The sequence below is a fragment of the Rhipicephalus sanguineus genome, chromosome 6 (genome assembly GCF_013339695.2).
Source record: "Rhipicephalus sanguineus isolate Rsan-2018 chromosome 6, BIME_Rsan_1.4, whole genome shotgun sequence".
In the NCBI taxonomy this organism is placed as follows: Eukaryota; Metazoa; Arthropoda; class Arachnida; order Ixodida; family Ixodidae; genus Rhipicephalus; species Rhipicephalus sanguineus.
This window is the reverse complement of record NC_051181.1, coordinates 51,477,678-51,749,174: the sequence shown is the minus strand read 5'-3', so window position 1 is coordinate 51,749,174 and position 271,497 is coordinate 51,477,678. Positions and strand designations below refer to the sequence as shown.

At 47.2% G+C, this 271,497-nt stretch overlaps 7 protein-coding genes and 1 long non-coding RNA gene across 16 annotated transcripts; 3 read left to right on the top strand and 5 right to left on the bottom strand.

The window, feature by feature from the left end:
• Nucleotides 1–31,282: 31,282 nt before the first annotated feature.
• Nucleotides 31,283–68,413, bottom strand: LOC119395780 (proteoglycan 4). Of its 2 annotated transcripts, XM_037662792.2 has the most exons (10): nt 68,158–68,413; nt 67,431–67,585; nt 66,533–66,724; nt 63,930–64,148; nt 60,408–60,777; nt 59,096–59,239; nt 57,614–58,869; nt 51,710–51,901; nt 41,124–41,390; nt 31,283–34,175 (listed from the first exon to the last, which is right to left on the bottom strand). In XM_037662792.2, the coding sequence occupies exons 2-10, from the start codon at nt 67,518–67,520 to the stop codon at nt 34,047–34,049; spliced, it is 2,859 nt and encodes a 952-aa protein (XP_037518720.1). In that variant the 5' UTR covers nt 67,521–67,585; nt 68,158–68,413; the 3' UTR covers nt 31,283–34,046. The 2 variants fall into 2 exon arrangements, with proteins under 2 accessions (XP_037518720.1, XP_037518721.1); XM_037662793.2 differs by lacking the exon at nt 63,930–64,148.
• Nucleotides 68,414–74,738: 6,325 nt separating this feature from the next.
• Nucleotides 74,739–113,227, top strand: LOC119395779 (centrosomal protein 43). The gene is made up of 8 exons (XM_037662791.2): nt 74,739–74,952; nt 79,094–79,285; nt 80,964–81,074; nt 82,754–82,857; nt 93,864–93,940; nt 96,089–96,125; nt 105,232–105,322; nt 112,929–113,227. Exons 1-8 carry the CDS (start codon nt 74,872–74,874, stop codon nt 113,007–113,009), a joined length of 774 nt encoding a protein of 257 aa, XP_037518719.1. The 5' UTR covers nt 74,739–74,871; the 3' UTR covers nt 113,010–113,227.
• Nucleotides 113,228–117,585: 4,358 nt separating this feature from the next.
• LOC119395778 (uncharacterized) lies at nt 117,586–119,982 on the top strand. Of its 3 annotated transcripts, none has more exons than XM_049416768.1 (5): nt 117,586–118,297; nt 118,397–118,560; nt 118,821–118,895; nt 119,007–119,106; nt 119,763–119,982. In XM_049416768.1, exons 1-5 carry the CDS (start codon nt 117,820–117,822, stop codon nt 119,840–119,842), a joined length of 897 nt encoding a protein of 298 aa, XP_049272725.1. In that variant the 5' UTR covers nt 117,586–117,819; the 3' UTR covers nt 119,843–119,982. The 3 variants fall into 3 exon arrangements, with proteins under 3 accessions (XP_049272725.1, XP_049272724.1, XP_037518714.1); XM_049416767.1 differs by having other exon boundaries at nt 117,586–118,338; nt 118,387–118,560; XM_037662786.2 differs by having other exon boundaries at nt 117,586–118,560.
• Nucleotides 119,983–145,853: 25,871 nt separating this feature from the next.
• LOC119397261 (uncharacterized) lies at nt 145,854–146,714 on the bottom strand. Its single transcript, XM_037664692.1, has one exon. The coding sequence runs from the start codon at nt 146,712–146,714 to the stop codon at nt 145,854–145,856; it is 861 nt and encodes a 286-aa protein (XP_037520620.1).
• A 3,045-nt stretch (nt 146,715–149,759) lies between these two features.
• Nucleotides 149,760–211,157, top strand: LOC119395776 (solute carrier family 41 member 1). Of its 5 annotated transcripts, none has more exons than XM_037662785.2 (12): nt 162,573–162,935; nt 173,817–174,233; nt 178,920–179,027; nt 181,298–181,369; nt 185,973–186,264; nt 186,825–186,975; nt 192,202–192,275; nt 194,011–194,145; nt 194,652–194,800; nt 196,759–196,921; nt 200,883–200,933; nt 210,893–211,157. In XM_037662785.2, exons 2-11 carry the CDS (start codon nt 173,847–173,849, stop codon nt 200,897–200,899), a joined length of 1,548 nt encoding a protein of 515 aa, XP_037518713.1. In that variant the 5' UTR covers nt 162,573–162,935; nt 173,817–173,846; the 3' UTR covers nt 200,900–200,933; nt 210,893–211,157. The 5 variants fall into 5 exon arrangements, with proteins under 5 accessions (XP_037518711.1, XP_037518710.1, XP_037518709.1 ...); XM_037662784.2 differs by having other exon boundaries at nt 207,561–211,157; XM_037662781.2 differs by lacking the exons at nt 200,883–200,933; nt 210,893–211,157 and adding an exon at nt 162,380–162,549 and having other exon boundaries at nt 162,798–162,935; nt 196,759–198,006.
• LOC125758966 (uncharacterized) lies at nt 155,590–156,811 on the bottom strand. Of its 2 annotated transcripts, none has more exons than XR_007416505.1 (4): nt 156,749–156,811; nt 156,401–156,575; nt 156,053–156,227; nt 155,590–155,730 (listed from the first exon to the last, which is right to left on the bottom strand). It is a non-coding gene; the product is annotated as an uncharacterized LOC125758966 (long non-coding RNA). The 2 variants fall into 2 exon arrangements; XR_007416504.1 differs by lacking the exon at nt 155,590–155,730 and adding an exon at nt 155,832–155,877.
• A 7,861-nt stretch (nt 211,158–219,018) lies between the features above and the next one.
• Nucleotides 219,019–221,564, bottom strand: LOC119395775 (prostaglandin reductase 3). The gene is made up of 2 exons (XM_037662779.2): nt 221,025–221,564; nt 219,019–220,368 (listed from the first exon to the last, which is right to left on the bottom strand). Exons 1-2 carry the CDS (start codon nt 221,370–221,372, stop codon nt 219,592–219,594), a joined length of 1,125 nt encoding a protein of 374 aa, XP_037518707.1. The 5' UTR covers nt 221,373–221,564; the 3' UTR covers nt 219,019–219,591.
• Nucleotides 221,565–261,381: 39,817 nt separating this feature from the next.
• Nucleotides 261,382–271,237, bottom strand: LOC119395774 (uncharacterized). The gene is made up of 4 exons (XM_037662778.2): nt 271,104–271,237; nt 263,243–264,002; nt 262,203–262,259; nt 261,382–261,516 (listed from the first exon to the last, which is right to left on the bottom strand). Exons 1-3 carry the CDS (start codon nt 271,138–271,140, stop codon nt 262,235–262,237), a joined length of 822 nt encoding a protein of 273 aa, XP_037518706.1. The 5' UTR covers nt 271,141–271,237; the 3' UTR covers nt 261,382–261,516; nt 262,203–262,234.
• Between the last annotated feature and the right edge of the window lie 260 nt (nt 271,238–271,497).

Here is a 271,497-nt window from a genome sequence, read left to right as displayed (position 1 = left end):
CAGACGATGCCGGCCGCGAGCAGGGTTTTCCGCCAAGGATCTCGAATTCCGCAACGTTGCCAGAGACTACCACCACCTTCGCGCAGGTGCCAGCACCTCTGGTGTCTGGCGCGACTTTCGCGAGTGTACCGGAAGATCTCATGGCACACAGCGCTGTGCTCACAGACCCCCCGGAGCCGCTTCCAGAGCATCCCTTGACCAAATGCGCGCCACATCACTTCACATTGAGTGAAAAGGTTCTCCGGGACAAGCGCGAGAACGTTGCCCTGTGGATAATCCCAGAGCCCATTGAAATACCATCTTCTTTCCCAAAAGACCCTGCACTAGAGCCCCCAGCCAAGGCACCCGGTGTGTGTTCTCGGATGCTATTCCGGCAAGCTTCTTTGGCCGTGCCGCGTCCGCCGCTTACTCCGCGACACAGCCGAAGCCCACCGCCAGATGTATATATGGCAGTTGTCCACAAAAAGTTCCTGAGTGGTCGAGACCCACCACCGCGATACAGTCGGTCTCGTCCTCCAGATCCACGTATGGAGCAACCCCGAACCAAATCGCAGCGTGGCCGGCACAGACCACCGAGATGTAGTCAATGCCGCCCACCAGAAGCGTCATCGGCAAAGCACCAAGCCAAGCCGTAGCGTTGTAGCGACCGGCCACAGCGACACAGCCAGCGTCGGCTACCAGAGATAATGTCGGCGGCTTTGATCTTTCGCAGTCATGGCCGAGTGTCATGACGATGAGCAGCGGCCTAGCTTGGGCCCTCGTGCTGGACCAGCACGAGGAAGAGAACGACGAAGCGAGCAGAATAGAACAGCCGGCCTAGCTAACAGGCGTTGTCTCTGTTCTCTTCCTTTACAACATATATATATATATATATATATATATATATCAAAGTCCCAAACAAAAATGATTCTGAAAAATGCTTCCGAATCGCGGAATCGAATTAGCGACCTCTCGTTCCGCAGCGCGTGACGCTAACCACTACGCCAGAAAGCGCAGATCCTTAGGGTGGCTAACGGGGAGCGTTATATACACAACTTTTACCGCTGGCAGGACTCAGAGACGGCAGGCGCTTATAGGAGGAGGAAGGAAGGAATACGAAAGGGAGAAGGCAGGGAGGTTAACCAAGGCGCTTATAGGCGTTTCTTCATTACGAGCGAGATGGCGCGAGGAGCGCCACGGGCGGATTTAAATGTCGTCGAGGAGCTCGCTCGCTTCTTATATTTGCGCAGGGAGAACCGCCAAGGGCCAGCAACCCTTGGCCGAAGTCTAGGCGGGATCCAGGCCCATCCCACCAATTCGCAGGGCAATCAATAAAGTTAATTCATCATCATCAACCTTGCCCTTCCGCTGTCTGCTGGCGCGGTTTTCTCGTGGTGAGGGAAAGAGGGATGTTTCGAGCTTTCACCGTGATGTCCGCGCTCATGTTACGGAGCGTACGAAAGTCACTCGAGCTCAAGGGACGCCGCTAAACGAACAAACAGAAGGTGAGCGCGAACTATCAAGTGTCACAGCTCGACACTTGAAGCACGCTAGTTTCCTTCGATGCTTCGGCCGCCTTTGCAACAGGAGCGCTGTTCAAACTGAGAGTATCCATTGGCGAGCCTCACTTCATATAGCATTAGTATCTTGCTATCGCATTCATTGCTTCGGCCTTGCGGCGAAACTGTGACTTTTTGTTTTTCGCGTTCGAAGTTGCACAGAAGAAAGGAACGACGTCCGACTGCTTTGTGTCGAAAAATGGTTTTGTTTATTCTATGTGTAACCTGACTCTCTTTCCTCTTGAGTTATGCCGAAAGCGGTATATTCGCAGAAGTTCAGCACGGAATGGTTTAATGATCCCTTGCTCAGCAAACGTCTGCAGTGCAAAGCGTCTGGTTACAGGAAACAAGCTGCGGCGTACAAGCACTGCGGCTGTCAACTTGGCAGCAGATATTCAGTCCTGACAGCTCATGCGTACAGCAAGAAGCATAGGGTACTGGCGGGCAGTTCTTCGATCCAGAAGCAACTGGGCTTCACTAAAAAAGGCAAGTCCAACCAGGGGATGCCGCTGAGAGCAGAACTGCTCTATGTATCGCCGAACATTGCTCAAATATGACTGCCGATCACTTGTGCCAACTCTATAAGAAGTCGTTACCCGACAGCGAAGCTGCAAGAGCGCATCAAATGCGCAGCTCCGAGTGCGCTTCCGTGATTAAGAACGTTCTTGGCCCACACTTCAAGGCGGATCTGGCACAAGACATTGGGGACAGCTTGTCATTTCTATCATCTATCACAGAGTCACCAAGTCAACGATCGTGACCACATTCCTTAACTTGTGCACCTTGGAAGTGTGCACGGCAGATGGAATTGTGGTGGCCGTGAAATCCACTCTGATGGAGTACTACCACAGAGCCACGCCTTGCTTGGAAGTGCTTCCGAAAAAACCCTATACGAATGTCGTGTAATGCGAGGCGTCTCCTTAACGCATGCAATGCTGCGTGACAGAAGCGTGGAATAGCGCAAGACGTCAAGACATGCGAATTGCATTACGAGTGACGGCCTTAAAGGCCCATCCATTACAAAGCGCTCAGACATATTTTATCATCAGCAGCAGCAAAAGCATCAAACAAAGTGAGCAGCTGTGGAGATTCCTGTTGTGCCTTACGGACGCGTAGTGGGCCCTTCGCAGCTGTACTTGCAATAGGCATTCCAGGATAGCTGTAAACGGCCAATGCTATTGGCACGGACGTTCCTTTCTTTGCGGCATCATTCAGGTGTCCACCGAAAGCGAAACCAGGCTAGCGATTAGGAAGACGATGCGAACGGGATTACCCTATCGCGTTGTACTCTTGAGGCGAAACTCAAGCGTCCTCAAACTTTGTTTTCATCTTGTAGATACAGGTCGATCGCGAGCGCACGTCTTCGTTTGAAGTTATTTGCATTCATGTCAACATTATTTGTTCCTATATTCACGATGTTGGAGGCCTAAAACGTTGTTTTGCCTGCCTAATTTTGGCGCCCACAACGCGCCTTTCTAATGCCTACAAGTACGGCCTCTGATCATCATCATTGTCAGCACGATTGAACCAACCAATGCACGAGGGCATTCTCCGTATATAATATAGAAAAATGCTAAAAACGCCCGTGCCCTGTGATGCGCGAGGAAATGAAGCAGAAGAAGAATGCAGCCAGTTATACCGACTGTAAAGGTTCCTGTCGCGCCAGCTTCACAAGCTCAGTCGAGACGTGGATCCCCGAAGATTGTCGGCGAGGAGCTTTTCGGTATCCTAAAGTCTGGCAAGAGCCGTCGGCGACGGAAGAAGCGTCGTCCCAGGTCGCTGCGTTGGGTGAACGTCCCGGAAGAAAGCCCGGCGTTGCAGCAAGATGCCGCCGCCGCCGGAAGCACTGCAGCCCCGGTTCCGGCAGCGATTTGGACGGGCACGCCGCCGCAACAGGCACTGCCAGTGGGACTTGCCACAGGTGCGTCCCTCGCACCCTTGATGTACACACCGGCCGGCGTGCCAGCACCACCGCTTCCCACAGCTGCAATTGCGGTTCCACCCGAGCAGAGGCTGCAGGAACCGCCGCCCCTCCCGCCTCGAGGTATCAACTACAACGCTCGTCAGCCTTTGCTAGGCCGTGAGGAACGCGTCGCTGACGTAGCTGCCATCAGCCCTGCCGTTCTGTCTCCTGTGTACGGGGCAGCCATGGCTCAAGTGGACCCGATCCCTTACGCCACCAACGAAGCTCCTCCGGTGCCGCTGGGCACCTCCTCAGAATCAAGCAAGTCACTGGGAGACCGCGTATTTGGTTTCGGCACGTCAGGCGCTCTGGGGCCACAGACATCCAAACTGGCCACGGTGCTGTTCCTCTCTCTGGTCGTCGGACTACTGTTGTCTCTTATGGCCTTTGCCATGTTCGTGTTCGCCGATATCCAGCATGACCGTGCGGACAGCAGCGACACGAGCGCAGAGTTGACGGATTACACCGACCCTGAGGGGCCACCGACAAACGGGGGCGTTGCACCATTGCTAACGATACCGCCTACGTCGGTATCGCCCTTGTAGACCTTGGCCCTTGTAGACAGGCCAGACGACAAAGGGAGGGGTGGACAGCCCTTCAAAGTGTCCGCTTCCCCCATCCGCTGACCACCTCGTGCCACCGTCGTAGATCTCGCCTATGATGACATCCACATGTCAATGTTCAGCAGACAGATTGTTTCCATAGTTCCAGAGATACTGGAACATTAGGTGTACGGTGCACCTTATATGACAAGAATATAAAGAGCTCTTCGCTGCACGACGATTGTGTTCAATATCTTCACCTTGTAGCGCACTTTTTTCCATTAGCGGCAATTACTGTCGACAAAGCTCAAATGTACAGCACATGGAGACGGCTGTGTTATGGGGACATCGGGACGGCTGTGAATCAATAGCACTCAGGTACAGCATCAATTTGAGCTAAATTGTTCCCTGAAATTGAGCCAGCTACATAATTTGATTTGCTCTCTCGCGAGTGCTTCAATTCAAGAAAGCGTCTTAGGCATCGTATCGTGCTTCACCAATAACCAATTAGTGAGATTGTTAAGAATACGTGTTAAGAATACGTGTTAAGAATACGTTTATGAAATGGGAGACATCGATGAGCTTAGCGTCTTCTTGTTTTGAAGGTTGACTTTGACAAGAGATGAGTCAGTTGAGCACTCTTGTATTGAGGGATCGCATCTGACTGTACATATAATGAGGCACGAGTCGCTGTGTACTCCTGCCAAGCCTATTCACAACCTTAAGTTCACTAAGTTCACACTTCATTGCTTTAAAAATAAGGACCATTAAACAAACTCGTTTATTACAAGACCTAGCGTTGACGAGGTGCTCCCGATTTTCACTAGACAGGGTGTGTAAAGTTATGGTCTGGTCAATGTCTGCGGGCTAGACGGGTGTATGGGATACGCCTAAAAGGCCAACTCCGGCGATTTTTCGATCTAATAGACATCAGTGAAATTCACTGCATACGTTGCTTGGCACACTTCCTTAATTTACGCATTTCAGGTTAGAGAGATGCGCGGATTGCTTAAAAATCAATTTTACGGATTACCTCAAACCGACCACTGGGCTTCCCACAAGTTTGGCCACATTGTGTGTGGTGTCAACCTGGGCATGTGAAAGCGGTGTTCGAGGACCCAACGAACCAACCACTGTAGAGACTTTGGCGTTAAATAACAGTTTCGCCGCAAGGATGAAGCAATGAATGCGGCAACAAGAAATTACAATGGTATTCAAAATTAGGCTATCACTTCACTCCTTTATATGAAAGCTGTAGAAACTCGAACAAAGCGATGGCGTAAGGAAAAGCGACCGCTGCAGCGAGCGAAGGGAGCTTCAACACAACCTTTCAGAATGGAACACACACATTAGAATGAGCCGTCGGCTGAGACGCTGCAAAGGCTGTGACGCTGCGGGCGACCACCCCTGCTGCTGAAAGTACCCATTCTCTGCCGGAGCCACGCAGCCCACCACCCCTCTGGTACCCCTCCATGAGCTTTTCGCGAGACAAAGATGGCCGGCTTGTTTGATTTCTGTTTCAGCCGCGTTCGGCGACAATGCTCGCGCGCTTTCACTCGCATATAGAACTTACGAAGTGCGGGGTGACGGTATCGATTTGGACTTTATACAGAACATGAGGGCGACAATGACGACAAGAATACGCTTCGAGTGTCCATATAGATGCAATTGCCACGCCCACTTCTTATTTTATTTTGATGTTTTTGGGTTTAACCAGCAAAGACGGTTATCAACGCCCGAGGTTGTCTGCGAAGCAGTGTTCGAGAAGCTTCTCGATTGTAGTAGATCGCTTTGTTAAAAGTTCGCGCCGCACGCGAATGTTCCAGCATTATCGAGCGATAACGCCACCAGTGATATCGCTGGAAAGTTCGATAGCGCCTGTTTAAAAGCCGACGCACTTGACCGCTTGTCAGTTGATCGACGGTCGACGCTCTGTTCGCAGCTATCAGTTTATTGCTGTAGCTGGAGTTTCATTTTCCCGGCCACAAGTTCGGCCTAATAAAGAGTTTCATCTCGGACGTGCTGACTGCTGCCTTCGTCGACGTCACGACCACGTGACATCTGGTGGAGGTGCTGTTCCTTCATGATCCGGACGCCGTGAACCCAGCCCCCAGCGCGGAGAAGACATCGACGCCAACCACGACCAGCGAGCTAGCCGTAGGCAACAAGGCCTAGCGCCGGAGTACGGGCCTCTACCCGACAACACTCGGAACAGGAAGGCCAGGACCACGACTGCGGCAACGATGACACACGCTGTGCCGCCCGCACCGATCCTTCTCCGGACGCCCAAGGAGCCACCAACCTTCCGCGGATCGTCATTAGAAGACCCGGAAAGCTGCCTGGAAGCCTGCGACCGAGTCGCCGTTTTCAATGCCTGGACCAGCGAAGACGAGCTACGGCATGTCTACTTCGCCTTGCAAGATGCCGCTCGCACCTGGTTCGAAAACCAAAAGCGAACCCTGGCAACGTGGGACACATTTCGCACCAGGTTCCTCTCTACGTTCACGAGCGTCATCCGCAAGGAGAGGGCCGAAGCGCTGCTTGAAACCCGTTCGCAGCTGCCAACCGAAAATGTGGTGCACTTCACAGAAGAGATGACCAAACTCTTCCGCCACGCCGACCCCAAAATGCCGGAAGACAAGAAAGTTCGCTTCCTCATGCGAGGAGTAAAGCAGGAGCTGTTCGCGGGTCTGATGCGGAACCCACCGAGTACTGTCCAGGAATTTATCTCCGAAGCGACGACGATTGAAATGCGATTGAAACCCGACAATTCAATCGCCGCTCGACGCCAGCTTACGCAGAAGTTCAATCATTCTGCTCCGACGACCTCCGTGAAACGATTCGAGTGATCGTGCGAGAGGAACTGCGAAAGCTTTTACCCCCGCCGCAGCATCAAGTGGATTCAATCGCCGACGCTGTCCGCGAGGAAGTCCGGCAATCGCTTGGAATTCCCGAAGCACCGCAGGCTCAGCCGGAAACCATGAGCTACGCTGCTGCAGCCCGACGCACCGCCCCCCTCCTCGCCCGCGTCAAGACGCCGCGCCGCCGCAGCAGTTCCGCCGCCAGGCACCGCCGCCACCACCACCGACGCCATACCGCCCGCCGACAGGACAACAATGCGCCCCCCGAAAGACCGACGTTTGGCGTACCCCTGACAACCGCCCGCTCTGCTACCACTGCGGGGAGGCCGGCCACACGTACCGCCGCTGCCGGTACCGTCAGATGGGGCTACGCGGATTCGCCGTCAACGCGCCGCGCCCGCAGGCGAACGGCCTCGCGACATCGACGACTACCTCACCGGAACACAGTGGCAAGAACGACGACCTTCCCGCTCGCTGTCGCGCGGCCATTACATGTCACCGCACCGCCGGCAGTACACTGGCCCAAACCGGGGCCGGTCGCCTAGCCCGTATCCGGAAAACTAAGGGCAGCAACCGATGGAGGTGCGGTTGCTGAACGACGAAATGCTGAAGATCCTCCGCCGTCGACGACGACGCCGCGACGAAGTTCCAAGCCCCCGCCGCACGCCGAACGACGTCCTGAAGACGAAACTTTGCGACCGGAAGCAGACCTGACGACGCAACGCGGAAGCAGCGGTGCAAACCGGCGTAGCCGTGACCCGACGCCGCGACGTAACCGCAATGCAAGACGGCGGACTAGCGACCTCGACGTTCTGATCGACGGCGACAACGTCACCGCTCTCGTCGATACTGGAGCCGACTATTCCGTCATCAGTGGGCCGATCGCAGCACATTTGAAGAAAGTTAGGACTGCTTGGGAAGGCCCCGAGATCCGGACCGCTGGAGGCCATCTGATAACGCCGATTGGTGTCTGCACGGCGCGAGTCACTATCAATAACCGCACTTATCCTGCGAGCTTTGTAATCCTACAAAACTGCTCCAGGGATGTGATACTTGGAATGGACTACCTAAGTGACCACGGCGCCGTCATCGACCTCAGGTCTGAGTCGATAACACTGACCTCAGACAAAGCGCTCCCGCCCCACGCGATGCCAGGCAACCATTCAATGAATGTGATAGAAGAGCAGGTGACCATTCCGCCGCGCTCCAGCGTCATTATTTCCGTCGGCACCGAAAAATCTGCGAACCTTGAAGGCGTCATCGAGGGCGATCAGCACCTACTCCTGAACCGTCAAATTTGCGTCGCACGAGGTATAGCCGAGCTGCGCGACGGTAAAGCAAAGGTAGTGCTGACAAACTTCAGCCACGAATATAGGCACGTCAACTTTGGTACGACGGTTGCCTACATCGACGAATGTGTAGCCGCCAGCGATGCTTTCGCCCTCTTCGATGCTGCCGAACCTGCTTCGACGAAAAGAGGTCCCGAACCGGATTTTGACGTCAACCCGAGCCTTCCGAAGGCCAAGCAAGACCAGCTCAAAACCCTGCTCCTGCAATACAATGACTGTTTCTCGTCGTCATCGCGGGTCCAACAAACGCCCCTTGCGAAGCACCGCATTATAACAGAAGAAAATTCTCGACCACTCCGTCAGAGCCCCTACAGAGTTTCTACTCGAGAGTGCGACGCAATAAAGAAACAAGTCGACGAGATGCTACGCGACAACATCATCCAGCCGTCCAAGAGTCCGTGGGCGTCACCCGTGGTGTTAGTGAAGAAGGACGGGACACTGCGCTTCTGCGTTGATTATCGGCGCCTGAACAAAATCACGAAGAAGGACGTGCACCCCCTCCCACGAATAGACGACACCCTGGATCGACTTCACAACGCGACGTACATTTCGTCGATGGACCTCAAGACCGGCTACTGGCAAATCGAAGTCGACGAGAGAGACCGAGAAAAGACTGCCTTTATAACACCCGACGGCCTGTTTGAGTTCAAGGTCATGCCTTTCGGTCTTTGCTCGGCACCTGCGACGTTCCAGCGTGTCATGGACACGGTACTGGCCGGATTGAAATGGCAGACGTGTCTTGTGTATTTGGACGTCGTCGTCGTGTTTTCCTCGACCTTCGACGAGCATCTCCGGCGGCTTGAGGCAGTACTTCAAGCAATCAAGGCCTCTGGACTGACCCTGAAGCCAGAAAAGTGTCTATTCGCGTACGACGAGCTCTTATTTCTGGGTCATGTGATCAGCAAGTCTGGAGTGCGCCCAGTCCCGCGGAAAACAGCTGCCATCGCCGACTTCGCGCCACCCACCGACAAGAAGGCCGTGCGCCGATTTCTCGGCCTATGTGCCTATTACAGACGCTTCGTCAAAAACTTCTCACGTATCGCCGAACCACTGACGCTTCTCACGAAGAATAACGTAGAATTCAGGTGGGAAACGGCGCAAGTGCAAGCCTTTCAAGAACTTAAACGACGCCTGCAGACGCCACCCATACTTGCGCATTTCGACGATTGCGCCGATACGGAAATACACACCGACGCAAGCAGCGTAGGACTCGGTGCCGTCCTTGTCCAAAAGACTGACGGGCTTGAAAGGGTTATCAGTTATGCTAGCCGGTCACTATCCAAGGCAGAAGCAAACTATTCCACAACAGAAAAGGAATGCCTTGCCATCCTCTGGGCTACATCAAAGTTTCGCGCCAACCTCTATGGCAGGCCCTTCAAAGTTGTCAGTGACCATCACGCCTTATGTTGGCTAGCTAACTTGAAGGACCCTTCAGGTCGCCTCGCACGATGGAGTCTGAGGCTTCAAGAATTCGATATTACCGTCGTGTACAAGTCCGGACGAAAACACTCTGACGCCGACTGCCTGTCTCGTGCCCCTGTCGACGCGCCGCCGCAAGACGACGACGATGACTGCTTCCTCGGAACTATAAGTGCCGACGACTTCGCCGAAAGGCAACGGGCCGACGCGGAACTGGGGGGCCTTATTGAGTACCTCGAGTGCAAGACCGCTGTTGTTCCGAAGGTATTCAAGCGAGGACTGCCGTCATTTTTCTTACGGAACGGCGTTCTCCTGAAGAAGAACTTCTCGCCCCTTCGAACCGACTACCTTCTCGTCGTGCCCTCATCATTGCGACCAGAAGTCCTCCAGGCCCTACACGACGACCCGACGGCTGGACACCTCGGTGTTTCCCGCACGCTCGCCAGAATACAGGAAAAATACTACTGGTCACGCCTTGCTGCCGACGTCGCCCACTACGTTAAGACTTGCCGATATTGCCAGCGACGGAAGACACCGCCGACTAGGCCAGCGGGACTTCTGCAGCCAATCGAACCACCTCACCGGCCGTTCCAGCAAATCGGCATGGACCTACTGGGGCCGTTCCCGACGTCGACTTCCGGCAACAAGTGGATCGTCGTAGCAACTGACTACCTCACCCGCTACGCCGAGACAAAGGCCTTGCCCAAAGGCAGTGCCGCCGAGGTAGCCAAGTTCTTCGTGGAGAACATAGTCTTGCGTCATGGCGCCCCAGAGGTCCTCATCACAGACAGAGGTACCGCCTTTACTGCTGACTTAACTCAGGCGATCTTCAAATACAGCGAGACGAGCCACCGCCGCACCACCGCCTACCACCCACAGACCAATGGCCTCACCGAACGTCTAAATAAGACCATCGCCGACATGCTGGCCATGTACGTCGACGTTGAGCACAAGACGTGGGACGCCGTCCTTCCGTACGTGACCTTTGCCTACAACACGGCCGTCCAAGAAACAACGCAGATGACGACGTACAAGTTGGTCTGAGCCCAGCGACGACGCTCGACGCCATGCTGCCGAACGTCACCGACGAAGAAAACATTGATGCCGCCGCTTACTTACAACGTGCCGAAGAAGCTCGACAGCTCGCCCGCCTGCGCATCAAGACCCAGCAGTACACCGACAGCCGTCGCTACAATCTTCGGCGACGCTTCGTGGAATACCAGCCCGGCGACCGTGTTTGCGTCTGGACAGCGATACGCCTATACGCCGACGTGGGCTTAGCGAAAAACTCCTTCGACGATACTTCGGGCCATACAAGGTTCTTCGACGTCTCGGCGCTCTTGACTACGAGGTCATCCCGGACGGCATCACGAACTCCCAGCGACGCCGTGCACGACCTGAAGTCGTCCATGTCGTGCGCCTTAAGCCATTTTTTGCGCGTTAGCGAACGTGGGGACTCTACTTTTTCCTTTGTTATTGTAATTTATTTATGTATGCACTTGTTTTTTTTTCTCTTTGTTCTTTCACAAGCATCGGGACGATGCTTTTTTCAGAGGGGGGCAATGCCACGCCCACTTCTTATTTTATTTTGATGTTTTGGGGTTTGACCAGCAAAGACGGTTATCAACGCCCGAGGCTGTCTGCGAAGCAGTGTTCGAGAAGCTTCTCGATTGTAGTAGATCGCTTTGTTAAGATTTCGCGCCGCACGCGAATGTTCCAGCATTATCGAGTGATAACGCCGCCAACAGCGACATCGCTGGAAAGTTCGATAGCGCCTGTATAAAAGCCGACGCGCTTGACTGCTTGTCAGTTGATCGACGGTCGACGCTCTGTTCGCCGCTATCAGTTTATTGCTGTAGCTGGAGTTTCATTTTCCCGGCCGCAAGTTCGGCCTAATAAAGAGTTTCATCTCGGACGTGCTGACTGCTGCCTTCGTCGACGTCACGACCACGTGACACTATTGCAATAAATGTTTTAAAGCAAACGCATTTGGAATATCGCAGCTGCTGAAAATTTACACCTGCAATGAAGCAGAGTAAGCTTGTTTACATTGCGTGTTTTATCTCACCACTGGCTTATAGCATAGCGCGAAAACAAACGAGGACAAAAGATGAAGTAAGAAACCGACACAAGCGATATCTCTTCACGTTTTGTCCTCGTTTCTTCCCGCGCTATGCTACAAGCCAGTTTACGATAAACTATCGCAAGTTTATCATTTTGATGCGTAGTGCATGCTCTAGTGCGAGCTCGACAAAAACAGAGGTCCGCAACAAAATGAAGCTGGGCTGTCCATCTTGAACAAGGTTTCCCTATCTGAAGCGGTATTTATGTAAACTCTACTAATCAAACTCTGTCCGCTGTTTCAAAGAAAAACTGCATTAATGTTTAATGTGAATGTCCCAATATCACTCTGTATCGGGCAAGAACTATACCTGTTTTACACAAACTGTATACGGGCGCGCTTATTATAATTTATTCATTCATTTGGAATTTATGTGTGGCTTGAAGGCCAAACTAGAGGGGAAAAAAGCTGTACATGCTCTTATTGAGAATGTCTTGCTCATTTGAAATGGTATTGTTTATCGTACAATCATAAAAACTTATAAAAGCTGCACTCATAATACCGCTTCTTTTTTATTTGGCTACAAATTTGGCGATAAAATTAAATGGCGTGGACACTTTGGCTACTTTCAGCTTGAATTCTGGCTCCTTTTCAAATCGACCCAACGGCAACCCTGAAGCGAAACAGCATGAGTTTCGACATAAAAGGTAAGGCACTAACATTTGACTAACCTGCTGGCCACAGAAAACCTCGCACAGCTGGAATGTGTACGCTGTGGGCCATCAATGGCACTATGACTTGCTCATGGCGCGTCACCACATATTTTCAGGCAAACTTCGCGTCTTGAAAGAAAGAATCACATTTATCTTGTTACGGAGGGCCCGCTTTGTTCCCCGGGGCACGAAAAATGCAATGTCGTAGTGTTTCTTTTCAGCCCACGCGCTAACAATCAGGCTAGCACAGCCAAACAAGGGAGCGGCTGCCGCTTTGTCGTCTGCTAACCCTCTTCCAGGGGGTTCTCCTGACACCTGCTTGATGGCGTGACAGTCTATGGGCATTGCAAATACATATAATTGCACGCAGCTGCCTTGATACACTCTGTGTTGCTTAATTTGTAGCGCGAGTGGTTTGAGGATGCTGTAGCCTAAACGCTGACAAAATTTCAAAGACCGTTTCAGAATCCCTTTAAAGGGGTGGTGTCATCAAATTTCTGGCTTGCGCGTTCTTTGTTGAAAACGTTTCTTATTGCTCCAGGAAGCATGACACACGCTCCAAGATTCGTGTATTCTTGCTAAATTTAATGTCGCATAGTTTATGTGAACGACTCTCGGTCTCGGTTTCTTGGCGCTGAGTTGTGCATTGACGTCACTGTGTAGGAAGCTTGAACACGTGGGCCCACAAAGCAGTGACGCAGGCAGTGCTGCATAGTCTATTCTCGCACACACACGCAGACCGTCCGGATGTCTTCAACACTCGCTAAAATGCCTATGCTGCCTCAAATGCTGCCTACGGTCTCATGTGGCATTTGCTCCGTGGCTGCCGCTTTTTCGTAGAAGAATTTTTTTGTTGTTGTTGAACCGGTATGCTCCTTTTGTCGCTTAACGTCAATCGCAGTCACCGATTGCCTGTTCAATCGACTTCCGTGCGCGGAGGAGCCTTTGATAATTCGTTCAACTTACATTTGAGGGCACTGAAAGCGCCGCGCGTTAGGCGGCAGTCACGTGGTATGTTTTTTTTTTTTTTAGTTCGCGTGCTTTAAAGAAAGGCTGGAAGAAAATTAAGCAGGGGAGTTATCTTACTATAGATTGAAAAATTCGATGTTTCTGAGCAAGCGCTAAACTTTTGTATTGAAGATTTTCCTCTAGTTCCTATTTAAAAAGTTCATTAAGCAATTTTTGTTAATTGCCGAGCTTGGCGTATTGGAAAAAATATTCACACGGGCTGTATGTGGCTCAGAACAATACTGCGCTAATTGGAGGCACGTAGCGTCTATGTTTAATTTTTTAATACTTGGTGCTTCTTAGCTGAAACACCGTGTATTGAGCACCTATGACTCAGAAAGCTATAGTCAAGCGTTATTAGAATATGCCTACCACCGCTGCTTATGACATGCACATCATCGCACCCTTCGACAGCTGACCCGAAGGTCGCGGGATCGAATCCCGGCCGCGGCGGCTGCATTTTCGATGGAGGCGAAAATGTTTGAGGCCCGTGTACTTAGATTTAGGTGCACGTTAAAGAACCCCAGGTGGTCGAAATTTCCGGAGCCCTCCACTACGGCGTCTCTCATAATCATATGGTGGTTTTGGGACGTTAAACCCCAGATATTATTATTATTATCATCGCACCCTAGCACGCACTTCGTTGCGGTAGAACTGACATCGCCGATCTATTGCGAGTGCTGACGTTACGACGGACCATGAGGTACCCTTTAGGCGCCAGTGAAGACGCGCCTGGCAAACCCCCCGATAAGGGCACAACAACTCAAGTTACACAAAGACGTCGATCCACCTCGTAATGCTTGGCTCGAAGCGAGAAATCCGGCATAGGCTCGTATACTCACCGACGGCTTCGTATGAAATTGATTCTCGCAATGCGTGGGGTCTGACGCCTATTTCTTTTCCCCAATTTCCTTTGCACTTGATTCTTTCAAACACTGGAAGACATGCGCACTTCTTGCAATGGTCAACTAAATAACCGCCAAATGATTATGTTAATGCAGGGTTGACGAGCACGAGTCATTCAATTATCGTAATTGAAATCATTCAAAGAGCACGACCATTGGTTTGGTCTCCTTCTTACCCCTTCTCCTTATCTAAACTTATTTTTCTTTGCGAATCATTTCTTTGTGGACCAAAGGCACTTTGAGCGCATCTATCTATCTATCTATCTATCTATCTATCTATCTATCTATCTATCTATCTATCTATCTATCTATCTATCTATCTATCTATCTATCTATCCAATCTATCTATCTATCTATCTATCTATCTATCTATCTATCTATCTATCTATCTATCTATCTATCTATCTATCTATCTATCTTACGTATGTGTGCTCTCGTGGTCGCCTGCTTAACGGTATAAACTTTGCATACGATTGCATGAGTGTATCACGAACATGACTCATAGGTCGTGAATACATGACATACCTGTCGAACATAAATAACATGACACAGCTGACAGTGACAGTGACAAAAACTTTTATTGAAAAGTCCTGAGGAAAATCATTAAGGTGAGCCGGAGGCTCCCCAATCAAGTTGGTGGCTCCGCCCATGACGGAACCGTGACATGGTGACTCTCAGCGACGTCACGGGCCTTCTGGGCAGTCTGTAATTGATATGTAAAGTCTGTGCTATGCAGTAGGTCATCCAATTTGGCCTTGTCCTTTAAGTTGGAGCCCGCGTTGGACGGACACAGCCAGAGCATATGATCGAAAGAACAGCACTCATGTCCACACTTAAAGCAAGTCGGCGGGAAACTGGAGTCGATCCGAGTGAGCGCTCTGGGGGTGATCTATGTTCTCCTGTACGTCACAAAACCCTTTCCCGCAGTCACGTATGGCGCATACCCGCATACCACGGCCCACATAGTACGTAGGTATGCGCCACAAGTGATTCATGTCAAATCAACCCAGGACAGCAAAAACAGACGTTACAAACTTTTATGAGAGACTTTGCCTGAATTAAATAAGAGGAAGACATAGCATTTGTTATAGTTGCCCCATATCTTTGTGTAGCACACAAACACTTAATTACGCGTACACTCCCATGACCGAACGTTGCTCTTCCCCGCAGGATTACGCCAATGAAGGCTGCTTACACTTTGTTTCGATAAAAGTGGCGTCTGTGCTGTGAGTGCCGATGTTAGGTCGGACAATGAGCTACCGTCGCTGGTGAAGTCAAGGTGCCTGGTAAACTCCCGATATGCACACAACTACTCAAATTACACAAGGACGTTGATCCACCTACTACGATTTGTCTCAAATTGTGGAATAAGCGCCTACTCACTGCATGCTTCGCATTCAATCGATCCTCACAACCCGTGGGACCTGCCGGATTTTTTAAATTTGCTGAGCATTTCTATCAGACGCCAAAGGAGCGTCTGAGGAACAGAATCGCCATAACCTTGACATGGCCCAAAAACCGCCGGAGTTGGAATTAACCAAGTGCGCATCGCTACATATTTTACAGCCACCCAAGTTACATTACCACACGCGTGTTTGTTTTGAAGGCTCTAGCACCTAGCGCAGGGTTCGTACAGGTTTCAAAGGAGAAAATTCAAGGAGATTCAAGGAATATCAAGGGCCTGTCACACGTTTTTCAAGGAATAAAAAACGGCATCCAAATGAGCATTTCTTTTTACTATACGAATGTTTCAAATCCCGACTACATTTATCACACTCTTACATATACAGTTGAAACTCAATTTAACGAAGTCACCACCCCGCTCAAATTAATTTGTTAAATCGGGAAGTTTGTAAAATCGAACTACGAGTAAACAGTGCTAAAACGGGACAAGGAAAGATGGGACGGGACCAAGCGCTGACTGACAACAAGTTTTTTTATTTCGCCGCAGCGGAATATATACTCTCGGAAAAACGAATACAATGAACAAAAATATATGATGAAGCTCTCTTACATGCGCGAAGATTACAAATGGTCTAGATAATCATACTCTTTCTTGAGCAGGTCTATGGAAGCCATGCTAACAGATGATTCATTGCGCGTGTGGATCACGTGGGCCTCGTAGATTTCCCTGGTGCACTGGTTCTTGTGTCTTTCTAGTATTTTTGTTTGGTCGAAGCGTGGCGTGCATCCGCATTTCTTGCAATGTAGGGCAAGGTTGCTGCCTGCTCCGGTTTTTATTGTGCATGCATGCTCTCGCAACCGATTGTTTAGGCAACGCCCCGTTTGCCCAGTGTACGATTTTCACAAGATTGGTATGTCATACACTACTCCGGTTCGGCATTCAACAAAATGTCGCGCATGCTTTTTGGAACAAGAGTTTTTTGCAGCTTCTTGCTCGTTCACTTTTTTTGCACAACCCTCTCAGTTTCTTCGGTGCGCTGAACACGACCGAGACCCCGACTCGAGCTGCAACCTTTTTGAGTCGATGGGATACGCCATGCTTGTACTGGATGACAGCCACATTCTTCTGTTGAATGACGACACATTCGTTCACAGATTTTCGCGTGCGAATTTCTTTTAGAAGCGCTTCATACAAATTTAAAAGCGAAGGTGCGGGAAATCCTGCCTTTGTCAATCTACCAGCTTGCGCAGAAAAAAATGTCGCTAATTTGATGTGAGCAGGATCGGTTGAGGGCATTAGGAGCGCTGATATAGCAATGCCTCTTTTCACGACTTTTGGATGGGTTGACGAAAACGGTAAAATGTGCTTTTTTGAGCGGGGCAAGTATTTCCAGCAGAGGTGTCCGGGGCGCAAAGTCAGCTCTAGGTCGAGGAACCTGAGGTAGTCATCGGTGGGTTATTTAGTCGTCAATGTGAATCCCTTCAAGGTTGAATTAAATATCTTCAAAATGCACTGCACTTGTTTCTCACTGTCGGAGGACATGGAGCACTTGAAGATGACCAAAAAGTCATCCACATAGCGAAAGACCCGCCCAATCCGACTATCCGCGAGGCGCACTTCTAGTTCCTTGTCATACCGGGCCAACATTAAGTCACTCAGCACCGGTGCTAGGCAGGCGCCAATACACACACCTTTGTCCTGGACAAAGTATTCCCCTTGAAAGGCCATTACGGATGACTCGAGGTAGAACTTCAACAGTTCTAGGAACTTCTCTGTGGCAGTCTCCGTAGCATTCTGGAACCGGACACTTCCGTACATGTCGATGCCTTCCTCAACGACGTCTAAGAGTGCTTCGTGCGGCAAGCGAAAATAAAGATCCTTGATGTCTATTGAAAATGCGCTCACCTCTGTAGGCCGTTGGTGTTGCAGGTACTCCGAAACTTGTGCTGGGCTTCGAACCAGGAAGGGGTCGTCTATGGCGAGCAACGCCAAGGATCGAGGTCTGCAGAAACCGCCCAAGTCGGGGTCTCAGTCGTGTTCAGCGCACCGAAAAAACTGAGGATTGTGTAAAAAAGTGAACGAGCAAGATGCAAAAAACTCTTGTTCCAAAAAGCATGCGCGACATTTTGTTGAATGCCGAACCGGAGTAGTGTATGACATACCACTATCTTGCGGAAAATTGTATGTACATTGGGCAAACGGGCCGTTGCCTAAACGATCGGTTACAAGAGCATGCATGCACAATAAAAACCGGAACAGGCAGCAACCTTGCCCTACATTGCATGAAATGCGGGTGCACGCCACGCTTCGACCAAACAAAAATACTAAAAAGACACAAGAACCAGTGCACCAGGGAAATCTACGAGGCCCACGTGATCCACACGCGCAATGAATCATCTGTTAGCATGGCTTCCACAGACCTGCTCAAGAAAGAGCATGATTATCTAGACCATTGAATGTAATCTTCGCGCATGTAAGAGAGCTTCATCATATATTTTTGTTCATTGTATTCGTTTTTCCGAGAGTATACATTCCGGTGCGGCGAAATAAAAACTCGTTGTTGTCAGTCAGCGCTTGGTCCCGTCCCTTCTTTCCTTGTCCCGTTTTAGCGCTGTTTACCCGTAGTTCAGTATGTACCAACAAGCCCGCGTTAACACTCTGTATTGTCCCTTACAAAAATTGGTTTCACCTGTCTGTCACCTATGAGTCACAGTCACCTCCCTGTAGACTTGCTGCAGATTTTCTGCAGACCCCTAGCAGACGGGAAGCAGACTTTTCTTATAATGAGAGCCCAGAGTGCGTGCGTGTGGATGTATATAATATATATGTATCTGTCTACACATTCTGAACCATGACACATTCGATAATAATGTTTAAATGGACTTCACTTTTCAGTCACCCACCAGTCACCCCCATATAGACCTAGTCTGCAGATTTTGTGCAGACCCCTAGCAGACGGCAAGCAGACGTTTCTGATAATGAGCGCCCAGAGTGCGTGCGTGTGGATGTATATAATATATATGTATCTGTCTACACATTCTGAACCATGACACATTCGATAATGTTTAAATGGACATCACTTTTCAGTCACCCACCAGTCACCCCTATATAGACCTAGTCTGCAGATTTCCTGCAGACCCCTAGCAGACGGCAAGCAGACTTTTTTGTTAATGAGCGTCCAGAGTGCGTGCGTGTGGATGTATATATATATATATATATATATATATATATATATATATATATATATATATATATATATATATATATGTATCTATATATTCTGGACCATGACACATTTGATTATAATGATTAAATGGGTTTCACATTTCAGTCACACACTGATAGGGGGTGACAGAAAGTCTGTCACTTGTCTTCACGTGCTCTGCACCTGGGTTGTTCATGGTCTAGAATTTCTGCAGAAAGGCTGCAGCTTTTCTGGAGCACCATGCGACAGCCTGCCAGCTGGTAATTGGAATTCGCTAATTAAAGTAGCGTTGCACATTTGGCGGGTGTAGATTAACAGATGTGTGTGTTTTATGGCTACCTAACATCCAGAATAAATTTACATGCATTCTGTGAACGTGTAAATTTAAAATTTTGAAGTGTAGGAATTGTCCTACCGGCACTGAATGGCAGGTCAAGATACCATGGCTATATATACCGGGTGGTCGGTGTTAGGTTGTGAAGGGCGAGTGTGCGGTATTTACTTTGCTGTTGCGTGTACGCTGTGGTCGTGTGTTGGTGAGTGTATGTACGGTATTATACCCCTGGATGCTGCATGTTACTTGGCTCGTGGCGCGAACGCAAAGGGTAGCTCGTTTATTTTTTTCATCCGCGACAAAGCTCCGCACACATTCTGCAGAAATGCTCCAGAAATTCTGCAGACGCTCTGCAGACGTTGTGCAGACATTCTGCCGGCATGCTGCATCCTGGTGGCTACAAATGCTCTGCAGACTTTCTGCAGAAAGGGTGTTCCAATTGCCTACTTGGAGGTGACAAGGGGTGACAGAAAGTCTATCACTTTTCTTGCCGCATTCCAAATCCGGGGTGACTCGTGGTCTGTAGAATTTCTGCAGATAGGCTGTAAGTTTTTTTGTAAGGGGTAAAATCGAGTCCTTCAAAACCTAAAATTGTTTCACACAATCTACCACGGCATTCTTTTTGCCGCTAACCCACGCGTGCTCTTGTGAAAAGACTGTTCAGGTGTACAGAACATTGAGCCTCACATATGTGGTCCAAGCGATGCAGGCCAGGTAGACAGTCACGTGAAATATGACATGCAGCTGAAATGCAAAGACGGGGATAACGAATGCAGTATGCGAGGAGGGCGAGCAACAATGTTGCGAGGAGGTGATCAGTGTCATATTGTTACGTGAATGACGACTCGGTAGACTAGACCGTAGACTATTTACACGATATATTTTCAGTAGCAGTTGCAGCGCTGACCGGTTCAGCTCAGAGCCCGAGCGGAGAGAGATCTTCCTTTTCCTCGTCCGGCGCACACGCGCAATGGTTCAAGGGGCTGGCAATATGCATGTAGCATAATCCCCGGCGGCAGGAGCGCCGTCTCGGCGCATCAGACGTCAACGTCACTGGGAGAGTGGTAGGGTTTCAAGCGTGCGACATGTACGATATCGCTGGCCTGTATAGACGATGAAGGCGACGAGGCGACAGGAGCGATTTCATAGGTTACAGGGGTAACCGCACGAAGGACTCTGTATGGACCTGTGTATCGAGACATTAGTTTTTCCGACATCCTAACGTGACGGGTGGGAGACCACAGCAGGACCAAAGAACCGGGCGAGAAGTGCACGTCTCGGTGCCTGCGATCGTACAACCGCCGTTGGTTTTCTTGAGAAAAGAGGCGAGTGCGGGCGGTTTCACGTGCATGAGCAGCCCTGGTGATAGCGTCAAGGGCATATTCGCTGGTCGGTACGGCGGGAAACGGGATGATGGTGTCTAGGGGCAACGTTGGTTGTCGGCCGAACAACAGAAAGAATGGAGAGTAACCGGCAGTGTCGTGGCGCGAAGAATTGTACGCAAATGTCACGTACGGCAAAGCAAGGTCCCAGTCAGAGTAGTCGGACGAAACATACTTCGCAAGCATGTCTGTAAGTGTTCGATTGAGACGCTCGGTTAGGCCATTTGTCTGCGGATGGTAGGACGTAGTGAGCTTGTGCCTCGTTTCACATGACTGCAGAATGTCGGCTATGACCTTCGACAGAAATGTGCGGCCACGGTCCGTAAGCAGCTGGCGTGGAGCTCCATGTTGCAAAATCACGTCGTGTAGGAGGAAGTCGGCGACATCTGTGGCGCAGCTTGTTGGAAGAGCTCTTGTGATGGCGTAGCGCGTGGCGTAGTCTGTGGCCACAGCTATCCACCTGTTGCCGGAGGAAGACAGGGGAAACGGGCCAAGTAGGTCTAAGCCAACGCGAAAGAACGGTTCTGACGAAATGTCAAGGGGTTGAAGGCACCCGGCGGGAAGCGTCGATGGTGTTTTGTGGCGCTGACATTTCTCACACGCCGCAACGTATCTTCTGACGGAGCGTGCAAGCCCTGGCCAAAAGAAGCGTCGGCGGATCCGGTCGTAAGTGCGCGATACACCAAGGTGACCGGCCGTTGGAAGGTCATGAAGTTCGTGAAGGACAGCCGAGCGGAGGTGTTTCGGAATAGCAAGCAGCAGGGCTGGTCCATCTGGGTGAAAATTGTGGCGGTAGAGTGCACCATCTTGGAGGACGAACGAGCGATGGGACCGGTCGGTAGACGATGATTCTAGGCGTTCGATGATAGTACGCAAGGACGCATCTCTGCGTTGTTCGTCGCCGATGTTTGTCAGTAAGGAAACGGAAAAGACGCAAGCGTCGGCGTCGGTGTCAGGGACGCTGCTCGATTCATCGACCGGGTAGCGGGACAGGCAGTCTGCGTCCTGGTGTAGGCGGCCCGACTTGTACGTCACTGTGTAGGTATATTCTTGGAGTCGCAGAGCCCAGCGACCAAGCCGGCCCGTAGGATCCTTTAGTGAGGAAAGCCAACAGAGCGCATGATGGTCCGTTATTACAGAGAAATGCGTGCCATATAAATATGGGCGGAACTTCAAGACTGCCCAGACAAGAGCAAGGCATTCACGCTCTGTAATGGAATAGTTGCGCTCGGCAGCTGTAAGGAGGCGGCTGGCGTAGGCGATAACGCGGTTGTGTCCCTGTTGTCGTTGGGCTAGGACGGCTCCGATCCCGTGACCACTAGCATCGGTTCGGACCTCAGTCGGAGCGGATGGGTCAAAGTGGGCCAATATAGGCGGCGTTGTCAAAAGTGTGACGAGGCGAGAAAAAGCGGCGGTTTGAGCGGGACCCCACGTAAAAGGCACGTCTTTCTTCAGAAGTTCAGTGAGTGGTCGAGCGATTGTTGCAAAATCTTCCACGAACCTTCTGAAGTAGGAACAGAGTCCCACAAAACTCCGGACGTCCTTCGCTGATTGGGGTACAGGAAAACTCGTGACTGCACGAATTTTCTCTGGGTCCGGCTGCACACCTGAAGCATCGACGAGGTGGCCCAAGACGGTAATCTGCCGGCGGCCGAAGTGGCACTTCGAGGAGTTCAATTGGAGGCCAGCTCTGCGGAAGACGTCAAGAATAGCTGCCAAACGCCGAAGGTGGGTCTCAAATGTAGGCGAATATACAAGGACATCGTCGAGGTAACAAAGGCAGGTTGTCCATTTGAATCCTTGTAGCAGAGAGTCCATCATACGCTCGAACGTGGCTTGGGCGTTGCACAGACCGAACGGCATAACCTTGAAGTGGTATAGGCCATCCGGAGTTACAAACGCAGTCTTTTCTTGGTCTTTCTCATCCATAGCAATCTGCCAGTAGCCAGAGCGTAGGTCTATTGAAGAAAAGTAGCGCGCGCCGTGTAGGCAGTCAAGAGCGTCGTCAATTCGAGGTAAAGGGTAAACGTCCTTTTTCGTAATTCGATTCAGATGGCGGTAATCAACGCAGAAGCGCCACGTGTCGTCTTTCTTTTTAACGAGCACGACGGGTGACGCCCAAGGGCTCGATGAGGGTTCAATAATGCCTCTGGCTAGCATCTTGTTCACTTCTTGTTGAATGACCGTGCGCTCGGCGGCAGACACCCGATATGGTCGGCGGTGAATGGGAAGAGAATCACCGGTGTTGATGCGGTGCTTTACAAGAGAAGTCTGGCCTAGTGGTCGATTATCGACGTCGAAGATGTCGCGGTAAGAAGCCAAAAGGCGGTTAGAGCGGCTGACTGCTCAGGTTCGAGGTCCGGGGCGATCATGTGACGCAGTGCCATGTCGAGGTCTGTGGTATCCGGCGGCCGACAAGGAACATCTGAGCACACGTCGGCAGCGAAAATGGTGACGTGGTCATCTGATAAGGATCGGAGCGTGGCGACTGAGATGCCTTGGGGTAGCACTTGCTTCGTGAAGCCGAAATTTACAATAGGGAGATGTATCCGGTTAGCGGCTAAGGTGACAACGCAGTGTGGTACAGTGATGTCGCGCGCCAGAAGGACATCAGCAATAGGCGTGACGACGTAGTCCCCGTCAAGCACCGGTGAAGACGTTGCCAATTCGACGAATGTTAGGGCTTTAGGCGGCATGCGGATAAATTCTGTGGTACATAGGCTGGTCTGGAGTTTGGGGCTAGTATCTGGCAGAAGAGGAAGTTCCAAGCAAAGAGTACCGGCAGAACAGTCGATCAGGGCAGAATGTGTCGAGAGGAAGTCCATCCCTGAGATGAGGTCGTGAGGGCAACTGCTGAGCACGGTAAAGAGGACGGGAACGTGGCGGCCGGCAATGCTTATTCGAGCGGTACACATGCCCGTGACGGCAACAGTTCCGCCATCGGCGACGCGTACGGCTTTAGTTGTAGCAGGCGTCAGTACTTTCTTAAGCCGACGGCAGAGATGCGCGCTGATGATGGACACCTGAGCTCCAGTATCAATTAACGCCGTCATAGAAATACCGTCCACTTGAAGATCAATTAAGTTCGTGTTCGTAGTGAGCGTCAACGGAGGATTTGGTTCAGAGGACAATGATGCAGCACTACCTCCAGGAGCTGCACGACCTAGTTTTCCGTCCGGGACGAGACGTAGTTGGGTGGCGACGTATAGCGGCGTGGTTGAGGCGACGGGGAACGACGGCGTTGGGGCGAGGGGGACCGAGCAATAGGGCGGCCGTTGGGTGCGTCAGAGGCAGCGTACGTACGGCTGGGAGAATACTGGCGAGGTGTAGCGTATGGGCGAGTAGGCGACGAGAATAGGCCCCAATAAGGCGGCGTCCAGGTGGTGCGGCAGTGACGGGAGACATGACCCACCCGGTGGCAGCGGAAGCAGATGGGTTTGTCGTCGGGAGTTCTCCATTCCGATGGGTTGCGGGATCTCGGAGGAAAATAGGAGTCACTGCGGGGTGCACTCGTGGGCGTCGGTCGGTATTCGGGTCGAGAGACGGAGCAGGCGACAGGGAAACCGAGATTGGCAATTTCTTGCCGCACGACGGCCTGAATAACAGAGACCGTGGGGGGTGCTTGGACAGCGGCTTGGTCGAAGGGAGGTGTGTGGAAGGGCGCTGGACTCGGGGGTGGGGGTGGACTCGGGGGTCGCGGGGGTGGGACACCGTAAGGTACGTTGTGGTTGACGCCGCAGCTGTAGACGGAGACGTGCTGTTGGCAGTGGTAGCCATGGCCGGATACTGGACGGTGAGGCCGCTGCGAAGCTTCGTGGTGAGGACGGGGAACGCTCCACCTCCACCAAATATGTTACGTGAATGACGACTCGGTAGACTAGACCGTAGACTATTTACACGATATATTTTCAGTAGCAGTTGCAGCGCTGACCGGTTCAGCTCAGAGCCCGAGCGGAGAGAGATCTTCCTTTTCCTCGTCCGGCGCACACGCGCAATGGTTCAAGGGGCTGGCAATATGCATGTAGCAATATGTCGCATAAATCACGAAATGACGAAAGCACACAGTAGTGTTCCTGTGGGAGCACTGACAGGAATAAACCACCGCCACTCATAGTAACATCTTGTAAGTAACAGCGCGAATGTCGAGTGCACTGTTCCGTGCATGTGGATGGCGTGTAGCCTTGTCACAGTAAAACCGCGCTCGTGACTATAGGTGACAGATGTTTTAACGCAATAGCGTTAGTGCCCGCGCTTCAAGAAACAAGCCATCTGTGTTAAAAAAATAGAAGAAAAATTAGCAGCATTTCCTTTTACTAATTTATTTAAGAAAAACTTCACTAAATCGGTTTTCGTTCCAAGTTGGTTTCGTTAGTTCGGGTTGACAGCAGCATTGAACCTTATGTGTACCTGCCGCGAAATGCAAATTTTTTCTTTAGATTGGGAACTACGTAAAATCTGGTTTTGTTAGATTGGGTTTGAATAATATATGGGGCTTAACGTCCCAGAACCACGATATAATTGTGAGGGACGCCGTAGTCGATGGCTCCGGAAATTTCGACCACCTGGGATTCTTTAACGTGCACTTAAATCTAAGTACACGGGTCTCAAACATCTTCGCCTCAATCGAAAATGCAGCCGCCGCGGCCGGGATTCGATCCCGCGACCTTCGCGTCAGCAGTCGAGCGCCATAACCACTAGACCACCGTGGCGGGGCTTAGATAGAGTTTTCACTGTATTATTGTAATGCAGGAAAGTCTAGCCTTCATGGCATTTAAAGTAGTTCCCAGCACACAACAAGTGTTCAGTACAGATGCTGAGACACTCTAGTATTAATTAAGGCTTGGCATCATTGCAGTGTAATAAGTTAATAACCACGTGCACCGTGACAGGGAAAAAAACAGCATAAATACAGGAGGCCTGCAAGAGTGATGTCGTAAGGAGACAAGTAGAGAGAGAGAGAACACGATGAACAGACGGGTTAGGAGTGAAATGAACCGTAGGACAAGGCATGAACAAACAGAATACATGCAAACTCGCACGGTGTATTCTTTCTGAAATGGGAAGTCTGCCGCATCGACTCTAATCTACAACGGAAAGCAGGTCGCACTGTGGACCTTAGACTGCACTGGTCCCGAAATTCAAGTGCCTTGAAAATGTAGTCTTCAAATTCAAGGGTTTTCAAGGACCTGTATACGAACCAGGCCCGTAGCCAGGGGGAGGGTGGCCCAATTTTGGTGAAGTAGGTGTTTTTACCAAAAATAAATAATGAAAATAGGTGTTTTTTTTTAAATAGTGAAGGTTTTCAGCAAGTGCACCCCCCCCCCCCCCCCGAAATTCCTGGCTACGGGCCTGGTACGAACCCTGCCAGCGACATGTTTCTCTATGAGTTAGGAATTTTAAAGGATACATATGACATCGGCGCATAAGTTTGGGAATGATAAGGGCCAATTAACTGTCAGGATAATTAATGAAAATTAATTGAACGAGTTCATTACAGAGCGGGTGGTTTTCCAGTACGTTTGTGCTATCAAGACGCTCATCAGTTGACACACTGCTTAAGTGAGCTCTCAGTAGAGGGTGAAGGAATTGGGCTGACATCACTCCGTACTATGCACCCTGTAACGTGCGCTTCGCGGGCGCGCCGGTCTACTCCACGTCAGCTCCACGTGGCAGCGCTCGCTCTGCGTCCTCTATCGCTTTATCTGCGGGCGCGTTAGGACACATCGTCAGTTGCTTTTCTGGGTATGGTACGAGGAGGGGGTGCGCTTGCTTGCTCCGTGAACAACGGAATGGGATGACGGTGAACAATCCGGTCCTAGTGGCTCGTGTGTACACAGAAGCTATGAAAGTGGCCGACCGCAAGTAAACCTAAAGTACCGAAGTGAAGCAAAAGCTAGAGGTTAGCGCCATTAAAGACACTTGATTAGAACAATATCACCTATATAGTTTTTTGTTGTTTTTACTCACAACGACCGGGTTTCGTTCGCTAAAACTTAAACATATTATCACTCGGCGCAAGCCAGACGTAAATTTATCGGGAAAGCTTTTGTAGCGTTGTCGACAATTTCTTGAAGGACGCGTGCATGCTCGAGCTAGCTAAAGGCACGTTCATGACGAGCGCAGATTCGGAAAGCGGGCGCGGATTATGCGCAAAAGCGGCAAACCCGCGGATCGCTCCCGGACCGATTTTCTCCGCGCTAGAGTGTATCCGCGCGGAAAAGTTGGCCGCTTTGGTCGCAGCCAATCAGGGCCCGAGAAGCGCGCGCGCAGTATTGCGTATTGCCGCAAGATGGCGACACCTCTGCTGTGGATTGCTTCGTCCCCGCGGCGGAGCGGGCAGAAGGCATCGCGGTCAGTCTGAACCAGGTCTGAACAGCCGCGCGGCCTCACTGCCTCTCCGCTTTGAAAATCCGCTTGCGTGCTCCGCGTTCGGTGTGAACGCGCCGCCAGTGATTTAGCTGGAATCTACCGCGACGCGCAGTCTAACAGCGAAGCTGTTCTAGCTTGCCGTGACAAGTGTGTCGGCCCAGAAATCCGTGCGCACGGCAAGCGCACACCCACAGCCTGCGCACACTCTTAGGTAACCAGGGGTGCGGCTAAGAGGGGGAGGGGGGGTCGGATACTTTGTCCTAATCGGGAGGGAGGGGGGGGCGCTACGATGAACCTTCGCCCCCACCCCCTGAAGGGGAACCCTACGCACGCCTATGGCATGCCGCTCGTTGCCTAGCAACCAGAGGTGCACAGCTGGAGCGCCAACTGTCATAGCGGCGCATGCGCAGCAGCTGCGCCAAACCACGCCCATTGCGCGAGCTACAACGGATCCCGCCTACTTGGCCGAAGAGGCTGCAGCGGAGACGGCGGCGAGCAGATCCGCAACACGCTCAACGGGAGAATGTCAGGGCAGCGGCGAGAAAGCAATCACTATGCGAAGATCCTGGCATGAGGGAGCCGAGTATGAGCAACGACGGGCCCGTGCTTCAAAGGGGGGTGCCGAAGCATGGTTTCAGCGCGAGCTCGTTTCGTTGGAGTCGGGCCATTCTTGCAAAGTCCGTGATGGACTATCTTCGCTGTGCCTAAGCCTTGCGCGACTTCACGCAAGCTTCTGCGTTATTATTTTTTTTTTTTTGACAACACACAGCTCACCACCATTGTTGCACTGCGAGTGCTTCTCCCTTTGCTGGACACAACCTCGCCCAATGAAAAGCTTAGTTTAATGACGCTTTGTCTGCTAAAGGCGGCATTCACCCCGACGACTGACTAAAGTCCGCAGCTGGCGACAGAGGAGCTGTCAACGGCGACCGCGACGTGCCCTCCGTCACAACCGCGATCGCTTATCTGCGTTTTTGCTGCCATGGCCATGTACGATAACCTAAGTATCCCGACGTCGTGCTCCCGTGCCGTTGCTTGGTTCGGCAACTCCAGTCGCGGAGATAGAGAATCGGTCGGCAAGCGACTTTAGCAAAACAGTTGCTTTTCGACCACTTGCGACCACCCTGGTCGAGCGACTCCTGCCGATCGCCGTTGTGAATGCGCCCGAAGTCTTCACCGTATTTTCCCGTTCATTTAGCAGATACCCGCCTCGAGCCGTTCACCTAACCCGCAGTGTGAAACACCAGCGCGAGCCCAGACCATCGAGCTCGACGACGGCAAGACCTTGTGGGCTTTACATGGAACATCACGGCGACGGCAAATTAGTGCTCGTGTTGCTCCTGCTATCGCAATAAAAGCACCAAAGCTACAAAAAAAAAGGTGCGGCACTGGCTGTTTTCGCCTATCCGAGCCTTGCACTCACGAGAGTGCATACGGGTATCTGCGCGTGTGTAAGCACATGAGCGTCCTTGTTTTGTACAGGTAGTGAAAGCTCCCCCCCCCCCCAACACTCGCTCGTACCTAGTCCCGCCAACTGTGGCTCCGAACTGCTGGTCATGCGCTTGCTCACATGCCTGTTTTTTGCAGTTTCGCAGTGCAAGATTTGTATTGCATTGTAGTTTTAGGGGCGAAGCTCCTTAAGGCGGCACCCGTTCGTCCCTCGTAGTCGTAGTCGTAGTGCGTAACCAGTCTTACGCTTTGACCTCCAAGGTGGTGCCGGTGGGAGATTTTTCCTGTGCGTTGTTGAACAATAAAAAATTCGCAGCGGTAGCTAAAAGCCGACTTCTTCTGTCTCTCATTCCCATTAGCAGCCATTCTTTACCTCCAAAGTAGTGCCTGGTGAGATTTCTCCTGTGTGTGATTAAACAATAAAAATTTTGTTCAAAACGCCGTTGATTGATGAAATAAACCAACGAAAGACGCCAGATGTTTTGTAAAAGCAAAACGAAAGAACGCCAGATGTTTCTAAAGCAAAACGAAAAGACGCCAGCTGCTTAACGAAAGACGCCAGATGTTTTCTAAAGCAATGGTTTTCTAAACAATGAAAATTCACAGCGTATATGTAAAATTAAAGTGAGCTGCAAGTCGTCATAACTCATCGAACCTTTAGTATAAACGCGCCCGATCTCACGTCGGTGATGATGTACTGGGCAGAATTCACGGAAGATTCACGGTTTACCGATGAACCTCCGCAGCTTCGCCCACTCATCATCATTCACTCCGTGGATATGCTGTGATTTTTTTTAATTTTACCACGTGTTCAGCTTATGAAATGTCTTTCGATATGCACCATTTTTTTTAACGTTTTATTGCAGAGTATGCATACTAGCACAATCGTTTTCTTTCGCTTTGTATATTTACCCTGAATATGTTACATGTCCACCTGTGCAATACCAGAGGGCATTTACGGTATGAAAGCGTCTTGCCATCACCTGACCATGGCGACGGTTGTACAAGTGCACAGGACAAAGCGGGCAATGACAGAGCGCGAGCTTCCACTGCATAGGCCCTGGAGCTTCTGCCATTAGCAGTAAGCGTATCGCCGGTGGGCGAATGGAGAAAGGAGGCCACACATTTGAGGCCTGTCATTACTTTAGTCTTGGCTGAAGCACTACAGCCTGCCTGTTGCCACATATAAGGGCGCAGGGGTAGGGCAAAACCTGAAAAAAAAAAAACTTTTTTTCTTTGCTATTTGGCTTTGCTTTGTGCATATTTTCCACACCAGTGCTTTTCTTAAAAAGGATTTTTTGTGGCTGAAAACCAGTTTTTCCGAAAGAATGTAGTAAGTGAACATGCACCCAGGACAAGCCCCTCATGTGCGCTCCTTACGATCTATTTTTCTCAAAAAAAAAAAAAAAAAAACTTCCTGTACGAAAGCCAAAATGCTTGCCTGGAGTCTGCTTTGTATAGGAAATTGTCGGGTATAACTTCTAAGCCAGTCCGAAGACGCTGCGTGCCTTTTTATTCGCGCTTGTTCTTCGAAGTGCGTCTGTTCGAACACTTTCAGCTCCTAGCTTCGTTACACCTTGCGGCCATCACGCCTCTCGATATGTCGAGATGCTGAGGGTAAAGAAGGCCTTCAGCAAGTGTAAATTTCATAGCAACCAACACAGTTTTCTTGTAAGTGTGAATAAATGCCGGCAACGTACTGAGATGCTGAACGCTGAACCAACAAGCTCTTCATCGTTGAACTTCTCAGCCTCTTCAGTGTCTTTCGAGGCAAATTACGTGCAGGGTGACCACGGGTATGCTCTAATAGACATGAATATTATTTGTGATGCAATTAGACTGAGTTGCGAGAACAAACTCTGCGGTGAAAGTGTTGAGCTGATGGGAATTGCGTCGCAGTCTTTGTTTAGGCTTCAGTCTTGAGGATTGTGACATTGGATGTTGTTCTTTCATTTAGTGATGACAGTATCGCACGAGCCAAAATTCTGAAATAATTAGGATTGAAGCCTGGCCAAAATAGTCAATTTGCCGGAAACAGTTGACCACAATCAACGCTACATTGCGGATAGAGCTGCAGGACACTCACAAAAGAAGCAAGGCAAGCAATAAGAGAGGCTCCAAAGCGAAAAATTTGTTTTGGCAACAATTACCATGCTTGCAGCTACTAAATAAAATAGTTGAACAGTGTTTGTGGCAAAGTATGTTCGCTTTTCAACTGTTTTCTAACTTCAAACTCGATTGTCTCAAAACCATGTTTTTTATTACTTGGGTACCACTCGTATTTCCTATGCATTCCAAGGTAACCAGCTGATTATTTTCATGCATTCTGCATATACGCATACAACTACGGAAGCAGAATTCACCAAAAGTCTAATATTGGTCAAATTTAAGTAAATCTGCTCCACTTAAAAGAGGCGGAAAATTTGGAAGAAAATGATATATGCATTATGTGAATATCCCTTGTCACTGAGAAAACGGCACCTCAAAATGGCCAGAAATGCATGGGGCGTATAGCGCTTACCCTGTGCCCTTAACCATTAATCTATGCATTCCATCACTACTACAGATTGGCTACTCATCGAAGGGCCCTTTAAATTTTGTATGACAAGTCTCTAGTGTGATATCGAATTCAGAGCTTAATAACACTGCAGTGTACCTACCAGTAATGATTTTGGAATTAGCCCCCAATTCATCAATCAAGCATTTCTGCAGGCTTCATTCGTCAGCTTACAGAATGCTCGTAAGAGCCAGAAAGTGCGCTAGACCACTTTGACAATGTTTGTATACAACTGCCACATTTATTTTCGTACAGCAGGCGGTACACACAAGAGAAAAAGGTGGAAGGTCGATGCCACGCGGGTGGGCGATAAGTGCCACGGTTTCACCCGACCATTTCACCAGGAGGCTGCACCAAGTGCACAACACCGGGCAGGCAATGCAAGCCACCAAGCAGCCCGGGGCATGGACCACTGCGGGACATCTCGCCCTTCGCGGCAGAAGCTCGACTCGGTTATGCCGGGTCGAGGTGCAAATTCTCGAAGGCGCAGCTCGAAGGAAGGGTCAAACTGCGTGCACCTCTGAGCCAGGTAGGTTGGGGTGTCGGTAGCCAGAAAAAATCAATGGATGCCGTCGTCGGGGAGGAAGGAGGTGGGTCGCAACTGGACCGCTCTTTTTAAAAACATGTCACCGTGAGGACTACTGCTTCCCGGGAACATGCACGCCACACGCACACACACCACACACACACACACACCGTAAAAGATGAAATTTTCAGATGGTCGAGTCATTCGTGACAATGCGTGTAGTAGGTGCCAGGTTTGTACTTTACAAAAAAACAAAGCATAAAATCAGCCACATGGCTTGCCTAAAAGTAAACAGCAGCATGTGCCATACTTTTTTTTTTTTTTTGACAGATACACACTGCTTATGAAACTCAGCGTTGTACTTCTAATAAAACTTTGCATACAATCAGTACGAAAATAAGAAAGAAGAAATCAAGAACTGCCCAGTGAAAATATTACATAAATAGTAGTATCTACGTCAATTGCAGCTATATTTTCTCGAACCTTTAAGACAGCATCAGGGACATTCATCAAACCATCACACCTTTACAGCCATTTGCAGCTTTCCTCTTGTGCAAACACAATAAATGATGTGTACAGTATTCAAACGAAAACAGCACGTTACAGACACTGCACTCACAATTAAATTGCATGCCTTAACTAAAAGCACTGCCAAGTATGGCCATGTGAATGCTTTGCTTTTTTTTTCCCCATTCACAAAAACTCCAGCTTCGAGCTTGATTTCATGCAAGACATCCTTTGCATGCCAAGGCCCTGGCAAAAATGATTACCCACGGTGAGCTTCCGGAATTGTGTGCGACAACCTTAAACATGAGAACGAAATTATAAGAGGACATTATTATTCCAACTACTATTTCAAAAGCCCAAACAAGAAATCTTCTTGAAATGCAATTTTGTGAAGCATTGCACCCCCCATGCCTACGTTTAAAAAAAAAAAACGCAATGGTGCAACTGGCAATGGTTCGACTAGAACTACTGATGCAAAGTCTAAACAAACAAAGCCAATTTTGATTGATTCCTTTGCACGCCCCACATTCACAGAGGAAACCACAAAAAAGGTAATAAACAAAGCTCGAAGCTGCAGCAAACAGCTATGCTAAAATATGCAAGCCAGAAAAAACAATGATACAATGTGCTGAGAAACGAGCATCGTAAAAGGGAGGGCGTCTGTAGCGCATCATCTAGAGAAAAAAAAATGCATCGGTATAAGTGAGCGCTTTAAGACAGGGCAATGAAAACTCTGGCCCACGACATGAAAAAAAACAAAAAAAAAACATGGTGAATATGGAAGTCAATAACGTGCACACAAGTGTCAACAAAACGAGACACAGATGAAAAAAATATTGAAGACGGCTGGAACATCTTCCCCACGTGCCTGGCCTAACAGGCAAAATAGGTGAGCCTGCGGCTTGGACGCATGTTTGCCGCCTGGGTTGACGTTCCCCACAATCAAAGCACAGGCTCGTACAGACTCTGGCCCGGTGCTTTGCGAGTCACCTGAGGCCGATGACGTTAAAACCCTTTTCGTACGGCATACAAATGGCGCTCCGCGCTATTGCACGAGTGGAGTGAGGCCTTCCACGCCACCGTTCTACATTTGCCCCGTCTCGAGCAAAACTGCTCTCACCACATCAACCCAGCACAATGTCCTCTGCCAGTATGATATGCTCCTCTTGCACAGGCATTGCCAGCAGAGTGCGGCAAGTCAGTTAATGCGCGCCATTTGTGTAGATTTCATTAATTTGCTCGGAAACGTTGCCGAGAAGCACATGTGCCTCCAGCCTGCATTCTCTGCACTTAAAAAAGAGAGTTCTTCGGCGATCCGCTTGCATGGTCTAACTCGAGAGCCCGCCCTTCGGGACAGACTTCCTACTTATTATCACCGGCAAAGCTGTACAGGCCTGCCTACCAGAACCACAGGCTCAAAGTCACATTAACCGTACCAAAAGAGTGCAATTGCGAGAACAGAAATATCAATCTATCGGAAGAAGCTGCCAAAATAAATGGACAGCCTCTCCACCTGTCGCGATGACCGAATTCGTGCTTCAATTCATGGGTCTTCGAGAAGAAACAGCGCAACAGCCAAGCACCGCACAACACTCCACAGGTCAGTCTTTTAAAGATGGCTGACGAGCAACGACCAACCGTGCGGCCTTCCAAGCACCAGAGCGGTGAGGACCCTTGGCAATACCGGAGAGACAAATGCAAGATGCCAACCTACTGCAGCAGAGAAGACTTAGGGGTTGCAAGAACCGAAAGTGGGAGAGCAAAAAGCATAGGGGAGGAGGAGCAGCTGCAGATGAGGAGAGAGAGTTCTTGTCCAAAGGAGAAAGGGGTGGGAAGAAGGGCACCACCATCTCTACAAGAAATAGTCCAACCACGGGTGACGCTAGGGAGACTTTCTTTAAAAAAAGAAAAAAGAAGAAAAACAGAAGTGTGGGGGTCTCCCCCTGTGCTGTTCACTGGCTGCAGAAGGCCAGCCGGGCGAGGTGGCTGCCCTCGGCAAGGGGCTGCAGCAGCCGCAGGTTTTCGGAGCTGAACCAGGCTGGCGAGTTGGCGGGACACTGAGCAGGAATTCCTTCCTCCGCCTGAAAGCAAGGGCACTTGGTTAAACTGAAATTCAACCTATGCAAAACAAAGTACAGTTTCCAAGGGAAACAGTTTTACATGGAAAGTGATACAAGCAGTATGAAAACAACCAAGTTTAAATATTCAAATGCAAGAAAGTCCGTTCCATTGAACCCAAGATCCAGCAGCCATGACCTGATGCCTCCCTGACAAATTTCTTGCAACAGTGGCCGTACGTCACGTGTGGAGCCAATAGAAATGCAGGCACAACACACTGTGATAATATGTGTTGAACAATGTCACTGCGCCTGTTCTGCGCTGTGGCTTGTCAACAAAACCGCGGGTGTTGCCCATGGAGTAATGAATAGAAGAGACAACGCACTGCGCCGAGTTTAGACTGAAGTTGAAACTTTACTCCACGTCACATCGTACTCACAGTGTAAGAAAAATAAGATGCTCTGACACTTGCCGCTCCCCGGGGGCAGATTGTGTTCAAAGGTGTCCTTGAGCAAAGAGTAGTTTTCACAGCACGAATACAGATGGCACTACAGTATGGGGTCTCAAGGGCCCGCGCGGCACGCATTCTGAGCTTCACACGCAGTGGCACATCTTCCTGAAAATTGTGTGTGAAGGCTTTTCTGTGATTTAGAAACACATTGTGCTGCGCCCGTGAGCACTGTGAGTGTATTTGTTTTGCTTATTCGTATTCTGGGATTGACTCAACGTATACCTCGACGCTGCATATGGCGCCGAGTACCCATTAGCTGCGTACACGCTGGTTGCACCTCGAAACAGGTAAGGTGCGTTTTGTCCCAAATTGCAAGTCTGGGTATAGGACATGTACGGAGTGTATGTCGACCTTCAAGGTTCCGCGTGAACCATAACATTTAGTTAAGTGGCGATGGGTGATTCCAAGAGCAGAGAGAATTTCGGAGCCTACTGACCACGTTTGCGCGAAGTATTTCCCAGAAGAAGCGATCTCTGCAACATATCACGCAGAATACAAGGGAAACGTCCTGCTAGACACCCAAAACAAGCCTGTCTCTTTGGATGCATTGCCTGGCGTTTTTTCCGGACTGTCCACACTATCCGACCAATCAGCAAAAATCTAGAAACCTATGCAAAAACGGCAGGCTCTACTTCCGACTTCTCGGAAGCGAAGAGAGCCAAAAGCATCAACTGCTTCTGAAGAGCCTCACCTGACTGTTGAAAGTAGGCAAAATTTATTGCGCGCAGGCACAGCAAGTCCAGGACATGCTGCTGCCGAATCAACAGGCGCGCTATGCAAGAGACCGTGCTGGTCCATGTGAAGAAAAAGATATGCTTCGCAACATGATACTGACAGTGCAAGTGGCCCATGCACTACCAATGCACTTAGTTTATCAAGCCAAAAAAGTAATTTCTTGTTTTATCAGATGACGTTATTCCAGCTGCGTTATCTACGCTTATTAGGATGAAGTAAATGTTCCGAAATACCCAGTGAACAGAAATCATCGTCAATACAACTTGTGTGACGAAGCTGTGTTGTTTCACGCTCAGTACATTCATGTGATTATAGTTCGTAAGTCAGACTTAATATTAACAGGCTGGCTTTTCCCATCTTAGGATGCCTCTTTCGTATCTCCGTCACAGTCTGGCAACACTTTGCACCCAGGCAGGAGCACTTCTGACACAAAACATAAAGCATGAGACACATTGCCCAACGGCGGACGATTTTTGGCCTGCTCACTCCCCCCTCTGATTCATGTCCCTTTCCGACCACACAACCAGTGTACTGGGCATACGAATAAAAGCCGTGCAGAAAAGCAAGCAAAGCTCAAATAAGAACCGAAACCACTTTTGCAGCTTCCCTAAGAGACGAGCAGTATCTTTTTCAATGTTCTTCCCTGAGCCACATTTTCTTATGGGAGCGCCTCAGAGTAATGACGTCATCCACGTGGGAACTCGCACGCTTGGTGCACCCAAGTACGTGAAATTATTTTAGGAGTTATCTTCGCGCCATTCAAATAATTTAAATCATTCGAGCTAAGTTATGCCCTCTTGAAATAGTGTTGTAAAAAAAGTTGCCTTTGTAATGGGAAATTAGCTCAGAATGCGAGAATGTTTATGTCCAGCACACTGGACACTTAAAGCCCCTCCATGCGTTTTCCGCCGGCTAGGTTAAGTAGCGCCAACTCGTCCGCCCCCTCTCCCTTTACACCGGTTCCCCGCCTAGCGGAAGCCGAAGTGCCGCCATGATGTTTCTGCTGCTTTTTCGGTTGATGCACCTGCCCCATGCCCGCCCGTGCCCTCGCGACGCAGAAACACCGAGCGAAAACTCGCTCGGCGGCAGGCAGTTTACGACGAACCTCAAAACAACAACACTTGCGAAACGGAGAAGCAAATATGAGCTTTCTCGCGTGTGCACATGCGTGCGCAGAAACAAGATGGAAGGAAAAAGCGGAAGGAAGTGGCTCAAGAACTTCCTTCCGGAAGCTCCGGAACCGGAAGTGGCCGTCGTTGTCGAACAATAGATGGCGGTACTTAAAAAAAGCGGCAGTAGACGCAATGGAGGGGCTTTATGGACACTAGGATGCCATTGGCGCGTATCGTGCCAAACATGGGGAGAAAAAGAAAACTAGAAGGGAGCATCACATGACAGTCTTGAAGCCCAGCCATAAAAAAAACGTAACAGGAGCATGCTGGGAATTCTACAAAGAGCATTTAGCATGAGGAGTGGACTCTAGGTGCGCTCCCTCCCAATTTTTTTCAAGTGCAGAGCACTTTAGGGGACCGGCTTGTCCTCCATCCATCCATCTCGTGGCGTGATCACGCTCATAGTAAAGCGCTCAATACAGGCCATAACAAGGCGAGCAATGCTCAAAACCGGGTTAAAATGAACGAACAAGGTTTGAAATACAGTAAAAGCTCGTTAATTCGACTCTCGTTAATTCAGAAAATCGGTTAATTCGGACACGTCATCTGGTCCCTGTAAATATACGCATCACTCTATGAGACTGGGCGCTCGTTATTTCGGACAGATTTGACCGCAAATCAGATAATTCGGCGACTTTCGGGCCGCTGGCGAGGCTCGAAAACGAAAAAGGAACAATTCGGAACAAAGGTGAAGTTCAAACGCAGCATCGCCATGGACATCAATTATCGACTTGGCTTGGATTGAGACTGGTTGAACGCCTTTTTTTTCGCGTGTGGGTTTTGTTGCTTTGTTCCCGTCGGTGTGCTGCATCGTTGATCGCCGATTTATCTAGGAACGTTTCAGTACGGCTCCTTTAGCTTGATCGTTGCTGGCGCTTTTGTGCTGGCTTCTCGTGTGACCGCACCGACCGCACTCCACGCCGATGGCAACGCCGACGAAGCAGCCCAAGTACGAGGCCAAGGACTTCACCACCAAAGTAGAAATGTTGCGTACTCTGAATAATGGGCTCTCCCGACAAGAAGTGATGAAGAGTGATGAAAGGGGATCCTTGTATCGGCGGCAAAAGAAGCAAGGAACGAGTAGCCGTACCTTTAGCCGCCAACGTGACGGGAACAGAGCGCTTGCTGCTTCTCGTTATCGGAAAGGTTCAAAAGTCACGCTGCTTTAAGAACATCAACAATCTTCCCATGGATTACCGTGCCAACCGAAAAGCGTAGATGACGAGTGAAACTTTTGCGGACACTGCAGTCATCATGCGAGCTGCTGAGCACCATGAAGGGCTCAGAAAAATTGTGTCCGCACGAATATCTGCTCGAAAACAGACCAGCATCCGCGATTACTTTGTTAGGTAAAGGTATGTTGAAAAAACTAGTGCATTTATTGTGTTTATTTCGACCATTCGATAATTCGGACATTTTTTCCGGTCCCTAGAAATCCGAATTAACGAGCTTTTACTGTAATATAATCAACAGAAACAACCAAGAAGTAATCGCAATATTTAACTTAAATTCGCTAAAAACACTCTGGAAGCATGTGCCTGTCTCCCGTGCCGCACAGGAAAGGGTGCCACCGCTGCACAGAGAGCACAATTTCTCCTCTCCCAGCGCTGTGCTGGCTACATCTGAAGGTGGAAACAACCTGACTGAACTCGCTGAAGATGACATGTATTTCAACTGCCGTAACAAGCAGGAAGTCAACAAAGCGCATCAAAAAGTAGTGCGCATGTTGCACACCGAGTTTGAGAATCTCCCTAACAAGATTCTGCTTGGTGCCCAGGAAACCCTACATGCTTACCTCAAACATCAACGTCATCGTCGGTGTGGTAAACGGAGCAGTGGGGACTCTACGAACAAGAATAGCTGCGTGACCGTGCTACGCACTTCCTCAGGTTTCTCAGTAGTGGAACTGCATTTGGTTCTTTTCCTCCATGGTGCTAAACGCCATCAGCAACAGTTATCCATGCGAAACTTTTTTTTCTTTTTCTCTGGTCCAAATAAACCGTTGTGTTTTCCAAGACGATTAACCTTTTGACAGAACCAAAAGCAAGATTCTTTCAAGAAAGAAAGCGGAACGTGTGTACCCATAAATGCAACCAGTCATGGGCACGTTACCAGTAAAAAGTAACAGTGTTACAGTTACAGTTACCTAAGCCAAAAAAGTAACTCTGTTACAGTTACAGTTACAGAGTTTCCGAAAGTAACTTGTTACAGTTACAGTTACTGTGCAAAAGTAACGTCGTTACTTTTCCGTTACTGTATAAAATAATAGATCACAATTCAAATTATAGAATTTATTTCATAAGGGTTGCACGTCGTAAAACCCTAGACGAAGGAAACATAAAAGGGGGCCCAACACCAGCAATCACTTTGAACGCCTCTTACTTGAAGTGGAAAACGTGGTTGATGTACTGGAACTACGGCAGTATATCCTAAGACGTTTATTATCTATACCAAGAAGCGCATGCGAAGAGCAGCGGGGAGTGCATCACGAGTGGTTACGACGTCCATTGTGTCTGCTCCATATGTTTAAGGTGTGTCAGACTCTGTTCGGAGAGCTTCCGGTCCGCTGGGCATACACCGTTTTTAAGTCCCGTTATTATACCTTGGAACATGACAACGTGTGTTCACGAAATCCTAAGACTGCACACCTGCGGATGATCATGGCGGTATCTAAAAGTGCGATGCGGGGATCGGCGAAACGGGCAGGAAATGATCAACGAGGCCTAAAGAACTCAAGCGGAATGTCGCTAAAGCAACCCATGCAACGCGTTCTAAGACCGAGCTTGTTGAGCACTGCTAGATGGCAGGTCATAGCTTTGACCTAAACAATGCGACGACGCCGGTTTGTGAACGAAGGTAGGGGAAAAGCAATTCCTGGAATCGTGGTTCATTCGCCGCGGCTTGCAAAAACAGCCGCGGCCCCCCACTGGACATTTACAAGGACATGTGTGACTAGTGGACTGGTTGACCTCGGCTCATTTTTTTTTTCATTTTTAGGATGCCACCTGCATTGGGGGTGAAACGTCTGTCATTTTGTTAATAATTGTTGCATTAAGTCGGAGTAAACATTTTACAACCAGTTACAAAGAAGTTTTAAAATATCGCTTCGCTAGCTCACGGAATTTCTGGCCTTAGCCGTTTCGCGTTCTGCTGTTTTCTAGCCACCTGTCAAACACGATTAGCTTGTAGCCTCAGACGAGGGAGACTATAGACATGGCATCCTAATGCTCCTCCACCTGTACACCAAGAACATAGCTAGATGCTCAAGTGACGAAAAGGATATATATGCTGAAAAAAAAAACGGACGCGAACTTAGCAGGCTGTTCAGTTGAACCACGATTGATATACGTGTTGCGTTAATGACAGACCTCCAACCTCGGTCTTCTGCAGGGAAAATAATACGCTTAGTCACCTCCTCTCCTAAACTGCGAGGGGAGCCCTATTCTGGAAAGTTGAGGGGTGGAGAGGATATATGGTAAAGAAGAAAGTTCGAAAAAGTGTTGCTGTTGGATAATTTTCCACAAAGACAGAAGTAACTGTAACGGTATTTTCCGTTACAGTTACCGCGAAAAAAGTAACAGTGTTACAGTTACAAGTTCCTCTAACATAAAAGTAACTAGTTACAGTTACAAGTTACTGAAAAAAGTAACTAGTTACCGGTAACGCGTTACTAGTAACTAGTTACTGCCCAAGACTGAATGCAACAAATAAATCCCAGTTTCCAGTATACTTGATGGTTCTCCAGTGAAAACCATTGTACTTACCACCTCCTTTATTTTTTTTGCATACTTCTCAATAGCCTCTTAACTAGAAAATAACAAAAAAGTTTGTTCTACCCTACAAAGAACACAAGATGGAAAGGGAACCGTGACATACACACTCGTTTCAGCTGAAGTCCCCACGGCTTGTTGCAATGGCGCAAGGTACAGCTGACATTGCCTGAGGCCGAAGTGGAGCCTTTTGCAAAACGCTAAGCGTAAGACTGGCAGGGGTCGCGTGTCGATTGAAGTTAGTAATTAAGAACAAGGTAAGCTTCGAGGTGCATTGGTTCACGGTGTTTTGATACAGAATTTTTTTCAGGCTGCAATTTGCTAAGCAACTAGAAATGCAACCTCCATACAGACCAACATTTGCTCACAGTCAGAGCATTTTTAAAACAAGAACGCCGATGAGAAATATGCTGCACATACAATTAGATAATCAGTTTCGTTACTGCAGAAGCCCAGTGTGTTAATCTAATGATATCCATGTACATATGTATATCAAACGCGGTAAACGAACGAGGCCCCAGTGAGCCCCCATCTGTTAACACCACCTGTCGCCGGCAAAGGGAAACAGCCTAGGTGGCAAACAATCTGGAAGCGGTGCCAACCGCAGTGTCATCACCTAAAATATTCTTACACTATTCCAGCCATGAGCCAACTCGCCCATTTCACGACCCTTTCAGGCATGATGGATCTTCGCCCCTGCATTATTAGGTTTAGCAACTACAACTGCTGCGCAACAGAAGCAACGCTACAAAATTTTTCTGCAAAGGAAGAACGGCCCCGTACCTTTGCTGCATAGCAGCTGCGTAAACTCGATGATGGGTGCTGGAAGGCCTTCCACAAGAGGTTTACGAGTGCAGCGCTCTCCCGTCCGGGCAGGACGACGTTCCGGTGCCGTTGCAGCTCCTCAATCATGTCGTCGTCCAGGTAGCCGTCCCGCAGGAGCTGGTATGCCGGACTGCCAGCCATCAGCTGAAGACGCCCCACGAGCATCCGACCTGCCGGGGTGGCTCCACCCACCTCACGACACAGCTCGCGTGCCACACAGCACACCTGCACAGCAGCAGTGACATTTGCCCAAATCATCGTGGAGTAGTTAGCAGTAGTTAAATATAATAAAAGCTCATTAATTCGGCCCTCGTTAATTTGGAAAATCTGATAGTTCGGACACATTCTCTGGTCCCGGCAAGCATATGCACTGTCGAACGGCATCAAACTCTCATTCATTCGGTCACATTTGGCCGCAACCCGGGTAATTAGCACAATCCTTGAATCAGACCAAGCGCCGCAAATGCATGATGCAAAAGAGCAGAAACGAAGTTCGCGGACAACGGAAACGAGGCGGCACAGTCCGCATCGCCATCGTCATTAGCGTGGACCGTGCGGTAATGACAGAAAAGCCAGAACGCTTCATGCTTACCGTATTCACTCGATTCTACCGCGCCCTCGATTGTAACGCGCACCCGTTTTCCGTGCCCAAAAAAAAAGTAATACATCGACTGTAACGCGCACCCATTTATCGTGAGAGAAAAGAACAAAAAAAGTCCATAGGAGTCAAACTTTGCAAATTCAGAAGAACAAATATTTGGGTTTTAAAAAACTAAAGTTTCCAAGAAGTAAAACACAAGGTCATAAAGCGGGCCTTGCCACTAAAACTGTCACCACTACGGCGATGATACGAGTCGCGTAATGGATCAGTCCTCGTCACTGTCGGACAACTCCTTGTCGCTGTCAACGCTCTTCGATTTCGGGAAACCGGCCCAGCTTTTGTCCACTGAAACCTTTCCATGAAGCTTTGCTGTAAAAAGTCTTCTGCTTCTGTTTGCGCCAGTCTCGCACGCACGTTTCGGCAGCTCCGAACGACCGCGATGCGGCCCGATTTCCGTCCGTCTCCGCACATGTAATAACTATTCTTTTAAATGCGGCGTCGTGGTGCACTCGTCGAGTATTTGGAGTCGGCACTTCCATGCCGTCGATGCGAACGCAGAACGGGATGACAATCTCCTCAGCACACGAGAAATGGCCAAGGCGCGTAGGAGGCGGCCATTTTGAAATGCCGATGGCATTTCAAAATGCCATCAAAATGACCGTGCTGGCCATGGGCCTTCAATAAGACAAGATTGCCATCCCCAATCACATTGTTGGCGACCAAGGCTTGAGCGGCTGCAGCAAATTTGTTTCGTTTTCATTTTTACTCAGCGCAGATGAACGAACTGCGGTATCGTCTGCAGCGGTTGCGACAAGCAGTAGTTTCGTTTTTTGCCACGTGCCTTCAGAATTGCGTAGTCACCATGCATGATTGCGCATTAGTAAGCAAGGTTTATTTTTTCGCAGTGGCTGCGCCGCTCAGTAGTTTCATTTCGACTGTGTGCGTAGGCCACACATGTGCCTTCAGAACTGCATGGACGCTGCCTATGATCGTGTTGTTAGCGAACATGATTTCGTCCACAGCGGTTGTGGCACTCAATATTTCGACTTGATGCACACAATGTCACAAGACTCAAACATGGCAGCAGCTGTTAAGATGAGGAGCCTAAAATAGAGTCCACATGCTGGCATAAAACTCATGATGGATGAACGAACAGTTGCTGGCCATTTTACCGGCAAAAAAAAAGCATTGTCACATGCGTGGTGTTCGTGGTGACGGTACATAATAAGGGAGGGGTATAGAGCAAGTTTTGGGCTAATTATGACACGGGGGTCTTGCTCTGCTGTTGCAGAATGACAAAATTGCAGCTTTTACACTGCTCTTATGCAAAATAAGTAGGGGTGTGCGAATATTTGAACTTTCGAATATTTTTTTAATAGTGTTTGCTGTTCGATTTGCACCGAAATTTTACAATTCGAAGTATTCGAACTTCCGGAAAATAATATAACGGAGAATAAATATAGAGATGATAAATCGGCGTACAGCGTGCTTGGTCTTGCGTTTTGGGGTGCCGATGTGCAAAAGTGCTAGCTGCTTCCACCGATGCTCTGAGCGGTCGCTGCGCGACGAGCTTGCCAGGGGGGTCTGCTGCCGATGAGTAAAATGCCCATCCACAGTTCTAAGGAGCCAGCGGACGATGCGATTCGTTGCTTGAGACGAAACACACTGCGGCTTCTTCGCTTTCGCATGTCCGCTAGCGCAATGTTCGGATTCGTCTCGTAAATCGGCACCGTGAGCGGAGTTAGGCCTAGCCACGACTCTGAGCAGTAAGCTCGGTCGCGAAGTGCGTGGCTGCGGTATCAGATGTTTCAAAGTACGTCATGCTCAATTGCGAGTACGAAGAGTCGTCCCACGATGGTCTTCGTCACGTGGTGCGAAATGCTGATAAGCCGAGACGCACGTCTGCGATGTTCGCAACGAGCACAGTGCACTATCATAATCTGATGCTTGAGCTTCCGCTTGCAGCTGCCAAACTAAAGCGTAATTATATTCTAAATGATCGTTGACCTGTGAACACAGAACGAGTGCGAACGCGTCACTAAGTAGCGCAATTTCAGACAGCCGTGACCTCCCGACTTGAAAGAAGCAGATAACGTTATCCCGGAGCGAGGATCGGACCAATGGCGAGGCGTGCTGCAGCAACATGGCGGACGCAGCCAATGGAAGGCCTCGAAACAAACTTCAAGCATTTGCTTTTTGGACGCTTTTTTCTGAATGGAGGACCTAGCTGAAGTGGGAAATTTGAAGACTGAGAAATGCTCTTTCCGACGAGCCCAAGATGGCGGTGCCCGGTTGCTCCGTTGCAGAGCTGTAATTTTTTTTTAACGCATCTTTTTTTTGCGATTTCCGCAGTAATTTTCGCCACCTCGGAAAGCACAACAAATTTTTTACTGCACTTCTATGTAGTTTGCAAGGACGATATTTTGGAATCAGAAAAAGGACTACAGAAACTGAAAAGTGATTTTCGAAAATTTTTTTTTTTCGTGATACAGTCGAACCCGGGTATATCGAACTCGCCAAAAAACGTTTATTAGTTCGATATATGGCATAATTCGATATAGGCCAGCTATAGGATTTTGACACAAAGGCACATAACAACAAGAAAAGTACTTTATTAATATGGTGGCTTACTTGCGTGCCCTACTTTGGAACAAAATAGTCCTGGATTTTCTTCTGTGTCAACGACTTCGCTGCCTGCGACAGCACGCACGCCTCCACGTTGTCCAACGAGTCGGAGCAGCTGAGGCTGTAACCTTCCACATTCACGCAATAGCACCGGACCAACGCAAGTGCACTAATCACTTCGGAGGATGTAGGCAATGGGCCATCGTCAATTTCCTTATTGTTGTCGCTTTGGCTCGTGGTCGGCACGACGTCTGCAACGTAGTCCTCATCTTGTAGCTCACCCATGATGGCGACATCATCGTCCGCACTGAAGAACTCGTCGAATGTCGATCCGTCGATAGCTCCCGGGAACTCTGCCAGCTCGCGCCAAACTTCGGCGGAAACACCTGCGGTGTTTTCAGTGCTGTCATCGGAATTTGGAGTGTCATCACCAGGCATGCGGAAGCCGGCACGCCTAAAGCAGTTCTGGATCGTCTCCTTCGTGACATCTGCCCACGATCTACTCAACATAGAAAGAGCTCCGAGCAAGTCGATCTTAAGCTCCCTGCCGACACAAAGGTTCACAGAGCCCCAACAGGCAACACCACCACCACGGACCACGCTGAATGAGGACTCGAGGAAAACAGGCAGCAGCAGGCACACAAGCATAAAGAAAGAAAAAATGGCGCTCACTTCTACCACCTCTGTACCTCGGAGAAAGCACGACGGCCTCAGATTGGCTGTAAGCGCTGCGAGCGGGCCAGGATCATTTCTTGCAGGGGGGTGTTCGCCCGTGCACAACCGGGTCTAAACCACCTTTTCTAGGGTGGCGCCGGCAGTTTTCCCCGCCACCGCGAGGGAAAGCCAACTTGCTGGGGCACTTTTGAGGCACATGGAGTTTGATATATCGGTTGTCGTTGCTATTTTCGTTCGATGTAACAGTAACTTTTGCTATATATTCTCAATGTAAATTTACCGTGTTTAGAAATTGTTCGGTATACGGGATAATTTGATATAAACGGGTTCGATATAGTCGGGCTCGACTGTACAAAAGCCGCATCCCCCCTTAGGAAAACAGTAAAAGCTCATTAATTTGACTCTCGTTATTTTGGAAAATCAGTTAATTCGGACATGTCATCTGGTCCCCGTAAATATACTTATCACTCTATGAGACTGGGCGCTCGTTATTTCGGACAGATTTGGCCGCAAATCGGATAATTCGGCGACTTTCGGGCCGCTGGCGAGCCTCGAAAACGAAAAAAGAACAATTCGGAACAGAAGTGAAGTTCAAACGCAGCATCGCCATGGACATCAATTGTCGACATGGCTTGACTTGAGACTGGTTGAACGCCTTTTCTTCGCGTGTGTTGTTGGCGGTGCCATTTTATTGCTTTGTTCCCGTTTGTGTGCTGCATCGTTGAACGTCGTTTTATCGAGGAATGATTCAGTACGGCTCCTTTAGCTTGATTGTTGCTGGTGCTTTTGTGCTGACTTTTCGTGTGAACGCACTCTCCACCGATGGCAATGCCGGCGAAGCGGCCCAAGTACGAGGCGAAGGACTTCACCACCAAAGTAGAAATTTTGCGTGCCCTGAAAAATGGGCTCTGCCGACAAGAAGTTGCTCCTGTGCCATGACGTCGGCAAACAATACGACGCGAGTCTCCTGAGCGCAGTTAGCATTCTTGTGTATGTACGTGTGGCAGAACACGCCTGCGCACGCCATTGCCAACTGTTTCAGGCACAGTGACTTTGTTGTACCCGACTCCAGCGATGCCGAAGTGTCGCCGGACGACGGTGCCAACGAAGGGCAGGATTTCGGAAGTGTTATGCCTGATGCAGTGGCACTGGAGGATTATATCGGCATTGATGATGGCGTTGCCACTGCCTGCTGTCTGACTGATGAGCACATCGTCAAGGAAGTGATGCATGGCAACGAATCCGAGAACGAAGAGCCTGAAGAGGAGCAGCCACACCATGAGCCACACGGGCCCCCTCGCACTGTGAAGGAAGTCGCGGAGGCCCTCGTCGTCCTTGAAGAACTTTGTTTTGGCACTGCAGACAGCATGCGAGCTGCTGAGCACCTTGAAGGGCTCAGAAAAATTGTGTCCGCGCGAATTTCTGCTCGAAAACAGACGCGCATCCGCGATTACTTTGTAAAGTAAAGGTATGTTGAAAAAACTTGCATTTATTGTGTTTATTTCGACCATTCTATAATTCGGACATTCGGTTAGTTCACACATTTTTTCCGGTCCCTAGAAATCCGAATTAACGAGCTTTTACTGTAAATCTGTTCTTTGACCATGTTTGTGACTTGTAATTCTTCCTGTCTCGCAAGAACATAATTAGGGATTCTCCGCAGCTTTGTTCTGTAATTTCGCTTCGAAGTATTAAAAAAATACTCGAGAAATATTCGAAAATTATTCGATTCGCACTCAATCTTTATTATTCGAATTCGCTTTGCACCCAAACTTTTGCTGTTCGCACAGCTCCGAAAATAAGTACAGGATTTATGTATTCATTATGAAAATGAGAGTGCATAGATGAAACACACATTTCTTTGTTGTTTTCTTGATAGTTTCGATAATTCAGGCATTTTTTTCCAGTCCCAAGAAATCTGAATCAAAGAGCTTTTACTGTATCGGAATATCAAAAGCACTATCACCCAATGGAGGACAAGGTATTTCATTCTTTCCAGCGATAAAGTGCTGCCTAAGTGTGATGACGATGAACAGCAAGTGAATAAAGTTTCATTCAGTGAAAACGTTCACTGGCGCCAGCTTTTTCTTACAATGGAATTGGAGATATGCTACATTTTTCTTGCTAAATAACATGGTGCGTGTCTTATTTATTATAGTAGTTTTAAGTGCTGCAACATCATTTTTGTGCGATTTTCTACTCCGGACTAACGAAATGCGGGTGCATCTTGGTTTCAGAGATGTGTTACAGTCAAGGCACTCGACAAGCTCCCTTACAGGCAAACAGGCAGCTTTTCCAACTGTGAAACGAACAGCAATTAGACATATGTCTCGACAAGTCTTTGTCCATCAAGCAGCGACAACTGTATTTCAGAGGCACCACCAATTTCAGGTGCTTGCCCTCTTCTTCGGTTTCTTAAAAAAAACTGAAGCCAGTTCCAAGCCTGTGCAATCCAGAGTAAACAATAGAGCTGGCAAGCAGAGTTCTTTCTTCATCTTTCATTTTCTGTCTTCTTTCTTTCACCTTTATTTCTTTCGGGGTCATTCCCACCCCCATGCCAAGTGTCCCAGATGTGGCGCTCACAGATCGCAGATTTTGCTGCTAAAATTTGTGCCTTTTGCCTGTGCCAGCCACATGAAGTATTATGGCAAAAAAATTTTTTTCGAAAAAAATTTTGACGATCGCGCCCCCTCGAAGTTCGCTTGTATTTGTTAAACTATGCCTAATAGAAAAATGTGTGTAAAATCAATTTTTGTGTGTTGTGCTTTGAAACCGCGCTTGCGCTATAACCGGGGCTCTGTTTAGTTGCTCTATTTATTAATTCCGAAATTTGTGTGTTACACCACCAGCTACGTATTTTCAAAAACTACAAAAATCTTCAAAGTTGGTGATTTTTCCTTGAGCTATCTCGAACTCTCCCTAACCAATCTTAATAATAGTATGATTTTCAGGAAAGTATTTTAGTACAAGAATGTTTAGGGGTAAATTAGACTCCAAATGTTCCTGAAAAAAATTGTGAAATTAGAGAAAATATGCGATTTGTCACATGTTTGACCGTATTTTTCATACTGATGCGGGCCAAGTAAAAATCCTCGTCATGCTGTGTTTTATAGAAGACTTCATCGTTAAGTAATGAAGAAAGTCTAACCCAATCATTTTTTGTTTTCAAGGAAGAAAATTTTTGAATTTGGCCCTCCAAACACGCCCTGCATCTCTTTTTTTTGCCTCTTCGCCGCAAAACACTTGGTCGCCCTTGCAGCTGACCCTCGTCACAGGCGGCAGCAAGATGCGAGATGTATGTTAGTGGCTCATGAGTGCTTGAAAGTCTCGTCGCGTTGATGTCAGGGCGACAAGTAATGAATTCGCGTTACAATGTGAGCTTGCTTGGCGGGCCCAATGGGAAGTATGGACACCCGAGAGCAGCTTATGGCATCGTTGGCACATTCTGCTACAGGGCCGTCTGCACGACATGTATACCCAGAAAAATTACACCATCTCCCGCTAAAGGGGACCATGAGGCGATGCGAAGCCGGAGCACTTGCACGATCGCGTTCCGTTGGCGTTCGTTGGGCATGCTACCGACCTCGCATCGTGGAACGCGAAGAGGGACGCTACGCGCGTCGTATCTTCCATCTAGCCTGGCCGTTAATTCTCACAGGGCGAGCGGGGAACGCTGTCGACAGGCGGGCGAGAGGGGGACAGCGTAGGAGAGGAGAGAGAAGGGGAGGGGACACGCATGCGCTCGAGCTCATCGCGGCGCTGCGCAGGAGAGAATTTCGGCATGTCTAGCCCGCGTTTCAGAGGAAGAGTGGAAAGGGGTATGGGAGAGGGGGAGGGGAGAGGGAAAGTGGAGAGGGGAAGTGGAGAGGAGGTGTGTGGAGAGGGTATGCGCATGCGCAGTAAGGGCGGTCACGCCGCACACCACCACCACCACCACCACCACCACCACCACCACCACCACCACCGGATTGAGCTCCGCCTTAAGGGGGGACGTGGCTTTCGGTACCAACTTTCTTATTTCTTCATGGATTTTGATGAAAATTGGCACACTTATTTGAAATGTTGTTTTAATGCTACTGTAGAAATTTCATGAATATATCTTTACAACTTTTTGTTTTACAATATATTTCACCTTCTGCTCTTGTTCCGAGTCTGACTCGCTTAAAAAATGCGATAGGAAACTCGTTCAAAGTGCTATGCATTCTAAGATGTCTGATTGCGGGCGTGACATTCTTAGATTTTTTTATTTGCAACAAATTTTTTTTTAGTTTTCCTTTTTCATGAGGTGACTGCGCAACAGGCATCGAGGCTTTGTGCAACTCGTCAAATAGCTAATTATCAAAACGCCATACTGAAAAAGCAAGAATGTCACGCCCTGAACTGTGCTTCAAGGAATATAGAACAAAAAACGGAACTGAAATAGACCCAGCGGTCAGTGAGAAATCAGCGGAACAAGCGAAGCAGGAAGCAAGAAAAGTCGTTTTGAGAAAACGGCTTTTAAAGTTGTACCAACGATATCACTTCATCAAAAGGCACTGGGGTCGTAATCTTTTGAGTCCTTCGTAATGTGCACTTTCTTGAGTGCCCTGTCTTTAGTTTGAGGTGCCTTGCTTCTCTAAAACACAAGAAGGTTGTGATTTTTAAGGTGTTTTATAAGGTTGGACCTCCTGCATATGTGGCCTTTCATCGGTTGTGCCTTTGTTTTCTTTCTTTTTTCTTAAAATCCTTTTCTGATATACAAAGAACATGTAGCATGAATTTTAAACGAAGTTATGAAGTGGCGTAATAGACATGACAAAAAACAAGATATTGTAATTCAAATAGGTCATGTACTATGATGATTTGCCAGCTTTCTTGTGTTCATGCTCTCATTAACATAATTAACAGTCTTGATTGCAATTGATCATTGAATCATTTTTATAGGATACTAAAAGCGGCTCTCATCATGGCAACCTATCACTTCCTCCTAAATAACAGGCAGTTATGGCCAAGACATTGGTGGAATAGGAATTCCTTAGCAGTTTATTCAAGACGCGAACTGGGCAGATATGAATTCATCTCCCTGTTTCACTCGTCAAGCTAATTTGTAAACCTCGCCTGCGATGCGCTTCATTCACCCGGTCGCGGACACGGTTTTCTGCGAGGCTTTTATTTTTTCAGATGATTCATGAGCGCTTACGGCGATACCACGCACGGCTCCAAGCGCGCCTAAATTGCATCAACAGTGCTTTATTTCACTTCTAAGTGCTCGGCCGCATAGTCCGGGAAGTCAGCACGCGATGTGCTGGGTGGCGGCATTCGGTGACGATGCGCAATATGCCTAGGTGCGGCGACGAAAAATAGGCGCGCAACGTGTTTGGCCTCGCATTGCGGGACGCCGACGCGCGCCCGCTGCGCGACGAGCTTGGCCGTGGGGTCCGCTGCCGATGCGTAAGATGACCATCCGCTGTACCGAGAAGCTGGCGGGGGAAGCGCTTCGTTCCTTGCGAAGAAGCACACTGCCGCGAGTCCGCTAACGCGTTGCTCTTGCCCGCAAAGTTCGAGGTTCGTCTCGCGTGCCGACGCCGTGAGCGGAGTTAGGCCTAGTGACGACTCCGAGCAGTAGACGCGCCGGCCGCGGTGCCCGATGTTTCAAAGTTCGTAAGGCGTGGTCGCGAGTACAAAGAGTCGTCCTGCGATCATCTTCGTCACGACGTCCGAAGTGCGCATAAGCAGAACCTCCAACCACGGATCCGACGAGTCAACGCTAGAAAGTCGGTCCGAGACGCGCGTTTGCGATGTTCGCTACGAGTGCGGCGCGCCATCGTAATCCCACCGAGCTTCCGCTAGTAGCTCCAAACTAAAACGTAGTTCTTGTTCAAAGTTATCGTCGAGCCGTGAACACAGAGCGATTGCGAACACGCAACGAAGTAGCACGACTTTCAACAGCCGTGAGCTCGAGACGCACGAGCTGCAGACGACGATCTCCCGGAGCGAGCATCGGACCAATGGCGAGGCGCGCTGGGGCAACATGGCGGACGCGGCCAATCGGAGGGCTCGAACCGACCTTCGAACATTTGCTTTTTGTGCGCTTGTTTGCGAAGGGAGGAGCCAGCTGCGGCGGGGAATTTGAAGACAGAGAAATGCGCTTTCCGATGAGCCCAAGATATCGGCGCCCGGTGGCGTCGTTGCGGAGCTACGATTTTTTGAAAATCAGTGTTTTTTTGCGATTTCCCCAATAATTTTCGCCACCTCGGTAGGCGCAACAATTTTTTTATAGCACTTCTACGCGGTTTTCGGTGAAGTTATTTTGGAATCGGATATAAAAAGGGCTACAGAAACTGAAAATGTGATTTTCAAAAAATCGATTTTTTTGCCATTTTTCGCGATACGAAAGCCGCGTCCCCCCTTAAGATACTTCGCATCTAAAAGAAAAAGTGTATACAATGTGCATTATTTCTTTCAGTATGTGTACGGTAGTTGTGCAGACGGCCCTGTAGCACAATGTGCCAACAAAACCATAAGCACGACACCCCTTACATGCTAAGCAACCAACAGCGGGTCTTGGCTGAAACAGGTTCCACCTCTAGGCATAGTTGGTGTAGCAACCCATATCACCTGCCGCTCTCGTAAGTCACATTCAAGACTTTTTAAGCAAGCCCACCTGCAACGCGTTTATGCTCGGTGGAGCAGGACTGAGTGCTGCATTGGCCACCACAAGGTGCCGCTGGCTGTCCACTGTCGGCTGGCCGCCAAGCAATGGTTGAAGGCGCACAGTGAGCAAGTGGCCATCGGGCGTCAGCCTCAAGTGGTTCCGCACTGCTTCCCGATCTGCTTCGTCCAGAGATTCCAGATCCTGCAATTTGCAAAACATGGCACAAGTTCGACAGTCTCAAACAGAAACGACTAGTGTTGTTACGCAATGGGGTTTCCAACAATCATGAATTTAGCAGGACAGTCTTACCATATTTACACAATTGTAGGTCAAGCTATTCTACATAAATATGAAGATCTAAAGTTGGGGGGTCAATTCGTAATCAAAACGGAAACGTGTACTGCCAGTAACAGCAATATAAAAAAATCAGCGATGCTATCATGTGGTTACAACTTCACATTTGCTTCCAAGCTGTACCCACAATGGTATTTCCACATGCTTGTGGTATTTCTACATGCACGCAGGGCAAGGCACGCCCTGCGTGCCTCATAGAGTTGATGGTTATCACAGATGGAAGAGCCACTGTTCCAATCAGTAGTGATTGGAACCTCCTTTTCTTATCTGGCACTTTGGCAAATTTCGTACCACAGCCGCATGCTACCGTTGTGCTTGATCGCCGTGCTGAATCGTTAAGAGTGCTCTGGGCCAAAAAAAACTTTTGACTGTTGTTTACCGTGCCAAAACACAACTGCAAGGTGGGGGAGGGGGGGTGCAAGTTTGGAACTTTTGAACAACTAGTACGGCAGTGGCAACTACAGCATGACCAAACTTTGACATGTGACACCAAGCGCCAAGGTTTTTGCTGAACAAGGTAATGACACTTCTAAGAGCTTCTGTTATGAGTGACCTAACTACACGATCGGTTTCTGCTGGTTCATGCAGAAAGTCCATGCCTTTTCTTCAGCAGCAGGAATACAGAGTGCACACTTCAGCAGGGCCTGGGCATCATCAAAGTTCAAGAGGAGAATGATTGCTCTACTGGCGACAAACGGGCAGTCTAGTGACTATGCTGATAAATTTGCATTGTAAAATGCACTTGAATGTGTTTATGTTTTATATAGGAGTCCCACTTCTTTTTTAGTCAGCTTTCGGGTAGCCTTCAATTTCCAATCTCGTGTTGCCGATCCGACTTAGTTGGGACGAGTGCCCAGATGCTCCAACTTTACGTGTGCTTCAACACACAAACACACATATTACGAACACCGGGAGCTGAAAGCCAGAACTGTTTTACAACCTGCCTCAAGATAATGTGGTCGCCCAATTTCAATTTCCCATGCTCTCTCAACACCCTTCATTTTGACAAAGCAATTGTAGCACTGGTGGCGTTGTGACGTTGGAGGTGCCCCATACTTCGTGTTACGTCATGTGCTTTCAATGTGGTGTTTTTACTTTTTTTTCCATGCAACCCGATGCTTCTGATGGATGCTGTTAAGAATCCACACTTTCAGTCGCCTGTTTCTCGCTGCTGTGCTGGCTGAGCACTAGCACGATCATTTTGTTTCTCCAATCCACTGCAGGTGCACTGTCACATGCATACGAGGTCGGAAGCTCGTACGTGTGTAGCTAGATGTGTATAACATGTCCCTTATGCTTTCGCACGCCCTTTCGTTTACGGCTTGTTCTAGCTTCGGTGATCGGATGACAACAGGCGTATTCAGCATGGTATGGCCACCATGCTGAATACCAGAACCATGCCGGTTTGTTCGCAACTGTGCACATATGTCCCCACAGCATGCCTAACAACACGCCAATGAATCCTGCGCTTCAAGCACAGGTGGAGCGTATGACTCAAGAAATGGGTTTCAAGCTTTACAGTTACACATCACGAAAGAGCATAACTCGGGTTGAGCCAGATGTGAGCAGGGTAGTTGCCTTCATATGAAAATGTGTCCAACACATGTCAGTGCCCTGCAATTCCAGACTGTTAGGATAGATGACAGATGCGAAGTGTCTACTGCAAACTTGTGACAGCATAAGGTGCCTCTTGTGTGAGAACGGCAGCAGTCACAAAGTGGTAGTGTCAAAGACCTTTTCTCTTGAACATGGAAGGTCATGCGTATGTGTGTGCTTGGCATATGCCAACGTTTTCTTGTTCTTCGAAGACAACTGGAGATGAACGTGCTTTCAACGAGTCGACTCCAGCTTGTACCTACCGATGAATTGATTTCGTAAGCGCAATGTCGAGACCTTCACTGTGAAGCATATTATTCGAACTTTAAAATGTGTTAACGCTCTTGCGGAGCCTCCGTCAAGGAAATTGTGTTTCAACCCTCAGCTTTAGTCTATTCCTCAGGTTTCACGAGCTGTTGCTCGCCATCCTTACTACAGTTGTTGCAATTCAGCGCTCACACTGTTCAGCACGAGATCCACAGCATTGGAACTCAGCAGTGCACACAAGCTTCGTAAGGTTTCAAGCCATTTACAACATTCAAAATTAATCTAAACAAAAGGGCACAAACGCAGCGACACCAAAAAGGCAGCACGACAAAACATTCGCTCGAATGTGCCAAAATTAGCTCGAATCCGATCCCAATGCTACACTTGATTTGTCAGTTTTTAGCCAATAGCAGCAATCTGCTGAATGACGAGAAATGTAGCCACTCGTAGCTCCGAAGAGAATGAGGATGGGCCTCTGTATGAACACAGGGCGCTGGATAATGTGGCAACTTCGCGCTCCACTTGTAAACTCTATGTGCTGTGCTCGACTAAGAAATTTTACTTACCGTTTGCTATGTGTCATCAACACCCTGACTATGCCCACTGCAGGGCAAAAGGCTTCTCCCATGTTCCGCCAATCAACCCGGTCTTGTACTTGCTGCTGCCACGTTATACCCGCGAAAACTTCTTAATCTCATCTCTCCCCCTTGCGTGTTTGCCTTCTCTTGGAATCCAGTCAGTTACTCTTAATGACCAGTGGTTATCTTGCCTACGCGCTACATGCCCTGCCCACGTCCATTTCTTCTTGATTTCGATCAAGATGTCCCTAACACCCGTTTGTTCCCTGACTCACTCTGCTCTCTTCTTGTCCCTTAAGGTTACACCTATCATTTTCCTTTCCATTGCTCGCTGCATCGTCCTCAGTTTAAGTTGAACCCTCTTTGTATGCCTCCAAGTTTCTGCTCCATAGGTCAATACCGGTAAGATGCAGCTGTTAATACACCTTCCTCTTGAGGGATAGTGGTAAACAACCACTCATGACTTGAGAATGCTTGCCGAATGGGCTTCACCCCATCCTTTTAACGCGATAGCGTTAAAGAGCTCGTATCGCAGAAATTGCGCTGTCGGCGTCGGGGCCGTTGGTTGTGAGCGAAAAATCATCATCATGTCCGTGACCGAAAAATCGAAAAAGCTGCAAATAAAATAAATAATAAAAATGTTGGGTCCGAATGAGAATCGAACCCAGGCCGTCTGCGTGGCAAGCAGGTGTTCTACCACACAGCCACGCCTCTGCTTGAAGCTGCACTGAAAGTAACTTTCATGCTTCCCAAAAATACGCGTCCTGTATACACGTGTCACAGTACGAGATGTAATATCGCAGTAATATTGCGTGGTACAAGTGTACATTGCCATAGGGCGTCACACCATGCCAATATCATAACGACTTCGTGGTTTAAAGACAGCCACCCATTACAAAAGGCGCACACATTAGTGTGCGTATTCCCTTAAGACCACGTAGTGGGTGCATCGCAACTTCGAAGAAGTTTCTCGCGCATAATTGCTCCTGGTTTAAAGCATGCTACCCATTACATAAGGCACACGCCTTAGTGGGCGCATTCTGTTAAACCCTCGTAGTGTTCGAACTGCGCAGTAGGAACAGAATATCGCTATCGCGTTCAGCTCTTAAAGGCGAAGCTTAAGCGTCCCCCAATTTTCTTCTAGTTCCTTCAGTCTCATGGTTCAAATCCGCAGTTACTACCTGTCCCCCCCTAAGTAGACTTTAACAAATTCCAGTGCCTCGCTACAAATCACAAAGTGCTACTTATATTTGTAGCACTACTGCTATTTGAAGAATGTGTTTATTCATGAAGTCCAAGGGGTGGTGTAGGGCCCCTTCAAGCATCTCCAAAACAGCACCAACCAACTTTTTTCACCTAAAACGCACCAGTTCTAAACAGACCATCTCCCCACATAATGTTATTCTTTTCCGTAGGTCTTTATGAATGTAGTACCTTGTAGACAAATGCTGCTGCTGCTGCCACAACCCTAGCAGCTTTTCTACTTCTCTAAAATATGCAAAATTCAACAAAACAACTTTCTACCATATCCGTCCATTGGTGAAAGTAATTTGTCAAGCGAGAAAGAGCTTTCCAGTTTCATCATCTTCCTAATTGCAACCTCAGAACTTTTCACAGAAACCTTCCACTGTCTGTCTGAAGCACCGAAATTAGAGTTTACTAGAAGGGGGCGTGTGTCCTTAGCGAGCTCCACACTCAGGCATTTTACAGTGATGCTGGGTATGGCTAGGTTCTGTCAGATCATGAAGAACAAAATGATGTGGACAAAACAACATGCAGAACAACAGTTTTCGATGCCCCTCGCCACAGCCGATGCTTGCAAATGTGCTCCTTGTGTCATGACGCAGAAATTACGCTAGCGTTGCTATCTACAGTTGCTTATTGGACGTGCTATGGGACGGACGTGCGTCGTTCACGCGGAGGTAAATAGCAAGAATTGAAGAAGCGCCAATACGCACAAAGCGCGAAAACGACGTGGAGATGATGCCGCAGAACGCGCAGCCACAGCCGCCGGCTTCGACCTTCACAGAAGTGGAAGAGCTCCGAATTTTATAATGAAAATCCCGACGATGCCACTATCATCTTCACCAGTAGACTTGGCCGTGGTTGCCCTGATTACAGCTGTGGTAAGCTGTGAGTGGTAGCCGGCAGCCTGGCAGGTGCCGTGTACGTCATGTTTCAAGTGCAGCCGCCAGCTCCGCTAAACCCCCTCCCCCATTCTAGTACACTCTCTAGCTGCTGAAATAAAGCTCTCAACATGTTACTGTCTAATGACCGGCTCCAACACAGCCTAACTTCACCTGTTTTCACATCCACATAAAAAGAAAATCACAATGTTCTGCAGTGCACTTTTTCTTAACCTGTTTTCTCAAGTCCATTGAGCCAGTTACCATCATCGTTAGTCTTATAAGTGTACCCCACCTAACTCTTCTAAAGCCATGTAAGGCAAGCAACACTAGCGAGAACACCGTTGTCCTAAGACACCACTTGCTGGCACTGCTGGCATAACAACATCAACTAAAGTTCAACTTGAAGCTTGTGCCCATGCTAAACCGATGATCTCAACTGCTTCTAGAATGTTTACACTTTCCATTGCACAAATATTAGAGAGAATGCTCTTTCAGAAATTTATCTGTTCACTTTGTATTGAAGCACTTCGGATTTTTATACACGCCAGATTTTTCATGGTCTTAATTAGAAAATCCCAATACTGCCCTATCTTCCCGAACCAGATTCTCATGGCAAGTAAGAATGGCGAGCTCTTCTGTTGGAAGTTGAGGTAAACCCGCCAATTTCAGGCAGTACTGCAACTCCTTGCCAAGCCTGCAATCACTACTAGTAGCTATACAGTGGACGCTCAATGCCATGATCTGTGCTGCGTCACAGTCAAGTCTCAGTGCAAGCAGAAAATAAAGCGCTTTAGAAGTCTCCCTCTGCACCTATCTAATGAGGCTGACATAGGGAAACAGACTTGCCACAGGGAAAACAACTAATCGAAGAAGCTTTCGACTGGCAATGGGCACAAGCAGAATGCCATCGAGACTGGCCACTGCGACAGTGCGGAACACAATGCAATTCCAAAGATGGGTGCAAAACAAAAACGGCAGGCAGCACTCACTTTGGCGACCAGGCTTTGCAAGGTGTGATTGCTGTGCTCGACCACCCGGAATGCCGACCGTCGCACCACCAGCGCCAGCCCGGTGCCCCTCAGAAGCTCGCATCCCTCGGGCAGCTGGGCCATCAGGACACCCCAGTGCCCCGCCTCCACTCCCTGCAGCGCTAGCACGTCCACGTCTCGCGCTTCGCGCAGGGCTCTCTCCACATTCGGATCAGAGACCAGGTCCAGCCAAGACACCGAAAAAACCCCGTGTTGCGACCCCACGTCCCCATTCTCCTTAGGCACGGCTAGTCCCACCGTGGGGGTCGCAACGGCCTGCGCGGGGGGAGGGGGTGGCGTCGGTTTGGGTGCGGGTGGAGGAACCGTCACGGGCACCGGCGGCACGGGTGCCTTTGTGGGTTCCACGGGCACCGTTGTCGCGTCCGCACTTCTCACTGGCGCACCACTAGGTTTCTCAGGACTGGGTGCCGGCTTCGCAGGGGCCGCCTTCTCGAGACTCGCCGCGTTGGTGGTGCTCAAATTTGTGGCACCGGACTTGTTTTCAACGCTTGGCTGCTTTTCGGGGCTGGGTTTCTCGAAGCTTGGCTTTTCGGGACTCGGTTTCGGAAGGGGGGCCCTTTCGGGTACAGGCCTGACGGGGCTCGGCTTCTCAGTATCCGGCTTGACGGGCGTAGGTGCCTTGACGGGGCTCAGGTTTTCGGGGACGGGGGCTTTTTCTGGCGTCGACTTTTGAACGCTTGTCTTCTCGAGGCTTGGTTTCTCGGGGCTTGGTCTCTCGGTGTTAGGCTTCACGGCACTTGGCTTCTCGGAACTTGGCTTTTCGGGGCTTGGTTTTTCGGCAGCCGGCCTTACTGGGCTTGGCTTTGCGGGACTTGGCGCTTCGGCTGCCGGTTTTTCGGTGCTCGCCTTCTCTGGAGTTGCCTTCTCCGAAGCTGGCTTCACCACACTTGGCTGCGTTGGCCTTTCGGAGCTCGGCTTCTCAGGGCTTGATTTCTCGATGCTCGGCTTCTCAACGCTTGGTTTTACAGGGCTCATCTTTTCAGGACTTGGCTTCTCAACGCTTGGCTTTTCAACGCTTGGTTTCACGGGGCTGACCTTTTCCGGACTTGTCTTTTCAGCGCTCGGCTTTTCTAAGGCCGGTTTTTCGGGGCTTTGTTTCTCTGGTGTCGGCTTTTCAGACACTGCCTTTTCAGGGCTACGTGCTTCGGCAGCCGGTTTGTCGGAGCTGCTCTTTTCAGGACTGCTGGACGCAGCTCCTGCAAAATGTGAAACATGAAAGCCAGAAGGGCACGTGAATCAACTGCTCGATTCATTTCTTTTTTTGACACCTCGCAGGCACACTTGGCATGTACACTTTCTGTGAAAACAAGAATCATGAAGCTTCAAGAAAGATAATCACAAAGAGAATGCATCAGTTGTCTGTGCATAGTTTGTGCCACATCTCTAGGCTTAATATCCCCCAGAGCGCCCTACCAAACTCACCCTTTTCTTTGTCCACTGGCTTTGTGCCATCCTGGGACTCGGCTGTGACGCCAGCAGATGGCTTGGCCTCATTGTTTTCGGACTCCTCTGTCTCGTCACCTTGCTCCATCGGCTCGGCTGCACCGTCTTCTTCCTTGGCTGCCTCTGCACAGGACTACAACGTTAGCTCACAAAAAAGTAATTACAACAAAATTTCACTTTGGCTAAGTTGACTACGAGTTGTATGCGCCGCTGAAGCAATCTTAGCAAAGCCACAGGGCTGTTGACGGTATAGTTTACTAGTTAGCAGCTTTCAAGGAGAAACAAAGCAGACAAGCATCCCATGGTTGTTGCTGCACGATTGGTCCAGGCATGCTGCCTCCCCTCTGAGGCTACGCCAAGGAGCCACATGTTCTAAGTCGTGCCCTTGTGACGTGTCATCTATCGCAAGCATTAAATGGATACTGATGGCAAATGTACCTTGATACACACTCTTCCAATAACATCACAGCACCTTTCATAAAAGATAGAAACACTTCATCAAGGTGAAATTCGTATTTCAAGGGTCTGCGTACCCCTCGCATTATCTACGGTAAGTCGCCCGCCCCCTAGTAGAAAGAATGATGCCTCATACACCATTGCACTTTTTACTACCAGAAAAGCTGCATTACAGTTTCTCTCCTAAAATGTGCACAGAATGCAAAAGCATGCAGAGAAAACAAGCTACATGACAAGCAAAAGCCAGCAAAGCAGTAAACATAAACGAAACCAGTTAAAGGGGACTAAGAGGGTGTTTAAACCTTTGAACTACCTGAATCACCCACCCTGTGAACATGAGTCGATGTCTTACACAGGTCAGCCATGATATGTTTCCAGCTTTTGCACCCTAAACACCCAAGACTTTGAAATTCGCAACTGTTACTCAAACAATCATTGGAGTGAAGGTTTCTGCACCCCCAAGGCTAACGTCAAAAAGATATATTCATCAAGAATTCCCTGAAGAATACATAGCTAGCATTTTATGCAGTGTTACGTTGTGCTGAAATTATTTTCTTGCTTTGAGCGGCCCAGTACTACTGACATTACTACACTGAGGAGGCACTCTGTCACGTGGTCAGGATCAGAATGTTCCGCTGGCGTTGCATTACCTGTCCCGCATTTCCTTTAAATCTCAATTGCCATAGTGCTATCATCGTAATATACCGGTGTTCTAGAAGAAAGCACCAAGGGAAAACCACTTGCTCTGTCTGTTGAACAAAACCACAGGCCGGAGGTGAGGAACAGTAGAAAAAAGAAATGGGGTAGTTTGGCTATCAGAGAATGCTGTACTCACCAGCAGCCGGCTTCTTTTCGGCCTTGTCCTCTTCAGTGGCCTCAGCAGTCTCCATGGGCTCTTCCTCTCCTTCCTCCTCCTCCTCGTCCTTCTTCGTCTTGTCGGCCTCCTGCTGCGTCTTGCGCCGTTTCGACTGTGGCTCGGACTGCTGGGCACCTCGCTTGGCGCCCCTCCGTCGGCTGGGAGCAGGCGCCTTCTCTTCTTCTTCCTCCTCCTCCTCTTCTTCCGCCGCTGTTGCGGCTGCAGCGCGACTGCCCCGCGTGCTCCGGGAGCTGCGCTTGGGACGCTCCTCGGCGGCGGGCGCCTTGCGGAGTTCGGCTGCTGGCTTGCGGCCTCTCCGCCGAGGCGTCACCACTTCCTCCTCTTCGTCCTGCGAGTCCATCGCGGCAGCGTCAAAATCCGTGACCCAGCTCAAGCTGCGCTTCAGTGACAACGCACTTCGCGAGACATAGACCAACGAAACATCATGGAAATGGAAGTGTCCAGTTATGCACAGTACCAAACACCCCCTCATTTTCTTTATTTATAGAGCTTTCTGCACCTGGAGGTTACAGAAATGGCTACAAGGCATCTTGCAAACAAATCTAGGCGTTTCTGCCACGAAACACGAAGTGGGCAATGAAAAGGAAAGACTTCAATAATGAAAAATAACGGGGAAGTTTTTTCGTGCCTGGGATTTGGCAACGACCTTTATACAGTCAACTGCCGATTTTTCGGACGCCCGATTTTCCGGACATGCTCGAAAATTCGGACACTATCGCGGCACCGTCACCAGCCCCATAGACGTCAATGTATAAGAACGTCCGAAATTTCGGACGCTGAAACTCTTCGGTGTCCGATTTTTCGGACTTTCTGCCCGAATTGTGGGTCCGAAAGGCATTAATTGGAGCCCTCACCTCTGCCGCGTCAATCATCTCTTAGGTTTGAACCAGCGCGTACGCGAGTCGATCTGTGTGCGACAGTAGCAGAGTCCGAAAGTCAGCTTTGCCGCAATGCCGAAGCGTTATGGGGTGAAGCAGACCAGAAATTCAAAGAGGCCGCTATCGCGGCGCCGTGCGGCGATGTTACGGATAAGCAGCGGAAATGGACGGAGGCGTGATGGCGGCAGCTGGCAAACGCTCCGGTACGACTTAATCGCTGACAACCCTTACGATAAGCATCCTCAGTTAACTGCTCGGTAGTGCTCGTCGCCTAGCGCAGTTGCATGCGTACTGCACGCACTTAATAGGCGAGAGCCCAAATGCGCCGCGCCGCCATTCCTGCTGCCTCTTTGTGCGAGACCACTAAGTGCGCCGCATAGACGCGTTGCCTTCACGGACGAAACCAGCTCGCCATTGCCGCGCCCGTGTGCGGTCAAGAACTAAGTGCGCATCACGAACCCTTTCGTGATAAATGCGTGCGTACGATACAGCAACAGTAAAGTGACGGCGTCAGTTTAGTTGGCGATGTACTGCACACAACTAGAAACGATCGGCTTGATACGGCAGCAAATGCTGCGTATCAGCGGCGATTCGGCGATGTGTGTGCGCATATGCGCACACGCATCGGGGAATGCCGGACGAGTCGTCCGCTCTTCCGCCACAGTCTGTGTTCCGCGTCATCGTTTAGAAACGCTTCATGCGAGATAGCCGTAATCTATTCCGCGCTTTGCTGTTATCAGCGGCGCTCATCACGAGATGCAAAAGTGGCGGTTGGCACGTACGTAGTTAAGCGGGGTTCGCGGCAGGTACCGAATGTATTTGCGAGAGCCTGGGCGCGCACTAAAATGCCTGATACAGTAAAAGCTCGTTAATTCGGATTTCACGGGACCGGAAAAAATGTCCGAATTAACCGAATGCCGAATTAACGAATGAACAGGAAAAACAACATTAAAATCAAGTTGGAGAAGCATACCTTTATTTGCTGAAGTATTTTGTAATGGTCGTCTGCGTTTTCACGCAGATTCCGGCTTATATTACAATTTTTCTGAACTTTTCCAAATGGCCAGCAGCACGCAAACTGTCGGAAGTGCTCAGGCAAACGCCCTCTAATATCAAAAGCGCCTCCGAGACTTCCCGTGAGGTGCGATGAGGTCGCGACATCATTAATAATTTTTTGATCGGGCAGGAGACCAGTCGTGGCGACACAATCATCAATCGCGATGTAGTCCTGAAGGGTCATATCTGTGGGAAGGACAGCATCGAAGGTCGGGCAGTCACCGTCGGTGGACTCGGCTGACACCTCGTCGATGCCACCGTCAGCTACTGCCGCATGCTCGGGCCTCACATGTAAACACGGTCACAACAGGAAAAAACAAGAACTCCGCAAGAAGAGATGGTGCCGACTCAACACAAGGGAAAATGGCGTCGGAGTGGAGCGAAGAAAGACGACGCCGACGTTCGGTGACGCTGCGATCGCCCCCACTAGTTGATGACGATGGCGATGTCACTCAAGTTTCGGTTTCGCCCCAGTGGTGCCAGCGCTGCTTTACCACACATTTGTGTAGCGGCAGCTGTCAGAATTTGTCCGAATTAAGCGGTGCGGAGCCCAATTCTGACGAATTAACGAAGGTTTGGCCCCATAGATTAACATGCACTTTGGTCGGGACTAATAGAACCGTCCGAATTATCCGAATTTCCGAATTAACGGGTGTCGAATTAACGAGCTTTTACTGTAATTGTACTGGGAGGCATTAAAGCTATTTCGGACGTGGCTGTGGCGATTTGACCACTTAAGCGGAATAAAAAAGCATGAATTTGTTTTTTCGGACTGCCCGATTTTTCGGACGATTTCGCGGTTCCTAGGGAGTCCGAAAAATCGGCAGTTGACTGTAGTCTGATGTGATGCCAATGAAGTCATTCCTTTAGTGTCCTTTCAGTCGTGCAGCAGGAGTCTGCATTATCAAACAGTGCCATGTAACATGAATGAAATTTCAGTTCCTCTTATGCATCGGTTGTGTGGCGATACCATGAAGCAGTCCAGGTCTGTAGATGTTAAGAATTAAGATATCTTCAAAAGATATGCCACGGGTTCTTAGGGATGGCTTTCCAGATAAAAGACTGGTGCTGCGAAAATATATTTTATTGCGACTATTTTGGGAGAGACCCGAACAGATAGTCGAAATGATTATCACGATATAATTGTTGGCAATTGCTCGCACATTCGTTGGTGGCTGCCATCACGCACTTCCAATGCTCATCTTCAGAATAGTCGCGCTTGCACCTAAGTTTGTGTCAATGGCCAAACAGCCTCTGCACTTTCTGAGAAGGTGCGAACACCCTTAGCAGCCAACCCGCCACGCAGTTAACCTTTATGCAACAAAGAACTATTGCACTATGCACTGAGCAGGCGGCACAGGACGAGCCACAACGGCTTAGGTGGTTGGCTGATGAGTAGGCTAAGTTCTTCGGAGACTCATCCAGGATTTGCCGTGCTATGTCACTGTACAATCACGAGAATACACAGATGAGGGTCCTAGCAAATGCCCGCAAGCAAATTAAAGGAGTGTGACGTCACACCCTGGCCTGCAGCGGCAGTGCCCACCTCGTCTTCGTCCTTCTTGGCGGCCCGGCGGCCCCTGCGGCCCGTAGTAGCCGCAGCCTGGCCCCGCGCCGGCCGCCCCGCACCCCGTCCTCCACGGCCAGCAGCTCGCTGCTTGCGGGTGCCGTCCCCGGAGTTGGACTCGTTCTCGCTCTCCTCCTCTGCACGGTACTCCTCCTCTTCCTCCTCTCCTTCGGCGCCGTCACTCTCCTCGTAGTTCACCTGTGTCCCCGCATGACCGAGCAACCCACCCCCCCGACTTCCGTTGGTCCACGTTCCAGCACAACGCAATGACTTGTTTGAGCAGTAGTCAAGTACAAGCGAGACTCTGCAAGACGTCACTGGCAACTGGCGATACGGTCTCACGGGAAAGCAAATTTTAAGTTTACCTTCATATGCTAGATTAGAAAAATTCAATGCTCGCAAGATTGATCGTGACATTCCATTGCCAGCAACACCGACCGATCATCTAGACATCTATCGCAAGCAATCGCTCTGTAATGCGCTACATGCCGTGGAGAGTATTGAAATTAATGAAATGAGCATCACAATGCCCTTTGTTTGCTTTCGTGCTCCTTGATAGAGTGACTGGATGGGCTGCCTATAATGCATTATCCAGCAGGCATTCGTGAAACGGGCTGAATGTAGCTACAATGAAATTAATCAGCAGTAACCATCCCTCTTGATAACAGAACCCGAAGAGGCAAATGTTGATAAAGATAGACCAATTATGGTCGCAAGAACAAGAAAAACGTCAGCATTCTGTGCAAGGTGCTTCGCCACTGAGAAAACTGTAGTGGAAGACTGCCATTCTTTACGTACAGCTGGTTTACGCATTCTCAACACAATATTGGCACTGTACGGGGCATTGTACCTTGGATTCATATTCTGCCCCACATTACTACCCCTCCTTTACACCTGAATTATCAGTGCGTCATTCAATGTATAGTCGGATACAACTTTAGAAGTCCGCGGCATTTTCTTCTCAAAGGCGGATGCTTACAGGCCTGCACCAATGGGCGCGCACTCCACACCGACGTCATGAGCTAGACGGCCTTGGGAGAACCTTGCGGAGTGCATGAGCGGGACTATTTCGTTAGCCGCGAAGGTTATCAGCTGCCACACTTTGGTCATCTGGGCGGGGCCTCTCCGGACTTCTTAAGTTGTATCAGACTGTAGGTACCAACAGGGGATGCAAATGTGAAATGTACTTATTTCAGGCCACAGAAACAGATATATCTGTGAAGATACTAGGCATTTAAAATCAACACCTGTTTTTAGAAAGTTCAAGCCTCCACAGGCACAATGACAGCTCGAACACAATGATCAACACCTACATCAAATCATTGCGATTCGCAATGCTGGCTTCGGCTGTCAGTTACGTTACGAGCAAAGGCCTCTTCCTTCATAAAGCTGCACCATTGGACAATTGCAACCTGAGATGGAATTGAAAAAAATAAGTGTCTTCCTTGAAATTATCTATTGCAAGGTTTTTGGAACAGTTCCAGCATGGACAAACATTAGCTTGTGCTAGCAGGATAAACTGTACTCTTGAATTTTTCGCTACAGCAGAAGGTACACGCAAATTATGGCCCGGTTCAAAGCAAAGTGCAATGTAATGTTGGGCAGCCTCCATGCAAAATTTTACAACTGAAGCTCGACTGGACGCATCATGAAAGGCTACGTGTCCTAAATGGCAAAAATGTGAAAAGCCCACAGCCATTACCCTCTCTCCGCAAGTAACGTACTCCTTGCGTGCCTGAGATTGCCCGCATATGGGCTGGAAGTTGGTATAATCTCCACTAACCAACAGGTACTAATGTCCTCTGTTGAGGCGCCTTAAAAGGGACCCTGCAACACTATTTGAACACAGTCAGAGAGTGCTGCCACTTGGTAGTAGAGGCTAATGCGAACACGTGAGCCAAACATTATAGCACAGCACGCGGCACGAAATGTACCCCAACTAATTTTCTAAGTCAGCTAGAAATCGCTTGCTCTTCTCTTGACAAACGATGCCATATACTCAAAAGCTCATGCACACTGCGATTAGCCGATCTGAGCATCATGAGCTGCATAGTTGCTGTAGCCACCATGGTGTGCCGCGACGAGCCCGCACAGCGCTCTACATACAGTGCTAGAGTTAACACTACGGAATTACACCAGTGCGCCCGTGGTCCCACTGAAAGTGAGCCGTGCGTTCAAAGAAAACAAAAAAAGAAAGTGCTCAAGCTCATGACTCGCACTGACGCACAGATGTAGCTTCTTGCCTTCTTGTCATTCCCCTTCCACTGTAACTTTCACCGATCTCACAGGGATGAAGGTAGAGAGAGAGTGCTTAAAGCGTGTGACAGCTCTGACTGTACCCGACAGATTCTAAAAATTTTAGCGGCAGTCGATTTGTGAGGCAATAAACTCCGATACTGAGGTCAATCCACGATTACGTGGAAAAGTGTAGCAGGGCTGTAATTAAGAAAATCAGGCAATTTATCGACCCTACCGCATTGCAAAGGTGCTGATTCCGTGGCACGTCCTACTCAAATGTGCACCATTTAGCCGAAGCGAAATTTCACTAGCAGAGTGCCCATTACAGTCGAACGCAAACTCACCGGCCCCGATGTCCGGCGAGCGCTCTTGACCCGTGTGGCAGGAGACTCAACTGGCGAGCTGCGATGGCCCTCTGCCGTAGATGCAGCCGTCTGAGCGGCCGTGGAGCTCCGGCGCGTGCGTCCTCCCGTGACTGCATAGTCGGCTGCTGGCTTGGCTGCCGCACGTCGGCTAGACCGCCGTGGGGCCCCTTCCTGCAATAAGGTGCCCCAGCCGATGAAACGAGCTGTTTTCGAAAACCAGTTCCATTTTTCGACTGAACCAATTACAGTGCTTCAAATAACACTTCGTTACAATTTACAAGCGAAAATGTGCTTTTGAATATCTGCAAACGAATTCTGAAAGTTTACGTACCAAGCAAACATCTGCCACAGCGAGGAACATCCAGCTGGTAAACACTGAATTCTGTAACCTATCTGCTACCCTAGCACTCCCTATTTTGAGCCTTGATTTGCTCATCACATGACCTCATAACCAACTCTTCTAATTACAACTGGGGTATTGTCAAATTTCACAGTTCCTAAACCATCACCTGCATTTCGACTGTTTCATTATATTTTTTTTTTTTCGGGAATGGGGGGGGGGGTGCCCTAAATCTTTGAGTATGCCTTCAGTATGAGAACGGAAGCGATGACAAAATTTTTGCCCGTGATTTGGACCAGCGTTCCAGATTTCAGCCAACGTGGTTAAGCGTGGTGGCATACCCCGATTGTACTCTTACCTTTTCTACAAATCAGCAAGAATATAAATCGCCAAATCAGCGACGGTCGAAGTGCCACTGACACCAACTGAACAACCAAAACTCGCGCGCACGCCCGCGCGGAGGCGACGCTAGCGTCGCCTGGCGGAAGCGACACTCCCAGCTCCGCCAGGGTTGCCGAACCTCTCTCACTCACTCACCGTAGCGGCGGGGGTCTCGTCCGCCTTGCCGTCCTCGGCTGCCGGCGCTTCGGCGTCCTGTTTTGCGGCTCGCGCAGTCTTGCGAGGCATCCTGCTGGCTGGCTCCTCCGGTTCGGGCCCTCAGGCGCAAATCCGCATAGGTTGGAGCACCGCGTCTGTCGGAACAACACAGACGACGCTTATCACGCAGCTGCCACCGCATCACGCCAGGGGCGCGAAACAAGCACAAAACAAAACGCACCGTAAACAAACCGACGCGGCGGCGCACCAACGTTCGGAAAGCTTCGGTTCGACAAGCAATCGAAGCCATCGAATCCGCGCTAGCGTAAAATCTACGCACACTACCGAGTGGAAGATGCTACTTCACAAGCCAGCTCGGTAGCGTAACGTTTTTCGGCGGAGCCGCGTGATTGCGCTTGGCAAGCGCGGAAATGGCGGCAAAATTCGTGCAAAACCGACTCCGGCACTCGGAACAGCACTGTACGCAACGGCGCTGCGCCCGCCCAATGGTCGCGCGTCACTCTGTAGCCGCTAACGAACGTCCCGCCGGCGTCCGCAAGCGCGCACCAACGCCGCCGGTAGGTTACGCGGCAGGACTCTTCCCGAGCTCGGCGATCAACCGGACGCATAAGCCTAACTATGCGCAACTTAGGCTTAACGTGCTACGAACCGAAGGCGACGGCACCGTTACTGCACGCGCAAAGCGCACCCGTGTCATCCGACTCACTTGAAAGACGATGAGAGACTCTGTAGCGAGACGATAAATCCGGTGGTCGAAGAAACGTCCGCCGGCGGTCCTGTGTTCGGGAAACGCTTTCGGCCACTTAATCCACTTTTGAATCCAACGCCATGAAGAAACCTCCTCGACGCCCCAGAACACAAACAGCGGCCACCTTCCGCACACACTACTCTTGCAGGCCACTTCCGTGCACAGCGGCGCAACGTGTTACGTGCGTGCTCCTGTTGGCTTCCGCGGCTTGCGTCCTTTTCACGCACGCTGAATGCGCTGCCAGAAAGTAGAGCCGTAGCTAGCCACGTATTTGGCCAATAGAAGCCTGTCTCGATATCGGTAGCAGACGATTGAGCGCTCGGTATTTCGTTTAGTTGACGTCTTTCGAAAGTAAAACGCATTTGTCATGTTAATAAAATCTGAGCGAACACTTTGAGAAGATGGCATGTTTAGCGGAACATTGCAGTTAAGCAAGTGCTTTCCGTTCGAGAGAAATTTCGTGGGCTGTTATGCATGTAAACACGCACAAAACATTACCATCGAAACGGCTCGTAACACGTGCGTGCGCCGCCCTCTAATGAAATAAAGACGCGCTCGACACGCTATTAAACTTTCGTGAGGCGCATAAACAAAGGCACAAAGTGGCACAATCAATCAAATGCCACTTGCACGTTTATCGTATCATCATCATCGTGCACGAGTAATGGTGTCGGCATTTTCCTTTCTCTATGGTGTCGGTTCCGTTGTGATCGAAAAAGTCGCGATAAGAAGAGCAACAGCAGTGGAATTTTTTTTGTTTGAGATGTCGCAGCTGTGCGGTGAACGGGACTCGTGATGAGCCGAGGCCTGCGTGCGAAATTCACCAGTAACATAATTCAAGTTTCTTTTGCATACCTGGATATGTGTCGCCAGAAACGAAATGCGGACTTTCACCTCGTTTAAAGCGTGTGAAGAGAATAGGATGGAATGTTCCACCTTGCATCTAAGATAGCGTGCTAGAGGAGGGGAACGAAATAGAGAAGGCCAAAACAAAAAGTCGAGCTAATTTCGTTTTAAAAAATTAAGGACCCGCGAAGATGTTGTGAGTACCATCTGATTGAACTCGTTGAAGCTGATGCATCAACCGGTTTTCTTAAGGCCAAGTCGATATTTCGTCCAAAGGAGTCCAAGAAACTTATCCCTGCGCGGCCGCTCGGTTATTTGGTTTGCTGTACGTGCATATGTTGAGCATATTAGTGGAACTTGGTTTCAGAATTAGTTTATTTGAAGTCAAGCAAAGGGATAAATACGTGATAAGTATAAAAAAAAAGGAGATCCCGTAGTTACAAACTGAAGCAGGACCTCCTGTGCATGATAACGAATAGTAGACGCAAAATGGCAATACGTAGACTTACAAATAACAAACGCTAATGGAGTCAAGCAACAAACTAACCTAAAAACAGCGTTATCAAAAAGCATTGAACAAGTAGAGGAACGTGGCCTAGTCAGTAAGAGTAAGAAGTGGAAGGGGGAGACATTTTCAGAAATACTGAACAGTAAGTAATGCAGTATACAAAATAATAAAACATAGTTTGAAACAGCATGTATACAACCAGGGCAGCGAGCACAGCGCTGTCATTTTCTCAACGCAGCTGAATAATACAAGTGGGTCTCTGCGACAGGCGACACCAGTGCTGCGTGTTGACACCTTGCACAGGTCAGCACATCACCCTAGAATTTCGAAGTTTGCTTAGGCTGCGTTCACTATACATGCCCACGAGATGTAACGGAAAGGTGACCAGCTCAACACCCTTGGGCAAACGTTGGCTGCAGAAAACATCCATAGACCAAAAGCCACACTGGTATAAACAGGATAATATGCAATGAATGCCACAGTGCACACCAAAAATTTATCGTAAACACATGGTTGTGCAATGAAACAAAAGCTGAGCGATCTTGAAAATATGCAAATGCGTGTGAAACACAAAATGCAAATATATGAATTTTTTGCAACAGAATTAAACAGTGGTCAGTGGTACATCTGCCCAAGTTGACAGGTGACCTTAATTCCTTTTTTTTTTAACTGAAAAATGCTTTTACCTGTCTGAGCCATAGCTTTTAAGATCAGACCACTGTTGCACACATTTACCATAGTTCGCAGCCAAACAGAAACTGAGGAAGTCACATTCTTGTCATATAACCAATTATCACTGAGGGAACTGTTGATAAACTTACTAGTCTCACGTTTTGTTCAATTCTGTTACACATGAAAGGAAAATATATTGCAAGAAAAAAAATTAAGGCATGCTTCGCACCAGTGGTGCCAAGCATGAAGGAAGCTGGGCCACCTTCCTTGTTTCTCTTTATTTCTTCCTCTCGTTTTTTTTTTTTCTAATCTCTTTCTTGCCTGTTTATTTTTTTCTCCATCTATTTCTTCGTCTTTCTTTATTCCCTCTCTCTCTCTGTTTCTCACATCCTCTTTCTATCTCTTTCTCTCTCCCTCTATTTCTTTCTTTGATTCTGTCTCTTTCTGTCTAGCTCTCTGTTTTTTCTGTGTCTTTTTTGGTGTATATGTTTCTTTCTACGTCTTTCTTTCTCTTTCTGTAGATTGTTCTCTCGCCTATCAATGTTACTGCATCCCATGCTGGACCAATTGGTGCACATATTGTGGGAGCGAGACAGAAGAGGACGAAAAGAGCACGTGCCGGTTCATGATGATGATCATTTTTGCTCGTAACTAATGGAGTTTCTCTTTCTGTCTCTATTTTCTCTTTTTCTTCCCCTTCTTTCTCTTTCTTTTTATTTCTTCCTTTCTCTAGCCCATCACACTTATTGCATCCCACGCAGGGCAGGTCGGCACACATGTTCTGGGAGCGAGGATGAAGAAGGGGACTGACAGAGCGTGTGCCAGTTCATAATCATAATTTTTGTTCCAGACTAACGGAGTTTTTTCTAGCTTAAAGGGACACTAAAGAGAAACAATGAGTCGGTTTACATCGATAATTTGTGCTCTGAGAACGCTAACGTCATTAATTTCACCATCGTAGGTTTATTAATAGAGGAGAAAATCAAGTTCAAAGTCTCATTTTTAAATTTCGCGCCGAAATCTCCCCGCCTGACGTCACAGATTTCAAAGTGTATTTATCGTATATTGGTGCCATTGACTCAACAAAATTACCCCCAACTTGGTATGTTAAGTCTGTGGCCCCCTCATAGGATGTACTTCATTTTTACCAATTAGGAACAGCGTAGTTCCTAGTAGGTGCCGTCAAAACATGTGACGTTATGGCGGATGGTGTGGAAACTTCAAGGTGGCGTCACCACCCACATTTTGTTTTTGTGCCTTTTCTCGCTTACTAAGCGTCTTCTCGCAGCAAGCGTGGTGTTTTTGGTATAAGAGTACTTTACTACTATTAGAAAAATCGTTTTGCTCTTTAGTGTCCCTTTAAACAGCTCTGCGGTTAAAACTACGTGCAATGTTAAAGACGCACATGGCCTGTAGTTCCACGTGTTCTGTCTGTGACTTTGACTCGTCTGTATTGTCACATTCGCCACGAACTACTATAATAACCTTCGCAACCTTCCACCATTGTCACCTGACCTCATTACTGCATAATCGTAAAATTCAGCTCTCACCCCCCCTATACCACTCGCTTAATGGCAGTCCTGCTCCACTCGCATGTGCAGACTGTATGCCGAGTGGCTTTTCATGCGAGAAGACTTTGTTAAGAACTTACCTGCAGCCAGCTCTCCAGAACTTTTCATAAAGGTCAAGCGTTAAGAGGCTCATTGCGTAAATTTATAGGCGTGTCAAGTTCTGCATCAAAGCTATCGGAACCTTTTTACAGCGATACAAAAACGGCTAAAAAAATACAAAACCAAAAGCCCCACACTGAGTGTGTCTCACTGTGCGCTGCATAAAGATATTTCACTCCGTGTTTCTCCTTATTCCACATCTGACACTAGTACAATAATCATGGTTCCTTAATTGCAGTTTCTTATGCTAGAGCATCGTTCTCGGCTATACAGTCAGCTACCGAGAGTGTGATTGTAAGGCTCCTCCAACTGCTGTACCAATTAACACATTGATAATTCTGCATGACTCCCGGTCTCTAATTTGTGTGCCATGCGGAGGTTGCTTTCTTTGCAAAAAAAAATGCTGTGCCAGCAAAATTAGAATTGGCCTTGTATCAATGACATCAACATATAGAAGTTAACAAAAAAAAGTGATTCCTTAACACATTCAAGGAACCGATGTGTTCAACCATGCTTACGCAGTTGTTGGCTGTGCAACAGAGGAAAAGAACAGAAAATGAGATGCAAACGCAAGATTGCAAGAAGTGCACAAGGAAATATAATTGTCCCAGCAACACCCTTTCATACGGGCACAAGGCACCGTATAAATCAGTGTGCTTGCATTTAACAAGCTTTTCATGACAAGCTAAGTAGTTGACATCAGTATAGCAGCTATATAAAGCTGCTGCAAGATTCACTGTAATCTAAAGAATTATTTGTCATTATCTGCTTTTGTAAGTTTGCTTCTACTTGTGTGTGCTCTGTCTAAAAGTAATAAACAGTTAATCTTAAATTTTTTGTAAAAGCTTGTTGTGTCCTTATACCCTCTTGGTGTTTATGTGAGCATTATGAATTTTAATGTTAACATGTTGTTTAGCATGGCTATTATGGAAGGATGAATAATTAATGTGCTTTGTATGAAAGAAAACAGAATGTGGACCCAGCATTTTTCTTGTTTTTTAGAGGCACTTTATTTATCTTGCAGCAGTGTGTGTCATATGGGTTCAAAAAGAAGAGTGTACTTGTAGCCTGTATTTGACTATAATCCATGCAGAATGTTAATACAGCTCAGCTGCGCAATTCTCAAAGATAACACCTTTTCAGGTGCCAAAGACAGAGCGACCAGATACACTCAAACCTCATTATAACGAAGCTACACCTTACACAAAAATAACTTCATTATATCCAAAAATTCGTTATAACCGATATTTTGTTTTATCCGTGTTCGTTATATCGATGTTTCAGTGTATAAGGATGTTTGTGCTCACAAATCACTTTTTCCTTTCTTTCATCTGCATGTATACAGGATATGCTAAACCAGGTACAAAAAATTCAGGAGCCCTTCCCCTGTTGAGGAAATGGGGGCAAGAGAAGCTTGGTGGGGGCATGCCTCACCTACTGCTTTTCTTTGCTTCTTTCGCGTTGTGCAGTGTTCCCTCCTGACGTAGGCATTCATCAAGTAGCGGCCATCCTTGAAACACTGCTTTTGGGATAATTTGGCATGGCGTCTCTCACATTGTTTCCAGCGTGTGTCAACCTCTAGAACGACCCAACGAAAGGACAGTCGCGCGATAGAATTCAATTTTCTTGAAGTCAGAATTTTCTTGAAATGTGCAATTCCTGATATGGACCTTACACATTGTCCAGCAGATTGCTTTTAGTTTGCCAGCACAAAATATTTCAATGAAGTGCCCATGTATACTGCTTCCCAATTGCTTTTTTTTTTTTTTGATAGAGCGCACATTCATATGGTTCAGTTTAGTTCACACTGGGCAAGTGTGGGCGCATGGCCTGATGGCCAAGGCGCTTTCTTTTGGACCAATGGGGCCCTGGTTGAAACCACCCTGGAAAGAACTTTTATTTTGGTTTATTTATTGTTTCTTTGCTATGCGCCAGCTGTGGGTAAGGTGGGTTTTTTGAAACACCAAGGTCAGTGAATACAAGCTACATTTGGAAATCTCGGACGTTTCCACGAGTATTATTATTATTGTTGTTAATGTGTGAAGCAATACAGTATAATCCATCAAAGAAAACAACAGTGAAAAATGCGGACAAGAAAGCAAGAACATATCAGGAATGATTAATGCTTCCTAACTGGCAGACAGTATTTGTCCAGTCCAAGAAACCAGGAGTAATTTTACAGTCCAGACATTTATTCAGTTATTTAAATGCATAATTTGTTATGATGTATATTAACCAGTTTTGGAGAATCGTATAAGAAGTAAAAAATGGCGTTACTCAACAAATGGTACATGTCCTAGCTGTTTCTTTAATTCACTATTTTAATTTGTGCGGGCGTGCAAAAAAAAAAAACGGAATATCGTATCACAAAACCTAAGATCAGTACCATCTCCTTTCCGTGTTATTCTTTTATTCGGCATGGCTTCGCAGCTGCAAAGCAATTTCTATATCAGAATCACTGGCGTAGCCAGGGGGAGGTCCAACCCCCCCCCCTCCCCCCGAAAATTTTAAATTTTGCATAGGTATATATACACGCGCACACACAAACGCACGCACGAACATACGTAAGGTATGACTGACCCGCAACCCCTGAGAAAAATTTCTGGCTATAACCCTGATCGAAATTATTGTAATTTTTACCATCAACACCGCAAACCCGACCTGTACATTCGAGTGAGTGTGACAGTCCGTTGCATGGTATAAGGTGTTTGTACAGCAACGTTACAAATTTATGTTCGATGGCAGTCGTGAACCTCGCGAATTTAAAATTTCCCGCGCCAAGCAACGAGGTGACGCATAGACGAGCTGAAGCGTCCAAATGCCCAAGGAAGGGCCCACAGATTCCCGCAAATATGCGCGACATAAGTATGCGTAAAACCGCGGAGTTTAATCGTGAAAGGATCGAAACGAGTGCGAGACGCGCACGCAAAATTTTCGTAACAACGCAAAGCGCGGCACGACGCTTCTCGTTTGAAAATGGCGGCGGACGAGGACATGGAGCTTCGGGACTTGCTGCTCGAAACACTCGAGAAAAAAGGGGTCATCAACCGAATAAAGGTAATGCGAGTGTCCCTGCGTTGTGTTTACAACGGAACGGGCGTTGGCTGCTGTCGCACGGTTTGGCCTAGTGCGTCACGGTAGTTTAGGTTTGCGTAACCTAGCAGCGCCTTGCAAACTTTTTTAACTGCAATCGATTAAGATTACGTTGTTCAGAATGGCTTTCACGCATCGAAACGACATTATTTAGTGACGGGGGCTTTAGATTAATATTGCCTCTCATCTTACAGTGTGGGGCTGCGTTGCGTGGATTAAGAGCTTAGCAGTAAGACTTCTTTAGACGCCGGGAATCGAACGATCGACCTCCTGCTCGGCAGCGGAGCGTCGCATCGCAACTCCCGAGTGCATCGCAGTGGTTTTTACCTGTCGCAGTTCACTCTTCGTTATCGGCGCTGCTATTTGTGTTTAGTTTATATGAAAGAAAAGGCGCTACATGCGAAAACAACTCGGTTCAGTTGAGTGACCTAAATCTAGTTCGGTTTGTCGCTGGTGTTGCCCCCCTTGGTTTCTCAGAAAAAAATTCGTCCGAAATAAGAAAGGCACAAGCACGATGGTAGTAACTTCGTCCAATAGACGCGTAGATATACTTTGCGTTTAATCGGGCATAAGCGCGCATTCTGTTCTCTCCGGAATAAGCAGCTGCTTCTGTCCGAAGCTTGGGCGTCTTGGTTACAAAACAAGCATGGCAGTGCAGCAAAAAAAAAGAACGGGGGACAATAGGGTATAACACATGTACAGTGCTGTGTGTGTATGTGTGTGTGTGTGTGCGTTTTTCTCTCTTGTTTACGTTTCTTTATTTTTTTTTTGTTAGTCTTCGCTGTTGTGCAATTAGCTGTGTCAACCGTTCTGTTCAGACGCAACAATAAGCAATGCCAAAGTTCTGTCCGGAGAGAACGAAATGCTGCAGTTACAGACAGAATCAAAACAAAATGTCCTGTATTCCGTCCAGTGTGTGCCTCTTCTCATGCACGAAGTTATTCCGAAAAGCATTGTTGCCTCTAGTAAACTTTTGTGGCCTGCTGCAAACGTGTTGGGCTCGCGGTTGTGATAGCTGGGCGGTCTTAGGTTCAACTATCGCTTTCGATTATTATTATTTTCTTCTTTTTTGTATTCGCTGTTAGACCCCATAGATACAAGGCTAGAAGTTGCATTCTGGATTGCATCTGGATATATGTACTTGACGTGCACACTTTACTCAGCGAGGAACGGACTACAGACCTCACAACTGGACGGGAGAGTCTATTTGCACCTCAGTAGCTTGGGTCACATAATCTGAGCAGAAAGGACACTTACGACATTATTGGTGACATAGTAGTTGTGACAAGTATTGCTGTTTTGCGAGAGTCGGTGGTGACCCGTGAACTTGGGGGGCCAGTAACCTACGCCAGGCCACTTCGCAGTTCTCAGTATTTTGCCTGCACCACTACTGCCTGAGCAAGTGTTGACAGCAACGTGCCGCTGACATACTGTGAAACAAAAATGCGAAAGTCGAACCTGCGCCAGGGACTTTGCTGCATGACCGCCAGAGATTCACAAACACGAGCTTGAATTTTGACTCGTATGCAACACGCCGCAAGACACGACCGGGCAATGACATTTTGCTGGAGAACTTATTGCATGCAAAGAGTCGCACTGGATGGAACGTTCGTTTCGTTTCAATTTCGTCTGGACAGAGCTTTAGCCGTAGCAGTACGTTCCATCTGGGCACAACCTAAGCACTTCTTATACTTCCGTCTGGACGAAACGCTATACTCGGTTACAACCTAAGCAAAAAATGACAGCTCTGCCAAGAGCCATTGCTGTCCCTCCCACAGAGAGAATTTGCATAAATGCTTCATCCAGTAGCGCTTACTCAGCTCCTTTTCGTGACGTGTTCCAGATCTACGACCATGGGTCCTCATTTATTACAACGTCAAGCACTTCTCAGGTGTTTCAGATAGCTGACCTTACCATACAGACACACGTTTGTATCGCTGGTATTAGGTCGGAAACTTGAACATACTGGTAAGGATTCTGACATCGCTGCTCAGCCAAATGTAATGCATTATGTAATAACGACGAACCTTTAACTCAAAATATGTGTAGGACTTACATTAGCCGAGAAAAAGTACTTACAGTTTGAGCAGAAACCAGCTTGCTCAACCGTCTTTCATAGGTGACGGGCGCGCCGCAGTTCTGTAGGTGGCACTTACATTTTTTCCTGGGTTGTAACCAAGTATAGACGCTTCCTTTGTAATTTATGCAAAAAGGAATGACGCTTCCTGGAAGGTCAAGGAAGCAATGAAGAATTTTTTCCGTGGAAAAAAAAAGAATACAATTGACATGGGAAAAGAAAGAAAGCGATGATATACTGCAAGGACCCATGATTGGTGAAGCTGGAAAACTTTGATGAAAAGTTGGGAGGTGCCGGTCTAGATAACATTGCTACAAAATCGCATCAGTTCTGCTACATCACGTCTGCTTCAACAGTGAATCTCTGTAACAAAGTGAACCTCAGCATTCGTGCATGTGCAAAATGGTCTCCCTTTGTCAAACTCATTATGCAGTAATTGTTGCTTGTACAAATCTTTGCAGCTGCAATTGAATTTACTCAAGTCAAAGATTCCTTCTGTGCGCATCCTCAAGATATGTATAAGTGGCCTTAAAAGGAGAGAGGTAGCAATATGAGATTGGGAAAAACTGATTCCTGCAATCCGTATGTAAGAGAGCACGGTGCAAAGTTTGGGAGGAAGGGGAGGGAGAGGAAAGGAGAGGCCATCTTCTTGAGATGAGTACGCGTAAACTACCAAGCACTAGGTCAGGGTACTTCTTGTCCCATCAGCAATGAAATGTTCATGGTGTTCTTGAAACCGTTGGAAATTAAATAAGTTTTACTGTTTATGACATTGCCTTCTTTCTGCCATCACCCTTTATTATACACAGTTTTTTTATATCATATTCACAAGGTAGCATGGGGCCCTGCTAAGGAATGTGGTGACAAATGGCCTTAACTCTTTCCATACTGCGCTGATAGGGCATTGATAGCCCGCTAGCAGTGGTTTGAATCGCCGCTTTTGAAACATTCCGCGCCGTTCACAGACATGCCGTGCCATCCATCGTGAAGGAGAAGAGCTACAGTTTTCTTCTTTATGTACTTTGCTTTTTTTTACCAACGTGGCTTTGATTTTTGAACACACTTCGAAGTTGCACAATCGTCTAAAAGGAAAGCGATAATGGCGGCCACCAGATGCGGCGCTCACATGCTTCGAAAGATTGCAGATATCGGCATTCCGGTGTGTTTGTGACTGATTTTGTCAATTTAATGAGGGGCAGCGAGTCTGAGGATGCTGCTTTATGGTTGGACTTTGGCTCTGAGAGCAACGACAATGCAAACCAGCCCGCAACATCGGTCAGCTTCACTTTCTGCTAGGCCGTCTCAATTTCACCAGCCTGCCAGGTTGGAAACTTATAGAAACTGTAATAAATGCAAGTGAGACTAGAAAACCAAGCAGAAACAAGAGTTTAATGCAAGACATGCGATGTTACACTATGCTTTACATCGAAGAACTGCTTTGCCGCATGACATGCCCAGTTGTAGTGTTTACGGTGAGATTTTTTGTCAGAAAAGTTCTGTTCAGTGAAAAAGTTTAAATTTTTCAGGGATGGTGCCTATTAGATGACAGTACATTTCGTATATCTCTTCATTCTTGTTATGTGTTTTTCGTATAAGACAAAAGTGTTGCTTTAGGAACTCTGTTCATAATTGTCCTGTAATCTTTAATTTGGTCATTTATATCACTCGCATAACAGATATCTGGCTAATGAAACTTTTATGAGTGAAAAGTTCATTCATTCTGCTTTTCGTTGATGCATTACATAAAATATTAGGTGCAGTAGTTCCTTCAGCTAGAAAGATCCAACGTAATCTACAAAAAAGACCTATTTTCCCCACTGTACGGAAAGAGTTAAAGCTACACTAAGTGAATAACAATATAAGGAAGTCATGACGGTGTTCCCTTGTCATCATTGGAGCCTGCTTTAACATGACCTCTTCTAGGACTGACAGGGGGCTCTGATATGGTCGCCCCAATGTGGGATTGTGTCCCTCTGAAGTACACCATGGGAACCCCTGAATGAGTGAACTGCAAACACTCGATCGCAGGCAGAACTACGGGCCAGTGTGTACTTGGCCCTTGACGAACAGGAAGGCATCAGGCCTTTCGAGAAGTCGACCGAACAGGTGGATGTCCTTGCCACGGACGAGGGTCGATTGGCGACATCGCTGGTACATGACTTCCTGCATTCCTGCAACCTCAAGTTCACTCTCAGTGTCCTGGAACCCGAGGCACCGCTGGTATGTACTCGTTGCTGGCGCGCGAAATCACTGCAGTGAACGAACCTTGGCAGGCACCTGCTGCCGACCTGTAGAGTTTACCTTATTTATCCTGAAAACTGCATTTGAGATGCTGTAGACATCTTTTTTTCGTAAAGTTTACCGATTTAAGTAAGTTTTACAATATACTTGAGGGCCCATATGCAAAACTCTGAAGCTGCACTAGAAATTAAAGGGCTACTGACACAAAAATTGTCACTTGTCGTTCTTTTGCATGGAATGAAAGGCCAAGCCCTGAAGAGCCTGATACTGTACTGATAAGTGTGAATGCACCCTAAAAAATTAATTACAACATGTTTTCAAAAGATAGTGTCACTTTCTACTGTACCATACCCCGACATCATAACATGGTATGAACATGGTCACGTGTGCAAGATATCGTGACGTTTCCATGACTGCTCCGCTCCTCGGCTCCGTTGGTGGTGCACAAATGGCCATTTTGTGTTTTTCAGTACCTGAAGTCATTATAACTTGCCATAGTGGTGCATATAGTCACCGGAATTGTTACTGTAGCCTGAAATCATGGTAGCATCAATGCACCACGTGAAAATTGACTTTAATGTCAAAATAAAATATCAGCATTTCCTGAGCTTCATGCTTGCTCGGGGCCGTCTCTGTACACAAGAGATTTATATGGCAGAGTAAGCTCAGCTTCGAAAATTGGTGTCAGTACCCCTTTAAAGAAGGGCGCAAAAAATGTAGCTATGTGATTGCAAGGGTGTGGCCTGTGCAATGCGATATAAATGCTGTCTGGATGATAGGGCTTTCATAGGAAAGTGGTTGAGTGGTGATTTGACACCTATGTGCCAGAGTGGACAGAGGTGGTCCTGATATTGAAAGGGTACACTGGTATTTGACGTATTTTTTTTTGTAATACTGAAATTTTAAAGGTTTGTGTATAGTTTTACTTACTGGGCACTCCATCACCTGATCTTATGGGAAGGCAAAGTTGCTGCACCCCCCCCCCCCCTTCCACTCCAGACGATCTCGAAGGGGGAAGCGCACCTCTTTGTTGAAGCCTTCCTGCTTATGACATTTATAAGCACAACATTACTGCTGGCTTTGAGCTTCTTTTTCCTCATTCCACGATCACACATGGCATGATGGTTGCCGCTAATAGCCACTTGCGTTTGTTTATTTGACCAAGTGCTTCCGGCCGTGTCAGACATGTGGCAACGCTGCATGTCCTTGGAAACTCCAGCGCTAGTTCTCCATTGCATCCAACAGTGAGAGGGCACTGCTGTTCTTTCTTCATGCATCACCCCTTCTTTGTCACATGCAGAAGATAATAAATTGAGTGAGCAATCGTGAGGTGAAGGCTCTTTTCATTTCCAGGAGCTTGGATGGCTTGTAGCTCATGTGAGACATCTGCTGTCTGTCATTTTAAAGTGTGACTGAGATTTTGCTCACCAAACTAGGAGAGGGGGCAAAAGCAGGCATGAAACAAGAACAGGTGAACCCTCGCCCTTTAAGTCAATAACAGGGCACAGTCAGCACCACTTGATACGTGGGAGAATGCTTCGCCATGTGCTCACACATTGTAGCTCACATTATTGCGATGGTAGATGTTGGGAGTTGTGAAAGACAGCACGACAGTTAGAACTGTAACAAGCGATTTCCGCGGCCCCTTTGTGTACAGGCGGAGCCTCTCAGCCGGGAGGAGCTGTGCAGTCGACTCGGGTTGGAGCAGCAGAAGGGTCCACTGCTGCTGCAGCTGCTTCATCCTGTGCAACAGACACCAGCGTCACAGGTACGTGCACGTATATACATACGCAAACTTTGCTTGCTTCTCTCAACAACCACAAGGATTGTTCAATGATATACGTATTTCGTCACGTTCAACCTGCACACTCTACAGCTATTCACGGATAATTTTCTAAAAACGACCCCTGGGTATTGTCTCGAAGCTAGCTTCCTTGCATAGCTCTTAAGTACTGCAGCGAAGCCACCTTTGCGGATTGGAACTTGAGGTTTTCGTTTTGCTCCAAATCTTTAGCTCTAAATTTTAAAAATCATTGGTGTGGGCTATATGCTAAAAAATACATATATTATGAACAGATACAACTGCTTATTCTAGGTCGCGAAGGGGAGGTCAAGGGGAGCAAGCTGGGCAGTGATATCAACATCTTTTTTTCTGCCTCAGCACGGCAACTGTGACCACGAGTCGTCCTTTTCACGCAAAGGTGCAACATTCCTCTCAATGCAGATGAATCCCATTGGGCGAGTTGATCGACCTGTTGCAGCAAAAACAGCTTCAACCATGTGACGTGAACTACTTGGGTCTCTACCACTTGTCACGACATGGGCGATAGTATAGGTGACTTCTGCTTGCCTCTTTAGGACAGCAAATGGTCCATCGTAAATGCCTGGAAGTTCTTATAATCCATGTTTTTGTGCAGGACCATAGCCAGACTAAATCACCATGGCGACTGGTTACCGGGTGGAGGCGAATGTAATAGCTTGCTTTTGCCATGTGACGTGGCATCAACACTATAGTGAAGTGAAACTTTCTTTACGAACCCTTCCAGACTCTCTTAACCGTGCTGCTGGGTACTACCATACTAGCCAATAGCTTGGACACAGGGCTTAAACTGGCTTATGTGTAGCCCCATCTGAACCACCCTTACAGGTGTGCTGGTTGGAGTTGATTTCCTGTTTAATATTTTCATGTGGCTAAGGAAAAGCACAGTTGGTTAGTAAAACTTGATCTTGTTTTATCATTATAGTGTTTTGTTGTAAGCAAAGATTAGCAATGTGCAAAGGAATTTTTTAACAAATCATGGTTATAGAAATGATTAAATGCTGCACAATGAACTAAAAAAAAAGTGGAGTTGTATTACGGTTTGCAAATTTGAAGGCAATGGTTGTGCACGAACGAAAGCAGAATTTGGTGGTCGTTGCAGTATACGTTTTTAGGAAACATGTTTTTTGCAGCTTTTGTAGGGACACGATTTCGCCAATGGTTGTTAGCCTGACACACTTTCTAGTGGGACACCCAAGGTTACATCTGAAATAGGTGTAGTGTGATTATTTACTGATGTGAACTGGGGATGAAAGGACACAAGATGTCATCATTGTGACAGTGTTAGTGAATCTGGTCGAAGGGCAGACATCTTTGATACGAGGTGGCAGTGGGTGGCACAGTCAAACGCTCTGGCGAAATCTGGGATTATGCAATCGATTTTAATTTGTGCTACAATCTAAGTTAGTCGTCAATTCCATTTACTGGGTATCATGAAGGCACACCATTCGTAATGCCATTATGGTTGGCGAAGAAGCCTCAAGATGGGCACTAAATCTGAGAAGAGAACGTTCCACGAGTTTGTGGCCTGTGAAAAGTGCCCCCTCACACAAGCGTTACTGTGACCAAAAAAAGGCAGACATCACTGCCCAGGTTAACGAACACATCATCGTTATGTTGTCTCGCAGAGTCCTGATTCAAGCCATGCCAAAGTCGCAGCGCCTGAACCAGTGGCACAGAACAAAGCTGCCGACAGCGCTCCAGCAAAGGACGAGCTCGCAGAGCTTGCACTGTAAGGACCCTTTTTTTATGTTTATTTTGTTTCAAGAAAGCCCAAAGTGTCTTGTAGCATGGTGACCTTAACTGAGACATGCCAGGCAAAACAGGCGGTACAAAAATGCATGCGACCTTCTCTGGGTGAGCGGCATGTGGAGAGAGAACGGCTTGTTGTGACATCATCACTACGTCACAGATCATCAAAATTTGTGACGGTATCACATTATGTCACATGATGATGGCATCATGGCATCGTGACTTGATCAATGGTGGGCCGATCTTGGAGGCAGTGCAACAGCCACGGAAGGTACACAAGACTTAACGAGGGGGGGGGGACAATGCAGTTAGCTGAGGACATCAAGGTAATTAAATTGGTGTCTATCACTGTGCGGCTTGTTACCGTACTGCAAGAAGTCTGGTCCCCGACTGTATAACTTATTGCATTACGAAGTGTGCAGGATGCTTTTGCCCTCAAATGTTACAAAGAGTGTAACATGCTGCCGACCTTTTATACTTCATTACATTGAAAATGTTCGTTATACAGTAAAAGCTCATTAATTCGGATTTCTAGGGACTGGAAAAAATGTACGAATTAACCGAATGTCCGAATTATCGAATGGTCGAAATAAACACAATAAATGCAAGAGTTTTTTCAACATACCTTTACTTTACAAAGTAATCGCGGATGCGTGTGTTTTCGAGCAGAAATCGCGCGGACACAATTTTTCTGAGCCCTTCAAGGTACTCAGCAGCTCACATGCTGTCTGCAGTGCCAAAATAAAGTTCTTCGAGGACGACGAGGGCCTCCGCGACTTCCTTCACAGTGCGAGGGGGTCCGTGTGGCTCATGGTGTGGCTGCTCCTCTTCAGGCTCTTCGTTCTCGAATTCGTTGCCATGCATCACTTCCTTGACGATTTGCTCATCAGTCAGACAGCCGGGAGTGGCAACGCCATCATCAATGCCGATATAATCCTCCAGTGCCACTGCATCAGGCATAACACTTCCGAAATCCTGCCCATCGTCGGCACTTCCAGTGACTCTAGTCGGCACCGTCGTTCGGCGACACTTCGGCATCGCTGGAGTCGGGTACAGTGCAGACCACTTATAACGTAACCGCATATAATGCAGGACCGGTTATAATGCGGTCTTTTTCGACTCCCGTTTACCCTCCCATAGAACCGCATGTATACGCATACCGCTTATTGTGCAGTCCCCCAAGATGAAATACCGTTTATAATGCGGTTGCGGGAAGATATTTCTGACAAACGCGGTAGCGAGTGCAGTTCTCAAAGGAGGTACGCCGCTGGGGAGGTAGCGACGAGGTCGTTACGAAGGGCGAGGGCACGCACAGTGAACGAACGAGGGGCGGAGGGAGGAAAAAGACCGCGGCAGCGCTGTGCGGGCTCGCCGAGTGTGGAAGGGTGGTGGTTGCCTAGGCGACGGAGTAGCCTTTGCACCGGCGGCGGCAAGGCTCCGCGGCCGCTTGCCGGCAGCGCGTTCCGCGTGGAACGAACGATCGCGTCCTCATCATGTGCGCTTTAAAGTACGTTTCCTGTCGGGAAAAGCGTCGTCGTTATCACACTTGCTACAGATATCGCGTTTGCTACCTCGTCCGCAAATTGAAAAGTTTTGCGGCTTCATTACGCGAGCTTTCGCCTTTTCTGCCAGTGCGCCGCGAACACAAACTTCGTATCACGCGCGCTGTTCTTGGGTTAGTGCTTGAGTGCGATCTTTTCGACGTCCGACCTTCATGTTGTCTTGGACAAACTTCCCGCGACAACATGCTAAACCGCAGGCTAGGCCTAATCAGCGTTGGTTGCTTTTCGGTAGCGGTCGCGGGCGATAAAAGTTGCGGTTTGGTGCGGAATTAACGAAACTTTTTGCGATGGCTGCACTTGAAGGGAAGGGAATCATATCGCTAATGAAAACGAGGGCATGGTTGGCACAAGCAACTCTCGAATGGTGGTTCCGGATTCGATTGCAATGTCTTTGGACATCGCGTGCGCGCCCGTGAAATCGAATGATCGGTACCGCGCTCAGCACGTGAAATTTCGGTCGCGATTCGACATGGTTTCTGTGTAATGCGCATACCTCGAGGTGGCCTGAAACGTAGTCGGCGAATTTCCACGGTGGCACTTTGTTTTGGTTGCTTTTTTCCCCCGTGTTCATTCGTTGGCAATGCGGGTCTTTGGCGGTTAATTTTTGAGCATTCGGAGATTTAAGTGGTTGTAAGCGCCCCAAATCGCATATGTCGATTATCGGACACGCGAGGCTACATGCTCAACACGTTTTGCGCAAGCGCAGCCTTTGAAGAAGGTTGTTTTGGTTATAGTGCGGTACCGCTTATAGTGCGGATATTCGCGACTCCGGCGACTTACGTTATAAGCGGTCTATACTGTACAACAAAGCCACTCTGCCTGAAACAGTTGGCAATGACGTGCGCAGGCGTGCTTTGGCACACATACGCAAGAATGCTAACTGCGCTCAGGAGACTCACGTCGTATTGTTTGCCGACGTCATGGCACAGGAACAACTTCTTGTCGGCAGAGCCCATTTTTCAGGGCACGCAAAATTTCTACTTTGGTGGTGAAGTCCTTCGCCTCGTACTTGGGCCGCTTCGCCGGCGTTGCCATCTGCGGAGAGTGCGTTCACACGAAAAGTCAGCACAAAAGCACCAGCAACAATCAAGCTAAAGGAGCCGTACTGAATCGTTCCTCGATAAAACGACGTTCAACGATGTAGCACACCAACGGGAACAAAGCAATAAAATGGCACCGCCAACAACACACGCGAATAAAAGGCGTTCAACCAATCTCAAGTCAAGCCAAGTCGACAATTGATGTCCATGGCGACGCTGCGTTTGAGCTACACTTCTGTTCCGAATTGTTCTTTTTTCGTTTTCGAGCCTCGCCAGCGGCCCGAAAGTCGCCGAATTATCTGATTTGCAGTCAAATCTGTCCGAAATAACGAGCGCCCAGTCTCATAGAGTGATGCGTATATTTACAGGGACCAGATGATGTGTCCGAATTAACTGATTTTCCGAATTAACGAGAGTCGAATTAACGAGCTTTTACTGTATTGAGGTCTAGCTCTAAGCGGTGTTCAAAACATGGTAGTGATGGTATGTGTTTCTTGCTCCCACAATTGCTTCCGGCACGTGATGTCTGTGAAAACCATAGCCCTAAATATTGGTTTTCGTTGCATAGGGGGAGCCATCATTGGATGCGTGAATTTGTACATCACCTGTGGTGGGAATGAACAATGGTAAACATTTAATGTTTAACTGCTGGCCCCAGAGTGGGAGGAATTTCAGAGGGGATGCTTTATCTTACAGGTACTGAAGGGGAGGTGCAAAACAAGAGATAAAGAGGAGACCATCCACACAGGCGCACACTCGCAACTGGAAGTTTATTGAAAAGGCAAACACACATAAAGCTGACAAGTTGGGCACGTGGTGCAGACTCTCTCGCCTGTAGAAATAGAATGACTTTCCACATCTGATTTGTGAGGGCACATGCATCACAACAAAAAAGGGGGGAAGAGAAAAAAGGAAAAAGGGGTGGGGGGTTGAGGTGAGAATCAAAAAAGTTAGCGCAGCGTGTTAATCAAATAGGAGTACTCTTTCTCTATTAGGCCAATAGATAGGTGGCTGACACATTAATTCCCGCATCTCTTAATATGGAACACTTCGATGACTTTCTTCGATTCTCACCACAACCCCCACCCCCTTTTTTCTATTTAACACGAAAGTGTTTTATGCCGGGGTCCACCATGGCTCCACTGAGGCATTTCCGTCACGGATATGACATTGTAAAATATACACTAACAGATGTCAAAGAAAAAAAACTGCAAAAAAATGTTGTGTTGCCGGGAGTCGAACCTATGACCCCTCGCTCCGCAGCGTGCGGCGCGAGACCACTCGGCCACAGAGCGTACGTTCCTCATATTACCAACAGTGAGCTATTTATATAGACCATTTACCGTTGGCAGTCCTCGGAGCTCGGTGGCTTCAGCATGTTCTTGTTATCACTAGCGAGATGGCACGAAGAGCGCGCAGGGCGCACTTTGAAGGTCGTCGCCCAGTGCGCTGCGACGCGACGCGCTGCCTTGGTGCGTGCGCACTCATCTCGTGATCGGGGCGGTTTGTACGTCTTGTGCTTTCACTGCAAGTTTCCGTTGACGTTACAGAGAGCACGAAGGTCACTTCGCTCGCTACAGCGGCTGCGTTTCCGAAAAGAGCATGCTGCTCACAAAGAAGTAACAATTTTGACAGTTGTTATAGTTCGCGCTCATCCTGTGCATGTTCCTTTCGTGCGTCCTTTCTGCTTTAGAGCGCGCTGCAAGTTTCGAGCTGCTTGCCGTTTTCGTGTGACATTACAATTTGTTGCTATAGCATACATTCCTTTGCCCTTGTGGTGAAACAATCCACAATAAACGTTCAACTACCCCTGTGAAGACATGTCTCACTTTTGTGTTGGTATATACCGATTCCTATGAAAGGGAGATCAGCCATATTTTTTTTCTCTTCCCCCCTTTTTTCGTCATGACTCATGTGCCCTCACAAATCAGATGTGGAAAGTAGAGCTGTGCGAATAGCAAAATTTTGGGTGCGAAGCGAATTTGAATATTGAAGTGTGAGTGTGAATTGAATATTTTTCGAATATTTTTCTAATATTTCTCGAATACTTCGAAGCGAAATTGAAGAAAAAAAAGTTGGAGAGGATTCCTAAGCATATTCTTATGAGATAGCAACATGAAGGTGTTTCTTTTCGCTAGGTTGATGAAGCACAGGTGGGGTGGTGTTTCATAGTTGTCTTATCAAGAATGAGGCAATGTAGTGGCCAAATTGTATTTATCGTTACCCAACTGTAAGCAACTGGTTATATAACGCATATGCGGCTCTTCAACATACATGTGTGCGTATAAAACTTATACAAATCTTTAGCGTCATTTTGTAACGGTTCGCTCAGTAAAAAAATTACGCCACAGTCACCTTCCTGCCGCATGCTTCGCATAACATCGACTCCCACGGTACGTGGGATCTGCCGAATTTTTTTATGTACGTGATTTGGTGCAACCAAAGTGCTGCCGACAACATTTTACACGTGATAGGCAAACATGCCATTTCCTCAGCCTCTCCTCCTCTTTCAACTTCTGTGGAAGCCCAACTGATGTGGCGGACAAGGTGTGCTCTCGTCAAGTCCAGAGTTCCAAACCTGCCTCATAGGCATTGACATATAAGAACATCTCACCCTATGCCTTGTAAGGAAGAAGACGGAAAAGAAGATGCAAGGGGACAGTTCTTAGAGAGCGAAAAAGAAGAAGAACTGGAATAAACAGTAATGGCGACCGTATTGGATTCGTGATTCCTCGGTGTCGTTACAATTTTGGCGCAGTCTACTGCAGGATCCTGGGCGCGCCTGAACAGCTCCGATTTTCCGACGACCATGTGCGTCGACGTCGCTGCAAGATGTGTCAAGACGGTGAGCGTTGCATGCTGCGTCTATGGTGGAAAGTCGATCTGTTTGCGTGGGCTCTGACTGTTCGGCGACATATCGCCAATTCTCGAAAGAAGATATGAATCGCGAGGAACTTAAAGCGGCCATCGCGCATACTCGTCGGCTCCATGGTGAAGATAGACTACACGAAGCCGGACTGACAAAAGCGGAGATTGCTGAAACAGACAGCCTTTTCCAAGATATAATCAAGTTGCAGGAAGAAAATAGCAAGCGGCAACAACATCTGTTGGAGCTTATAATGCAGACAGGAGTTGACCGATCTCGGAAACCACCTTTGGAAGTAACTAAGCCAGAGATCTACGATGCATCATCATCAATGAGTGCTCCGGCCTGGCTTGACTTCTACGAATACGCATGCGATCAAAATTTTTGGAATCACGATCGCGACAATATAATGCACATGCGATTCTACCTGGGAGGCGTTGCGAAGACCTGGCATGACATCCGAGCAACAGAGAAGGCAGGACATCCTTGGGCGGACTGGAGGCAGAGCTTTCTAGCGACATTCTGTGAAAGCAAGTTTCGAAGTTGGGACCGTGCAATAGCCTTGAGGTACCTCTCTGGTCCTGTTACGAACTACTTTTTTGAGAAGTGGAGGCTATTGCATGCGGCGGACTCTGCACTCTCCGACTCGTCACTTGTGTGCCTCATCACGTTGGGACTTCCTGAATGCATGCAGCGCCATGTTCAGCTTGGAACACCATGAACGCCTGAGGAGCTACTGCAGATTATGAAGCTGTTGTTCGTTCAACAGCGACAGTCTTCGGCAAGAGAAGTGACCACCGCTGAAATGTTTCCAGCACCTGGATGGCCAGACCCATTCAGCAAACCCGAGCCGTCTACGAAAAACACAAGGCAGACGAAGAAAAGGAAGTTTACCAAAGGATGTTCTGACGACCCTTCGTCCCAAGCATACGAAAAGATTTTTCTCACGGACCGCGCCAAGCTAATATACGTGCCTGCGCAAGTAAATGGGAAGGATGTGAAAGCACTAGTTGACAGTGGAGCGTCAATCACTGTCATTAACAAGGACGCGATTCCTCAGCTAACTATAAGAAAAGATTGTCCCGTCATCGTGTACGGCTATGATGGCAGGAAACAACTGTATGATGAATGGACAGAGATCTTGATTACGTGTCAGGGCAAGAGTACGACTGTAAAAGCACTGGCCCTTCACGGAGTGAAGTATCAACTTCTTTTGTCCCGCCCCGTAATGCAAGAATTGTGTTTGAATCTTTATTGGGATGGACAAGTTACCACACATGATGACCGCCTGCTGACTACCTTTACAGCCGTTGCCGAAAACCCCCGCAAGCCCACTGCCGCAGAAGACGTCACTCGCATGTATCCTGAGTTACTTTGTGTAGGCGGATACCTGAAGGCGACCACTAAGTTTGAAGTACCATTTGAGCTCCGAGATACGACCATAGTGAAGCGGAAGGCTTACAACATGTCCAGAGAAAAGAAGTTGTGGCTGAAGGCAGAGCTACAGAAAATGCTTGATGCCGGTGTCATACGCCCTTCTACGTCTCCTTTTGCTTCACCGATAACTATTGCACCAAAAGAGGATGGAACATTTCGTCTCTGCACCGATTACAGGCAGATAAACAAGCAGACTGACCTTTTTCCCTTTCCAATGCCACATATTGACGAAATAATCAATGAAACCGGAGGCTGCAAAGTCCTTTCTCGGCTCGACCTTTGCAAAGGCTTCTGGCAAGTACCTCTGCAAGAAGAAACGAAGAAGTTCTCGGCATTCATTACGCCATTTGACGTGTATGAGTACAACCGGCTGCCATTTGGCTGGAAAAACTCTCCAGCCTGGTTTCTGAAGATGATGAACAGTGTTTTGAAGCCACACTTGGGAGTCTTCTGCAACGTTTATATTGACGACATTATAGTGTACTCAAGATCAAAAGAGGAGCACTCTGGACATCTCGGGAAAGTGTTACAAGCACTTAGTGACGCGGATCTCAAGATCAATGAGAAGAAGAGCGAGTTCTTTAAGTCGAAAGTGGTTTTCCTTGGAAGAGTGTTCGACGGAACCACCAAGAGCACCAAACAGGAGTCCGTTCAAAGGATCGCAAAGCTCACGAAGCCACATGACATTCACTCACTTCGAGTTTTTCTTGGACTCGCAAGCCACTTCAGGAGTTTTATTAAAGATTTCTCCAAGATGACGAAGTGCTTGACGGAGCTCACGAAGAAACAAGTGCCTTTTGTTTGGACCGAAGATTGCGAAAGGGTTTATCGAGAACTTGTACGTCGTATATCATCGGACCCTATTCTTACTCTACCGGACTATAGTTTACCTTTCGAGATGAATACGGACGCTTCCAATTATGGTACAGGGGCGGTTCTGTACCAAAGAGACTTAAGTTCACCTCCAACTCAACAGCTTAGGGTTATAGGATACTACTCCTACACCTTCAACCCTACCCAGCAGAATTATTCTACAACTGAGAAGGAGGCTCTTGCTGTTTTAATGGCTGTGTGCTACTTCCGATCATACATCAACGGAAGAAAGTTTTCATTATATACGGATCACCAAGCATTAACGCACCTAATGAATATGTCGGAGCCAAGGGGAAAATTGGCCCGATGGGTCAATGAACTTCAACAGTACGATTTTGACGTCTTCCACCGTGAAGGTAGCCATCTTACTGACGCCTACGCCCTGTCTCGGTTGGCGGTCGAGATCCCGCATGGAACAGTTAACTTGACGAGATTGTGGGAAGGGTATGAAAGTCTGCACTTCAAGGATGGCAAGTTCGTCGTACCAGACACACTGATTCCTAAAGTGCTTCACTTATATCACGACAGCCCCGAATCAGGTGGTCATGATGGCTTCTGGCGAACGTACAACAAGCTTCTCAAACGGTTCACATGGACAAACATGAAAAAAGATGTCGAAGCCTATGTCAAGTCGTGCCACTTGTGTCAAGTGAATAAAGCGAAATACCGGCCTCGACCCGACGAGCTCGTCTTGCCAGACCATTCGGACAAACCCTTTGAAGTCGTCCACGTGGACTTTGCGGAACTGAAAAAGAAGAGTTCCGGGGTTCTCACGACACAGTCTTTCTTGATTGCCATAGATCAGTGCACCAGAATGGTAGCGGCACGTCCTGGACGAGAAGACACGAACAGCGTTATCGCCTTGCTTGACCGAGCGATATTCTCACAGCTGAAAGTCGTGATATCTGACAATGGACCCGCATTTTTAAGCAAGAAACTTCAGCAGTGGGCAGATAGCCGTGGCATTACACTACGCCGTTGCGCTCCATTTCACCCGCAGGCCAATGGAATGGCAGAAAGGGTTATACGTGACATCAAGCAATTCATGTCCATGTACCCAACGTTTAAAGGCGGATGGAAGTGCAGCCTAGAAGCGGCTGTGGCTCACCACAACAGAACACACACTACAAGTCTTGGCTGCAGCCCGCATTTTGCTGCCTATGCCGAAGTGCCAATACTGCCAGCCGACAAAGAACTTAAAATCGATGATCAACTGCAATTGTTTGAACACCGAAAAACCAACCAGGAACAAAGGAGATACCGAAAGGCGATGAAACTCCAATTCGACAAGCGACACCAAGGACACAAGCCGGATATTGGACTGAATGATCTTGTGCTCGTGCGGAAGGGTCTGCCCGGTAGCGACACAAGAATTCTTGGACCGTTTAAAGTCGTAAAAATATCGGTACAGCAAGGTGTGCTAAAGACCATTGGCTACCTCAATGGCGGACAGCTTGAATTCGCCGCTACAAGCAACGTTCTTCGGTATCACCCCAGGAGGGGTGACGACAAACAACGGGGGGAGTGTAAGGAAGAAGACGGAAAAGAAGACGCAAGGGGACAGTTCTTAGAGAGCGAAAAAGAAGAAGAACTGGAATAAACAGTAATGGCGACCGTATTGGATTCGTGATTCCTCGGTGTCGTTACATGCCTCTTACGCGGCCTGTGAGGTATTATCAAATAAATAAAAAAATCTGAAATTTTGGATGCTAAAAAGCTTCGGTGTCCGATTTTTCGGACTTCGTGCCCAAATTTCACGTCTAAAACAGCATCAATAACGCCCCCAACTTTGCCACATCTTTCATCTCCATGTTGGAACCAGCGTTTTCTTGAGTTAATACATTTGCGACCGTAACGGAGCTTGAAAGGCAGCTTTGCCGCAATACGGGGGTGTGATGAGGTGAAGCATATTGAAAATCTAGGGACTATTAATCGGACGTTGAGTGTGTCTTTGCCAAGTTCGACCGTAACGGAGCATGAAAGGCAGCTTTGCCGCAATACGGAGGTGTGATAAGGTGAAGCTTATTGAAAATTTAGGGACTACTTTCAATCGGACGTTGACTGTCTTTTGGCTAAATTCGACCGTAACGGGGCTTGAAAGGCAGCTTTGCCGCAATACGAGAATGTAATGAGGCGAAGCACATTGAAAAATCTGAAGGGGTCACTTTCAATCGGGCGTTCACTGTATTTGTCTTTGGGAAGTTCGAATAGTTCGAATAGTAAAATTCCAGTGTGAATCGAATCGAATAGCAAGCACTATTAGAAAAATTTAGAAAAATATTCGAAATTTCGAATATTCGCACACCCCTAGTGGAAAGTCATTCTATTTCTAGAGGCAAGAGAGCCTGCACCACGTGCCCAACTTGTTAGCTTTATATGTGTCTGCCTTTTCAATAAATTTCCAGTTGCGAGTGTGCGTGTGTGTGGATGGTATCCTCTTTATGTCCCTGTCTTGTTTTCGCCTCCCCTTCAGTACGTTACCTGTAAGGTGAATTGATACCAACTTGCCCGAATGGCCGTTTTGCTTTATCTTCCAGCATGGCTGAGGAGTGTGAATGATAAATTTTTAGATTGAATACCGGATAAATAGCATCAATACCTAAATGAATGAATAGTAGAACGTTTATGCAATGGTTTTGTAATAATGAAGAGTGATTCTTACAGCTAGTACGATTATCTGCAGTACCTCATATTTAATCACTGTTTCATTTTTCATTCTGCAAGTGTCCCTACATTTGCAACTGAATCATACATTGCATATTCTGTTGTTTTCTTCAGTTATCCACTTATTGATTTAAGGTTTTGTTGGTCCCAAGGGGCTGGTTCTCTCAATGCAAATTTGCTAGCCTCGCAGCTATCTGTTCTAAAAGAACAGATAGCTGCGAAGAGTTGCAGAACAAGCAGAACAGAACAAGCGAAGAGTTGCAATAGTTGAGAAATGACACACTTGCTTTGCTCACGCCAAGGGCTATGGCAAGCGCACATGCACCACCTCAGAGCAACCAAACAATATCCGTGTCACCCTCCTGACTTGAAAAGCTGGATTCATGGGTTCGTTACTAGACTTGATGCGTGAAAGAAACTTGTTCGTGAACATGCTATGTGCCTCAGGCGTTTTGTGTATTATGCTATGCCTAAGGGCAACCTTGTGAATTGGAAAAGAAAAGGAGTGTTCTTGAACATGCTTCTGTCTTCGCTCTCACATTAGAGGTGGCACTTCACGCGGAGGCAGCCGGCTTCCTCCTCTCTCAGGTCCCAAGGTGCTCCCCAGTCTTGAACCACAAGGTGAGGCCCTTTTTAACTTAACTTTTATATCAGTGTGTTTGCTTGCAAATTTACTACTGTAAAATGCCGAGCAAGCGCCCCCCCCCCCCCCTACGATGAAGGATAATCCGACCAGATTTAGAGGGGGGGCGCTTGCTTGGTCCCGGACCAAAATTCAAGATGGCGGCGGGAGAGCCGCTAAAAATAAAAAATGCCCATTCATGCTTCTAATGAAATGTTTATTTATTTACTGTTTTTATTCCTCCTCGTCACTGTCAAACCATTGAATCAGCGACCGGTTTGACCAATATACAACCGGCCACATGACAATGAAATTTCATAAACAACATTAGATACACATTCAGTGTACTCAATCTTGATGAATGAAAATAGCGCGAAAAAACGTAGGGCGAGACAAAGAAGGCTACAGCACAAGCGCATACGAACAATTGAACTTTTATTAGAAAGAACAGGAAGCCTAAACCACATGTTCACCACGAACAGAACCAAAAACCTCAGATGTGTGCATCCTGTGTGGCAAAGCCTTCCCTTGCATTAAACAAGGCAGAGATAACGTACCTGGATGCACCATCCGAGGTTTTTGGTTCTGTTCGTGGTGAACATGTGGTTTGCACTTCCTATATATTTTTGTTCTTTGTAGTCTTCTTCGTCTCGTCCTACATTATTTCGTGCTATTTTCATTCACCGTGAATTACCAACTCACCGAACAGTCTATTCTTCTAAGTTACTCAATCCTGTGGTTCTTTTTACACAAGCGATGCTCGTTTTGAAAAAAATGTGGCCGGAGGGGGAGGGGGGGGCGCTTTCTCGGTCATTGGCACTTATTCTCCCGAAAAAGGTAGGGGGGCACTTGCTCGGCATTTTACGGTATTACAGTTAACATCCGATTTTTCAGACTCCTTTGGAACTGCGAAATCGTCTGAAAAATCTGGCATTCCAGAAAAACAAAATCATACTTTTTTTTATTCTGCCACCACCACGTCCGAAAGGGCTTCAATGCCTGCCAGTACACTTATCAGGCGTATTGGTGTGCGCCCAGGCTCTCGTGAACACGTTAGGTACCAGCCGTGAACCCCGCTTAACTATGTGCCAACCTCCAATTGCAAATTTGTGTCCCGTGATGAGCACTGCGAATGCCAGCAAAGCGCGAGAAAAATTCCGGCTCTCTCGCATGGAGCATTTAGAAACGATTACATGGAACACACATAGGCTGTGGCGGAGGAGCGGACAACTTGGGGCAGAGAGAATTCCAACTGTAGGAGACTGGCAGCACAATTGATGAGGGCTGAATGGGACAACAGAATATCAGGGCCAAGCATGAGTAGCATTGTGTCCAACAGTGTTCACATCAGTTGTGCACATTCAAACGGCGGGAGCTGTACTGTAGGAGACTCGTATGGCAATCAAAGTAGTGGGCGTGAGCACTTTGCGAAGACGGCCAGGAATGTTGACATGTGTATGCCTTTGTCAATTAGCACTAGTGCTTTCACACCGTCTACTTCAATATCCAAAAGGTTTTCAGGTGTGGGCACAGTCAGAAGAGGATTTTCTGCTGAGGTAGACAATGCAACAGCACCTCTGGGTTCTATGTCTAGTTTTTTGAGGTGAAGCATCTGGAAGAATTGAGCATTGGGTACTGACAGTGTAGTGGAGAGTGAATTGACAACCCTGCAGTGACAGTGAGCTGCTGGAGCTTAGTCGGATTAGCAGGTGCACGCCCAGTGAAGGTTAGGGGAAGCATTGTGCACTGCAGGCTGCAGTTACAGTCATTCATAAATGGTGTGCACATGTCATTTTCACCTGGAGTGCTTTTACGGTTTTTATTACATTGTGCACCAGGCAAGCAAAGTGGGCAGGGTCTGAAAAATTTGGACCAATCACTGAGCACATGACACCAACAGAATAACATATATTCAAATAGCTTTACGTTATACCTATCCAGAACACCTGGTGCATACCGTAAGCTGTTTTTTTTCCAGGAATATTGAACACCTTTCATTTGCTCTTCTCTCATCCTTTCTCCTGTATTGCTAATGAAAAGGTAGATGTTGGGGTCATACCTGCCAAAATAGTCGTTCATTGATTGATTGATTGATTGAAGACGACCTGTAAACCTGTCCCTTGCCATTCTGCTTTCTTCTGCTGCAGTCTCCCATCCTGAAGGAGAGTCCCATTCACTACAGAGGTAAGCCACCACACAAGTGGTGTTATGTAAATCTTGGCGAAAGTCTTAGTTTTGGTGAAATTTATACCCACCGCGTTGATTTTGCTGTACCTGTTGTGCTAAATCTGTACTTGTTCTTTACTTCTATACTGGTTAAAAACTACAAATAACACACTCTGTGATTTCCTTGGGTTCATAAAATGGGCTCCTTGATCAATTTTCCTTCACATTAATTTCCTAGCGGGGGGCCTTGGCTCTGGCAGGTTTGATGCCTTTAGGTAGGAGGCGAGTGTTTATTGGTCAGAGTAAGTTACCCACATAGCGAAGCGAGTTATTCATAAAATTCATCACTACGTGTTGCCATTGGGCAAAAGTAATGTTCCACATTCGCTGCCATGGCCAAAAGTGGCTAACACTTCGAGTGCTATGCATGCATAAATACAGTTGAACCCCGCAATAACGAAATTCCTGCAACTACGAAATATTTTCTTGTCCTGGGCGAACACCCATATTATTCAATGCATTTCATATTTCTCAACACCAAAACATTGCTGAACTGCAATTCCACAATAACGAAAATTGACGCAACATTTCCCGCAAGTAATGCACTCGCGCAAGGTCAGCAAACAGCAAAATGCGCTCAACCTCTGCTGTGCACTTAAATTGTGCAAAAGCTAAGCACATTACGCTTGCTTGCGCGGGCACCACCGTCTTTGTTTACAAAATCGGCACGCTGCCAGAAGTACCGTAATTACTCGAATCTAGGCCGACCCCGATTCTAAGCCGACCCCCTAAAGTCCGAAGCCCGAAAAAAAAAAAAAAAAAAACTTACCTCGAATGTAGGCCGGATAAAATTCACAAAGAGAAAACATTTATTGTGCAGCATAGCATCACAGTCGCGCGCTGCTTTTCATAGCCCGCAGAGCGCACCTTCACTTCCTTGGCCCCTTTTTCTGAGACTGTGTGCGCCACCGGCATATCTAAATACACCGGCGTTTGGTCCGCGTTGCCGATTTGGCCTAGCAGATACGCTCTCGCTTCTCTCTTCCAAAGCACGAAACGCTGGAACTCCAGCAACTTCTCTTCATAGTCAGCCGGTAACTTTTGGGCGATTGAGATGCGACGACGGAGGCTGAAGCCAAAGCGCTTCATGAATTTCTGCAGCCAGCCTCGGCTGGCTTTGAAGTCTGCTGCCGAAACACCTTGCTCCCTTGAAAGTGCCCTCGCCGTCGCCTGGAGCACTTCCGTTGTCACTGGAAGGGCAGCTGCTCGCTGCGTCCGAACGAAGTCCAGGGTGACAGCCTTTCCGTGGACCGGCAAAAGCCATCCTCGTTGCGGCGCACGCGAAGAGCTTCTCCCGTTGGCCCCTCCAGCGACGAACATTCTTTTCGTCCACTCCAAAGTCCAGCCCGGCTTGAACGTTGGAAGACGACTCCGCGGCTAGCACAACTTTCCTTTTATACGCCGCACTATAATGACTACGCTCGTTTGGCGCCATTGAGCTACGCCACACACAGTCCACTCGAAGCGAGACTCGAACTGACGAACGACTCGCCTCAACACTCGCCACAAAGATAAAAAATGGCGGCCTCGCGTGCATACTTAAGCCAGGTGTTGGCTCAGCTACTAACGGCTACAATACTGTCTAGGTGGCGCTAGTTTTGCAACACTTTTCTCGATGAAAAGTGGCGTGTTTTTCAAAATCCTCGAATCTAAGCCGACCCTGGAGTTTGATACAAAGAAATTCCGAAAAAACTATCGGCCTAGATTCGAATAAATACGGTAGTTGCCCGTGTCGAATGTTGTCGTGGCTGCCATGTTATTTAGTTTATAGTACTTTTCTTTATGTGCTGTCGCATCAACCATCGGCTTGTTGCCGGCACGCAGGAGCATAGCCAGAAATTTTTTTCGGGGGGGGGGGGGGGGTTCAACCATACTTTATGTATGTTCGTGCATGCGTTTGTATGTGCGCTTGTATATATACGCAAGGAAAACTGAAAAATTTCAGGGGGGGGTTTGTACCCCCTCAACCCCTCCCCCCCCTGGCTACACCCCTGCCGGCACGTGACTACATTTTGTGTACGTACAGCGATGCATCGTGTACTTTGCACAGTTCGGGTGGTGCTGCTTCCACGAAGCGTTGCATGTCACAGTATGAACCGCATGGTGTGCAGCTACTGCAGCGAGGTTCCTGATAGCGTCGGTGTCGATGACTTTATTTGTGCCGATGAAGATGTGATAGTGCATGAAGAGTTGAATGATGAAGCCACCTCGAACAGCGTGCGTGAAACCGACAACACTGAGGACCAAGGCGCATGCCATGCAGAGACGCCTTCCAACACACGAGATGCGTTGGATGCGTTCGACACGATTTGGACGTTCTTAGCAATGCACGATGATGATGTCACGATGAACCACTTGCTGCGCTGTGAAGAAAGATGAATGCGCTTGCTGCATGGCAAAGGTCGACGAGAGAAGCTAACAGACTTTTGGCAATAAACTTTCGTTTTCTGGCCATTTCCTTACTTGTATTGTGTTATTTCGCGTTAACAAAATTCTCGCAATAAAAAAATTTTGCCGTTTCCCAGCCAATTTCATTATTTTGGGGCTCGATTGTACACCTAAGAAAGAGGACATGGGAACAGCCGTCACTGTATTGCAATCGGTCGTGCATCGGACCCTTAATGTGGAGGGGTTGTGTTCGTTGCTCACCCGAAGCATGTTGTCTGTTCGTCAACTTTTATTTCTCCTTGTCTCATAGTCACAGTGAATTTACGTTAAGTTACGAAATCTCTGAAATCTGAAATATGCTTTGCTATATTTAAACTTATAATTGGGTGCAAATTTAAGAGGCAGCAGCACTTCCACTGCAAACATGGATGCACACAAGCGCTTGAAAGAAGGCTTTTCCCATATCTCCTATATAAGTCATTTCCGAAGGACATTTCACGTCACGTTTAGAGAAACATATCAATACTGATACAGTTGAAACCCGCAATAACGAAATCGGCGGAGAAAGCACAAAATTTCGCTCTTGCGGGAATTTTGTTGGCGTGAGAATGTGGCAGAAAAGACATGGAATTCACAAAAAACACATTTTATTTCCAAAAGTCAGTATGTTTGCTTTGGTGGGCCTTACCATGCAGCAATTTCATGCCTCTCGGTCGGGAATCTTGTTTGCCACGGCACAAAGTTCGCCCCATGCACTAGTAGGTCAGTGACGGCGGCACTGCGCTGTCACCAGTACGGTCATCAAGTGTGCCTACAGGCGAACCTTCTTCCGACTCCGCTGAATCAGCGCGGATTAGCGCAGAATTGTGGACAGCGAGCTGAACGCAACGCCGAATTCTTCGGCGATGTCCATTTTTTTCCTGCCCTTTTCCACCTCACTGATAATTGCAGCCTTATCTTCCAGCGTGATGAACTTCCGCTTTTTCGTTGGAGGCGGCATCTTCGCAGGCAGCGAAATCGGACGAAGCAATCGCAACACATAGTTCATGTTGCACTAAGCGACCATATGCTCGCAAAGCCGACAAAGCCAGGCACAGAGCCAAGCCAATGAACGAAACTCCATGAGGAATGTGGATTTGGCTGCGTAGTCCGCGATAACGAGCAGGTGTTTCGGCAAGCCATCATCATCATCATTGTCGCCAGCTTTATGTTTTTTTGTAAACAATGATGGCGGCGGCTTCTCAAGTGCGCTGTAGCGATAGTTTTGCAGAATTTAAGTGTAGCATGTGTCGTGACACTGCATACGAGCGCGACTCATATGCGTGTCGCAATAACCAGTCGACGAGCTGCGCTCTCGGTGACGAAAGGAAAAACTCCCCTCTTTATTGTGCCGGTCGATAATATACACTCCGGGGAACATCACGTGGTCAAGGTAGCTTGGTGCACACAGTTGTCGCTCCGCTGTCTGTTCTGACGTCACACGCCGAACACGGGCAAGCGGTACCAGCACATCCCCTCTTTTTTATTCCAAGCACCGGAACATGCGCACATACATGATAGAGAATATCTGTTGTACAAAACAAAACAGAATATATGTTATACAAAACAAAACACCAAACCACTACTCATCAATGCCCAGTCATATGGGCTTCTTTACCACTCTACCAAACCGCGTTACAATGGGAGTGGTTTCACTATTGGCCACAACGCGAGTCGGAGGCACCGCTGAATCTGTTGCTGTCGAGCCATCTGGGCTACGAGCCATTTGTGCCGCGCTTGGCTCCTCCGAGTTTTCTGGAAATTCGTAAGTTTCCGTGTGCGCCCTTTCTTTTGGTAGACGGTTAAGCATTCTCCTGTTTCGGCGGAGGACCACACCGTCGTCTGTTCGCACTACATATAACCGCGGTTTTGGTGCTGGTGCGAGGACTGTGGCCTTGGATTGCATGTCTGTCACCCAGACCAGGTCCCCTGCTTCTAGCTTGGAAAGCCGTCTGGCACGATGGCGTTGGTTGTAGTAGCGGCATTGCCGCTGCCTGACCTCCTGGTCGCGGGCCACGACTTCTTTCGGGCCGCTTTTTCCCGGATTTCGATGACGCGGTAGCATTGGGACTCTTGTCCTCAATCGCCTACCCATAAGTACTTCAGCAGGACTGACTCAAAGAATGCCGGGCATCGCCCTGTAAGCCAGTAATGCCAGGTAAGGGTCTTTAGACTTTAGAATGAGGTGCTTAACCGTCTGAACCATTCGCTCTACTTGCCCGTTCCCCTGTGGGTGCCTCGGACTCACGGTGACGTGGCGAAACCCGTATGACACCGCGAACTGTTCAAACTCGGTGGCCACGAACTGAGGACCGTTGTCGGTCACCACACACTCAGGGATTCCATGCCTGGCAAAAATATCTTTCAGTCTATCAATGACCGTTCCAGACTTTGTGGAGGGAAGATTGACTACCTCAGGGTACCGTGAAAGATAATCCACTGCGATAAGGTATGCCTGGCCGTTGATTACGCACAGATCTACTCCCACTCTCTCCCAAGGAAACGATGGCGTTGCGGTTGCTATCATGGGCTCGGCCCTCGGCCAGTTGCTGAGCATGCTGTGCGCAAACAGTGCACTGATTCACGAACTGTGCCAGTTCGGTGCTCAACCCTGGCCACCAGACAGAACATTTAGCCACACTGCAACAACGCCCAATCCCCTGATGCCCATCATGCAATCTGCGCAGCACATCTGTTCTTAGAGATAGTGGGATTACCCGCCTTGTTCCTTTCAGCAGGAGACCATCAGTCATATTAAGGCATGCTCTATCTTGCCAGTAAGGCATGAGGAAAGAAGGAACATTCGGTTTCCTTGGCCAATTGGCCTTACACAGCCTGCGCAGGTGTTTACAAATGGGATCATTCATTTGACATTCTCTCACTCTAGACAAAAAATTGTCGTCCGTTTCCAAGCCAAGCAAACACGCCTTAGAGTATGCTGTGACATCTGACACACTCAAGCCCTTTTCAAAATTGCTGCATGCAACTGGGGACCGCGAAAGGGTGTCGGCTGTGACTAGCGATTTGCCGGGAACGTACTGAACACTGAAAAGATAGCGCATTAGGCGGAGCCGAAAGCGTTGAATTCTCGGGGGCATATCATCAATGGCCATCTGGCCTAGTAAGGACACTAAGGGCTTGTGATCCGTTTCGAAGGTAACGTTTAGGCCACGGATGTACTCGTCAAATCTTTCGGCTGCCCACGTCAGTGCTAGCGCTTCTTTTTCTATCTGGGAGTATCGCCGTTCTGTGTTCGTGAGGGATCGAGATGCGAAAGCTATTGGTCTATGGTGGCCGTCTTTCTGCGTTTGAAAAAGTACAGCTCCCAGTCCGAAAGAGGATGCATCCGCTGAAAGGACGGTAGGAAGTGTTGCATCGTACATGGCCATACACTGCGCAGAACAAATTAGCCCTTTCAGCTCGTTGAGCGCCTTTTCTTGGTCACACCCCCAGACCCCCTCACCCTCAGACCACCTTCACACCCCACACCCCCAGACGCTATCTTTGTGCAAAAGAGCACGCATCGGAGCAGTAGTCTGTGCCAGGTGAGGCAAAAAGCGACCTAGGTGATTAGCCATGCCGAGCAAGCTTCTCAGTTCGGTGACATTTTTCGGGGCGTTTAGATTTTTAACAGCGCTAACCTTCGCTGGATCAGGCTCAATTCCATTCTCATTCAGAATATGGCCCAGAAATTTCACTTTGTTAACGCCGAACTGGCACTTTTCCTTGTTCAGAGTCACATTTGCGCTAGCCAGGCGTGACATAACCTCTGCTAAACGTTCGTCGTGTTGGGATTTCGTATTACCAAACACTAGAATGTCATCCATGACGTTGACAACACCTGGCAGGCCGCATAGGATTTCGGACATCCTTTTCTGGAAATACTCCGGAACGGACGTATTTCCAAACGGTAATCTAGTAAAACAGTATCTCCCGAATGGAGTCAAGAATGTAGTTAGTTCTTCACAGTCCTTACTTAGTCGGACTTAATGGAACCCCGAGTAGGCGTCAAGCTTCGAAAACCATTTCGCACCGGCCAGAGAGCCTAATGCTTGATCCACCGTTGGTAGCGTGAAGCGCTCACGAACGACGCACTTATTTAGCTTTGTGAGGTCGACGCATACTCTCAGTTCGCCCGACTGTTTCGTTACCAGGACTATTCCTGCGCACCAATCCGTGGGACCGTCTACCTTTCTAATCATTCCCATGCGCACGAGTCTCTCGATTTCGTGCTTTAGCTTTCCCACGAGCGGAATTGGCACTCGCCGTGGAACGGTTATGGCATGCGGAATGGCGCCCGGTTGTAGCCTAATAGTGTATTCTCCTGGGATTGTGCCTAGACTTCGCCCCATTCACGGAAAAAGGGTTTCATACCGTTGCTCGTGTGCACTAAGCTCATCGGCAAATTTGACAACACCTAAAGCCTTTAAGGCTGGCAGCCCGAGAAGTACGTCGCGAAGAGGGCTAACGACATAGCACGTTTGACGGACCGTCCTCCCTTTCCACGCAGTCTCTGCGACAAATTTGCCTAGAACATTGAGCTTGTTGCCGCCAGCCCCCTGTAGCACCTCGTCTGCGTTATCCAGGCGGGTGGGTAATCCTGGAAATGTAGAAGGTAGAACCGACACTTCTGCACCGGAATCAACTTTAGCAAGGATAGGCACAGAGTTTATCAGAACATGCACATAGTGCGCTTTCCCGGCCGTGTCAATCGCGCCAATGAAAGTTTCTCCGGTATCACATTCGACAGCCCAGACACGTACCTTTCTTTCTGCGGACCCAGCTTTCTTGAGGCAGGCCCTCGCAAAATGTCCTTTGTTACCACAGCAGTGGCACTTGGAAGCTCGGGCCGGGCACGTCGACCTCGGGTGCGCGTCGCCGTCGCAGTAGGGACACCGTCCCCCGTTGTGTTGCGGGCGTTTCTGGTGGCCCACGGCATCCACGACGGCGCCTTGGTCCTGAAGTTCTGGCAGGCCACTGATGTGGACCCCTTCCGGTCGAAGGCTCTGCTGCTGCTGTCGCACGGTTTCCTTGAGGCGAGCCTTGGCCAGCGCCGTAGCCAATGTCAGCTGCGGGTCCATCTGCAAGGCCTCGGATAGTTGAGCGTCCCGGAGCCCGACGACAAACTGGTCTCGGATGAGTCTCTTCTTCATACCCCCGAAGTCGCAGCAGTCTGCCAGCACGTGAAGTGCGGTTGCGAACTGATCCACCGATTTTTCTGGCCGTTGCTGGCGTCTGTGAAAGCAGGCACTTTCATAAACAATGTTCCTTTCTTTGACGAAATGACTGTCAAACTTTTGCTTGACGACATCATAACTTTTTGCTTCTTCACCGGTCAGCCCAAATGTAGCAAAGACTTCGCGGGCTTGGCGGCCCATTGTGTAAAGTAGCGTGCATACCTGGGCCTCTCCCTAACGTTCATTGAGAGCTGTGGCGAAGCGGTAGTCATCGAAGTGGTCGATCCACACCGGCCACTCCGACGTTTTGTCGAAGTCCAGCGGTGGTGGCTGCTGGAGCCCCGGGATTACCGTTGTGGGCTTGTCTGCCATTTCGTGGGAATGCTGCCGTCCACGGCCTCAGCGAGATAGTTGACCAGTCCACACTTCTGACACCATGTCGTGACACTGCATACGAGTGCGACGCGTATGCGTGTTGCAATAACCAGTTGACGAGCTTCGCTCTCGGTGATGAAAGGAAAAACTCCCCTCTTTATTGTGCCGGTCAATAATATACACTCCGGGGAACATCACGTGGTCAAGGTAGCTTGGCGCACACAGTTGTTGCCCCGCTATCTGTTCTGACGTCACACGCCGAACACGGGCAAGCGGTACCAGCACAGCATGAATGCATTTCAGCAGTTTTTTAATGTAGTTAATGTTGTGAGAGTAGATTATTTGTGCACTCGTGTTTCAAAAATTTTGTTAATGAGTGACTGCGGTATGAATATCTTTCGTAGTCGCGAGTTACGAAATGCATTGACTCCTATGGGTGTTTGCCGGTGCTCCAAAAATATTTCGTTGCGGTGAGAATTTCGTTCCCTCGGGATTTCGTTATCGCGGGTTTCGACTGTATCCAGAATGACTGAAGTGTGAACGCCGGTTCTGAAATATAGAGCTTTTGTTCCACGGTTATATTTTACCACATGGTGACTGCATGGGGTGTTGCACGAACAATATGCTAAAGACCAGTCACATCTGTGTAGCTCACGAAAAACTTTACTAAGAAATTTTTTTTAATGGGAAAAAGACAGGCATGTATGGGTCGGGCCACTAGCGAAAGGTCTGTGGGCTCTAGAGTGACATTGTAAGCTCCAAGGTCGGTGACCCTGCCAAAGGGGAATGTGACTTAGAATATGAGCGGGACTATTCCTTTAGGCGAAGCTGGACCAAGGTGAGCCCCCCTAGCTCTACCTTGGCATCTCTGGTTCTAATGCCAGCTGCTGTTGTAGCTCACTTAGCTGTCCTGATTAGCTCTCACACTCCCGTGCATCAGATATTTTACCCTAGTGCTCAGTAAATTGGCGTTAGTCTGTTTTTTAACAGACTAACGCCAACTCATCTATGTTTTAACACCATTCGTGTTTCATCCCAACGTGCCCTTCACAAAGCTGAGGTGCTAGTTTGGTTTGTGTGCGCAGTACAACCTCTCGGAAAACCGATCACAGTGGATCGGAGGAAAGCGTCGAGGAGGAGCTCTCCCGCATCGACGACAGCAGCCTGTCCACCACGGTGAGGCATAAGTGCAACGAGAGGCGAAACTGCGCTTTCCGAATGTTCGCTTGCACTCTTATTAAAAGCCGGCACTATGCTTTTATCAGCACTGCAAAGCGGGAATGCCAATTGAACACTGTCTACTCACTGACATAACATTGCCGAAGAAAACATCTTTGAAAATGAGATGCTTGTACGATTTCTCGCCAGGTCTGCATGTGCCACATGCCTGGAGAGGCAGACTGCGCAGCCATTGCACAAGCAGTGCTTTCCCGTAGAGTGGCCGTACTCTTTTTTTGGCGCAGTCTCAAAAAAACTGATTTATTGCTGGTTTTTTTTTTAGAATACCAAGTAAGGGAAATCAGCCTAAACAAAGAACCCTTACGTCATAGTAAAAAACAGCGCAAAAACTACAAAGGCGAGACAGATGAAACAGGACTAGCGCTGACTACCAGAGCGAAACATTACTTATATTTTTTTTTATTTGCACACACTGCAGCCCTGTAAGAGGACTAATGCAGAAGTGGAATCTACAATGCGTAACGGAATGAAAAAGAAAAACACAAAAAAAGGAACAACAGCAACTTTACGACATTAGCGATATTAAAATTTAGTCATACACACTGAAACAAAAAGATTGGGGGACCCTTAAGCTTCGCCTTTAAGAGTTGAACGCGATAGCAAAATCCGGCCCCTAATGGGCACTTCAACCACTAAGTGCATACTTATTAATGTGTGTTGTTACACACACAGACACGCGCGCATGCGGCATATCTATAGTAATGGTAACAGGTTTTCGATCTAAAGCACTTTCCTGTGCACTTCCCTGTGCTAGAACGGTGAAACTACCCTGTATTGCCGATTATAAGTCGACCCCCCAACTTGCAACCCCTTCTAGGGGAAAAAAAAGTTGACTCCGAACACAGCCTTATACTGCGGCCATAGCTCACCAATAAGTTTTTCAGAAGAGGGAGTGATGCAAAGAAACATTTATTTGCCCGTGAAACATTGCTTACGACTGGTCATCGCTTGAGAGAAGAACACAGTCACGGTCATTGCCATCGTGTGAGCCACTGCTGCTGCTTGCGTCGGAACGGGTGTCGGTGGTCGTGAACCCAATCTTGAACCGCCTCCTCAATGGCAGGGTATCGTCCTGACTTCGGTCGGTGAAAGGAACGGCGTGTAGCAGCGCACACGAAGATCTTGGTCCTTTGTTTTCTCCATTCCCTCATGCATTTTTCTCGCTTGTCTCTTGAAAGCAGCGCTATACTGTTGCCGGTGTAGCGGTGGCATCTTGGCGTCCGTTTGGCAGCGTCGCAAGTCGCGCACACCACTGCTCGCAAACGAAGCAAAATGCAGAAATGGCGAACAGGCGTGAGTGCAAAAAGACGCGAAGACGCTTGCGGGTGCATGTGACTGGTCATGTGGTTTAGTTCCCAGTGAAGTGTTGCCAGCCCACACGGCGCTGCCAGCTTTTTTATAGAACGTCGATGGTTTGTCAACGAATCGTTTCTGTTGTATGAAAACAAAACTGCAGGGCGCATCGCAAGGTAAATTCCTCTTTATTCATAGAGCATCATTCGCCCTCTATCAAAGGTTTGAAATGCTGCTTTCGAGACCGTGTTTCCCAAGCAGTTCGCATTAATGCCGCGCGGCGGTGATTTTTAAACGCGCTCCGTAGTTTCGCCTCGCGTGGTTTCGCTATAGTTTCGCGATCGTCGTGGCAGATCCCAAAAATGCCCGGCTCCGGAAGCGGCACGTGCGCGTTGAGAGATAGCTGTTGCCGTGACTCCGCTGCCTCTGCGGCTGATGTTATCGATGCGTCGTATAGCAGGAAATCCGAGGACGACGACCTTTCGTCGAACCCCACAGATAAGTCGACTTTACGATTCCGCGTATAGGTCGACCCCCGAACTTTGGAAGGTCATTTTATGAAAAAAACGTCGATCGGCAATGTACGGTATATAGGCTCTGCTGTAGTCGAGACATGTTTCTCACAATGCCTCACAGATGGCAGCACATTATCTAATGTTTACTGTTTGCTTGATATGTTTTCCACTAGATGGACATAGTTGTCCATTTTTGGAGCTTTTTGCTAGTTTGTGTGTGTTTGTTTTTAGCAGCGATGGGTGCACTGTCCCGGCTTTTTTTGAAGCATGGCGTCGCGCAAAAAACGTAGTTTGATGGCCTCGCCAATGCTCCTACAAATCGCCAAATGGGCTCATTTTTGTTGTGACATCTACCGAACGAAATGTGTTAAACTCCTTCCACTACATGGCATTTATGTAGAGTTTTTTTCCGAAGCAGATGCAAGTAACATTGTGGCTTTGTGGTAGGACACCTGCTTGCCACGCAAACGGCCAGGGTTCGATGTCAATGGGACCGAAGATTTTTATTGTTTATTTTATTTGCATCTCTCTCTATTTTTCGATCACGGATGATTTTTCGCTCACAAACGACACCGACGGCGGAATTTCTGCGAAACGAGCTCTCTAACGCTATCACATTAAAAATCATCATATTCAAACTAGAACGATAAAAACATATACACCAGTATCTTCAAGTTGCTAGTTCCATAGGTTTATGCATAAAACAATTTTAAAATCTTTGGTTTAACAACCCCTAAAGCACAAGAATGACAATCTTATGTTCCCAGAGCACTTAATTCTGTCACATGTCCAACAGTAGAAACGTTCAGCAAATTTATAAGCTTAAATAAGCAACAAACAAAAGCAAAACCCATGCGAGCAGTACTGCTGCCATGTGGGGTACTTGAATGTGGTATTAGCTGGGAAGTCACACAAGGCATGCCGTTCTGATGAGTGCAGAGAACGAAAACAGTGAAGGTGAAGGGTTAGCACATGTCAATTTGTGACCGCTTCCTGCTTCGTATCATACAACCGTGCCTTCGGAGCTGTGAAACGGTGACAGCTGTGGTGTCAAGGAATTCAACAGCCATTAATCGCTGTTGCATTGGACCCACCACAACCCAAGCTTATTGCTGATAATGCCTATAACCCAGCACAGCGCAATCTGCTGTAAAGAGATTACCGAAGGTAGCCCTAACCGCTGATTTCATTTCCCCATAAAAGCTGCAGTTACTCTACAAAAGCATCATCTGGTGCTCTTGTTCATTTGGCAGGTTCATTGACAGCTCATCATTATCTTGGTATAGAATGCAAGTCACTCTTCATTGACATCGAGTAATGCCAGAACATAACAAAACAAGCCAATTTTGCGCATGTGAGCACCATCGCATCTCCAAGTCTCCCTGGTGTGAGTGACTGGACACTGAAAACAGCAAGTGGGTGACCATTTATGCATACCTGCCAACTCTCCCGAATTGTCCGGGAGACTCCCGAATTTTGACCTAATCTCCCGATTGTACGAATGCTATCTCGAATCTCCCGAAAAGTGGCCGAAGAGTGAAAAACTTTTTCGTCTGTCTGTTTGGGCCCCCATTCCACGCATACTTTGGGCAGGAAGCGTTCATGCGAGTTCTTCGAGAGTGTCTGCGTTAATGCGACGTGTTGTCAATTTGAAACCTGTAACAACGCCCGCAACTTCAGATCGCCAACTGCCAATGACGGTCGGTTGGTTCGGTGGAAGGGGGGCGTGCGCGCCACGGCGCCGGCGCCGATCGAGGCGGCCGTGTGAGTGCGGAAATGTTTTGCGGGCGACCTCCGCAAGCATCGCTAGCTACCACCACTGAAAACAGATCTTTCATGAGCGCGGCAGGCAGACATCTTTCTAGAGGAGGCGTCGTTTGAAGCACGACCGTGTCTGAAGGAAATTCAAGTGCAATTTGTACGCTAGGCCCACGCCGCCTGCCTAGGCGTCAGTTGTGTTTGTTATGTGGTTGTGGGGGTTGCGTGTTTCCCCGAGTTCAGTTGGGAGGTAGATGGCGGTGTCAAAAGCAAAGAAGAAGTACTTGCATGTGTTTCTGGACTCACACACAGCTGAGTTTCTGTGCTTTGTGACTTCGCGGAAAGGTGACAAGTGCCGATTCTGCACCACGTGCACCTATGATGTAAGGGTGTCGCACGGCGGGAAGGCCGATATAAAGGTGCACATTGCTTCACAGAAGCATAAGAACAGCACAGAAGCAGTTCATGCTGCGGAAGGGCAAGGCAACATCGGCAGCATTTTCCAAAAGAGCTGCGAAGACAGTGCGATCTGCGCAGTATGCCTATTCACGGGATTGGGTTCCCTCCACTACAAAAACAGAGTTTCTCATGATGAAAGAACAAAGCAGCTCAAAATAAACATCCTAACCCCTGTCTGATGTCAGTCTCCAGTCTCAGTAATCCCCCCCCCACACACGCTGCGGTCTCCCGAATTTTCATGCCGCTAGGTTGGCAGGTATGTTCATGGCATGCAGTTTTAGGCCTGCTTAATTATCATTCTTCAAAGTACTTTAGTGTGCACAGTTTACACGTTTAATAGACTAGACATAGCTTGTGACTGCATATCCTCGCTCATTTCTACACTGTACTTTTCTGACAGAAGTGCCTGTCATGGTTGGTGGCTAAACAAGCTTGGTTGTTTGTGCTGCTCTGCCAAACTGGCAACCACTTGTTGCCTGCTTGGAATAAGAGGCGAATAGTACATCTGTAAGTTAATGAGTCAGCATAAAAATATGTACAAATACATAGCTCCATGCACATAGTCATCTTTAATTTGAGGAACCAGCAACGGGTGAGACAACTTTTGATGACAGGAACGTACCAGTGTTGATATTGCACCATGTGGCTGCTCTTCGTCTTTTGTGCTTGCATTGTACGAAATGAAGAATGGCTGACTTAAAATCCATATGCTTATAATTGAACTAAAAAGCAGCATTATTTGACTTACACTTCAGGTCAGGTTTGCTGGAAGCAAATTGGACACTTCTTCGCTTGCTTGCAAGGTGCGATCAACCAGATAAAGTAGCAATGATATGCTCTCATTGGTCCAGTGACGGCAGTGGTGGTACAATAAAGCGTCGAGACAGAAAGAGTTTGATCTCTCGTTGCTATAGCAACCAGCGGTTTGCAGGAAATCCAGAGTGATTAAAGGGACACTAAAGGCAAATATTAAGTCGACGTTGATGTTGAAATAGCGGTCCAGAAACCTCGTAGTGCTACTTTTATGCCAAGGAAGTGCTTATTTTGAAATAAAATCACGTTTTAGTGGTCCGCATCACGTTAGTGCACTTCAAATCACCCGCCTGAAATCCGACTTTCATACGTCACTGCTGCCATGCCCAACGTTGCCCGCCTTTACTGCGCGGCCACCGACACTAGTAGCAGCAGAGCGAAAGTAGCGGGACCCACAGCAGCAACAACGGCCATCGAAGCTTGCCGCAACCGCCGCAATGGATGTGGACGAAGAACTTGACAACGAGACATTGGCTCGCGACGCTGGGCTCCAATTAAGCGATTTGAGCCCCGATGAACGCAGTATGCTGCTGAGGGCTCGTAGTGCCGGCGTCGTTGCATGCGGTATTTTGTCGAACTTTCTGTCAGAGCGACTTTCACGAGCGTGCAAAACACACGCGGCAGTACGCGATCCTGAAACTACCACTGAGACGCGACCGCGTGAGTGAAGCAGGGCGCCGGGCGAAGCGCAGTTCGGCGAAAACGGAACCTTTGAACCACGCGCGCCGTTCCCCATGGCAACGCCACAGAGGTTCTTTTTTCCATGAATCAAACGGAAACGAACAAACAGCATTTTATTACGTCTTTTGATGCACGGAAGGTTCTTTTTTTATTGCTGCTAGTTTGATTACTAGTGATTTATTGTAGGCAGACTCTCATACGTCATCGGTATCACTTCTAAAATGTCCCACTCGTGGCGCTCATCATGTGATACATTTAGCTTAATTTCTCGGTAAGTAGGGCACTGCTGTTAATAATATTGCCGTTTTAGAAGTTGTCAGACATTGAGCTTTCACTCTGACATAAATTGTTATTTGCCTTTAGTGTCCCTTTAAGCCATGTGGCAAAGGTAGGTCAGTGGTGGAGAACGAAAGGTGCCTGTTTTACGTGCATCCAACACCTGATCAAACGCGCAAGTTAGACATGTGACCGTCTGTCACTGAACTCTGTTTTCCCGCGAAGCGCCGGTTGCTGTAACAACCTGGGGTAAAATCTTTTCTTTGTCAAAAGTTTGATTGTACCTCCTCTAAATAGACACTGCCATCACTGGACTGACAGGTATGCACGTTGCTACATCATCTGGTCTATCATGCCTCGTGAGCGTGCTCACCTAAAGAGATGCACCCCCCCCTCCTCGTCCTCCTTCTCCAAGGGAACTCACTTGTTGTGGGTGTCCCCCCAGTAAAAAAAAAATCCTGCCACCGCCCTTGAATGGCATGCTCCGAAAAATGCCATCCAATTCAAAAGGTGCAGGAGAGGTACAGAGCTGGTTCACAATATTCCTGCTCCCTTTCTGCTGGTGGTGCCAGCTTGTTTCAAGCAAGTAGCCATGAAGCAGCAGCACAGCATACAATGCAGCACACGACATAGGCACCACTGAAGACACACATCTGTTGCGTCTGTGCAAAGTAGAATACGCCTCTGAAATCAACCGTACATGTGGTTTGTGAACTGTCAAGCTTAAGTAGGCATTTGTCACGGCTTAAGTCCTACACCATGTCAACATCTCACCATTCGTTTCTAGCAACACATTGTGCATGTACCGCTGAAACTACCACTACATGGTTAACATGATACACCTTAACAATGTTGGTATAATGTAGAGATATGTTAGTAAATATTATGGAAAATCCAATTCAATAAAAGCACTGATAGAATCTCTACTCTCATTGATGCTGTGTGGTTGGTTTTACATAAACCAAAAAGCAACAGTCGCTTATGGCAAACTTAAGTCATCAGGATGCCTTAAGGGGCTAGATTAACTAGCGCTCCTCCTCTCCCCCCTCCAGTAGAATTTCTGGAGGCATCATTCGACATGGCTGTCATGCTTTGACGTCATATTTCAAGTGACCAATCTTCGGACAAACTGAGTCTCTCCCGTTCTGCTCCCCTCTGAAGTAGGACGGCAGACTGGGCAAGTTGGTTGAAATGCATGGCACTTGAACAGCAGCGCAAAAGACTGGGCCAAGCATATGTGTCTTCTCTTTCTTGGTCCTGTCTTTTGCGCTGTTGTTCAAGTACCATGCATCCCCCTTTCTGTCTCTTCCTAAGTGCAGAGCGTGCTTTCTCCTGGACACTTTGATTAAGGTTGTCAAAATGAGTAAATGAGGGCTTCCATACTTTTCTTGCAATTCAACCTCAAATATAGGCACGTGTGCACATGATCTATGTTTGCAACCAGAGCATTGATGCTGACCTTGTGGTTCACTTTGTCACAACCTCAGCAAGGCGTAAGCGAACCAGAGCACAGCCGAAACCGTGAAGCCATCTTTGAACGAGTGCTTGCATTTTTGTTTCAAGGCTTCTCGAAGTTTCCTTGCTATTTTGGTTAATTCACGTAAAGCTTTTTTTTAAATAAACTTTGCATGTCTGATGCCGAGAATAGTATGTTTTATCTAGGTATGTTTTGTTAAACTTCATTTTGTGACACTTTCTGAAGCTTCACTGTCGCGCATTGCATAAAGAGCCACATGTCTAATTTGCAGGCGGATGATCGCACAGTCGACCTGACAGTCTCCCGGGCGAGTGACGTCGAAGGCTGCGACTATGCCGAGCCAGCCCACTGACCGTGCTACTGTCGGCCAGCAAGACAGCAGTGTTCGGTGCTCACGGATCGCATCGAAGTTTTATGCTTTCTCTTCACTACAGAGGTGCACACGCTGCATTGTGTCCAAAAAGACGTTGCAATATTCACACTTGATCACACTCTGATTGCGTCCGCATCATTTGTAGAAGCTGATGCTGATTAAATAGTTTCAACTTGTTGCATCAAGAGTGTTGTATCTCACAACTTTCGGTCGTGCTGCAGGTGTGGGGGTACGGCAATATGATCACGCCACCTGCTCGGCATTCATTCGCAGTGTCGTTTGATTCACATGCCACGGATGAAATTTCTGCCACTGGTGGAACTGCTTGCTAGCAGTGCATCGTTCACAGTGGCTGTCTGGAACTGTGCCATGCAGTAGCTAAACGCTATACCTGTGGATGAACACAATAATAAAGCGAGTCCAGGATTTAGCGTGTCTGGAATTTCAGTACATGTGTGCAGTGGCATTTGCATGATACCGGAGCTGCCAGATGCCATTAGCAGCGTCCTGTTGCTTTGTCTGATCACAATTATCAACAAGTGTTTGTGCTAAATAAGAACTTATATACCAGCAGCACCGTAGCATGGATATTGTTGTATACTGCAATCATGGCTGTGTTTGCCAGCTTGAGCTCTGTGTTACCAGGTGATGCCACCATTCCTGCCTGAGATGTCCAGTAGTAACTGTGTAATTTACAAGCACTAAAAGGCTTGCTGATAAATTAAAACTGTGCTTCCTAACTGGTGTGTTATAGTGCTAGTAGAGTGAACTGGTCTAAGGCAGTTTTTTTTTGTACAGGCCCCGAGGTGTGTCGTGTGACTCATGTCACAGTAGGCATATCAGTACACATGCGAGTTCACCATTTACATGCCTGTATCCAGGGGGATGCCTGGATGTCCTGATCCCCTCTTCCTTGAAGTTTCCGCACACAGTGCCACGCAGGATACGTAAACTCATGAAGTCCTTGGTTCTTATTGTTTCGGAAGGTTCACTGGGATGTGAACAACTTTAGTATTATTGACAGTGATTATGCGATCATCATCATCTCGATGTCAGATATCACCTCCCCTTGAAAGAAGCCTGGGGCATCTGAGGTATGAATCTTTCTTATCTGTGAACAGCATTAAGGTGTGCAAGCCTGCATCCCCTACTTCCATGGAAAAGGGCTTCTCGCCATATTTAGAACTACCAGCCATCTGTGAGCCAACATCTGCCTGGAGATGGCGATCTGTGGTCCCTCTAGGGCTGTTGATATAGTGTGTATTACATTTCACAAACAATGATCTTTATCAGCCATTGGGAAACAATTTTGAAGCTTGTGCACGAGTTCTTGCAGTGCATGAGTACCATTGCAGATCTTGTAGGAAACAAAGAGGCAGGTGTTGTTGATACGTTTTTGGTACCTCTTCCAATCTCTGAGTGATCGCCCCGCAGTTTTGTAGTGACGTCTTTTCTGTGCCATTCCTTTTCACACATGATCAGGGGTCTGACTTTATGCTCTTGCTGCATTATGAATGAGATCTTGGCGAGCTGTAGATGGAATCAAGCAATTTGCATTGCTACAAAATTGTGGTTTCATTTATGAAATGTTGTTCTGCGTAAAAAAAAAGACGCATACTTGTGGAAGTGACGTTCATATTGGTAACATCACATCCACACCAGTGCAGTTATGTTTGTATACCATTAAATAGCATATCCCTCTGCATCCTTGCTTGTGCACTCTGGTAGTAGCCAGCTGTCCTGAAATTTATTTCTAGTAAGTAGCTGTCGTGTAGCATTGGTATAAATGGTACGTACAGCATGTGTTATACTGTATAGGGTAAGGCGGGGCAAAATGAGACGCGGGGCAAAACGCGACAATTTGACTTTGCCGCCCTCTATAGCTAATACAAAAAGTACTTTTTCTTTGTTTCTCTATTTTGGCGATAGCTGCCGGCAGTGTTCGACATTTTTTTATGTAAAAGTTGACGATTGTTCACAGCGTTCGTGCGTCAAAAATTGCGCGGCTGATGCCAGTGTTTTCATGACCCGCCAAAACGGGGCGAAATTCTGCTCGGCCAAATTTTCGGTTCCGTGCATGAGGCTACCCGGCGACAATACAACAACGTAAGTATTTATGTTGTTACTTTATACTACTACCTACATGCCACCAAAAGTTTAGTTCATTTGGTGCCGTGGGCCAAAGGGCAAAATTTTTTGAATTCGGGCATGTGAGAGGGGCAAAACGCGACAAAAAGGCATTGAATTGCCTTAGAAAGTGTCTTATTAAGTGAACCGTTTATTTACGCTCATTATATATAATATTTTTTTGCTCAGGATGGTGCGGACTTTTAAGAAAATATCATCTAGAGTTTCCTGGGAGGAAAACGACATGAAAAAAGCACTGAATGCTTTTCTGGAGTTTCGGAGCAACACAGCGCCGGGTTCTGTCTGGATTCAATGCGTGGAGCGTAAAGACTGCGTGGAGGCCGAAAAACTGAATTTGAAGTGCTTCTACTGCAAGAACTGAAAGGATAAAATTTTTTCACGCTGTCTCGTTTTTTACGCAGTGTCTCGTTTTGCCCCGCAGGTTGGGGCAAAATGAGACGTGATGCATTTTTTGTTTCTTTTTAAAATAATACTTTTAACAGTCGCAGCATGGCCATATTTATGTAGCACGTACCTTGTACCCAATAGAAAGTTCCTGTGCTGACATTTTATGGCAACGAGTGAAATAAAAATAAATATTCACTATTTTCAAATTTTTGTCGCGTTTTGCCCCACCCTACCCTACTACACACATCAACAACACATACATATTACCTATATTCACCTCTTCCATCTTTCAGTCATTTCCGCTGCAACACATTACTGCAGTTGCAGAAAGAAGATTACTACGCAATAATAGCGGAACGGTCTTGCACAGTTGGTGATCTTCATTGTTAAAAGCGTTTAAGAGCACAGCAAGGAGTCCAGCTGACTCTAGCAACTCCTTGCACTGTTCTCTCTCATGCTGTCACCATAATACGAAGCACTAAGCACGGTCATCCACAAAGATAAGCCCCTGTCTGGTTTTCTGAGGTACAGTCAACTGCAAAATATTGTGGATTATGAAATCTGAGAAAAAGCCCAATGGCTCCGCAGCCTCACAATGCAGCCTGGTATCAATTGCATTTCGGCTCTCGACTAGAATATGTAGTAACAGTTTTTCTGGCAACTGCTACAAGCTGCTCAGGCATTGAATGTTTCCCTGAGATCTCGTGGTTCGTAAAGTTCTGTGTTTGACTGTACCTGTTATCTTCAGGAGGAGGAAAGTGGAAAAACCTGAGTTCATATTTGAAGCGTTAGTTCATATTTGAAGCCTATTGTATGCGCGTGGATGGCCTGTCTTAATTATTGATACTCCCACATGGCGCAGCACAGCCGATGTTGGTTTTGTGCCAATCAGCTTGGCTTAACCGCTTTTAGCTGTGCTGGCTGTTTTAAGCAATTTGGAGTAACACTAATGCACTTGTCTTGCATTTACTTTCAAATCTCCACTGAATTCTTTCTATCAACAGCCAAACCTCACTATGATCAATCTCCTTCTAATCTTGTATATGTTTCACTGTATTGTAGTGGGACGATTTTCATCTACATTGGTACATCCAGCAATTTCTTTTATTCGCATCTGTTACACCAGGACACAACCGTGCAAGCTGCAGTTAGCACCAAATGAACTGGCTGTCCATATCCCCCTTAATCTGGGAATGTGCCACTGTATGTAAGGATGGCTGTGATCAGGGGGCGAACCTGAATTTCATTGCAGGAAGCTGCAGCGAGTGGAATGTACAGCTGTTCCAAACTGCACCAACAATGCTTTGTGCCATTAAATGTGCACCAGATTGAAAAGAGTGTAAACTAAATTCTTCCAATGCTGCCCAAGTTGTAAAATTGAAACAAATTGCACGATTATAAGCTTGTTGTACAGCGTAAGGGGACGGTGCACATTCACCAGTTGCGTCATTACGAATTCGCACCGGGGGCGTAGCCAGAAATTTTTTTCGGGGGGGAGGGGGGTTCAACCAAACTTTATGTACGTTCGTGCGTGCGTTTGTATGTGTGCGTGCATATATACGCAAGCAAAACTGAAAAATTTCGGGGGGAGTTTGAATTCCCCCAACCCCTGCTCCGCACACCCTCGCACGTGCTACGCGACACATGGAAAATTGAGGGAAAGAACTCGCATAAGGGTGTTCTGCAAAGCAAAAAAGAATGAGGCCAGAAGTTCAGGGCACAAATTCACAAAACACAACGTCGCGACAATCATTTGCAAAGCGAAATTCTAGCCAGTCCTGATTGATGTACAAATACGGCATATTGTACACATAAGGCACATTAAATGCAATAACAATTTGTGTTGAAAGGTAAATGATTGAGAACGTCTGAAACGTCAAAATTACGTGCAGAAACTCTTTAGTAATCGAGAAATTAAGCGAAATGTAGGACACGAGTTGCGCCACCTGTGGGACATTCTAGCACCAGCCCGATGACGCAGTACGCCCGGTACGCCCTCATAACAATTATTCAATAGTAATCAAACAAGTCACATTAAACCAGCTCATCGCAGTGCGTGATAAAACGGCATAAAATGCTATTTGAGCGTTTCTATCTGACTCGAAGAAAAAAGAACGCGGTAGACTAGTGTTGGTAGTGTTGCGTACTGTTGCGCAAGCTCTGCTCGGGCTCTGCTCGGCCACCAAACAATGCAGCAAACTCAATCTCCCATGTTCTAACCAAAGATCTAAGCTCTAACCGCAAGTTAGACAAGATGCCGCAACCATGCGATGTTGTCGGTTGCCCGAATAATGTGCGGTGCTGTACCAAGACCACCTTGAACAAGGTAATCGACGTGCAAGCCGATGCCGGCGTGAGTTACCACTGGTTACCGCAGAGTGAACCCATGCGCTCCAAGTGGCTTAGTGCCGTGCCTATGCGACATCGTGCTAAACGAACGAGAAATCTGCACGTGTGCTCGCTACACTTTCGGGAAGAGGATTACGAGACCAACCGCAACGTGAGCAAGTCTTGTAACATGCCTTTCAAAGCACTGCTTTCCCGTAGCGCCGTTCCGTCGGTCCTGCCCGAGTCCTGCTTTGCTAGAACCGCTGCTAGAACTGACAACTTGCGACAACAGTTGGTCCTGCCCGAGTTCCGCCTTGCTAGAACTGACAACTTGCAACAACAGTTGGTCCTGTCCGACTCCTGCCTTGTTACAGCTGACGACTTGCAACAACAGTTGGCTCTGCCTGTGTCCTGCCTGGCTAGCGCCGACGACTTGCAACAGGTGGTCCTGCCTGTGTCCTGCCTGGCTAGCACCGGCGACTTGCAACAACAGTTGGTCCTACCTATGTCCTTCCTGGCTAGCACCGACGACTTGCAACAACAGTTGGTCCTACCTATGTCCTGCCTGGCTAGCACCGACGACTTGCAACAACAGTTGGTCCTGCCTGTGTCCTGCCTGGCGAGCACCGACGACCTGCAAGAACCTCTGTCTGACAGCGACGACGCGGTGAGTGCGGAGTTCGTTCTTGATGAAAAGAACTATAAATGTATGACATTCACAGATACAGGGGCGTAGCCAGAAATTTTTTTCGGGGGGGGTTCAGCCATACTTTATGTATGTTCGCGCGTGCGTTTGTATGTGTGCGTGTATATATGCGCAAGCAAAATTGAAAAATTTCGGGGGGGGTTTGAACCCCCCCAACCCCCCCCTTGGCTACGCCCCTGCACAGATAAAGGTCATAAAACATGCCGTTGTTTTATTTTCAGGCTGAATGTGCTGAATCTGAAAACATATATTTGGTTATTGATATTGATGATGCCTCCAGCAACATTGACGCGAAGGTAGGTAACATAGACGAAAAATTAATAGCATTTGCGCTCAACTGTGGTGAGTCACCTTACAGCTTGGGCGCGCCTGACGTCCGCATCTTTACAATTGTTCCTTATTTATAGGCGAGTGTTGACGCGGGAACGCAAACACATGGTTCGTCGACGGGTAGCAGCATTGGCTATACCAAAGTTGTGCAAGTTTGCCGGCCTGGCAGTAGCATTGGTGAGTGCGTTTCGAATCACGTTTTCGCTCTCCGAACATGGGCCCTTGTTCATTCAATTTACAAAATGGAGCATTCTTTGTTCCCATGATAAGCAGTGAGAACTATCCCAAGAATCTCAACGCTGTGATGTTATTAGGATTACTAAAGTTGGTTAACTGTTTTTCGTGTACTTGGATAGTAGCAACATTCATTGGCTTCAGCGTGATGCAGGGGAATAGCCAGGATACATTGTGAGGAGGAGGGGTCACACTTGTACGTAAGAAGGAAAGGGCTCGTTCTTTGTTTGTTAAACGCAATATTAATGAGAACAGACAGTAATGCCAGGGGAAGTGTAGGGGGTGTTATCTGTAGCAATTACGATATAAATGTGAAGAAAGTATAGTGGACGAAAAGATGACTTGCCGCTGGCAGGGACTGAACCTGCGACCTTCGAATTACGCTTGTACGTAAGGCATATAATGGGTGCAAAAACGTTTTGGGGCAGCTTGAACCCTATCACCTCCCTGGCTATGCCAATTCTCAGTGCCTAATTGCAGGGCAAGTTCACCTTAATGTCTCAGCTAATCTCATTGCAATTTACAGCACTCTTTAAAGCTATTCTCACCTAAATTGCCCTGTTGACACGTAGTGAGTTGCAATTTGACTTTTAATGCAGGGACTCAAGTTAACCTCATTATGAAGCCTACAATGGAGAAGGGAACGCAGGTCGGTAAAAGAAGAAGGAGAAGAAGATGACATCGATACGTACCTCATCACGTGCATGAACAGTCAAGAGGCCTCCCAATGCTCAAGCACATCAAGGAGAAAAGTGATAGGCATCTAGAGAAGAGGCCAGCTTTCTTGTCTCGCCTGAGGCATCGCTAGTAGTACACATGCCAGACAGGCGTGATGTGACACACAAGCCCGACATCTTGAGTTGCACTTTCGATGCAACATTTGCTGATGAGTAAGTAGAATTCGTGTTTTATAGCACAGGAACCAATCCTCCAACTATGCAGAAGAGTTGAGATCTGGGCCAGTTGGTTCATGATACTTGACAAAAGCCAGCAAAAAAACGGGACACGAGAAAAGGCAGACACACACACACCGCTGGAACTAATTCACGTAATTCATGTGTGGCTCGTGGAAAGACTAGCAATCTGGTGTGCACTACGAAACACGAGTGTTGTTTCACGAAATGTGCCACACGTGTTGTGTACAACATTCCGGTGACCTGTGATAAGGTATACATCTGCCAAACCGGCCGATGTATTAATACTAGGTTGCGTGAGCATCACGCTTCTTTGAGTTCGAATGATGGGGCGAATCTTGCACGTCACTGTCGGGAATGCGGTTGCTACCCGCTTTTCAGTAATGTCGCTTATCTGGGAAGAGGAAAGGGCAAGGAAGAAAGGGAAATTGTGGAGGCATACTACATTAGGAAAAGCGGAGATAGATGTATAAGCACACCGTCAATTTGCCTCATTGACAAGGAATTTAGTGTGTTGCAACGATGGCAAGAAAGATGATTGCGTAATCTTTCACCGGCTGACGTTGTAGGTGATACAGACGTGCTGCACATGCGTTATGAGGTTTCTTGGTTGAATGTTTTTCTTCAATAAAGTCACAGATGTTAGTCCAGCGGTCTGTGTGTCTGCCTTTTCTCGTGTCCCGTTCTTTTGCTGGCTTTCGTCAAGTACCTCGAAACTAGTAAGATGAGATTGTAAAAAATGAAGCAGCAACTGTTGACACCGTTTCCGTTCTTGCAGAACTATTCCCCATTATGGAAAAAGTGCTAAAAAGACAAAAGTTTGCCAGTTCAGCCTTGGATAGTGTGTTTCTTAGAGCTCGAATTGATAGTTTCCAGGTGGCCGCTAGCATTTAAATGATATGCTCACAGTTGGGATCAGACATTCACAACATGCAGGTAGCAAATAATTCCTAGCACCGGTGTTAGAAACACAAGGCTTTTTTTTCTGAAGCCATTAGTGTTTGGAGACGCCGAGTAAAGACACGAGCACGGCCCGTAGCAACAACAAGACTCCTTTTATTCGATCTGCTACTATATATCCAATCTCGGGGCGCTCGCCTGCCCACAGCGCCAGCCATTAGCGACTATACAAAGTACTCGGCGTCAACTACATCTTCCCTCTCGGGATAGTTACAGGTTCAATGTGCGCTGTGGTTTCACGGTATGACCACAGCGCATACGCTTAGGTTCACCACACTGAGGCACACTTGCTCGCACAGGTAAAGTTTGCACATCAGGCGAGGGAGGCATCTCTCCAGGCGGCACAGGTGATGCGCATGAAGCACTTGGTGACGATGCTTCCGGCGATGAGCTCGAAGCTGGTGCTCTCGGTGGATTCCATGCGTTGGTGATGAAGCCAGTGCTGTTTGTCCTTGGACATCTTGGTTAGCCATGAACGGCACCAGATGGCAACGGTTCCTCTGGACAACACCACTGAGAGTCTCAACCACATATGATCTTGGTCCCTGAGCTGGGCTTAGAACACTACCGCTGCAACCTACATCTTTTATCCACACTTCCTCCCCCATATTGAGAGGAATCAGAGGAGTGGCACCGTGACGGCGATTGTAGTCCTGCGCCTGTTGCAACTTCGCTGCAGAATTTTGTGCTTGAAATTCCTCATGATTTGGTAAGGCCGGAAGAAGTCGTTCAGGCAGAACCGGAAGACAAGTTGCAGTCTCCTCCCCATAAGTAACTGAGCTGGAGAGACGCCCGAAACTCCAGGTGGGTGTCTCGGTATCCGAGCAGGGCGAGGTATGGATCCAAGCTTTTCTTCAGCATATCCTTCACAGTGCGCATCATGCGCTCTGCCTCTCCATTACTCTGAGGGTATCGAGGGCTGCTGGTCTCGTGGCAGAATCCATACGCTCGTGCAAAGTTGGCAAACTCCTTGGACGCGAACTGAAGTCCGTTGTCCGTCCGCACAGCGTCTGGTATCCCAAAATGAGCGAAACAACTCTTGATTGCAGCAATGATCGCCTTTGCTGACGAAGTTCCCAATGTGACTACTTCGGGAAATCTGGAGTAGTAGTCGACGATCAGGACGTAGTCGCGTCCTTCCAAGTGGAACAAGTCGATTCCCAGGCGTTGCCATGGTCTTTCCAATGTTGGCGTTGGTATGAGTGGCTCAGAATTTGCCCGGGTCGAGTCTCAGCACACTTAGCACATTCAGTCACCAGGTCTTCGATATGCTGATTGCAATGGGGCCGCTAAACGCACTCTCAGGTGCGCTCTTGACAGCGGCGGACACCTTGATGTTTTTCGTGCAGCAGTGAGAGGATGTCCTTGCATTGAGGCGACGGGATGACAATGCGGCGATCCAGTAAGAGTAACCCAATCGTACACACTCAGTCTTTCTCGCTCCTTCCAGTATGGTGCTAAATGGGTTGGAACTCTCTTCTTGGACGGCCAGCCTCTCTCTCAATAAGTAATAATCGAAGAGCATTCACTCTCTTGAGCTTAAAGATGACTGATCTCGTCAAGATGACTTGCCACTTGTGGAGGTAGGTCCTTAAGAACTTCCCCTATATAGATTACAGTGAGAGATCTATACAGTGAGAGATCTGGAAGCATGGGCGACGGCACGTCGAATTCCCGAAGGTTGATCCTGCAGTAAGACGGCTCCGAGGCCATGAGAGCTTGCGTCAGCAGATACTACAGTTGGGTAATGGGGATTATACATAGCCATACATACGTCGGAGCTGAGCAAAGACTTGATGTTCTTGAATGCTTGCTTTTGGTTGTAAATCCAATCCCATGCGTTGTTCTTGTAGAGGAGAGCACGAATAGGTGCCGAGATCTCGGACAGGTTTGGAATGAATCTAGCCACGTGGTTTACCATTCCAAGTAATCGACGAACACCACTGACATCGATTGGTAGTGGAAGATCCATGATAGGGCCTTGACTTTGTCCGGGTCTGGACTAATTCCCTGCTGGCTGATGACAACTCCTAAGAACTTGACAGAAGAGACTCTGAATTGACACTTCTTTTCGTTAAGAGTAACGCCCGCTTGAGTCAAACGCGCCAAGACGTCAGCTAGATGCTGGTCGTACTCTTGATGGTTCCTACCGAAGACGAGTATGTCGTCTATCATGTTGACGACTCCAGTGATGCCTTCGAGCAATCTCGACATGAAGCGTTGGAAATACTCAGGCGCTGTCGCAATGCCAAAGGGAAGACGCTTGTAGCAATAGTGGCCAAAAAATGTAATGCATGTTGTCAGTTCTTCGCTCTCACGAGTTAGTTTGATCTGGTAGAAGCTGGATCTTGCGTCAACCTTAGAAAAAATTCGTGCCCCACCAAGCTGGCCTAAAATGTCCCCAACTGTTGGCAGAATGCAGCGTTCTCGCTGGATAACCTTGTTAAGCTTCATCAAGTCGACACACAGCCTGTACTAGCCTGACGGCTTCGGCACAACGACGAGGCCTGAACACCATGCGGTAGGCATGTCAACCTTGCGAATGACTCCTTGGGTTTCCATTCCATCCAATTCCTTCACCTGCTCGAGTACAGGCAGAGGTATTTGTCGAGGAACACTCAATGAAAAGGGGCGAGCGTCTTGAGCAATTTGAATATGGTATTCTTCTTGCACTTCCCCAAGGCCACGAAAAATTCTTGCTTGGGGTGACGGAATACCTTCCACAGAGTCCAAAAACTGAACGATGCCCGAGTCTTCAATTGCCGGTAATCCCAGGTGTGTCATCTGGTTCTTGATGACATACAGTCTTTGCACAGAGACCTCGTTATGCCATTGCAAGGTAGCAGTGAAAGTTCCCTGAACGCACAATCTTTGATTTCCATGACCAGACACCTCGGCGTCCACTTTATCCAAAACGGCCGGTAATCCCGGGAAAGAAGGCGATACCACCGTTACTTCGGCTCCCGAGTCTATCTTGAAGTGTGCGAGGTGACCATTCACGTGAATGTCGGTGTCGGCATATCGTGCCCGACGCGTACTGAGTGCGTGAAGTTCAGCTGAGCCTAACAGCTCCTTCCGATGCTTGGCCCGGCAAACAGCAATAAAGTGACCTTGCTTCTTGCAGAAATTGCATGTGGCCTTGCGAGCTGGGCATTCTTTTCGAGAGTGTTGACCATGGCAGCAGTAATCGCAAGTAGACTGTGTTGGCTGCAGCGACTTGCTGCGATGCGGTGACGCGTTCTTCGCATGTTGCGCCGCGTCCACGTTTAAGCTGTCGAAGGCCCTGCTCTCACTGAGACTTGCGTGGGATAGACGCTCTTTCTTGGTTTCTTCATGAACACGCGCTTGGCACAACGCTTCCTCTGCCAAAAGTTTAGTACATCGGCACAATTGATCCGACAGCGTCTCGTTCCGCAATCCAACGACAAACTTGTCTCGCACAAGTCGGTCTTCGACCTCGGCGTTGTTGTACCCATAACACTTGACAAGATTCTGAAGTGCGGTAAAGAATTCGTCCACCGGTTGTTGTACTCAGCGGTGAAATCGACGGCTCTCGTAAATCTCATTGACAGGGTGAACAAAATGCGGGGTGAGCTTAGCCTTGACTTCCGCAAACGAGAGGTTTTCCAGAGCAGACAGTCCCAGCGACAACAAGATGCTACATGCTTGAGAACCCATGCAATATAAGAGTTCGCACTTGCACCTCGTCGGTGGCTGTGTTGAGTCCGGCAGCAAAGGCGTAATCTTTGTACCTTGTTATCCATGTTGTCCATTCCCCAGGGCTTGCGAAGTTGAACGGCAACGGAGGCTGAAGTCCCGGCGTACCGACGCGCACAACATTGGAAGCGTCTGTACCGGTTGTCGGTAGGGGTGTGCGAATATTCGAAATTTCGAATATTTTTCGAATAGTGTTTGCTATTCGATTCGATTCGCACTGGAATTTTACTATTCGAACTTCCCAAAAACAAATACAGTCAACATCCAACTGAAAATGTCCCCTTCAGATGTTCAAAATGCTTCACCTCATTACACTCTCGTATTGCGGCAAAGCTGCCTTTCAAGCTCCGTTACGGTCTAACTTTATCAAGAGACAGTCAACGTACAATTGGAAGTGGTCCCTAGATTTTCAGTATGCTTCACCTCATCACACCTCAGTATTGCGGCAAAGCTGCCTTTCAAGCTCCGTTGCGGTCGAACTTTGTCAAAACAGTCAACGTCCGATTAAAAGTGGTCCCTATATTTTCAGTATGATTCACCTCATCACACCCCGGAATTGCGGCAAAGCAGCCTTTCAAGCTCCATTACGGTCGAACTTTGCCAAGAGACAGTCAACGTCCGATTCGAAGTGGCTCTTGATTTTCAATATGCTTCAACTCATCACACCCCGGTATTGCGGCAAACCTGCCTTTCAAGCTCTGCTACGGTCGCAAATGTACTAACTCAAGAAAACGCTGGTTCCAACATGGAGATGACAGATGTTGCAGAGGTGGGGGCTCAATTGATGCTGTTTTGGACCTTAAATTTGGGCAGGAAGTCCGAGAAATCGGAAGCTGAAGCTTTTTTAGCATCCAAAATTTCAGATGTTCTTATATATCGACGTCTACGAGGCAGATTTGGAACTCCGGACTTGAAGGGAGCGTACCCTTGTCCGCCACATCAGTTGGGCTTCCACAGAAGTTGAAAGAGGAGGAGAGGCTGAGGAAATGGCATCTTTGCCTATCACATGTAAAGTGTTGTCAGCAACACTTTGGTTGCACCAAATCATCTACATAAATACAATTCGGCCTATACATTGCCTCATTCTTGATAAGACAACTATGAAACAACACCCCGCCAGTGCTTCATCAACCTAGCGAAAAGAAACACTTTCATGTTGCTGTATCGTAAGAATATGCTTAGGAATCCTCTCTCACTTTTCTTTCTGCAATTTTGCTTCGAAGTATTCGAAAAATATTCTAGAACTATTCGAGAAATATTCGAATTCGCTCGCACCCAAAACTTTGCTATTTGCACAGCTCTAGTTGTCTGGTCAACGCTGGTCGGGTCCATAACTGCGCGTTAGTCGCCCACTTCTGACACCACGTTCGGAGACGCCGAGTAAAGACACAAGCGCGGCTCGTAGCAACAACAAGACTCCTTTTATTCGATCCGCCGCCCTACCATATACCCAATGTCAGGGGGCGCTCGCCTGCCCACAGCGCCATGCATTAGCGACTATACAAAGCACTCAGCGTCCACTACAATTGGCACAGTGACTTGAAATTTTTATTGCAGTAAGAAGTTTGCATATTCAGCTGTGTGCATCTGGCAGTGAGGATCTTTTTCTTTTCCAGAAGGTGGTGAAGATAAAAAGCAAGCCGACCAAAAGGACTGCGTTTCCCTCCACAGCTTTTGCCTGGTCACACTTCTGTGCAGCACCTGTACATCACCTGTACATCACCAGTGCAGGAGTTGTACATCAGCTTCATGCATGTTGAACCTGTTCTTCCCAAGAGATGGTAAAACTGAATGCCCACAAGCACTTGTGCACACATGGTCTAGCCAGCCACTTTTAGGAATTTTGCCAAGAGGCAACATTGACCTGGCAAGCACGCTGGTTTTTTCTGGCTTCAGTCCATTGAGTGCGCTGAGGATGATGCAGCCGATGGGCGTGTGAGCCTTGAGTGATCAGGCATTCTTCTATTACCAAAGGGCGTAGTGTTGGTGCACAGCACCATAGAGAGCAAGGGATGCATGCCAAGTTATACCATGCAGGGCTTTACTCAAACATGCCCTCACAAATGTGTTTATATGATGATGATGATGAGTTGTGGCCCTTTCCTTTAGATCGGGTGTACGCATGATTGTGTCCTAGCCGGAGAAGGAAAAAAAAAAGGAAAGGGGAAAGGAAAAGACAGAAATGGGGCGGAGATTTCGGTCATCGTCTCACTAATGTCACCACATTCGTAGACGGTCCTTCGCAATTGATACTGCATCGTTGCGTCGGTCCTAAGCCAACTCAAATCCCAGTGCCAGTAGAAGCATGGTGCCCTCTCTTGGTCGTGGCGTCAGTATTGTGCACTTGAGAACGATGTGTTCTGTTAGCGCCTCCTATACTTTGAGAAGCCTGGCACGTCGGCCGCTATCCTATTGCTCGCCCGCGGCCATCGTGCTTTACCGGATTGCCGTGAGGCGGCGCCAGCTTCTGACACTCTACTCCGCCATAGAAAGTCACTGCGCCAGTCGCTCTGTGGAGCTGTGCAGTGCTCAACTTCGTGAAAATTTTGTGCTTCAAGGTTTTCAGGGCTTATTAGAGTGAAAATAAAGTAAAAAACGAAACTAAAAAGTTAATGAAGTGAAACAACAATAGCACAATGTTCATTCACTGCAGCTAAAGGCCAGCCTAAGCATTCTTTGCCAAGAGCTGGGGCATGCTGCAGGTAACAGTATCACAGAACGGTAATAATACTGTTACGTGAGTGACGAGTCGCTTTTACAAGTCGTTATTCACACGATATATTTGCAAGAGCGGCTGCAGCGCTGACCAGACCGGCTCCGAGCTCGAGCAGCTAGCGACCTTCGTCCTCTTCGTCGGGCGCACACGCGCGTCGACCATATGAACTCCGGCAGCCTACATGTAGCATAACCCCCGGCGGCAAAGGCGCCGTCTCGGCGCATCTAGACGTCAACGTCATTGGGCGAGTGGTACTGCTTCAGGCGTGCGACGTGTACAATGTCGCTGGCATGCGGGGTGGATGAAGACGGCGAGGCAGCAGGAGCGATTTCATAGGTGACGGGAGTCACCGCACGAAGCACTCGGTATGGCCCTGTGTACCGAGAGAGCAGTTTGTCGGACAGGCCAACGTGCCGGGTCGGAGACCACAGCAGAACCAAGAAACCGGGCGAAAAGTGTACGTCGCGGTGTCGTTGATCATACCGACGGCGTTGGTTCTCTTGGGAGGTCAGAAGGCGAGTACGAGCGGCTTCGCGTGCATGAGCGGCCCGGCTGATGGCGTCCAGGGCGTATTCAGTGGTCGGAGCTGCTGGCAACGGAATGACTGTATCGAGGGGCAATGTGGGTTCGCGGCCGAACAGCAGGAAAAATGGGGAGTAACCAGCCGTGTCATGGCGCGAGGAATTGTAGGCAAATGTCACGTACGGTAGAGCAAGGTCCCAGTCGGAGTGGTCTGAGGAGACATACTTTGAAAGCATGTCGGTTAGGGTTCGATTCAGACGCTCCGTGAGGCCATTCGTTTGCGGATGGTACGACGTAGTGAGCTTGTGCCGCGTTTCACATGAACGCAGGATGTCCGCTATGACTCTCGATAGAAATGTGCGGCCACGGTCCGTGAGCAGCTGGCGTGGAGCACCGTGTTGCAAGATCACGTCGCGCAGAAGGAAATCGGCGACATCTGTGGCGCAGCTTGTTGGAAGAGCTCGTGTGATGGCGTAGCGTGTGGCGTAGTCTGTGGCCACAGCTATCCACCTGTTGCCAGCAGAAGACAGGGGAAAAGGGCCGAGTAGGTCCAAGCCGACGCGAAAGAAGGGTTCAGACGAAATGTCGAGGGGTTGAAGGCACCCAGCCGGAAGCGTCGACGGTGTTTTGCGGCGTTGGCATTTCTCACACGCCGCGACGTATCGTCTGACGGAGCGTGCGAGACCTGGCCAATAGAAGCGACGGCGGATTCGGTCGTATGTGCGGGAACACACCAAGGTGACCGGCAGTTGGAACGTCGTGAAGTTCGTGGAGTACAGCCGAGCGGAGGTGTTTGGGTACAACAAGCAGCAGAGATGTCCGTCTGGATGAAAGTTGTGGCGGTATAGTGTACCATTCTGGAGTACGAAACGAGCGATGAGATCGGTCCGAAGGTGAGGATTCGAGGCACTCGATGATAGCCCGTAAGGATGCATCACGGCGTTGCTCGTCGGCTATGTGGGTCAGTTGGGAAACGGTGCACACGCAAGCTTCCGTGTCAGGGACGGTGCGCGACTCGCCAACCGGATAGCGAGATAGGCAGTCGGCGTCCTGATGCAGGCGTCCAGACTTGTACGTCACTGCAAAAGTGTACTCTTGCAGTCGCAGAGCCCAGCGACCAAGTCGACCTGTGGGATCCCTTAATGATGAAGCCAGCAGAGCGCGTGGTGGTCGGTGACTACCGAGAAGTGAGTGCCATATAAATATGGACGGAACTTGGAGACCGCCCACACAAGAGCAAGGCATTCTCGTTCGGTGATCGAATAGTTGCGCTCCGCAGGTGTAAGGAGGCGACTAGCGTAGGCGATAACGCGGTCGTGTCCCTGCTGACGTTGGGCGAGGACGGCTCCGATCCCGTGACCACTGGCATCAGTTCGGACCTCAGTCGGGGCGGATGGGTCAAAGTGGGCCAATACAGGTGGCGTCGTCAAAATTGTGATGAGGTGAGAGAAGGCGGCAGCTTGAGTGGACCCCCACGAAAATGGGACGTCTTTCTTCAGAAGATCAGTAAGTGGTCGAGCGATTGCTGCAAAGTCTTTCACAAACCGCCGGAAATATGAACAGAGTCCCACAAAACTCCGAACATCTTTGGCGGATTGGGGTACTGGGAACTGGTGACGGCACGAATTTTCCTCAGGGTCCGGCCGCACACCAGAAGCATCAACGAGGTGGCCCAACACTGTAATCTGTTGGCGGCCGAAGTGACACTTCGACGAGTTCAACTGGAGGCCAGCATTGCGGAAGACGTCGAGAATAGCCGACAGACGCTCAAGGTGGGTCTCAAATGTAGGTGAAAATACGAGGACGTCGTCTAGGTAACAAAGGCATGTTGACCATTTGAACCCTTGTAGCAGAGAGTCCCATCATGCGCTCGAACGTGGCTGGGGCGTTGCATAGACCGAAGGGCATAACCTTGAATTGGTACAGGCCATCGGGAGTGACGAAGGCGGTCTTTTCTTGGTCTTTCTCGTCCACGGCAATCTGCCAATAACCGGAGCGAAGGTCTATGGATGAAAAGTAGCGTGCGCCATGGAGACAATCGAGAGCGTCATCATGCGGGGCAAAGGATACACGTCCTTTTTCGTAATTCGATTTAGATGCCGGTAATCGATGCAGAAACGCCACGTGTTGTCTTTCTTTTTAACCAGGACGACGGGTGACGCCCAAGGGCTTGATGAGGGCTCAATAATGCCTTTAGCTAACATCTTGTTTACTTCTTCTTGAATAATCTGGCGCTCCGATACGGACACCCGATACGGTCGACGGTGAATGGGAACAGCATCACCTGTGTTGATACGGTGCTGCACAAGAGAAGTTTGGCCGAGTGGTCGATTGTCAAGGTCGAAGATCTCGCGGTAAGAAGCCAAAAGGCGGATGAGGGCAGCTGATTGCGCTGGGGGGAGGTCTGGGGCATCATGGGGCGTAATGCCATGTCGAGGCTTGTGCATCGGGTGGGCGACAAGGAAGATTGGAGCATACGTCTGCTGCAAAAGAGGTGACGTAGTCATCGGCTAAGGACCGCAACGTGGCGATTAAGATGCCTTGAGGGAGGACTTGCTTCGTGAAGCCGAAATTTATGACGGGGAGATGTACCCGGTTAGCGGCTACAGTAATGACGCAGTGAGGCACAGTGATGTCACGTGCCAGGAGCACATCAGTAATTCGGCGTGACGACGTAGTGCCCATCCAACACGGATGAAGTCGTTGTGAATTCGGCGAATGTTAGGGCTTTAGGCGGTAGGCGATGAAATCCGTGGTACAGAGGCTGTGTGGAAGGTCGGGGTTGAATATCTGGCTGAAGAGGAAGGTCCAAGCAAAGAGTACCAGCGGAACAGTCTATCAGGGCAGAATGGGTCGATAGGAAGTCCATCCCTAGGATGAGGTCATGAGGACAATTATGGAGCACCGTGAATAGGACAGGAACGTAACGGTCGGCGATGCTTATGCGAGCTGTACACATTCCAGTGACAGGAACAGTTCCGCCATCGGCGACGCGTACAGCTTTTGTAGTAGCAGGCGTGAGGACTTTCTTCAGTCGGCGACAAAGGCGAGCACTGATTATGGACACGTGAGCTCCAGTAATCGACTAGAGCCGTCAAAGAAATACCGTCCACATGCACATCGATGAGGTTCTTGTTCGTAGGAAGCGTCAACGGAGGATTTGGTTCAGAAGGAGATGATGCAGCACTACCTCCAGGAGCTGCACCGATCTAGTTTTCCGTCGGGTACGATGCAAAGTTGGGCGGCGAGGGGTGGCGGCGTGGTTGGGGCGACGGGGAACGACGGCGTTGAGGGGACGGTGAACGAGCAGGAGGGCGGCTATTAGGTGTGTCACAAGTAGGGTCCGTACGGCTGGGAGGATACCGGCGAAGATCTTCATATGGGCGGGAAGGCGAGAAAAGTGGGGTCCTATAGGGCGGCGTCCAAGTGGCGCGGCAGTAGCGGGAGACATGACCAACGCGGTGGCACCGGAAGCAGATTGGTCTGTCGTCGGGAGTTCGCCATTCCGCTGGGTTGCGAGATCGTGGAGGAACGAATGGGTCACTTCGAGATGCATTCATGGGCATTGGTCGGGACGAGGGGCGAGAGACCGGGCAGGCGACAGCAACGTTACTAGAACAAACTCAGTTTCAAAGCTCCGTATCTCCGCCAGCGGAGGAGGGTGGTCCGAACGGCGGTCGCGAGAACTAGCGGCGCTGCAGTTCCGTCTTGCTCCACTATCGGCGCGTCGTCTGCTGCCACGGCATAACGCTGCGGTCCGCCGCGCAGTTGGTGCGAGCAACTGCGCGGCAACTTTCTTATTGTACTAGTTAGGTGGATACTTAGGTGGATATGTATAAGGTCGTCTGTATGCACTGGCCCGTGTGCGTTGTTCATTGATTGGCTAAGAATCGATGTTCGGTCTATATAGCCACGCCCACTTCTTGTTTATTTTGACGTATTCGGGTTTGACCAGCAAGGACGGTTATCAACGCCCGACGCTGTCCGCGAAGCAGTGTTCGAGAAGCTTCGCGATTGTAGATCGTTTTGGTAAGATTGCGCGCTGCACGCGAATGTTCCAGCTTTGTCGAGAGATAACGCCGCCACCAGCGATATCGCTGGAAAGTTCGATAGCGCCGACGCGCTTGACCGCTTGTCAGTTGATCGACGGTCGACGCTGTGTTCGCCGCTGTCAGTGTATTGCTGTAGTTTGACTTTCAGTTTCCCGGCCACAAGTTCGGCCAAATAAAGAGCTTCATCTCGGACCTGCTGACTGCTGCCTTCGTCGACGTTACGAACCTGTGACAATATTTGAGCTGTCTACATTGCGCTTAACTTCCAAGCATAGGAGTTTCTAAGCGAATGAGGGTTTTCAGAGTAATTTTTATAACTACCACCACAATTTTAGCCGCTGCCGTCTTATCTAGACCAAGAACAACCCAACACGTTTGTAAAAGCCTTTATAGTGCACAAAGAAGCGTACTTACTCGAGATACAAAAACGTTCTAGAAAAACAGTACTCATGTTTCTACAATGTATTAAAAAAAAACTTTCTCGAAAAACATCACCAATGCTTTGCAATGTTTACAAGACACGTTTTCGCGACGATTAAAGGGATACTGACCCAAAATCGGAAAATTTTATGAGAATTCGGTAAATGAAATCTCAGTGTGCGATTACATCGAATAGATATTGTCTCTGAGCAATTTTTTCAGTGGACAGTTGTATTTTCGGTGTCTCATCTTTCTACGTCGCATCCTTCTACGGTGCCTTAAACAATTCGAACAGATCGGCCGTGATGTGAGCACCGAGCAGTTATTCGCGCGTACTCTGTCACTAGAAGAGTCGCCAATATTCAACTTCAGTTTTTCAATTTCACCGAGCAGATGTTCCATGCCCGCAGCACTTTACACTGTACGACAGCCGTTTGCGTTTCGTGCTGTAGCCGTTCACTACGCAGTTAAACTGCTCGTCAACTACAATTATCTTTTGCACAAGTAAGTATCCGTTCCCGAAGCAAAGTGTGGGATTGGGCTAGTTGGTATTTCATTATTAAACTGCTCAGCGCAAAAATTTGACACGGTACGCACAGAAAAGACGAGGACCAGCGCTGGTCCTCGTCTTTTCTATGTATACCGTGTCAAATTTTTTCGCTGAGCAGCCCGTTCCCGAGCCGGCGAGTGTAAAAAATTCCGCACATCTTGTTCAATACCTCGTCGTAAAATCTCTCGAAAATCCACTGCTTTGAAGGCATAGCGACAGCTGACAAAAACTGATCGAATGTTAGTGTGATGCAACTCTCAGTCTCGGTAGCGTATATAGGTAATCGCCTGCCTTTCGTTTTGCTGTTCTCTTTCTGGCGGCTCCTCCAAATTGGGCACTGGGCTTTCGCGGGACGCCGTGCGTTTTGTGGGGATTTGCGCCTAAACCCCGAACATTTTGGCTTTGAAATGTGGGGTGGAAGTGCTGGGAACAAGCGCGGCACGGCACCTGGCGCGAGTTCCCACTTTCCACGTGGGATCAAAACGTCTTGTCCCGCAACGACACGACGATAGTGCTTTACAATGTCGTCACTCTCAAAATGAACGTCACAGACCTTGCATTTCGCAGTAAGCTTTCCTTCTTTGCGATGCAAAGCCTGAATGGCGTGGGGTCTTTTGCAGGTCCGAAGTGTCGTGAAGCGGAGTCGTCGTTGCGGTAGCCGCTCTTGCAGCCCGGCGCAAAGCAAGTCGGCATACCGCACTGTGAATCTGTTCGCCCTCGTTACGCTTCGTATACATCACTTCGTACAAGACGCTAAGCCTGGTCAAGAACAGTCGCAAAAATGACGAGCTAACAAAGCGCAGACGACGCTGTAACCCACGTGCGCTCGTACATCGGTGGCGCCGATCACAACACGCGCCAGCCGCAGCCAGCCGCGGGAGCTAGACGTGACTGCAGCGCCACTAGTTCTCACGACCGCCACGCGGACCGCCTCTCCGGCGGAGCTTTTAAACTGAGTTTGTTCTAGTAACGTTGGGCGACAGGGAACCCGAGGTTGGCGAATTCTTGTCGTACGACCGCCTGAATAACGGAGACCGCGGGGGTTGGTTGTATAGTGGCATGGTCGAAAGGAGAGGGCTGGAACGACGCTGGACTTGCCGCTTCAAGTTCCCGTCGAACTATACGCGTTACACACCGCTCAAAGGGCGGTGTAGCGGTGGAATCGGAGCAGGTGGACGTGGCAGCCGTGTTTGGCAACCGAGAAAATTGAGGGTGCACACGACGGCTTTTAGCCGTTTCGAAACGGCGGCATTCTTGAATGATGCGGTCGATAGTGGAGACGTTGGTGTAGACCAGCAAATGAAAAGCGTCGTCCGCGATGCCTTTCAAAACGTAACCCACTTTGTCAGCTTCGGGCATTGCCTCGTCCACTTTCCGGCAAAGAGCAAGCACTTCTTGTATGTAGGAGACATACGACTCAGTAGGCGACTGGACACGGGTAGCGAGCTCTTGTCGTGCAGCTGCGTGGCGACCGGTCGGGTTCCCAAAGATGTCACGTAGCTTCTCCTTGAATGTGTCCCAGCTGGTGAGCTCGGTCTCATGTGTTTCGTACCAGATGCGCGGGGTTCCGTCCAAGTAGAAGAGAACATTAGCGAGCATCATGGTAGGGTCCCACCGATGAGTTTGACTGACCCGTTCATACAGGCGAAGCCAGTAGTCAACGTCGAGGCCAGGTTGCGCGGAGAATGTCCCGGAGAATGTCCCGAACAGACATTGCTTCAACATAAAGAAATAAGATCGATGCAAAGCAAGATCAACTGCAGGTTCATGCTCATAGTGACCAGAAAATTGTAAACAAAAAAAAGGGAACATTTATATATTTTATTACAGGAGTCAGTCCCTGACCCTCTTCTGTATATCCTTAACGATGTAACCATACTATGCGAAATAAAGATTTCATTTGATTGATTGATTGATTGATTGATTGAAGTATCGCAGTTATACAAAATAGCAGCAGCCACGGCTATGAAGAAAAATGCAAAAGATTGGTAGTCAAAGAAAGTGTAAAGCAGGGTGTGTCCAGATAAGATCGAACACGAGGTCCCGGTCACCATTCCCGATTGTGATGAAATTTACTGTAGGCCTAGGCATTACACCCAGAACAATGGTTTCGTAGTTAGTTTTGCGAAAAAAAATTTTGTTCGCCTGAAAAAAAATATACAAATTTTGGCCGCAAAAAAAGCTTTTCCGCAAATTTCGCGATTTCTGAATTTTGAGCGCACCTAGGGAAAAAACGGTGCACTCCTTCGTCACAATATTTATTCCTCCTAAAGAACAAGTGAAATACAATCTTATTAGCCCATTATTTCTCTTGCTTGTCGAAGCACTTTTGAAGAAAAAAATCACAAACTTGGCAAATCGCACAAAATACCTGAATTTCAGGAATTTATTGCTGCAAGCAAGTTAAAGTGAGGATAATAAAAATCGGTACATATTAACGTTGATACTTTCGCTCGCGTTTAAAATAACTTTCGTGCTTTTATCGCGCTCCGTTTTACTTGATAATTGGGCTGAAACGTAAGTGATTTACCAAAAACGCCGAACTTTGAAAATGATTTTCTCAAAAAGGCCATTTTTAATTTTTTTAAAAATCCCTCTGATTGAAGTCAAGGACGTCATCTACCATTGTGCAGAAAAAAACGTTGCATTATTTTTGTTGCTAACAAGTTATAGTGCGTCAAATGTGACCATGCCAGCCTAGCGGCCGCGTCGTTCGTTATGGGCTGAAACTCGGATATAAGTTGCTAAAAATACTTGTACGTGTCATAATCACAAATCAGCAGCTCCACACCAACAAATGCGTAGCCCGGTGTCATGGTTCAGCAAGTTTTGTCTTGGGATCAGCCGCTTGACAAACCCGCAGCAGCGGCCGCTCGATGCTACGGGCACTCACATTACACGAGTGCCGCTTCGACTGCGGATGAGCTCCGCTTGCGCGCCAAACTACGCTCAGAGGACGAACGAGAGAAGGAATGCATCATTGTGAAAGTTAAAGGCCGTTAAGTGCCAACAAATGTCATAGTATGCAACAAAAGCTCGGCTGGCAATTTCCCAGTGGGCGCCTCCAGTAGTGCGCTCATGTGTTGCTTTCTCTCTTCTGATGGCCTAAGGATAATTAGGTTCATTCTATGAGCAACATATAACACAAAAGAAAGCTATTGACATCTAAAGAAAGCTGTCATACGTGCTTCCGATGGTTGAGCAACTCGAACTGCAGTTGTTCATCTCGTGCCAGAACACTTGTGTCAGCCGGCTGTGAAAAGGAGTGTGTCCAAGTCCTTTACTTCATTAAAGAACCGCTTTTACGATACTGTATTGTTGTGCCTCCGCAGATAGAATATTCAACGCAAGTCGAGCGTTTATCACGATATTATGCGGCTTCGGGCATAACAGCAGGGGAAAAAAATACATCCGTGCTATATTGAAGGCACTCACTGGGAAATTGACGGCAGAGTTTTCGTTGAATATTATGTCATTTGTTGGCACTTAACGGCCTTTAACTTTCACAGTGATGCATTCATTCTCTCGTTTGTCCTCTGAGCGTAGTTTGGCGCTCAAGCGGAGCTCATCCGCAGTCGAAGCGGCACTCGTGTAATGTGAGTTCCCGTAGCATTGAGCGGCCGCTGCTGCGGGTTTGTCAAGCGGCTGATCCCAAGACAAAGCTTGCTGAACCATGACACTGGGCTACGCATTTGTTGGTGTGGAGCTGCTGATTTGTGATTATGACACGTACAAGTATTTTTAGCAACTTATATCAGAGTTTCAGCCCATAACGAACGACGCGGCCGCTAGGCTGGCATGGTCACATTTGACGCACTATAACTTGTTAGCAACAAAAATAATGCAACGTTTTTTTCTGCACAATGGTAGATGACGTCCTTGACTTCAATCAGAGGGATTTTAAAAAAAATTAAAAATGGCTTTTTTGAGAAAATCATTTTCAAAGTTCGGCGTTTTTGGTAAATCACTTAAGTTTCAGCCCAATTATCAAGTAAAACGGAGCGCGATAAAAGCACGAAAGTTATTTTAAACGCGAGCGAAAGTATCAAAGTTAATATGTACCGATTTTTATTATCCTCACTTTAACTTGCTTGCAGCAATAAATTCCTGAAATTCAGGTATTTTGTGCGATTTGCCAAGTTTGTGATTTTTTTCTTCAAAAGCGCTTCGACAAGCAAGAGAAATAATGGGCTAATAAGATTGTATTTCACTTGTTCTTTAGGAGGAATAAATATTGTGACGAAGGAGTGCACCGTTTTTTTCCCTAGGTGCGCTCAAAAATCAGAAATCGCGAAATTTGCGGAAAAGCGTTTTTTGCGGCCGAAATTTGTATATCTTTTTTCAGGCGAACAAAATTTTTTTTCGCAAAACTAACTGCGAAACCATTGTTCTGGGTGTAATGCCTAGGCCTACAGTAAATTTCATCACAATCGGGAATGGTGACCGGGACCTCGTGTTCGATCTTATCTGGACACACCCAGCAGAAAATGACTGTTGTCGCAGACAGTTGTAAAAAAACGAGGGGCATCATCTTGAATAGGTCGCGAAGCTAACAATTTAAAGCGAATAGGGTGGAAGAAGAGTTTTATCACAGTTGATGTGTGCATTCCAAAGAAATCACTTCATTTAAAAAAAAAATCAAAGAACAGAACCAAGATATGGAGTTTCAAAGCTTCAGCACTTAGCGTGACAGCGGCTAGTTGTGATACATTTTAGCGACTGCATTTCTGTCATTTATGTCTGATGCATGGTTTGAAAATAGGGGCTCCATAAATTTTTTGCATGTTAGTTTCACAAAAGCCTTTCTCTGGTCATCATTGCAGCTTTTACATTTCAACACAGGCAAGCCTGTAATTGCACTGACACTGTGCTGCAGACACTGCTCCATTGGGTTCTGGAGAGCTTTTCTGTCCGACAGCATTGTCTCCACGTATTTCCTCAGTTCATGAAGAACTGTAATGAGTGTCTGGTATTAGAGGCCACCCCTGTCTTGGTGGGAAATCAAGCCAACCACAGCAAAGTTTCCTTTTGCCTTCCTAACTAAAGACGCACAGTTCTCACACGCACTTTTTTCGCTCCCTATGCGAGCTATGGAGCCCCCAACAAGTGCTATGGCTGCCGTATTGGGAGTTGGCAAAAAAGGCTTCGATGACAAGCAAACTTCTCACAGCGTTTGTTGCGCCCTTTTGGTGTTCGCACAGAAAGCTGCTGTGCTGCCCCTCACTTCACTTTCACTAAAAGCCCGGGAAGAGCAGAAGGAAGTAGAGCTGTTGACGTTGCTTCTTTCAGGTGATGCGACTATTCCCGTCTTCAAAATTTTCTCTCGTCCACAAACAGCACTCCTCACATCCATAACGTCATTGCAACTGGCAGTCCTCAGAAATCTAAACAGTGATTCTATTGGATCACTTGAGAATTTTCTTGCGAGTACAAACATGAAGTCACACTCATTCAACAGAAACTTGCATGTTGGAAACTGTGGTGAAAGCTAGGCCATGGCAGGGTTCTTTGGAGATAAAATTTTCGGGTGAACTAGCTTCCTTCAGCATTTCGATGTACTCAAGAAAGACGAGCTCTAGCCAGTCAAGTCTAGGATCTTCTGCGTCTGAAAACTGCCTGGTGTCAGCGTTGGTCTGGTGGATATGCTGCTCACAGTTGCTCACATCCATTAGAATGAACCACCCGTGCACGTTCGTCATAAACTCCACTGTAGGTGCAACATTTGCAAACTTTGTATCACATATGTGCCCTGCTTGGTCCTTCAAGAAGCTCACAGCAGCTGTTACAGGTGGTGAAAAAATTTGTATTGCTGTTCTTACACCCTTCTTCTCAATGTTTGTCGGATATACATGTTTTCTTGTGAGAAAACGGACTGGTTTGACCGAGGAACCTTGCTGCATCCTGTATAGGTCCTTAAGGTAGACATCAGATATTTCCTGTTGACCTTTAATTTGTTGTGACAAGAACTCGGAGCGAATGTTTTTGATAATGTGACTGATAAAAGGATAGAAACACGTACCTTGAAGGGTCAGCTGGGTGGCATATCTTCATTTGAAGATGCCCCTGTGACATCGTCTCCATTGCCGCAACATTGACTATGTGGTTGTCCATTACTAGGCGTACAATGTTGAACCCCACCTCTTCTGTCTTCCTAATAACGTGCTGTACTGTCTTAGCAACCAATTCCTCGGAACACCCCTTCATAAAAAAGTACCCCACAGACCGTCCGACGTGGTTCGGAGCCAAGGACCACATGACGGACTGTAACGACATCACAAAAGCCTACCGCCTGGCTCGCAGGACTTTCCCACTCCCGCACCTGCGGTTGAGCAGAGGCGGTAGTACTGAGACAGCTCCAGACCGGATCGCTACCGAGCCCGGGACTGATGCATCGCATGTACCCCGAGCAGGGCTGGGCAAAGATACTTTGAAATTGTATCGCGATACGATACAAGATACTCAGGCGAAAAGTATTTCAGATACAGATACAAGTTGCTACCGCAGTAAATGTATCCGATACGATACTTGCCGATTGTATCTTAAGATACTTCGATACATTTGCAAATTTGTCATTTTAGATCCAAATAATGTAGCACCAAACGCCAATGCGCAAAAATGTCTGCTTGAAATTTATTGACTGCGACCAACCTTGTTCCATTTGACTGAAGTGTCTGTTGGTATCTTAAAAATTTTGTCCTTCTTGCTCAAAGTACATTAGCTCAATTCCGAAATTACTTACTGGGGTTTGTTTAAGCTGTTTAACAGGACACCTTTTTATAAACTGTGTTGACAGCGGTTCTTGCTTGTTTTTTTTTATGTAATTGATGGGAGTCGCTGCTCAGCTTGCCGACCAGCTAGCGGGTTGCCATCTAATCAGAAGAACTTCAATAAGAAGCCTTGTCACGATGGTGCAAATACCGGCGTTCTACTTGTCCGTAAGCCATCGCTACGCAATACTGAATCCCCGGAAAGGTGTACAACAGCAACAAAGCTAGTAGCGACATTTTTTATGACGCATAGTGTATACGTAGAGGACATAAAACAGGAATGGCTGTTCATATTCTACGTATCTTCTAGTGTAAAGCGTTCGTTATCAATATACTCACTAACGAGGAATTTTTGAACATTTTTTTTCTTCAACGAAAGAACGTGTGCAACCAGGAAACGTCTCAGACGTATTGTATTGTCACGTGGTATAGTGTCGAATATGAAGGCGGCAGTCAAATTGTGGAAACGAAGCTCTTTACTGAGCTAACTTGCGCCAAGAAAACTAAGTAACTGAAAGTACAAGCAAAGCACGCTGCACAGTGATAGCGGCGATCACATTCGTCGGTTGTCGGTAATGTGATCATCGGCGGAACGCGTCGTCTTTCATACATCAGGGATCAAAGTTTCCAGCGTTACCACTGGAGCTCGCGCAAGCTCCCGTTTAAACTAGACTACTCGTGTCCTGCGCGTAATTTTAACAGAACAATTGGAAAAAATTGCGAAGCTTCCGAAACATTGCGGCGCGGCTTGCGCTGAGTGGTGCTAACAGTTTTTTTTTTGGCGGTTTAAACCCAATCACACCAAAATAAATAAATAAATAAATAAATAAATAAATAAATAAGTGCGCATGGCAGTATAGTTGCACAGAGCGACGCAGGACACTACCGCTATTCGCGCTATTGCCACTTACAGCTCCGATGATCTGGCGACTAGTAATACTAAGAAAAATCAGGGAGGCCTAAAAAAGGGAAAAAAATTATAACTAAAAGAGACAGGGGGTTCTGTGTCAAACATTCACAGTGAATAAGTATAGAAACGGGATGCAGGCGGGACCACTATTAGCTGTGCCAATTAAGGATGAAATATCGTAAGCTTACCTGTTAAGGTAAGACAATAGAAAATTAATTGCCTATGCAAAATTGCCTGAATATACTAGTTGGGACGCTCGAGAGAAAAACGGTGCATTTGGTATGTTTCTCGAATCCCCCGTCTAACATCTATAAGATAGTTCCTAATAATTCTATTATTATAATGGAAACTCAATTTCACTAATTTATTAAGCGGTAAAGTAGAATGGTTTGTACGGTATACACTCAAAGCCCGCCGCGGTGGCCTAGTGGATATGGTGCTCGACTAGTGACCCGAAGGTCACAGGGACGAATTCTGGCCGCGGCGGACAAATTTTCGATGGAGGCAAGTATCCTTGGGGCCAGTGTATTTAGGTTTAGGTGCGCGTTGAAAAACCCCAGGTGGTCGAAATTTTCGACGCCCTCCACAACGGCGTCTCTCATAATCATAACGTGGTTTAGGGACGTTAAACCTCAAATATTATTACTGTATACTGAAGGCACGCCCACATAACTATATATTTGCTTTCAAAATCTCCTTGGCAGAACAGTAAGTTCAAGTGAAGTATAAATGTGTAAACAGTAGCAACGCAGACAGTAGCAGTAGCAACAGTAGTGACGCAGACATTTAAAAGTAGCAACAAAGCAGAGAGCTTCTTTTGGCAGCCCTTTACAAAGAAGATAATGCAGCGACAACACCGAAAAAAAGAATAGAAACCTAGGTAATGTATCATATCCAAAAGACGCGCAGATAAGAGAGCGTTTGTGCTAACAATGAAATTATGATTTCAAAAACTATTTGAAAAAAGATAGCAGGAAGAAAAAGATACGGTACACCGAGATATCCTTTGCTAGGTAAAGGCTTGTTCTAATAGATCAAGCATCGGTATCGGTGTAGCTACAGTTCTTAAAACATTATCTGCATATAAGCCAATGTCATCATATGTAAGGCAAACTTACATCCACGAAGTCCTTTAAGTCGATGGTGTGTGAAAGCCATGAGACGCGAAGCAACTCCGTTCTCGCATTCTTCAGATTTCGTAACGAAGCACCACGCAAGAGAATCTTCAATAACGACCCGAAAGCGGCATAAGAATTTCCGTGACAGACGCTGCGATCATTAGAGTGCGCGGCGCAGGACCGTTGCTAAGAACAAGTGTCATGGAACTGACACAAATAAAACGAAAAAAAAATCGAAAAAAAAAAAACAACAAGAACTACGTGGGCTGGGCGTAGACGTTCGCGCGCGTGTTTGTGTCGAGACTGCGCGAGCGCTGCCACTTGACTCTGTTCCACCAATAGGGACGCGCAGACCTCATCACCTGCCCTCACTAGAGGACTCTGGCAGGAAGATAAATTTATGTCGCTGCCCTTAGTTTTATTCAGGTGTCTTAGTGGCGCCAGTACCAGCTTCCGAAGCGGACTTCAGCCAGCGATAATTGTTTCGCGCGGTGGTGTTCCGATAGCAGTATCTTGTATCTTAAGATACACGATACATTATCGAATGTATCGGAAATACAGATACAGATACTCGTTTTGCGAGACGTATCGCGATACAGATACAAGATACCCAAAGAGTATCTAAGATAGTATCTAAGATATATGTATCTTTGATACTGCCCAGCACTGACCCCGAGGCATACCCGACCGACAAGTGCAAGGTCTGCCGGAGGGAGACGACGGACCACACGCAGATCTTGTGGGACTGCATCAAACACCCAGAGGAAGCGAGATCAAGAATGATCCCGTCGCGGCTCGAGTAAGCCGCGAAGAGCTACGACCAGGACCAACAGCTCTGGGCCGCTCGCTCAAAAGGCAGGGACCCAGCGAGCCGGCAACGGTGAGCGACCCCCCCCCGCTGGCAACCCCGAAGACGACGTGGACCCTCATCGGGGCACGCGAGCGCCCAACTGCAGGCACAAATAAAGTTTGTTCCAAGCCAATCCAATCGCACTGGAATCTTAAAGCTTGCATGTAGTCCACATAGCAAGAAGCACAAGAGGAAATTTGCAAGCTGACTCTTATCAGATGCTGGCAAAAGATGATTGAGGTCGGCACTCAAGTCATTGTCTCAAGCTTCTGTCGAATGCGCATTTCATCTACCACGAGGCTACATAGTTTTGATTGAGGTGTTGTGAGACATTCCAGCTGTGCACTCGGCCTTCTCATATGTTCATAAGATTTTGCTGAGAGGTGGCGCAAAATAGTACATTGCCTAATAGTCGTTTCTGACCATATAGGCTTCTTAGCCCTATAATTAATCACTTGATCCAAAATAATTTTGGCCTTCATGCACGCAAGCTCACTCTTTGATGACATGAAGAAATTTGCTGACGTGGCACTGCTCCTTCAATCGTTTAAGCTCCTTCTTGTACGCGTCAACTGTTGAACGCAACCTCTCATTCTGTGCCTTTAAGGCCTTTTCTTTCTCACGCCACGTTTTGCTCTGCAAAAAAGCCGCTGATGAACTTCACTCGTTGGTCTGCGTGCCAAACGACCTCATGGCGTATGCGGTCTGGCCAGGATGTAGCAGTCTCTCTGCACTACTTGGATCAGACCTCTCATCAGAATTTTCGCTGGCACGGGACGTGCAGCATTGTTGCATGAAGTCCCAAGAGGCGATGCTGCTGTTGTCAGGCACGGGCACATACATGCAATCAACCAACAACGTTGAGTCAGACACATTCTGCTGCGTTGAACGAACACGAGTGAGGGTTCTTGGACATGGCATTTGAAGCTGATTTCGTTGGTGAACATTCACGTTTCCTTTCCTTCTTTGCAATGGTTCCCTCACCTCGCGGCTTCGACGGTGCTGGCCTGAGGTAAGAAGGGTATTAGGGGAAAACACTGGTCACAGTACCTGGCTTCAACATGCGTCTCCTGGTGTCTTCGCGAAAGTCCGCATCGAAAAAATGAAGGCTGCAGACAGCTGAGTAGTTGGATGTAGAATTTGGCTGCCAGTTCTTTCTTGATATAACTTTGAGCCATTGTTCCCGGAGTGTTGCATCTGCAGGCATCTCGTGGAACGAAACACCAGGCTGCTTCTTGCGCTGGCTTGAGGTGCAATAGGGCATGCAGCAGTACTGCATGGCTGGGCTTCAGCTGCGGTTATTAGATCGAGCTCCGAAGAGGCAAGACGCACGATAAAAAGCAGCACGGGGCGCCCTGAGAAAAAATTAGCAACAGCATTAGTGCTCACTCCGAACGGGCTACCGCAATGACTGCGCGGGTGCTCGCCGTGCCAGCGGAGCGCACGATAGTGTCAGAACACAGCAACACGGCGGTGGCGCACATAGATGGGAAAGGGTTGCGTGGAGGAATCGGCGCCAGGCATCTCAACTTATAGGAGGCATTGGACTGTCATCTCCTCCTTGCTCCCGCAGACCCTGCAAAGTGGCTCTTGTTCGTCTGGATCGGCGTCAAAGTGTCTCCGGTAGTACAGTGTGCGAAGCGCTCCTGCCCGAGCATCAAATAACAGCGTACTGCCGACACTGTTATCGTACAGTGGCTCCGCGGAGATTTCGGCCTTGTGTGCGCAGTACAGTGCCATTGTGGTCTTTCTCTGCGCATTCGCACACCACTGGGCATTCTCCGCTTGGCATACTAGGGTCCGCACGGCAGTCTTGCGCTCGGCGGCCTCAACGTCCTCGATGCGTGCCAGGAAGCCATATTTTCGGCGCAGGGTTTGCACACAGGTGTTGCACACGGGTGTGTCCGGATGCCAATGATATTTATGTATCGGAAGAGCTTCCAGGCCTACCTAGTATCGTCCATGGTGCGGAGGCGCACCTCATAGGCGATTTTGCTCTGAACTTCACGGGCCTCAAATGCCAACCATCCCATGTCTCCCTGAAGCGCCTCTACAGCAGCTCGCTTGTGGCAGCCAAACACTAGCCTGCCTACCGCGCGCTGTCCACGTTCGAGCCACTCTCTTGTATTAACGGAAAGGCACAGGATGGCGTTTGCGAAAGTCAGCCCCAATATATGTACGGATTTCCAGAGGTCATGCACAAGCACATAGCGGTTGCATCCCCATAGACACTGCCGTCGTAAGACGTTGCACGCACGGGTTGATGCTGTCTTCAAATGCTTCTCATGCACATTGTGTATGTCACCTTCCACTGTTAGTGTCACTCCAAGGTACCGGTATTGTACACAGCCAGAAGTGGTGCCATCTATTGATGGGTTGTTTAGATGCATTTAACTAAGGGCACCTAGTGTCACCCTTCCACACTACATCTATTCCTCCCTAAATATATAGTACATCTTTGCACAGAATATTTACACAAAAGCAGTCATTGTTCTTATCATGATACATAGTCCTGTAACCTTGCAGGTGGTCTTCAATCTCTTGTGGACTATCATGGTGCCTCGGCTGCGTTCAACCTCAGATCCATTTGGTAGCGTGTCAGGGTCTTTGGGTTGAGCGAAACTGAAGCTCGGAAGTATGGAAAATGAGAACAGGCAGGGTTAGTTGCACTGCTACAAAACTTATTTACATAATGAAAAATAAGAGCCAAAGGTCAAGGTAGGAAGAATTCAGCGATGAGTAACTAGATAAGCCTTGTTTCCAGGGCCCAGAGCATCCTTCCTTACTCCACACCATCATTAATATGCCTTCGTTCCTGACAGTAGCCAATCACACCCAGGACACAAACCCACCAGAACAACACCCAATCAAGGACATTGCAGCTGCACTGGCATCATGCTCTTGTTTCATGAGGCACACACGCTCAACATGGCCGACCCTTCTGCACAAATGGCACTGTGCAGCTTAGAAACGGCAACTTTCACTATTATGCAAACCACTGCACCCATAGCATGGGTTCATTTTCCGTGCTGACGTTTGTCATGTTCGTTAGGCCTCACTCCACAATTCCGCGACACTCACGTCCGACCACACACCGTCCGTGCTTCACACACCGCAGCCCACAGGTCAGATGTCCGCAGTTGTCACCACGCCCAGGGAGCGCTACATACCCCCATCACTACCAATGGATGTCCTCACAGCCCGTCCCCCCCTTGAAGCTTGAAGCTCCCCGCTGACCATGGAGGATGGTATCCGACGAGTTGGTCGGCATGGGCCTCGCCACAAGCTTTCCCAGTCTGCGGGTGGACGAGCTTGAAAGTATTTGCACCGACACGTCTGTAGATCTTAAATGGACCATTTCGCCTTGGTGCCAGCTTCGATGAGATGCCTCTTGCAGCGTCACTGAGTATGTGGGTTTCCTGCAGGACAAGGTCGCCTTCCGCGAATGTCGTGGCTAGGCGTCGCTGGTCGTAGTGCTGCTTCTGGGCATGCCAAGCATGTTGCTGATGCTGCAATGCAGCATCCATGACCTCTGCCAAATGGGACTGAAGTTCTGCTGCGAATGCGTGAGATGATGATACAGCAGGCTCAGCATCTTGCTTGTCTTCGGTGGGTTGCCAGAGTGTTCGGAGTTCATGGCCATAGCAGAGGAGGGCTGGAGTGTATCCAGTAGCAGCACTTACGGCAGTTCGCATTGCAAAAGCAATCTCTGAAATGAGTTGGTCCCAGTTTTTGTGCTCATTGCAGTATGCACAAAGGCACTGCCTCATGGTGCCATTGTGCCGCTCGACCATCTGTCCGGCTGGCCTGTAAGGCACCTCCGAGATGCTCCATCGCCTAAGCAGGTTCTTCCATAATTTACTAACAAAGGGCTTCCCGTTATCGCTAGAAATAGCAATAGGTACCCCATGTCTGCAGATGAACTCTTCCACACGGCTGGCTATCTGCTCTGTTGTTGCTGCACGAAGAGGGAAGAGCTCAATGAATTTGGTGAATTTGTTAACAATGACCAGCAGGTGCTTGTGCCCCCGAGGGCTGGTAGGTAACGACCCCATCAAGTCAATACTAAGTTCTTCCATTGGTGCTGCAGGCCATTGGCTTGCCATAAATCCTTGAGGTTTTCAACACTGTGCTTTCGTCCTTTGACAGACTGAGCAACTGCGGACATACTTCGATATGTCATTGCTCATGCCCAACCACACAAACTTGTCTCTGATGCACTCAAGGAGGTTTAAAAAAAACTTCTGGAGTGGAGATCCCCTATACGCGCCCACGCGAGCGGGTGAAGCCTGGGAAACCAGTTGGCAGCCATCTTGCTCCAGGCAAGAGGCAGTGCAGCTTGAGAGCGGACAGCGTAATTGTGAGGTTCCGCGGGGGCGTTTCAGCGTGAGATCGGGATAGTTAGTGTCAATTATATGGCCAGATTTTTTTGTTGTCCTGCAAGATTGAAGAAGGCAGTTTTTTACGCCATAACACATGGGCTGAAGCGTGCCTGATAACACGTAGAATTCGCTTCCAGCATTCCCGAAATGAAGCACATGGAGGAGTTTATTCTGCCCCGGCTTTTATACAATTTCAAAAGAAAAAAAGCATATACAATGTGGTTTATACGTGAATCGATAAAGCAACAAATCCAAAATACCTTCAAAATGCATCATAATACACACAGTCATCAAACTAGCCGTATGAAACGCGCGCCCTTGAAAACTCAACACAGCAAAAGAAGAGATACGAAAGCAGATTGAGTAGCTGACTGCAGCCCTTGTTTACACTCGTTTACAATTTTTGAAAGATAACAGTGCTTGTCACCCGCGTTCTTACTCCGTCTGGGAGTTTTAATCTTAGCGAACCTTTGGCACATTCAGCGTTTTTATCTACGAACCTATCTACCTAGCCACCTACGCCGGAGTGCTCTCATGATCGCCTCCTTAACTTTGTGTAGACCAAAATCGGCATGGGAGGGTAAGAGGATTTGACGAATATGGCTGTTGTACCGTGACTTGATTAACGGGAAAATCCTGTCGCATGCGTCGTCAAACCCTTTCCTCCAGACACATGTGGCAAATATAGCCGTTTACTACTGGCCGCAGTGTACGGGTACGCGCCACATGTGATTGACAGTTTATATCTAGCAACAGCAAAAAGAGACATTAGTAATTTAAGTGCGAGAGCATTAGGAAAAACGCAATACAGCAATTCTGCGCCCATTTTAATAATTTTTTGAAAATTTTACGAATGCTGTAAACACAATACAGCTGCATCACATGGCTGGATAGTTGCCAGTAAACATGCCAAAAAAAAAGAGAGAGATCGATGACTGTTTAGTTTTGAAAGGAGGAGGCACAAACAGAGAAATGTGTGAGATGACTCATGTTCATGCACATGCAGATTGGTGATGCGGTCCAAGTAAAAATGCATGCTTGCACTTATTTGGAAGGGTAAACAAAGGACATTCATTAGGGATGTGCAAATATTCGAGTTTCGAATTTGAATCGAATAGTTCCTAATCGAATAATTCGATCCGACTTTCGAATAGCTAGTATTTGAAGTTTCGAATAATTCGACAGGACGAATATCTAAAACGCGACAAAGGCCAATGGTACAACTTGGTTGGGGTGGGGTGGCTAAAACTAGCTAATGGCACCTTTCGTTAAACTTTCACTGACATCCTGGTTCAAAAGCGAGCGCATGTTGGTCTTAAAGGAGATTGTCATTTCCGCATGTAGAAAAACACGAGAAAACTGTCAAGTCCTTCACAGCTTCGCTCCCGAAACGAAGGCATGGACTTCTTGCGTACTTCGGTCGTACATTGACACGGACATGTAGTGGCAGACATGTAGTCAGGCATTTTAAGGCGCTGAAAGCGCCTTAAAATGACCTGACTTTGGCCTGCCAAACCCTCAGTGATTGGCCTTGTATATAAAAATTTGTTCACGCTGAGCACTTGCCACTGCCGCACCGCAACGCTCGTTCGGAAACTCCCATCATTCCGGCGCAATGTTAAAACGCTGCTGTGAATGGGCGCCCGAAGACTTTTGGGGCCAGAGCACCCATGGCGATGAAGAACAACATTACCGTTGTCAGATTAGTCGTATTGTGCAACCATAGAGGGAAGAAAAAGCTACCTACCGTACCCCCCTCTATTAGCCGTTAGGAGGCTAGGAGTGGCACTGCTGACTGGAATGGCGGCTCTTTTATCAACATGCTTGCACGCCCATAAAAACCTAAACAAAAGCCACTCCCAAACAAGTGCGTAATGAAGCGGTCGGCACACTGTAGCGTTCCTAATTTTTCCTTTGACTTGCCGTAACCGGCAGTGCATTATTAGTGCATTCGGCAAGCATTATCAAATCATGAATGGTAGTCTACCACTATCCCTCAAGAGGAAGGTATATAACAGCTGCATCTTACCGGTACTTGCCTACGGAGCAGAAACCTGGAGACTTACAAAGAGGGTTCAACTTAAATTGAGGATGACACAGCGAGCGATGGAAAGGAAAATGATAGGTGTAACCTTAAGAGACAGGAAGAGAACAGAGTGGGTCAGGGAACAAACGGGGGTTAAGGATATCATAGTTGAAATCAAGAGGAAGAAATGGATATGGGCCGGGCACGTAGCACGCTGGCAGGATAACCGGTGGTCATTAAGGGTAACTGAATGGATTCCAAGAGATGGCAAACGCGTGAGGGGGAGACAGGAAATTAGGTGGGTAGATGAGATTAAGAAGTTTGTAGGTGTAACGTGGCAGCAGAAAGCACAGGACCGGGTTGATTGGCGGAACATGGGAGAGGCCTTTACCCTGCAGTGGGCGTAGACAGGCTGATGATGATGATGATGAACCGGCAGTACACGTTTCGCATAAATATACTATTCGATATTCAATATTTTTGGTCACTACTCAGCATTATTCGATTCGAGTTCGATTCGAGGTGAAATTTCACTATTTGCACACCCCTAACATTCATTTGTGAAAGTTTTTGGAGTGATTTTTTATTTAAGCGAGGAAAACATTTTTATGTTGAGCATCCACCGCGTCCCTGTGTGCTGGCTTGTAAGTGCGTATCAGTGCACCACGGAGTTCCTTGGTGAAACAGAACGATGTGGCGACTACGCGAGTGGTAAGAGCATATGGTGCTTTGCGTTTTTTCACGTTTTTACATGCATTCGCCGGCTTTCCGCAGTGCCGCCAACAGTGTTTAAAGCACATAACAAACGCTGGGAATGCACTTCTTGTTCTCTTTTTAAATTTTCAGCTAGCTTAAACATGACTCGCGTCAATCGTGTATCGGGCCAGACTGTTGCTTCTGTATCTTACGCTTGGTTCTTCGGCAGAGGTGAGCTTTGTTCCGGGGATAACGTTCCCGACAGTGTGCGCAGCATTCGCTGGTCGTTTTTCAGCTGCATCTATTGCAGGCACTTAACATAAGCATTGCGAATGGTTAGTACACTGCTTCATTGTCATACTTTACACAAAGCCTGTACAACGGAAAGTGAAAACTGTGTATATCTAAAATTTCAGTGCCGCCTTTTAAATGTTTTGCGTATTTTGCCCATGGCTGGACACTGTGGGCTCCTCCAGACCACCAACAGTGTTCTGTGTCTTTGCTTTTCGGTGTGTGTTGACCCCCGAGGCAACCAAGATGGTGTCATTGTTTCTTCATGGCTGCTCTTTTTGAGGTCCAGTTTCCTGATCTTGTTGACTGCAGTGATCAAGCACTCCTTGCGGTGAATCTGTGGTCGCGGATGAGCCACCGCATTCACCAGTCTCTGCCAGTTTGTGTAGGTCCGTGATGAACACTTCGATCGGCTTATTGTGTTGTTGAACACAACTTAATCTTGCCCTCTCTCCAATTATGTTCGTGCATGGTATGAAGTGCTTTTAGAACTTGCCCTTAACAGTAGCATAGTTCACCATCACTGCACTTGCAATTCACTGGTCCTGGAAATGAAGCTTTGCGGGCAGCTTGACGGTGAAGCAATTGGAAGTTCCCGCCATTTCTATTCTTCATTGCAATGGCCCTTAATGCACCACCTATGGCATATCCTTTCCTTTCATCAGGCCTGCTGAAAGCTGATGGATGTTCACTGCTTGGTCGCTTCTTGTCTTGTGTGGCCCACTGCACCATTCACTTCAGCACTTCCACCATGTCATGACCGAGCGTCATTATGCAAGTGACGGCACTCAACTCGCATCATAGGAAAGAACCCTTTATTCCCACGTGGTCGGTCGGTGACACTTGAGCAGTACACACACAGAACACCTAATGAGGAGGAAAACTATCCTTGACAGTGCAACAAAAATAATGGTAATGCTAGTGATGTTATGAACTAAAGTAAACGACCAAAAGATGGCACTGTATAAACAAACGGGTGCTGTGCATTATGGCTGCCATTCATGGTTCCTGGCTGCTTTGCCTTGTGCTCCTGCTGGGTATAAAATGAATTCCAACGCAAATACAAGAAAAACGTTTCACATTCACAGTGCCACTGTGGAAAATATCAAAACATTGATTATGAACACATGGACAAAAAGTGTAAGTGGACAACAAACACTTGGGAACCTTGGATCTTTTATGCTTTTTGCTCAAAACAATTATAAAACAGTATATGAGCACACAAGTAAGTCTTGAATTGTCAAGTCAATTTATGCACTGGACTTCCGAGCCTGTCTTAATTCTCTGTTTAAATTTCCAATACGAGAGAACTTTAATGTAGGCTGCTAGTCACCTCCATGACAGTATGCAGCAATTTCTCTGATACCCCTTTCAAGTGTGCAGCAGTGCCTCTTTGAATTGAAAAGGCTTTCTCCAGTTTTCTGACAAATTTCTGACACCATTAAATTTCCTCAAGTCTTGTCCTGCACCTCGACTGCTCTAAACATGTAGATTTGGTTGGGTGAAGACAGATCTTGGCTTTTATCTTTTACTAGGTCTTTACATAGTGGCTTTTTCAGAAATGCTTGTAGTAGTAAGTATTCCAACACATAACAAACTACGTTCGATCCTAGTACATCTGCTTAATCTTCTGTGCCTTCAGTGTCTGAAGGGTTTGAGCTAAAGGTCTCAGTCACAGCAGGGCTTTCTTGATAGAGTCTTAATTTCTTTAGCTCGCCTAGAAGAACGGCCTTACCTGCTTTACAGTTGCTGCCATCTGAAAGTTGAAAAGCTTCCTGGCAAGTATGCGCCCGGGACCAACAGTGAACTAAAATGTGTTTGGAGTCATGTTACAGCCATGCTGCTGCCAAACGATCCCAAACAGCTCTTTAAGGGATCCTGATTTAGACGAGTGAACGAAAATTTGAATTCACAGGATTACGGCAGGTCTGCCCACAACATACAAATCGCTTTAACCCTTTGTTGCATGGCAAAAGCCTACGCATGTAAACAGTGCTTACTTTTGGTTTTCTATTATTGTGCATTCAGAAAAAGCAGTGAAAAAAATCTTGTTGAAGTCAAACCTTTGGTTCTTTGGTTCATAAGATACAGAATGTCCACTACAGTGGACAACATGAACATCAGCTTCGATTAGTGAAAGTGGCGAGAGTTTTTTTTTTTTTCAGCCGTCGTGCTCCCTTCCCCGAACTCATGTATGCATGAACACAAAACGTTACACAATGACGTATACATTTGACGTATACACAATTGACATATACATACATATGCCCAAGAACACTTCCGTTTCATTTTGTGATATCATTTTCATTCTAGGGAGATTGCACATTCTGTAGCGGTTTGACTCAAACGACAGAAGGTGTACAGTTGATGTGACATCGTTGATAGCAGTGACACTGACGATAATGATGCATACACTGAAAGGAAAAGGAAAAAACAATCACTTTCGGAGTCAACGCACAAGTACACTTTACACTTTCCCAAGGATATGTAGTCTTGCACCTGCAGTTGCTCATCTCACATCTTTGAGCAGTAGATGCTTGCTGACGGAGAAAATAACTGAAATTGTCATAACGCACGTCTGCAGAAACCGAACTTGCTTTGGCAGGTGGCCTTTGTTTCACTGTGGCAGAATCTGCTGGCAATTCCGCAGAAGGATCGACTTCTTCAGCTGTGGTCCTTGATTCAGCTTTTATCAGCCCAATTGCCACCGAAAGTTTGAAGTGGCTGAGTCGCATGTTGCATTCTCCTGAGACTACGGTAAAAAATCCATGCATTCACAATGGCCAGATCTGTCAGATGAAAAATAATACGTTTGTGCCATTTTTTGGTCTTCAGGTGCGTTCGGTACATTGAAAGTATCATGTCGTACACGTCAATGCTGGGCATGTTTTCATTCTACCTTGCGATTAGGGCAGGGCATTCTATCTCAACATGTTTCGTGTTCTTTCGGTCGAACCGCTTCACCTTTACAAGTGGGTGAATCCCATATACATTGGACCCTATTACAACAAGCCTGTTGTTGTACCATTCACACACCATGATGTTGTGGTCCCTATCGACTTTGTAGTCATAAGAACCTCTACGCTGCTTTTTTAACTTTTTCTCGGACATCAGGGGACATTTGGCCGTTCTATTCTTCCGCATGGTACATGTCACATGCAATCCCTTGTCATTCTGGAGATGAAAAAAAGTTATTGAAAAAAAGGAAAGTACCCGAAGGTACATTTCTGGCAAGGCGCAGCACCACGCATCCTGACGTGCCAATTGTCATTGGTGCATCAGGTGGGTCTGACTTCAAATTGTTTCCATGAAACTCGATTTCATGAACGTATCCAGACTGACCAGCCCTGACTCATACCTTCTGGCCCCATTTTTTTGGCTTCTTCACCATGTAGACTTTCAGCGGGTGCCTCCCTTTGGAAGGGATAATTTGTTCGTCTAACGCATGGCACGTCCCTTATTCAGCCAAACTACTGAATGTCACATTCGGTTTCTCAACCATGGGACGGACCTTCTTAAGACGATCAAAGTCATCATTGCTGCTCTTCTATTCTAGAGCAGGATCATTGAGGTGAAGAACAGTGTTTCCTCCCATCGATTTAGAGTCGTGGCATCAGCGACCATGTCTTGCCTTGTGTTGGACGACCAATATGAGCGCCTCAACGAGATATCCACAATCGACGTATACATATATATGCTCAAGAACACTTCCATCTCATTTTGTGATATTTTCATTCTAGGGTGATTGCACATTCTGTAGCGATTTGACTCAAATGTCAGAAGGTATACTACAGTTGGTGTGACGTTGATAGCAGTGACACTGATGATAATGACGCGGACACTGACAGCGATGCCAAGAAACAGCTTGTGACTACGAATGCTTCTTCTATCGCATGCGTACAATAACACATACCAAATCATAATTTCATCGGAGTTATTAAAAAAAGAAAGTAAAGAAGAACGTGACTTACCCACCAGAGCAGGAGTCTGCCACCTTAAACAAGAGTGCAGGAAACAAGAGTGGCGCCATCTAGTGCGGCAAATGAAAACCATTTTTGTCCACTGTAGTTATCAATATGCCCATGTGCATCTCCGAGGCGCCGCAGCTGCTCCAAAAATTACAGATTTTTGTCCACTATCATGGACAGCATGCAACAAAGGATTAACCCTTTGTTGCATGCTCTCCACAATAGTGGACAAAAATCACCTGCCAACACTGAATGATTCTTGGTTGCCGAGGTGCCTTGAACTTCCAAGGTTGAATCCATGAGATACAAGAAATCTAAGTGCCCTTTAGAAGTGCTAATTGCATACCCAATTTTTACCTCTGTTGTTTTGACACAGGAACTGTTTAATGAATCAAATGATGGATAGATTCTTTTCATCAAGTTCAGCTGCAGTTGTGGCTTCTGGTGGAAGAACATTAAATGCTAAATATTTTTCTACTGCTAGATAGATACTTTTGCTGAGTGCCTCAGAGGCCCATTTTACTTTCATAATACCAAATACACTTTTGTAGATGTGCTTATTAGTCAGTTTGGGTAGATATTATAAGTTCAGGTGATATGTCGATTCATACAAGCTTTTAATGTACCACCAGGAAGCAACCATATCGCCAATGGAGAGGTCATGCTTCCTTAGACTGTTCCTGGTACATTTGAACAGGTGAGGGGGAGTCAAAAATGAAGGACCTTCTCATTATCAGTGATAAAGACCTTTCAGGACTCACACCTAGTGTCCTTGCTGTAGCACGATTGCTTCCTCCCTGGTCATAAACCAGTGCTTTCATGAAGAGGCAATATGCCTTCAGCTAACTGATGAGCTTTTTTAGCAACATTGAAAGGAGCGAACTGCCATCTCCAGTCAAAAATGCTACTGGGTGAATCCATTTCATCGCTATACCAGAGACTGACACAGGCACTTCAGTGTTTGCTACGCCATTCGTTCCTTTTTTAGCATTAGCGACAAGTCTGTGTATGATGTCTTCCTTGGGGTTCCACTGCAGATTTTTTTTCAATGAAATTTCATCAAAGATCATGCAACAAGTGCAGTCTTGAATCTCTCCATTTTTGTCTTTTGTTTAATCAACTTCATAATCTGAAGCAGAACTCCCGTCTCTATATTTATAGTTGACAACTATACCTTTAAGGACTTTCCTGTGGGAAAGCTCAGTACTTCTCTTAGGTATCTATATGCCTTAGGGATCGTGAAATAAAGACTGAAGGCAAATTGTCGAAATAGCATTTGGCCATCGTCTCCCATGTTTTTGCAGTGGTTGTAAATTGCATCTTCACTCACAGTGTCCAAGAAATATTTGTTCGGATACCTTGCTGCTTCACAAAGAAGCTGTGCATGAGGTGAGTGCGATTTGTCTTTCAAGCATTTTAAGTCATGTGAAGGCAAATTGTCGAAATTTTATTTAGCCATTGTCTCCCATGTTCTTGCAGTGGTTGTAGATGCATTTGCACTCTCAGTGTCCGCAAAATATTTGTTCAACTGCTTCGCAAAATAGCTGTGCACAAAGTGCAACAAGTATTTTAAGTGTTTTAAGTCTTGAAAAGTAAGGACTGAAGGCAAATTGTTGAAATTGTGTTTGGCCATTGTCTCCCATGTTTTTGCAGTGGTTGTAGAAGCATTTGCACTCTCAGAGTGTCCAAGAAATCTTCGTTCAGATACCTCGTTGCTTCACAAAGAAGCTGTGCACGAGCTCTTTTAAGCATTTTAAGTCTTGTGAAATAAAGACTGAAGGCAAATTGTTATTTTTGTAGCGGTTGTAGATGCATTGGCCCTCTCACACTGTCCAAGAAATTTTTGGTCACATACCTTGCTGCTTCACAAAGATGCTGTGCATGAGGTCTTTTAAGCATTTTAAGTCTTGTGAAATAAAGACTGAAGGCAAATTGTTGAAATTATATTTGGCCATTGTCTCCTATATTTTTGCAGTGGTTGTAGATGCATTGGCCCTCTCACACTGTCCAAGAAATTTTTGCTCGCATACCTTGCTGCTTCACAAAGAAGCTGTGCACGAGCACCTTTAAGCATTTTAAGTCTTGTGAAATATATACTGAAGGCAAATTGTTGAAATTGTATTTGGCCATTGTCTCCTATATTTTTGTAGTGGTTGTAGATGCATTGCCCCTCTCACACTGTCCAAGAAATTTTTGTTCACATACCTTGCTGCATCACAAAAAAGCTGTGCATGCTCTTTTAAGCATTTTAAGTGTTGTGAAATAAAGACTGAAAGCAAATTGTTAAATTTGTATTTGGCCATTGTCTCCTATATTTTTGCAGTGATTGTAGATGCATTGGCCCTCTCACACTGTCCAAGAAATTTTTGGTCACATACCTTGCTGCTTCACAAAGAAGCTGTGCACGAGCACCTTTAAGCATTTTAAGTCTTGTGAAATATATACTGAAGGCAAATTGTTGAAATTGTATTTGGCCATTGTCTCCTATATTTTTGTAGTGGTTGTAGATGCATTGCCCCTCTCACACTGTCCAAGAAATTTTTGTTCACATACCTTGCTGCATCACAAAAAAGCTGTGCATGCTCTTTTAAGCATTTTAAGTGTTGTGAAATAAAGACTGAAAGCAAATTGTTAAATTTGTATTTGGCCATTGTCTCCTATATTTTTGCAGTGATTGTAGATGCATTGGCCCTCTCACGCTGTGCAAGAAATTTTTGTTCACATACCTTGCTACTTCACAAAGAATCTGTGCATGAGGTGCACTTGTTCTTTTAGCGTTTTAATCTTGCAATTTGATGAAGGCAGGAATTCGTGTGGTAGCACTGAAGCCGCTTCAAGGGATGTGGACTGAGCACCTTTCAGGTGTTGGCTTGAGGTGTTTCTGGAAAATTAAAAAGCAACATCACTAATGTTCACGCCATCTGTTAAAATGGTTTTAATGAATGCGGTGCAATAAAAACACATTCATTTATATGCTGATGCAGTGTATCGTTTCCTGCAATTTTTATGTATAAAATTTACCCAATTTGCAAGTTATGCCCAAATGATAACACCAGATGATGCTAATGCAAAAGACTAATTTGGTGCCTTCTGCATGTCATGAGGAAAAAAACTAGCAAAGGCAGAATTTATCTTTTGTCACACACCAATTGTAAATGAACTGGCCTGAAGTAGGCATGGTACATACCAAAAGATTAAAACAAAAGAGCATTTAGTAAATGAGAGAATCTGTTAAGCATAATCAGTTGCTTCATTAAGAAGTTCTAGGGCCAATATTATATATACTGAGGTTGTATGGAGGAACATTCTTTTGTTTCGCAGAATGAAGACATTCTTACTGGCATGCTATGTAAGCAGCCACTTTAAATCTAAGGAAAGAAACCTTAGCTTGGAAATGGGAAGGAAACCTACTCTGTGTAGATGTTGCTGTTGCAAATGGCTGCTGTGCCCCCAGGGATGCTTGATCTTGTGGTGTTGATGGCGACATTTTGAGAGGCACGGCATATCTACACAAATGTTTGAGCAGGAGCACAGGCATTGTATTTTATTTTTGGAAAGCACTAACACACCGGTCTCAAGTCTTCATGCCAACAGCTCTGGGGAGCAGTTGGGCAAGTCCTGGTGCTCTAAAAGAAGACATTAATACATTGGTTGCATATCTGCTTTAGAAACAACACGTCACATGAAATGCAGAGCTTCAGTCAAGCAGGCAATGAAACTTGCCATCCACGTTAACAGCTGCTGCAAGTCCAGATGTGAATGAGTGTGGTGTGAACACCTGGATCCTGGCTTTTTGTGCACCTTCATTTGATATAGGCTGGGAAAGTGTAATGAATGCTTTTAGTAATTACCAATACAAAGTTAGTGTGTGTGAGCACAGGTGCCACAGGTGACTGCGATGCATTGATTCTGATGAGATGTCTAGCATTGACGTGACCATGGAATAAATAAATAAGCTGATTAGTAACATTGTTGACAGAATGTACACTAACTACATCTAGCTAGTGCGCTGTATTTTATGATGATATGAAATTCATCAAGTATACCACGAAAAGTACTACCACTCATGTTTGTCCTAGCAGGGAGGTCTGATGATGCAGGGCATGCTAAATGAATGGACTTGGTTCTTGTTGCGTGTCACATTGCTAGAAACTTGCGTGCATGTATCTTGTAGAAGTTATATTTTGACCCTGAAAGTTGGGGAAAAGGTGCTTGAAGCCAAAACAGCTGTGCCTGTACCTACAATTCACAGAAAATCCGCAAGTGGGCGTCTATTGTTTCTCGTTACAATAAAACTAAAAAAAAGGCAGAAGCTCGGCGGAAGATGAAAGCTTGAAGTGGTGAAAAATTTGTCAACATGGGGTGTCACTGGAGCCGACGTTTCGACAAACGGATGAAAATGTTTGAGGCCCGTGTACTTAGATTTAGGTGCACATTAAAGAACCCCAGGTGGTCGAAACTTCCGGAGCCCTCCACTACGGCATCTCTCATACAGATATAATGGTTTTGGGACATTAAACCCCAGATATTATTATTATTATTATTGACAAGCGGACCTCTCTCTTTCAAGGCTGAAGCCTTGAAGAAGACAAGTCTGCTTGTCGAAATGTCGGCTCTGGCGACACCCTATGTTCACAAATTTTTCATCTCAATAATATAACTAGTGCCTCAAATGTTTTATGCTCTTCTGCAAACTCTTTCTTTTTGGGGGGTCAGAGGGCGATTTCTTTCTTCTTTTCGGCTGTAGCGCATGTTGGAAAATAGCATTGCCTTCTCGTACATTTTGTGCGATGGTCAACCAAATCTGTAAGGAATGCCAACACGGCACGATGTTGGCATGCCTTAAGTGCGACAGATTGATGGACTCTCAATATGCCACGATGCAAGTAGCAGTGTGAGGATTGTGCAGTGGTCGCTGTCTTTTCGAGAATGTCTGAAATGTATGCTGGTGTTGTCCCATGCCTGTTGGCATTCATCACAAAAATGCACATGCTTGAACATAGCACAAAACGCATGGACTGAATACATAGACTACGCCTGTAGGGAAAATTTGACACAATGTAATGAGTCCTGAAGAAACCCAAATCACTTAGACGTTCCAACTCTCATCTATGTGATTGCCGTAAAATATCTGTTTAGTAATTTGTATGCTTTTTTCAGAAGAGCCACTGCTTGCATAGCCACTTTGAATTGTGCAGGTTTTCTGTTGCGCTGTAATGTAGGATATCAATTAAACACAATAGACAATCCTTTTCAAGTACTGTACAGTACTTGCGTATTGAAACAGGACAATTTAGGGCTAAGTAACGCACATACTTTCGTCTCCACCATCTTCAGTTCGGGTCATATATCAGCGTAATTATGACTCGAATGCATAAATCAGATCTTTAAGACCAGATTCGTCGCGACATGACGTGGTTATCTTGAGAAATTGTGAATACCAGTCATTATACTGAAAAATTTGATGTCTCATTTGAATCCGTAAGTATTGTACATCCATACTGCATATACAAACCACATGTGTCGTGTATGCACATTATACGGCAGTGGAAAGCTGACGCAGAACAAAATGTGTTCTATTCGTCATTATAGCAATTATTAACGAGTTAGTTCATGTGGAAGCTATAGCAAACAATTGATCATAGACAAGCGCATACTGACATGCCGGTCCACCTACTTGCGGTGCAAGATCAGCAGATGACAGCGCTGTATTTCCAGGGCTGTCAGCTTTACAGTCTCAACTGTCAACGTTCCTGCGAGCCATTTTTACCCTCGCTGAAATTGGTAAGACCACATGTGCCTTGCAGGTGATAACAGCGGTTGCATGTGAAAATTGGCCGACGAAAGCTGCTCTCTCGTTGCGTCGGCCTCTGTGCCTGTACCTCTCCTTTTGGGGAGTGGGCCAAGAGCCTTGTCGCCTTGTGCGGAGCTCAAATCTGCTCCAGGTGATTTAATTACCACTTGAGCTGCATTTTTCTTCTTGGGGTTCTCTTTTATTGCTCGCACAGCTTGCTCCATTAATCCATCTAATTATGGGTTGTACAGTGCTGTCCTGAGGATGCATATCCCAGTAAAGAAAAAAGTTGGCCCTGTTGGAAATTGCTAATTAGAATGAATGGGAAATTTCTACTTGTGTTTTGGGATACCCATTGGAAAAATCCAGTAGGTCCAATGGCTGAAATTTTTTACGCCAAGGTGGTAGGGGTTACCTCCTTGATCCGACATTGGTTCCGGGCAGATAAGTGGGGTCGAGTGTCATTTTGTCCTCTGTATCCCATGGGGAAAAAAATTTCAGGGGGTGGGCACGGGCCCGGTGTGCCGCCCCCCCCCCCCCTGGATACGCCTCTTATTGGTAGCACAACCGAAACCTAAATGGTTTGACCAATTAGACTAATTGGTGAACCCACTTCACCTGTGGGGAAGGGGTGGCGCCAGTGGGGGGTACGGGGGCTGGGTGAATTGCCCCTCCCCCGTTAAACACAGTCATAACACAACGCTTAAGTTCCCTGCCCCTCTTGAAGAGACTCGCTTGTTGTGGCTGCCGCCCAGCCAAAAAATCCTGGCACTGCCCCTGCTGTTTGGAAAACCTTATAGAACTTCTCAGATGTGCTAAATGGGCCAAACCATTTGGTAGCACATACATAACCCAAATGGTTTGATCAATTAGGTTAAGTGGTCACGCCCATCCATCCCATGGAAAACACCAGTAGCATTCAAGGGTCTGACTTGTTAATCTTATTGCAGATACACCAAGAAGCTTCGAAATATCTCACCATCAAGACATACGAAGCCTTGATTGCATATGAGCTCACATTAGAGAAGATTACCTGTGGGCAAATGCAAAATGAAAAATTACTCCGCAGATGTCATGGTCATTTCACTAAATGTAATCTATCTCCCCATGCCAACAATTTTGGCCTTTTAAGTTGTGCCAGGTTTTGACAACAAATTGATCATTTTTATGGCAGACGCTAGCTGTAATTGAAAGATGAAATAAATGCTGCTCTTCATAGACGATACCAAAGTACAAATATCTTTTATTTCAGGAGTCATGGTGTAACTAAACATATTTTTATGAACTATTTCTTCGTTTTACAGCCTCACAAATTTTTGTGACATCCATTTGAAACCATGCACTTGACATCAGTGAAGTCCAACTGGAACTAAATGGATGAATTCTCACGAGAACCATATGGAATGGAGCGTCCTTAAATCATTCCAATTTGTAGATTCCATCATGAAACTCTCCATTAATTGCTTGATCAACGTGACCCCTAATACTCAACTCCCTTTTGGACATATACAAGTATGAAATGGAACTAATATACCAGTTGGGCATGTATAGTACTGAGACCCAGTTGGAACTTCCCTAGAGCTATATATTAGTCACATAGCAATCTCCAATTTGAATGCTTAATGGCAACTGATCCCATATGACAAAGTCAAATTCGAATGCCTAATACCAACAGGACTTGTAATGATGTTCGAACATTCTGATTGGAAGAGCAATGTTCATTTGGAACTGTTCCAGTTCGTTCCATTTGGGGCCCATTGCTAACAAATGGTATGGTCAGTTGGACTAACTTTTTTTTTTTACTGTTTTGGAGAACCAACTGGAGTATATCCAACAGGTTAGCAATATTCTAATTGGGCATTTCACACCATCCATTTCAAACCTGTTGGATAATTGGTCTCACCAACTGGGGCCAATTGGAATTTCCAATGGGTGTCAACGCTTTTTCTTTCCTTCTTGATTGGGACGCTATTTTCTTACAAGTACTATCATCGCTGAACTCGAGAACTGGTGGCTGGAGTCAGGCACCACATAAATGCAGGATACCAAAGCGGGCAAAAGGTTCTCTGAGCAGCTCAACTGTAGTCTGTCGTCGCTGTTTTCAGCGGCATTTATTGCTGCTGTCAACTTGGTTTCCGCGCGAACTTAAAAGATGCTCCCTCCGGCAGGAGACAAGCTCAGAGAACATCTATAAGTTCGCGTTGGCAGCTGATTTCACGGAAATTCAAGCTAGCATTTAGCGACTGTGGCCGCCACTCGCTTGTCGCGTGTGAAAATATGAAGCCTTTCAGCCGGAGAACCAAGTAGAACTCCAAAAGTGCGAAAACGTGCGTCATAACGGAACGGTGAGGAACGAGAGCCCACGGCGAAGGCGACGCCGTTTGCGTTGCCAGGCAACAAACACTTTCGTTTTGCAAGACCTTCACGCTCACTTCATTCAGACAAATACGTTTCATTTATTCAACAACGTTTTTTTTCTCTCTCTCTCTTAAAGAGAAGGGGACATTAGGGTTGAGTACAAGCTGGTGGCTGATGTTTTTAGTGACGTCATTTGAGGGAAACAAAAACAAAGCAAGACAAGCCGGGGCCATTCAGATTCAACAGCAAGCAGCCGCTTTCGGCTAGTGTGGGCGTACAGGTGCTTCCTTTTCCCCGAGTGATTTGTCCGGGCGTTGTGGGCGGCGAGACGTTTGCATCGGGGAAGAGCAACAGGTGCCCCGACAGTTGTGTTAGGTGAGCAGAGGCTCGTTGCATTCTTCCATATGGCGTAGACAAATGTCACGCGGCGGCCTCGACCAAAAGCGACACGGTAACAAACACTTGTCGCTCCTCCAGAGAGTGCATATGCAGCAGCTGCCGACGTCGAAGTCTCGCTGCGCACGGTAGTGTGTTCGTCCGCACGTTTTCGTAGTGACGGCGCTCCGACACGTTGGTCAAGCGGCGGCCGTGGTGTGCATCCTTCTCGCGTTCTCTTCGCACAGGAGGGCCTTGAGCTGAGCGATTTCTTGGCAGCCGGTCTGTCTCCTGCACTTGTTCTCGGTAGCAACCCAATTCCTGTGCACGCCTAGGACACCTCGCAACAGCAGCGTTACTAACAATGCCCGTCAAGATGTGCCGCAGTGAGTAGCCCGCGGATCTACGCGATCCTTGGATGTTCGGTGTGCTTGCTGCTGCTGTGTTTGCATGCACGCGCTGGTTGCGTGTTGTCAGCACCGTGCATCGTCGCTTCGTTGTGTGATCAGTGCCGTGGCACGAAGCACGCGTTGTGGCTTTTTTTGCAGCCTTGGCTCGTGAAGTGACAGCTGTCACACTGTGCTGCTTGCACCGTCCTGATCTTTTGTTACTATCTCTATTTTTTGCAAAGTGAGCGCGACTGCCTTCGTGTATAGGCCAATGTGGTTTCGCTTTCCAACTATCCTCGCGGCTGTGTCTGTGAGTATCGAAAACATACACATTTATATTTGCTATGAGCGCTCCAGTGCTTTCCACTTATATCTAAGCAAGAGAAATCAACTGAGGCCAGTTGTGAGGATATCACACTGTAAACTCCGTTGGCTTTTGTTTACTGCCTCACTCATCTTGGTTCCAACAAGTCTCTGCGTGTACTCGTGCAAATCAAGCAAGAGAAAAGCAAAATTCCAACCACTGCCTTCCAGTAATGTGCTGTCAGCTGCTTAAAAGACTGTGCCAGACCTCGTGGTTCGTTTCTCTGATGCAGTTCGCAAGCAAGCAGCTGCCTCAACAGTGAAGGCCTCTTTATTAGCCAAATGCCAGGTGCTGAAAAGGTTCGTTAAGTTCAATCTCACCGATAGGTTTGAGCAAAAGAGCATCCAGAGGACCATCTATTTCGGGCATGAACTACGTATGCATTGTAAGCTGCTGCCTGGAGCTTTTACTGAACTAGACATTGCAGAAATTCATTAACCAAATATTTGGAATCGCACTACATAAATAAATGTTGGTACCACTGGAAATGTAGCATGCGGCTACGCGGGACATTCACATGGGTTTCTCAGGAAAAAGAAAGGCTTTTTTTCAAGAAGTTTTACATTGGGGATGTAACAAAGTGAGCCAGTGGGTCGGCATTCATCTTTGAAACTTTCTAAAATAGCAAAAATGCAAAAGAACAAGAAATGACATAACAAGACACTTAGTTGCAATTGAAGTAGTTATTGAACGGACTTCATATGTATACGCTGGAAATGATCATAGGTGTGGAGCAAAGCAGAAGAAACAAATCTAAATTGTAACCATTTGCTAATGGTGAAGAAGACCTGAAAGTTGAATGTGCCACCATGTGAGAATGTCTTTTTTATCACACACCAAGACTGAAGAAAGGCTGACATAAGCCTCTGCTCTTCTAATACAAGAGTGAACTATATTATGCAAGCAAGGAAGCTACAGATGAGATGAGCACAGACAAAAATTTGCATATTTACTAGGGCTGCACGTCAAAGAACCCGAGGTGGTCAAAATGTCCGGAGCCCTCCACTACGGCATCCCTCATAATCATACCGTGGTTTTGGAATGTTAAACACCAAGAATTATTTATTATTACTTCACTAGGGCTGTGTCCCCTACCAGTAATTGAATAATAATAATAATTGTTCGGGTTTAGCGTCCCAAAACCATGACATGATTATGAGAGATGCCATAGTGGAGGGCTGCAGAAATTTCGACCATCTGGTGTTCTTTAACGTGCACCTAAATCTAAGTACACGGGCCTCAAGCATTTTTGCCTCCATCGAAAATGCAGCTGCCGCGGCCGGGATTCGATCCTGCGACCTGCGGGATGGCAGTTGAGCACCATAACCACGAGGCCACCGTGGCGAGTCCAGTAATTGAATGCACATATGGTAATAGTACTCGGAAATACAGCATACATACATGTGTACAAGTACATAGACACAAAACATGTGCATTTAGACTTTGTGTAAGTTGAAACCATTTTTTGCGTAGGACCAAATGTTGATAAGAATGTGAAATATAAAAATAAAGATGTGAATCTATAAATTGCAGAATAATAATTGTAAACAAAGTTATGCACAAATTTTCATATAGGCCGATGACCGCCCTTGAAGGGACCCTGAAATAGTTCTCACTATTTTGTACAAACGCATTGAGCCAGTAGAGCAAGTCCTTAACTAGTAGAGCCCCCCTGAAGACACCACCACAGTTGCTGTATTTCCACTCATTGGTAGTAGTAGGAGAGGTTTAATTTGTCCACATAGTTCTTAGCGTTAGTGTGCTGGCGAAGAGAGTGTGCATGGTCCGCGGCCGGTACTGTTGTGGCACCTGGTGGCGACAACTGCGGGAGGCAGTGCTTAGCCCCAATGACCACCGATCTCCAGTGTACCAAAATTTAGGCAGGAAAGGAGTGGTAAGAAGGAAGGTAACAGGCAATTACCCATAGCTGCATCTATACAATGTGTGTCGCTTAATATATGGTGCAAATGATTTGATAATCCTGCAACCTAAATACTTACACAATATCAAAAAACCGTTTCAGGGACCCCTTAAAGAGCACACTGGTGTCTGACACATTTCCATAGACATTTTTCATTTTCTTGGAATACACTAAGTGAGGAAACATTTGTAAAATATTTTAGTGTCATTTTAAATGTTTCGTCGCTGAGCATCTGCATGCCAGCCCCACCGCAATGGACATTATCATGATGAGTCAACACAGTTTGCTGGGTTTGTGAAGTATGCATCCTCTATGCAGCTGAAATCGCTGAAATTGCTGTCAGAGTCGCAGGACAACAATTCATAATAATAATTGTTCAGGTTTTGCCTCCCAAAACCACCCTATGATCATGAGAGACGCCGTAGTGGAGGGCTCCGGAAATTTCGATCACCTGGGGTTCTTTAACGTGCACCTGAATTCAAGTACGCCGGCCTCTAGCATTTTGCCTTCATCAAAATGCGGCCGCCACAGCTGGGATTGCTGGACAACAATTCACTTGTTTATGTTCACTACGTGCAGCTGACAGCACATCACAGATCTGCTGCTAGTATGTCACGAGCTGCTGTCTCCACATGACTTAGACCTACATCAGACTACGTTGACACATCACTGATAGCCAAACCGAAACTGTTTTTCTAAGGTAACAGTATTAAAAGTATGTTCAATGCTTTCCGGAGCACAACAATGCTCTTTTCAGTGTTTATGACACCAGTGTTTTTATTTAGAGCAACGATATGAAAATATCTAATATTCGTGTCAATACTTTAAGCTTGTTTGTGCCATTCCATGTTCAAGAAAACAGCTTGTTATCAACCCCACCTAACTTTTATTCTAAGCTGTTATTTGTGAGTACTAATGGTCTTTGTTGCCATCAGAATCTGTTTTCCAACCACTTTAATTTAAGAAGCTGCTTCGAGAGTTGTGATATTCTTCAAGGAGAACTAGTATGGCAAGTTATTTTCTTTGTAAAAACACTTGAGCAGCGGAACCTTTCATCTGTCACAGCGGCAGGCCAGAGGATTACTTGTGTGCTTTATTTTATTGTCGGCTCTGTTTTGTTAATGTTGTCTATGGCGCAAACTATCCAAATGGAGGAAGCGATTCAGTTCAAATTTTAGTCGAATCAGCCAGTCTCTGTGGAATGATCTTGTTCATTCCTTTGTGCAATCTCATCTTGAGATCGACCCACATTGGCAGTCTTAGCTGTTAATGTGTTGCGTCCCTAAACACGAGCGTGCTTGTACAATTATTTGCCGTGCCAGCCGTATGTCGATGGTGGCTAAAATGCAAAAATGCCTTTGTACTTGGGTTTAAGAGTGCGTCAAGCAACACCAGGTGGTCAAAATTAATCTTGAGCTCCCCACTGCAGCATACCTCACTATTGTATCATAGCTTGTGCACGTAAGAGCTCAGGATATAATTAATTTTAATTTTGACCTCAAGCTCCGTTCAAGATTCTTTGGCAAAGGTGCAGGAAAATTAAACCCAGGCCAGGCAGAGATATCTCTTCTGCTGCCATGCCTTCTTCCCAGGGAAGAAGCCATATGGGTTCCCTGTAATAGCTATCTCCTGTTCTACGATTGATGCCAGTGTGTATATTTAAATTCATGAATGTTCTTTATTATAAATTGAAAACATTCCTTGAGATTGGGAGCAGAAATAAGTTGACCACTGTGCCCATACATATTACAGCTGAAGACTAACCCTATGCACCCACCATGGTTGCTTAGTGGCTACGGTGCTGCATGGCTAAGCTCGAGGGTGCGAGTTTGATTTCCGGCCACGGCGGTTGTATTTTGACAGGGATGAAATGCAAGAACACTAGTGTACTTAGATGCATATTAAAGAAACTCAACTTGTCAGAATTAATCTGGACTCCCCCACTACAGTTATCACATTGTGGTTTTGGCAAGTCATACCCCATGATTTTTTTAGCTCTTGAGCTACAAAGCGTTCTGCTAAGCATACACCTATCCTTCACATCAGTATCATTTAAGCACATAGTTATCTTATTAAAAATCTCAATTATAATTTCCTTGTCATGTGGGAGGACATACTATCCGGTCGTGTAAAAATCCTGGTTGGAAGCAGGTGACCACAGAGAGTAGTAATGTGTTCTCTTTATTACAGAGTGATAACACATTATCACACATTGATGATGCATTGTCACATGGTGATAATACATTATTTGTCAGGGTTGTTGATAAACGCTGTGACGCAGCTGCTTTCACACAAAAATGAAACCTGTAGCCGAGCCGTAATCCATCAGAACTGTCGCAGCAGTCTCACGTCATTCCAGTCTTTACAATGCCACCTTGGATTATGCAAGATGTACGGAAAATGAGGATGCATGCACACTTGCATGTGCGCGTTAACACAGGTGGATGAAAGCCACAGCGCTGATAGATCTTCTGAGATATAACATGCTGCTACAAAAGGAGATGCAGTGATGCATGCAGTATCCATTGCCTTCCTGCGTAAGCGCTGATCTATTTTTACCCTCTTGATTTCATGCTTGTGAAGCATAAAAAAAATGTAATTGCACAGCAATGCTGTTACCATGTGGAAGGCATTTTGTATCTCCCCCCTTTTTTTTCCAGTCGCCCCCATCCAGTTTTGTCCTGCCTCTAAGCTGTGCCTGATATGTGAATGCATCGCATAACAATTGACAGCAAGGTTTTACACAAATACCTTTGCTGTCTGTCATTTGCTTATGTGTTGGCCAGTTTGACCAAAGTACAAGCATCTATGAGGATGTGAACTCCTGTAAGATAGGTTTTCTCTCACACATCCAAATTCAAAGAACCTCAGTGGTAATTCCGAGTTCACAATTTGCAAGTTCGTGGGGAATGTCAAAATGGCGACAAGGCATGTGGCGTATTGTAACCCGCTGCTTAGTGGTGAGTGCTGCATACCATGAGGCCACAAGTTTAGTCTCCAACTGTGACGGCAGAATGATAATGGAGGCAAAATGCAAAAATACAACTCTGAATTAACCCAGAGCCCTTTGCTATGGTGTCTCTTACAGACGCCATTTTTCTTTGATATATTTTAACTCTGATTTTCTTAACATTACGCAGGCTTTTTAGGTATTAGTGTCCTTGTCAAACACATTGACAAATACACAGAAACACAGATCATTCCACAAAAGCAGTTACAATTCATTTTAAGCATTCGCCAGTTTAAACATGGCAGTTAAAAAAGTCGCTGGTTAGGTCTACATGCTCGTAATACAACCAAGTTGCACACCTCCAAGCGAGAACATGTAGCATCACGTAAGCCACCGATAGGCGGCACTAATGTTTCTTGGCTAAAATGCAAAGAATGCATGACCAGAGAGCAAGCTGACAACAGCACGTGGACAAAGCCTTTTCTCTCTTAGTCGTTGTGGGCTTTGCAGTCTAGCAGAGCCAGGAATGGACTATACGTTAACAAAACTCACTGAAATCCAAGTGTGTTGGCGAGGAAACTTGTCTACCACTTGTGTTCTTGTCAAGTGATGATGTCCTAAACATGGCAGCCATGGCGTGTTTTTGGATCCTTTATTGGATGCGGCAGTTGCAGCATTCAAATGTATAACTTTTTGGATTGGTGGGTGTCACTCGGAGAAAACCATCGGTGGGATAAAAATTTGGGCAATAATAGAAAGCTATTTTCTCCTTGAATCAACCAGAAATGCAGAGCTAGCATATTATTCCATCTTACTGACATAGTCTTATTTCTATGAGTATAGTTGGTATTCTGGGGAGGGGCTAGGTCATTGGACTAGTACTATACAATGTCCCACCGGAGTCTCAAAGTTGTGTGCTTAATATATCTCGATTACTAAAATACTGTTATCGATAATACTGAAGTCTTACATATTCTCAAGTGTTAATCTAACCTTGTAGCTTCAATTGTCATCTGCCTTCAGCGTTGCTTCAACCCGCTTTTCTTTTGGTTCCGAAGCAAGCTGTAATGTGTGCTCGCTGAATGCCTCAACATCAGTTAAATGGAAGTGCTTCTCTGCACTACAATGCATTGTTCTGATTTCTGCCAATTCATCACAAGTGTCACAGTTCAGTTTCGTCATGAAACATTCCACATGTAGTTACAATTCATTTTAAGCATTTGCCAATGTTGCTATGCAGGGCTTCCAAAGCTATGATATAGAAGTTATGGTCCTATGTATTGTGATTGGGTCCCCCTTATGGCTTCATAAACTGCTAGATTAGCAGATAATTTGATCGGGCTACTTGAAAATGATCCATCATTGTAGGTAGCACAACACTATATATGTATGCACATCTCGCAATAAATGTTCTGTTGAAGTAAGCGCTTGTGGTTCATCCCTCCCTTCATAAAGTGTTGCAATGCCTACAATGATAGATGCTAGATTAGGTTCCACAATTCACGCCACGAGTCCTCTGGGTACAGTCAACAACGGATAAAAATGAATGGGGGTCATGTCAAAAGTGCATGGCTTACGATGTCAAAAGCTATCCCCATAACTTGAAATGGCAGATTTACCACTTTGGTTACAACATCAGGGGACGTCATGACCACCTTTGTCATCTTTAATTAACAGAAGCTGCAAAAAGGAAAAAGCAGCAGGGGCAGTGCCGGTGGGGTGTGCACAGGAGGTTGGCCACCTTCCCAAAATTTCCACCTACATTCTAGGCGATCTTCAGGACAAATAACCTTGGTGTGCCTGAAGTATACAGTAGCAAAGATTCAGCTTACTACTTAGCAAAATAGCAAAATAGAGTTTGCATTATAATAATGGAAATTATTAGGAGCCATCATAAAGATGTTAGGAAGAGGATGAGGGAAACATTGTTATACAAAATGTTCAGTTTTTCTAATGAGCATCCCAACGAGCGATTTTAGGCTGTTTTCCATAGGCACTGAATTTTCTATTGTCTTACATTAACAGGCAAGTTGACGATACTTCATGCTTGTCATAGTTGTTAGGGGTGCAGCCTGTGTCTTGTTTTTTACTTGTCCACTGTGATCGTTTGATACGGAACTGCCTTTCTGTTTCACTTAGACATATTTGTGTTCCTTTCTTAGGCCTCCCTAAATTTTTTTTACTGTTATTTATCGTCAGGTAATCAGAGCTATAAGTTGCAATAGTGAGAATAGTTGAGGGTATCCTGCGAAGCTTTGTGCAACTATACAATACATCCGAGACGTTTTTGGGCTGCCCGTGTTCTCTCGTAGAAGAAAGATTGTTAAAAGATTGCATGTTGGTATGTTCCTAACGAGCACTTTCTGCCAGCAGATAAGTAGAATATGAAAAGTAATTTCAGTTTTATGTCCTCTACGTATACATGATGCATACCAGCATTGTTGCTACAGTGCACTTGTCAGGTGATTTGGTATTGGGTAAGCAGTAGTACGTTTGTGGCCAAGGTAAAACTCCATACCAGTATTTGCACCATTGTGCAGAGGCTTTTTATCGAAGTTCTTGTAGTTCGATGACAACCTACTAGCTGGTTGTAGCTGTAGCTACATACTAATTCTGTAGCAACAAATGCTATAGCTCCAAATGCATGCAAATGCTGTAGCTACGTACTAATCCATAATTTTACAAATTTTTGGCTTCAGCAGAGCGAAACAAAATTACGTTATTTTTCCATAATAAAGGAAGGCATGGGGCATTATAAATCTTCCTCTTTGTAATATAAATTGGTGTCTGGCATTTTCCTTTGTCTGCGAGCTCTAGAAAAATTTTGCATAGAATATCCAAAATGAACTGCTTCTTGGGTTACATAGATGGCAGATAGCATCATGTTGGGGCGGGTGCACTACAAAGTGGTTTGCCAATCGCAACAGTTTTCAGATGCTGAAGAACAGCCTGTCAAGGGTACTAAACAAATATAAAATGGCCGAAGAGCAGCTGCGTGTTTTAACAAAAAAAAGATTATTTGAAATTATTCACTAACACATACACTATGGTCTGACTGTACTTGAGTGGAAATACTGTTTGCTGGTGATTGCCTGTCTCACTACGCATATTCTTTCCAATATAAAATTGGTGCTCTTTGTTATTCTACCCATTTTATGTATGCACCATGCCTCCTAGCAGCCACGTTTGCCGCCACGTTGCGTGGGGAGGCGGGGCTAGTCAAGCTGCCATTGACGCGGCTTTCATCCCGTCTTCCTCACCACAACTTGTACAGCCGCCCAAATCTTTAACTAGCGTGTTCAGCGGCGACTTTTCTGTGTGTCAGCGCCACACGATGGAACGAAGTTGCAAAAAATTGCTTTCTGAGCGTGGTGCTTTGTGGGCATGCATTTGCCCTCACCCTTTTTGGAACTTAATTCAGCCGCATGGCGAAGACAAAAGGGAAAAATTGCTGCGAGCGCACGCTAGTTAAAGATTTGGGCGACTCTACTTGTGGAAAATAAAGTCACTCAAACAGTATGAACTAGTAGATGAAGGTATTGTTCCCATTCATTAGCTTTGCCTTAACCCTTTCTAGACCCTGCATGTGAGGGTAAAAACGTTTCAACGGGCACAACGCATTCCCTCCTGTTTGCCAGGTTTGTGGGGCTGCGTATGTGATGTGAACTTCTCAGAGTAAGCCTTGGAAAGCATTTTTACCCACGCTTGAGGGTGCAGGTTTGATTCCCTGCCATGACAGCCACATTTCAATGGGGCCAAAATGCAAGAACACCAATTTACTTAGGTTTGGGTGCATATTAAAAAAACCCTGGGGATTGGAATTAATCTGAAGTCCCCACTGCAGCATGCCTCATAATCATATTATGGTTTTGGCATCTAAAACACTACCAATTATTTGTACTCACAATTTCTCTTCAGAAGAAGGCATGAGGGGGGGGGGGAGCATGAGACTTTGAGAGAAATGTACTTCGTAAGCAATGGAAAGGCAGTCGTGCAATTCATTTCACATGCATGTTATTGCATGTCTTCACAATATGGATTGTTGAACAGCTTAACACAGTGAATAGTTTTAACCACATGTGTGGCATATCTTCTCCATTTTCATGTTGTGAACAAGGCATTTTCATGTTGTGACAAACAAGTGTTTACACTTGTCTGTCACTTGTGAATTAGAAGAAAGACTGAATGTACGCTGAGCGGCTTTTATATGCATGGCTTGTGCTGTTAAATGTGTATGCTTACAGCATTTTTTGTCTCGGTGATCATTATTTGTGTTCTTACCCAACACACCCTGTTTACATGTTTACCCTTTTTACATGTGTCTTAAAAAAAAATATAGCGCTTGTGTGTGTGTCGCTCCCTGTCCCGTCCTCGTCAATTCAGTACTGCGCTTAACGTTATACATATGTCACACACTGTCATTATGTAAAGCAAAAAGAAAAAATGATTTCATAATCAGTGATATTCTTTCACATTGTTTTGAGGACTACACAGTTTGTAGGCAACGAAGTACCTGCCTGTACCAGGCCTCCCCAAAGCAGTGCCATCGCCACCAGTTGGCATCTAGTTGGGCCTGCCGAATTCGTTTTGTCCGTCTCCTTTATCAACTACTCTTCTTTGCCCTCTTGATGCTTTATGGAGGGTTGCTGCTTTATGGATGGTTTACGGAAGGAGTGCGCTGGAAGCTGCACAGGGAGGGATGGCACGGGGAAAAGAAGTTATGCCAGCATGCGTCATGACCTTGAGTGCACATGATGAAACGTGATGGCTCTCTCCCCGTGTGATTCATGCGCACGTTAGTGTGGCTACTGTGTAAGGTTAGCTGACTATGGAGCACGGCGCCTGCGCGTGGTGGCACCCTATAGCAAGAAGTGCACCTGATCCAAACGCTGCTCGTGATTTATTTCGGCTATTGTCCAGTAGCACACAGTTGTTTGACATGAAACATCAGGCCCTTGCAGCTCCGAAGAGAGTGAGCACAGGCCTCTCTATGAAAAGAGGGCTCCTGAGAAAATGGCAACTTCGCGCTACACTTCTAAACTCTCCTTGCTGCACACAACTGCGAGTTTTGGCTGAGCTGTTGGTAGCAGTGTCTGCTTTCCGCAGCATGTATTTCTTCACCAAGTCCGATGGGTGGTTCCTTACCCCTTCAAGAGGAAAAAAAAGATGGACCTGGGCAGGTCATGTTATGAGGAGGACAGACAACAGATGGTCAGTTAGAACATCGGAAAGGATACCACGAGATGGGAAGTGTGGATAGGGATGTCCAAAGTTTAGGTAGAGCAACGATTAAATTAAGAATTTGGAAGCATAAAATGAAATCAGCTAGCGCAGGACAGGTTGGGTTGGAGATCATTGGGAGAGGCTTCCGTCCTGCAGTGAACATAAGACAGGCTGATGATGATGATGTTGAATGTAAAAGAAAAGGATGCTGTCCATGCATGACATGTTTAGATAATGTTCAGGCCACAAGAAGACCTCTTGGCGAGCTTACAATAAATGTCCACGTACTGGTGGGGTTACTAGGACTTGTCAGCAACTTGACAGTACTTAACGACAACCTAGCTTCCAGCTCACGTTGCACATTGCGCATTTTGAAGCGTGCTGATCCCCTGTCCCCTGCTTGTTGTCTGTCCTCTCCAGGAGTAACGTGCCGATGCCCTCGCTCTCGCGATGGGCTCTGTTTCCCCGACCGGCCATGCGCCGTCGCATAGCCCGAAAGGACTGAGGCACAGGATGGTGCCCCGGCTAACAGGCGACAAAGTGGCGAAGGAAAGCCAGCCACTGGATGACCTGGCCTCGTCGTCTTCGGCCCGCCGCAGCGACGTCGAGTCCGGCGGGGAGGGGGACTGGACGGCCGACGAGGAGGTGATGGTTGTGGACAAGGAGCCGCTACTGTCCCGGCGGCTAAGCAAGGACGGTGCCAAGAATGACAGGGCCGGCACTGTTGTGGACGACACCCCCGAGTCCCTCTGGTCAGTGGCCGTACAGGTGTTCGTGCCATTCCTCATCGCCGGCTTCGGCACGGTCGGTGCGGGACTGGTACTGGACGTCATACAGGTGAGATTTGCACTGTCCTGACTACATTCTTAATGCAAGAGACGTAAATAATTCAAGACGGTAACATTGACAGGGTTGGGATGTGGGCTTGTTGGCATGCCATATTGAAATACTAGTTTAGTGCAAACTTAATTAACAAGTGTAGCAATCGAACAAGCACTAGGTGCCAACTTCCAACAAACCTGTGCGTTACCCGCCACGGTGGTCGTGTGGTTATGGTGCTCCACTGATGACCCGAAGGCCGCAGGATCAAATCCCAGCGCTGGTGGCCACATTTCAATGGAGGCGAACTGCTAGAGGCCCGTGTACGTAGATTTAGGTGCATGTTAAAAACACAGCTGGTCGAAATTTCCAGAACTCTCCACTATGGTGTCCCTCATAATCGCATCGCGGTTTTGGGACATAAAATCCCCACAATTATTGTCAAAACTGTGCGATCATCCGCCCTTTTTGTGTTCTGTTTTGCAAAATTTGTTTCTGGTCAAGTTACTTGAAGACTGAGCAACAAATGTAGCATGACAAGAAAACATAGACTTAACCCTTTGAGTTAAAATATTTTTTGGGAAAAAACTTTCCTGGATGGTCAAATTACTTTATTGTGGATGTTGAATGTACGAAATGGGTAAACTTGGGGACAAATTGTAAAAAAAAATCGGAAACAGTATTTTGGTGTCACCATCACTCAGAACTGCAAAATGTTTATTTGTATTTCAGGGCGTGGTATTCCTTGAAACACGGGTCTACGCACAGCACCTTATTGTAGTCTGCACACATAAAACGCATATCCACTCTCCTCTTGTAGTGACGAGTTGTGTTGGCACACACACGGCATCTTCTCTGCGTGCGGCTGTCTTGAGCAGAGTAAACTCGGTAAACAAGGAGAGCGAGAGTACCGCGTGAGCGTCAGTGATAAACAAGCTAATAGCAGCGTCAATAAAGATGGAAATAAACACCCACCGCCCCTGCACGGGAGCGCTAATAAAGATAAAAAACAAGTTCCACGTGCCTTCGTTGCGATCAAGCGGCAAAACTGAAACCACGAAAGGGCATTGCCCATTGGCGTTGCCGCAGACTGCACGGGGTGCTGAAGCTAGAAATCAGTTGTGTTCATCTCCGCAAGAAGGTGGCACAATCATTTCAAAAGCTTCTTGTAAGTCCTATGAGGTGGCAGCACTTCCTAGTGAGCATGCATCGTCATTACGGCCCGAAATTTCAAACGGAGAGTCGAAAACATACCCATACGGCAAAGACCTTGCTGAACAGAAAACCGCCACCGTACATATACGGCAGGAACACTCAAAGGGTTAAGAGAGGAGTAAGGAATAATGCATCCAGTGGCCAGTCTGTTGATTCCTGCACCTTTTTTCTTAAGTTGTAACAGCGAAGGTGTTTAAGCAGGCCGTAAAATCTTTGGTGTGTGCAAAAAAAAAACCTTTGGAGCGCCTTGTTATGCCTAGCAGTCGCTAATGCCACAGCTGCGCTGCACCTGCTCCGCGAGACCGGCATGCACTCTCTTTGTCCTCTTTTTCCTCATCGTCTTCATCTTATGCTTTGCTGTCGAAACACATGTGCCGTTTGTTCCGGCGCGGGATGCAACAACTGTGATGGGTGAGACGATGAGTACAGAGAGAGAGAAAGACATAGAGAGATAAAGAAAAAGAACTAAAGATAGAGGAAGAGAGATATTCTAGGGAAAAAAATTCTTCGCGAGGCGAGATTCGAACTTGCGTACCCACAAACCGAAGGTGAGCGTCTTGACCACCCGGCTATCCAGGCATGCTAGCCAAGCATAGCGTAGCCTTCTCTAGTATAGCAAGAGGGTGAGAAAGGGAAGTGAGAGTGAAAAGGACAAATGCGAGGGTGAGGAGGAGGCGAGATAGTGAGGCATATAAAGAAAGAGAAAGAAATAGAGAGAATGAAAGACATAAAGGAGAGAAAGGGAGAAGATCAAAGAGAAAGAAATAGAGAGCTGTAGAAAGATATAGAAAGAGAAGTGACAAATACAGAGAGAGAGAGAAAGAAACTGAGGATTGAGAAAGAAAGAAAAACGGAGAAAGAGAATGAAATAGAGAGAGAGAGAGAAAGAAAGAAATAGAAATAAACAGAGGTAAAGAAAGACATACGCAAAAAAAAGAGAGAAAAAGAAAGAAAGATGAAGAAAGAAAGAAAAAAATTTGCAAAACTTAGCAAAACAGCAGCATCCAGGACTACCTAGGTGACCATCAGCTCTGCTGTCTCTTTAGCATTGCGCCTCCACTGCAAGGTACGCTAATTTTTTTGTTTTGTTGTAATGCTACCTTGTGCTCATTTTTCCTCACAAAGTTTGTCCTACACTACTGGAAAATGTGGCTGTGGAGGTATGTTGGTCTGATGCATGGGAATGCAAATTAGTGATACTGGTGCTTAGGTAATTCATTGTGCTGTCTGTATTCCTTGCGAGGAGATTTTGTTGCTCGCGAAAAATAATGAACAGTGGCAGAATTTAAAGTCATTTGCTCTGCAAGGCCGTTTTTCGACCCTGAACTCTTGTGCATGGATTATGTGTCTTCCTTTGTGTGTTGCCCTCCTAGAGAGGGAGCGTGAGCACAATTACGTCGTCTGGGTTACCTCCAGCGAGAGAAAATGTATTGTTCCGATTCAGTAGCCTTTACCACAGCTGAACTCCCACACAATAGATGCACGTTTGGGCGGTCCAGCATGCTGGTAAAGGCTATCAATTGGAAACCAGTGCATTATTTTCTCTTGCCTATTATGCGGTGGAGACTGTTCCTTTGGAGAATAAGCTGTTTTTTGTATAAGAACTTCTTTTTTTTTTCGATTATCAATTCTGGCCTATGCCTTCAAAGCACTCGAACGCACAAGTCGAACTGGAATTGTGTTCCTAAGTGTATCGGAGGCATTTGCCAAGCCACTTGTAGCTTTTCAGTTGTGCTCTCAGCATTTCGGAGTTGGAATCTAGTCCCTGCTTTTTGAAAACAATGCCTGCAGCCAATGTGCAAAAGTTGATTTTTGTTTTTCTTTTATCTGCACGACAAAAGCAATCTTGCAGTCAACCGATAGGTAACCCACGTCAGCATGTTTCATGCACTTGCCTTCTTTTTTTGCCATGTAGAAGCAGGTTTCTCCAGCTAAATCGAGATGTTCAGTTGTATGCGCCAATCCTGCTATTAACTGTACTTCCACAGACGATGGAGGGCAGCTCTCCAGTGCGAATAAAAGTTCAGGCTGGTTTCTTTGGCAGACAAGCGCACATAAAAAAATTATTAGGGTTTCTTCAGTGGCTTAAGTGAGACTAACAGTGAGACTTCAGCCTTCTGCAAGGCTTAAAATCTCACTGTGAGGCTTAAGCCTTGCATCTAATATCCAATAATTTCTAACTGTTCTTATCACTATGTAGCTGCTGCGCACTTTTGACATGCCTGACTTCGCAGGATGCCCCCACCTTTCATCCTCTTCACGTGGAAAAAAATGGCACGAACTGTGTCCTATCTCCCTCTGTTTTCTTCCTTGTATAGATGTGTTTGTGACATGGAGAATTGCACACATCAGAAAAATTCTGGCTTTAGCGAAAATTTTGTGCAAAACATGCATTTCACCATACGCTCTTTCGGGCCACCCAAGATGCTGAGAAACCCTAGAAAGAAGACACAATCACGTGCGTTTTGCCATGTGCTCTCAAGCGGAGGCTTAAGGTGCTGTCATGTTGACGAACTCTAGAAAAAACGTGAAATTCTGATGCCGCCCGAAAACAGCGTTCTAAGGAAGCCCGGAGTTTACAATAAAACTTACCCTTACATATCCCTTAGATGGCTTCCAAAGGAGGTCTTGCACCTTCACAAAGTGGAATGGTCTCTAGTTTTTTTTGTTTGTTTTATTTCTGTCTTTTTTGTTTTTTAATGTTACAGCTTACTGCTATTGCACACTGCGAACTCGTGAACACTTCTCCTGTGCTTTTTGCTCTCAATGACGCTTCTAATGGTTGGGCATTAACATTGTAAAATCGGAAAGAAGCACAGTCTACTCTTCTGCCATCAGCTCGTTTAGTGCCCTCTTCCCTAGTATTTTCCATGTTTGTGTATTTTTGCTATGATAGTACCCCCAAAGTATCAGCCAACTTGCCCAATTCTTTAAATTTCCTTCAAAGGTGCACAGAAGGGAAAATGGACTTCTTTTATATAAGTAAATTACCTTTACACAGTACTACCAGAAACACAGCTCTTGCCACGAAAGGAAACTTGATGAGCCAGAAAAAACGTGAGGCAAAAATACCCATGGTGATGCCACCTTGTACTTTCTGTACCAACTTGCCTTGACGTCATGAATTATGACGCTGTCTGCCAGGGCCTGCATACTTATTGCTAAAAATGAGTTGCATTATAATCTAGGGGAGCCAGTGACATAATATACAAAGTTTCAGGAAATTTTACTGAGCCACTATGGCCAAAATATGAAAAATAAACGGCTTTGAAATTCGTGGCGTCATGCTGGCATTCAGGCGCTGGGTTTTTGGTGCCAAATTCAAAATATGAAACTTCGACCTACTATTGCTTCTAATAGGGAACCTGTGATTAATGGACTACGGTAGAGCTCTCGCACAACATTTTATCTCTCTAAGCTCTGTAATGCTTCGCTTTAGCGTCACATTAAGCAATGCTGTGCTTAGAGTATCCCTCTGCTTGCTTGCAGCACTGGAAGGTGTTCCAGAAAGTGTCCGAGCTGTTCATCCTTGTGCCGGCGCTTCTGGGGCTCAAGGGAAATCTGGAGATGACACTAGCCTCGCGTCTCTCAACACAGGTGGGTGAATTGATGACATCCAGCACCTTTTGAACGAAGCATGCAGAGTGACAGGGGAGAAGGGACTGTGGGGAAACAACTAAGAGAAGCACTGGCTGCCAACTATGCTTCATTTTGATAGCCACACATACATGGTGCATGAACACATAGAGTTTCCTATAATTAACTAGAGGGGACTCTGGCGCTGCGATCGTTCAGCCACCATGGGAATGATGGGTAGTACACAGATTTGCCTAATCTTTGTGCTTACCGCTTCGAATGCACTTGTGGCTTTGTTTATTGCTGTGTTTTGGCGTTCGTTTCGGATAAAAAAATAGACCGTTGTGAACTTCCTGACCAGATTTGAATTGGCGAGCCTAAAAAAGTAAAAAAGTGGTGAAGTGGAACTGCTGACTTTTGCTGAACTTCGTCTTGCAAAAAAGTGGATGCAGGCGACGCGGGGCCAAGCGGAGCCGAAAGAACGAAGTTTAGACAAATCCGTGTACTTCCCATCATTCACACACTGGCTGAAGCGTCATGCTTTGCAGTTCCCATAGACACTAGCGCCAGAGTTTGCTGTAGTAATTATTGTAGGAAACTCTATGCACGAACACCAGGGACCGGCAGAGGTCTTCCAACCAAGTCGGTTTCAAAATGACTGGTTGCAATAGTTGCAAGGTTGCTTTGGTTGTAAAGCGACCATGCTCACTGATTGATTCTCCAGCTGTGACATGACTAACAAAGCTGCTGAACCAATCAGTGGCACAGGAGTGTGACGTTTGATTACCCGTGGCAATGCACTGTAGGTTAATTTACGTTGCCATGGTTGCCCTAGAGGTGACAATGCAAGAAACGTATGCTAAGAAAAGTGATCGCAAGTGTGATCAAAGGCAAGTTGCAGTCTTGATTATCTGTTGTTGTGAATAGCTACCCTAGTTGTCAGTCGCAGACTTGTGTGAGCCACTGGTGTAAATGGCGTCATACAATATAAGTATGTCTGCCCATGTGATCACAGAACTGCGCTGCTAAAGCACACTTGCAAACACGAATATGGGAGGAACAGTGACAGAGGTTAACAATGCGCATCACCTCCTGTACATACCAGGTACAGGATTTGAGCAGGTTTCAGGAGGGATGACTGGCGGTTTGCCAACACTGTTTCCTTTAGCAATTACCACAGCTTTAAAAAAAATTAGAGGCACCCCGAACCCCTTTCAGACGCCACCTATGAAGAACTGTCTGTAATTGTGTCATATTGATACAACGTTATTTCAAGGCACTCGATAGTGTACTGCAACAAAAATAATGTCATAATATGTTAATTTATGAGTGTTGTAATTACAAATCCTAATTAAGTTGTAATTAAATATCTATTTATCCTGAAGTCATTGATGATCTTTTTGGGCATAAGTAGAATGAAATCTCACGCTAGAAATATAGTGAAAGTTAATTTTTAGTTATGTCCATTTTGAGCAAAGGAAAATTATATACTTTTCACATGGCTCGCAGGAAGTGGCACGTCGAACAGTCGTCGAACGTGGTAATGCCTTCAGCAACGTGATCATATGCAACAGTACACTGCAAGATGAAGTTGAATGAAGACAAATTGATTGTGCAGGAGGTTCAGTTCATCCAAAGCTCGATGTATATCTTTCTTAGCCCCTAGATGATACAAATAGCAAAAATAAGTGGTGTACTACACAATTGTGTACACAGCGTGTCAGAAGGGCTAACCTTTGACTTAGGTGTCTGGTAGTGGCACTTGCACCTGGGTGTTCATGTGCCCTGGTGTATTTCTCGGGTTAATTCTGTGTTTTGTCACACTGCCAAAGCACATCTTGGAGGCCACGCAGAACGAAGCGAGTCGTTGAGATCTGCCCTGCCAGGGGCCGCAATAATCCCAGCTGCTCACAGGAAAACCATCTGCTCTTTCAATGAACTCGTTCAGTTGATTTAGCTCCAATGTTAGCTCCGATGTAAGTGTACGTGCCAATAATACACCGATGTAACATGAACTAAAGATGGTGGAAATGAAAGTAGTGTGTGCATTACTTAGCCTTAAATGGACACACGTCTTTCAATGAGCACTGTACCTTGCTTTACTACATGTGCTTAATTTTGTATGCACACTATAGAATGCCAAGTGGCCTTGAATTATGCTGAGTCCTTGTTCACAGGGTCCTGAGTAAGTCATGTTGCTTTCGAATCATAAATAGAGTCAGTCAGCTATTCAGTCAATCAATCAATAAGTAAATCTAGAGGGAAGCAGCATGATTTCTATCCTCCTGCAGGCTAACTTGGGAAAGATGGACACCTCGACTGAGCAGTGGAGGATGGCCACGGGGAACCTTGCGTTGCTTCAGGTAGGTGCACCTCTACCTGCACTACGTGCCTTGCATGAAAAATATTCAGTCTGAAGCCGAGTGAAAAATAAAGTTCTTGCAATCTTCGACCATAGTTAGTGGGGTCGTTTCTGTCAATGCGTAAAGTTAACTTCCGTGGTTGAAATGTGCGGCTTATACGTGGAGGTCTTGTTCTAAATATTTTCGTGAGCTTTAGCGGGGGATGCCAGTTATATGCGAGAGAACACAGTATTTGTGAGTGCACTTATTTAGCTGGTATACAGCTGCTGGCGTGGCTTGGCTGCATATGGAGGGAAACTGATGTGGTTTCCAGTGTAAGGATCAGGTCAGGCCTTTCCCATTAAGAGGAATGGGATGTTTAGTTGAGTAGCTGGTGTGCTCGATATTTTTGCAAGAATTATGGCAATTCTGTAGCAAACATCCGTCTTCCCCACGTTTGAACCTTGTCCTGCATGCTAACTGTCTGGGATGTGGAGGTCGTTGCCTTTTGTTGCAGTTGAAGGGCCTCACTGAATAACAAAGAAAGCATTGCAGCCCCTGTCATTTAGCACAACAGTGCTTAAGATGGTCACAGACCACCGACAGTGATATAAAAAAAAGCGAAGTGATGCTGAGTGCTAGTTCATGGTCCGTCACATGCTGCTGTAGAAAGTTGTAGTGATATACATTGCAATTAGATTGAAAGCTGGGCGAGCTGGTGCGAATGAATGCTTTGTAATGCATTCTATTTATATATGAATTATACTAGTGAATAAAGGTGACCTCTCGACATTTAAGTGCTTGAGGTGATACGTAGCTGCTGTTTAAGCATCGGGGATGCCTCTGCCACTGAAAAGCGACTCTCCGATTCAGGCTATAGTCCTGTTTCATTTCGCTGGTTAGCCTTTTTCCACATTGTTCGTCTACTTAGGCTTGATGCAGAAAACAGACAACGACCGTAAGTATTTGACCTTTCATGTTTTCTTGAAGGAATTTGACTGGAGTGCTCACTATATTGCAGGCAGTACCAGAGAAACGGACTTAAACACGCATTGTTTTAGGTGTGTGTTGTTATACCTGCAATGTGAAATCGTGCATGGGCTGCTGGCTGTGTGCAATTAAATGTAGGAGTTATGTTGATAACAGCTGAAAAGATGGGGCGTACCATTAAGAAAACTGAGTTCTGCTTGATGAGCTGTGAAGTTTCCAATGCTTTTTACCACTTGCATTGACTAGGATATGGCAGATAGCTAACAGGTGTCTGCAACTATCTGAAAGTTATTGTATACATAGAGAGCATAGGCACTGTGTGCTGCCTTTGATTGAAGGCATTGTCGTGGCCTTTCTTCAGATGAGTCATTGCACAGTTATTTGTGTCCTCTTTCTATAAGCATGCGACATGCACTGTTGTCGAGAGGAAACACTTGTCAGAACGGACACTTGTCAAGATATCTTCTGAAATGCAGGAACAATGGCCAGCATATTATTTCAGTGACATTTACTGTGCAGTTAGTGCGCTGTTCTTGGTTTTGAACTGTCATTCACATATTGTTCAGTGCACCAAGCAGGAACAACAGCAAGGTGCATGTTAATAGTCAATGGACTGGCCATTACACTTTTGGCAGTTGTGCGCTGCAGAAAAGCCAGCCCGGCAGGTTTCAAGGGCCCCTCAACAGGTTTGGGCATTGCAAAGAAACAAGTGCAGTGCATAGATCTGTCTGGGGCGATCGTGTCTGTAAATGATGAAACGCTTGTGGGGTGCAGAATGGGTCAAAATTTAAACTGGACATGACACTTCAAAACGCTTTTTTTTTTTAGTTCTTGAAGAATATTGGTGCAACGTGCGAAGTTTGTTCATATTTGTGTGCCGCTTTCAAATTTGCAATTATTTTTCTAGTACAGTAGGCTCTCCATAAATGGAACCTGAAGGGACCAAGAAAATATGTTCCATTTAACGGGAGTTCTGTTTCTGAGAGATGAAACGGGTTGCATTATTCAGGTACGAAACCTATCATAGTAGGAGCAGTTCTTTTAAGCAGCGATTCAGTTTAACCCCTTGAGGGTTTTCGCCGTACATGTATGGCATAGCGTTTATTTTTAAAACGCGCGCCTTTTTCGATCATTTCTCTTGCTTAGCCTGTGCTGCCACACTTCGGGAATACGTGGAATTTTTTTCTTGCGCCGATGTCTCTCCATTGTATTTTTTTTTTTTTGCTTCCCAAAACGGCGCGCCGGCTATCGCTTGCCCATCTGACCGCATTCGTGGTGCAGCTGGTTTAAAGTGCGCGCCTTTTTCGAGCATTTCTCTTGCTTTGCATGTGCTGCCACGCTTCGGGAATACGTGGAATTTTTTCATGCTCCGATGTCTCTCCGTTGTTGCTTTTTTTATGCTTCGCAAAACGGGGCACCGCGTGCAGACTGTCGCTTGCGCAACCGAGCGCGCCCAACGCGTGGTTGGTTTCAAACGCGCGCCTTCTTCCATTTCTCTTGCTTGGAATGTGCTGCCACGCTTGGGGAATATGTGTAATTTTTTTCATGCACCGATGTCTCTCCGTATTTTTTTTTTTCTTTTGCTTTCCAAAGAAGCGCGGCGGCTTTCAATTGCGCATCAGAACGCGCGCACGCGGTCTGGCTGGTTTCGGTTTCGTCCTTCGGGTGGTTTTCGCTTCTTGTGCCCGTGAAACTGATGGCTGTTTGGTTTCTAATCTCTCAAAGGGTGACCGCTTGTTATTCTCTCGTTTATTGCTCCCCGGGGCGCAATTACATCTGTTTCCGTGCGGCGCTAAATTACACAAACGACACCGCCGTGATTGCATTCCCTGCTTTGGGGCCTCGGAAAATCTAACTACGTCTTGTTGGCGATAAGGCGAAGGATTACTGTAGATTTTTCACTCGTTTTGCTTTCCGGACGGGCGCACAACCATAGAGTTTTCTTCCGTGCACTCACTGACGCGGTTCGCTTACGCTATGGAAACGCGCCGATTGCTCTGCTGCCGGTGAGTCGAGCAGCGATTCTTCCGATGCGGACTATTCCCCAAGTGCCAAATCAGAATCTGATTCATTGGATTTCAGTTTGTCATATGAGGATTTTTTGACGAGTTGAGACTCCGATGACGATCAAGGAGCGACATCTGAAACGCATGCGCGCCGAGCCACGCTTCAAATATCACACGCTGAAAAGTTTTTAGTGTTAGAGCACGAACATTTTTAACCGGAAAAGTACTCTGGTGCACCTAATTTTGTATGTCTGTGAGCTATGTTTAATACAATGCATAATTTATATTTATAAAAGACTGCTAAGTGTTTTTTCGGGATTTTGCTTGATTTTACTACGAATAAACCATGTGTATCTAACAACAAAAATGATTTTTTGTCACTTTACGGTCATGAAAAAAAATTTTAGACAATTTTTTCTTAATTAGAATCGTCTGAAGATTTTATTTCAGCAATAAAAAAATTACACATTTTTGGACTGGATTTCTCGAAAAAATTCGACCCTCAGTGGGTTAAGAGATTTCCTTTTACTGAGAGTCTACTGTATAATACTATGTAGCTTTTAAAATGTCAAACATTTCATGTGCCTTATTGGGAGCCAGATGTTTTTTTAACTGTGACAGTTACAAAGTAAATCAGCATATCACAATACTCTGGAATGAGAACTGTTTGCAGCAAAACAAGGATGGATGTTCTAAACCCGCTTGAACAAAAGGTATGGTATGTTGAACATCCGTGAGCGAAATCCCAGCATAACATCGACTCACTCTCAAATTTTCCGCACAAGATAACTCCTGCTCAAATGGGTTTGGAGCATCCATTCTTGTTCTACTGCATACAGTTCCCATTCTAGATTGTTGTGATATGCTGATTCACTTCGTAACTCTCTCAATTCAGGAACAACATTGCCCCCAACAAGTCACATAATATATCTTGTATTTCAAGAACTAGATGTTGTACCGGAAAAATGATTGCATATTTAAAACTGGCGCACAAATATGCATAAACTCAGTAATTTTCATCAAAATCAATCAAGAATTAAACAAAAATTTAAGAACAGTGTCCCCCCCCTTAAAACAGAAGGCCATGCACCTTTCCTTTCATGGTAGTCATGCTTTGAGAAAGAGTGAAAGACGAGAGGCATGAATGCCCGTGTCAGGGGCACGTCTTGGAGCTTCCATGGCCGAGTTGGAGTCGAGGAGTGTTTAGCTGGTGGTACGTCCGTAAACAGTCGCTGAACACAAGGCACGTGGCTTTGGTTCTCCACCTTGCCACCACTGCAAGGTGCACTGAGAAGCCAAATTGAAAGAGAGAGAAAAAATATATTCCTCTCCTCTTACCATGGAGAGACTGCAAGGCAGCTTGTTGACACTAGCCGATCCAAAAAGGGAAGGCCGTAGGCTGTGGCAGTGAAACTTACCTCCTGGAGGCATGACAGCATAACAGTTCGTGTTTTTCTCACATGTCCAATAATAAACAGATTTGAAAATTACCTTGGTAAAACTCTCCCCGTACGACTCCAAAGAGCTTGCTGTGATTAACCAAAGTTTGCCACGGAGCCCGTTGAGAGGTCCCTTAAAAGGCACCTCGTGGTTCACTTCAGTGAGATTTTATGTTGCCTGGGTTGCAGTGCCAGGCAACAGTGGTGGGCTTTCTTGCCTCACTGTTTGCCATGGTGATGGGCTGGATACCCGAGGGAGTGTTCAACTGGCGGCACGCGCTGCTGCTGTGCGCCAGCAGCCTGCTGACGGCCAGCGTGGCCAGCCTGGCACTGGGCCTGGTCATGATCGGCGTGGTGATCGGTTCGCGCAAGTGCCACGTGAACCCGGACAATGTGGCCACGCCCATCGCAGCCTCCCTCGGTGACCTCACCACCCTGGCACTGCTTGCCTTGGTTGCCAGCTTCCTCTACTCCTGCCTCGGTGAGTGGCCGTGGCTATGGTGGCAAATATGACGCTTTGAAGACCTTTCATGAAAATTCAGTCGTGCCTATTATAGCAGACAGCATAGAATAGCAAATTGGCGGAGTTGCAGAATGGGTGCCATGTAAAGCAAAGCACAGGTTTACTTAGTCATCAGCATGTTTATTTACAATGCACTGTGCCACTTCATGCTGCATATGTATTGTTACAGTATGTTTTTGTATATAGAGGAAAATTTAAACAGTGGTTACTTTAACAAAAGCATCTCGCTAGATGTGCAGCCGTCTCTATTCCGTTGTCCTTTCTAGCGTAAACCCATGTGCTCAGGTAGGGGTTTAATCAGGGTTCACGTTACACCACTGACTGGATCCACACTCACAATGGTGGCACCATGTATTGAGCACCATGCACATCAGGCACACAAACAATAAGTTCATAGTCTACTCTAGAATCAGGTCATTTTATTTCCCTGATAAAGTCGGCAATGGATGGCGGTAACACTACGACAGAGAACACTGTAGGAATGACCTTTGTGGCATGTCCTTTATTGTTTTCTGCAGAGGTGCACCAGACGTGGTTGGTGGTTGTGGTGTTGGTGGCGGTGGCATTGCTGCTTCCCCTGTGGGGCATGCTGGCGTGTGCCAACCCTCACACCCAGGAGGTGCTCTACACCGGGTGGACGCCTGTCATCTCTGCAATGGTCATCTCCAGGCACGTGTCATCTCCATCGTGTACATAAAGCACAAGCTGGCGTTGTTGATGCTTCCATCTACGGTAGAATCTCAGCACTAAATGGGAAACTGTTCGAATGGAATTATTGTTCAAACGAAATGAGTCACTTGATTGGTTTATTTCATATTTTCCTAAGGAAAAAATGCTTTCTTTACTCAGAACCACAATTTTCGCAACTCTCCATAAATAATACCACAGAAGTGAGCTCTGAATGATCCCGAAAGAGGGACAATCCGAAATACCATCCAACTCAGTTTACCTGAACTTGCCAAAAAAAAAAAAAACATCGGTTCAGTGCAAGGCATAATTCGATAAAAATCTTCTGTAGAACTGGACGACATAAAGGCACATGCTATCGTTGAAGGGACTAGCCTACTTTCGTGCCTTTTTAACAGCGAAGCTGTTTAGCAAATCGTTCCTTGTCTGGTGAACCAAAAAACTATCATCATCATAAACGGGTATGTGCCACAGAAATTGGGTAAATCCCACTGTTCCCCACTGGTCGACTAAAAATGAAGAAGGCAACAGTTAGCCCAACAAATGGCTGCGAAGCGATGGCGGTGAGCCGAAGACCCCGAGTGCATACGAGAAAATACTAAGGAACGGGAAAGGCAACCGCGGCTGTGAGAAGACCCCGAAGAGATGGAAGGCCTACACGAACGACGACGTGCCCGTAGATCTATGAGATGTGCGAACGCTCGGTTTCAGCGCGAGGTTCTGTCTCTGCAGTTTGGACATCCTGTGTCGTGTCTGTGACTGTCTGCAGTTTAACTCGAACCTCTGAATAGAGGTCGACCTCTGATTAGAGGTCGCTGCTGCGGTAACTACATAAAGAAAGCACCTGCCTCGCGGCCCTTGGACTCAAGGGCATTGACGAGGCATTCGTGCTAATGCCATATATCTCCACCATAGTTGTATCACCACAAGCAGAGCCACCCATTCCCGCTACACACATTTCACGTTGCCCCCATGATTTTAATACTTATATGTTTTACCCGCCTCAGCACGCGGAATTTTAGTCCCGTATACCGCCACGTAACACTATCATTACTGACATTCCTTATATATTGTAAATCACGGATTATTGTTACCTTTCACCACTGTTCGTGGCGTTCTTTGACCAAGCATGGCCCTTGCGCCATTAAAACCCATACATCATCATCATCATCGAACCTCTCTGCGCTGAGAATCAACGTAGAAACACCCTAGCATCACCTTGCTAAAGCCTAGCAACGACCTAGAGGCAACCTAGAAACTACCTGCACCACCTAGCGGCTGCGAGAAGACCCCGAAGTGATGGAAGGCCTATGCTAACGACGATGTGCCCGTAGGTCTATGAGAGGTGCAAATGCTTGGTTTCAGCGCGAGGTTCTGTCTCTGCAGTTTGGACATCCATGTCGTGTCTGTGAATGTCTGTGGTTAACTCGAACCTCTCTGCACTGAGGAACAACGTAGAAACAACCTATCATCACCTAGCTAAAGCCTAGCTACAACCTAGAAGAAGCCTAGAAACAACCTGCATCACCTAGCTAAGGCCTAGAAACAACCTAGAAGCAACCAGGTTAGTCTTCGGAATCGTCCAGTTTCGCTGTTTCAAGCCTTGCACGGCTTAATGCAAGCTTTGCCAAGTTTTTTTTTTTGCACGAAATAGGCTTTAACGTTTTTGCCATTTGGGACAGCATGGATTCCTCCTAGTAGTTTGGGGTAGCTAGGGCCGTAACTGTCCCCGTTCTTGCAGAAGCAGCAGACTAGGGTGAGTGCGCACCGGTCACTTCAGAGGAGCTGGGCAAGTTATCTGCATAGTTGATCTCCCCCTTTCACAGCTGTCCATATTTATAATGACACTATGCAGTATCGTTTTCTACTTCTCTCATAGTCATGACTACACGTGTGCGAATATTCGAACATTTGGAATATTCGAATGAATGTAACAGTACTATATGAATTCGTTTCGAAGTATGAATAGACATATATATTATTACCCAAGTAACCCCTACTCTCCCCCCTGTGGAAAGGTAGTTTCACTGCATTGTGTGGCTGCTTTGCTGCGAAACAGGCTCTCAAGGGTAAATTCACACTGCCATGAAACCACATTTCAAGATTAAACGTGCATAGTATTACTTGTGCCCAGATTATTATTAGTGTTATTATGATTTTTTTTTTTGTGTGTGCATGCGTGTGTGGTGTGTCAAAGTGTGTTAGGGGGGTTTCCGGGTACTAAAATCAGAACTGGTTTGATGAAAAAGTACTATTTCAGTAAAGTATTTTATGCTCTTTGGCGATTATGAGCATTTCTTTAATTTTTAGAGCTCTTGGAGCTCCATCTAATGCAACAGGAATGAACAGTGATTCCACTCCTGTGTCACTTGCGCCAAAGTGCGCCACATTGTATTTACTTCGCCATCCTGATAATATCGACGCAAATTGCGCCAAACTGCGCCAAAGTCTCGGGTTTGGGGGCGTCTATCACCGGCAATCGCACCGCCGGCGCGTCAGAACATGTGCAGCTTGATCTTGGGGCTGCCAAAGTCGCAACCATGGACCAAGAATTATTCCGCTGAATAAATAGCACTCGCGCGTGCGTCCCGAGTAAGCCACGATGCCATGCACGGTGCCGACGCAGCTTCTGTTCTGCAAGTCGGCTCGACAGCAAAACGTGCTCTCAGCAGAGGCTCGTGACGTCTAGGCCTATCGGTAGCGAGAAAGTGCGACGGCGGTTCATTGGCGGACGTCGTCTGTTCCAGAAATGCTGCTGATAGCTCGTTTCAAGCGTCGCACGGCACGTAAGGAAAGCAATGTTCAGTAATAACTACATGCGTGCCGCTAAAATGTCTGTCACTTCTGTTTCCGGACATCGCGGAATGAAATCTGGGATCGCTAGCAGTAGATATATGGGACAATATCGAATTTACCTTGCTCCGCCTTTATGGAAGAGCACGCGAATGGTGGAAACGCATTGACACTTTTCTTCAGATATACTTTATCCATGGATCTTCATCCAGAAGAGCTTTTTCCCTTCCGCCAGCACGCGTCCGAGTTTCTAGTCACTCTGCGGTAAATACCCCCTAAAAGGCCCTGCCCTTTCGAGCTACGTGCTAGGGTTCCAATTCGAATTTTTTGCTTGCTTTTTTAAAAATGTCATCTCATTAGTAAAAGCATATCTCCTGGTCGGAGCAGCTGCAGATGCGGAGCTGTCAGTAGCGGGCCCGTCGCTGACGGCCCACAGTGAAGCGGCTACGCCATGTTACACGTCTGCCCCTCACTTTCGGGGGTCAATAGCTGACGTTTAAAAAAACTCAGTTTTGCTTAAGGGCAAAGCAACGATACCAACAAACTGTATTGTTAAACGAAGTAAGGCTAGCAGCTAACTCTTTTGGATCTGATCTCGGGTAACTTAACAAAACACTGGTTTAAGGGGATATGGCCGCTCCAGGAACCGAAGCGTTTTCTTGCTCTGAGTTCTCTAAACGCAAAGTAAGCGTTGAGAGCACAGCAAGTTTACGAGCTGTCTCCTGATGCCTCGAAATAGTGCGCGCGCAAGCGACTGCGCCCTTCGAACGATGCGGTCCCCTCCCCCCCCCCCTTCCTTCGCTCCCCTGGCGTCCCTTCATGCTCCTTACGAAAAACGGGCAGGGCGTTTCCTCTCTGTTTGATGAGCAATCGACTGCAGGCCCACACGCGGGAAGATGCTATCTCAAGCGCTGTCCGTGCGACGGAGACAGATGGCCGGCTAGCTTAATCTCCGCTTCAGCCGCGTTCGTCGCCAGCACTTGCGAGCTTTTACCCGCGGCTAGAATGCGCGTGGTGATGTTAATAATTTGGACTTTATACAGAAAATTACGGCAACGGCAAAAATTTGCCGAGAGTTTCCATATAATTTCTATCACAATAAAAATTTTAAAAAAGTTGAGGAGCCATTTCACTCTGTGAAGTGGATGATAAGCGCATGGCACAGAGGTGACATGGTGGAGGACAGTTTGGTCTGTAAGGCCAGGCTGTTAACGTTCAATACGCAATATTAATGCGAAAGCCTTAGATGCTTTATCAAACACGAAAATTGACCGTCGGCGGCGTCAATCAATTGATGCAAAAAATAATCATCATGTGATGGCGTCATCATCACGTCATAGATCATCAAAACTTGTGACGTCATCATGGCGTCATATATCGTGATGTCACGTGATGACGCCATCACATGACATCGTCGCTTTACACTGCTTCCGTAATCGGTGCGCCAATCATGGAGCTAGCGCAAAACAAGGTGAGGTGCAGAAAGCTTGCAGGGAGGGATGGGGAGGATCAACCCATCAATCGAGAAGAAAAAGAACCTGGCTTTCGCCTTGGAGTTTTCTTAGGGGAATGCATTAGGGATAGTTTGGCTCTTTGGCATTGAGGCACTGCTGTACATCACAGCGTTTGTCTACAATGTCTGCTGATAACCACATAGATGTATTTAGAGTGTTATTTCATAAAGTGCAATTTTATTGATCTGGTATTCTGTTTATTTGCTAGTGTCGAAAATAATCGCCGAAGAGGTTAATCCAGAACACTCAACTGCATGAGCTTTTATTTTTTCATTAGCGAGTGAAATATGGAGTTCTCCTGACTCCTGAGATGATTTTTTCCATGAGATTTGCTATGAATCAAATTATTTCTAGCCTTCATAAGAGCCCCATAATAATATTTGGGTGCTTGAATGTTAATGCAATATGCTTCTGTAGTGCACTCCAGGATGTAAAATTCGCTGCTCCAGAGTGCTCCCAGATGTAAAATTATCTGCTCCAAAGTGCTCCAAGATGAAAATTTTGCTGCTCCAAAGTGCTCCAAAACGGAAATTTTGCTGCTCCAAAAATTGCTCCAAATTAGGAGTCCTCGGTAGCATCACTGAATGAAGAAAAATGTAAAATGATGTCAGTACACCCCGACGACACACATTGCTCCATGACAGTCATTTGTGTGCTCATGATTTGTGTTTCTTCGGGATGCAAAACTGTTACCAATCAGCGAATCACTTGACCCCCAAAAAGCATGTTTTATGCAAATATGCCCTGTGCACCGACCACAGTCCTGGGAAACTGGTTCCCTAATCACGTGTGGTGCATTATGGTGTGAGCCGCGTGTGTGTTTGTGCTTCTTATGCCAGTGACATCCTCTTGCACATCGATGTAGTGCAGAGTAAACATTGCTGTTTTGCTTGCTGTGCAGTGTGGGAGGATGCATTCTGGACTTTGCTGTCTCCCGCTTCCATGGCATTGCTGTCTTCCAGCCTGTCATAAACGGTGCGTGTTGCTCACTTCGCATTCTATGCCTTTATTCACCTGGACTGGCCATGCAGAGATACTGGTTGACTAGTGTGGCTGTGTTACCAGTTGCAGTTGCACCGTTTACTAATTCCAGGAAAACTTGTGCAGACGTGGTGGCAAATTATAGTTGCACGTGACGTGGGGAAGTCATGTGACGTCATTTTAGACATAACACCAAGTATGAAGGCATAGTTTCAGCGTATCGGTGTCTCTGGAAATTTATTTGGAGGAACAGAGCACAGTGGCAAGAGATTGTACCTTAATTCAATTGTCAACGAGTAAAAGTATAGGTTTCAGCTCTTTAATTGAGTATGTTTAGCTAGGTTTGAGTAAAAATGCTGTAGATTGGTCTGCCAGTGCACGTCTGTGTGCGCATGTGCTTGAATTTCTCATATAATGTTGAACTTTCAGAAATAATAATCAAATGCTCGCATCTATGTACCTTTACTCATGCAAGAGATCTGTGACCCTCATTTCTGTTTCGTGACCAAACGGCGTGGAGAGTGAAGTTCTCTTCATCTCATCACTTGAAAGCACTCTCGACCCTCGCGACTTCTAATGCAGCATAACAGTGGTGTGAAATGCACACCGTCATGCACAAATGCACGCTGTTTTGCATTGCCGTGCATGCAAACATCCCGATTGTTTTGCCGCCAGCGAGCTTGTTGATGATTCAAAGCCTACCGTCTCACTGCAGGCAGTGTGTGTAGGCGGCGGTAGGATCACTTTGCGTCCTCGGCAGCACCTGCCATGTTTCTAACATTGAGAACATCTTCCACTGAACTATCCACTTAATCACTTTAATGAGTTGAAAGTAATGCTGCGCATTTAATTTTTGGGCAGTTGTAGCCGCACAGCAAGCATAACAGCAACAGCCTTGTATGTAGTCTCCCCTTGCCTTCTTTCCTTTCTTTGCTTGACCTTCATAGATAAACAGGCCTTTGTTAAAGGGATACTGACACAAAAATTTTGGTTTGGTATTTTTTGCTGAAATGTGTTGCTGGGGGCCTATTAGCCATAACATGGCACATTGCTTGCTGCAGTGCACGACAAATAATTAATTGTAGTCTGTTCATTACGGACCAATCTCAGTGTCGGGTCAGAAGAGCTCCGAAAACAACAAGCCACCGAGTGCAAGTAACGCCATCTAGCATGTGAAACAGTACACAGAACTATGATGCACTTTTGCGCTGTCTGCATTGTCTGCTGGCATTCTTTTGCCTGCTGCATGTGCTGTGCCGTCATCGTTGTCGCTAGCATCGTCGTCAGGTGGCAATGACTTTCTTGAGGGTTCTACGCTTTCCACACGTTCACGACGGTCGTGGGCTCGCAAGCAGCCACCTGCTGGCGCAAGTGTGGCAAAAGCGCAACGGCGACTATGATGTCATGATACTAACTGCACCAGCTTGGACCTCGGCCACAGTGTTGATGTCTCGGAAGTTGGGGTCACCTTCAGGTCACCTTAGATGATGCCAATGTCGTGAGGCACGGCACATAGTGCTGGATTGTGCATGTAAACTACAAAATTCATAGAAATGATCTTCTAAGCTATTTGCTGTTGAGATTTGGTAGATGATATACGCATGTTCACGGGAATCGATCCCGCAGGCTATCTTGGCCGCAACATTTTGTGTCAGTACCCCTTTAAAGACTTCTCACAGAAGATACAGTGCAAAAAGGTGTTGGGTCTAAACCTTGTGGCCGCACGCAGGCGTGGGCGGCAACCTTGTGGCAGTGCAGGCCAGCCGCATATCCACCTTTCTGCACCAGAGGGCGACGCTGGGGTTCCTGCCTGCCTCGGACCCGTCCGTCTGCCTGAACCCCTTCTCGGCCTTCTTTGGCAAAAGTGAGTTTTTTTTTTTTTTTCCCTCAGAGGCCAACTGCAACAGTTTCAGTTTACCGGCTGTGATGGCTTACTGGCCGTGGTGCTTTGCTGCTAAGAATGAGGGCAGGGGTTCAATTCATGGCCATGGCGGCCATGTCTTGATCAGAGTGAAAATGAATGTGTACTTAAATGGAGGTTCTCTTGAAAAAAACCACAGGTGGCTAAAATAAGTTCAGTGCCATCCACTACAGCACCCCTCACAATTGTGATTCTGCACATAAAATTGGGCTTTGTCCACTCAGGCTTTTAAGTTACTGTGGATTTTAAGAGTGCAGAATACAGGGAGGGAAATCGCGCCGAGTGAGCAGAAGCGAATGGGTTAAGAATGCTCCTGTGCATATCAAAGATGCCAAGTGGCGAAAATTTGCTGGGAATCCCCACTACGGCACGCCTTATTAATTGAACTGGTACTTTTGGCATGTTAAACCCGTAATTAAACTTTCTTTTTGCACACGGTTATGCTGCAGGTGTGCACGCACGCACTGCTCGTGTGCTGCTGCTGATGGTGGTTCCGGGACATCTGGTGTTCACGTACGGCATCCGGCTGCTCAAGGCTGGCCACACGTCGGTCACTCCCATCTTCCTCATGGTCTACCTCACCGCTGCCGTGCTGCAGGTCAGTAGACTGGACTCTCGACCTCCTGGCAGTCGGGGGCAGACAGACGTGCCTGCCAAGGAAATCATCTCCCACGTTCATTGCGGGCTACTTTATTGATACAAAACTCCTCCCATCATTAATAAGCAGAAAGAAGTGTGTCAGGATCTGGCACAACATATAAGAACGTCATCACAATATGGTTTGTTATGCAAGTCCTTTGTTATTGCATCAATTCACGTTTAAAATAGGCTGCCATTCGCGGTGTACGGATAGCGAAGTGCGTGATGTGGTCAAGCTGTCTCGCATTGCAGTGTAACGTAGGTCAGACGCGTGCCCAGAGTTGTAGTTGTCTCGTATCACAGCCCTAGTTTGTGGTATGGGTTTGACTATGGTTGTCACTCGTGAAAGATTTTTAAATATTCGGACAGTTTATTCTACTGAGCACAATTCTGTGTGAAAAGCAAACTATATACTAGTCGATGTTTTGCGCCACTGTCGGTGGTACACACGCGCCAGGTTGCCAACATGACAGGATACGGACTGATCATTAATCTTGTTGTACAGGAGTTTACAACTCTGGTATGCCGTATGAAGCTGTTGTTTGGCAACCAGTGCCTAGAAAATGGCAGATGTCATGCCATGGGGTGAATGATTACGATGTAAATGCGTTCATCAATTATTTATTGTAGTTGTTATCAATTGTAGGGATGGGCAAATAGTGAATTTGAGGTTCGAAGCGAATCCGAAGCAAATAGTGATTTGGTTGAATAATTTCGAATTGAATAGTTCAAATAGTATTTACCGCATATTATTAAGAAAAATGAGCATTTTTGTCATGACCCTTGCACAATATTTTTAAGGATTGGAACTAGGTATGAGTGAATGTCGCTTTTTTGATCTGAAATGAAGTGGAAGCAGTCTTGAATGGTATCAAGATTTGTATAGGGTGCAAGTTATAAGTGGTTCAATGTGTTACAATTTAAAAATTACTATACTTAGCGCATATAAGCCCATATAAACATGCTTTTAAGCTTAGAAAAATATGTACATTTAACCTTGAGGTGTGGCTTCGCGGCAGTTCAGAGTTCCCCTGGTTGAGTTGTTTCACGGCACAGCAACCAGACGCTGCAGTGAAGCCACCTTTACAGTGGGTTATGTGCGGTCAAATTTATACATATATTTGTTCATTTCGAATAGTTCGAAATTTCGAATAATCTAAATTCGTATCGAAGTGAATTCGAATACTGTAATATTCGTTCGAATAATTGAAACGCCCGAATATTAGCCCAACGCTATTTATTTGTTTCAGTTTCAGTGTTATCATATCTTTTGTGATCGCCTTCCATTTAGACAGCTGCATGTGTGAAGCTCGGCATTTTACGACATACTATGTAAACCCTGATTTTTTGATGGAGTAGATTTTAGATATAATGGTCTCTTTAGATATAATCGTCTCTTCTTGCTGGATGATTATGGTTCCTTGTAACAAGCATCAAGTGTACACAGATGTTGATGAGGCATTTGCTGCAACCAGGGTTTGACAACATTTTACTGGGGAAAGAGGTAGAACAAGGACCGTATCAGAAAGGTTGTACTGTATTAAAGGATTCATACGCCTTTATTTGGATACAGCCGAAGAGGGCAGGAGAGGTTCTGCCCAGACGGCCAAAGCGCGGCAGCCGATTGCCTCCAGAACTAAAGAAATAGCCCCGCTCACGTGCTCAGACATGTTCTCCAGTGGCAGTGTCACTGACCATACAGCTTACGACACCTGTCTAGAGCGTGTGCTCATTGCTGCAGGCTTGAGTAGCCAAGTTTTAGTGGTCAAGCGGAGGCGAGTGCTGCTTGCAAGGCCCCAATAGTGAGTAGCCAGTAGTAGTGGCCGGTTTGGTGTGACGTAGCTGCATCTCGGGGGGGCCATACCTGATCTGAGGATGTCCACAGCAGGGGTGCAGCTGTAATGCCTTCTGTTGCAGGTGCTGCTTCTGCTCTACGTGGCCCACGTGATGGTGCACTGGATGTGGAGCCGGGCGGTGGATCCCGACAACTCGGCCATCCCCTACCTGACCGCCCTGGGCGACCTGGCGGGCACGGCCCTGCTGGCACTGTCCTTCCTCCTGCTGGACGCCATCGGAGACGGTGATTCAGACGTCGGCGACTGACCACTGCACTCTCCTCTTTCCCTGCACTGCCTACGAGGGGGCCTCCTTTCCTGCACATGCCACGTTTTTGATGCCTGCGTTGGGCTTCGCGATGGTCTCGGTGTCTACGAACGACATTGCAACGGGAACGGTCGTGCCATTTTGAAGACCGCCGCACCGACTGTCATCGGAGGTGCGGCACTCCTCAGCACTGTCTCCGACCACTGGCAAAGCTGGGTGGCGCTTCCAGAGTTCTGTCACGCAGTGATTCCAAACGGGTCTCCCTCTCACTGTTTCGGCATTTGAGTGGGTGTCCCCTCTCCCCCCTGTTACGGCTTTAGTGTTCAAGGATATCCTTATGCTGCAGACGATTGCATTAACTGGCAACCAAGCTCGGCATGCTGACCGATGCTGGATGTCTGTTGCACCGTTGTCCATCGCTGCTGGAGAAGCTTAGCACATCAGTCAAGTCAACAGTTCTCGCAAGTCACCCTTGTCGACACCCTTGTCGACACCCTTGTCGACACCCTGTCTACACCAGATTGAGGTGTCATCCTTTTGACATCTCTTGCTTCGCTTTTTCATTCTTTCCTTCTGTGTCTTTAATTTTCCATCAAGCGACAACACAAGAAATATTTGTCAATGGTCTCGAAGCATGGTACTTTTAGCAAGAAGCCACGACAAACATGAGGATAGCTATGCATGTAATCTTATGTTGCTCACCACCTTATGTTATTTGTCGTTATAGCATGCATCACACGGATATCTCGGTGGCAGAAGCTGCAGACAGAAACTGAAGTTTGTTAAGGTTGACCAAGAGGCCTCCGCTCCCTATACCAGCATCCCTCATAGTCTAGATGTTTGTGTGGGGATGTTAAAGCTATACTCTGTAAAGCTCCCCATGTTCGCATGGTGCACAGAGCACCGTCAGACGTACACTTCGACGTAACCATTGTGGACTCGTGCAAGACATTGTGGAAGTGATTGTGCTATCTTCAAGAGCGATGGCTGGAGAATGCTAATGCAGTAGTGCCAACCAGGGTAGCTTGAGGTCTATATAAATGCACCCAGGGGCGGCGCCAGTGGGGGGTTTGGGGGGGCTCCAGCCCCCCCCAAAATTTCCGCCTGCCCCCCCCCTTTGTCCCCCCAAGAGCAAGCATAGTCAAAATACAATGCATATGTTCCCAGCCTCTCTGCCCCCCCCCCCCCCCTGAAGGAACCCACTTGTCGTGGGTGCCCCCCCAGTAAAAAAATCCTGGCGCCGCCCCGGAATGCACCTAAGTTGCAACTCTTTTATTTTATTATTGTTATATTTATCATGATTACTTCGTTTAGTAGCCTCTGAGTGTAGCTGTCAGCATGAATTTCCATCTATGCGAAGAAAGTTACGACTGATCACCCTGAAAGGGACACTAAAGGTAAATAACAATTATGTCAGGCAGAAGGGGCAATGCTTGAGAACGTCTAAAACATCAATATTATGCACAGCAGCGCTTTAGGAACAGACAAATTAAGGTAAGTGTCAAACACGAGTTGTTCCATCAGTTGAACATTCTTGTACTATGGCCTGATGGCTTCAGTGCAGTTAATCACTAGTACGCAAAGTATCCATGATAAAGAAAGAAAATTGCTGTGAATTACAATATGGAATGAAATGCAAGCTGTGCATATCAGTCTGATTCATGGACAAAAAAAACCAAAAAAAACCTGGTGATATGACCCTTGAGAATGACGTAAGTTCCATTTTTTCCTGGCTGCACAGTAGCGCCTTATGTCTGGCAGCAAAGGGTGGGCAAGGCAAATGCTTTGTCAGAAGGCCGTTTCTTGGAGGTAGGCAGTTTGAATTGCGCTAACGGTATGCAGACAACTATATAACGGGATTTCCTTTCAAACTATGCATTTCGTTGGCATGAAACAAGCACCGAGATTTCTGGAACGCCATTTCAACAATCCACATTAACTTAGTATTTCCCTTTAATGTCCCTTTGGGTATTTCTCATTTTCCCATGTACTTAGATATAGGTGCACGTTAAAGAACACCAGATGGTCAAAATTTCCGGAGCCCTCCACTACGGCGTCTCTCATCATGAAATCGTGGTTTTGGGACATTAAACCCCAACAATTATTATTTCTCATTTTAGCAACTTTACTGAGAGCTGCCTCCAGTCTTGCTGATCACATTCTAGGGATCCACATCCTTCAGTTGCAACTAAAGTGCAGCACAGGAGGAGAGAGAGAAGGGAAGGGTGCACTTTGATTTTTGGTTCCCAGTTCTGTACTTGGTGCGCGAAGCATGAATGAGGAAAGCATGCCAAGACAAGGTGTGTTCCACGTCCGGTGTACTTCACAACTCTGCCTGCCATTCAGCACTCCTTCTCAAAGCTCTGCCACGGCGCACTGTAGTACTTTGGATCTCCTGAGGTCTCCTTTGACATTTCGTTGTTTGGACCATGTGACACATCACGTCGGCGGCATTATCTGCGATGCGGTGTGTGTTGACTGCACCCCTTCTGTTGTTGTTCCATTAGTGCATGTGTCATATTTTAGAAGGAACAAATCTCTGGTGCTGCATTTGCAGCCCCTGCGAAGAAAACGTGGATTAACTAGGCTGCGAGTTGCGCAGGAAAGTTATCCATTGCTTGCATGCAAGGAATGTGTGGATGTTTTGTCTTTGCGTGTACTGCTATTTGCACGTCACTACTCGTAATGCTTGTAATCTGCCCTCGAACACGCACTTGATCTTTTTTTTTTAACATTTGTTTCTTTGTTAACGATTTGAATTCTTTGCGCATTTTATCTTCATTGGAACGTAGTGGCATCTCTTCATTTACTATCTCGCAAAATGGAGTATGTCTGTTGCAGAGTTTTGCTTGTTATCGAGACCAACAGTTTGACAGCTAAAAGAAATGAATGGGTAGTTGATATTTGTCGCCGGGTCTTTATTTCTAAGCAAACCTGCAGATAAACCGCAGGCTTTATGAAAGATTGCATGCACAGATGCAAACTAGCAACTGCGGTTTAACGGAGCACAGGCAGAAGATTATACAGTAAGCTCCTATTAAGATGAACTTTGTTAGGCTGAATTCTTGGATGTAGTTGTTCTGCTGTCGTGATTGATAGTGAATATGTCTTCATTTGTTATGACATACTGATTTACCGAACAACAACAAACTGCCATCGCAGATTGGATGAAACCGAGATACAGTGCTTGAAGCCACTATTTTCAGTCATGCAGAACCATTGAAGTGCTCCTTTTGTAATTAATTATTTTCCCACTGTTAAAACTACTTCAAGCACTCTTTTCAAGTAACATATTTGGATGCAACTAGTACACTGCTCGCTTTTTGTGAGTGTTGTTGGCTAGCTATTACTTACTTTTTGGGGGCACTTCTGATAAGCTGAACTTCTGATAACATGAACAAGTTCTTGCAATCCCTTCAAGTTCATCTTAAATTGAGTCTACTGTACATGCAAATCAACCAACAAGAATGAATTCATTAGGTTGTGTCTAGCTTTTTTTAATTAGTACTTGCCTCTATTTTACGGGGGCCAATGCTTTCGCAATTTTTTTTCATTTTTGCTTCTGGTGCCTTATTTGGTGTTATTCCTGAGTGTGTAGAGCAATTCAACGCTTCTTTTCTTTTTTTTTTTTTACTTTTCTGTTGTGGCATTACCAGCTGTAAATTATGATCAGTAGTAATGTTCGACATGCTTCTTTAGCCAGCAGAATTAATGGTAGACTACTATATTTTTGCTGATCTTAACATTTGTGAGCCATTTTGCTGCACTTGCTCGAACTTGAAGCAGGCCTAACTGCATGACTCTTTTTTTTTGTAATGTTTGTTTTTAGATGTATGAGCATGTGTTATAAGGAGGACATGAACACTGAGCCTCACTGCTGCTGGTCAGAACTCTACAGGTTCCATTTCTTTTTTCTTTTTTCTCTAACTCGTCATTAGGAGATGCGTTACCTTAGCTACTAACATGATCTTTAAGACGAACTCAGACATGTGAGTATGTTCTACAACTCGGAATGTTTCTGTGTTTGCTTTTGGTGGTGTGGAAGCCTCACTGGGAAGGTTTCTTCTCCGCATCAGCGGTGTAGGTGTCGCATGCATGACTTGTACGTTGTTGCACCATCTTGGTTCTTCTGGTGATCACTGAAGTGTCTGTAGGTGCCGTGGTGCAAGGTGTCGGTCTAGTGAACTTCGATCTGTGCCAATCCACTGCATCTTTCGTCTTAATGGTGACATCTACCAGGGTGTTTCGAGAACTCGGGTGCACCAGGAGTGTTTTTAATTCTTAGCAACTGTGGAAATGTCTGTTAGGTGTTGCACTCTAAACACCTTTCTGGGTGTCTTTCTGTTGTGCAACAAGAATCTTCTTCCGGCTTGCTCGCACTTCCTATTCAAAAACTGTGCGCCTGCCGCTTTCCTGTGTCACACTGTGTCACACTGATAGCGCACACGATGTGCCCTGAATATGCACCGTGCATGGCATTAAAGAAAGAAAGGGCAAGTGTCGTAGATGGCAACTTTTGTTGCATTACAGAAGGATGCTCGAAAGGGTGCAACAGTTTTTAAAGTTTGTATAGTGTAGCGTAAACTCTTTGTAGAGAGTGATTCAACTACACTGCTCGCTTTTTCTAAGTGTTGTTGGATAGGGAGCAAATTACTGTTTGTTTGCAAAAGAGTACTTATTCAGGCTGGTTGGTTCAAAGCTTCAGCAGGAAAGAATCAGGGGGGCAGCTTAGAGGACTGGGCAGATAGTGCAGTTGAAGAAAGCAGTGTTGTTTGTGGCTGTCTGGCTTCCTATTGTATTATGCAATTTTCCTGATGCAGTATCTTTGCCTGTCACTACACTTTGGGGTAATGTGTGCCCGGCCAGTTTGGAATAACGGCTTAAAAGGGCCCTGCACCCCAATTTCACCCACATAGTTTTAAGTTGCAACACGTTGCTTATTTTATCCTGAGATGAATGCAAAAAGAAGTTTGGAGAGAGATGCTCGCAAGCAGAGGTTACTGAACTTCCAAATCAAAATAGAAGTAGACGATAGAAATTGGCATACTCTTTCGGTTTCAGTTGCTTTCATTCAAAATGCGGCTTACATTTTGCTGTACCGGAGCCCTGCAGCACATGGTGGCCTTCCTGCCACAAGCGGGCGCCACACTTTCTGGTGAATTCGGTTTTGCACAGTTTAGCAGACGACCTTCTGTTGACAAAGAGAGGTCAGGACGGGTCAGAAACGATGAGCTCCTCCGACTGGACCAACCAACTGGACAGACTTTGAAGGCGAGCTCCTACGAGGAAGCGGCGTGCTGTGCATTGTTACGTACAGACATGCCCCTATAAAAGGTTCCAGGGAAGTCACCGAGATCGATGCTACACCATAGCCACACAAAGGTGACAGCGACAAGGGCTATGCAGAAACACAGGATGGAAGGCAGTGGAATGAGGAACGCACGCACACTCAGTGAACAGTTCAGGGAAATTCTGTGTTTTGCCTTGAAGGAATGAATGGTTTTGCCCTCATGCAGCCCTTCAAAGTATGGTATACTGATGAAGGCAGTGCCTTGCGTAGACCGTTAGACAGCACTACAGTGGCGTTGAGGACGACAGAAATTGCAGTCGATGCACGAATTGGTGTCATTTTCGCAGCTCTAACAAGTATTAATCACATTACAATTTCTAAATTCCTCACAATCAATGCATCGTAAGCGTGCACAATGCATTCTTTATTTTCAACCAATCAAAATGAACAGCTTCAGCTGAGCAGTACCTCACTTTTGGCAGCAGAAATCGTTGACGTACGATGTTGCAGTTGATGCGGAAACCCACTTTGGAAAGAAATTATATTGTGAAATGCTTTGCTCTCGCCGATTTCACTGGTGCCACAGCAGTCAAGACCCATAGCAAGCAAATGGCCGATAAAAACGACATGCGTAATTTGGGGTGCAGGACCCCTTTAATAATATTAACTGATGTTGCTGAAGCTAATGAGTCACTTCACAGGATTAGTGATGTCACCTGCAAGTACCCTTTGTAGGAACGTTACAAAAGTGTCTCCAGGCATTTTTTTATCGTATCACACTTCATTTTATGTCTGTGTCTTAAATTTCACACATGATGAAACTAACACTCTAGACAGTTTACATGAAAATTTTCCACTTTGTACAGGGTGGGGTGTCCCAGCTAACTTGGAGCAAAATTGAAAAAGAGAAAAAAATAAAAGAAACCAGGCGCTCAGAAAAAGTCCTACCAATTGTATTAGCGATTGTGTGTGCATAAAACCATAATTTTTTTATTACTTACTAATAATGAATTTTATTGGTCAGCCTTCTAATTGTTGCTTGAATTGCTAATGTGTCAAATTTAAGTTCTAGGCCTCCTCAAATTACCTCAGTATCAAGCATTTTATTTAGGGCTGAAATTTGCGCGATTATTTTTTCCGAGCTCAAACAAAAGCCTGAGAAATAAATGAAGTGTGAAATAGATGTGCACTCACATGCCACTGCTGAAGCGCTTCCTAGTGAATTTTGATAGATAATATGCTGCATTCGTTTATCACTGCATTGCAGAAGGCTTCATGCTTTTTGATGGTCACAGCATGAACACTAGCCGCTGACGCATCTTTAAGCATAGCCCAGTCGGGCGTGAGGAGGTTGCGATTTATAAGCAGGGAAACCATTACGGTGCACTTACAGCTATCAATTTGCGCAGCCCTCTCATTTTGTAGATAGCAGCCTGTCAAATGCCTCATGCTGCATCAGCAGATGCAGACGCTTATCTCACCGTCAATTAAGTCGCAAAGCCTATCTAACCATCCTGCATGGCAGTGCCCTGTGCAACTCTGCAATAAACTAATGCCGCCATGCATCCGTCAAAAGTTCACTTGGAAGCCCTTGAGTAGTGGCTTGCGAGCACAGCTGTACTTCATGTTTTGTGCACTTAATGGGATTTTGTTTTCTCTCTGCAAAAAACGACCAGGCAAGTTATTGCGCCGAAGTAAATGCTCGATTCCAAGGCTGTTTGTGGCGGCCTGCAACTTAAAATTGACATTTTAGTGATTCAAGCGATACTTCAAAAGTTGACAAATTAAAAACAATTGGTTAATATCTGATACTAAAAAAAAGCGCTGGTTTTACATACACGTGACTATGACTTATGTACAGTCGGTGCGATTTTTCTGAAGCTCCCGAATTTTTTTCTCTTAAATCTTGGTCCACGTTAGCTGACAAACCATGTGTGTGTTGTCTCACCAGATATGTGCAGCATAGCAAGAGCTACAGCTCGCATCAGTCAGCCATGAACCAGAAACAAGAGAGAGTCATGCAATGCCCGTTGCTATACTAGCCAAATTTCTCCTCCCTTCTCTGTGGCACGTAGCAAGTTCTCATTACTGATTGGCTGGAAGAACCTGCATAGTTTGTTGCCACACTGGAATTGGTAACACAGAATATAGTTAAATGCATCGTAAGTGTCAGTGCATAGCCTTGGAAACTCAAACTGTGATCTTGGCTTTGACATGTTATCAGGAGAAGAGAGAGAAAGGAAGGAAAAACACATGTGCTCAATTGACTACCCAACATGCGGGCTGTGGAAAGGGTGGATAAAATAGAGAAGAGATAAGAAGAGTGGGAAAAATAGCAAACGGACTGTTAGTGTGGCTGAGATCACTAGTGGAGCATTGCAGTGCCCCACTTATTGAGGCAAACAAACTGATACATCCGAAAAGGTTTCGCTTTATGCAGGCTTTCTATACAGTTGTGGTCAGCATGCTGTACACTAAGAATATCCTTTTTACCATTCGTCGTGTCGCTCAGTATAAGCAGCTGTTCTGGCTAAACCGCTGGCTTGCTGATTCTCACATGAAAAGCAGTGTTTTCAACTCCATGCAGCACTTTTCTGTTTAAAAACTATCAGAGGCACAAATAGTTTTGGTACTCCCAGACAAAGTGAAAATTCACACAATGTGTGCAACAAATGTAATCATATGTAAAGCACCCACAGTGAGGAGGACATAATTTTGAGGATTGTAGTGTAAAATTTGCGGACAGTGCACAGGAAGTGGTGGCCTGGTGGCAAGGGGAATTATGTGCTGATAAGCATGAGCTTGCTGATTTGACTCCTGTCACAGGGGCTGCATATGGATGGAGGTAAAATGAAAAAAGGCTTTTGTACTTAAATTTAAGTGCACATTAAGAGACATCAGGCGGTCAGAATTCAGTCCCCCACTACTGCGTGCCCCATAATTATACTGTGTTCCTGACACTCAAAACCTAAAAAGTGCATCATTTTTTGTTTTGCTGGCTTCTGAAACGTTTGTGTACACAGACTTCCACAGGGCATGGGATTAGCTTATTTTTTTAATTTCCAAACTACGTAAGTGACAGTGCCAAGTGTGTTGCCGAATGATCTCAACCATAATATGCGATCCTTTCTGAAGATTCATGCAAAAATGGAGTAGCAGTAAGTGCGAAAACTTTCAAAATAACTTAATGGGAAGTATGCAGGTTGATCTGTGTGCTGCATTCAACCGTTGTAATAAGCAAAATATTCACAAGTATGGCTTGGTGGGCTAGTTGGTATTGCATCTTAAAGGCTACAGCGCACAAAGACTGGGACAACAGAAGAAAACACAGGACGAAGCGCCGATGTCGGTGCTTCGTCCTGTGTTTTCTTCTGTTGTCCCCGTCTTTGTGCGCTGTAGCCTTTAAGAAGCAAAATATATCTTAATAGTTGCACCTGCCACTGGTTTAGCTGGAAAGATCTTTCGCGGCACAGTGGACTCTGGTATTTAGGCAGTATTACGTAGAATGCGCTGCTGGCAGCTAAGCTTATTAGCTGAAACAAAGCGCAGCCGAGTGTTGTTTTCTTTTTATTCTTTAAAGTCTGTGGATGCAATAGTATAGAGTGCATTGCATTTTTGAAAGCAAATAGCCTTTCTTTATATTTTTTTCTTGAGGCTGGCGTAATTGTAAAATGACCCCAATTGGTTGTGACTCTTTGGCAGCTGTCAAGCGCTGTACAGCTGCGGGTTGATTGCGACAGCGTCTCCTGTCATTTTGTTGAAAAATCTCTCATCACTGCAAATGGGAGACCAAAATCAAGGGGCAAAAAATAATTTCGGGAAAGCATGTGCAGCTGTGCTGTTCATTTTGATGTTGTGCCTGACAAACAAAGCACACACAGCAAATTGTAATGTATAACATCACTTGACTATGCAATCAAATGCGAGGTCATGGGCAGCCTAGTTAAACTCTCCTCTTGCGCGTGCTGGTAACACAATGAAAGCTCCTCTTTGGTCAAGCGAGCTATGCTACTAATGAACCCAGTCACTTCAGTTTGTTGGACTTTGTGAGTAGGCTGTGTTCTGTGCTGGCATTGCACAAGTCTGCTCATTTCCAGTCATGATTGCGCTCTATTTCTATGGCTGATTTTGCAGCCGTGATTAAGTTGAAGAGTGTGAAGTCGGTGTATCGGCATCTTATTGGCTAATAAAGCATTTGCACTAGCTTCACTTTAAAAGGGCTAGACTTGCTGATTACTCTTTCATCAGTAAAAAGTTACGTTAAGTGTCAAGTAGGAGATGTTTTTTTTTCCCATAAAGCATGTAGCTTATCTGCCAGCACTCCTCAAATTTGATGCAAAGTTTACACATGCAAGCTCACTCTACGGTTGTAGGAGCATTGCTTAATTTTACAAAACACGGATCGTGTTGTGGAAATCGTTTCAGTTTCTGACCATGCCATATGGATGTCTTCTTTTCGATGAGGAAAGGATAATAGAGGGGGGTACTTGGTCTGAGCTAGTTTCTTTTTATTGAGACGATTTCCTAAAGCAGGTGAAATCGGAAGCTGCAGTGACGTTGGGAAAACTTCAGTAAACGAAAAATTGTGTGTTGCTCGTAATTCTCTGCTGCTGCTTGAACTTTGGTAAACAGTCAGCAAGGTTCATGTCTATCCCGCAAGATACACACGCTCCGTTAAAAGAAAAGGGGAAAAAGTAGGCATGCTATCCCAGCTTTCCCCTGAATTGATATTGTGTCTGTGTGACTTCTATGAAATTTTAGATTAAATTTGAGGTATTAAGTGTGAAAATGCTGCAGTTATGCTGTATTGAACAACTGTGTGCTTAAACTATCGTGTGTTGGCGAGCAAGGAAAGGGCCAAGTGATTGCATCAGATAGCTCAAACTTTCACAATTATTCTAACGTTAGCCAAGAAGTTGCTGGAGATCATTTCAATGTTGTGAACTTGCATGTGACGCACTGTTCTTGGACTGGGGCATTCGATTATCAGCGTTTGCCTCATGTTTCCTTGTTTACTTGGCGGGAGTACTTGACATCTTGAGCATGATCCCGAGCATGAAGGCGCAGTGGGACGAGGAATGTGCGGACAATTGCTCAAGCTATGTTCTCGATCATGTACTTCGGTTCCTCTTTAAAGCTTTTTTTTTGCCTGTCTCATTGGGAAGCATTCAGGCTGGGGAAAATGTACCCTTTCGACTGCTGCATGCTTCATCATGGATTGCTGTGAAATTTGAGGTGGTGGTGCTTGATTTTATTTTTATGTTTTACATTAACCTCAAGGCCAAATCCTTGCCACAACTTATTTTAATTTAAAAATTCCTTCCAGGTGCTTGGAGTGGAGGAGTGCGCATTTGTGAAAACATTTTACCACGTGGTCTTTTGATGCATCTCTTTTTAACTGCATTCTGCCATAACAATGTGCTTTCTTATACTATGAACATTTCAAAGGCTGTGTTTGGTCATCAGCTGTAACACTGCGGTGCTGAAGTGTTGGTACTTGAGGACAATTTATTTGCCGTTTTATTCTGACATTGTTGATTCTTTATCGGCATACAAATGTGTTTAAACTAACTTATTGTAGCTTGTGCTGCGGCGATTGTATGCACCTGTTGATATTTTGTGCACTACTTCTGTATCTATGTATGCACCTTACCTGTTTGTTCAAGAACTTTTGGTCGTGTGAATCGTCGGAAAGCGAGCAACGGCTGCATCACGTTGTCAAACTATGAAACAATGGGTTCTGCGTGCAATTTGTTTATTTGTGTCAGTCTGTCATTTTGAACGTGATAACCTCTGATTTGTTTTAACCCAGTTTTTAAAAAAATTTGTTGCATGGCATTAGTTCACCTATTGAGGCTTTGTGTTTGGGACGAGTGACCCTGACTCGAGGGGCTTGCTGTTTTTGTGTAGATTTATTCCGAGTGGAAACTTTTCAAACTCTAGACTGGGGTTTGCAGTTGTATGCGTTCGGCTTCTGATCTGTTTGCTGTGCTGTAGTGTTTCAGTGGCGTCTTCTGTGCCTTCGGTAGACCACCACCCACTTTGAACCGTCAAGAATATGCACTGCAGCCGCATTTTAACAGTGCGAATATGTGTTGCCTGTATGTATAGAAATATGTACAGAAAAGCAAATTACGGTAATTCAGTTAGCGTACAGCAATGATGGCCATGCAGGACGTGCTAAAAGCAAATTAAACGGAATGAAGCCCCTCAAAGTTGGTAATTAAAGTGAAAAGACAGCAAAACTTGCGAGGTCAAGGTGTGGCCTTATATGTACAGGTGTATTAACCTCTTGATGTCTTCTGTTCAGTTTTAAATGTGAAGGTTACAGTGCAGTCAGTGGGACCTTCCCTCTTTTGCCTTCACCCTTCGAAAACCAAAATCATAAATTTTATTACTATTACTGCTACTACTACTACTGTGTTCTATCCGCAAATGAGAACTATAACTCTGCTTCTTTCAATGGGCACAAGTGTAACTACTTCAGATGCGTGCTGTTTCTTTGCTGGGAAGAGAAATGCTCCACTGACAATTATGCACCATTACATTATACACCTCACAGTGATTTTCGAAGTCTGCCATACCGGATGTCCCACATAGTGCTTGTCAGAGCTTCCAAGTGAAAGTGTGATACTGCGTGCACGAAATCTCATTCCTGACAAAGGTGGTTTAGTAGAGAAAGCACAGAATGGGCTGCGGAGCACGCGCTTGCATGTTGCCAGCGGTTTTAAGCTCTGTACCCGAGCTTACACTAGCAAATGGTTCATCGATTGTCATTGAAGCAAGAGCGTTGTGTTCGAATGTCTGTCAGCATGTCAAATTATGGTCAAGAGTCTTGTTCTATTAGCTGCAGAGGTGTGCGCAAGTTTCTTATCAGAGCAAGCAGTGTCTATTGGTTTCAATTCATGTTGCTATCATGGCACTGTGGTTGAACTAGAGTAAAAAAAAAATTCAATTGTCAAAAAAAAAGCTTGGCTGCTTGTAGAGCGAAGTAAAGCTGCAGTGCTTTCCAAAGACCTATTGTTTATGCCCAATGGTACACCCAGGAAAAATGCCACATTTTTCTGTGCTCTGTGGTGTTCTAGATTAGTTCTTTAACTTGTTGAGTTTACAGATAGGTGGGCTTCTGAAGCTAGACAGACACCCAACATCTGCAAGCTTGTCTTGAGGTCTGGCTTCCCAAAATATGGGCCATAAAGATGTCTTTTCTTTAGTCTCTGGTTTTGCAAAATCCACGTGAAACAAATGGCCTGCACTTCTCTCCAGTCTATTTAGCGGGTAAAAGCAGTGGTACCGCCTTGTGGTAGCAAATCATTCTGAACCAGAAGTACCAAAATACAGTGGCAAGGCCTAGTGGCACTTCCATGTACTCTGTATATGTATACAGTACCACAGTTGCCAGATACTGCTGAGCTAACCAGCAAATAATCATCCCAAATGAAACCCGAACAAAACAGTGCAACTTCTGCAAAGAAGTCCGAAAGAAGCAGGAGTTCAATCAATTTTCTCATTCTTGCAGATATGTTTTAATTATAATAAAAATGCCACTCAAATACAAATTGAAGGTAAAAAGGTAAATTATTTTGTACAGTGTAAACATGCGCAACTGTGAACGAAAGTACATATTCGCCTTCTTAGTCTCCAGGGTAGTCTCCACTCTGCTCATTGTATGTTTGCCTGTGCATAAGTAGCATTACTTGTTGACTCCCCCAACGTATGTTTGATTTCAACACTCAACTACACAAATTCATCGACAAACGTGCTGTTAGCGAATGTGATGAGCAGTGAAATAATTATATTTGCAGGAAAGACGCAAATAAGCCCCCAAAAACACGACAAGCACTGGAAAATTCTACAAGCAACTTGGAGCCCATATGCGCTTACTATTAGTGGAACTGGCAACTCTGGACAGTAGTCTTGCCAAATTTGCATGAATTCCGAGTCAATCAATGTGCATATCATTATGCAAGATTACTGGAGAGCTGGACATTCTTATTTCACTGTGAAAGCAGGCCATTGCAGTATAGTACAGTGACAGATGATGTTTCCGAGCTTGCTGGCACAGAAAGCTGTCTGTCGTGTGTGGTTCAAGCAATTGTTTGATGACTATCTTCTCCAGATAGGTTGCTTCTCGCTCGAGAGTGCAGAGTGCTGGCATTCATGGACTGTGAACACTTATTTCAAGATAGTAGGGTAATGGATACCTATTTTTGTATGCTTTCACAGCTTGTGTCTTAGCCAAGCCATATTCTTAGCCGTATAGTACTACTGTGGGCATTGTCTAGTTCTGGGATTGGCTGTGTCCGAGGCTTCCCAAGTGTTCGGGGAGCCAATGCATTAGCCGACATTGTAGTTTTCTTGTATGTACTTGTGTCAAGCAGCAAGGCCTTTGACGAACAAGCGCTTTGGCAAAGTAGTGACCTGATGCCGTTTTTTTTTCCCCTTTTTTTTTGTTGAGCCAGTGACATGCAATGCCCTTTAAAATAACCCTCTCAATCTGGTATGATAAACTATTGCTTCAAATTACTTTTTTTGGGGGGGGGGGTTTACGTTTTGCGAGTAAAACAGTCGAGCTTTAGTGTGAAAGTATTACACAGCACCACTTAAAGCCTCTCAAGCATATTGTCAATTTGCTAAGCCTTGGTTTTGCGTTTGCAGTACTGGAAAACCCTTTTATTACAAGAGGAGTATTTGTCTTCATCTTAATCAGCCCCAGAGCTTTGTGGTGTGGAAGTCAAATTAGTAGCATTGATTTGGAGGAACATAAGTGCATCCATCTTTAAACACCTTTTTGTCTTCATCGCTAAATAAAATGAAACATGCACGTTGCCATGACTGAAGCTGACAGCAGCGCGAGCTAGGATTGGCAGCCTTGTTTCATGCATTGAAAGGTCGACAGTGAATAAACACTTTTCGTAATGTGCTCGCTTATCTTTTACCATGTTTTAATGCAAGCCAGCGCTTCAGGTGTTGTCACGTGAAGCTGTGTTGTTCTATTGGCCTCTGTTGCTAACGTTTCTGTCCCGAATTACTGTTGTCGCCTGTGTTCGTCTCCAATTGTAACCGTCCCGTTTAGCCACACTTTCTTTTGTATTTTTGTTTCCCCTGCCTAGTCAGTAGGCATGTTGCCATGCCACCTGTGTTCCTGTTCCTGAAAAGCAGATTCAAAGATATTTTTATACTACCGCTGTTGTTGAGCCATGTATTTTTGTATCCTCTCGAAATGGACTGTTTTTGGAACCATGTTGACAACATTCCCGGCAAGGTGATGCCACTGTGTATCCCCCAACCTTGAGTCTCTTGCTACCCACCTTTTTCGTGCCAGTCGTGACCTGCTTTCCGCCCTAGAATGTCTCATGCAAGCTTGTATGAATGGTTCCGCAGTAAATGTTCTTGTTCACTGGAATGCATATGTGTGCTGCTGTCTGTGACTGTCCAAGTTTGTTCCGCTACCAGAACACAGTGAACAGCGGCTATGCTCTGGTGGTTACACATAGACCAGGTGTGGCGACATGGCAACTCAATACAGTACATGGCTCTTTGTGGATTCATTTCAGTCTTGAAGTTGTATACTAAGCCGTGTAGTCATTGTTCATTATGGTAACCCCCTTCAGATTTAGTGAACACTTGTCCTAAATGACATGATGCCTCAAAGCCGGGGGTATCAGTGATAGTAATTATTTTTAAATACATTGCAAAGACTGAGTTGCACTTAAGTTTGTGCGTCTGCACCAGCATTTCCAACGACATGGTTGCTCTTATGCCACTATGTTGTCACCTAGCAAATCCTCTTTGTTGACAGGAATAGCGTGCGCTAAGAATTATTTTTTTTCTGGACCAGCTTTTCAGGCACAGCTATTCAATATCCTACTTGTCAAGTAGTTCCCAGAGCTGAGGCAAGCAGTCAGTATCTGCACGTGCATACAACAAAATTTCAAAATGGTTAATATTTTTAATTTGTCTTTATGCTGTGTGGACATGTGTGGAAATGAGTCTTGTGTCGACATAAGACATGACAAGTCTAGTTTGTGCCTGAAAGGTTTTGTTATGTACACAATAGACAGATCTTAAAGGAAACACTCAGTCAGTGCTTGGCTACAAATGACAACTGTATAGCAGCATGAAGCCATGCAGAATGTTGTTTGTCTGATAGTGCACTGGGTGGCATTTTTTTTTCCCTTGATAAAGTAGAAGTGTCTCAGTTAGATTTGCTTTATTGCCAGTTAGCTGTTCACTTTCAAAAAAACAGACAGTGCTGGTGTTTATTTATGCAAAAACTGTGAAAACTAAGCAGTTTTCACTGTAATGCAACTGCCGTTTCTCTGAAACTTGGCCAAGTTAAGAGAAAATACATTTCTAAGGTAGTCAATCACACTGACGTCTAAAACATGTGTTACACTGCTGCTCTTGAACACTGTAAGTAGTTTTTGATGACTCTTTTGAATGTGTGCGAAGAGACAACCCATGGCATGGGTCGTCTTCCTTTGAATCCACTGAGCTTTCAGTGAGTGATTGTAGAGTTAACCCGCCAGCTATGAGCGCTAGGCATTGCAGTGAAAATTCAATAGCGTAATGGGTGAGAGAGCTGAGCAGTTTCACTACATGACATAGCTTTTCAAACCTAGTCATGGTATGCCTGCAGTGGTTAAATTACAGTTAAAAACTTCAGTATGGCTAGAATGGACTTTTTTTTTTCTTTTCTTAAAACTGAAAGTGCATAAATAAAAAAGTTCGTTTACAAATAAAGGCACTTTTCAGTAATGAATAAGGCAAACGCTCTACATTTTACTGATTAAGAAATTCAAATAAGGTGGGAAGATTGACAGAAGTGTGGACACAGATGACTAGCAGTGGTCAGACAACGAACATCACTGTAGCCAGTGTTTTGACAAAGGGACGTGTCAAAGATGAAAATCAATTCAGTTTTTGAAACCGGCCACAGTGACCTTCATTGAATTACTGTAACATAGTAGATTTAGTCATCCTTTCATATGTCATTCAAGTGATGAACTGGCATATTAAAGGCTCGTGCTGCAGATGCCAAGTCTCGTCATGGAGCTTCATGGTGTGTGCTTAGGAGCCCAGATAAAAGCTATCTGCTGTAGTCTGCTAGCGACTTATGGCTGACTTACAAGCAGCTTTTTCAAGGCCAAGCTAGCCTAAAAAATTCGTAGGAGTCCATTATGTGATTGCCTCGGTGTTGCGCTTTCGCAAAGACGAAGTAAAAGTGACACGAGTGCTGGCTTTTTAAAAAAAAATTTTAAATGCCGCAAAGGCAAAGGGAACGAAGTTAACACACGCCTCGCACCATGTGATAGTGTGAGTCACACAAGTGTCGTTTTAAAAAAATTTTTTTAAATCATGCGCATGCCGCAAAGGTGAAGTGCACAAAGTTAACGCGCGGCTCGTGCCATGTGGGTCACATGATGCTTCTGGCATTATGTGTGTTGTCACCGATGGCGGACACTGCCGGATGGTCGCATTCCACGACTCATGAGCCACTCAAGGCATTTGCCTTAAAGAAAAAGGTGTAGTCAGTCACAGCCTAAAAATAAATACAAGCTCTGCCCCCAGAACTGCGGTGCGCCTGCAATTCATCAGTGCATCAGTACTAGAGCATCATGCAAGGTGATTTCCATTATAACTGTAAGTACTTTTTCGGTGCTAATGTAAATACTATGAATATTAAGAAATAAAAGTTTTTCGTCTCTATTTAAAATATTATGTTTGACTGAGCAATGATGTTGAAATCTTTGCTGAAAACCAGCGACACAAACGTGTCTGTATAGGAAAATCATCGAGAGGTGTTTGATGTCATGGAAATGAGCAGATGTGATTGGATAGGGCATCTAGGCAAATTCTGTCTGGGTGGGACGGGGATGGCTTTTGGCGGGGCTTACATTTAATCTTAGGTTGTAATCGAGAGCTTCGCATCATTAATTGTCTAAGTATGGTATGGGTGCCGATTGTTCAGTCTTAGCAGCTGCATCCATGTCGCAAGCGACCTCCTACAGTCCCTTATTAAACTGATATTTCTATATGTTGCATTTCCCTTGCGATTTTATTGACATTGTTACGTGATCGCTTAAGCCCAGCGCATTGTTTCTCTAAGATGCCTTGGGAGTGGGTGAACTCCACCTATATTGCTGCAAAGAAATGCCTGAAATATGGTGGTATTGAGCACAGCATCCCAGTCTTCTAGCCATTAGGCCCCAATAGGATGCATGCCTTAAATTCACTCCTTGAATCATGTGGCCTGTGTTATGGGCTAGTTTCTCACATTCTTGACTTGCAACAGCAGGCGCCTTGCAACACTGCATATGTGGGATTGGCCCACGTTTTTCATCAGACTCCTTAATGCACAAAATATGTGCGATCTGTTTACAATACTGTTGCATTAAAATGTAAAAGCAATGAGAGTGACACGGCTACTTAGTGACAAATTGACATCTACAATGCACAAACAGACAGAGAAGAAATGAACGCAAGCGTTTCCTCCCAAGTAAGGTTCTTATTAAGAACAGTACAAATTATATGCATATAGTATATAATCTCCAGCCTGACTATGCCCACTGCAGGGCAAGGGCTTCTCCCATGTTTTGCCTATTAACCAGGTCCTGCTTGCAGCAGTCACGTTATCCTCACACACTTGATCTCATTTGCTCACCTAACTTTCTGTCTCCCCCTTGCATGCTTGCCTTCTTTTGGAATCAAGTCTGTTACCCTTAATGCATATACATATCTTGATATACATATACATATATATATAGACATGTACACTCGCATCTACAAAGTGGCACGTTTCTACATAGCAAATGCTGATTTGAAAAAGGCTACAAATGATAAGAAAACTGAACCGTGGACATTTGGGATGCTACCCAAAGGCATGAAACCTGCTGGAATAAACACCCTCACTATGAAATGAATAAAAGAGGAGGACTCAGTACAGGGTCTTCTCTTTTGTTAGGCATAAGTAAGTGAAGGACAGCAGATTACAAGTGCAATTACTAGACTTTCATGAAAAAAACAAATAACTGCCCCTGTTCTCCTTTCCTTGGCTTCATTATTTGTTAGCTTTAATATGTTAGTCCAACAACAAAGGGCCCGTTTATCAATTCCTCTTCAGGCGTATTTTATGGCATGTTTTGGGGAAAGTATTGGGAAATGATGGTAGAGCCAAAGATCATAGCAACAGGCTGGCCTTGATTGTGCAGCTGCTGTGCAGGGCGTGCCCAAAACAATTTCAGAAGTTTAGCAGTTTATTGGCCATCTTCGCAAAATTCCCCGCACACAACAGTGCAAGCAACACACTGAGCAAAAACAAATGTGTGCTGCATTGTCCTCATGATTTCCTTCCTCCTCTGCTGACATACCTTGTATTGTTTCAAGGCAGCTCTCTTGCATGTTTTGGTTGACCATCTTGCACCTTCTTACTGCCCTGTAAATTCAGTCGTTTTCTTCCGCTTTAAAATTTTAAATAGTTGCTTGGCCTTTGTATGTACGTTGACTCGAAGTGAGGCATAACAATGGTGAAGCCTCACTTTTGCAATTCTCATGCGTGAAAGCATAGCTGTTCAGTGTAGATTTTAGGAAGTTGTGGGTGCAAGCAGAGTTTGTAAGGTTGCTTAACAGCAGTCCTTGTAAGAAGCACAATCCCTGCTATCCTGAAAGAGGCAGAGACAGAAAAAAAAAAAGATAACAGAGAAACTAAAATGAACCGAAATGACTTGAGATTGAAAGTGGACTCGAGTGGTGCGAGGCACGGCTGCACGGTACTCCATGAATCTCCTATACTGATCAAACAAAAATCATTCCATATATAGACAATACAGATGTTAAATCACTTATGAATCAGCTTAGTATTACAAGATCCCATCTCTGCAGTAAGTTGACAAGAAAATAATGGCAAAAACTTGCATTTTCGTTCAGACTCCTTGTCAGTAGCTTAACGTTGGTACAACACAGTAGATTTTAAGATATCGTCTTTGAATAGTGCAGTAAAAGGTGTAGGAATATGTCGAAATCAGTTTTTGGCATCTGTGAAGGATAACCTCCTTTAGTTTTTCTGGTAAACCTTCAAAATCGGCAAAGTGTATTTATGTGGCAATTTGATGCAGCATCACCACTCATTTTTCATTTTATGACTGCGTTTTACTAATGAGCTATGAACAGCTTTCTTCTCTATTGCTGAAGTTTAAGCAACACAGCTTAACATTTTAGCCTCATTTTAAATAGTGAAGTGCTGAAAGCGCACCTCAGTTTGTCTCGCCTACGACACACTAGGAGCAGTGAAAAAGTGTCATTTCTGACAAAGCAAACATGTCTCCTACTTCCGCTACAAGTAGTAGACATATCGGAAATGTGTGCTGCAAAGCTTTATTCATTTCAATCCATTACCTGCGTCTATGTTATTATCAGTGTGCTGACTTGGGCAGTATGCTGAACTCTGTATGAAGAGGATGAACAACAGCATCCTATTGTGTTCTGCTTAGGAGCAGAGACATTACGATGACTTCATTACTGGATAGCCCGAATTTAAGTACCTTCTCTGGCATCGGTGCCCAGAATGCAGTACACGTCAGCAGTGCAGTGTGGAAATGCAGGCAACATGCACGTTGAGAGTTTGTTTCATAGGAGGCACTTATTTTATAACCGTTTACTTGAAGCTCAAATGAGACGGCCAGTTCAGCCGAAAATGCAGGCACTTCTTAGTCATTATGATGGATAGTGGTCACTGTGTATGCTGTCAGCCATAACATGACTCGTGTCATGTTATGCAAATTCTGATGTATTCGAAGTTCATGAAATAGCTACAAGATGTAGGAGCCTAGATAGGTCACAGTAGCTCTGGTTTGCCAAGAAATGCTTCACGTGTGTAAGTCTGGTTATGTATGTTAGTAAAACATACTCCATGTTAAACCTTACCCTTTGAAGTTTTTGCTTGCAGTGAACCACTAGTCAAGCCAGTATTGTGTTGAACAGGATGAAGCCAGGATTGTTGCTATATTGTTGTTTTAGAGCCATTTAGGCATAGAAAAAAAAAAAAGAGTATGAAAGCCTGCATAAGCTTTCAAATGGCTACTGACATTGGGTTGGTTGTTTGATACTAGCAATTAACTACCCAGCCACTGGAATGATAACGACATGTTAAATGCAATGTAATCATAGCCTGCTTTAACTGTTCACTGAGGATGACTGCCGTTTTGAGGAATATTCAATCACGTCAATCCTGTGTCAACTAGTTCCATCTTGCATAATCCCTTAATACATTTGCATTTCCATTAGTACATGAAAGAAATGAAATTAAACCATTCATCATAAATCTAAACTAGGCTATCGGCTACCCATCCACATGTGCTCTGTGGTCCACATTGTAATTATTCTTACACAATTAGCTATCCCTGGAGAGGTGCTGTCAAAATGTGCGACACATGGGGAACTGGTTTGAGAATAGTGTTGTCACTCAGTTTTATTCGACTTTTTTTTTTCTTTTATCAAAATTGGCCAGACTATCCTATATGAACTGCAGAAGCAGAATCTACCAATCTAGCTGAGCATAATATTACTCTTTATAGTATAGGCCTTGTAGACCTTTAGGTCTATCTTGGAAACTGACTTTTAATTTGTCTATGACTGGAGGACACTTGGTGCATGTTCAAAGAGTAGGCCGGCATGCCCTGTTAGTAGCACCTAGTGTGAGCTCACATTTAATGCTGAAGCATTGCAAAGATGTGTTTGGCATTGATGTTCAATCGTTAGAACTGCCTCTGGAGAATTGTCAGTCTGCTCCTTCTTTTTCAGACAAGTTTGCCTATGAACCCCATATCTTACACTTGTCCCCAAGAGACAGCAGTGTCTGGTGTGTTCACATTGAAATGAGGATAACAATGCTTGTCAACAATATCATTATTTCTTTATTTAGATCATACCTGTAAACACCAGCAATAGCATAAACATTCCCTTCTGACTGACCACACTTTCATTCTCCTTTCTTTTGCCCACGCTACGTTTCCATCATTAGTCTTTTGTGCTCGTGACAACGTCTAGCTTATATTCGAAGCTCTCAACCCTTCAGGAACAGCTTGTCCATAATATGAAGCAATAACATGTTGGATGTGGCCCTACAGATCTGGCACAGCTTTGAACACATTTTGCATAGGCCATGCACAATATCCCCAAATTCACACAACACAATTTGAGAAAAATTGGGAGTATGTACATGCATTGGCACAGGCAGCTTCTGATGCCTTAGAGCCTGTTTTCTTTCATTCTATAGCTTAGGCAGCCGTACTGGTGCGTAGTGCATAGTTAGCACTTCACAAAGTGCAAGGTTTGTGAGAGATAACTAATATGTGCTCGACAGCAGTCAACTAATTCAGTGGCAACAGGCACACTTGGACACTGTATGCACAAGGGGAAACAGCGCAAAAATGGGACGAAGAAAAAGTGACCACACAACACAAGCACTGTGTGCAAGTTTATTACACCGGAAGATATAGCTGAGAAACATAACTAAAAGAAACAAAACAAAACAAGCATCACGAGCGCAAAATGATGAAATGCAAGAAAAATCCGCCCCGTTTTTGCGCTGTTCCCCCTCTGCATCATGTACCAACTGGCCCCTCAGAACACCCTACCGTATGCACCTTTGCACTTGGTGTAACAGTCCCGTTTCAGGGGCTTCTGACAAAGTTATGACCAGCCAGTAATAAGGATTCCTGGCCAATAGCGCTGCAGTTTTCGCTGCATTCACTTCTGCAATAAACTTGCACCCGTCTTCTCAGTTATTTCATTGTTGTAAAGCAGGCACTTGATGCTGGACTGGTGAATGGTGAAGCTGCAAAAATGCAACTATCACAAAGAGTGGACTATGTGGCATTGTTGGCTGTAGCAGCTTCAGAAGTCACGAAAATTGCCACATGCAGCCATGTTGTAGCTTCGTATAGTCTGCCTTGATAAGCCTGTGACAGACGCTTTGTTACAACAGCTGTTCTAACTGCTGTGCGGTGGAAAAATTTTCTGCTCAGGGCTTGTCGCTTTCTTCGTGCATTCCATTAAACAACGTGCAACTCTCGGGGTTCCTCGCCAAGACCAGTTTAAAAGTCTTGGCATAATAATGAAACTCTATGTACATTGTGAAACTTCCAACTCGGTGCACAGCTCAGCATCGATAATTTGAAGCCTCCTTTCACACATTAGTTTGGCTTGCAATCATCGTTATATCCTGTGCCTTCAGCAGGAAACAGCACAAGGGCATATCTGTGGGAAATTTGGACTTCATGAACACCTGGCCAGAGCTGTTTCAGTCCTTTTTCCAAGTGATTACACGGTGAAAGAGGTGGTGTATGGTGCAGAGGTCAGACAAACTTAACAACCACCTTACCAACGCTCTTGCCAGAGTGAAGGTACTCGACACCGCGTATGCACCCTTCAACACCCTTCAGTTCCCCACCCTCGGCGTTTACTCCGAAGTCTACCCTGGGAACGAGGCTGCCGTCCTGCAGCATCATGTACAGCTTAGCCACATACTCCGGGTACAGGTCGGCATAGTGGGTAAGCAAGAAGCCCGCCAGAGTGGTCGAGCGTGCGAGCAGTCGGTAGGGCAGGTTGCGCAGGTCAACATCCGGGAATGGTTTGTCGTCATCGAGATAGCCCTTGATGGCGCCCACCACAACGAGGCGGCCCCGCGGACGCAGCTTCCCGAAGAGCGTGTCGAACGTCTCTCCGCCCACGGTCTCCCAGACGACGTCGACGCCTTCGGGGTACGCCTTACCCAGCTCGGCGCCCAGGTCGTGGGTGCGGTAGTTGATGACCTTCTCGCAGCCCAGACTGCGCAGGTACTCCTCCTTCTGGTCCGAGGAGCAGGTGGCCACCACGCGGCAGCCGGCTGCGCGCGCGTACTGCACCGCCAGATGACCCAGACCTCCCGCGGCCGCTGTAATTAGCACCGTCTCGCCAGCGCTAATGCGTCCCTGTTGGTCGAGACCGATGGCGGCCGTGAGGCCGCTTACCAGGAGCGCCACTACTTCGGGTATGACCTGTGGTATGCGGTACGCGCACGTTGCCTTCACGCATTGGTACTCGCCGAACGCGCCGAAGTTGGGGAAGTTGGTCGTGGCCACGGCGTTGCCGACCTGCAACAGTCAATCAAATACAGCAGCCAAATCAGGGACACACGCAATTCGGCCACATATGTGTACTACACGAATTACGTAATGCTGCTATCGCACGGACACTTTCCATCGCGATTGACGCAAATTAGGATGGAAATGCGCTTTTGTGGAGGGAAGCCAGAGAAATTTGGTCTCGATTGGGGCTCAATCAAGATCCAAGATAATCCAGAATATATATCTGCACATCACTTCGATAACAAATGCGTTGGTTGCGACAATAACTTCACAGCTTGCGCTCTCTGAAAGGTTTTATCAGAGTTCGGCTGAGTTTAGTTTGGCAGCCCCGTTTCACACACCAGCCCCTTTAAGATATTATCTTAACCCATATGATTACCCCGATATGATTATGAGTGACGCCGTAGGGGAGGGCTCCGGAAATTTCGACCGCCTGGGGTTCTTTAACGTGCACCTGAATCTAAGTATACGGGCCTCAGACATTTTCGCCTCCATCGAAAATGCAGCCGTCGCGGCCGGGATTCGATCCCGCGACCTTCGGGTCAGCGGTAGAGCGCCATAACCACTAGACCACCGTGGCGGGAACGCCCCCTTTAAGAACGAAACCGAAACTGCATGCGGCTACACGTCCTGCGGCATTCCCGCGGTTGTGAAGAGGTTACCTGAAGTCCATCGACGTCTGGGCCGACCGCGACCACCTCGCCGACCGACTCGAATCCTAGGTCGAACGGGTGTTGCTTTGGTGCGTTTACGTAGCGGCCGGCGGTTGCATTGACGTCCGAAGCATTGATACCGGCGTAGCAGGTGCGCACGAGCACTTCGCCCGGCCCAGGCTTCGGCATGGGCACCGTGACCACAGATACCGCATCGCGGAACTTGGGCGTCGTCTTTACGCACACCAGTTTGCGATACTCGGCCGGTATCTTCGTAGCCATGCTCGCCCTGGAAACGGCGGCTGCCGGCGCGCAGCGAAGCAGCAGCACTGCACGAGTCGCGAACTGAGGCAGCATATCCCCTGTCGCGGATCAGCTCTTTCCGGGAAAGGGTGTCAGTCAAGAGGCCGCGCGCTTCCTGCTGGCTCGCGACACTTCTAAATGATTGCGCCTACGGTGCAGCAGCAGAGGACAACTTGCTACACGGATGCGCCTATCTTATTCGGGGAGAGCGGCGCACGTGTTTGATGGAAGTGTGTTTGCTCAGCGCCTGCTTGTTTGCTTTGTTTTTTCTTCAGACTAGAAACCCCTGGTGGCGACGCTAGTTTCGATTGCCAGTGCATCCAAATAAGCACGGTTGAGAAGTAACACATTAATAACATTATTTAGAACGGAGAATGATGTTAGCTAGGGCCTACCAAGCTTGACCAAATTAACGAGCGTCGTGCGAGTTCGTAATTCTGTGAACGTCCGCACAAGAGCGACACCAGTGGTAAAATAGAAGAGGTGGCCAAACGAGCTCTACAAGCGCGTCGCCGAACCTCACGAGTTTCTCAGAACAGTCGCCAGGTTGCGGAACAAGTTAATGGGCCCAAAGGCGCGCATCGCAAGCTCTCGCTGTGCTGTAAAAGGCCGTTTATCGTGGCAATTTTTGAGGCTTTGAAACGTTGTTTGTGTTTTTAATGGCTTGTAGTAGCTTTCTCACGGTTTCGACCACAAAAATAAGTCTACCAAGCTCTATGGAGCTTAAAATTTCTGACGCAACACCGATCGCAAGGGACACCCGTGTATTTTTCTGGAAGCGTAAAAAATCACAGCATATCCACGTAGTGAATGATGATGAGTGGGCGAAGCTGCGGAGGTTCATCGGTAAACTGTGAATCTTCCGTGAATTCTGCCCAGTACATCATCACCGACGTGAGATCGGGCGCGTTTATACTAAAGGTTCGATGAGTTATGACGACTTGCAGCTCACTTTAATTTTACATGTACGCTGTGAATTTTCATTGTTTAGAAAACCATTGCTTTAGAAAACATCTGGCGTCTTTCGTTAAGCAGCTGGCGTCTTTTCGTTTTGCTTTAGAAACATCTGGCGTTCTTTCGTTTTGCTTTTACAAAACATCTGGCGTCTTTCGTTGGTTTATTTCATCAATCAACGGCGTTTTGAACAAAATTTTTAGTGTTTAATCACGCACAGGAGAAATCTCACCAGGCACTACCTTGGAGGTAAACAATGGCTGCTAATGGGAATGAGAGACAGAAGAAGTCGGCTTTTAGCTAACACTTACACTTCTACTTCTACTAACGTTTCCTACTGGAACATGCCAATGGCTGCTAATGGGGAATGAGAGACAGAAGAATTCGGCTTTTAGTTAACGCGCACGCTGCGAATTTTTTATTGTTCAACAACGCACAGGAAAAATCTCCCACCGGCACCACCTTGGAGGTCAAAGCGTAAGACTGGTTACGCACTACGACTACTACTACGACTACGAGGGACGAACGGGTGCCGCCTTAAGGAGCTTCGCCCCTAAAATTCCTACCGGCGGGTGTACAGAGTTTAAAAAGTGCATGGTTTTCACGTTATTGCGGTTAGCAAAGTGGGCTTATGGACGTAGCTAATTTATGGTCGCTTGGCTGTAGTTAATTAGTTTTCACTGTTGCGCGGTCACAATATGCTTAATTATTGTTCAACCTTCTGAGAAGTCTGAAAATTAAATAAAAGGAACAATGCCATTTTATTGGCAATTAACTTGTGAGTACAATTACGCTACTTTAGAAGGTAAATATTTTTTCAAGGCTGCAACGTACAACTAAATACACGACGACGACGCAACTGCGCGCAGGAACGGTAAGAGAACAAGTGTTTTAGAGTTACTGTATACGGCTCCTTTATGGCGCCTAAAGGAGGGTGTGCCCAGATAAGATCGAACACGAGGTCCCGGTCACCATTCCCGATTTTGATGAAATTTACTGTAGGTCTAGGCATTACACCCAGAACAATGGTTTCGAAGTTAGTTAATTGTGCGAAAAAAAATTTTGTTCACCTGAAAAAAAAAATACAAATTCTGGCCGCAAAAAACACTTTTCCGCCAATTTCGCGATTTCTGAATTTTGAGCGCACCTAGGGAAGAAACGGTGCACTTCTTGGTGACAATATTCATTCCCCTTAAAGAACAAGCGAAATACAATCTTATGAGTTTATTATTTCCCTTGCTTGTCGAAGCACTTTTGAAGAAAAAAATCACAAACTTGGCAAGTCGCACAAGATACCTGTATTTCAGGAATTTATTGCTGTAAGCAAGTTAAAGGAAGGATAATAAAAACCGGTACATATTAACTTTGATACTTTCGCTCTCTTTTAATATAATTTGCGTGGTTTTATCGCGCTCCGTTTTACTCGATAATTGGGCTGAAACGTAAGTGATTTACCAAAAACGCCGAACTTTGAAAATAGTTTTTTCAAGAAGGCCATTTTTAATTTTTCTTTAAATCCCACTGATTGAAGTCAAGGACGTCATCTACCATTCTGCGCAAAAAACAACAACAACAAAAAAAACGTTGCATTATTTTGGTTGCTAACAAGTTATAGTGCGTCGAATGTGACCAAGCCAGCCTATAGCGGCCACGTCGTTCGTTATGGGCTGAAACTCGGATATAAGTTGGTCAAAATACTTGTACGTGACCTAATCACAAATCAGCAGCTCCACAGCAACAAATGCGCAGCCAGGTGTCACGGTTCAGCAAGCTTTGTCCTGCGATCAGCCGCTTGACAAACCCGCAGGAGCGGCCGCTCGATGCTGCGGGCGCTCACCTTACATGAGTGCCGCTTCGACTGCGGATGAGTTCCACTTGCGCGCAAAACTACGCTCAGAGAACGAACGAGAGAAGGAATGCATCACTGTGAAAGTTAAAGGCTTTTAAGTGCCAACAAATGTCATAATATGCAACGGAAACTCTGCCGGCAGTTTCGCAGTGAGCGCCTTCAATACAGCGCGTATGTATGGTTTGTCAAGCGGCTGATCGCAAGACAAAGCTTGCTGAACCGTGACACCTGGCTGCGCATTTGTTGCTGTGGAGCTGCTGATTTGTGATTATGTCACGTACAAGTATACTTAACTTATATCCGAGTTTCAACGAACGACGTGGCCGCTAGGCTGGCTTGTTCACGTTTGACGCACTATAACTTGTTAGCAACCAAAATAATGCAACGTTTTCTTTTTTTTTTTTTTTGCGCAGAATGGTAGATGACGTCCATGACTTCAATCAGTGGGATTTAAAAAAAAATTAAAAATGGCCTTTTGAAACAAAATTTCAAAGTTCGGCGTTTTTGGTAAATCACTTACGTTTCAGCCCAATTATCGAGTGAAACGGTGCGCGATAAAACGGCGCAAATTATTTTACAAGAGAGCGAAAGTATCAAAGCTAATATGTACCGATTTTTATTATCCTCACTTTAACTTGCTTACAGCAATAAATTTCTGAAATACAGGTATTTGTGATTTTTTCTTCAAAAGTGCTTCGACAAGCAAGGGAAATCATAGACTCATAAGATTGTATTTCACTTGTTCTTTAAGGGGAATAAATATTGTGACCAAGAACTGCACCGTTTCTTCCCTAGGTGCGCTCAAATTTAAGAAATTGCGAAATTGGGAGAAAGGTGTTTTTTTGCGGCCAAAATTTGTATATTTTTTTTTCAGGTGAACAATTTTTTTTTCGCGAAACTAACTTCGAAACCACTGTTCTGAGTGTATAATGCCTAGACCTACGGTAAATTTCATCAAAATTGGGAATGGTGACCAGGGGTGCTATGCAGGATGGCCCGAGTTTGGAGAAACTCGGGGTCTTTCCGAGCTCTGGCGATACCCCGTTTTGAACGAGCTAATAGTACGAGTAGGTGAAATCCATCCGTCAGCGCGCGCTCCGTTCCATTGGTTACGATGGAACGCGGCGTCACGACAATTAAGGGCTGTCGAGAAGGTTGGGTGGTGTCGTCAAACTAGAGGCAGCTTCTTTCATTTGTTTGTCGTTCCACTGAGTGCATAAATGCACCCATGCAAGAAAAATGGCAGAAAGCTCTACTAACTATATTTTTGACGTGGGCGCGGGCCGTTTGAATTCATTTTCAAGCGTTTAATGTCTGCACTAAGTATTCTTTAGAATAATCAGCACCGTGGCCTCTGAGATTAGTTTCACCGAGCGCCTTACAACACCGCGGCTATAGAGCTAATCGCCGAGGCCACGTGTATAATCACCATGGTCGGCCAGTACATTCTAGCGCGTTGCTCGGTCGGCGCGCGCCCTCGTCGTTCTCTTCTTCATCGTGCTCGCTCCCAGAGCACGTGCGCCCGGCTGGTTAGCTAATTGGCTGGGCGGTATGCCTAGCTAAGTCAGGACGTGCTATGACGAAGCTGATTAGGCCAAATCATGCTAAGGCCGAGCTAACTAAGGGTACGTCTTACTAAGACCATGCTAATGAAGTCGTGTAAAGCTAAAAAATGGTAATTAAGATCGTGCTAATTAACACGTCCCTAATTAGAGCGTGTAATTAAAACTACTATAATGAAGACCTTACTCACCGAGAGCGTATTAATTAGGAGCGTGCTAATTACCTCTGCACTATTCCGGACGTTGCAAATTAAACCTGAGTAAATAATGCCGTAGTAATTAAGACATTATCAATTAATGTTAATTAACACGACGCTAATAAGGAGCGTGCTTATTAGGATCGTGCTCATTACGATTATGCTAAGTACATCTGTACTATTCAGGACCTTGCTAATTAAACCTAATGGCGTGGTAACTAAACTTTAAAAATTAATGTTAAATAACACGACGCTAAATAGGGGTGTGTAATTAAAACCAAGATGATCAGGACCTTACTCACCGTGGTCGTGTTAATTAGGATTGTGCTAATTAGTATTATGCTAATTACATCTGTGCTATTCAGGACCTTGCGAATTAAACTAGGGTAAAAATGTCGTGGTAATTAAGATATTAACAATTAAGAAAGGACTATTCAATATCATGTTAAATAAGACCTTCCTAATCAATAGCACCAATATTGAGACCGAACTGACACGGTCATTATACTCCGAAGCAGACCAAGCATACTGAGTAGACGAACCACGTAAAAAGCTGGAAGAAGCTAGGTATCACAAGCTGCTCCGATGGCCCCAGCCTTGCACAAGTAGTGCAAGCTGACCAAGTTATTTTGTATGCAAAGAAGCTGCTGAGCAGCGTCCGCCGCATGAAACACTTGACAAGCACACCGGCACTATGACAGTCACGAATTGAACTGAGGCCTTTTCAGAATCAACGAGTTTGTGCCCGAGTTCACGCGTCTATCAATTTGATTGACAGACGCCCGCGGCGAAGAGCGGGTCCGCCCACCACGTTTCCTCTAGCTGAGGAGCAGTGCTCACGGCGCAACGCCAGCGAGTGGCACGATTAATCTATCAGCTTAATCGCACAGACTAGTATGCACACACGCACGAAGAACTAAAGGTAATATCATCACGTGACTACGATTTCTCGCATTCAGATTCACCGCTCTCACGACGTACCACTCACAGCTATGAAGCAAGCTCCTCTGGTGGGATTTGCGGCCAGAAATGTTACTATTTACTTGTTTGTTGAGACATTGTTTCTACCGATTCGCTACTAGAGAAAAACCTTCAGACGTGTAATGTAAGTATAGCAGTAACCTGTTTATTTATTTATCTGTAATATTCCAGAGAAGCGAAACGAGCTGCACCAGAGTGCTGCGTGTGCGCCCTTGTTGCCTTCGAGAGTGGAAACTTCCATGCTGCAGGTGGAACGAAAGAATTTTCTGAAAGAGGACAAACGCCCACGAACACGCCCGTGGGAGGCGCGATGATCAGTTGGCAAAAAGATAGCGCGACAATCACGCTGACGTCGCTGCACTGTCAAAATGTTGACTGAGTGGCGGCGCTGACGCGTTCGCACGCGGTGTTCCTTTGAAAACCGCCCCAAATGCCGCGCATGAGTTTGTGACGCCATTCTTGTTCTTGTAGCCGTTTTTATCAACGCTGCTATCGCGTGCTCCGCACTGTCTTCCTGTCATGACCGGCGTAATGCAAGCTCGGAGCAAGCTCGTGTGCCCGAGAAGCTCAGGCCATCCTGCATAGCACCCCAGGACCGCGTGTTCGATCTTATCTGGACACACCCAGGAGTCATGTACGTACAGTAACTCTAAAGCGTTTTGTTGCGAAGCGCTCACGGTGGCTCTGAGCAACAACCATGCACCAGCTGGTGGACTTCACTTGGGATGCACACTGCAGACAGATCGAGCACGCCGAAACTGCAAGGGATGTCACGGTGTTGCAAAAAGCGTCAATGAACTTTGCTTTTTAATTCAGCCTATACCCTCTCAGTCAGTTATTCTTTCAGTATAACGTGCTTGGAAACGGGCAACCGACTTCTCGATCCGTTTTTTAAATAGTAACGATATATGACACACAAACACGCTCACACATGATATATATATATATATATATATATATATATATATATATATATATATATATATATATATATATATATATATATATATATATATATATATATATATATATATATATATGTTGAAATAAAGCGGTTAAGCCGACGCTTTATTACGCCAAAGGCAAGATGGCGCCGACCAAGAAGAGGCCCGAGCCGATGACTGATGATGGTTATGTACAGATGAGGAAGATGAAGTCCAATTAATGCCTACACTAATTTCCCCCGTTGACGAAAGCGGCCAGCCTGGCCGCGAATTACGTTGTGGAACGCAGATGAAAGGGTTTGAGACGCGAAACGTGCACAACCTCTGTGCCGCGGCAGCGTTGGTCAGTGGAGGCATGAACAGGTGTAACACGGTAGTTCACCGGCGAGGTCTGGTCTATAAGTGTGTAGGGGCCAATATAGCGAGATTCAAGCTTTTCGCATAAGCCAGGTGTCCGTGCAGGCGTCCATAGGAGTACAAGGTCGCCAGGGCGATAGAAAACGTCGCGGTGAGTGGCATCGTAACGATTTTTGCGATCTTCTTGGCTAGCCTCGGTGTTTATACGGGCGCGACGACGGTATTGGGCAACCCGGTACAGAAACTGGTCGCAAATGAATGGTGAAGAATTGACGGGTCCAGAGAAGAAAGAAACTTCGAGTGATGAGGTTGGCTGGCGTCCGTATACTAAGAAAAACGGAGAGTAGCCTGTGGTCCGTTGAACTGACGTATTATACGCAAACGTTACAAGTGGGAGAACCGCATCCCAGTTACGATGGTCAGGTTGGATATACATGGATAACATGTCGCACAGCGTGCGATGAAATCTCTCCGTCAAACCATTTGTCTGTGGGTGATAGCTAGACGTTGTCTTGTGGATTGTGTTTGACGCTTGGAGAACTTCACTAAGCGTGCTTGAGAGAAACGCCTTGCCTCGGTCGCTCAAAAGAACGTGAGGGGCTCCGTGCCGTACGTAGATAGCTTTCAAGAAGAAGGTTGCTACTTCGGAAGCAGTTCCTGAAGTGACCGAGGCCGTCTCAGCGTATGTGATCACAGCGGTGTCAGTGATGACAGCGTATGTGACAGCGGTGTCAGCGTCAGTGATCAACAGCGGTGACCAGGGGCGTAGCCAGAAATTTTTTTCGGGGGTGGTTCAACCATACTTTATGTATGTTCGTGCGTGCGTTTGTATGTGTGCGTGCCTATATACGCAAGCAAAACTGAAAAATTTCGGGGGGGGGGGGGGTTTGAACCCCCCCAACCCCCCCCTTGGCTACGCCCCTGGCGGTGACGATCCATCTCTTGCCGTCTGGGGTAGTTGGGAGGGGCCCGAATAGGTCAATTCCGACGACAGAGAACGGCTGTGCTGGGCAAGGAAGTGGTTGTAGGGTCCCGACTGGGACAGTAGTAGGCCGCTTGCGGTGTTGGCAAAGGGCGCACGAGGCAATATATTTAGCTACGCTCGTGGAAAGACCTGGCCAGAAGAACCGGCTGCGGATGCGCTCGTGGGTTTTGTGGTAGCCTGACGTTGGGTCGTCGTGTGAAGCCCGAAGAACTTCCCCGCGAAGAGCCCGCGGTACGACGGGGACCCATCGATGGCCTTCCGTGTGAAAAATGTACCGATAGAGTACGTCGTCTTCAAACTTGAATAGCTTGAGCTGTTTTCGTAGCCTGGCATTAGGAGAAGACGAAGCACCACTTAGGCGACTGATGATGTCACTGCAATAAGAATCAGTACGCTGGTGAGTGGAAAGCACTGAAGGGCGGTTGGCTGAAGGCAGGGAAGAAATGGATGCAATCGACGATGTGTCCTCAGTGCGGCCAATTTGACAAGGTGACGTGACGTGCTCCGATGTTGGCGGCAATGGACATCGTGATAGAGCATCGGCATCTTGATGCTTCTTTCCGGTCTTGTAAATGACGTCAAAGTCATATGCTTGTAATCGGATAATCTAGCGGCCAAGGCGTCCCGACAAGTTTTTGATTGTCGACAGCCAGCATAGCGCATGGTGGTCGGTCACAACAGTGAAATGTCGACCATGGAGGTAGGGACGAAGTTTTTGGATGGACCAGACAACAGCCAAACACTCTTGTTCGGTTATCGAGTACTTCTTCTCTGCAGAGGTGAGAGTGCGGCTTGCATACGCGACAACTTTCTCGCGAAATTCACGGTCACGCTGTAGCAGTACGGCACCAATTCCCTGCCCACTAGCGTCAGTGTGCAGTACCGTAGGTGCCTCGTCATTGAAATAACAAAGAACCGGTGGGGATGTCAGTGCGCGCTTGAGTTCTTGGAATGCGGCTTCGCACTGATGATTCCAATCAAAGGGAGTGGTACTAGCAAGGAGCTTGTGGAGAGGCGAGGCAATGGTGGCAAAGTTCCGGATGAAGCGTCGGAAGTATGATGCGAGCCCAAGGAAGCTGCGCAGTTCTTTTGCACGGAGTGGGCGCGGGAAGTTGAGCACTGCGGAAATTTTGTCCGGATCGGGCTGGATGCCATCTTTGTTAACGAGATGTCCGAGAACTTTGATCGTTGTGCTACCGAAGTGGCACTTCTTTGTGTTTAGTTGAAGGCCAGCATTGGAGAGGCATGTGAGCACTTCGTCGAGGCGTTGCAGATGGTCATCGAAAGTGGAGGAAAACATGACGATATCGTCCAAATAGCATAGACAAGTTTTCCACTTGAGGCCGCGAAGAACAGTGTCGATCATCCTTTCAAATGTGGCGGGGGCATTACATAGGCCGAAGGGCATTACGTTAAACTCGTAAAGACCGTCCGGCGTAGAAAAGGCGGTCTTTTCTTTGTCCGCTTCGTCCATTGGAATTTGCCAATATCCGGAACAAAGGTCAAGGGTGGAGAAGTACTGCGCGCCTTGCAAAGAGTCAAGTGCATCATCTATACGAGGCATCGGATATACATCCTTTCGGGTGATCTTGTTGAGCGCGCGGTAATCAACACAAAATCGTACCGATCCATCCTTCTTTTGTACCAATACAACGGGTGATGACCAAGAACTGGCAGAGGGTCGTATGATGTTTCTTTTGAGCATGTCGGCCACGTTCTCCTCAATGATTTTGCGTTCGGCCAAGGAGACTCGATAGGGACGACGGCGTACAATATTCTGACCATCAGTGTTGATACGATGAGACGCAACTGTGGTCTGTCCGAGTGACGAAGCATTGGCGTCGAAGGAGGCCTGATGTTTTGCTAGCAATTTCAGCAACGCCTCAGGGTGAGGAGCAGGAAGGTCGGGGTTTATCCCGGAAGCAAAGGTGGATGAAGAAATAGGCTTGTCCTGTGGAGGATGAGCTTGCAAGGCGTCAAGAGGTACGAAAGATGCCGGTTGTGTATCCACATAACAGGTCACCGCAGAACCTTGAGGTAGGAGAATAGTCTCAGTGGTGGTGTTCAGGCCGACGATTACCGCAGCACTTTCTTTGAATCGCACCAGGCTGGATGGGAACACAATGCCACGAGCTAGACAGCGGCCGTAAGGGGTGATAAACACGTCACCATTGGCAATATGCGTAGAAGTGATGGGGATCAGTTGCTCCTGACCCGGAGGCAGTACTGTGGAAAAACGCAGTCGTGTCTCATCGATACGCTCGCTGCAATGATCGGTCTCGGTCATCTGAAGTACACGTTGGCGGCAAGAAATTAAAGCAGACGCTGACGAAAGAAAGTCCCAGCCTAAAATGAGTTCATGAGCACAGGAAATTAAAACTGCGAAAGTGATGTGATGACGGATACCGTCAATGAAGACGCGTGCTGTACATTGAGCCAATGGTCGAATGATTGCTCCATTGACCCCAATCAAGGATGATCCAAGGTAGGGCGTCTTCACTTTCCGCAAACGAGAACACAAGTCCGCCCGCATAACAGAAATCGTTGCTCCCGTGTCTATCATAGCCCAAACCCGCACACCTTGCACAATCACCAATAACATGTTTGGCGGTCGTTCAGGAGGACTTGAGGCATTTCGCGGCGATGCAGTTTTCCCTCCAAAAACTGCACTGTTTAGTTTTCCGATCGCTGGACAGGGAGTTGAGAGACAGGCCGAAGCGGCGAAACAGAGCGCCGGAGTGGCGATGGGGAACGTCGTCTGGAGGTACCTGTATTGATGGTCGTGTTCAAAAAGTCGGCCGGCGATGGCGATCGGCGAGTGAAATCATTGTCGGCGTAACGGTGGTAAAATCGAGATGGCTCGTCACGTTCGAAAGCAGCATAACCACGACGTTCGTCCTGCTGGCGGCGTCGACAAACCCGGGAGATGTGTCCCCGAATGCCGCAGTAATAGCAGACAGGCCGTGGGGCACGCCAGGCGGAATGGTATGGCGGAGTCGGTGCTCGGGCAACAAGAGGTGCTAGATGGTCGTGAACAGGCACCGGTGGTGTGACTGGAGGCGGTGAAGGTTGCATTGCAGCGATGTGTGCGTACGAAGCCGGTTGGGGGCAAGGTGGAGCGGTGGGATGGTGAGCGCTCTGAAAGGCTGTCATTTCCTCTTTGATCATACTTCGCAGATCAGTGGAGGCGGGTTGTGCGTGAGCGTTGTTGCAAGGTGGTGAGCCGTAGGCTTGCAATTCCTCACGGATTATGACTCGAATGATGGATCGTAGCTCCATACTGTTTGCCAAGGGGTTTTCGCAAAAGTCGGGTCGCAGGCGGATGGATTGTAGGGCATCAAGCCGCTGGCACACAGAGATGACGTCCGATACCGTCGAAGCGTTGTTCGCGGTGAGGGCAGTGAAAGCGGTAGGTCCTATACCCTTCAGAAGATGTCGTACGCGGTCAGTTTCTGGCATGGCATCGTCGATACGGCGGCAAAGCGCAAGAACGTCCTCAATGTACGAGGTATAAGACTCGCCGTAATGCTGGACGCGTTCAGCCAGTTTCTTCCTCGCAACTTCCGAACGAACCGTCGGTGTGCCAAAAATCCGCCGTAGCTGGTCCTTGAAGGAAGACCAATCACGGAAGTCGCTCTCGTGATTTAGGAACCATGTCTTGGCTACCTGGGATACGTAAAACTGTACGCGGGCTAACTTCGACGCCTCGTTCCAGTTGTTGTAAACGCTTACACGGTCATAGTTGTCGAGCCAGTCTTCGACATCTTCTCCAGGCAGACCGGAGAAGATTTCAGGGTCGCGAGGGGGGTTGTTGGCAGTGGTAGGCGGCGGCAGGCGGTTGGACCGGGTGAGTTGGCACTGTGGGCTCATCTTGTGACATGGTGGTCTGCTGGCGTAAGCGGCGTCCCGAACGGAGCTCCAGGAGAGATCTTTAGAAGAAGAGAGGTCGAAGGGATCGGAAAGCTCCTCCACCACTTGAAATAAAGCGGTTAAGCCGACGCTTTATTACGCCAAAGGCAAGATGGCGCCGACCAAGAAGAGGCCCGAGCCGATGACTGATGATGGTTATGTACAGATGAGGAAGATGAAGTCCAATTAATGCCTACAATATATATATATATATATATATATATATATATATATATATATATATATATATATATATATATATATATATATATATATATATATATATATATATATATATATATATATATATATATATATATACACAGCGGTTGTCCCAGCTAACTTAAACGAAACCAAACGGCAGATCCCACGCACTGTGGGAATCGCTGTAATGCGAAGCAGCCAGCAGAGAGCTGCATACATCGCCTTGCTTCTCTTTGAGGAAAATGAAGTCATTCATGTCATGGCATCTAGTTCACTATATATCCCATGTTTGTCATTCATGCATGCACGTACAATCATTTATATAATGAAACGTATATTCTGGTATATACAATGCATGACCTGTCATGTCATACCAGTTTGCCATACGCGGAAGCGCACCAAGACATTGTCATGTAAATCATGCCGTACATGACATGCATATTAGGATTTGTGTGTTACGACCTGTCATTTATGTTCGTCATACAGTCACGCCACGCAATACCAGATTGGTGTTATCAAGTTAGGGAAACGGCCGCGAGCGCACCATGAGCGTGGCATATAAATCATGCTGTACGTGAAATGCATGTCATGATTTTCATGCTACCACTTGTGATTTATGTTCTTCAGGGCCGTAACTAAGGGGGAATTGAGGGGGTTCTGACACCCCCCGAAATTTTTTCATGCTTTAACTTTTCGGGTGGCACTAAAATATATTTTCACGCCTTCACAGCGACCATTAGTTGCCAAAGTTAGCCGTTATACACACAAACATCCCCCGAAAAATATTCCTGGTTACGGCCCTGACGTTCTTCATATAGTTACGTCATGCAATACCAAGTTTGGTACATGTCAAAGAGATAGGGAAACGGCCGCAAGCGCACCATGAGTAGGGTTGCCACCTTTTACCGAAAAAATACCGGCCCTTCGACGGGAGGGGGGGGGTCGGTGTTAACAGGTGATAAAAATAATGTTGAACAATAGACGCTATGTCAATTCTTCGGCATGCAGTGCCATTTAATATGTAACATTCCTTTCACTGAGCCAAATAAACCCAATGCACAAACAAAAGCAGCACACTCAGCTAACCAACTAGCCCAATTGCTGACATAAAAGTACCCGTGATTGGAATGACGCTTCGCTTATTAGTCTGAATATGCTGCACTAAAAAGGAGCCACAATGCTTCGTTCGTATATAAAAAAGCTCTTCTTTGCGTCTGAATCCAACAGGCCAGTGGCATTATAGACACAAAGGAACGTTAAATTGTGCCTATGCCACAAAAATGTCGGATATTCATGTATCATACACGCGCAATAATATGCTCTATTCCAATGATCGCTAGACTTGAAGGGATCCCAGAAAGTGCCTGACTAATAGCGTAAGAGTTTTGGCGATTGACGATAAATATTTACCGTCGTAGTTGTTGAACTGACGCTTATAAAACACCCAAAAAATAAATAATCGCGATATTATGACAAAAAAAAAAAACCCGGCCAATGGCGGCCGGTGCGGACCGGCAACCGGCCCGCCACCTCAAAAAACCGGCCTGACCGGTCCCAAACCGGACAGGGGGCAACCCTATCCGTGAGCGGGGCATGTATGTCATAGCGTACATGACACGCATGTCATGATTTCATGTGACCACCTGTCGTTTATGTTCGCCATACAGAAATGTCTCGTCGTACCACTTTTGGTATATATCCATCTAATTAAACTGCAGCGAGCGCCCCGAGACCACGTCATGTAAATTATGCTGTACACGACATGCGTATTATGATTTGCACGATAGGACATGTTACTTATGTTTGTCATACACTCTTGTCACGCCATACGAATTTTTGTTTATATCAAGTTAATGAAACGGCCGAAAGAGCACCAACACCATAGCATGTAAATCGTGCCGTTCATGACATGCATCTCATGATTTTCATGTCATGACCTGTCATTTATGTTCGTCATACAGTCATGTTATGCCATGCCAATTTTGGTATAATTCCATTAACGAAACGTCCAGCAGAGCACAAACTCGTAGGCGGCTAGATAGATAGATAGATAGATAGATAGATAGATAGATAGATAGATAGATAGATAGATAGATAGATAGATAGATAGATAGATAGATAGATAGATAGATAGATAGATAGATAGATAGATAGATAGATATGCTCAAAAAGCCAAAGGTTCACTAAGAAATGCTTGGTTAGATATAAACTGTCAATCACCTGTGGCGCATACCCGTACAGCGGGGCCCGTGGTAAACGGGTATGTGCCACACGTGTCTGAAGGGAAGGGTTTGACGACGTACGCGACAGGATTTTCACGTTATTCATGTCATGACCCGATGGTCATATTCGCCAAATCATCTTACCCTCCCATGCCAATTTTGGTCCACACCAAATTAAAGAGGCGATCATGAGAGCACCCAGACGTAGGCGGCTAGATAGATAGATAGATAGATAGATAGATAGATAGATAGATAGATAGATAGATAGATAGATAGATAGATAGATAGATAGATAGATAGATAGATAGATAGATAGATAGATAGATAGATAGATAGATAGATACGCTTAAGGTCGCATAAGTTCGCTAAGAAATGCTTCGCATTAAAAAAAAAAGAAAACATGCGCTCTAGGAAAGTTCGACTTGTTTATTAGTGGTAGTCGTGTGAGCATATATAACATGCCCAAGCTTTAACTTTTTCATGACCAAGCGCTAATTAGATAATTAACTTTAATTAACCAACTTTTTTGTTCTTGCTCGAATCGGTAAAATAATAACCTTATGTTGTACGTCGCCTCAAATAACCCCAGAATCAAGCATTAATATTGTAGCGGGGTTGCAGCTATGACTATGGTGAGGTGTGCGAAGAAGAGGCAGACGACGTGTCGGTGTGCTGGAAGTAACAACCGCCATCTTGACTGCTGGACCATCCTACACTGTAAATAAGTTATAAATATATTCGCAACATTTTGGTGGAGGTGCTGGGTATCGATCCCAGTACCTCTCGCTTCCTCTATCTGGATGTCTACCCGCTTCCTCGTATCGATGATGCCCTGGACTGCCTTCATGGTGCTACCTATTTTTCTTCGATAGACCTACGCTCTGGTTACTGGGAAATCGCCGTAGACGACCTCGACCGTGAGAAGACTGCCTTTGTAACGCCTGACGGTCTCTACCAATTCAGAGTCATGCCGTTCGGCTTGTGCAATGCGCCGGCCACGTTCGAGCGGATGATGGACACGCTTTTGCGCAGCTTTAAATGGTCTATCTGCCTGTGTTACCTGGACGACGTCATTGTATTTGCCCCCACCTTTGAGTCTCACCTCGACCGACTTTCGTCCATTCTTTCAGTGTTTCGTGCGGCTGGGCTACAACTTAATTCATCGAAATGCCACTTTGGCCATCGCCAAGTTGCTATTCTCGGGCATCACGTTGACTCATCTGGCATCCGACCCGATCCCGACAAAGTTCGCGCTGTCCTCGATTTTCCCGTACCAACTTGTGCCAAAGACGTTCGAAGTTTTGTGGGCCTATGCTCATATTTCCGACGATTCGTCAGAAACTTCGCAGATATTGCCCGCCCCCTCACTGATCTTCTCAAGAAAGATGTGCCATTTTGGTGGGGTCCTGACCAAGCCAGTGCTTTTTCCCGCCTCATTACGCTGCTCACCACACCGCCGATCCTCGCCCACTTCGACCCGTCTGCTCAAACCGAGGTCCGCACAGACGCTAGTGGTTACGGCATTGGCGCTGTGTTAGCCCAGCGTCAATCCGGTCATGATAGAGTTCTTGCGTATGCCAGCCGGCTCCTCTCCCCTGCCGAACGCAATTACTCTATTACAGAGCGCGAGTGCCTGGCGCTTGTATGGGCAGTTGGTAAATTCCGCCCCTATTTATATGGTCGACCTTTCACCGTTACCACACACCACCACGCTCTATGCTGGCTTTCAGCACTCAAAGATCCAACAGGGCGCCTAGCTCGTTGGGCTCTGCGCCTCCAGGAATTCACGTACACAGTGGTCTACAAGTCCGGCCGTCTACATCAAGACGCCGACTGCCTTTCTCGGTACCCCGTTGACGATCCAGACCACGTAACGGATGACACGTCCATCTGTATCTCCTCGCTCTCTGCTTTCGGCAACATCGGTGACGAGCAACAGCGTGACGCGTCCCTACGAGATCTAATCACCCGCCTGAATACTGACTCGACCGACAGTTCGCTTCGCATGTTCGTCATCATAGACGGTATCTTATACCGCCGGAACATGCGCCCGGTGGGACAGGAACTACTAGTTGTAGTACCCACTCATCTCCGCTCGACCGTACTTCAGCAACTACATGATGTACCAACGGCCGGCCACCTTGGTGTTGCCAGAACGTACGACCGTGTCCGCCGACGCTTTTTCTGGCCCGGCCTCTACCGTTCCGTACATCGTTATGTCGCTTCTTGCGAGTCGTGCCAACGCCGGAAAAGGCCAGCTGTACACCCCGCCGGGCTCCTTCAACCCATAGACATACCTGCTGAGCCTTTTTTTCGTGTCGGCCTCGACCTTCTGGGACCTTTCCCACTTTCTCACAACGGTAACAGATGGGTCGCCGTCGCTACGGATTATTCTACCCGTTTTGCCATTACGAGACCTCTCCCGAGCAGCTGCGCTACAGACGTCGCCGACTTTTTGATACAAGACGTCATCTTACATCACGGCGCTCCTCGTCAACTCATCACAGACCGAGGCCGCTACTTTTTATCCAAGGTAATCGAGGACCTACTTCGCTCTTGTGCAACCAAGCACAAGCTTACAACGGCCTATCATCCCCAAACGAACGGACTCACAGAACGTTTGAATCGCACGATCACTGACATGCTCGCCATGTATGTCTCGACTGATCATCGCGACTGGGACATTGCTCTACCCTTTGTCACTTTCGCTTACAACAGCTCGCGCCACGACACTGCTGGATATTCTCCCTTTTACCTTTTGTATGGAAGAGAACCGACCTTGCCGTTCGACACGCTCGTACCCATCCCTGACCACATCTCCACCGAATATGCTCGCCACGCTATCAGCACAGCCGAAAAGGCCCGTCAGATCGCCCATCGACGCCTTTCGGACTCGCAACTCAGCCAGAAACATAGATACGACAGTTGCCACCGGAACGTTCGCTTTAATCCGGGTGACCTCGTTCTCCTGTGGTCTCCGTCTCGGCATGTTGGCCTGGCCGAAAAACTTCTGCCCAAATACTCCGGCCCCTACCGTGTGCTACGCCAGGTGACTGAGGTTACCTATGACATCGCCCCTCTGGACCCTACGGCGCCCTCTACGTCTTCAAACGTCGTACACGTCGCTCGCCTGAAGCCGTACCTTTCGCCCACCACCTGCTAACAGGCGCCGAGTCGGCGCTTTCGCCGCCGGAGGTCGATGTAGCGGGGTTGCAGCTATGACTATGGTGAGGTGTGCGAAGAAGAGGCAGACGACGTGTCGGTGTGCTGGAAGTAACAACCGCCATCTTGACTGCTGGACCATCCTACACTGTAAATAAGTTATAAATATATTCGCAACAATATTTTGCTGATATCTCCCTGGTTTTTTTTTTCCGAGAAAAAACAAAAGCGCGCGAAACACGCCAAATATGAAGTGCGGCACTACTGCAGCGCTCTAAGCGTTCTTCCAAACACTGATAGACATTGTCGAAACTCTCATGCATGAATGTACAATAAAAAGACAACTGTACTCCTGCGAAGACACGGTTCACTTTCGTGTTATTGTGATGATGGGTTCGTGGGTCCTCAGACACAGACAGAGTCAAGGACAAGAAAACATTTATACACAACACTCATCAAAAGACAAATACATACACATACACTTGCTGGACACTAATATACAAAATTACTTTCCCTCTAAGCTTCAGTCCTTACAGTCCTACACGTCTACGCGAGTATCCGCGTGTCCTGCCTAATACGGAGTCGATAGTTCCGTAGACGCCACTCACGGTACCGAAGACCGCGTAGCTGACGCACGCTCGTAGCAGGAGAGGCACGACGAGCCGTCGACGTGGCAGACCCAGATCCCGAGCTGCTCGCTCAGGACCGCACAGGACCACGATGTACCCGGAGTAGCACCGAGTCCACTCAGCATTCGGTAGTGCCGGAACGGAATACGTGGCGCCAGGACCACACCTTCAGGGTAGTGCCGGACCCTAGCAGCCTCAGCACCATGGGCCGACTCGGTAGCTAGCTGGTCTCGGACACACCATCTGGCACACCATCAGTAGCTTGGCCTGGCCCGCTCGCAGGAACACGCCGCAAGGCCTCGCCTAGGACACCCGTTCGCCACAGGAAACGCCAGGCTCGTCCCGGTTGGTCTGATGGCCCCCCAGCTCGCGGATCGAACGAGCTGCTTCTTGCTCGATCGCTGGCCACGCACGCTCTCCCGTCGCCGTTCTGAAGCTCACGCGCTTCACGTTGGCCTCTCTCGCGCGCACTCCGTCGTCTTCTTCAGTTTCGTTTTCGCTAGCTAATAACACCTTCTTACTAGAGCACTGCACGGGCCGATTTTTCCGGCCCGGGCCCGGCCCGGCCCGAAAATGCCATGCTCCGGCCCGCCCGAGCCCGGCCCGGTGTTCTTAAATGTGGCCCGTACCCGGCCCGGGCCCGAAAGGTTTGGACCCGGCCCGGCCCGGCCCGTTTCAGCTAGTTATGCCTTGAGCATAAAGGAGGCACTGTCCAACCTTCGGTTATTGTGAAGATACCTGCCGCACAAAATATATTTTCTAGAGATTGTTTTAGGAACTTCTTTCAGTGTCACGACTTTCACTGGTACTGTGTATACTTTCGGTGAATTACGCGCGTAACACTCTTGCGAAATGATTGCAGGGCAATATAAAATATAATTGGAGTCATAGCTGGCTCTTTCATGTACGCACGCAGTGCTAACCACGCCATCTCATTTTTGCATTTCAAAGAACAACTACAAGATATAATACCGGCATAAAGTGGAGAAAAAGAAGCATGGCAGACATTTTTAGGTTAAGTCTACATCAAGTGCGTACGAGCTAGGGCTGTTGAGTAAAAGTAGCAAGTCTCCTGCAAACTTCATCTATTGCACAATGCAATGAAAAAAAAAAAAAACGTGCTATAGCTGCTTCTGGGAGGATTACACCAGGCTGGGCAGCGTTACATAAATTAAAGCTGTCGTGTTGACTCCTCGGCAGACAACTGCACCCAATCTACACTACGTTTTCGTGCTCAAAACAACAAGGTTCTTTGTCCCACCCTTTTTCCGCGAGTCACCGCCACCGCAATGCCATAGATCTGTCAAAGCAAGGCACACTCGTTAACGAGCGAGCCACCGTCCTCGTGTCAGACGTGTGTACAGTAACGGTGTGTTGAATAAAGGGTGGATGGATGAACAACTTTATTTTAGTCCTTCGGTACGCGCGATTAGCGCGCAGCGGGCCGCTCCCACGTCGCTTTAAATAAAGCTAATCAGTCTGCGTGTTGGTTATTCCCAGACTCCCGAATCGTTTTTCTAGCCTGAGAGAGAGAGAGAGAGAGGGGGGGGGGGGGGGACGAGTGTCTCTATGGTCTGGCGCCTCACCACTAGTAATGGCAAAATCAACAACGGCGTTCGCCCTGTGATAAGAGTCGCTCCACATCTTGCACTCAAAATGCACGAAAAACAGCTCCTGAGATATTAATGACTCACAAGTCGCGTTGGCCAGTCTACGGGCATGCGAGCGTAGCTGCATACTCGAAATGTTTCCCTAGATACGAACGCGCTCATATTATATACACTAATCTAGACAGGTTACCGTTGCTTTCCTTACACGGTACCCAAGAAAATCTTTCACTCACTATAATGGCGGAAACTTATATTAGGCGTTTCTTGAAATCTAGTGTAGCACACCGATGGAGCAAAATTTTAGACGTCTTGTACTGTGCAATTTCTGTACACGCCAATGCACTCCAGGTTGCTTAAATTACCCGGAGCCCTCAACGACGGCGTCTCATATAGCCTGGGTCGCTTCCGGAAGTTAAACCCCACAAAACAACAAAAACAAGGCCACACAGCGTACACACGCAATTATACATATACGTATGTGACCCGGGCCTAATACGGGCCTGGCTCAGGCCCGAGCCCGACCCGAGCGCGAAGATCATGGGCCCGAGCCCGGCCCGGGCCCGATCCAACATTCCCCCGGGCCGGGCCCGGGCTTTCGGGCCGGCCCGGGCCCGTGCAGTGCTCTACTTACATGCGCCCTACCACTTCTACACGTTCAGCCGCTGCACCCTCCAATTTCTACTCGTCGTCTCACGAACCTCTCACCAATGACGCCACTTCGCCCGCTCGCCGTTACTCCCGCTCCCCGTCGCCGTAACGCCGCCAATCCCGCTCTCCGCAGCCTCGACGCTTTCCCTCGCCGACATTCTCTGGACGCTCGCAGCAAGAATACTAGATATTGCAGCTTATGGAGGTGAAGCTGCAATACCATCGACGCCTGCAAATCCTCTACTGACGCTCCTCACACACCACAGCCTGCTTGAAGTAAAAGTCGACAATGTTCCTGTGACCGCCCTCGTGGACACAGGCGCGCACCTGTCTATTATGAGCGCTCCTCTTCGCCGCCGTTTGCAGAAGATTATGACGCCGTCCACGACACAGACAATACGTGTTGCCGATGGCGGTACTGTGAAAGTCATCAGAATGTGCACTGCTCGTGTCAGCATTGCCGGTGGTCACACCGTCGTCCTTTTCGCCGTTCTAGCTCGTTGCCCTCATTACCTCATACTTGGCCTTGATTTCCTTTCGGCACACTCGGCCTTAATTGACTGTTCTTCTGCTACACTCAGCCTCGATCTTCCTCATCTCGCCGATAACTGTGAAAAGCCCGTCAGCCGCTTGAGCCCAACCACTTTTGTTCGCCTGCCACCTCGAGCAGTGACGTACGTCTGTTTGTCATCGACCCCTCCAGTTCCCGACGGCGACTACATCGTTACACCTATAACTGACGCACGACTTACGCGCAATATTACTGTGCCGCATACCATCGCCACCATAGTGTATAACTCCGTCTTCCTTCCGCTCCTCAATTTTGGCCTCATACCCCAAGTGTTGTCCTACCAGATGTCGCTTGCCCAACTTACTGCTATAACCGGCGATGGCATCAACGTTGTCGCCGTAACTGCTCCGGACCAAGCTGAAGTCTCACTGTTACCCGGTTCTGACGACGCCATTTTTCGAAATATGATCGCATCAGACCTTTCGCCTGACCAGGCCGACGCTCTCTCCCAGGTTTTGGCCTCCTATAGTGACATTTTCGATATCCATGATCGTCCCTTGGGACAGACTAAGATTGTCACTCACCGAATTAACACAGGTGACTCTGCGCCCATTCACCGTCGGCCTTACCGCGTGTCTGCATCAGAGCGTGCAGTGATTCAAAAAGAAGTGGCCAAATTGCTAGCGAAAGACATCATCGAACCATCGCCGAGCCCTTGGGCCTCCCCCGTGGTATTAGCAAAGAAGAAAGACGGCTCCTGGCGTTTCTGCATTGATTATCGGCACCTCAACAAGATTACCAAGAAAGACGTGTATCCTCTTCCACGTATTGACGACGCACTCGACTGTCTTCATCTAGACGCCGATTGCTTGTCTCGTTACCCTGTTGAAAAGCCAGACGGATTGGTCATCGAGCCTAGCCCCAGCGTCATGTCGATGTCTCAGTTTCTTCAGATTGGTGACGAACAACGTCGCGATGCTTCCTTGCGATCACTCATTGGACGTCTCGATTGTGCCCCTAACGACGCGTCACTCCGAATGTTCGTCCTCTTGAATGGCACGCTGTACCGTCGTAGCGTTCTGCCAGATGGCCCTGAGTTACTTCTCGTCGTGCCGAAACATCTGCGTTCACCGGTCCTGCATGAGCTTCACGACGAGCCAACTGCCGGCCACCTGGGCATGTCTCGCACGTACGACCATGTCCGGCGCCGCTTCTTTTGGCGCGGTCTCGCCCGGTCCGTTCGACGTTACGTGCCCTCATGCGATAAATGCCAACGTCGGAAGCGACCTGCCGCACCCCCTGCTGGTCTCCTTCACCCGATCTCCATTCCTACCGAACCTTTCTTCCGTGTTGGTGTAGACCTTCTCGGCACTTTTCCCGAGTCCAGCTCTGGCAACAAGTGGGTCGCCGTTGCTATAGCGCATGCGACCAGATACGCCATCACTCGAATGCTCCCTACCAGCACTGCTACTGACTTTGCCGACTTTTTGCTCCATGACGTCATTCTACACCATGGCGCTCCTCGCCAACTGCTCATCGATCGTGGCCGCGCATTTTTGTCACGAGTAATTGACGATCTTTTACGCTCTTCCTCAACGCAGCGCAAGTTGACCACTTCCTACCATCCCCAAACAAATGGCCTCACCGAGCGCCTAAATCGCACTCTCACGGACATGCTCTCCATGTATGTCTCATCTAACCACCATGACTGGGACCTGGCGCTACCTCACGTGACCTTCGCTTACAATTCATCGCGTCATGATACCGCCGGTTACTCACCTTTTAAATACGAATGCATTTCTTAGTCGGGCTATGTCAGGCGTCCGGCGTTGTCCGCGCGCCGGCAGGTGTTATCACTCCGCTCTCACTCCCTCTCCCATAGCAACAGCTGTGGGCGCGCGCGCTTATCCTGGCCCCTAGCAACCGGAGTATGTGGTGCGACAGAGTGTAGGAGAGGGTAGGTGCAGTGCTTCGGTGCTCCTTCTCTCGCCGTTCGCTCTCTCTCCTGCCTGCGCCCCACTCTCCTGTCCGCTCGCGCCTCTCGACCGTTCGCTGTCCGGGCGCCTCTCAAGAACATCCGGAAATGTGTGCTCGAGACGCCGCTGTGAAACGCCAACAAGGCTGAGATTATGGCCGTCAGATACAATGACAACACAAACAGGTGCTGATGAATGTGTAAATAAATGGTTACGGTACAAATCCTCGTCTCGTCATTAATTTACGCCATTAAAATTACTACGCCGTGTACTCTCGGCGCAAGAAATGCATTCGCATTTCCTCACGATTCCCTTCGGGGAGGTGGGGGCATTTTTTTATATGCTCTATGGCCATTAGCCGACGTTACCATTGGACACCCTACTTCCGGCTACTTCCTCCCAGCCCAGCGAATACGCACGTGCCGACCACGCGCGTAAGATCGCCCGCTCTAGGCTGTCGGCTTCACAAGCAACCCAGAAGACCCTCTACGAGAGCAGGCATGTCGACGTTCGTTTCTCTCCTGGTTCCCTAGTTCTCTTGTGGTGCCCAGTTCGTCGTGTTGGCCTGTCCGAGAAGTTGTTATCCCGTTACATGGGTCCATACCGTATCGTCCGCCAGGTAACGGACGTCACCTACGAGATCGTTCCCGTCTCCGAGACTAACCCGCCTGCAAACACGCCCAGTGATGTAGTGCACGTCAGTCGGCTAAAAATATACCGCCCTCCTTCTGAAGAACATGTTTAAAGTGCACCGAGACGGCGCTTTTACCGCCGTGGGTAATGCTACATAGCTAACCCATCAAGAGCCAGACGTTCTGCGTACAGAAGACGACAAAGAGGACTGGCCTGTCTGTCTGCTGTGGGTGCTGTCCTCCATCTTGATCGATGCTGTGCACATCAGTGTAAATACACTTGTAAATAGTCACGCCTCGTGTCATTTTACGTAACAATGTGTTCAAGCTGTACTGCTGAAATGTGCGTGTCTTTGACTCCTGACTAGCTATCAGCGTGAGTCGCGGCTGAACCTTTGCCCTCTCCATCCCACAAAACAACTTTAGGCCTCGTGTCCGTTGTACCTACTTCTGCCGCGTCCCTTTACGGCTCTCCTAATAGGCGTGCGCACGGGGGGTGGCCTCCACCTCTAGTCACCTAAGATGGTTCGGGGGGGGGGGGGGGCGCAAAGTCTGCCCCATACATTGACTTAATAAGGGGGCGGGTCTGCGATGAACCTTCGCCCTCCTGAAGGGGAACCCTGCGCACGCCTATGGTTCTCCTGCGATGGGACGCTCCCATCTTTACACCGTCGCGCGCATATTTTCTGTTTATATCTCTGAATTTCAATACATAATCATCGGCTACTCTAAGGGGCTGATTTGTCCTCCACGGTGGATCAGTGGTTAGGGTGCTTGGCTGCTGACCCGAAAGTCGCGGGTTCGGTCCCGGCCGCGGCGGTCGCATTTCGGTGGAGGCGAAATGGTAGAGGGCCGTGTGTGCGATGTCAGTGCACGTTAAAGAACACCAGATGGTCGAAATTTCCGGATCCCTCCACTACGGCGTCTCTCAAAATTATATCGTGGTTTTAGGACGTAAAACCCCAGATATTAAGAAGCTCATTTGAACAACCCATGGATTATTGTCACCATCATCATCATCATATCGGTTCATATCGCGCGTGTAAACATAAGGGACAAAGAGGAAGAAACATTAGAAGGCGGATCAAGGAATGTGATCGACCAAATTCTCGCAGCTCGGGTCCAGTGGACTTTCTAGGTAAGGTGTGCGCCCTTTCAGCGCACATTCGATCATCGTTGTCGTGTAGTACCAAAGGCCAGTAGCATCATCGCGACATGCTATATAGCTTCGTGTGATCGTTATTTTGTGTTTGACCACGGCAGATCGTTGAGGCTATAGGCCGTACAACCCTCTATTTATTTCGACCACACTATGTGGTGGTTGAAGGAATGTGGTATGCTGCAAACTCTATGCGTTTACCTCGCCATGGTGTAAAGATCCTCTTTGGTCGACTTTGTTTTCCTTATCACCCGCCCCTCACGCTTCGTGTATTTCGTGATAACTTAGGCGGAACGCAGTTCGGACCAGTGATCAAGCATGAAAGGAACTGGAAATGAATCGTTCCATTATTCAGGCCGCGTTGCTGTGTGCGAGGTCGTAGCCTAAGTTGTTACCAGTCTTGTGGATGTGTAATACAAAAGCGCTCACGTATCGCAATTAAGCTGCGGGCACAGCTAAAAGATAAAACCTGTCGTGTGCAGGGACCTACGAGCATGGCAGAAGGCGCCTTCGTGGAGGGCGACCAAGCACCCAGAGACAAGGACCCCGAGGAGCTCGATCTGCAGCAGCGAGTTCCGTCGCGGCTTGTCGAAGAACACGGCGACGATGCGCTTCGGCAGCCACCACACGCAGAGCTCGATTCCTCCACGCTGTCCCCGCAGCATTTCAATGAGGCGGCGCTCGACGAGGGCCTCATGCTCAGGGAGCTGCTCAAGAAGGGCCGCCTCAAGAACCCGACGCTGACTGAGAAAGGGGCGCCACTGCAGCTGCTGGAGGACCGGCGCTTGTCCGCTCTCTTGGAGGTCACGCAGAACATCGCGCTTCGCCACCAGCTGCGTGGCACGGTACAGCTGTTATCGCAGGATCGGAGATCGCAGGAGGCGTCTGAAAAACCCGTTGGGATTGCCTCCATCTCTGAAGAAATGTCCGGCGTGGATGAGAATGCGCGAAGCACCCTAGGACACACCGACGGCGCTCATTCCTGCCTGCCAGCCAGTGGCCCTATATCCGACGGGACAAGGACCGCTTCACCGAACACTGCTAAGAAAAGCGCGGTAGCCCCCTCCCCGTCGCAGCTGGACGCCGGACGCGTAGAATCCCGCCTGGCTGAACCGACCCTTGAGAAGTCGGGCCACCTACGCGCTGGCGACGACGTCTGTCGCAAGCCCTCGAAGTTCACGCAGATCGTCACCGGTGCCTCCAGCGGCGTGGCAACCGACGAAGCAGCCACGACTCCGCAACCACGCGAACACGTCTCGTTGTCGTCGCCGTCGCGGCTAGAGCAAACTGCCCCCGCCGAAGCTTCGAGTGAGGAGTCCGACGATCGCATCCAGGAAATGCCCGTGCTAGATGTCCTGGACAAGTGCGACTTAGTGGAACTGTCCTCGTACATTAGGCGGGCGAGGCGCCGGCGCTGCTACGGCACCGACGTCGGCTCGTGCAGCAGCGATAGCGAGCGCAGCCTCGTAAAGATGGACTTCTCAACTCTGCCGACTGAGGCGAGTGAGATGGTGGCCGAAAGGCGATGCGGGCGCGAGGCCTGCAACGAGCCAACACGTGCCGACGGGTCGACGACGTCCACGTCGTCGTGGTATTCGTTCGACGCCCCGTCCGGGGCTTCACGACGGTCGTCCGGCCTTCGAGCAGCGGCCAGCGAGTCGGCTGGAAGCTGGGCGGCTCGTAGGCAAGGATTGTCAACTTCCCCGGACGTGCCCAGCGAAATCTTGAAAGCGTCTTCCCTAATCCGCTTCTTCGAGAGCAAAAATTAAACCCGTATTGCCTTTCAGACCATTGGCTTAATCAGGCTGGTGGAGGGTGGGGGGTTCAAAATCCCCCGAAAATTTTTCGATTTTGTATGTGTATATATACAAACACACATGCAAACACACGCACGAACATACATAAAGGTTGGTTGAACCGCCCCCGAGAAAAATTTCTGACTACGCCCCTGTCTGTTGCAGAAGTTCCTCTGTGTGTTTGCCGGTAAAATTATAACAATATCATTATTGAAGTTAAGCACTACGGTAAAGCAAAATAAGGACAAAGATAAAGCTCGCGACATATATTCGAAGCATATTCCAGGTCTGTGTAGAACGTGTAGTACCGTCGCAGCGTACGCTGTAAGAGTAGCCTGCTAGGAACTCGTCAAAGGCTGTTTCGTGACGTTCACTGGTAGTACACAGCCAGTAAAGTAGCGGCACAATAAGGTAAAAGTGCTTTACAAGGACGTTCATAATTATGATGACGGCAATGGCGATGAAGGTGAATTGTGAATGATTTTTTACAGCAGACCTGTTATGCTCGAGGTTTGCCGTGTGTCGTAGAAAGAAAATTATCATTTTCATGAACCGGCACGCGCTGCCTTCATCCTCTTCTTCTTCACCCTCCTATGCTTAGCTCCCAGAACATGTGCACCGATTTGTCTGGCTTGGGATGCAATAACTTTTGATGGGCAAGAGAACGAGGACAGAGAGGGAGAAAGAAAGAGAGAGAGAGAGAAAGAAAGTAAAAGAAAGAAAACGGAGGAGAGAAATTATTGGCGAAACAATGTTCTTGGCGAGGCGAGATTAGAACCCGCGTACCCACGATCTGAGGGCGAGCGTCGTAACCACTCGGCTATCCATGCACGCAAGCAGAACACAGCACATCCTGTATAGTGTAGCATAGTAAGGGGGTGGGAAAGAGAAGTGAGGGTAGGAGGAGAGATGTGAGGGTGAGGAGAAGTGAAAGGAAGAAGGGAGAACGAGTACACAGAGAGAGATAGAAAGAAAGAGATATAGAAAAATAGATAGAAAGAAAGGGCAGAAAGAGAGAAAAATGTAGAATGTGAGAGAACGACTACAGAGAGAGAGAGACATAGAAAGAAAAAGAAAAAAATAGAGAGAAAGAAAGGGCAGATAGAAAAGACAGAAAGACAGAGAAAGAAACAGACACGGAGAGAAAGAGATAGAAAGACACAGACAAAAAATAGAAAAAAAAAACAGAAATCATAGCCATGCATACAGCAAGGGGTGGGAAAGAGAGAGGTGCGAGTGTAAAAGCCTAGCCAAGCCAGGACCAGCTAGGTGACCACTAGCCCTGCTGTGACCCAGCCTTGCGCGACTTAGTGCAAGATGCGTTAAATTTTTTTTACAGAAGTCCTGAGGCTCGACCCTTTCAGGCCAAGGCGGGCCGCGCCCAGGATGGCACCGCCAGGCCTAGCCCTGACATCGTGGGCCCTCTGGACAGCCCGTAGCTGGTCTTCAGGCGATGAGCTCCTTACCATTTTCTTCCAGTAAAGCCTTTTTTAGGGGCGTATCTCCTCTTAGTCTAACCTTGTCACGTCTCCGTTGTCCTGCGTAAACGTATCTCCCGTATGATGCAATAGATGGCGCTGTCTCATAGAAGTACATACAAACTACAGTTCAGGGACGATATTCTAGATGGCGCTGTACACAATCTGTGTCGTCATCACCATTTCTCGTCTCATTTTTTAGATGGGTTGTGTGCAATATGGCGCTTGTGTGAATCGACAATAGATGGCGCTGGAAGTGCCGCTGCTCTCCGATTGGCTGCTGTGCGGGCTGCGCGGGGATGCGCGGGGAGCGAGTGCCTCTCTCATTCTCCTGGATCGTCGCCGTACGTGTCGGATCGTTGGGGGAGCATGGACAATGCGCAGCGGCGGGCGCTCGCTTGGCGGCAGCCAGGCGGTTCCCGTGACGGTGCGCGCCAAGGACGCCGCTGCGAAACGGGCTCAACGAGAAGCGAATCCCGAGACCATGATTGCTTCAGGAGCTTCGCCCAAGCTCTTCATCATTCACCCGTGGATATGCTGTAATTTTTTCAGGGTTGGTGAGAGTCACAGGCAGGGGCGTAGCCACGTTAGGGCACACCGGGCCCGTGCCCCCCCCCCCCGAAATTTTTTTTGCCATAGCATACAGAGCAGAAAATGACACTCGACCACATCTGCCTGCTCGTCCCCACTACAGATCAAGGAGGTGCCCCCCCCCCCCCGAAAAAAATTTCTGCCTACGCCCCTGGTAACAGGCACCCTGCCAGCATGTATCTGATTCCAACGATGTCATTGCACGCATTACACCTTTAGATGCGAAGTATCTTATGGCGGAATTCAATCTGGTGGTGGTGGTGGTGTGCGGCGTGACCACCCTTACTGCGCATGCGCATACCCTCTCCACTCACCCTCTCCATCCTCCTCTCCCATCCCCTCTCCACTTCCTCTCTCCCATCCCCCTCTCCACTTCCCCTTTCCACTCTTCCTCTGAAACGCACGGGCTCTCATGCCGAAATTCTCTCCTGCGCAACGCCGCGATGAGCACCAGCGCATGCGCGTCCCCTCCCTCTCTCTCTCCTCTCGTATGCTGCCTCCCTCTCGCACGCCTGCCGACCGCGTTCCCTGCTCGCCCTGTGAGAATTAACGGCCAGGCTATAGGGAAGACAAGACGCGCGTAGCGTTCCTCTTCGCGTTCCACGCGAGGTCGGTAGCATGCCCAAAGAACGCCAACGGAACGCGATCGTGCAAGTGCTCCGGCTTCGCATCGCCTCATGGTCCCCTTTAGCGGGAGATGGTGTAATTTTTTCCTGACCTCCCTTTCTGGATAAATTTTGTCAATGTGATAAGGTGTGGGGTACGTTTCTGTTTGCAATGGACGCAGTGAAACTGCCTAAGCCCTGTTCAGACTTGAATGTGGCAATGGAAATTGCCTGCGTCCTAAGTAATGTCAGGTAATTTGATTATAAGTTATTTAATGATCGCCTAGTTTCCAGGCCTGGTAGCGGATGGCTCAGTCTGACTGGCACGGCTGGCAAGTCCTCGTGTCAACGGATTAGTCACATCATTAAGGTTAACCCGAGTCTCCTCCACTTCCCCCATATGAATGAATGAATGAATGAATGAATGAATGAATGAAAGTTTATTCCAGCAAAATACAGGAAACCATCTTCTTCCTGAGCCTTCTGGTAAGCCTTTGTGTTCTCCATCTTTGAAATAGAGACTGCTTAGCCCCAATCAAGTGTGCAATCCTGCTATCCACAATCTCAATGTTTTTCTCTGTCTAAATTTGTTTAGTGGCCTCTTTGACGTCCTCTCTGAGCTGGTTGACCCAGGCCTGAAAGGACAGTTTCCCCACCTCTATTCATCCCGTTTCCCTTCTTTCGCTCTGACTTTCCTGAAAAGATTCCAGACTGTGCACCTGAAGGTTCTAGCTTCTTGCCTCGGCATACCTTTGGGTATGTGTATGATATAATGATCACTGCCTAAGTCCATGTTCGAATTTTCCCAACTAGCTCCTGTTGATTTGTTAAAGGGGTCATGAAGCACCCGTTGGGCTTGTTGAAAAAACAAATCCTGCTGAAAGCTGACACAGCTATGAACTGCTCTGCAAAATATTACAGTCGTGCGCTCCGCGTAAAGGCCACAAGCGGAGCGCGAAGTTGCCGTTTCCTCAGGCGCCCTCTTTTCAAACAGAGGCCGGTTCTCACTCTCGTCGGTGGGCGGGGCGTCTGCACGTTGACGTCGCGGATCTGCCAGTTTACGTCGCAAGAGATATAGCATGCTTATTGGCCGATAGCCGGATGAGATGCGCTTCTTGCCATGGGGTGCCGCCACTTGCCCGCGCCGCAATCCTCAGTCTGCTAAATTTACGCGGTAGCCGCACTCGCGCCCGCGAATCACAGCGGGAGAGCGATCGCGTTTCATGACGCGCGCTGACGTAACTTCTTACCCCCGTGCCATCCCTCCCTGTCTAGCGTCCAGTGCACTCGTCGGCACGAGAAAAGAGAGAAAGCGCTGAGAGCGTGCGCCAAACCCCCGTAACTCCGCTCATTCTTGAGTATTCGAGAAATTTTTGCGGCAATCGATTCGGGAGGCAGTAAACTCCGATACTGAGGTCATTAGATCATTACTTTGAAAAGTGGTTCATGACCCCTTTAACGAAGGTAAGATCGGGTGTGCAGTCCCTGCATCCGGACGTGCTACATCGGGCGGGATACGCCGGATCGGTAATCAGACAGAGTCAGATCCGTGGCAAGGTTCCACCTCCCTTCTCCCTTCTTTGTATTTCATGTGTATCCCCATGTGTGATAGGAGATTAAAGTCCCCTAGTAATGAGCGGGTCGGTTTTGGCAACTGAAAGTACCTAGTTAAAGAGTGCTCTAAAGCTCTATTTCATGTCGTTGGGACTGCTGTAAATGTTAAGACAAAAAATACTTTGCGCCTTGCCTCTATTCCTTTTGAGTATTATCTCTACTAGAATATATTCATTTCTGGTGTGTTCGAGATGGATATCATGCTCTATCTTTGTTAGCTTTTTATCAATGAGGGTTGCCTGTCCCCTCCTCGTTTCTTTGTCCCTGCAATCGTTTCATATCCAGTTAGCTTGATTTCATCCGTTAAGGTATCCTGCAGTATTACTTTTTACTAGCTCCTGTTGACTTGGGGCTAGTAAACTGCCGCAGTGATGCCTTATTGCGCTGGAATGCGTGACAATTTCATTGCCACCCATTGAATCCATGGCCCATCTTGCTATTACCTGCTAATGCCTTTTTGTGGTGCCCTCTAACACTCCAGGGAGCGACTTTACACTCTCCGCCTCTAATGGCAAATACTCAGTCTTCCCGTCACTTCTGTGGCGGGCAAAACTATGGAGGAGATGTCTCTTTACCGGCTACAGTGGATCGCGGAGGTGCGCAACGCTTTCCCACCAGAGCAGTGTGGATTCCGGCCACATCGCGCGACCATCGACTGCATTGCTGCAGTCGTGAGCACCCTCGAGCAGGCCCTTCACGATGGAGAAATGGCCATCCTACTCCTCCTTGACATAAAGTCGGCGTTCGACTCGCTCCCCCACTCGTCTATCATCAGTGCTGTGCGCGCGCTAGGTGTTGAGGGCAAACTCTTGAACTACGTTCAGGCCTTCCTCACTGACCGAACGTTTACTGTGCGCGTGGGCGGGGCGACAAGTGCGCCGCGATCTGTCAGCTGTGGCGTCCCACAAGGCAGCGTCCTCAGCCCGTTTTTGTTTAATCTGGTGCTCGCGCCGCTCGTCAAGTGCCTACCAGAAACGGCTGTGTTCCCTGTTCGCGCAGTGGTGTACGCTGATGACGTCGCATTGTATGTGCGTGGTCCGACCCGAAAGTGCTCGGTGGTGCGCGCTTGCATGCAGGAGGCCCTCCAATGTGTGGCCGCCTTCGTGAGAAACATCGGACTCGCGATCTCGGCGCCGAAAACCGAGGCCATCGTCGTCCACCCTCGTGCTGAAGCCCGACGACGTCTTCCGTGCCTTCAGCTGGATGGTGCACCAATAGTTTGGAGTAGCAACGTCCGCTACCTCGGCCTGACGATAGACAATCGCCTCCGATGGTTCCCGGCGGTGCGACGTGTACGACAGACGACGCGTCGCGTGGAATCGGCCGTGCGCCAACTACTCGCAGGTGGCAACGGCTGCCCCGCTGCCTTCGCCTGCACCATCTACGAGGCGATGGCTCTGTCTGCCATCCACTACGCACTGCCGATCTGCAAACTCCAGGCGCCACAGTGGCGACTGATCGACCAGGACCACCGCCGAGTCATCCGCATGTGTCACGGAATGTCTCGTGGCTCTCGTGTGGCCGAGACCCTCGCGGAGGCTCGTGCGTGGCCTGCGTCGCTCACGGCGGACCTGCGCGCATTGTGCCACTTGCAGCGTCTCCACCGAGCGCCTGATGCAGGTCCCCTCCTCTCGCGGTTACGTGCTGTGCCAAACTCACGTGTCGGCCAACTTATCGATGTGTACGACGGTGTTGTGGCTGACGACCCCGCACGCCTTTCGCGCTGGCCACCCCCTCACCGTCGAGTGCCCCTTCGAGTGAACTTGCACCTGCCGGGCATTCGATCCAAACGCCACACCCCCATCAGTGCCATTGCTCAGGAGGCCGCGGCGCGGATGTATGAGGACCTGGCCGGGAGGACGCAGGTGTTCACCGATGGGTCCGTCCTGCAGGATCGCTCAGCCGCGGCCGCCTGCATAGCCCCTCAGCTCAGCTCGGAATGACAGTGCCGCTTGCGATACTGTGCATCCTCAACAACAGCTGAGCTAGTCGGGCTCCAGCTGGCTGCAGACCTCCTGCGCAATTCGCCGGCCGTCACGAGCGCATCAATCTTCTGCGACTCGAAACCTGCACTCCGCCAGCTCGCGAGGGAGGAACGAGGCCCCCTTCTTGCTCAGCGTGCCGCTCTCAGCCTGCTGGCCCTCCAGGAACGAGGCTGTGATGTGGTCCTTCAGTGGCTCCCTTCACACGTCGGCATCGCGGGCAACGAGGCTGCAGACGAACTCGCAAAACGAGCACACTCCGCCGAGACTTCGCTGACGGATTACGCCAGCTCGTTCGACTCGGCACGCAACAACCTTCGCCGGGAGCTGGTGCGCGAGCATCCTGACGCACGGGTCGCCTCCGGACACCCCCCTCCTCCCATCCCAGCCACTGGTTTCACTCGCCGCGAGCGCGCGCTTCTTCTTGCCCTGAGGACCGGTTCTGTGTGGCCCGCGGAACGCAGGCATCGTCTTCGCGGCGCCGCTGCACCGATTGCGGCGCGATCGAAACCCTGTGCCACCTATTGTTGGACTGTCCGTCTCTCAACACTGCGCGGAAGCGGCTCGCCATGAAGTACCGCCTCGTCGGACTGCCGTGTGCGACCCTACAGGACTTGCTCCATCCCACCGGCCACGTACACCGTCGCCGATCAGCCCTTGCGGCCCTACTAGCTTTTCTCGAGTATGCCGGCCTAGTCGAACGAATTTTCTAGCCGCTCACCACGGTGACTCGGACGCCCGTTCTCCTGCCCCCCCCCACCCCCTCACTGTTTTTTTTTTCACTCATACCTTTCTTTTTCTTCTTTTACCATACTCTTTTCACTCTCACTGTCCCTTTAATCCCCAATCCCCCGTGAGTGTATCGGTTGAGGTGTCCTCACTTGAGAGACAGTTATCGTGCACTCCACACCCAATTTCCATTTTCATTTCCTTCTTCCTTTTAAGAATCACCTCCCCCCCCCCCCCGTCACGCCTTAATTTTCCGGTCTTCTATCTGATTTTCATAGTTTGTCGACCTTAAAGTTAGTCTTTTCCGTTGTCTCTCTTATTGCTTTAATTACCTCTTTAATCTCATTGAGGACCGAAAACATTGAATCATCATCGGGGCTTACCGCCCTCTTTTTAAGGGCAGGGCAGTTATCTCCTTTCCCTGGATCATTGCTTTGGTTTACAGGTCTGGCTAATGCTGCGCTAGTATGGCTCGGCAGCGCCTTTTTTCGTTCTGCTACCTACATAGTAAATTGTTCATTTGCCTTTCTCAAAAAGGTTACTTCCTTGATGAACTGCTCTTTTCTGGCATCATTGCTTTAGCCACTGCCGCCGCGGCGCCCCTGGCAACCCTCACCGTACCTTTCACTTAGTCAGCCCAGGCAGCCCCAGGCGTCTTGTCGCCAGGTGTCGAACCCTCTTCCTCGAAACGCACCTGCGCTTCCCTCGACTTGGAGAGGCTTCTTTCCCTGGAAGCCGCTCTCGTTGCCGACCGGGACCTGTTGCGTTCTCTCCGACGAACTCCTACAACGTACGGGATTTGGAATCTTTGCTTACATAACACTAGTTGGGTGATCACCTTCCCAGGATTTACACCTAGGCGCGTACACATGGTCCTCCACTGGGTTTAAGTGTGTCCGACAGTGAACAAAGTCCAGTGTCGGATGTACACCCCAGCGGCGCCCTACCCTTCCGCAGGTATTCGCCGCGAGATCGGGCTATAGGTGGCAGCACCGTCGCCGCGTTTGTGTGGATTCGCGGCGAGATCGACCTATAGGTGGCAGCACCGTCACCCCGCTAGTGTGGATACCGGTTTCGTGTGGTGTGTGTAGAAGTGCACGGGGCTTCTGTTTTCACATCGTGATTTTGTGTTCCGTACCCGCAGAAAACTCTTCGTTATCGATGGTGAGGTTTCGTTTGGTGCCACAATGCCGCACATACTGCACAGATCCAGGAATAAGCTTCCATTTTTATCCCACCGACGCGGCACGTCGCCGACTGTGGCTCGTTAGGCTTCGTAACGGCAGAACGCCTTCCAAGTACGCGATGGTGTGCAGCAAGCACTTCGACGACGGTGCATTCGCAGACGAGAAAGAATGGTGAGTAGTCAGCGATAACTTCGCTAATGTGTGCATTAATATGCTTCTTGCTGCTGTGCACTACGAGCGTGAAGACAGTCGCAGTAAGCGAACGCTCGGGGAAGCTTCCCTGTGTTTTGATTTGCCTACACTTCCGCAGGAAAATTAAGCGAGAATCGATCGAGAAAGAAGAAAATTAATTCATGGAATTTATTCTTTGTCATTCAAGTACCGTCTGCGCTGCGAATGCAAAGTTTGTTCGCGCTTGGCTATGAGTCTGTTTAAACGAGAGTCCCCGAGCCCTTTTGTAGTTCGCGCATGTTCCATTGTGTTTACACGGCCGCGAGAACAGTTCTCAGTATTCCGCAGGGCAAGTACGTGCACCGAAACGCGGCAAGTGTGTATGCATGATCTGGTGCATAGTAAAGGGTATCGTTTTATGAGCCCTCACACGCCACGTATGCGATGAAAATGCGCGAGCGAGTTTATCGCCACTGCTTGTCTTGATGAATATATTTTTCTCGCTCGTTCTATTTTTTTAAGGGTTTTCGCGGAAGAGATTGAGGCCTGACGCACTTCCGACACTGAACTTGCCACAGCGCAAATTTGACAGGCATAAGCTACCTCGCAAGTACACGGGTGTCCTTGTATACATTTCGCCACAAGTTATAATTGCGCAAGGCAACTCAGTTTTGCGATTTGCGTGTCATTCCATTTTCTGTTCTGTTTAGGGGACAATTTAAGTACCGAAGTGTCAGACGTGACTTGACAGAAATATTTCTCTGCAGTGGGACCAGGACCGTACACAACTAAAGCTCGTCGCGTAACCTATAAACGACAGTCCCGAAATTGTACACCTAACCACAACGCGCAAGTGCATGAGAGCCTTTTTTTTTTACCACCGAACCGCTAAAAGGCTATATTCACATGAGATTTAATACTTCTGATCTTTAGGACAACGCCAAGTGCACTTTGCAATGCGCTTGAACCACAGAGTGGCACCTACACTGATATGACTCTCGTGAACGGACGGTACGACGACCACACACAGCACTCTCGACAAGTGCACTCAATGATCTTATTACAGTACATATACAGCCGATCAAAGCCAAATGCTTCTTTACATATTGTTAGGCATACGTACGAGCGGTTAAAGTTGCACCAACGCAACGGAACAAACCGCCTTTTGAGGCCCTGCATGACGTACGTGCACATGCAAACACAACGCGGCTAGCAGACGACGCATGGAGCAATCCATACTAGGCGCGCTTCAGCCAGTAGCCGCCAGGCGGCGACTCCGCTCGATCTCGCGGCCAATAGGTGGTCGGCGGCGCGTATGCAAATGTACGCAGCGGCGCTTCGCCGTAGGCGGTTTGGGTTGATTGTCGGCGAATAAAGCGCGTTGACTGCAGCCTAATGGTAATGTATGCGACCTCCACTGCCACATTAATGCACGAAACCGGCCTGACGTTCCTATTACATGTGAGAGAAGCGCAATCTGCCAATCAATGGGGTACTGGCCTTCGGTCGCATTCGTGTTTTGCACTGTGCTCAGCGATGTTTTTTCTTGCTTTAGTTGCACGTGTTTAAATTGTTTTGCCTATACCACAATATAAATAGTGTAGCGCGACTGAGTCAATTAAGTATTTACTTCTTGCTCTAGCGGCTATATAAAAAAAGAAAAGAGAGCCTGCATTTCTGCGTAATTAGATGAAGTAAAACCTTGTGCATTCTGCTTTTCTGTTTGCATGAATACGCGTGCTGCTATAGAAATGCGTGGCTTCAGTTCTTGCCGCTAACCAGCCTCTGCAGACGCTAGTTCATGCTTTGCGGTATTAAAAGGATTTCCAAATCGCCAACACTTCACGAGATGGTGTCGCTAAAATTCTGCATTCACACCTCGACATTTAGTACTTTTTTTCCGTTTAAGACGACGCCAAATGCACCATGTGATGTGCTTGAAAGACAAAGTGGTACTCACATTGAAATGATTTTGGCGAATGGGCGGTACGATGGTTTAGACAGAGCGCCATACCGACACGTGCATGCGCTCACTTATTAAAATGCATACTAGTGTTGTAAGGCGAAATGCTCATGTATATTGTGTAGGCACACGTACGAGCATTTGATACAGTGCTAGCACAACGGATTAAACTGTAATATGAGGACGTGCATGACGTACGCACACATGCGAACACGGTGTGGCTAGCAGACGACGCAAGGAGCCATCCACACCACGGGGTTTCGTCCGCTCGCCGCTAGGTGCCGACTCTGCTCGATCTCGCGGCCAATAGGGGGTGGTAAAGGAAAGTGAAGGTGAGGAGGAAGGAATGATATGGGGAGAGGGTAAAGCATGTCAGCCTTGTACCGTATAGTTTAGCAAGGGGGTGAGAAAGGGAAGTGAGGGTGAGGAGGACTGATGATAGGGTGAGGAGGAGGAAAAGGAGCAGGTAAGAGGGTAAACCATAGCGTAACCATGTACACTTTCGCATACAAATGGGTGGGAAAGAGGACTATGTGCCAAGCAGCTCTCAGCGTAACATAGCCATGCATAGTATAGTATACCAAGGAGGTGGGAAGCGGAAGTGAGGGTAAGGAGGAGGGAAAGAAGGAGGGGAGTGGGTAAAACATAGCATAGCCTTGTATAGTATAGTATAGCAAGGGGTGGGAAATGGAAGTGACGTGAGCAGGAGAGAGAGGAGGAGAGGGTAAAGCATATGATAGCAATGAATAGTACAGTATAGCAAGGGGGAGGAAAGAGAAAGTGAGGATGAGGAGGAGTGATGTGTGGGAAAAGGAGGACGGGAACGCCATCAGCTCCGCTGTTTCCTCAGTCTACGCACGTAGGTGCCCTAATTTTTTACAGCGAAAGCTGTTATGAGATCATTTCACTGGCCGTTTTTGGCGCCGTAGTTGTCCGCCGCCGGTGTACGTAACCAGTATCGCTTGAAATAAGAAAAAAAATGAAATAAGAAAAAAATTCCAGGATGGAACGAGGTTCGAACCTGCGCCCTCTGCGTGGGAGCCCAGTATTCAACCTCTGAGCCATGCCGGTGCTTCAAACTGCTTTTCAAAAAGGTCCTATACAGGCTTCATGTCGGGAAGGAATTACATTAGCATATGCAATATAGCGTGGTAGAAAAGTAAAATAAGCACCAAGCGTCGCACAACGCGAATTCTGCAACCATGCATCACACAATGCGAATTGCGCAACGAGTAGGTTGTTGAATGCTTCCAACCCATTACAAAGGGCTATGTCATAATTCTTCGTCGTCATCAGGCACAGTATCAACAAAGTGCGTATAATGCCTTACATGCAGGTACCACGGCTCTCCGTAGAATGACGAAAAATGGCACAGTGCCTGCTGCCCTACTTCTCAAAAATTACAATGATTTATAGCGTAGTGGGTTCCTCGCAAGTGCACTTGTATTGGTTGCCAAGGAAGCCCATAAGCGCATGATCCATTTCCTCGGGGTCTCAGTAAAATTAGATTGATTTATAGCGTAGTGGGTTCCTCGCAATTGCACTTGTATTGTTTGCCAAGGAAGCCCATAAGCGCATGATCCATTTCCTCGGGGTCTCAGTAAAGTTCTTCGCCCCCCCCCCCCCGTCTCTCTCCCACGTCAACGTATGTTATACAGCATGACGGGAGAAGGAAATAGCGACAGGGCGTCACCCAATGCAAATTACATAACTTTTGGGCCGTGTAAAGCTTCCAACCCATTACAAAGGGCTGAGCCATAATTCTTCATCGTCATCAGTCGTCGCGTAAACAAAGTGCACATAATGCCTTAAAGACGTGTAGCTAGTGCCTCGCTTCTCCGCAGAATGACGAGTAATGGCTTAGTAGGAGCTTCCCAACTTCACAAAAATTGTGATTTATGGTGTAGTGGGTACCTTTCTAGCATACTTGTATTGTAGCCCCAAGACAGCTTACAAAGGGCTCTAGAAACGCCGCTCTTCCAGCTTTCGCTGTGACTGTGCTGCGGTTTCAGCGCAGGCCTGGCGTTTTTTTTAGGAGCGAAGCTCCTTAGGCCCGCCCCCCGCCGTCGCCGTTGAAGCTCTCTTCTCTTAAGCATCGCTTTGGGTTGCAGTGGCCGGTGATTTAAGAGGAAATGTTTAGGCCTTGAGTGGTTTGGTTCTAGCGCACCAGACATTCGAGGTTAAAAGAAATGAGCTCTGTGCACAACTAGTTATAATGGCCGTGTTCACTTTCACCGCCTTTATCGTGGATTGTGATATGACAATCATCATTCTAGCCCACTCGGGTGCTTTGTCGAATGTAGTAGCAGACACTCACCCCACCCGGCGCCGGCGCAACAAGACAATGAGCGCGCGTGGCGTTCGGCGCGCGTTGCGCAATCGCGTTAATAAACGACAGTAACATTCATCGAAAACCATGTTTGTATGTACATATGTAAAAAAAACAGTTTCAAAACGTACATGGTCGTTTGCGCCCCATTTCTAAGGAGCTTCGCTCATCGGTTGTATTCGTACACGGAACCACTGCTGATGTTTAAAGGGACACTAAAGAGCAAAACGATTTTTCTCGCATTAGTAAAGTAGTCTTCCACGATACCAAAAACACCACGCTCTCTGCGCGAATACGCTTAATAAGCGAGAAAATGCGCAAAAAGAAAATACAGGTGGCGACGCCACCTTGGAATTCCCGCACCATTTGCCGTGACGTCACATATTTTTTGACGGCGCCTGCTTGGCACTACGTAGTTCCTAATCGGTTAAATCGAAGTACGTTGTCCTCTGAGGGGGCCAGAGACTTGACATAACGAGTTTGTGGAAATTTCGTCGAGTCAGTGGCGCCAAAATACGTTAAATGCTCTTTGAAGTCTTTTACGTCACGAATTACAAAGTTCGGCGCGAAATTTAAAAATGAAACTTTGAACTTGGTTTTCTCCTCTAATAATAAACCTATGGTGGTGCAATAAACTACACAAGAGTTCTCCGAGCACACTTTATCAATCTAAACCAATTCATTGTTTCTCTTTAGTGTCCCTTTAATTGCGTTATCTTCCAGACAAAGCTATCGTTTCTTTTGTTGCGGCCTCTTGAAGTGGTACTTCAGCTGGTTACGTGCTGCTCGCAGCACTTGTCTATCCGCTATCCCCTTTTCTATATGCTATTCTCTTCCTTATGTCTTCAAAGGCACACGGAATACCGTTTTGAGTTCAGGTATATCGAATTGATGCTTGGTGTTAAGATGGCAATGTGTGCTACTTCAGCAAGATCTTATTTTTTCTCCGTTTAGTGATAAACTGACTAGGGTAAGCGAAAAGCGTTTTTTCGTTGCACAAATCGTTACGTTGTTGAATGATATTTACAGCTATCGTTGGTGAGTTACAGCATGACGCCAGGCTGCCGATATCTTGCAAAATCGTAGTGAAATGTAATTGTGCCTTTTCAACATTTCAGTCACAGAAATTACTACAAAGAACTTTATTTCATTAGGAACTGGGCTATTTTATTCATTGTGTGATTCTTGAACGCGTGCTGGGGAACTGTCTATTTAACACGTTGAAGCGTCTTGTTGGATTCTTTAGTTGTCCGAGATTTAGGCTGGAAGTGAAAAGTAAACCTTGTAAGAACAAAGTTTGAACCTGTCCAATAAAAATAAGCTTTGCAGCCTGTAGTAGTTGATTCTAAATAAGCTGACAGTATCTGGATAACTTTAAAATAGGATGCACCTTTTTAAGCTAAGCTTGGTTGTCAATAGTAAAAAAAAAATTAAGACCGAACTATTAAGATACTGCTCCCAATGAACTAGAAATATTCGTTTAAATGAGAGTAGTAATTTTGATGCTCTCGGTTGTAGCGAAAAGCTACACGGACAGCCCGTATTGGTTTCTCAGAAAGAAAATATTCGTCTTGGTCCTTTGCGTTGTACCAGGCACCAACAGCTGTCGATTGCAGTCACTCTACCGTAGGAGCTAAGCGGGAGGCTATTGGCTCACAGGGCGAGATTAAGTTAAGGGACAATTCCTAGCTCAGGGGCAGTGAGTATGAAAAATCAGTTCTGCGAAACTGCGAGAGGCCAAGGCATAATTTACCTGCGTGCAGTACAGTGCAACAAAATAACCACTCAGGTTTGCCAGGAAGAAAGCTTAGCAGTTAATGAAGAATTTGCTTTCGTCAGTGGATCAAAGTTATGTCAAATGTATTTATAGATAGTGCAGAACTGTTTAGTGTAGTATTTATTAGTATAAGGAGCTAAAGATAGAGTTGCTATTGAAGCACCAACTTACATTGGATCGTGTAGAGTGTACAAGGTAGGATGTCAGTTCAGCTTGGCTGATGGTTGGCTAGAAAGTAAGCAAAATATTGAGAAGTTTAGTTGGCTTTGGTGAATAGGATATTAGGTATTGCTTGACGTTACCGTTTGAATGAGCTATCAAAAAACGTGAAAAATTGCATGAAATACCTAAAAGACGCATTAATGTTTATTTAAAAACGAGGAACAGCTGAGTGTTTTGGAGAAGGGAGGGAACAAACAAAGGTTTTAATTTCATTTATTTGGGCGTTTAACAATACCCACGAAGGAAGTAAAAGGAGATCCTGCCTCCTGGCTTCGCCCACTCTTTATGCTTGGCCCACTTCTCACTACTTCCAGCGAAAACCTGCACTTTCCTAAACAAATAATTAAACCAGCGCTTCGTTTTTTCCGCCGTTGTCATGTGTGCCTTACTGTTACTCGTTTTTTAAAATAAGCATGAACCAACCAGACCTCTCTAATATAGTAATGATAAGGAAGTCCATCTGGAAGGTGTTTCGAGTTAAGAAACCTGTTCAAAAATTTAATTCTGCCATAGCTTTCGTTGGTAACTGGAAAGCGAATGTCTTTTTGGATTGAATTAGCCAGAAGGGGCCTTTCAGTTAGCCCTTGGTATTAATATCCCTAATACCCTCTTTTTTGTTAGTTTCACAGGCAGAGAGTGACTGATATTCTATCAAGTGTGGTGGTCAGAAGATTTGAGATGTTGACAAGCTGAAGCAGGATGGCCACGTCAAGTAAGCGATCTGTTGCAGCATTTGGCAGCTTTGGGCCAAAGAGCAATAAAGGAAACCGCTGGGTTACGGTTTTAGTTGCGTAAATTATTTCACACATTTTGTATGCAGAAATAATGTATTTCTCACTTTTAGATAACAAAAGCTATGCCTCTTAACATGTTGGAAGAACATACATGAAGGTATTCAGTAAGAATGTATTGTCGTCAACGTGCTCTTCAATGGAAGCATTGAGTGAGACGCACGTACATAATTATGACATTCGCCGAAATGCTCTTACCTGAGGCCTCTCGTACCGGCAGATCCACTTGCTCCTGCTCCAGATACTCCTCCAAAGCCTCCAGCTGCGCCCCGGCTGCCGAGAGAACCTGATGCAGAGGAAGAGGCGCCAGAGCCAGCGGAACCAGCCGCAGACGGAGAAGCTCCAAAGCCTCCAAAACCATACGGAAGCCAGGAGCCTCCGAAGGCAGGGTAGCCATAACCACCGAGGCCGTCCCAGAAACCGCTATCACCGAAGGCGCCTACGAAAGGACCGTAGCCATATCCGCCAACAAGAGGGACGCCACCGTATCCGTAATATTCTGGGCTGTACACTGGCCATACGTTGTAGGCGCCAGGAACCCATGAACCAAAGACGCCTCCACTAGGAAGGAAGGCTCCATGGGCACCAGCTAGGCCACCTGAGACTCCAGCGCTAAGTCCAGGAGCTCCAGCTGATTCAGGGCGGGCACCGACGGAAGGACCAGAACCAGAGAAGGATGCTGCACTCGGGCCGCTAGCAGAGGCGCCAGGGAAACCGCCAGCCAAACCACCGAAACCTCCAGAGAAAGAGCTGGAAGCACTCGGGAGACCTGCAACTCCTACACTTAGTCCGCCAGGAGCACTAAATCCGGATGAACTGCTAGGGCCTGCTCCACCTGAAAGGCCTGCGCCAACAGGCCCAGATAGTCCAGCCGATCCTGCTCCGAAAGGTCCAGCGCCGAAGCTAACGCCCAAGTCAGACTTTGACGCGGATCTTGGCGCAGCATAAGCCAGGGATACTGAAATCGAGAAAAAGAAAAGAAATATTTGCTACCCAGATACTTGCATTAGTGCACATATTTTGCTATATCAGGTACTGGTGGCTGAGATACGGCAACGTCTTTGAAATAGAGATGCGCTCGCAACCTTACAGCTGGTGAAATACATGTTAATTGGAGATTCCTTGTGAAGGAGGCTTTCACAATGCATCCTTTTCTTTTTTGCTTGATAAATGTGTGTGCGTTACTTACCGATAGCTCCGTGGAAAAAATTCTGCATAAATAGGTACGATGATTTGTCCTCCTAGGAGATGCTGATTTTATGAGCCGATGATAGGATTAATGTTCTGCAGTGTGCAATAGAAATCTTAAGTCTATCATATTTGGTATGCAATATTCTGCCAAGAAATGACTGACATCAAATAACGTATATATGGAGCACCTTTAGTAAGATTGGGATATATACAGGGTGTTTTTTAGACAACACGGATATTTTATAAATATGTTGACACAGTCAGGCACCTTTCGTCTTCACAGACGGAATCTACATCAAGGCGGGAATTCTGTGCCGCAACTAAAGTTACTGTGCAATGATTAACTACAAAGGCTCGTTAATTGCCTTTTAATTAATCGCTTGGGGGCAGTTTGTATGCAAAAGTTGTAGGAGGTCACAGTTTATTGCATCCGTGTTTTCTTTTTAGAACTCCCCCAAAACACACGTAGTTTGCGATATCTGTCATCAAAATTCAAGGTTGCGGTCGAGGCAATATCATAACTAAGCATGCCGAGTGCGCAGAAAGTGCGGCTGTTGTGTTATTTAAGACAGGAAGTTGCCATGGCGAACTCTGAAAAAAATAAGAGCTCATCGCTGCAGAATTTCGTCAGAAAAAGCAGCAATTCGTCTAACGAAGACAGTCTCTATGACTTTCTCCAATAAGGTTAAGCCGTTACGTTTTTCTTAGGGCTACAGTGGAACTAACATTGCACACGTAGATGAGTTTAAAAACCCTGGGGTGACTTTCACACATAATCAGAAATGGCAGAAACACATACACCGCATTCACCCGAAGGCCCTTCGCAAACTATTCTACTTAAGCCGTACATTAAAGGATGCTACTGAGGACTGCAAATTAACTGCGTATAAAACCCTAATCAGACCAATCTTGGAGTACGCGTCGGTTGTCTGGTCCCCTTACTTCTCTTGTGACGTAGCCAAGTTGGAATCTTTGCCAAGGAAAGCCATAAGGTTTATATATAGCAGATACGATCGCCACTTTTCTCCTTCATCGCATGCACATAACTTATCGCTTGAAACACTAGCGCACCGACGCACGTCCGAACGGCTTGTCCCTCTACATAAGATTGTTCATGATTCATCAGTTATCGCGGCCCCAGTTTCATTCGTGAAGCGTCCTATACTCGTGCTACTCGAAGCTATCACCCTCTTAATCTTGTCTCATTCCGCCCACGTTTAAATAGTTTTAAATACTCATTCTTCCCTTCCACAGTCGAACTCTGGAATGGTCTTGATGGTGCACTTCGCCAGTTACCTGCCGCACAATTTGCAGAAAAAACTCGACATGTGCCTCTCGAGTTCTAAATGTGCGGTGCGCTTTATGTATATTTGTGCCTTTTTGTACCATCTAACCAGTGTTATTTCATGCAATGTTTATTTGGTATACGTGTATTAGCATAACTTGCTTTTTATGTGCTTGTTAAATCACGCAGTTTAGCGTTCATTTGTATGCTAATTTGTTTTATGTTATGCCTGATTTGCAAGCAACTTCTGTACCCACCCCTGCAATGTCTCGCAATGAGACGGCAGTATATGTAAATAAAATAAAATAAATAAGTACACTAGTGCACTGCACTAGTGGACACTAGCGGACTAGTGAGCTTTTGGTAGCCAACCACAAGCACTTTTCTGGTTGAGCGCCCTGCTTCCTGGTCTTCTGTGCTCTTCCTGGTGCACCGTTTGAGATACAATAATTTTATCATTCATTTGGTAGGCTTACACTGACACACTGGAGTAGCGCCGCTTCGAAGAATGATGTAGTCTCAATGGTTACCTTTTCCGTCGACTACACGTTGCATTCATGGACGGGGTTTCTCTAAGGGGCAAGATGTACGTCAGTGTTCAGTACGAAACTGCAACACTCTCGACTAAGTGTTCTAGATCTGCTCACTTCTCCGATTGGGACTACTTATGATGAATAATTTTTATAGGGGTATGCGAAGAGAATTAATTAAATACGCAGCGAATAGTGTTCCGAGCGAAACAAACCAAATCGAATTTAAAACACCTTTCGTATACTGAGCACACGTTGTTATAGTTAATATAAAATGTTGTTCCCGTCTAAATAATCGCGATTTCAGCACTGAAAGCGCGAATGAAGTACCAGGTACAAATTAGCAGATTCGTTTCATGCTTATAGCTCGTCGCAGGGAGCAAGTAATAATTCCTTTGTTAAGACGTTTATTGACGGCGAGATTGACGGCGACGATGCACAACGACAGAACGCAAACTCGCAGGCTCTCACGAGCACGAGCACGAGGGGCGTGCTCTCCGAGAATAGGCGAAGAGGGTGACCCACTAGGAGGCGCTTGAGAGGACGACCCATTAGAGCGTTCCAATGCTTCTCTACAATCACCCCGGGTACGAAAAGGGAGCCGCCTGGCGACCTAACAGCTGGTCACTATGAGCGGGTCATGGTAGGGCTTGAGGCGCTCCACGTTGACAATGTCGCGCCCTCGACGGCGCATGTCGGAAGATAGGTCGATGTGTTCAATCAGGTAGTTGACCGGGGATGTGCGTTCGACGACATGGTAGGGGCCTTCGTATTTGGGCAGCAGTTTGGAAGAGAGGCCAGTTGCAGTGGTAGGGACCGAGAGCCATACGAGTGCTCCAGGTAGGAACGTGGGTGCAGAAGTGTTGGTCTCACCGCGGATGCTTTTCTGCCGCTCTTGGTACTGCGTAGTAAAGGTCTTCGCAAGCTCGCGACACTCCTCAGCAAATCTGGCTGTGGCAGAAATAGGCGCACACTCAGATCGATCCGGCTTGTATGGAAGGATTGTGTCGATTGTGTGCGACGGGTGCCTGCCGTACAATAGGAAAAATGGTGAGAAACCAGTGGTGCTTTGAGGGGCGGTATTGTAGGCGTAGGTGACAAAAGGTAGGATGGAATCCCAATTTGTGTGATCGGCGGCGACATACATCGAGAGCATGTCGCCGAGCGTGCGGTTAAAGCGTTCCGTGAGCCCATTCGTCTGCGGGTGGTAAGCAGTAGTTTTGCGGTGAACAACATTGCACTCTTTGAGGATGGCTTCGACGACTTCCGACAGGACGACACGGCCTCGATCGCTGAGCAGCTCCTGGGGTGGACCATGGCGCAGCATGAACCGGCGGAGCAGAACGAAGGCTACATCGCGCGCTGTAGCCGCTGGGAGGGCGGCAGTTTCGGCGTATCGCGTAAGGTGGTCTACAGCGATGATGGCCCAGCGGTTACCAGCCGAAGTCAGAGGGAGTGGCCCATACAAGTCGATGCCAACGCGCCCAAACGGCCGGTCAGGGCAAGGTAAAGGTTGCAGACCTGCTGGTGACTGGTGCGTTGAAGCTTTGCGGCGCTGACAATCGATGCAGGAGCGAACGAACTTCTGCACGTAACAGTACATCCCCCGGCGAAAGTACCGTTGGCGAATGCGGTGGTATGTTTTCGATACCCCAGAGTGCGCACACTGCGGATCAGTGTGGAACGATTCGCATATTTCAGATCGCAGACTGCGGGGTATTACTAGTAGCCACTGGCGGCCGTCGGCGTTGTAATTGCGTCGGTGAAGGAGGTCGTCGCGAATGGCGAAATGATGGGCTTGACGACGCAACGCGCGAGTGGATGGTGTTGCCGATGGATCAGTGAGCAAGTCTATCAGTGAAGCGATCCACTGATCCTTGCGCTGTTCGGTAGCGATGGTGTGAATGTCGATGGAAGAAACAGCATTGTGAGACATTGAGGTGTGGGTATTGTCGTCAGGCAAGGGGGAGCGCGAGAGTGCGTCGGCGTCGGCATGCTGGCGTCCGTTGCGGTACAGCACGCGGATGTCGTAGTCCTGTAGGCGAAGTGCCCAGCGGGCGAGGCGGCCTGATGGATCCTTCAATGATGACAGCCAGCATAGTGCATGGTGGTCGGTGATGACATCAAAGGGGCGACCATACAAATAAGGTCGGAACTTCGTAAGGGCCCAGATAATCGCCAGGCATTCCTTTTCGGTGACGGTGTAATTGGTCTCGGCTTTGGTAAGCGTACGACTTGCATATGCCACGACATATTCAGGGAACCCTGGCTTGCGCTGCGCAAGGACAGCGCCAAGGCCAACACCGCTGGCGTCTGTGTGTACCTCTGTAGGTGCCGTAGGGTCGTAGTGGCGTAGTATGGGAGGCGACGTCAACAAACGACGGAGCTTCGCGAAAGCTTCGTCGGACTCTGACGACCACGAATTGAGCGTCCCATTACTTCCGAGGAGCTTCGTCAGCAGCGATATGATAGTCGCGAAGTTTCGAATGAATTAGAGCGTTCCAATGCTTCTCTACAATCGTATAAATGACAAGCTCCACGAGCGACGCAGCCTGCTGCACTGCATAACCTCCGGCGTTTTATGGCTATACTGTTCCCGAGGAGATAATATGTATTGCAGTTTTTCACGTATTGCCGTATTCATTTGAGTGTTACAATATTCGTAAACCATTCCAAAAAATACTGATATTTGTGGATAGCTGCTATTGATAATACGAATACCGAATAGCACAGGGCGCTATTCGATCCGATATTCGAAATCCTTGAATATTCTCGCACTTGTAATAATTTGTGAAAGTTACATCGATATAAACAGCTTCAGAGCAGACCTGCTTACGTGACGTCTCTCAGGCATACGCACTAGAACTGCCCTTCCTCACTAGTCGGTAATTGTGATAATTGCCTAACAACTCATACGTCTGTACAATGACACGTAACCGCCCACGCACGTGCTATCAGTCTATATTTATAGAAAGTAATATGTTCTCATTTGTCTCTCTCTATGTGAAACGGCGTTCTGTGACATAATGAGTTCGAGTGCATAAAAAAAAAAGAACTTGCGGGACGCTTGAGCTACGCTTTCAAGAGTAGAACGTGATAGCGCAATTGGACCGTGTTCCTATCGTCTTCCCAATCGCTAGCCTGGCGTCGCTTCTCGATGGACATCTAAACCGTGCCGCAAGGAAAGCCAAAGTGCGGACGCCCTCCGGCTCCTATATCCATACATGCGGCGCTACAGAACACGGAAAGCGCGCCCGGGGGCCCTTTGCGCCATCTCGTAGATTTTCTGTCAAGGCGATACGAGTACCACCAACACTAAATAGTGTATATAAATAACTCACCGTTAGCATGCTGGAGGATGTATGCGTGGTGGCCGTGCGGCTAAACGCATCGCGCCATAGAGCGAGGGGTCGCAGGTTCGAATCTCCGGTCCCACCCGGAACCGAAGATTTCTTATTTCTTTATTTGCATCTACCTCGAATTTTCGCTCACGGACAACGCTGATTTTTCGCTAATAACCAAAGACGCCAACGCTGCCGACACCGGAATTTCTGCGAAATGAGCTCTTTGACGCTGTCGCGTTAAAATTTGGAGGCGACCCTAATCCTTGTCCTGGGTGTCTGGTAGTAGCGCTCGCAGGTCGGCGTTCGTGTGTCCTTGGATAAACTTTGTGTTTCGTCGCACTGCCGAAGCTAATCTCAGAGGCCACGTAAAAAGAAGCGCGTGGATGAGATCTGCTCCGCCAGGGGCCGCAACGATCCCAGCTGCTCGCAATATTTCGCTGAACTCAGTCAAGTAATATTGAATAATTATTCTGAGAGTTAATTGACCCTTATCTTAAGTAAAGTTATGCTCCGATATCAAATGTATCCGATATCACTCTTAACCTGTACCAGAACCATCGATTTCTATTTTTAGAAGACTTTTTCTGAACATTCAGAAAACCGGAAGTAACTGCTCGACCGGAAGTGCTTGAAAGAGGAACAAGAGCTTCACTCAGTGCTCGTTCCACTAAAAAGCATTAGAGCGGGTAACGCAATTGCTTTCTTTCAAGCAAAAACATGCAGTTTACTGTTTGCACTTCCTGGTTACGACGAATTCATTCTGCGCAGCGCGTGCAACTGAATTGTTAGGTTACTGAAAGCTCCACACTGCACTACGCCAATTACTCAGTCTCCTGACAGCACGTGGTGTCCAACCTAATACATCAGCTTTAGACGACCAGGGCTTGGTATCTGCGCAAGTCAGACCTATGGAGAACTATCGTGCCAGTCTTACCTCGAGTATGGCTCCGCAATCTCAAGCCTACATATTCAAGCAATATGAAAGGACAGATAGCTGCGTCCATTTACGCTTCACGCAGTGGCGTGTGGTGGTTATATGTCTAAGCTTCGTCCCATCAATGATTATTTGTGGGAGAAAGGCACACATTTGCATTCACGACAATCGCGCCAGAACCCGTAGCTGCTTTTGTTAACTTTTCTTGTACTAAAGCAAGTCAAACTCGTATAGTAGGCAGTGTTACGAAGTCTACGTTGTTGCAGTGAGATTATCAACTGTACAGTTTGGGCCCAAAATTTCAAAATTGTACTTTATTAGATGCGAAGCATCTTATGGCGGAGTTCAATCCGGTGGTGGTGGTGGTGTGCGGCGTGACCACCCTTACTGCGTATGCGCAAACCCTCTCCACAAACCTCCTCACCCCCTCTCCCAATTCCCCTCCCCACTCCTCCTCTTTCCTTTCACCCTCTCCCCTCCCCATCTCCCTCTCCCCCTCTCCGCTCCCACTCCCCCTCTGGAACGCGGGCTCGACATGCCGAAACGCTGCTTCGCATCGCCTCATGGTCCCCTTTAGCGGGAGATGGTGTGATTTTTTATATGGTATTGGCTAGTAATCAATGAACTTTTCTTCTGGAATGAAAATAATGAGAACATTGTAAACATAAACAATAACGAATATAAATGGGAGTGCATCTCTGTCTTTAAATGTCCCTTGAATGTTCTCGTTCAGAAATTCAAGTTTGAACCTAGTACAGCACTTCCATAGCCTCACCTGCTGACAAGAGGGAGATTGCAACGAAGGCCTTCATGGCGGCTGCTTCCTGCGGAACTGCGAAATTGTGCCCTACCGCTGGTTATTATATAGTTCTCCGGTAGCGATTGTAATTTTCGGGCACAATACCTTGCAAACGCCGTTTACTTTTTTTTTCTTATGAAGGTCGTCTACTGGAGATAAAGAATATATTTAAAATTTTACTTTATATTTAACGCTACAGCACCCTGCTGGCTTTTCAAGTGGCGTTAAAGAACAGGTCCACGCGATACATGTTCCGGCATTCAGCGTTTTTTTTTTTTTTCGTTTTTTTTCACACTCCCTCCACATGGCATGCTGTAAGCGGACTGCTCTGACCGTAGTAACACAATGAACAACGACTGTGTGCAACGAG

Coding starts and splice junctions, on each gene's coding strand:
- LOC119397261 (XM_037664692.1), bottom strand. CDS start 146,714: ATGGGGTCGTTACCTACCAGCCCTCGGGGGCACAAGCACCTGCTGGTC.
- LOC119395774 (XM_037662778.2), bottom strand. CDS start 271,140: ATGAAGGCCTTCGTTGCAATCTCCCTCTTGTCAGCAG. Junction 264,003..271,103: donor AATCTCCCTCTTGTCAGCAG/GTGAGGCTATGG, acceptor TCTCGATTTCAG/TATCCCTGGCTTATGCTGCG. Junction 262,260..263,242: donor GCCGGTACGAGAGGCCTCAG/GTAAGAGCATTT, acceptor CTTACTTTCTAG/CCAACCATCAGCCAAGCTGA.
- LOC119395776 (XM_037662783.2), top strand. CDS start 173,847: ATGGGCTCTGTTTCCCCGACCGGCCATGCGCCGTCGCATAGCCCGAAA. Junction 181,370..185,972: donor GGAACCTTGCGTTGCTTCAG/GTAGGTGCACCT, acceptor CCTGGGTTGCAG/TGCCAGGCAACAGTGGTGGG. Junction 186,976..192,201: donor TCTGCAATGGTCATCTCCAG/GCACGTGTCATC, acceptor CTTGCTGTGCAG/TGTGGGAGGATGCATTCTGG.
- LOC119395778 (XM_037662786.2), top strand. CDS start 117,820: ATGCCGCAACCATGCGATGTTGTCGGTTGCCCGAATAATGTGCGGTGC. Junction 118,896..119,006: donor CCAGCAACATTGACGCGAAG/GTAGGTAACATA, acceptor CCTTATTTATAG/GCGAGTGTTGACGCGGGAAC. Junction 119,107..119,762: donor CCGGCCTGGCAGTAGCATTG/GTGAGTGCGTTT, acceptor CTTTTAATGCAG/GGACTCAAGTTAACCTCATT.
- LOC119395779 (XM_037662791.2), top strand. CDS start 74,872: ATGGCGGCGGACGAGGACATGGAGCTTCGGGACTTGCTGCTCGAAACA. Junction 74,953..79,093: donor GGGTCATCAACCGAATAAAG/GTAATGCGAGTG, acceptor ACTCGATCGCAG/GCAGAACTACGGGCCAGTGT. Junction 82,858..93,863: donor GAGCTCGCAGAGCTTGCACT/GTAAGGACCCTT, acceptor CTCTCACATTAG/AGGTGGCACTTCACGCGGAG.
- LOC119395775 (XM_037662779.2), bottom strand. CDS start 221,372: ATGCTGCCTCAGTTCGCGACTCGTGCAGTGCTGCTGCTTCGCTGCGCG. Junction 220,369..221,024: donor CAGACGTCGATGGACTTCAG/GTAACCTCTTCA, acceptor TGACTGTTGCAG/GTCGGCAACGCCGTGGCCAC.
- LOC119395780 (XM_037662792.2), bottom strand. CDS start 67,520: ATGCCTCGCAAGACTGCGCGAGCCGCAAAACAGGACGCCGAAGCGCCG. Junction 60,778..63,929: donor CCAAGAAGGACGAAGACGAG/GTGGGCACTGCC, acceptor ATGGACTCGCAG/GACGAAGAGGAGGAAGTGGT. Junction 58,870..59,095: donor GCCAGTGGACAAAGAAAAGG/GTGAGTTTGGTA, acceptor CACATTTTGCAG/GAGCTGCGTCCAGCAGTCCT.